The sequence below is a fragment of the Saimiri boliviensis genome, chromosome 14 (genome assembly GCF_048565385.1).
Source record: "Saimiri boliviensis isolate mSaiBol1 chromosome 14, mSaiBol1.pri, whole genome shotgun sequence".
Classification (NCBI taxonomy): Eukaryota; Metazoa; Chordata; class Mammalia; order Primates; family Cebidae; genus Saimiri; species Saimiri boliviensis.
This window is the reverse complement of record NC_133462.1, coordinates 84739852-85028209: the sequence shown is the minus strand read 5'-3', so window position 1 is coordinate 85028209 and position 288358 is coordinate 84739852. Positions and strand designations below refer to the sequence as shown.

At 42.9% G+C, this 288358-nt stretch overlaps 2 protein-coding genes and 1 long non-coding RNA gene across 12 annotated transcripts; 1 reads left to right on the top strand and 2 right to left on the bottom strand.

The window, feature by feature from the left end:
* The first annotated feature begins 5348 nt into the window (after positions 1-5348).
* Positions 5349-35712, top strand: LOC104652541 (uncharacterized). Of its 2 annotated transcripts, none has more exons than XR_012513612.1 (5): positions 5349-5627; positions 27838-28126; positions 28688-29169; positions 33569-33666; positions 35309-35712. It is a non-coding gene; the product is annotated as an uncharacterized LOC104652541 (long non-coding RNA). The 2 variants fall into 2 exon arrangements; XR_745858.2 differs by having other exon boundaries at positions 33339-33666.
* A 41888-nt stretch (positions 35713-77600) lies between these two features.
* MTR (5-methyltetrahydrofolate-homocysteine methyltransferase) lies at positions 77601-186221 on the bottom strand. Of its 7 annotated transcripts, none has more exons than XM_074385357.1 (33): positions 185726-186221; positions 177953-178164; positions 174737-174826; positions 172209-172278; positions 170452-170544; positions 168054-168160; positions 165227-165286; positions 164279-164373; positions 155451-155551; positions 154279-154340; positions 152806-152873; positions 150105-150184; positions 147274-147386; positions 143375-143515; positions 140491-140676; positions 127733-127912; positions 125462-125578; positions 125010-125150; positions 119023-119112; positions 117700-117852; positions 116640-116747; positions 115425-115525; positions 105231-105298; positions 104191-104311; positions 97182-97263; positions 92852-92950; positions 91711-91786; positions 88701-88856; positions 86697-86893; positions 83532-83732; positions 82565-82778; positions 81039-81151; positions 77601-80582 (listed from the first exon to the last, which is right to left on the bottom strand). In XM_074385357.1, exons 1-33 carry the CDS (start codon positions 185757-185759, stop codon positions 80496-80498), a joined length of 3816 nt encoding a protein of 1271 aa, XP_074241458.1. In that variant the 5' UTR covers positions 185760-186221; the 3' UTR covers positions 77601-80495. The 7 variants fall into 7 exon arrangements, with proteins under 7 accessions (XP_074241458.1, XP_074241457.1, XP_003935397.3 ...); XM_074385356.1 differs by having other exon boundaries at positions 177953-178167; positions 185726-186220; XM_003935348.4 differs by having other exon boundaries at positions 82586-82778; positions 177953-178167; positions 185726-186218.
* A 12271-nt stretch (positions 186222-198492) lies between these two features.
* ACTN2 (actinin alpha 2) lies at positions 198493-277531 on the bottom strand. 3 transcript variants are annotated; one of them, XM_039464254.2, is made up of 21 exons: positions 277207-277531; positions 249673-249787; positions 248636-248755; positions 247434-247520; positions 242619-242706; positions 240594-240672; positions 237244-237325; positions 232670-232755; positions 230701-230793; positions 228396-228626; positions 224727-224874; positions 221741-221891; positions 216168-216276; positions 214207-214347; positions 211923-212105; positions 209213-209347; positions 207807-207986; positions 206664-206810; positions 203207-203272; positions 201854-202012; positions 198493-200227 (listed from the first exon to the last, which is right to left on the bottom strand). In XM_039464254.2, the coding sequence occupies exons 1-21, from the start codon at positions 277330-277332 to the stop codon at positions 200069-200071; spliced, it is 2685 nt and encodes an 894-aa protein (XP_039320188.1). In that variant the 5' UTR covers positions 277333-277531; the 3' UTR covers positions 198493-200068. The 3 variants fall into 3 exon arrangements, with proteins under 3 accessions (XP_039320188.1, XP_074241455.1, XP_074241456.1); XM_074385354.1 differs by lacking the exon at positions 232670-232755 and adding an exon at positions 233853-233938 and having other exon boundaries at positions 277207-277417; XM_074385355.1 differs by lacking the exons at positions 232670-232755; positions 237244-237325; positions 240594-240672; ... (3 more) ...; positions 249673-249787; positions 277207-277531 and adding an exon at positions 231247-231291.
* Positions 277532-288358: the final 10827 nt, after the last annotated feature.

Here is a 288358-nt window from a genome sequence, read left to right as displayed (position 1 = left end):
TGCTTGCTTCCTCAGATGTTCCTCTCCTATGATGCAATCACCTCATGCCATGAGGGAGCAGCAGCAACCCTTTCTCCCCCAGGGCTGATGAACAAAAGGAAGAAGAACTTCTGTCTGCTTCTAAGGGAAGAGTAAAAACCCCTCTATCCTGCCCCTGTCCCAGAATTATCCAAAGACCTACCTACTATGTCTGGAGGAAGAGTAGAAGCATCAGTTGTCTGCTCCAGAAGGAGGGGCAGGAAAACATCATTGATCCAGGATCTTGTGCCAACATATAGCAGGAGTCTGCTGTTGCAGGGAAGAGGTAGGAAATACTCTCCTGCCCAAGACCTACCAAAGATACAAGGCAAAATCTGGCTATGATGGGGGAAAAGGGAGGAATCCCAAGAAGTCCTCACACCTGAGGCCCCCAGGCCCTGCTTAAAACTGAGCTGGACCAAGAGGTAGCATTCATTTCCTGCACACTCATGTCAATGACAGGTGCTCTCTCTGGTCCTCCCCTAGCTGCCTAACCCTCACAATGAGCCCAGCACTAAGTAATAATAGTAGTCTCCCACTAGAGAATGGGAAGGTGTGGAGAGGGAACCCCTATCAGAGACGACTGAAGCTGAAAGTAGAGCACAAACACTGAGAAGTCCCTCTGGCAGCCCACCGTGGGGGAATATAAAGCCTGTGATGTACTGAGAATAACAAGCCACAACATCCAAATCATTCTCAACTACTAACTAGATTGACTAACCACTCCCTACGCACATACTAATGCCCTGCAAGAAGGGGTGTTTCTATTTCTAGGTGTAAATAATATTTACCTAATTCACTACTATTCTATAAATGATGACCATTATTCAATAACAGGTTACAAAATACACACAGAAAAATCAAGGAAAACACAACTTACTATCAGGAGACAAAGGAATCAATAGAATCAGACCCAGAGATGACCCAGATGATATAACTATTAGACAGAGACTTTAACTGTGATGAATATGTTAGTACCTAGTGGAAAAGATGGGCCAATGCATGAACAGATGAGACATTTAAGCAGGGAAGTGGAAATTCTCTTAAGAAGTCATATGGAAATACTAGCAATAGAAAATACAATATCAGATATCAATAATTTCTTTTATAGGCTTATTAGAAAGTTGGACACGGCTAAGGAAAAAAGTTAGCAAACTTGAATATAGACAAAGTAGTTTATTCAAAATGAAACAAAGTGAGAAAAAGAATAGAAAAAAACAACAGGGACTCCATTGACAGTTGGACAATATCAAATGGTCTAACATTTACAGATTTTTTTCTCAAAACAAAGTCTCTCTTTGTTGTCCTAGCTGGAGTGCAGTGATGCAATCATTGCTAACTGTAACCTTGAATTCCTCGGTTCAAGTGATCCTCCCACCTTAGCCTGCTAAGTAGCTAGAACTACAGGTACATGCCACCGTGCTGGCTAATTTTTTAATTTTTTGTAAACATAAGGTCTCCCTATGTTGCCCAGGCTGGTCTTGAACTCTGGGCCTCAAGGAATCCTCCCACCTCTGCCTTCCAAAGTACTCTCTGGGACAACAGGCATGAGTCACCATACCCAACCCATTCATGGAACTTGAATCTGAGAAAGAGAAGAAAAAGGAGAAGAGAGAAAGGAGGGGAAGAAATATTTGAAGAATAAAATGGATGAAATTTTTTCAAAATTAATGAAAAACAACAAACCATGGATTTAAGAAGCTCAGAGAGAACCCAGGCAGGATAAATAAAATGCACACATACGCAAATATACAAAAACACACACTAAACACATCAGTTAAACTGCTGAAAGATGGAGTGAAAATATTATGAGCAGCTAGACAAAAAGATGAGTCTGAAGAAGTAACAGACCAGATCACAAGGAATTTATATGCAGATCACAAGGAGTTTTTATACCATGCAAACAACTTCAGATTTTTTTCCTTCCTGATGGCAAAGAGAAGACACTAGCAGATTTTAAACACAGAAGTGTTCAGATCAAATTTACATTTTACAAAGAGCTCTGTAGCAGCAGTGTGGAGAATGGTTTGGAGGGGGCAAATCATAAGAATGGATAAGTCTATTGTGGTATATTCATATAGTGAAATAAAACAGAGAAAACGAATGAACCGGAGCTAAACATATTACCATGGATGAATTTCATAAGCATAAAGTTAAATAAAAATATCAACTTGCAGAAGAAAACGTATAATAGGATACAATTTATATAAGCTTAAAAGCAATGTTGTTAAGGAATGAGAGATTTAAAAATAAAAATCATAGGAATGTTAAACAGAAAAGTAAAATACCCTGGGGACGGATAGAGAAGAAATGCAATCAGCAGGAAGTACACAAAGGTTTTAAAGGCATTGGTAATATTTTGTCTATTATTATTATTATTATTATTTGAGATAGAGTATTACTCTGTTGCCCAGGCAGTAGTGCAGTGGTGCAATCTCTGCCCACTGCTCTTGGGTTCAAGCAATTCTCCTGCCTCAGCCTCCCATGTAGCTGGGATTATAGGTGGGCACCACCACTTCCAGCTAATTGCTGTATTATCAGTAGAGATGGGGTTTCACCGTATTGGCCAGGCTGGTCTCGAAGTTCTGACCTCAAGTGATTTGTCCACTGCCTCAGCCTCCCAAAGTGCTGGGATTACAAGCATAAGCCACCACGCCTGGCTAGTAACATTTTATTTCTTAAGAATATGGGTGTTGGTTTTATTATTTTAATTTACCTTTGATAAATGCAATATAGCATGATAAATTTTGAAACTAAAACTAGCAAAAAATAAGGCACAAATTTTCTGTCTAAAAATATTTAATGAAAAAAATAGAGAAGTAATTTTAAATCTCTCCAAAGAAGATACACAAATCATCAAAAAGCACACGAAAACATGCTCAGCATTTTAGTCAGTACGAAAATGCAAATTTCACGTTCACTAGGATGGCTAGAAAAGACAGACAATAGCAAGTGTTGCCAAGGACAAGGACACGTTGGAGGCCCCATACATTGATGATAAGAATGTAAAATAGTGCAGCCATTTTGAAAAACAGTTGGAAGTTCCTCAAAAAGTCAACCATGAGTCCAGCCATTGTACTCCTGGATATATACCCAAGAGAAATGAAGACAGGTGTTTAAACAAAGACTTGGACATGAGTATTTATAGCAGCATTATTCATTATTGCCTAAGGTGGAAAAAAACCAAACATCTATCAAGAACTGAATAAACAAAATGGTGGTACACTTATACAATGAAATATCATTCAACCATAAATGGCAAAAGAGATCTGAATAGAAACCAGTGTATTCAACCATGAAAGAAAAGTTCTGATATATGCTGTCACATAGATGAACCTTGCTGACACTATGCTAAGTGAAAGAAACCAGCCACAAAGGACCACGTGTTGTATGATTGCATTCATATGAAATATCCAGAATAGGCAAATGCATGGAGACAAAGAATCAATTAGTGTTTGCCAGGAACTGGGAAAAGGGAAGAATTGGAAAAGACTGCTAAATGGTACAGGATTTCTTTTTGGAATGATAAAAATGTTCTGGGACTAGATGGTGGTGATGGTTGCAGGACCTTGTGAATGTACTGAAAACCACTCAGTCATACATTTTTGAAAGGTAGAATTTATGGTATGTGAATAATATTTTAATTAAAAATAAGCTAATGGGAGGAAGAGGTTGATAAATAGTATAGGCCAGGCATAGTGGTTGATGCCTATAATCCCAGCACTTTGGGAGGCTGAGGTAGGAGGACTGCTGAAGGCCAAGAGTTCAAGACCAGCCTGGGCAATATAGAACCCCAACTCTACAAAAAAAATGTAAAACTTAGCCAGGCATGGTAGCATACACCCATAGTCCTAGCTACTCAAGAGGCTAAGTCTAGAGGATTGCTTGAGCCCAGGAGGTCAAGGTTACAGTAAGCCATGATCATGCCATTGCACTCCAGCCTGGATAACAGAGTGAGACCTTTTCTCTAAAAAACAAATAAATAAGTATATAGATAACTTGTTCTCCACAGACATGAAGGATATTACAATACTGATGTAAACACAAAGTTTGAAAAGTGAGGAGAGAAGCACCCAATGCCAGCAACAATGGAGAAGGTCGCTGAAGAGGCTGAGGGGATGGAAGCTAGAGCACCATCAGGGAAACTTTCTCATACCTAACGGCATGAGAAAGGGAGGAGGAGAGCCACAAGTCTACCGCTGAGTGGGTGCACAGAAGATCCAAAAGTTAAGAGGCTGCCAAGACACTGTGGAGACCAGATTCAGTATGCGGTCCGAGGGGAAGGGAGGCGTCCATGGTAATCAACGGATGCCTTGGGAGTTTTGACACCAGGTGCCTGGGAAACGCTAGTTAGGAAACAGAACCGCTTTGGGGACAAAGACAAGGTCTATTTTGAGTATGTTGGATTCAATGCACTGGCAGGACATTCAAGTGATGATGTTCGGCAAGCCGTTAGAAACTTACAATTCCAGAAGGTGGTCAGAGGTGGAGATGTGTTCCAGGACAGAGAGACACAAAAATAACGGCTGAAGTTGTAAGAATGAGTCATCTCCCTGAAGAAGCCAGTGGAGAGGGGACAGAAGAAGGCAAAGGGAAGACAGGGAAGGATGTCCACTCCAAAGCGAGGACAACACAGAAGGACCCATGGAGACAGATAAAGTGTGTTCCAGAAGAAGCAGAGTAATAGAAAGACAAAAGGCATCATGAAGTCATAGAATGGGAGAGCCTTGTAGACAAAATGGGATATAAGGGTATTAGATGTTACCCTAGAGAAGGTAATAACTACTAAAAGGCTATTGGAAATGATGAAGTCTTTGGCAATTCTGATGGAAGGATTTCTAATGGAGGGCAGTGATAGGATCCAGAGTCCTCTCCAAGATGAAAGTTTAGGAAAGCTGAGTGCCAGAACCACATAACAGGACCACTCGCTGCTCTTGACTTCCCGTAAGAACAAAGCCAGAAGGACCCTTTTTGGCAGATGATGCTCAACTCGGTCTTAGAATATGACATTCAACTACACTGTCATTGCACTCTGTCAAAATCAGACCAAAAGGCTCTCAGGTATCCCATTTAAAAAGCATCTAGAATACCATCACTGCAAGGGGCTAGGAGACCACAAAATCCACCCTCTGCATTTTTAGATGGGAAAAAAATGAAATTTTCCGCATTTGGTTAAATGAATTTCCAAAAGATCTTCAGCCTTTGGTGGCAGAGGCAATTCTATAACTAGAAATCTCTGGCTCCTTATCATGTGTCTCCCGGGAATATGTCACTTGCCTCTGTGAAATAACCTCTGATGCCCTTTAAGAGGTGACAGAAAGAAGCGGTAGAGACACACAATGGCTAGAAAAGTCTGACTCAGCCTGGCCTGATGGAAATGTGCTCAGCTTGCTTTATGAAGGTCTATCCAGCTATGAAAGCAGAAGACTTGCTCATTTGTCATTGATTTTGTGAATCTAGTAGAATGTTTTTTTTTCTGCCCTCATCACAGTGATTTTTGTTGCAATGTGTCAACTGGTATGTCAATGAATGACAGCATTTATCCATCAACAGTCAGATCAGCTTAAGAAAGCTCTATGTGGCTGAGGGAGTACTCCTGCTCCACGGAGGTAAGAGTTTTGCCTCAATTACCAGCAGAAGGCCTCTTCCCCCCACCCGCTGCCATTTAGTATTGTACTGTGTCTGCACCTAGGTATTCCCACCTTTGTTGTTGTTGTTGTTGTTGTTGTTGTTATTATTATTATTATTATTATTATTATTATTTCTTTTCGAGACAGAGTCTCGCTCTGTCACCCAGGTTGGAGTCAGTGGTGTGATCTTGGCTCACTGCAACCTCCGCCTCCCAGGTTCAAGCAATCCTCCTGCCTCAGCCTCCTAAGTAACTGGGGCTACAGGTGCATGCCACCACGCCTGGCTAATTTTTATATTTTTAGTAGAGACAGGGTTTCACTATGTTGGTCAAGCTGGTCTCGAACTCCTGACCTCGTGATCCATCCACCTCAACTTCCCAAAGTGCTGGGATTACAGGCATGAGGCACTGTACCCAGCCCAACCTTTATTTTTTAAATAACCTTATTGAGATATACTTTATATAAAAATATATATATATATATATATATATATATATATATATATATATATTGAGATATACTTTATATACATATGTATATGCCATCCAAGTCACTCATTTAATGTGTTCAATTCAGCGTTTTCTAGTATATTCATGGAGTCATACAACTGTCACTGTGGTTAAAATGAGAACATTTCCATCACCTTTAAAAGAAAACCCATAGCTTTTAGCTATCATTCACCTATCCCTATGACTTAGTCTGCCCCTAGCCCTAAGCAACCACAAATCTACTGTCTCTATAGATTTCCCTCTTCTGGACTTTCATATGTATGGAATATATAATATCTGGACTCTTGAGACTGGCTTCTTTCACTTAACATTGTGTTTTCAAGGTTTGACAATGTTGTAGCATATGTCAGTACTTCATTCCTTTTATAACCAAACAATATTTCACATGTGGTGTGGATATATGTTTTGATATCCATCAGTTCATTGATGGACATTTGGGTTGTTTCCACCTTTTGGCTATTGTAAAGAATGCTGCAAGGAACATTCATGCACAAGAGTTTGTGTGGCGCGCTCTGGAGTTCTGCCACACTGACAATTAAGTCCCATGCCTGTCCTGAGCTTTCTCTGTCCTCCTCCTGGAAAATATAAGAGCTTCTTAAAGCACTTAGCCTTTCATGACTTTCTTCTAGCTCATCAGTCCTGCTTAGATCATCAGTAGCTCCCCAATTCTGTTGTCCTTGTAGTTACTATTTTCTACATATTCCTAAAGTGCCAGATACCTCCACCAGCTAGAACGTTCCTTCCCTCTGACCTACCATTCAGTAGAGCAGCAAGCCACCACAACTGGGTCACCACATTGTGCCAGGCCTGTCTTTGCTCCATGGACCACCAGCCACAGGTTCCTCATTGCCAGCCAGAGAGGGATTCATCTCAAATTTCATCTAACCACTTATTTCCCTCCCTCCCTCCTTTCTTCTTTATTCCTTCCTTCCTTCCCTCGCTCCCTTCCTTCCTTTCTCTCTGTATATCTCTCCTTCCTTCCTTTCTCTTCCTTTCTTTCTTTTTCTTTTTCTTCATTTCTTTCTTCCCTCCCTCTCCCGCTACCTTCTCTCGTTCTCAGCAAGGTCTCACTGTCACCCAGGCTAGAATGCAGTGGCACAATCATAGCTCACTGCAGCCTCAAACTCCTGGGTTTGGGAGACCTTTCTGCCTCAGCCTCCTGAGTCTACAGGAGTGCACTACCACGTCCAACTAATTTCTAAAAAAAAAATTAATAGATCCAGGGTCTCACTATGTTGCCCAGGCTGTTCTTAAACTCCTGGCTTCAAGTGATCATCCCAACTTAGCCTCCCAACATGCTGTGATTACAGGCATGAGCCACTATGCCCAGCCGTCTCCTCTCTCTTGAGTCACTTCTAGTGTCAATCATTGCAGAGTGCATTCTCCAGGAAGCAGACAGCGAGGTGCATAGTAGGCAGGATAAATATTTCTTGTGGAGGGCCTTTGGGTTAACGGCTGTGTCAGGAAGGAGACAGAAGCAGAATTGGGCAGAGAGAAGTTCAAATTGATGGAGGGCTAGTGTCAGATGACCCATGAGGAGTACTGGAACTAACATGGCCCATGTTGTCTGTCCCGTGTTGGTCCAAACTTTATATCCCTGCCGTGATCAGTCACTGGATGTGGCCTTCCTGTCTGCCTACACACTTCCAGCAGGTGAGGCCACAAATCCTCCTGCAACAGGGGGATCTGGTGCTGTATCTCTAGCGCCAGCACAAGGCTTTATTGGAAAGAGTCTCCAAGACATTATTGAAAGCAGAAACCCTCTACTTGTATTTAATATCCTCCCCATGGGAGAGGATGATACATCATTTCAGGGCTTCCTTAGAGAGGCTCAAGTGATGCTCTGTCCTGTTCTTTGAGAAGGTGTGAGGGTGTGTGCTTTGCATGTTGGGACATCCCTCTTTGACCACAGCACTCCTGTTCTTCTTCAAAACATTGAATATGCAAGTCTTAGTGCAGAAACTAGTACAAAACTGCTCAGGCAAGAGCTGGAAGGGTAGAATGATGTTGGAGGCTGAGTACACGGAGAGAAGGAAAAGAGAAACCAGCCTTGTCTCATGAGAATCTGCAAGCCCTTAACATCACTGATATGGAGGAAGCTTGATAAACAGTATTTGATTATGATGATTCAGCAACATCAGCAGCATTAACCCCTTGTCACTTTTTCTTTGTACAAAGAATAATCTCCTCTTCTCTTCTCTCTCTCTCTCTCTCTCTCTCTCTCTCTCACACACACACACACACACACACACACACAGACACACACACCTCTCCCACATGTATTTTTAGCTTCCTATCTCAAAGCACTCAACAAGCTTAAAATTCATGTACCAGCCACCTGCAAAGACCATCTTGTACTCACAGAAATGCAGCGTGTCCTGAAACAACAGCTGTTCAGTTCAGGGCAATGTCACAGAGGAGCCCAGGGCAGGAGCTGAAGACAAATGACGCGGCTGAAGCAGCAGGTGGATTCTAACTAGTTGGAATATGGAAGCAGATGGTAGAAAATATAGGGAGCAGCAAAAAAGGGCTTCATAATTCTACCTCTTTACCAAAAGTGCCCTGGACTCTGCCCACTGGATCTAGAAATCAAGAAAAGAAAATGTTTTAGAAGAAATATACAGCACAATCATCCTGTAACAACAGTAAAGTCTACATAGAGCCACCTGCGTCTGGCTGGATGGGTGGTTGGGACTTAGACAGTAGGTACTTATGAAAACAGTTTACATTTAGAGGTTATGGCTGGGCGCGGTGGCTCACGCCTGTAATCCCAGCACTTTGAGAGGCCGAGGTGGGCAGATCACAAGGTCAAGAGATTGAGACCATCCTGGCCAACATGGTGAAACCCTGTCTCTACTAAAAATACAAAAATTAGCCAGGCGTGGTGGCAGGTGCCTGTAGTCCCAACTACTCGGGAGGCTGAGGCAGGAGAATCACTTGAAGCCAGGAGGCAGAGGTTGCAGTGAGCCGAGATCATGCCATTGCACTCCAGCCTGGTGACAGAGCAAGACTCCTTCTCAAAAAAAAAAAAAAAAAAAAAAAGAATTTAGAGGTTATCATACAATTTGGCTGCAGGAGGTCCCCAGATACTTGGTATTTTTGTAGATGTTTAGAGAATTTGCCTTTACTGGATCTCAAGCGAACTACGGTGGTGACAATATACAGGGAATCATTTCCAAAAACAAATCAGAATGACATTTTAGACCTTTCATTTCATTCTCATGGGTTTGGAACCTAGAGAAATAAGTGTGCGGAAAAAAGGGCTCAGATTAAAGCCTAAACTAAACACAAAAGCTACATCTGTCCATTTCCCTCCCTTCCCTTCTCTCCCTTCCTTCCCCTCTTCTTCCTTTTTTCTGGGGGTGCGGGGGTAGGGTCTCATTCTGTCATCCAGGTTGGAGTGCAGTGAAATGACCACAACTCACTGTAGCCTCCACCAACTAGGCTCAAGCTATCCTCCCACCCCAGCCCCCCAAGTAGCTGGGACCACAGGCATGCCCCACCACATCTGGCTAACTTTTTAATGTTTTGTAAAGATAGGATCTCCTGTGTTTCCCAGGCTGGTCTCAAACTCCTGGACTCAAGCGAACTCCTCTCACCTCAGCCTCCAAAAGTGCTGGGATTACAGATGGGAGCCACTACACCCAGCCTTCCCTTCTTTCAACCAACATGTTTTTATATTTTTTCTTTGGCTTCTACAAAGTTGGATAAATATACCTCTTTTGAAACAGGAGAGTACATGATAAATATATCAGATATTTTTCTCGTTTTGATTTGATTAAAAATATTGCACTAAAGACATTAGAAGAAAGGAAAGAAACTGGTTCAGAGCCACATCACCCAGCAGCTATTGGTATTTACCCTTGTTGCCTTTCAGTCCTTGTTCGTGGAACGGAACACAGTGTATGGAAAGGGTCACGTGATAGGTGTAGTTTTTCTCCTCTGCGTTCTTCACTTAGCTCTGAATCCGCACCTCTTTTCTGGGTGCGCCACCAGCTCTCCTTTGCCATTCACACTAGAGCATCAACTGGGAGAAGGCAGAGGCTTGGACTGCTTTGTTCACTATTTCAGTCTTTAATACAGTGCTTGGCATATTAGAGGCATTCGCTAAATATTTGTTGAATGCATCACCTTCTTCATAATTCTGCTTGTTAACAATGGCTTAGATTCCATTAAGTAGACCACAGGGTTGCTGCTGTTGAAGGCTTAGGTTGCTTCCAACTCTTCACTCGCATATGTACAACAAAATAATAGCCGCCACCATACCTATAGATTTTGCCCTTCATTTTATTATATTAGTTTGGTTTAGTTTCGTTTCGTTTTTGAGATGGAGTCTCGCTCTGTCGCCCAGGCTGGAACACAGTGGTGCAATCTCAGTTCACTGCAGCCTCCGCCTCCTTGGTTCAAATGATTCTCGTGCTTTAGCCTCTCGAGTAGCTGGGATTACAGGTGCACACCACCACACCAGGCTAATTTTTGTACTTTTAGTAGAGATGCAGTTTCTCCATGTTTGCCAAGCTGGTCTCAAACTCCCGGCCTTAAGTGATCTGCCCGCTTCAGCCTCCTGAAGAGCTGGGATGACAGATGTGAGCCCCTGCACCTAGCCTCCTTCATTTTAATTATTTCCTTTATTTTAGTTCGTTCTTTCTTTCTTTCTTTCTTCCTTTCTTTCTTTCTTTCTTTCTTTCTTTCTTTCTTTCTTTCTTTCTTTCTTTTTGAGAAGCAATTTGGAACTGTTATTTCTTAATATGAAGTCTCAAGAATGGGGTCCATAGTTGCCGGGCGCGGTGGCTCAAGCCTGTAATCCCAGCACTTTGGGAGGCCGAGGCGGGTGGATCACGAGGTCAAGAGATCGAGACCATCCTGGTCAACATGGTGAAACCCCGTCTCTACTAAAAATACAAAAAATTAGCTGGGCATGGTGGCACGTGCCTGTAATCCCAGCTACTCAGGAGGCTGAGGCAGGAGAATTGCCTGAACCCAGGAGGCGGAGGCTGCGGTGAGCCAAGATCGTGCCATTGCACTCCAGCCTGGGTAACAAGAGTGAAACTCCGTCTCAAAAAAAAAAAAAAAAAAAAAAGAATGGGGTCCATAGTTTCAGTGGTCTTACATTTCACACATCATGATATATATTTCCAAACTATTTTCCAAAAAGGAGTTTTTCAACATAGACTGCTGCTAGCAATGCCCACCAGAGCGCATTATCAGACAGCTTTTCAGCTGACCGTGAGGGGTGGGGACCAGGCATGGGACCAGATGGCAAGCGATGACAAGACGATCCGTTTATAAATCCTGGGAACCCTCACTGCCTTCAATCTCCTGCTTTTTCTCTGCTGTCCGTGCACCCAGATGCTTCCTTAAAGCCATCTCCTGTCTCTGATTCAGTTTAAATCAAGTGTAAGCTAGGAGCTGACGCTCCCCTCGGTGCCAATTCTGACAGGAAGTTGGACAGCCACGATGCCTTGTGGAGCTCTTGGATTCCACGTGGGCAGAACGCAGCCTTCACACATCTGCAGCCTCCATCTGCTGCTTCGGCACAGGACACCATCCTCAGGCCAGGCACTGCTTAGTTTGCACAAGATGTGTCTGTGTAAAAATGTCTCACCATGCACTCCTCCACAGCTGCCTCTGCTCAGCCACACATCACCCATCACTCTACATCTGTTGGGAGCACACAGGGCATCAGCCCATGGAAGAAAGTCACACAGAACTTACAGGGCAACTTACATCTATGAGTTGCCAGTAATATTCCACACATGCTCATTGGAAGAAATTGTAGAAAAGGTATTGGACGTCCAGGTCGGAAGCCTTCTTCTATTTCCAGCTCTGAGAAGCTGAGAAACCACGGGTGAATCACTCACTGCCTACAGTCCTCAGTCTCCCTCTCTGTCCGAGAAAGAGAAGCACAGCTGTTGTTGCATCTCTCACGGTGGTGGTGAGACTCGAATGAAACGATGTACATGAACGCTTTGCAAACTGCGAAGTGCTTCGAGATATAGAGCATTGATATTATCATGTGAATGCCAGTTCTGAAGTGCCCAGGGAGCAACTGGGTGACAGAGGCCATGACTGGCTTTCCTAACAGCCATTCCATTCCACACCTCTTTCTTGCTAGTTGAATGCCAGCTGTGTTCAGGTCACATCTGGCTTTATGTCTGGTGCCCAGGAATGAATCACGGTTGAGCTAAATGAATCATGGAAATCTCATTCCTTCTTTGCTCCTTTGAGGCAGGCATGTGATTCCACTCGGATACGGGACACTTGGAGAAAGATACTCCTCCCTGATAGAAGGAGAGAGCTCTCCCTGCCTCCTAGCTTGGATGTTGCCTTGTGAGGACCTGGTGCTCTGTTCTGCAGCTTCACAGAGCTGGCACCGAAAAAGGGAAAACCAAGGGCAGCCGATCCAGGTTCCTGACACGGTGGAAGCAGTGTATGAACCACCTCTGGGACTGCCAATCTCCAGACTTCTCATATGCTATTTGTGAGTAAAACCCTGTGGCTTACATCAGATATTCTCCTACAAGGCATGATGGAAAAAATCAAGTTTGACCAAGTCTTGCCAATGGATGGAATGGAACAAGTTTTTGCCAATAAGCTCAATTCCTTGCCTTCTTGTCTCCACTGACTTTGCTTTATTGTGGTTCACTTTTTAGATTGCAGCAAGTGGCTGGGCATGGTGGCTCCTGCCTATAATCCCAGCACTTTGGGAAGCCGAGGCAGGAGGATCACTTGAGCCCAGGAGTTTGAGACCAACCTGGCAACATAGTGAGACTGAATCTTGACAAAAACAAATTGAAAATTAGCCCAGTGTGGTGGCACATACCTGTAGTCCCAGCTACTAGGGAGGCTGAGGCGGGAGGATCACTTGAGGCCGGGAGGTTGAGGCTGCAGTGAGCCACGTTTGTGTCACTGCACTCCAGCCTGGGCAACCCTGTCTCAAAAAATAATTAATTAATTGCAACGGTGAGTAAACTTCTGAGGCAAAACAAAAATGGTAAATGAATTTCAAAGTAAGTGGCTACAAGGAAATAAAGTTAAAATATGAGAAGTGTGTGATTACATGAACAGTGGGCACTGAGGACAGGCAACGGGCCAGGAAAGCTACCTGTACCAAAGTCAGAAAGTTGAGACAGAGAAGGGAGCGGGCACGGAATGCAGAGGTGGGTAAAGGGGAGCCCAGGGCTTCCAAGAAAAAACTCTCAGGAAAGGCCTCCACCCGGAATGTGTCATCCAGCTCGCTGTCTGGGCAAATGCAACTCTTACTCCCATGATCAGCCAAACACTTTGTCTTTCTTATCATAAAAGTTATTGTTGGCCAGGCACGGTGGCTCACACCTATAATCCCAGCACTTTGGGAGGCCAAGGCAGGTGGATCACCTGAGGTCGGGAGTTCAAGACCAGCCTGACCAACATAGAGAAATCCCATCTCTACTAAAAATACAACATTAGCCAGGTGTGGTGGCTCACACCTGTAATCCCAGCTACTCAGGAGGCTGAGGCAGGAGAATTGCTTGAACCGCTTGAGCCTGAGGGTGGAGTGAGCCGAGATCATGCCATCGCACTCCAGAGTGGGCAACAAGAGTGAAACTCCTTCTCAAAAAAAAAGCAGGGGCAGGAGAGGATGTTGATGACGGGAGGATAAAAAGCAGACTCCTCACATGAAAGCAAAGGAGGCTGACTATGAGTTAAAGTGGAAAGCCTACCTTCATTTTTCAAAGACTTAATTTTAATCCGAACGCTTTCTGATTTAGAGCAAAACTCAGAAGATGGTACAGAGCATTCCTGCACACCCCACCCCCAGTTTCCCCTCTTATTAACATCTTACGCAAGTATGGTACATTTATTAGAATTGATGAACCAATATTGATGCATTAGTATTAGCTAAAGTCCATAGTTTGTTCACATCTCCTTACTGTATACCTTGTTCTGTTCCAATATCCTGTCCGGGAGTCCACATTACGTTTAGCTGTCATGTCTCCTAAGGCTCTTCTTAGTTGGGACAGTTTCTCAGACTTTCTTTGTTTTTGATGACATTAAAAGGTTTTTCTTTTTAAATCGAGATTGGGTCCTGCTCTGTCGCCCAGGCTGGAGTGCAATGTGCAATCATAGCTCACTGCAGCCTCAACCTCCCAGGCTCAGTCGAACCTCCCACCTCAGCCTCCTAAGCAGCTGAGACCACATGTGTGCACCACCACACTCAGCTAATTTACTAATTATTTGTAGAGACGGGGATCTTGCTATGTTGCCCAGGCTGGCCTTGAACTCCTGGGCTCAAGTGTTCCTCCCACCTTGGCCTCCCAAAGTGCTGGGATTGCAGGCGAGAGTCACTGTGCCCGGTCGGCCTTGACAGGTTGGAGGCCTAATGGTCAGGTATTGTGTAGAATGCCCTGTACTGCAATCTGTCTGATGTTTTTCCCGTGATTAGACTGGAGTGACAGGTTTTTGAAGGGAAGAGCACAGAGATAAAGTGCCTTGTCATCAGATGCTATCCCCGTGTATTTTCTTCCGAGGCCTGCGGTAACAAAGTACCACAAACCGGAAGGGCTTGAAACAAGAAATCTATTCTCTCACAGTTCCGGAGGCCAGAAGTCCAAAATCAAGGTGCCAGTAGGGCTGTGCTCTCCCAGCCCTCTAGGGAGGATCCCTCCTTGCCCTTTACACCTTCTGGTAGCCCCAGGCATTCCTTGGCGTCTTGCCCCATAATTCTACAACTCTGCCACCACCTGCATGTCACTTCTTCCCTCTCTATGCATGACTTTCCTCTTCTTTTTTTTTTGAGACGAAGTCTTGTTCTGTTGCCCAGGCTGGAGTGCAGTGGTGCAGTCTTGGTTCCTGCAACCTTGGCCTCCTGGGTTCAAGTGATTCTCCTGCCTCAGCCTCCTGACTAGCTGTGATTATAGGCACCCACCACCATACCCGGCTAATTTGTGTTTTCAGTGGAGATGGGGTTTCACCATGTTGGCCGTGCTGATCTCAAACTCCTGGAGTCATGTGATCTGCCTGCCTTGGCCTCCCAAAGTGCTGGGATTACAGGTGTGAGCCACCATGCCAGGCTGACTCTTTCCTCTTCTTATAAAGACACCAAGCATATTGGATGAACTGTCTGTCTCACTCCAGTATGACAACATCTCATTTTAATTCATTACATCTGCAAAGACCCTAGTTCTAAACAAGGCCGTATTCTGAGGGATTAGAGATTAGGGTTTATCTTAATCCCTAATCCCTCAGAACATGTCTTTTGGGGGATACAATTCATCCCATAACACAGGATATATCCTAACAACATGATTGATTACTGTTGGCATTAAACTTGATCACCTGAGTGCGGCTGTGTTTTTCCTTTCTCCACTGTAAAGTTACTCACTCTTTTTTCCCGCCTTTTCTCTTCTGCCCTTGTTGGAAGGAAGTTTTTGGTGCAGCCCACACTTACGGAGTGAGGAGTTGTGCTCCCCTTCCCTGAGGCTATTTAATTATTTGGAATTCTTCTGCTTGGGAGATTTGTCTCTTTTTACTCCTCCTCCATTTGCTAATGTAGCCAATCATTTCTTTGTGTCAGTACGGACTTAAACATATTTATTTTATAATATATGCTGCTCCAATACTACTTTACTTACGTTGTTAGTTGAATTATTTCCACTTTGGTTATTGGGAGTTTTCTTATTGACTCCCGTGTCCCTCTGACATACCCACATCAAACATGAGATGTTGGGTTTTTTTAATAAAAAGTAAATAGGCTGGATGTGGTGGCTCACACCTGTAAACCCAACACTTTGGAAGGCCGAGGCAGGAGGATCACTTGAGCTCAGGTGTTTGAGACCAGCTTGGGCAACATAGTAAGACCCCATCTCTTAAAAAAAAAATGAGCCTAGAATGGTGGCATGTACCTGTGGTCTCAGTTACTCTGGTGACTGAGGTGGGGGGGGGGAGGATCGATTGAGCCCAGGAGGTCAAGGCTGCAAGGAGCCATGATTACCCACCGCACTCCAGCCTGGGTGACAGAGCAAGACTCCATCTCAAAAAAACAGAAAGAAAAAGAAACTGCCAGCCTGCCTTCAAAAGTGGATGTGTATCATTTTGCATTCTCATCAATAGTTAATAAATTTCTGCTGCTTCAACCTCATGATCCTCATTTGGTATTATCATTCTTTTCTTAAATTTTGGCTATTTTAAAAGGTCTGTAGGAATATCTTCTTGTTGTTTTATCCAGGCTGGAGTGCAGTGGCGTGATCTCAGCTCACTGCAACCTCCACCTCCTGGGTTCAAATGATTCTCCCGCCTCAGCCTTGACTACAAGCACACACCACCATGCCCGGCTAACTTTTGTGTTTTTAGTAGAGACAGGGTTTCACCATGTTGTCCAGGTTGGTCTCAAACTCCTGATCTCAGGTGATCCACCCACCTTCGGCCTCCCAAAGTGCTGGGATTACAGGTGTGAGCCACCTCGTCCGCCCATCTTTATCTCTTCTTTTATGAGGTGTCTGTTCAGATGTTTTGCTGATTTTTTAAGTTGTTTTCTTAAAATTCAGTTTTAAGCATTCTTTGGTACATTTTGAGTACCAGTCATTTATCAGATATGTGTTTGGCAAATATAATCTCTCAGTCTGTGGCTTGTCTTTCCATCCTCTTAATAGCGTCTTTTTCAGAGACGAAGTTTTTAATTCTAACTAAGTCCAATGTATCCATTTTTTCCTTTCATGGAACATTTTTGGTGTATCTCAAAAGTCATTGCCAAACCCAGAGTCGCTAGATTTTCTCTTATGTTTTCTTCTTCTCAAACTTTCTTTTGTTTCACATTTTGCATTTAGGTCTACATATGATATTCTGAGTTGATTTGTGCAAAAGTTGTCAGGTCTGTGTTGAGTTTCATTTTGCATATAGAGGTTCAGTTGTTCCAGCACCGTTTGTTGAAAACACTATCCCTTCTGCATTGAACTGCCCCTGCCCCTTTGTTAGAGATCAGTGCACTATTCGTGTGGGTCTATTTCTGAGCTCTCTTTTCTGCTTCATTGATCTATTCGTCTATTCTTCCACCGTAGCACACTCCCCCAATTACCGTAGTTTTATAAACAAGTCTTGAAGTCAGATCGTGTCAGCTCTCTAACTTTGTCTTCTTTTTCTGATTGTGTTATTACTGGTGTTCTGCCTTCCTGTATACATTTTCTGATCAATTTGGTGTTATCCACAAAACAACTTGCAGAATCTTGGCTAGGATCACAAGGAATCTATAAATGAAGTTGGGAAGGACTGATGCCTTCGCAATATTGAGTCTTCCAATCTACGCACACAGAATCTCTCTCCAGTTAGTTTTTCTGTGTGATTTCATATTTTTGTCTTGGACTAAGGGAACAAAGAATGAAGTGGAAAGAAGCAGCCACTTCTCAGGAGGTGACTCACTGAGAAAGTGACAGGAGGAAAGGAAAATCCCCCTTTTCAAATACAATTGAAGAAACTATGCTCAAAATTGGGAAGAGGCAGATTTCAGGGCACAAATTCAAGAAATAAACCAATAACCAGTAGCCCTTCTAATATTTCAACAAACCACTTATTCTATAAACAAGATTACTTAAGCCTTAAAATAAAAGTGCACACAGAGTTTTAAAATTTAGTGCACATGGAGGTATGTCAAGTGCATAAAGAACTATGAGTGCAAATCTAAGGCCTCATTTTAAAAAGAGATAAAATGGAAATCTCATTTACTTATCATTAGTTAGGCTAGAGATCCATGACTGCATTCAGCTAAAATCTAATTTATCTCAGCAAACTAGGGCGTGGCTGCCACTGACAAAATGGGGAAATTGAAGTAGTTCTTGTTATATATGGGTCAAAATATAGTTTGATCTCAATTTTCTAGGTCGTTCAGGTGAAAGTGATGCCTGGGACGGAATGACTCAGTAACTACTTCATTTCTGTGTTTTCTTTAATAGAAGATAATTACATACTGGTATTTTTCTGAAGAAAACCAAAACATAACCTGAATTAATACTTTTTAAAAATTAGTTGGGCAAGGTGGCAGAGGCAGGAGGATCACCCGAGCCCAGGAGTTTCAGGCTGCCGTGGGCTACGATCACACTACTGCGCTCCAGCCTGGGCAACAGAGCAAGACCCGAATCAAAACCAAATAAAATAAAATCTAAAACTCACATAACATTGCTATGGTTGAAGTATTTGTCCACTCAAAAGCTCATGTTGAAACTTCATCCAGTGCAGCAGTATTGAGAGGTAGGGCCTTTAAAAGGTGATCGATGGCCAGGCACGGTGGCTCATGCCTGCAATCCCATTTGGTAGGCTGAGACAGGTGGATCACGAGGTCAGGAGTTTGAGACCAGCCTGGCCAATATGGTGAAACCCTGTCTCTACTAAAAAATACAAAAATCAGCTGGGTATAGTGGCACGTGCCTGTGATCCCAGCTACTTGGGAGGCTGAGGCAGAACCTGGGAGGTGGAGGTTGCAGCGAGCTGAGATCACACCACTGCACTCCAGACTGGGTGACAGAGCAAGACTCTGTCTCAACAGAAAAGGTGATTGAGTCATGAGGCCTCTCCCCTCATTAGATGGATTGATCTATTCATGGATTAATGGTTATCGTGGGAGTGAGACTAGTGGCTTTAGTAAGAATCGGAAGAGAGACCTGAGCTAGCACACTTGCACACTCAGTCCCCTCACCATGTGACACTCTACGCCACCTAGGGGTGCTACAGAGTCCCCACCAGCAAGAAGGCTCTCAGCACATGTGGCCCCTCGACTCTGGACTTCTCAGCCTCTATAATTATAAGGAATACATTTCTTGGAGGCTGGGAAGTCCAAGGTCAAGGAGTCACAACTGATGAGAGCCTTCTTGCTGATGGGGACTCTCTACAGGGTCCCAAGGTGACGCAGGGTGTCCTACAGTTAGGGGGCTGAGTGTGCTAGCTCAGGTCTCTCTTTCTATTCTTTATTTTATTATTTTTTGAGATGGAGTATTGCTTTGTTGCCCAGGCTGGAGTACAACGGTGCGATCTCAGCTCACTGCACCCTCCGCCTCCCGGGTTCAAGTGATTCTCCTGCCTCAGTCTCCCAGGTAGCTGAGATTACAGACATGCACCACCATGTCCAGCTAATTTTTGTATTTTTGTAGAGATGGGTTTTCGCCATGTTGGCCAGGCTGGTTTTGAACTTCTGACCCCAGGTGATCCACCCTCCTCAGCCTCCCAAAGTGCTGAGATTACAGCTGTGAGCCACTGTGCCCGGCTCTTCCTATTCTTATAAAACCACAGTTCCCCTCCCATGATAACCCACTAATCAATTAACCCATTAATCCATGAATGGATTAATCTGCTCATGAGCTCAGGGTCCTCAGAAGCCAATCACCTGCTAATGACTCCACCTATTAATACTGCCACATTGGGGATTAAATTTCGATCATGAGTTTTGAAGCCGACAAACACTGAAACCATAGCACTGAGTAATTACTGGCAATGCTGGCTTGTGTTCCAGCACCTTGAAGGATCACTGAGCCAACATGTTATTATGCTGTATCTGTTAGACACTCTGCAACCCAGTCTTCTTCTATTATCCTCTTAGCTTACATCCTCCTGGGATGACCCCAGTAACCCCCCTCTAGGCTGTGCCTCCATGGCCAGACAGAAGTCTCTCTGTTTGGGAATCTAGTCCTTTGGCAGGATTAAACCGGATGGAGAATGGAGCATGGGCTTGCATGAAGACGTCCAGGCCCCATGGAAAGATATTCTCTGGGAGTGCAGAGGGGTGAGGGAATGGAGTTTTCTTAGATAACAGAGAGCTAGGCTAATAGGATACTAAATGTCAGGATTTGGGATCCTCCTTAAAAGACCTCTGTACCCTAGCTTGAAGACCTCTGTACCCTAGCTTGAAGACCTCTGTACCCTAGCTTGAACACCTCTGTACCCTAGCTTGAACACCTCTGTACCCTAGCTTGAACACCTCTGTACCCTAGCTTTGAAAGGGACCATATGCTTTAGGAAAAGGTTGCAGCAATGCAAAAGCAGATAAAACCAGAAGGTCCTTGTGGGAGGCTAAAAAATGCTTTCCCAGGAGATGTCCATGTTCCCCCGCTAGAACTCGCGGACGTTATCTTATTTGAAAAAAGGGGTCTTTGCAGATGTGGTTGAGGACCTTGAGATTCTCTTGGTGAGCCCTAAATTCCATCACAAGTATCTTCTTGAGAGAAAAGAAGACAGACAGAAAAAAGAAGACACAGAGAAGGCGAATATGAAGAAAGAGACTGGAAGACCACAAGCCAAGGAATGTCAAGGGATGCCAACAACTGCCAGAAGCTAGAAGATGCAAGGAGGATTCTCCCCTAGAGGCTTTGGACAGGGTCGGGTCCGGCCGACACCTTGATGGAGGACTTATAAATGTTTGCTGTCGTAAGCCACCAAGCTGGTATTAATTTGTTAGAGCAGCCACAGGATACTAATACAGTCCCCCTTCAAATTTTCTGAGACTTGTATGTCTTAACCCCCAAGAACTCTGAAATGATTTTATGAGATGGTAGCCCTTCCTCCCCTCCCCTCGACTCCAACACTCCCATCCCTCAAAACATGATTGAGATTAAATTACTCAGAATTATGCTAAGTGATACTTAGAGCCAAATCTAAATCTAATTTTTAAAAATAAAGCTAAGTACATTTTCTTGCATGTAATTATCGTGGAATCCACCCTGCCCTGTACTACAAACTGGTGATCCCGACCAGGCGTATCCCCCTCTCCTGCCATTGTGGCTGCTAGGAATCCCAGAGGGAAGGGCTGCAGAAGAAATGGGGCATGCTTCCTTTTCCCTTCACAAGACCTTAAGGCAGCGTACCCCATCCTCAGAGGACCACTCCCCTCCACACACATACACAGTTAAGAGGCTTTCAACGTAGGCACAGTGGCTCATGCCTATAATCCCAGCACTCTGGGAGGCTGAAACAGGTGGATCACTTGAGGTCAAGAATTCGAGACCAGCCTGGACAAACTGGTGAAACCCCATCTCTACTAAAAATACAAAATTTACCCAAGTATTGTGGTGCATGCCTGTAACCCCAGCTACTTGGGAGGCTGAGGCAGGAGAATCGCTTGAACCTGGGAGGTGGAGGTTGCAGTGAGCCAAGATCATGCCACTGCACTCCTGCCTAGGCAACAGAGGGAGACTCCATCCCACCTTGGTTCCACATTCTCAAAACATATAATCCCACCAGCACTTTCCCCTCCAATCTAATACGATCTAGAGAGAGCACGAGGAGTTTCAGTGCTTGAACCATGTCGCAAACCTGAGTAAAACCTTCCCAACATACTGATCACCATCCTGCCCCTTCCTCTCCCGGGATCTTTTCAGCATTGATGCAGTCCACACAGAATTAACAACTCGATTAGTTTTCGTGGTTTCCTCCTCTTGTTATTTATTGTCCGATAAACACCAAGCCCCTCATCTTTTGTAGTCTGTCTTTGATGTCCCTAGCTTTGGGGACCCCACTGAGTTCAGCACCCCCTATCCCTATTCTGCTTCGGGTCCTCTTTCCTGGCTATTCTTCATGTAATGCCAAGTCAGCCTCACTCTGGGGCCAGCCTCTGCTGCAGCCTCATTACCCTCAGCTGAAACTCCCTTTCTCATTTTAATTCCCTTGAACCAAGCGGCTGCCCTCCCCCTCCTCATATCTAACTGGCTTTTTCCTGATGGGGGGGGAAAAAAATCATCCTTAAAGTCCAAGCCTTTCTCATTATCTGGAGTTCTTTAGTCAATCCCACTAGGAGCTGAGAACACTTAATTTTCTACTCACGGACAAAGCTTTAACTCTTCCTGAGCAAGAGTGATATTGAAAAAAAAAAAAAACGACAATTTGAACCGATACGCTTTTCCTCCTTTAAGCACAAAGCTCTTAAAACTGATGTGGGAAAAATTAACGTGGGGTGAAAGGAGGGGAGGCCTGATACAGATCAAAGGACCCCCCACTTTCCTCTCTCCTACCGAGGAAGGTCACATAAAGAGGGCTCTATATAGAAGGCAGAGAACAAAGACAGCTCTTTTTCTGGATGTGTAACAAACAGCATTTACATAAGATCACTGTGTACAGTACAGTTTGCTAGGGATTCAAGAGTTAGGGCTGGAGTTCGTGCTGTAATGCAGTTTGGCAGACCATCGAGGGGGAATATCAGACTCACCTGCTCTGCAGAGCGCTCACTCATCCCACCAACGGCGAGCTTTTTGGTCTGGCCTCCAGCATTCTGCTATTTTTCTGAGCCCCTTCTTTCTCTCCAGACTTCCTTCTCCCTCCTTCCTAAACACTCCCACGAGCTCTCAGAGACATGACTCTGCATCTCCCTTTTGGCCTATCAAGCCATATTCTGAGGGCTGGCATTCCAAAACGCCAAACTGTTTCTTATGTGCTTTGCTGAATAATACTTCTCCCCTAAAAGGAATTCTGCCCCCAGATCTTGAGGTTCAACCATGGCTCACTGCAGCCTCGACCTCCCAAGCTCAAGCTATTCTCTCATCTCAGCCTCCCAAGTAGCTGGGAGTACAAGGTGCACCACCATGCCTGGCTAATTTTTCCATTTTCGGTAGAGACGGGACTCACTGTGTTGCCAGGACTGGTCTTGAACTCCTGGAATCAAGCGATCTGCCCACTGTGGCCTCCCAAAGCGCTGGGATTACAGGTGTGCGGCCACCACGCCCAGCCCCAGCCTTTCTCGTGTTTTTATATTTGTCGAATACAGAGTTTCCTTCTCCCAGTTTTTATTGCCTCCTCTTTTTCTACCAGAATGAGGGAGAGGAAAGCCTTAAATGTTTGTGACAGACAAAAGCCAGGAAGCAAAGGACTCAGTTGATCTAAGCTGTGAGATGCAAGAATGATACTAGAAAATGGAATGTCTTAGGTTTTCGCTGTGAACTCTCCTCACTGGTGTTTCCCAGATGAGCCCTGTTTCGTAAGGGAGGGGAGGCAGCTAGACTGACACCGGACCTGCGGGACCCTCCCACCCTCTCACCCACCTAGCAGAGGGGCAGAGGGCAGAGAGAATCCCACTGAGCATGAGAATCCTGGAAAGGAAGAAAGGAAGGGGGCTGAGATAAAGGGAGGGAGGGAGGGAAGGAAAGAAGGAAAAGGAGGGAGGGAGGGAGGGAGGAAAGGAAATTAGTCCCTTTTCACACCGCTGATAAAGATATACCCAAGACTGGGTAATTTATAAAGAAAAAGAGGATTTTTGGTTTTGTTTTTTAATAAGACAAGAGTCTCACTCTGTTTCCCAGGCTGGAGTGCAGTGGTGTGATCCCGGCTCACTGCAACCCGCTGTCTCTCAGGCTCAAGTGATTCTCCTGCTTCAGCCTCCTAAGTAATCTCACCTGGGATTACAGGTGCCCGGCACCAGACCCAGCTGATTTTCTGTATTTTTAGTAGAGACAGGGGAAGGAAAAGAGGAGGGAGGGAGAAAAGGGAGGGAGGCTGTGTCTACCGTCTCGTGTGCCATACCCAGAGTGTGTGGTGGAATCTGCAGAACCGATGGTCCCTGAATACCTGCTGGCTGGTGGATGAAAGGATAGAAGATTATGAAACCTGAAGCATCAGGAAAAGCCACGATAATTGTTCAAAAAGTTATGTTTGCAAGTGATCACCACTTCCTCACTCCACTGTTGCCTTAAGACAAAATACTCATTATTTTTATTTATTTATTTATTTATTTTGAGACAGAGTCTTGCTCTGTCACCCACTCTGCCTCCAGGGTTCAAGCGATTCTCCTGCCTCAGCCTCCAGAGTAGTTAGGATAACAGGCGTGCACCACCACGCCCGGCTAATTTTTGTATTTTTAGTAGAGACGGGGCTTCACCATGTTGGCCAGGCTGGTCTTGAACTCCTGACCTCGTGATCCACCCGCCTCAGTCTCCCAAAGTGTTGGGATTACAAGCGTGAGCCACCACACCTGGCCAAAATACTAATTATTCTTAATAGGAATGATCAGTAGTTCATTAGTTTTACCAGCACATTTCCCTGATATGGTTGTTTACCAGTCTTTGCTACGCTCCACTCCCAATTCTGGGCTTACTTTTCTTCTGGTGAAAATAGATTCATTAGCAATTCTTCCAGAGAAGTGCTATGAGTGATAAACTCTTAGCCTGCATATGTCTGAAAATGTCTTCGTTACATTCCCCATTCTTGAAAGAGGGTTTAATTGTGTATAGATTTCCCGATGCAGCTATTTGACCTAACACTTTGATGAGTTATTTTATCCCAGCACTGATTTCTGGTACCCTTCATTGCTCATGAACGTTGACGGTCAGCCTGACATTCTTTCTGCAATAACCTATCTTTTCTCCCTGGTAGCTTCTTAGATTTTTCTCTCTATCCCTGACACTCTGCAGTTCTACTATGATGTTTCTCTGTGTATAGAGACGAGTTCATTTGAATTTATCTTGCCAGTCACCTAGCGTGCATTTTCAATTTGAGGGTTTAAAGATTCACGTCTTTCACAGTTCAGCGAACTCTTCTAAATATTGATTCTCTGCTATTATCTACTTCTGTAACCCCTGTTGGGCATATAGTGGAGCCTATCAACCTGTCTTCTCAATGTTGTTGTCTCTGAGCTGTATTCTGGGTCATTTTCTTGGTAGTATAATCTAATCCATAAATTCTCTCTTCTATTGTAGGCAGTTTCACCATAGGTTTACCTAATCTATGCTTTTATTATTATTTCAATAACCCTATTTGTCCTTCCTGTAGTTTATAATTGGGATTTGGGATTCAGGAGTTAAAGTAGCAGCTCTTCATTATTATTACTTTTTTAAATCTCTGCGATTCATTCATTCAACAACATTTATTATGTATCTATAAAATGCCAAACACCATTCTGTGTTCTGGGGTCTCAGCAGTAATAAAATACAGAAGCATATGTTCTCCTGACATAAATGAGTAATTCAGTGAAACATTTAAATAAAACATAGAGTACATCAGTTAACGGTAAGTGCTATGGTAAAAAAGTACCCCAGAGGAGGAGAACAGAGAGTGAGGACTTGCCTTGCTGATTAGGAGAAAGGGAAGTCTGCGTGACCTTGGCTTTTTCATGGGGATCAAGGTCACCGGGGATAAAAGGCATAGTGAGCCTCAGAGCTGGCAGTAAGATGAGAACTGTGGAGAGGGCAGGAGGAGGGGGGAGTGGGAGTCTTACCAGGGATGTACAGGACTCTGGGTTTCTCCCTCTTCACTTCTGCTGATGGAGAAGCAGGGACCAATGGAAGCAAGGAACCAGGGCCAGGGGTCACTGTGCTCTCAGACAGAGGAATCAGAGCTCCCACACCTTTTTTTTTTTTTTTTTCCTTTATAGATGGGGTCTTACTATGTTGCCAAGGCTGGACTCCAACTCCTGTGCTCAAGTGACCCTCCCACCTCAGCCCCCTCCGAGTAGCTGGAATGCAGATGTCTGCCACCATGCCCAACTTCTCACACCTTTTTGATGCTTGTTTTTTGGCTCATTTGTTATGCTTGCTTTCCAGGTGTTATTATCACCTTTATCTCTGAGGAATCAAATGAACTTAAGTTCAATTCAGACTTTGCTCTATTATTTGAAGAGCTTCAGGAATTAATGTTCCTACTTGTTCAGTTTGTTCACCATTTTTCATTATATTTGTTTGTTGTGCTTTGGAATTTTAATACACAGACTCATCTTCAGTAGGAGAGAGAGAGAGAGGAAATGAGAGAGAGGGAGAGAGAGAAAGAGAGGAAGGGAGAGAGGGTGTTTCTCCACCCATTCCCGCATCTGCTTTTTTTTTTGGTTAGAATATGCAAAAAAGAACTCTTTGCGCTCCCAACTTGCAAAACTGCTCCTCCTCTGTCTTCCCCCCTCAATAAGTGGAACCTCTTTCCATCTGGTGAGTTACTACAGTCAAAATCTAGGTAATGTCTTTGATTCCTCCCTCCCCTCATCCTGCCCACCGCAACACCCACCATTTGCATGTCCTGCCAATTCCATGCCCAGAATGTATTCAGACCCCACCCACTCCTCCCACCCCATGGCCACCACCAGGCCCACCCTCCATTCTCCATTCTCTCTCTCTGATGCAACAAACTCCTGTTGCCACCCTTTTTCTTCTTTTTGAGACAGGGTCTTGCTCTGTCGCCCAGACTGGTGTGCAGGGGCACTCATAGCTTCCTGCAGCCTCAAACTCCTGGGCTCAAGCATCCCTCCACCTTAGGCCCTGAGTAGCTGGGACCACAGGCATGAGCCACCATACTCAGCCTCCTGTTGCTATTCTTGCCTTCAAACTCTCAGTTTTTCACACACTACCCAGAGTGATCTTTTAAAAGTACAAAGTAAGGCCAGGCATGGCGGCTCACACCTGTAATCCCAGCCCTTTGGGAGGTCAAGGAAGGAGGATCACTTGATGCCAGGAGTTTGTATCCAGCCTGGGCAACACGGTGAAATCATGTCTCTAAAAAAACCCTAAAAATTAGCCAGACACAGCTGGGTGCAGTGGCTCATGCCTATAATCCCAGCACTTTGGGAGGCTGAGGTCAGCAGATCATCTGAGGTCAGGAGTTCAAGACCAGCCTGGTTAAAATGGTGAAACCCCCATCTCTATAAAAAAATTAGCTGGGCATGATGGTGCACGCCTGTAGTCCCAGCTTCTCAGGAGGCTGGCGCAAGAGAACCACTAGAATTCGGGAGATGGAGGTTGCAATGAGCCAAGACCACGCCACTGTACTCCAGCCTAGGCAACAGCAAGACACCATCTCAAAAAAAAAAAAGAAAAAATTTGCTGGACGCAATGGTGAATGCCTGTAGTACCAGCTACACCAGAGGCTGAAGTGGGAGGCCTGCTTGAGCCCAGGAGGTGGAGGCTGCCGTAAGCTGTGACTGTGCCACTGCACTTAGAAACCCTGTCTCTAAAAAAAAAAGATAAATAAAAAATAAAAATTCAAATCAAATTATGGCCTCACTGCTTTAAAACCCTTCTTGCCTTCCCTTTGTGTTCAGAGTGAAATGAAATTTCCCACCCTGTTCTCTTGAGTGCTGCCCAGTCTGGCCTAGGATTGTTTCTGGAATGTGCCAGGCTGTTCTTCCACCTCCCATTCCTGACACTCGCTTGCCCAGACTGTGTGTGGCTGGCTCCAGCGCTTCCTTCCCTCATGGCATCCTGAACACTCCCTCCTCAGAGACGCCTCCCCAGCTGCTTTCAGGAACCTGCTCTCTCCACATCCTGTGCCCCTCCTTCATAGAATAGATCATGATCCTGATTTTTTCTTATCGTCTGTCTCTTTCCTGCAATGAAAGTTCTGTAAGAGCAGAGAGCAAATTTGCCTTCTCCACAGCTATTTTCAATGCCTAGTGTGAACTATGCCCCTTTTTCCACATGAAAATAATTGAATGAATCAATACTTGGCCCTTCAGAGCCCTCCCTGCCAGCTAACAGAGAGGGCTGCCAAATCTTGAGCTTGGGGAATAGGAAGTTGGGTCCTTTTGGAACAACCTGGCACTGCCTTGTAAAGTGATCTTGAGCAAGTCACTTTACCTCTCTCATTTTCTATTTTTTTTCCCCATAAAATGCTCTTTACCTAACTCGAAGACCCAAAAACGAATACGTCACCTGCCTGTGAGGCATGCAGAGTTGTAAATAGAAGCTCAAGCTCTTGAACCCAGAATGTTTGTTCACAGCCACTTCCTGGACAACGACTATGTTCTATATTCTTTCTAGAATCTGATTTAAGAAAGCTCCCAGAAGGGTCCTGTTCTCCTACCATCTGTGATCTTAATTGCCCAAGCTGGAGCGATGGAGCAGGAAGCCAGTGCTGTTTCCAGAGCCCAGAGCTGTGTGTTCTCAAATATTTGCGCCCCTGAATTCCCTGGTCAAAAAACGCAGTGCTGAGACCCTTCCTGGCTCATTTGGAATGAAATGGTCAGATGCTGCTTGACTCCTTACACACGTCACAGGAAACAATCAAGCAAGTTGATGCATCATCTGCAAGAGCTCTGGGGTGAAAATGGTACGTACTTAGAGAAATGACAGTGGGTTGCATACAAGGCCATATGAGTGACTCATCAGTGAGCACAGAGGGAAGGCGAGAAATCCACATCCAAAGCACGTTGTACCCCCTTAGATGGAATGGTTTGCCTTTTTTTTTTTTTTTTTTGAGATGGAGTCTCGAGCTATCGCTAGGCCAGAGTGCAGTGGCATGATCTCGGCTCACTGCAACCTCCGCCTCTCAGGTTCAAGCAATTCTGCCTCAGCCTCCTGAGTAGCTGGGATCACAGGCGTGTGCCATCACACCCAGTTAATTTTTGTATTTTTAGTAGAGACAGGGTTTCATCATGTTGGCCAGGATGGTCTCGATCTCTTGACCTCGTGATCCGCCAGTCTTGGCCTCCCTACGTGCTGGGATTACTTGGCCAGATGGCCTTTTCTACAGAAGATGACTTTACAAGCCCAGGAGATCTTCACCATGAGTGCAATCTGCTTGAAGGACACAGTATTAGAAAATGTCATTTGACAAAATTTTAATGCAAAGAAAGGCATTTTTTTTCTTTTTTCTTTCCTCTTTTTTCAGCAATGCCTGTTAGTGGCATAATCCTGCAGCTATGCATGTCTGGGTTCAGAACAATTGCCAGAGCCGAGACCTGTATGGAACAAAGACCCTTGAGCATGTAGAAGAGGATCAGCCCAGCTGAGCACCGGCAACGGGACTGCAGCCCCAAACTGCAGGAGTGCAGGCCAGGACGCGGGTTCCGCTCTGACGTTTGGCCTCTGCTGTTTGCTGTTTTGAATGTCCATAGGCTCTTATGTAGGTTTCCCTGCCTGGTTTATGGATAAACTAGCAATTCTTGAAACTCAGGACAGATGGGGTCTTTCGTCTACAAAGTCAGGCTCTTGGATCATGGATTTCAGGTTTCCGTGAGCTGAACCCAGTGCATGAGCCCCTTGCATTCACGGAAACATGATTCCCAGTTTTGGGCCTTTTCATACGTGTCTTCCCATGCCAACGCCTCTCTCTGGAAGCAGTAACCTGTGTCTCCTGTGACTTGTGAATTGGTAAGCCATTTCTAAATGGTGGGGGAGAAATGGGGCTGATATGTGAGGTTTGGATGCTGAGAACAGGCACTCTCTTCCATGGAAGATTTCTTGAGAAAAAAAAAAACATAATTTGAAATCCTGCTCAAAATTAGCTCCTCTATGTTATCTAGGGGTTATGAATTCATTTAGGTAAGCAAGCTCTCTCCAGGGACAATGAGTTACGTCCTTGTGTGAGTTAGGCTACTCACTCAGGCATGCCTTCATTCAGTATGTATATACTACTCTCCAGGGCGGAGATCCATAAGTAGATGGGGCCACGTCCTCAGGGAATGGGGAAGCTTGGCTCGGGCTTCCCGAAAGGCCTGGACATGGTGGGGACTTGGGACCGAACACTGGCTGGCATGAAAGCAACAGGCAATGGAGAGGCCGCGTGGCTCACGCCTGTAATCCCAGCACTTTGGGAGGCTGAGGTGGGTGGACCACCCGAGGCCAGGAGTTTGAGACCAGTCTGAACAACATGGCGAAACCCCATCTCTACTAAAAGTAAATAAACCAGGTGGGTGTGGCAGTATATGCCCGTAGTACCAACTACTCAGAAGGCTGAGGCATGAGAGTCGCTTGAACCTGGGAAGCAGAGGTTGCAGTGAGCTGAGATCGCATCACTGCACTCCAGCCTGGATGACAGAGCGAGACTCCATCTCAAAAAACAGACAATGGAGAGAAGGAAACGAGAAGAGGTAAGAAGCACTCCATCAATCGGCCCCTTCCCGAGAGTCCGCGCCACTGAATGGCACCTCCGAGCTTACTCCAATCTGCTGAAGCTACTCTGATGCAGGTAGGCAGCCTGGTTTACGGATAAACCAAACACTTAGGAAGCTCGGATGAAGTTCTCAAGTCTACAAGCAGAGCCTTTGGATCGTTTACATATTTCAAGATCCTAGGAACTGAACATAACACAGGAACCACTCCACTACGAAAGTTCCCTAAAGGCAGAGGCCAATTCAACAACACATACAGAGAACCGAGTCCATTTCTCTTCACATATTCTTGTTTTGAACTTTTAAGTTCAGGAGTATATGCAAAGGTTTGTCACGCAGGTAAATTCGTGTCACAGGGGTTTGTTGTACAGATTATTTCATCACCCAGCGATGAAGCCTAGTATGCATTAGTTATTTTTCCTGGTCCTCTCCCTCCTCCCACCCTCCACCCTCTGATAGGCTCCAGTGTGTGTCGTTGACTTTTACATGTCCGTATGTTCTCATCACTTAGCTCCCACTTACAGGTGAGAACATGCAAGTATTCGGTTTTCTGTTCCCGTGTTAGTTTGCTAAGGATAATGGCCTCCAGCTCCACCCATGTTCCCGCAAAAGACACGGTCTCATTTTTTTGGTTATGACTGCATAGTATTTCACACTGTATATATACCACATTTTCTTTATCCAGTCTACCACAGATGGACATTTAGGTTGATTCCATGTTTTTGTGATTGTGAATAGAAAATATTCTTTAAAAAATATCCTCACTCCTTCTCATGGCCTCTACTGCCCACGTGATCTGACCCTTGCTGACCTCATGTCAGCCATTTACCTTGCTCCCTAATTTCCACACACCATAGCTCTTCTATTCCTTGAACGCAACCAAATTGTCACTCACCCTAAAACATCTGTCTTGATGTTTCCCCTGCTTGGACATTCTTCCCCAGATTTTGATAATTCTAGTTCTTCCTCATTCAGATCTCATCTAAACGTCATTTCTTAGAGTTTTGTTTCTGGATATGGTTCTCATACTGAGAACGACTAGAAAGCCTAGTGAAATATAACAACATCCATTTAGAGGCATCCGAGAGATACCCAATCAGTGAGGAAAACAGGTATAAGAGAGAACAGAGGCCCAGAGATGAACCTGGAGTTTGGGACCACTTTTCCCCAGAGGCAGATGCAAATTCTGAAAGTGGAAGCTAAAAGACTGAAAAGCTGAATAGAGTTCTCCGCAAATCAAGGAACTGCAGGTTTCAGAAACTGCCGAGTAGGAGGGATCCTAGTAAATACCCAAAGCTATCAGGTACCTGGGCATAAGTGTGAACCAACAGATTAGTCCTCACAGGGCCTGAAGTTCAGCTTCAAATAATCTATCTATCCTTGGCTGAATTAATGTGACCTGAAATTGCTAGTGTTTCTAGCCTAGATGCTGGCCAGATGCCAAAGTGCACCCTCTCTAGAAGAATATAACAGCATTCGAAGCCTCAAGTTATCTCTCTATTTTAATACATAATATCTGACACTTATCAAGACATAATCAGTCATAAAGGAAGATAAGTTAACAGCCAAAGGGACAACAGAAAAAGTAGACTGATAAGGAGTCCAGATAATAGACACAAACTTTAAAAAGAAATGATTAGTATGTTTAAGAATATAAAATATTCACTTAAAAATTTTGATAACTAACTGGAAATTATGCCTATAAAGTATAAAAAGTAAACCAAATGGAAATCCTAATATGGATAAATGTTATGAATGAAATTAACATATTGGATGAGTTTAAGATCAGATTAGACACAGCTGAAGAGAGAATTAGTAAACTTAGAAGCTGGGTCAGAAAAAATATATCTAAGATGAAACAAGCAAAAAAGATGATAAATATCAAAAAACAAGAGCTAAATAGGACACTGTGAAATGTTCTAACATCGTTGTAACTGATGTCCCAAATGACAGGAGAAAGAGAATGGGGCAAAAGTAAAACCTAAAGCTATATTACTTACCTGATGAGAATCAATGGCTTGCATGTGTGTGTGTATGAATGCAACAGGTCAAGACTTTAGAAATAGGAGCTTGATGACATGATTTCCCTGTCAGATTTATATCCCTATTCAAAGCCTGCCCCAGCTCCTCCAATGTGTGTGACCATGGTTACCACTCCCATCCAGAGACTCCCTCCCATTCTTTTCTCAGTCTATGATGTCTGCTGTAGCACTAATGAGTATTAGTGCTATTCCCAAAAATGTTGGTTCTCTTTCCAAGCATGGTGGAGATTTCACTTTCTTATACCCTGGAAGTTAGGTATGGTCAAGTGCCTTGCTTTGGCAATAAAATGCAACAGCCATATGTGCCCAATTTGGGTGGAAGCTTTAACATTCAGTGTTCAATATAAATTAAGGTATGTTCTGTTCTTCTGCCTCCGTGTCAAACAGAGCCTCCATCAGCCTATTTACTGGATGATCATAAGAGACCGAGAGATGGAGCTTCCTGCTTATCTGTGAGGGCATGTTAACATGCATAAAAAATGAACCTGGATTGTTTTAACTTGTGTCATACTTGTTGTCACACTATGACACAGCCTATCCAGACAGATGTCCCTTTGACTTGCCTTTTCAGTCTCCTTGTCACCATTCACCTCCTATTCCAATCCATATTCCAGAAAACCTCTGCTATCTTGCTTTCTTTTGGGCAACAGAATCTACCTTTTCCTTCAGCATCTTTTCTATATCTGTTCCCGTGTCCTATTCCTCTTTGCTGAAAGTGGTGATGCCCATTATTTCCAAGAATGCCCCATTGATCTATTTTCTTTGTTCTAGATAGCTGGCAGCTTTACACAGCAATGAAAGTCTTTTCAGCAAATGACTAAAAAGCATGTCCTAGGGAAACATCTACCTCCCCCATCTCTCCGACTATCTGAATCCCAGCCTTCCCTGCACTTAGGCCATTTCATCAGTACAGGTCTGACTGCCACTGCAGGCAGATGGAGAAGCTTCCCAGGTCTTGTCTGGCAAGACTGCAGCTAGTTATGGATTCTGGGCCATCACCTAGCAGGCTGCTGGCAAGCTGTAAATGGAAAGAAACAAACAACAGCCTTTGGCTTAGAGCTCGAGAGCTTTATGAAGACTAAGAAAGCAATCCTTATTATGATGGCCTGGATGTGTGGTGAGCCTTGTTTTCTGTGAACAAGGACAGAGGATGGAGCAAAACACTTCACCTATTTTATGATGAACTGCACGTATGTGCTCATCAATATGAAAGGGCATTCCTCTCCAATTAGCAAGATAAGATTATTTTGCATTTGTAACTTGTTTGTTCTAAAATCTCTAGCAGTCTCTGAATTCAAACACCTATGTTGTCAAAATTTCTGCACGCACACACACAAACCTATTTTCTACAAGTAAGGGGATAATGAAAGGTTTCTGTCTTTTCCAGGCAAAGAATGAGTCATGGATCTCATTTGAAGAAGTCAGTCTCTCCAGGGGACAGGTGGAGTTCCTGACACCCTCCCTAGCAAGCAGCTCATACCTGCTGGGTTCACCTCTGTTTTCTGCCAACGACATGTTCCATATTCTAGCAATGCGTTTGAATCACCCAAGGCAGGAGCCCTGCTCTTTTTACAGAAAGCTAAAAAGCTCATTTCTCTCTTCCCCACAAAAACACAGGCAGTCATTTACCTCTCTACAACTCGCCACAGCGGGAGCAGAGTCTGGCTTCATGGCTCGGAGAAGTGGCAGTCATTTCAGGGCTACGCCCTGCGATGGTAGGTATTTTGGAGTTCTTATTTCCTGGGAGCCAAATGATGCCTCTCCCTGTGGTATTCAACAGTTGGCCAGGCTGACGGCTTAAATTCTCTAGGCAGAGCTGAAACAGCTGCCATATAAGGAACTAGTTAAAAAATCCTGCTGTTCCTTAGAGGCAGGAAGGTGAGGCTGCTTTATTTCTTTGGAATCCAGAAAGATGATGAAAATGTGGTCTGTCTACCCAGTGCCAGCCATGTTCGTGGGCAGAGCAGGTGGCTGTCTATATGTTGGTATGTGAGGAGTGCCAAGAGGGTCCCCAGCCAAAAATACCCCCCACGTCCAACTGGTCTTGAGATGCTAAATCCTTCTTCAGACATGCTTTGCATTAGTTTTCTCTCCTTCAGCATCCTCTTAACACATGCAAAGAATTTTAAAAGAGGGGGATTATTTCTCATTATCTCCTTGTTATGGGATGAATTGTGTGCCCCCAAATTCGTATGTTGAAATCCTAACCCCCAGGACCTCCAAATGTAACTGTATTTGCAGATAGGGTCTTCGAAGAGGTAATTAAGTTAAAACAAGGCTCTAGGGCAGATTCCAATTCAATCTGACTGGCGCTTTTATAAGAAGGGGAGACGGGGATGCTGCTGCACGCAGAGGGAAGGCCATGTGAGGACACAGGGAGGAGACAGCATCGGAAACCCAGGGAGAGAGGCCACAGGGAAACCAACCCTGCCAACCACTTAATCTTGGACTGCAAGTCTCCAGATCTGCCAGAATATAAATTTCTGTTAAGTCCCCAATTCTGGTATGTTCTTATGGTAGCCAGTGCAAATGGATACACTTGTTTTTTGTTTTTTGAGATGGAGTTTCACTCTTTGTCACCTGGGCTGGAGTGCGATGGTGTGACCTCGATTCACTGAATCCCGGGTTCAAGCAATTCTCCTGCCTCGCCCTCCTGAGTAGCTGGGATTGCAGGCACCCACCACCGTGGCTGGCTAATTTATGTATTTTTAGTAGAGACGGGGATTCACCATGTTGGCCAAGGTGGTCTCAAACTCCCGGCCTCAAGTGATCCACTCGCCTTGGCCTTCCTAAGTGCTGGGATTACAGGGGTGAGCCACAGTGCCCGGCCAAATGTAAATTAGTTTACACATCCTCTGTTCTTTGCCAGCTAATTGAGGTTTGGAGTAGAAATGAGGAACAGGTGAGTCCCAGACAGGAAAAGGTCTGGAGAAGATTCCCAAAGAATTGTAAGAGAGTCAGGGACGTAGGAAGGGTGATGGATTGGATTGGAAGGAAGACACAGGGAAAGGGAAGGAGAAAAGTCCTGTCATTGTGATCTGATATTGGTATAGGCTCACACGCGTAGCGATGTGCCATCAGAGTCAGCATAACATTTTATCCTGACAAACGTGTCTGACGGAGCTACCGTCTCCATTTATAGATGAGGAACCAGAGTCTCAGAAAAGATGTAAGAATTGCTCAGGGTTCCCCCAGAACCCAGCCACAAACCCAATGTTGCCCTCCCCAGCCTGTGGGACCTGGACATTCTTAGGAACAAAAGGCCGAACCACCCCGTTATCCACTGGTTTATACAGCAACCTACCGCCTCAGTGAGGACCCTCTCTGGTGCCAGGACTGCCTCTTCGTCTCTTTCAGGGCCCTCGCAACACCTGCTATAAAGCCTTGTCCAGATGAGCAGAATATTTGCTGATTGAGCCAACATGACTCCTCCTTTCTTTCCTGTAAAAGCGAGGCGGATTGATGCAAAGCACACACTAGGATTTCTTCCAAATATCCTTCCAACTGCAGCCTCAAGATTACCAGAGACCTGGCTGAATTCCCGAGATGTTCACTGCTGCCTACCTGGCCAGAATCCTCTTGTGTTACTAAAGAATGAAGGTGATCAGCTTGGGCAACATGGCAAGACCTTGCCTCAAAAAAACCAAAAACACAAACAAAATAAACACAAAATAAAACAACAACAAAAGTGGCTGCTGCCCAAGCCCGATTGCAATAAAAACTTCTCTCTCTCTCTCTCTCTAATTTCACAAGTCACCACTAAAAAGGCAACCTTTTTTGTTTGGTTAAATTTTTTTTTCTTTTTCTTTTTTTTTTTTTTTTTTTTTGAGACAGTCTTGCTCTGTCACCCAGGCTGGAGTGCAGTGGCACAATCTCGGCTCACTGCAGCCTCTGCCTCTTAGGTTCAAGCAATTCTGCCTCAGCCTCCCAAGTAGCTGGAACTAAAGGCATGCACCACCACACCTGGCTAATTTTTAATTTTTTTTAAGAGATGTGGTTTCGCCATGTTAAACAGCCTGGTCTCAAACTCCTGGCCTCAAGTGATCTGCCCACCTCAGTCTCCCAAAGTGCTCGGATTACAAGCATGAGCCACTGTGCCCAGCCTTTTTCTGTTTTGTTTTGTTTTGTTTTGTTTTTGTTTTTAGACAGGGTCTTGCTGTCACCCAGCCTGGAGTACAGTGGTACAAACATAGCTCACTGCAGCCTCAAGTTCCTGGGCTTGACCAATCCTCCCACCTCAGCCTCCCGAGTATCTGGGACCACCCTGGCTAATTTTTGTATTTTTTTGTAGAGATGGGCTTTTACTATGTTGTCCAGGCTTGTCTCAAACTCCTGGCCTCAAGTGATCTGCCCGCCGCAGCCTCTCAAAGTGCTGGGATTACGGGCATGAGCCACTGCACCCAGCTTGCAACAGAAACCTGACTGCAACATACATGTAAGCTCTTCACACTGTAACAATACCTAGAGGCTTCTTCAATCTGGGGCCTGACAGTGACAACCACAGAAGCTATTTAATAAGAACAGGTACCACTCTATAAAAAGAGCAGGCTGGGCACAGTGGCTCATGCCTGTAATCCCAGCACTTTGGAAGGCCGAGGCGGGCAGATCACCTGAGGTCAGAAGTTCGAGACCAGCCTGACCAATATACTGTCTCTTCTAAAAATGCAAAAATTAGCTGGGTGTGGTGACAAGTGTCTACAATCCCACTTCCAGCTACTCGGGAGGCTGAGGCAGAAGAATCACTTGAACCTGGGAGGCAGAGGTTGCAGTGAGCTGAGATCACGCCACTGCACTCCAGACTAGGCAACAGAGCAAGACTCAGTCTCAAAAAAAAAAAAAAAAAAAAAAAAAGGCAGTATTCAGCTTAATAAAGTTACTGAGTTTATTCAAATACATGACGTACAGTCATAAATAACAGATGACCACGGTGTGTTTTGGAACGGACGCAGCCTCTTCTCGCGGTCCAGAACTGGCCCAGGTCCTCATTTAGGTACTTGCACCCAGTTCTGAATTGCTTTCTGGGGTATGCTGTGTCCTCTCTTATTCCATGAGGCCGGGGCTGGCTTTGTGGGAGTGCAGCCTTGAACAGGGCCCCCATGCTGGGCTTAATGCTCTGCTTCATCTGTCTTGAAATTCTCAGTACTTTTGGAACCAGGGGCCCCACATTTACATTTTGCACTGGACTCCACAAACGAGGTCATTGCTTCTGAGAGTGGCCTCATTGCTTTTCTGTGTCAGGGCCACTGTATACATGGCAGGGAATTCTCAGGCTCCCACTATAGAATTAGACAGCATTTCTCAGTGTGAATAAAAGATGAACCGGACGAAATGGGGTGGAGGAGTTCAACCTGACATGGGCTTCATAGTCAAGCAGAGCTGGAAGTTGCCATTGCTGAATCCCAGGGCTGTCGATCATCTGAAGTCATGCTGGGGGCCACATCGACACCAAGATCTGACCAGAGGCATGGTAACAGCAGCAAGGGGTCTCAGTGTCTTCGGAAGGCTAAGGGCAGAGGCCAGAAAGTTCTGTCCAAAACTGCTACAAGGACAACAGGGAGCAGGGCTCAGTCGCTGTAGAGCAGGGGCTGGCAGTAATTGACCAAGGATTTCAGGGACCCAGCAAGCCACGCTGGGGTTAGGGGCTGGACCTCCACCCAAGCTGGGAAATGGAAGGAAAACTGATTGCAGCCAGGAACTCAGGCCCTGGCCAATTCTAGCAGACAGAGAGGAGAGAGAAGCTGTTGTTCTGTTCCTTGAGACTCCTGGGGATCTGCTGAGTGACGGTCTAACATCTCCAGGTTGAACTCACTCTGACTACCCGCAGGGAGGGACCTGAACTTTTAACAACGGATCCTTTGTAACAGCTGGCAGCAGGGGAAGCCCAGCAAATAGAGCCTAATAGGACAGGTGACAGGCTTTATGCTAAATCTGGAATTGTCATCAACAGCATCTCCGTAGCTCTGGCTATATCTGTTCTTATTTGCTGCTGTGTCGTTTGGTCAAAATCCTAGAATTTAAGAAGTTACGGCTCATCTTCAATGCTTGTACTGCAATTTCTTCCTCTGCTGGGGGAGTAAAAAGTCTTTCTCTACACCCCGTCTCCTCTCTCCTCCCCCTTCTTTCTCTTTCTCCTCCCTGCACTCTGTCTCCCTCTGCACCTCCCCCTCTTCCTCGAATTTCTGGCTCCCCCTCTTCCTCACGTTCTCTCTCTCCCTCCCTCTCCCGTCCTTTTGTTGGTAATGAGCATCTCTCAGCCTGAGTGCCACTGGAAAGTCTCCCCATGATTCAGAAACCTGCGCCCCACAGAGCTTCCTGCACTTACCGCTTACAGTGGCCACCCACCTCGCCAAGAGCAGCTGATTTCAATGCTGCCCACCTGCTGCCCCACGAGGACTTGCTCTTAATTGTTTGGTTTCCATGTGTGTTGTATATCCATCCCAATGTAGAGGCTTTGCTTTGGGTAAGAAGGAATGCAAATGGAAACATGGGGATTACACCCAGGATTCTTTCTGGAGGTTAGACTAAATGACCTCTAAGATTCCTGCCAGAATCTGTTACAAACAACTCAAAACCTGATGGATTAAAAATTCTACCTGGAGACTGAGAGCGACAGCATGCAATCCATAGAGACACATGCAGATTGTGAATGAGTCTAATAAGAGGACCACAGCTGACGTTTATTGACCACTAACTATGTGCTGGCCACTGCGCTAATTGCACAATCTCATTGAATCCTCATGACAGCCCAGGAGGAATGTTTCTAAACATTTCTGTGTGACAGGTGAAGAAATCTGTAGAGTTTCAGTCTGTGACTTGCCAAAGTGACACAGCTAGTAACAAAAGATCAGGACTGGACTCCTCACTCCATCCCATCTGATAGTCTCAACAGGATGTGTTTCAGCAGGAAGTCAGTCCCAGGGAGGACCTTGTTCCCAGGTGGCTTTGCATGGTGACAAGCTCTTAGACTCAGTTGTGGTAGTGGGTCTGAACTGGCTGAGCTAATAGGTTTTTCTCTGCCCCTGACATTGATAGTTCTGACAGTTCATCCCATTATTTTTATGTCTGCATGGAATCGTTGCTTCCTGGGCTTGATAGAATTCCTGCACGCTCAGATAGAATACTTCCCTGGATCCTTTGGAAGCGTCCTGCTTAAGATCAACAACTCTGAAGTCAGAGGCAATGGTCCTCACTCTAGAAAGAAGCAACTGCTTCAGATTAACCCCCACCTTTGTTCCTGTGTGTATCCACCTGCCCTCGCATGGCCTCTGCTGCAATGACTCAAACTCTAGAGGATTCTATTTGGCTAACTCTGCTTTCTATTTTGTAAATCTGATGAGCCACTAGATTGTGGAATCAGATCTCACTGCCTTTAAGCATATTGCACTTGGCCACTAAATGAGTTTCAGAACAGTGTCAGACCAAGACACAGAAGCATAGGCATGTGGGCACACGCACATGTGTGTGTAGTCATGAATTCATCGTTGCATGTGTGTGCGTGTCACATTTCCCTGTCACCCAGACTACACACCGTGGCATCATCTTGAGCCTGCTCACCCACACTCACTCACTCACCTGCCCACGCCCTCCCTCCGTTTTACAGACACTGTTCTTGTTTAGGATCTTTTCGTCTCCTCAGCCCCAGACCACCAGCCTCCTGCCCCATCTGCCCTCATCCGGGCTGTCCCCGCTCTGATCCATCAATCACACTAATGTCAGAATCATCATCCTTGCGTAAGGCCAGTTGCATCACAGGTCTTCTAAGAATTCCACAAGAATGGGAATCCCAAGTTGCTGTTCATAATCGTCGCATTGAGTCCTGCAAAATCTGTCTCCAAATTTACTCTCCAACCTCATCACCCACTACATGCACCTTAGAGTTATCCAAACACCATGTATAGAATCCACATTGATTGAGCCTCTGCTACAGCCAGGGACGTTGCTACCTGCTAGGGAATATTTATGAACAGAACACGAGCTTGCAATCAGCTCTGACAGTGTTCTTCAAGGCCCACAGCACATCAGGCCCTCCCAGGACTCCCTGGCCTGGAAGGTCCTGCTCCTTTTCTTGCCTATTAAAATCATTCTCATTTTCCAAGTCAGATGTTTACCTACTGTGACACCGACCTTAATCCCCTTGGAATCCTTTGTTGGAGCCTAAGTCCTGAGTTTTCGTCCTGATTTTGTTATTAAACTCGTGTGAGTTTGGGGAAAGTTTTTAACCTCACGGGGTCTCAGTTTTCTCATCCTGAAAAATGGGCATAACATAAGTACCTCCTCGTGTGGTTGTTGAGAGGACGGAATGAGTTTTGTTTTGTTTTCTTGAAGCATTTAGGACAGGGAAAAAATTATGTCTAGCACCTGTGCTCCCATGTGTTGCTTATGTATCGCTATTTACATGTAGGCCATTCTGACTGCTTCTTCTATGCAACTTTTAGTTCCTTGAGATAAAGGATGGTCATTATCTTTGCATTCCAGCTTCACTAGCAGAGATCTTTGATCACAGAAGATGTTTAATAAACGTTGGCTTAGTTGAATTCAGTTGCTAAATGATCATAGAAATTTAAAGTTCATTTCACGTATTCCTTTGCCTTCCAGTAGGACTTTCCTAATTCTAGGTAGAGGAGATTCTGGCCCCTGGCAACCTATTCCACTTTCTGATAATTCAACCTGAAGGAGACCTTAGAGGTCATTTCATGCAGGAATGTCAGTTGCCGTTTTATGTGCCGACCTCAATCGATTAATAATGGCTTTCCCAAGTGCTGGGAGTGCTACAATTGATTAGTGATGTCTGGCCTTTGCGTGGGCTGGGCAGCTGATAATGGGCAGGTCTTGTATTTGCCATTCCCAGTTTAGCCCATGGTTCTCTTTTGAACGTGAGAAAACTAAGTCTACAGAAGTTGAGTGACATGCTGAAGGTCACACAAGGTCCAAATAGGAAGTGAGGTGTTCCGAATACAAGTTCTGTCGTTTTAGAGAGAATGGGATTTGGGAGAGAAAAACAGAGGATCCAACTGTGAGTCTATGTGTCATGTGCCTGTAGATGTAACTGCCCCTCCTCATCCTCCTGCTGGCTGGGGATTGTGTCTTCGAAGCACAGCATATACCCCCGCGAACCAGTGGACCCTCATACGTCGTCTTTCTCTCAGACAGCCCAACCCAGCCTGGACGTGACAGACAGCGCTTGCCCGAGTCCTGGCAGTGGCAGGGCTGAGTCCTGGGCTGCTTCAGAAGAGGGGATATCATAAACAAGTTCTGATGAATTTTAAGCTTTTACAAAATAAGATTAGATCCACAATCGACTGCATGGGGAAAAACTTCCTCATAATGTTGAATTTATGATTTTAATTCAAAACTAAAGCACGGAAAGGGTTTCTCTGGGGGAGTGGAAAAGATTTTTCTGCACGATCCAAAAAAATTAGTTATAGAATTCAGAACTTCCAAAATAAGCTGAAATTTCTGAATAATCCAGACTACATAACTTGTGTCAACAGAATTTAGACTCTGATTATGCAAGTAGGTAGGGGGAGAAGGGAAACACCAATTCACACACACACAAAGAGTAGTAAGAGGCAACATTCATTAAAACCAGGCATCTGCTCCAGAAATGACCACTGTCCTAGCTGTAAACTATACAGGCCTGTCGCTGAGTAACATCACGTTACAGCACTTAACACTGCTTGATGTCAACTATAAAATAGCACACCTAGTTGAATACCCTTAGTATACAAACACTGGTGTGTAGAACCGTGAAATATTACACCTAGGAGGAAATTAAAGCTAGCGGTGCAATCCCCTTAATAGGAGACCACAAAGGGTAAAATGACTGACCCAAGGCCACACTGCAAGTTACAGGCAGGGCTCATTGATAATCCCAGGAGCCTCCCTTCAGAAGCTTCGTACTGTCTGATACACACATCCTAGTGTGACATGTTTCCTGTGAAATTTAGGATAGCCCGGAAGGAAGGTATCCAAAGCAGTTTTACTCATTCCAAAATATCAGTATTTATGTCACCTGAGTTAACAGTTCCATCTGCTGTTCTCCTTTTTTTTTTTTTTTTTTTTTGACACAGCCAAGTAATTTTCATGTACCCACTCCTGGGCCCTGAAAACCCTCCTAACTGCCTTACACACAAGGCGAGGAAACCAGGGCTTGTGAGTTGCCTTTTATGTGCCCGGAACTGCCCGTATGGTCTCCCAAAACCTCACAAATTATTTTCAAGAACTCGTTCTTCAAGAGATTCAAAGTCACGTGATTAACAAATGGTAGGGCTGGCATGCAAAGTCAGGTCCACCCATCTCCACATTTCTTGGACAGCTCAAGTGGCCGTAACGAAAACACCACAGACTGGCTGTTTTTGTGTTTTGGTTTTTGCTGTCGTTGTTTTTAGAGACAGAGTCTTGCTCTGTCACCCAGGCAGGGGTGCAGTGGCACAATCGTAGCTCATTGCAACCTCATACTCCAGGGCTCAAGAAATCCTCCCACTTCAGCCTCTCCAGTAGCTGGAACTACAGACACACACCATCATGCCTGGCTATTTTTGTATTTTTTGTAGAGGCAGGGTCTCATTTTTTTGCCCAGGCTGGTTTTGGCCTCCTTGGTTGGGGGGGCGGGGGGGGGCTCAAGGGCCTCTTCCCCACAAGTCAGAGCTTGTCCCTGCCTGTTTAGAGCACTGGCTATGATATGAAGCCGCCCAAAAGTACAATGACGGAGAGTTGACAGCCCCTTGATTCCCCCCACCAGAAGCTCTGCCCTTTTGAATGTGGGGTGGGGATCTTACCCAAAGATTCCATTTTATCCCTAACACAAATTCAAGCCTCTGCACTCCTGTGATCTGAATGTATATGCCCCACCCCCTGAATCCATACGTTGAAATGTTAACCCCCAAAGTGATTAAGAGGTATTAAGAGGTGGGACCTTTGGGAGGTAACTTGGTCACGGTCACAAGGGTGGAGCTCATATGAATGGAACTAGCACCCTTAGAAAAAGGGCTGGAGGGAACTCCCCAGCCTCTCCCACCACCTGAGGCACAAGTCACCATCTAGGAAGCAGAGAATCTGTTGGTGTTCCGATCTTGGACTCCCCAGACTCCAGAGCTCTGAGCAACAAATTTCTGTTGTTTATAATTTATCGAGCCTAAGGTATTTTTGTTTTAGCAGCCCAAACAGAGTAGGGCCATGCCCACTGGAGAGCACAGGGGAGAGAATGCAGAGGTCATTAGAGGTTAGAGTGAATGATCAGCTCCCCCCAGGGGATATAACTTGACTCAATCTGAGCTCTTCCTAAATTTCTGTTTGCCAGCGAGGAACTTCCAGCACCCCGCATGGGTCCCTCAGGTGAGGTGTGTAGCGCCAAGAAGTAACCCTCAGCAAGAGTGAGGGACTGAGGAGAAGAAGGGAGGGGTGATGGCCGGATCTCTGTTCTGTTCACTAGCACTTTGTTTTGTGGTTTGGAGTTTTTGTCCTTCCCTTTTGTTCTGAAGGAACCCTGGAGTCCTGGGAGTCAGGACTAGACCAAGGTTCCAATCCAAAACAACGGATTAAATATCTTCATTTCCTTATCTGCGAAATACCACCCATTTTGTTCCCCTCAACTTATTTGAAAGTTGGGCATCCTACTTTTCTTCTTTTCATGGACATGTTTGTAGAGTCATTTTTTTTATCTATATGCTCATGTGAAATTGCTGATATTAGACCATTTTTTAGTTTATAAAAATGATAAGTTCATATGGTTCAGCTTGATATAGTTTCTCTTAATGCAAGCCAGGAACACACTTTTATGTCCCTCAGATACACAGACTTTCCAATTACCCACTTCCTCCAGCTTTACAACTATGTATATCTGTAACATGTACAGATTACATGACAGTTCACATTTTTAATGAAAGACTTTTTTAAACAAAGAACATATTTTGCTTACTTTTTCTCACTGTTTCACGTTGTATAACACTTCTTGCTCTTGGATTCTTTTATCTTCTAACTGGAACACAGTCTTTGATTATTTTTCAGGTAGAATCTATATATGAGAATCTCCTAAAGATTTTATGTGACTGAAAATGTCTTTACTTCATCCCCACTCTTAAATGATCATTCGGCTAGATATAGAATTGCATTCACATTTTTTTCTCTCAGAACTTGACAACTATTCCTCCTGCCTGTTCGGACTTCCAGCTTTGCCAATGAAGGATCTGTTGCTATTGCAAAGTTGTATTTTCTGTTTCCAAGATAACCAAATGGTCTCTTTTCAAAGCCACATGTTCTTGTTTCATAACCACCTATTCTTACTTTATGGATGTAATATCCTTCTTTATTTCTTTGTGAATGTTAAGTTTGCTTTGCAACAATCCTGTTCTGATGGTTCAATTAACTTTGTGTCCTCAGGTATAAGTTCGGTTTGTGATCTCCTTTTGTGGGCTTTTCTCGAGCATGTGGTGTTTCGCAGTTGCATTCTCATTCCTGTGGTCAAGGCCCCTCAGTTCACTCAGGAGAGGGAAAGCTTGTTCACCACTGCCCCAACCTGCTCCAATTTTCGTGGCAGAAGGGGAAGGACAGTCTGGACTGCAGGATAAAGCACCCAAGAGCCTCCACATTCACAGTGCTGTTGCTATTCACCTGGGGCTCTCTTCTCTCCATTCCAGGCTCCCACACTCACCATTCCTATTTAGAGACAAGGACCCTGATTGTCACTGCTTGGCCTGGGGAAGAAAATGGAAGAGAAGACAGTGGGCAAAGCTATAGAGTAATTCCCTGGGGCCTGAGCCGTGTTAGTCTCAAGGGCAGATGTTCAGACTACAGGCCTCCTTGTGCCAGAGCTGAGCACTGGATTGCAGGACCCAGGCACCCAGGTGTCCTCTGATCAATGTGTATGTGGACGTGTGTGTGAGAGAGATGCCGGCTTTCTAAACTACAGGCCTGGCACCTGAGGCTTGCTTTTATTTTCTCCTGGAGATTTCTCAAGTTTCCAAGTCACCATAAGTTCTCCTTCTTGTTTTGAGGTACAAATACGTATTTTTCAAAATATATTTTCTATTATTTCTATGGATTCAGTGTGGACAGGAAGACAGTGCAGCTTACGCCTAGGGATCCTTGTGAGATGGCTCAACAAACTGTGAAGATGAGAATTAATGAGCACAAGATACAAGGCCTGACATGCATCGTGACAGCCATTATTGAAAGCCATTCGTCTTCACTATGCTAATCCTATTTCAACATGGCTTCCGGTCTACACAGGATATGTAGTTATCCCCATCCCTGGGGCTACCTCTCGGGTAAAACAATTACTTCTTTAACAGATCCAAACCCAGCTTCATCACCTATCACTTCAAGAAGAACATGATTATTCTCTTTCCACGGTTCATTAGAAAGCAGGTGCCGTGCTGAGTCCGCGCTCCTGCCTTTCATCACTCAATGGCCTCTGTACTGGCTGCCATGTTAATTTAATCTTAACTGGTAAAAGGCTTTGGAGAGACAGGGAAGCTCCCAGCACATGGCTGTGGGGAAGGGTCTAGAATCTCAATTTTCCATGGCTTCTTGTAAGGAAGCACATTTGGTTCTGAAATGTCCTGCATTCATTTGGCTCTTCGCTTGAAGGACAATGTTCTGGGAGTTTTCAAATGCTTTACAAAGGCAAAGGGAAGCTGAAAAAGGAATAGAGAAAGGAAAGAAGAAACGGAGGAAGAAAGGGAGGGAAGGGGCGAGCCATGTTCCTCTTCCTCCTCTGTCAAATCCCTATGTCTCTGGACACATTTATCGTCAGCCCTGCCAGCTGTTCAAAGTATTTGAGAGCTGGCAGCAGGTTCCAGTGAGCAAATCAAATCTCTGCTCCTCCTGAGAATTCCATTGGCGAGACAGTTAAACTGTGGCTTCACCTGAAAGAGGATAGACAGCAGCCCACAAGGAAAATTCCCATCTCCTTAGAGAGCTTTGAGAAGCAGCTGGGTCCTGTTTCTCAGGCCTTGACAACACTTCCTACTCCTTCCGCCCACGGAAATATTCCGGAAAAAGACATCAGTACGCTAGAGACACTCCCTCTCCTCCCCTGCTGCACCTCATGTGGCAGAATCCAGCTAGAGGCGTTGGTTAGTGTTTTCTGCAGGCTGAGCGTGTCCTGGGGACAGAAAGGGAAGAGAAATCCTGCCCTCTGGCACAGTAGTGTAGCTCTCTTCCAGGAGAAGACTGATCCATTTGGTGTGCCTGTACTCAGAAGTATACATTTATATTGTGCAAATATAATACGGAATAGTCAATCTCCAATTTTTCTCTTTTTTTTTTTTTTTTTTTGAGACAGGGTTTCACTTTTGTCTCTCAGGCTACAGTGCAATGGCCTGATCTTGCCTCACTGCAACTTCCCTCTCCCAGGTTCAATCAATTCTCCTGCCTCAACCTCCCAAGTAGCTAGGATTACAGGCAGGTACCACCATGCCTGACTAATTTTTTTGTATTTTTAGTAGAGATGGGGTTTCACCATGTTGATCAGGCTGATCTCCAGCTGCCTGATCCTCCCAAAGTGCTGGGATTACAGGCATGAGTCACCACACCCAGCAATCTCAAAAATTTTAAAACCAACAATGTGATACAATTTTATGTATATAGCGGTTCATCTGAAAAACTCAAATTTTCATTTGAAATATTTTTCCATGAAATGTTACGTATACATGTCAAAAACCATGGAAGTGTTCATAATTATTGACCCTGGAATACCACTTCAAGGAATGTGCCCTAAGACAACAATTGAACACCAAAAAAAGAGCAAAGATGTTCAATTATTTGTTGTTAAACTTAAAAACTAGATACTAATTGTGCCTCATACACACAAGAAAGGGTTTAAGAAATTAAGAAGGCCATGCACAGAGTAGCTCATGCCTGTAATCCCAGTACTTTGGGAAGCTGAGGCAGGAGGATTACTTGAGCCCAAGAGTTCGAGACCAGCCTGGGCAACCTCATCTCTACAATAAATAAAGAAATTAGCTTGGCATGGTGGTGAGTGCCTGTAGTCCCAGCCATTCAGAAGACTGAGGTGGCTGTGATCACACCACTGCACTCTAGCCTGGGTGACAGTGTGAGACCTTCTCTCAAAAAAATAAATACATAAATACAAATTATAAGAAACCAGTGTGTTGTGACAGCATGCAAGTATTAAAAACTATTGCATCAATAATGTAGTTGCATGGAAAACAACTGTAATATAATGTTGGGTAAAGGAGTTAGAAAATATCACTGGTATGTGCACCACGCTTACAATTTCACAGAAACATTTATGTCTATGGGCCTGCCAAGAAGGCACTATAGAAAAATGAATGTGCTTGTATTAGAATAATAGAAATATGAGTAACAGTTTTCTTTCAATGGTGTAATGTTGCTTTTAAAATAAAAATGGAAACATAAAACAATGGGAATGTTAGATCTCTGTATCAATGCCTAAAATCCCTTTAACTCATATGTAATGCATCTACGTACTAATAGTTCCAGGGTCTGAAGGCAAGATCTGCAGAAGAAAAGTTCAAAAGAGAGATGGGGGTCAGGCACAGTGGTTCACGCCTGTAATCCCAGCACTTTGGGAGGCCAAGGTGGGCAGATCATGAGGTCAGGAGTTCGAGACCAGCCTCATCAACATGGTGAAACCCTGTCTCTACTGAAAATACAAAAATTAGCCGGGCATGATGGCACACACCTGTAATCCCAGCTACTTGGGAGGCTGAGGCAGAAGAATTGCTTGAAGCTGGGAGGTGGAGGTTGTAATGACCCAAGATCACACCACTGCAGTCCAGCCTGGGCAACAGAGCATGATTCCACCTGAAAGAGAGAGAGAGAGAGAGAGAGAGAGAGAGAGAGAGAGAGAGAGAGAGAGACAGAGAGAGAGAGAGAGAGACAAAGATGGGGCAGGGAAAGAAAAAGAAAGAATTGAGGAACAAGGGGGAGGTGGGGGAGAAAATGATGCAGAAAGACTTCCAACCACTCACCTTTAGTCTATATTTGCTTTCAATATTTTATCATATCAACTGAAGAAGAGGTTCATAAATTTGGAAAGGAGAGCTTTATTTCTCATAAAGTGTTGCAGCCTACAGGATGGCCATTCTGATGGCCTGGGAAGTATAGCCTCTGGCCAGAAGCCAAAAACAGGCACCTCAAGGATCAGAAGAATAAGAAAGGGATTGATGCTGAATACAGTGGCCAAATACATTCCATAAGCTGTAGGAGCAGTCATGAATATTTATGAAAGGAGAAACACACACATGCGCAACTGAGCTTCACGCCCCTCCATGGGACCCGTGTTGAAAAAATGGCAACATTAACATGATCCAAGGGTGGGGTTTTCAGCCCTCTGATGTCAAAAGGTGAAGCAGAGGACAAGGAAACTCTTGCTGCACATCCTTTATAGACTGGCCAGAACCACTCTGTGGTTGGTGGTCTCTTATCAGGAAGGGATGCTGGTTGGTTCTTGTGTTGAAAGTACAGAAAGGAGGGGCAGCAGTCATGGCTGAAGTCATTCGTGAAGTCTTTTGAAAGGGCTGGTTTCTCTTTAGCCCGTAGGGAGGAAAGCCTAATGGCAGCTAGGGAGGAAGAGCATGTAACAAAGCTGGTCTAGTCTCCCATTCCATCACAGCTGGGAATTCCACTTCCAAGGTTTCTCTTGGGTACCTTAGGCCAGGAGGGAGTCCGTTCAGTCCGTGTGGGGCTTAGAATTTTAGTTTTATTTCTCAGTCGTATGCTGCTCTTACTTCCTTAGCTTCCTGAATCTATTCCTTTCTTGAATTACAAGTGTTTTTCCTAAATTCAGATTGATCTATCTCCGATCTGGATACCAGATTCTCTCGATGACTAATACTACTGGAAAACAGGATCCTTGGGTTTCAATAAGCAATTGACTAAAAATCAGCTTGGCAAATAGAAGAGCAACAAGATTGTTTCTTCCCTCCAAAGGTTACTGACTTTACCCATCAATTGGTTGTAATGGGGATATTTGAAAGGTTGGTGATACTCTGTGTTTTGCCTTTCTAATTTCATGAGTTTTTCATAGCTGGCTGTGAGCAACCATTTGCCTGAGGCAGATACCAGTTGAGGGAAGGGGGTGTTGACTGGGGGAAGATTAAGAATGTCACAGAAAAAAATGCAAAGAGAAGGACTTGATTAATATTCAGATTTTGACCTATATCGTAGGATTGAGTACAAAGGTAATGGTCTTGCAACTAGGCTACAGCTTTGATAAAGGATTTTCTAAATACCTCTCCTCTTACGGGCATATCAGCCATCAAGCCTGGAGGATTCTGGTTACAGTTATCTCCATAATAAACAGAAGGTTACCCATTTGCTCATGACAGCTACATGGTGCGGACAACTCTACAACCTGAGTTGTATGAGAGAAGTGGAACTGAACTGTCATGGGTCAAATTCTGCCTGCCCAAAATTCACAGGTTGAAGTCCTAACCTCCAATACCTCAGAATGTGACCTCCTTTGGAGATAGGGACTTAAAGAGGTAAAGGTCATGAGGGTGGCCCCTAATCCACATGACTGGTGTTGTTACAAAAAGGTGAGATTTGGACACAGCCAGCCATCTAGGAGCACGCCACATCAACGTGAAGATCTACAAGCCAAGGAAAGAGGCCTGGGACAGATCTTTCCCTCAGAGCCCTTAGAAAGAACCAACCCTGCCAACACCCTCATCTTGGACTTCCAGCCTCCAGAACTGTGAGACAATAAATTTCTGTTGTCCAGGATACCCAGTTAGTGGTACTTGTTCAACCACAGGAAACTAACAGAATGACTGAAGGAAGCTAAAAGAAAAGCCCTCCTTTCTACTCTGAGGGCCTGTAGGAAAAGGGTGGTGTTCCTCCCGTCCTCATAGGCTTTCCTGTACCAGCCTGGGATGCCATCACCTCACAGTCACCTGGTCTACACAGGATGGTCAGGTGAGCTCAGCTGAGCCTTCTTCACTTCCCGTGGAGTATTTGCAAGACCCCAGTGACTGATGGGATCTGCAGAGAAGTGGCTGCCCAGAGGTCATAGCAGCAGGGAAGAGGTGGATCTGTAAGGCTATAATGGATGCTCCTGTCAGACCAGTGAGAGTCACAGCTAGACTTCAGAAGGGATCTAGTCCCAGCAGGCAGGGCTCTAGCCAGGTACAGAAACCAGTTCACAAGTTACATAGCCATGGGCTAACACTGCAAATGCTAGCAGGGTGAAAAGGTCCCAGGCAGACCAGAGATCTCACCCCTCTGGCTTAAAGACCAGAACTCCTTTAAGCACCACAGCTCTTCCCCACCACAAAAGATGTGAGGCATAAGCCTCACCCCTGCTCCATATACCGCCTTAGGGAGGGGAGGGGGTTGAGAGGAGAACACGCATCTGGGAGACCAAGTGGTAACGGTTAAGAGGAACTGGGGGCAACAAAATGATCAGATCAGAAAAAACTTTAAACCAATTCAGACATCAGATTAACTGTTTCCAGGCCACCAAGTTGTATTGTGTTTCAATTCTACGGTGTATATGCAAAGTGCTGCATTATCACAGGACTGTGGGTTGGCGGAGGAAGGAGAAGTAGGACTGTTCACCACCAGGATCACTATGTCAAGAAACAACTTCAGAAACCCCTTAGGGATGGTCATCATGGCTCCTCTGGTGTTTTCTAGACTAGACTGGTTGGGTTCCAAAGATTCTCACTACTTTGTACTGTCACTAGCTTCAGGTAATGAAGCTTCACAGCCTGGAGGAGTGTTAAAGTCAATAGCAGCTGGGTGATCCTGACACCACATCCTCAATAAACAAAAGCATGACCTAGTCTGTCAGCCGCCTTAGATGCTCAGGCAAAGTGAAGAGCTGTCACATAGAAACTGCTAAGTGAGCAGAGCTGTGCAGGGCTAGTGGTGGGTGAGCTGAGGGTGAACTGAGAGCCGGCTGAGGGTGCACTGGTGGGGAGAAGGTGGCCCTTTTCATCTTGGCTCTGTTCCATAGGACCGGCACATCTTCCATTTGGGAGGAGGAAATCTCTACCACAGCAGGAGGAAAGGCCATTAGCCTGGCTGAGCATGGTGGCTCATGCCTGTAATCCCAGCACTTTGGGAGGCCAAGGTGGGTGGATCACTTGAGGCCAGGAGTTCAAGACCAGCCTGGCCAACATGGTGAAACCCTCATCTCTATTAAAAATTCAAAAAATTGGCTGGGCATGGTGGTGCATGCCTGTAATCACAGCTACTTGGGAGGCTGAGGCAGGAGAATCTCTTGAACCCAGGAGGTAGAGGCTGCAGTGAGCTTAGATAGTACCACTGCACTCCAGCCTGGGAGACAGAGTGAGACTCTGGCTGAAAAAAAAAAAAAAGAAAAGAAGAGGCCATTAGCCTTAAGCCTTTTAATGTTAAGGAGGTAAGTTTTTGATTGTAAACAAACGTAACAGTTATTTGGGCATGAAACAAAAGTAAACAGCGGGACTTACAGATGGCTTCCCATCTTAAGCAGCCTAAGAATCACAACCATTAATAATGACGTTTTCCTGGAAGGAGCTCCAAGGACTTGTAAACCAAAAAGTATCTGAGATCTCTCATGATATCTCAATTGATTTAGGAGTTTATTTGACCAAGGTTAAAGACATGCCCATGACACAGCCTCAGGAGGTGCTGACGTGTGCCCACAGCCTGACTTGCTTTTATATATTTTAGGGAGACAAAAATCATCAACCAATACATGTAAGATGTACATTGGTTCCATTCAAAAAGGCAGGACAACTGGAAGCAGGGACTTCCAGGTCATAGGCAGATTTAAAGACTTTCTGACAGTTGGGTGAGTTATTACCTAAAGACCTGGAGCCAATAGAAAGGAATGCCTGGGTTATCACAAGGGGTTGTGGAGACCAAGGTTTAATCATGCAGGTGAAGCCTCCCGGTATCAGGCTTCAGGGAGAACAGATTGCAAATGCTTTTTATCAGACCTGAAGAGTTTATTCTACCAGTCTTAAGGTCTGTGTTGATGTCAATGGTTAAGAGACAGGATGGATCCCCACTTCCCATTATGGCCCAAACTAGTTTTTCAGGTTTACTTTGGGATGTCCTTGGCCAAGAGGAGGGCTCTATTCAGATGTTCAAGCGGTTTTGAATTTTATTTTTGGTTTACAAATGTATACTCATCATTCATACCCATTTTACATGAATAAAGGCATGACCTAACATGGGTCATGACATAATCATGACTTAAGTAGTCCTGGAGTGACTACTACAGAGTTAGAAGCGAATCTCTCAGTATCTGGAAGACTAAAGGAGCAGGTAAGAGAACAGCTGCTTTTCTTTCAGGCAACTTTGGAGCTTCCCGAGTGGTCGGCACTGTGTGGGGTAGGGAAGGAGTTCAGACACAAAAATTGAGGGGAGGCGAGCAAATAGATACACATTACAGTCATTCATTGATACATTTGTTCCGCAAACATTTACTGAACTCCGATTTCGCACTGGACATTGGGTGTTGAAAGCATAGCTATTAACAAAACAGTCCTTGCCTCATGGACCTGCCTCTGTAGTAAAGGAGACAGACAATAAATTACCTGAGACTGGGTAATTTATGAAGAAAAAAGAAGTTTAATGGACTCACAGTTCCACGTGGCTGGGAAGGCTTCACAATCATGGTGGAAGGTGAAAGGCACGTCTTACATGGTGACTGACAAGAAAGAATGAGAGTCAAGCCAAAACAGAAACCACTTACAAAACCATCAGATCTCATGAGACTTATTCACTGCCACAGAACGGTATGGGGGAAACCGACCCCATGATTCAGTTATCTCCCACTGGGTCCCTCCCACAACATGCGAGAATTAAATCAAGATGAGATTTGGGTCGGGACAGGGCTAACCATATCACCTTCTACGGTGTCCTCACAGTTGTTTAAGAAAATCTTCTCTCTGATGAAATAAAAATGTTACAACTTGGAAAATCCTTAGATTTTACATGGTTATTAGTGCACACACACATCCCTCCCCAGAATCCTCCAGACGTGTGCCTGAGTCATCCTTTGCTCAAACCTCCTACCTCAAAAGGCTTAGAGGAAGATGTTGTCCCTACTGGCAGAGGATGGAGCTGTAAGAAGCTGTAAGAGGGCTAAGAGGGAAGCAGACTCTCCTCCCCGCTGCAGCCCATGATCAGCACCACGTCTTTCAATGTACCTTCTTCACCTCTGTCTCTTTTTTCCACTGTCTCTGTGTCAGTGCTGGACAGGAGCATGCGTGAATCTTGAGTTTCCTTCCATTTTCAAAACAAACCTTTAACTTAGAGATGAAGGTGAAACAATATTTTTTCCTAAGCCAACACTGTAAATCAGCTGGACTGTTTTGTAAAAATATGACACCCTTTGGATGTTTCACGAGCTGAATTTGCATGGTACCAGATGAGTTTCTTTTCTCCTCTTTCAGTCAACTCAAGTAAATATACAACATGCAGCCAAATTACATCCTCGCACAGCAAGAGAGGTTTTGAAATATTTTCTTAGTAACTGTTTACCTCAATCTGTTTGATCACAGTTTCTCAGAAAAGATATCCTCAGAACAAAGTTTCTGAAAGGATTTTCAGGTGACACAGACTGCAGCTGGAAGTTAGTTACGTAACTTTGGTTCTGTGGCTCTTCCCATTTTCAGGGTGGAGCAGATACTGACTAATTAACATGGAAATTGATTTGTGTGCTTGTACATTCCAGCTAGCTGCGACAAGCGTTTCACGCTCTGCGTTGGAAAATGTTCTCATTGCTTCTTCGGTAATGCTGAGACATGGATAGATAACGATGACAGTTCACTTTTGTCACTCTGTGAATGATGGAGTAAATAAGTGCTCCATCCACAGAACCACGGAGCTCATACAATCTACTCAAAGAGGGGCCCTGATCTGGCAACTCTGATGCCACCTGACTTTCCTTGAACACTTCCAGTGACAGGAGACTCACTACTGTCAGCCAGCTATTTGCTATGGCTCTGCTGGGTCTTTCCCCTTTTGGAGCTCCCAGTGAGAGGCCACAACCCTGGGGCAACTGGAATGATGCCCATCCGATAGTCTATTCTCCTCTAAGGTCAGAATTCTCTCGTAAAGGTGCAGTGGCATGCACCTGTAGTCCCAGCTAATTAGGAGGCTGAGGTGAGAAGATCACTTGAGCCCAGTTCAAGTCCAGTCTAAGCAACACAGCAAGACTCCATCTCTAAAAAAAAGAAATAATTCTCCCATAGAGATTGCCCCTTTGCAGTTAAGGGATTTGTCACCATTGTTTCATTACTATTTATTAAGTGGCCATTTTGTGCCAGATATTGTCTTATACCCCGGGGCTGCAACTTAAATAATACTTACTCTCTGTCTACCAGGAACTTCCAATCTAGTTTATTAAATTTTAATGACTTTGACTTAGACAAAATAGTATTACTTATAGCATTCTTTAATTATACATTATTTAATTCAATAAAAATTTATTGACTAGAATTTACAGTCTAGTAGGAGAGAAACCTAAATAAATTACTGTAACAAGATGGTGCAAATGCCATCATAAAGCATAGCTCATTAACTTGATCCTTCTTAAGGCAACTGACCAGGGAAACCTCTCAAAAGGTGTTAAGAGGCAGAAAACCTAAGGGCACTGAACACTTAGAGGGCTGGGGGTGGGATTTAGGGAGAAGGATGCTGCCAGAAAGATCTATTACTTTCTGATGTTATTCAAGGCTAGCCCTGCCATGCACCAGCTGATTGACTACTGGAGTTCTCGGACACCACCTATAACCATATTTAACCACTCATGTTGCATGGCTAATGAGAGATCTTGTGGTACTGGCTTAATGAGTTGAAAGGATTCAACTGTAATTAGCACATTTATTATTCTAACATGAATCAATGCTTCTAAAGCCCTCAAAAAGAACTTAATCTCTAAAACAAAGTAAGCCCTTCCTACAAGCTCCTCCACACTACTATCGCACCCAGTGTTTTCTTCTTGGCAGAAATCGCAAACATCATCCTTAAAATAGTTCCAATCATAGTGGGTCACAAACTGCCAGGCTAAAAGTAATTAAGTTTCATTGTAAATTGTTTTCTGAGCTTTTCTGAAAATCCCAAGGAAAGGCCAGGAGGAGCAGATCTCCAGCTAGGATGGCATTCTGATTGATGGTGATGACGGCCGTGCGTTTTTGGTAAAACCAACGATGATGCCTTTCAGCACAGGTCCTGCCTAACGCGGCACGGAGGCGGCCGGCAGCCAGGTCTGCACTTTCACTTGTTGCCTTCACATCTTCATCCATCAGGCTGAACAGAGAATCGATAACCAGTAGCCTAGCAGGATTTTTTAAGGCTATCGCTCCCGATCCTACATTTGATGGATGTTTAAGGTTGATCAAATTGACTGAGACTTGAAAAGTTGCCTTCTGCTGCAGGTTTGATGAGTTACCATTTTCTGCCAGATAAAGAAGTTTCAACAAAAGAAGAAAAATTACTTTTCTGAGATCTGCTCTTGCTCCATAGAAACAGGAACGCAGCTAAGAGGCTTAAAGTGGAAACAGCAGACAATTTAGGTCTCACCGAGGACCCTGCCTATTTTGACAGGGAAGTCCTCTTGTTCTTTGCACATGTTTTGAAAAACCACTGTTTTCTTTTTACAGGAAAGGATTTCTAAAAGGCATTCTTTGGAAACTCCAAAGTAAAGCAAAATCTATTAGACACCTAGGATACAGTCTCGAAATGAATGCTAAGTGAGAACCGACATATCAAAGATATAAGTATCAAGGTTCTAATCCATTCTACAACAAATTCCCATTTATCCAAAATGTCTCCAAATTCTAGAATTTTTTAAGAAATTCGGATTTAAAAAATACCAGAGAACACTGGTGGTCTTTTCTCCTTTCCACGTTTGTAACTACTTTCTCTGACAGTGAGAAATAACTATAATAGTTTTAGAATTGCTAAGCCAAACTACCGAGAAAAGCAAACCTATTAACTAGAGTTCGATGGTGCTGAAATTATTTTTCTTCTTGAGGTTAAACTTGCATAGAGTGCAATGCAGATATCTTAGGTGTGCAATTGAGGTTTGATAAATATATACCTCATAGAACTATTGCTGCAACCAAGATACATGGAACATTTCTATTATCCTACAAATTGCTCTATGTCCTCTTCCAGTCAGTCCTCGCTCCCACAGATAACCGTTCTGAAGTCTGTCACTGTAGAATTCTTCAGCCTATTCTAATTTTTTTTTCTCAGAGACAGGGTCTAGCCCTGTCACCAGTTAGCAGTGTAGTGGCACAATCATGGCTCACTGCAGCCTTGAACTTCTGGCTCAAGTAATCCTCCTGCCTCAGCCTCCTGAGTAGCTAGAATTAAAGGCACACTGCACCATGCGTGGTTATTTTTAAAATTTTTGTAGAGATAGGGTCTCACTATGTTGCTCTGGCTGGTCTTGAACTCCTGGCCTCAAGGGATTCCCATATGTTGGCCTCCCAATGTGCTGAGATTACAGGCATAAGCCACGGCATCTGACTTGACTTCAGCCTATTCTTGTACTTCATATAAATGAAATCATGGAATTATGTGTTCTTCATTTGAGCTCTTCCGCCCAAAAGAGTGAGTTTGACATTTGTTCACACTGCTGGACCTCTATTAGCAGTTCATTCCTGTTACTGCTGAATAGTATTTCAGTGTATGAATGTTCCATGAATTGTTTACCCATTTTCTGTTGAGGGACATTGGTTTTGTTTTTGTGGTAAGAACACTTGCCTTGAGCTCTGCCTTCTTAACACATTTTTGATCTAACCTCTTAACGAACTTTTAAGTGTACAATGTAGTGTAGTGATTACATGATACGGCAGATCTCTAGAGCACACTCCTGTGGCTTAACTGGAGCTCCACCTGTTGAACAACACCCCATCGCCCCCTCCCTGCAGCCCCTGGCCACCACCATGCTACTCTCTGCCTCTATGTACTTGACTATTTTAGATTCCACATTGTACCAGTCCATTCTCACGTTGCTATGAAGAAATACCCGAGACTGGGTGATTTATAGAGGAATGAGGTTTAACTGGCTCACAGTTCCCCAGGGCTGGGCCTCAGAAAACTTACAATCATGGCAGAAGGGGAAGCAAGCAGGCCTTTCTTCACATGGCCGCAAGAAAGAGAAGATGGAGAAAAGTGCAGATCAAAGCAGGAAAAAGCCTCTCACAAAACCACCAGACTTCGTGAGAACTCACTCACTATCACGAGAACAGCACAGGGGAACTGTCTCCATGATTCAATCACCTCCCACAAAGTCCCTCCCCCAACACGTGGGAATTACAATTCAAGATGAGATTTGGGTGGGAACACAGAGCCAGATCAGTTCACACATCTAAGTGAGATCATGCAGTATTTGTCTTTCTATGATTGGCTTCTTTCACTTAGCACAATGCCCTGAACTTTCATCCATGTTGTCCTCAATGACAGGACTTCCTTCTTTTTCCTTGTGAGACTGGGTCTTGCTCTGTCACCCAGGATGGAGTGCAGTGGTGTGATGATAAACCACTGTAGCCTTGGCCTCCTGCACTCAAGCAGTCCTCCACCTCAGCCTTCCATGTGGCTGGGACCACAGGTGTGTGTCACCACACCCTGCTATTAAAAAAAATTATAAAGACAGTATCTCACTATGTTGTGAAGGCTGGTCTTGAACTCCTGGGGTCAAGTGATCCTGCTGCCTTGGACTCCCAGAATGCTGTGATTATAGGCATGAGCCATCAGGCACGGCCAGGATTTCATTCTTTTGATGAACATTATTTTTTTTTCCTCGGGGTTGGTTATGAATAAGGTTTGTGGGAATATAAATGGATACAGCCATTTTGACAGTTTCTTACAAGGTTATAATACTCCTACCCTATGTATGACCCAGCAATTTCTCTGCTAGGCATTTACCTAAAAAATAAAAATGTATTCCCAAAGACTTGTGCAAGAATATTTACAGTGGCTTTATTCATTCTTGGGAAAATCTTTCAATGAACCCATCTAGCCTTGGTTAACTGGTTCTCCATTGGAATTCTCCTCTTTGTCATTCATTCTCTTGAATAAGAATAATAAAGATTTGAACATCTGTCTGTTAACTCCAATAAGTAGTTGGCCTGTATGTCTGTTTCTGTTGTCTTTTTTCCTCCTCTTTATGAGTATCCTTGGTAATTTTTGTTTGTGTATGAGGTTCTGGAAAATGTCATCATCTTCCAGAGAGGGCTAGTCCTATTTTCTGGTAAGGAGATAAAGTCATAACTAATCAGGGACTGGTTTGCTTTTTTTTTTTTTTTTTTTTTTTTTTCATTTCCATCTACTCTCATTTTCCCCACACGTAGGGTACAGCCGCCAGGAGTCTCAGCTGAGGTTCTGGAGTGCCGACTGAAGCCCTTCTCCCTTAGTGCGTCTTAAATTCCAACTCGGGCCTCCCCAGCACTGTGAGATGGAAGAAAATTCTGCTTTACCCATTAGGAGTTTTCAAGAACAGTTCAAGAATTCAGAAAGTCAATAAATCTCTAAAAAGACTAACAGCAGTTTGTTGGGCACAAATGTGCTGTGCCTCTTTTATGACCAGGATTTTTGCTCCTTTTCACTCCAAATTCCAAAGACTTATTAGCCCTAAACTCCGATTTCTGTCTTTCTAGTCCTGTAAGATTACCAACATTTCAGCAGGCATCTCTCTTCTTAGCAGCAGCTTTCTGCCCAGGCCTTCTGCCCAGAATCTCATCTTCGCCGCTCCCATGACCAACAACTGGCAAATAGGAGCAGGGAAAAAAGTTGGCATAACACTGGCATCCCTCACTGTGGGGTTCTTCTCTAGGGATGGTAGCCAATAGGTCCTGTTTGCCTCAGGTATCTTGTGATGCCTTCAGTGGAAACAACAGATGATTTTTTAAAAATTAATCTTCAAAAACATAATCTTCCTAGTTGTTTGTATACAGAAACTTTAGTTCACTGTAACCTAATTTGTCCTAGCCAGAAGCATAAATTATGGCTCAAATATTTTTCTTGTCTAACTGCACTGAATAGGACTAATGCAATGTTTAAGTAACTTGACTTTTCTTTTTTTTGTTTTTGACTTTTCTTTTAATGAGAATGCTCATGAGGTTTTTCATTAAGATGGGTGTTTTGTGCAAGACAGGAACAACAGACACTAAGGACTCCAAAAGAGGGGAGGGAGGGATGAGCAAGGGTTGAAGAACTACCTGCCGGGTACTATGTTCACTATTTGGGTGGTAGGATCAGGAGACGATCAACCTCAGCATCACACAATATACTCATGTAACAAACTCGCATAGGTACCTCCTGAATCTAAAAAATAAAAGACTGATATTTTAGGTGACTTTTTAATAGACAGCTTTTTATCGGATCCAGGATATTCTTTACTATTCTTAGTTTTCTATACTTTTATCATTAAAAAGCATTATTAAATAATTTTGCTGTATCTATTGATATGATCTATGATATGATTTTCTCCTTTCATCTCTTAATTTTATAAAGGGGTGTGTGTGTGTGTGTGTGTGTGTGTGTGTGTGTGTGTGTGTGTGGTATGTTTTCCTAATGGTATTATTAAGGGCTCTCTACAAGGACAGAACTAATGGAATAGATATAAAAAGAGAGCTTACTGAGGAGTATTAACTCACACCATCACAAGGTACCACAACAGGCCACCTGCAGGCTGAGGGGCAAGGGGATCCAGTCCGAGTTCCAAAACTGAAGAACTTGGAGTTCGAGGGCAGGAAGCATCCAGCATGGGAGAAAGATGTAGGCTGGGAGGCTAGGTCAGTCTCCCTTTTCACATTCTTCTGCCTGCTTATATTCCAGCTATGCTGACAGCTGACCAGATGGTGCCCACCCAGACTGAGGGTGGGTCTGCCTCTCCCAGCCCACTGACTCAAATGTTAATCTCCTTTGGCAACACCCTCACAGACACACCCAGGATCAATACTTGGTATCTTTCAATCCAATAAAGTTGACAGCATTAGCCATCACACTAATAATAAACTATTCTTTCATTAGTGGAATAAATCTAGGTTGATTATGATACAATATCTTTTATTACATTTATAACTGGATTCTATTTTCTATCACTTGTTTAGAATTTCATCTTTGCTACTAAAGTTGCAATTACATTTTTTCTTTTCTTCTGCTGGGCTTGCCTGATTTTGCCATCAGGATTATTAAGCTACTAGAATGAGCTGGAGAACATTTGATCTTTTATTATGCTCTAGAAAAGTATGTCTAAGATTGGAATAATGTGTTCCTTGAAAGCTTTTTAGAACTTGCCTGTAAAAATCATCTGGGCATGGTGTATTATTTGGGTAAAAAAATTTTAACTACTACTTCAATTTGTTTTCCTTATATATATTGAACCAGTCAGCCTTTTTTTTAAGACAGAGTCTCGCTCTGTCACCAGGCTGGAGTGCGGTGGCGCAATCTCAGCTCACTGTGACCTCTACCTTCCGGAGTCAAGCAATTCTTCTGCCTCAGCCTCCCAAGTAGCTAGGAATACAGGCACACGCCACCATGCCCAGCTAATTTTTTGTATTTTTAGTAGAGATAGGGTTTCACTGTGTTAGCCAGGATAGTCTCGATCTCCTGACCTTGTGATCTGCCCGCCTCGGCCTCCCAAAATGCTGGGATTACAGGTGCGAGCCACTGCACCCGGCTGAGCCAGTCAGTCTTACTATTTCTGTTTCTGAGACAGTTTCCCTATAGGTCATATTTTTCTAAGAATTTATCTATCCATTTTGTCTAAGTTTCCAAATTTATCACCATAAAGCTGTTTATGTTATTTTCTTTTAATTTTGGTTGTATCTGTAGTTATATCCCTTTTTCTCACCTCAATATTACAATTTTTTTCTTTACCAACCTCACCAGATATTTGACTACTTTTTCAGTCTTTTTTAAAGACCAAATTTGGGCTTTGTTCTAGGACATGTTTTTTTAAAAATCAGTGTTTGCTCTTATTTTTGTTTTCTCTCCTACATTCTTTTCATTTAATCTATTTTATCTTACTTCATTTTTTCATATTGACACTTAGCCTTTATTCCTTTCTAAAATAAGTGTTTAAAGCTGTTATGTTTCATCCCAAGCACCACTCATTAATGTTGCCTCATTCCAGAAAGGACTTGATGAAGCTCAGAAAGATATACATAGTACAAGATTTAAAAATAAGAATAGGCTGGGCATGGTGGCTAATGCCTGTAATCCTAGCACTTTGGGAGGCTGAGGCAGGTGGATCACCTGAGGTCAGGAGTCTGAAACCAGCCTGGCCAACATGGTAATACCCTGTCTATACTAAAAATACAAAAAATTAGCCAGGTGTGGTGGTGTGCTCCTGTAATCCCAGCTACTCAGGGGGCTGAGGCAGGAGAATTGCTTGAACACAGGAGGCAGAGCTTGAAATGAGCCAAGATTGTGCCACTGCACTCCAGCCTGGGTGACAGAGCAAGACTCCAACTCAATAAATAAATAAATAAGAGGGGGATTCTTGATAGATGGCAATAGTGATTTGTTTGTTTTAACTAAGCTGTTTCTTATACTTAAAGTGGGTTCCTTGTTGGCAGCATATGGTTAGATATTGTTCTTTTGTCCAATCTGACAATCTCTGCATTTGAATTGGGGCATTTACACCATTTATATTTAATGTAATTACTGATATGATTAGATTTAAATCTGCCATATAGCAACTCATTTTCTCTATGTCCCATCTGCTCTTTGTTCCCTTTACTCTTTTTATTCCTTCTTTTGGATTGAGGGTTTGTTTTTTTTTTAACTTATTTAACTTTACCCCCTTTGTTGTCATATAAGCTATACCTCCTTCTTGTGTTATTTTAGTGTTTGATTTAGGATTTATACTATTCATCTTATGTTATCACAGTCTACCTTCAAGTGATATTACATCACTTCACAAATAGTATAAGAACATACTTCAATTCTTCTTCTCTCAGCTTTGTGCTATTGTTGCCATATAATTTACTTCCACATATGTCATAAAGCCCACAATAATTTGTGATATTCTTTTTAAACAACCAATTCTTCTTTAAAGCTGCATTCTCAATGGGGTTATATTGCCTACTCCTACCCACCAAGGGACAAAAAAAAGAAAAAATTAGTTCTTGTAGACTGAAAAAAATGTTCAATATCACAATGGCTTATAGTTCCCCAAAAGGCCACAGAACATAAACAAATACATGGTACGACTGTGGTGTTAAAATGTTATGCAGGAGGTGGGGAGAATTTGGTTAGTGGAAAAACGTCTAAAAATGCTTTGTCAGGGAATAAAATTAAAACCAGATCAAGAAACACTTTAAAGAGATTTAAATAATTTTTAAAACTTTTGTATTTACTCACATAGGATAGTTCTCATTCCCAATATTTTTTGTTCCTTCATGGAGATCCAGATACACATCTGATACCATTTTCTTCTATGTGAAGGGCTTTCTTCAGCATTTCTTATCATGCAGGCCATCTCTTGATGAATTCTTTCCACTTTTGCTGGTATGAAAACCCTTTATTTCATCTTTATTTCTGAAATATATTTTCACTAGACAAGGATATCTAGGTTGACAGTGTTTTTCTTGCAGTACAGATTTTCCCTGACTTAAAATTGTTTGACTTATGATTTTTTTATTTTATGATGGTGTAAAGTGAAACACATTCAGTACATTCCACAACTAATGATGGGATTATGTCTAGATAAACACATAATAAATTGAAAGTATCAGAAGTTCAAAGCGTATTTTAAACATGATATTTTCAATTTATGATGAGTTTTTTGGAAAACAACCCCATCGTAAGTCAAGGAACACTTAAACTTCAAAAGTGTGGTTCCATTGTCTTCTGGTTTACATTGTTTTCTGAGAAGAAATCTGTTGTCATCCTTCCGTAAACAACATCCTTCCCCAACTCCCTCTGACTGCTTTCTTCTTATCACTACTTTCTCTCTCTCTCTTTTCTTTTGATTTCAAAGGACCCAAATTTAAGCAATTTGATTATGGTTGTGTTTTGGGGGTCATGTTCTTAATCTTTCTTCTGCTTCAGGTTTTTTGAGATTCTTGGATTTGTAACTGACTAATTTTCATCAAATTTGGAAATTTTTTAGTCATTCTTTCATTTTTTGAGTCTTTAAAAACAGGTTTACTGGACTATAATTCACATCATACAATGCACCTATTTAATGTATATAGTGCAATATTTTGCAGTATGTTTATAGAGTTGGGCAACCACCACAACAGTCCATTTTCAAACATTTTCATTACCCCAAAATGAAACCTGATACCCAATGGCAGTCACTTTCCAATTACCTCCAATGTATAAGCCCTAGGCAATCACTAATCTGCATTCTATCGCTACAGATTTGCCTATTCTGGACTTTAAAAAATAGTCATGCAATATGTGTCTTCTGTGGTTTAATAAAACAGAATTTACTGTCTCACAGTTCTGGAGGCTACATAACTGACATTAAGGTGTTAGCAGCACTGGTTTCTTCTGAGGCCCCTTTCCTTGGCTTGTAGATGGCTATCTTCTTATGTCCCCACATGATTTTTCTCTGTGTGTGTGTCTGTCTCCTAATCTCCTCTTCTTATAAGGATACCGGTAGGATTGGATTAGGGTTCACTCACGTGACCTCATTTTACCTTAATTACCTGAAGACTCTATCTCTAAATACAGTCACATTCTGAGGTGCTGGGGGTTAGGACTTCAATGTATGAATTTTGGGGAAACACAATTTGACCCATATTAGGCAGTGAGGACACTGGATTCATTATACTATTTACTCTATTTTTGTGTGAGCTTGAAATTTTTCATACTATATGGTTTTAACTCTTATTTTGTTTGAAATTTTTCATAACAGATGGTTTTTAACTTTTATTAAATTAGAAAATTAATGGGAGAGAAAAATAAAGTTAAGCCAGTATGAACTACTATAATAGCTCTAGAAAGAAGCACAATCGCTTATCTTAAAAAATAAAAATAAAAAAATAATGACTTGATAATCCATAGGCCTATTAGCAGAGCATCTTTTACATGCCTGAGGGTGAATTGTGTCCTTCAAATTCAAATACTGAAGTCCTACCATCCAGTGCCTCAGAATGTGACTGTATTTGGAGATAAGTCTTTAGATAATTAAGGTAAAATGAAGTTATACGACTGGATTCTAATCCAATCTGAATGGTATCCTTCTAAGTAAAGGAGATTAGTACACAGACATACACAGAGGGAAGGCCATGTTGGGACACAGGGAGAAGATGGCCATCTGCAAGCCCAAGAGAGAGATCTCAGAAGAAACCAACCCTACTGACACCTGAATAGTAGCTGTCTAGCCTCCAGAACTGTGAGATAGTAAATAAGGCACCTCAACCTCCAGTGTCTAAGAAACCCAAAAATACCCAGTCCAAGGGACTGTCAGACCTTCCCCAGTGTTAGGCATTAGATAGAACTGGAGTTTCATTAGTACACCACTGATTTAACTTTTGCTCATATATAATATTGCCATTTAAGTTTAATCTTCCACAATATGGTAGATATACTTGCCTAGTAAAGCAATACAAGTGACCTTAATGGTCTGTATCATGGCATAGGCTGAAATACTAGAGGGAGGACAACTGAATATCTCCATGCTAGGGTCAGCCACAACATGCAAATATCAAACTTACAGCCATTAGCTTTTAGGTTTTTTAGTTCACTTGTGCAATTTCTTGTTACTATGCCTCCAACAGAACTGAGGATACTTCCAACACATCATGTATTCAGAACATCCAATTAGTTATGATGAAACAAGATAAATATCCAAATTAGCTAAATGGGAGAAAAGTGGTTAACAGTCACAGAATCATGGAATTTAGAGGGCTGACTTCCATTTTTTGCAATATAGCAAATTAATTAACTGAGAACCCTCCTACTAAAAAACACTTGGAAATTATGCACCAAATGTAATAAAAATCATTTTAAATGTATAACTAAACCTGCAAGAAAGTAACAGAAATCCCTAGGGACAAAGTGAGAAATGAAACAGAAATGCAGTTCAGATCGCCCTGATACATTTTGCTGGGCTTGATCACCGAGGATCTACTATTTTAATGTCCGTGTAAGGACAGAACATAAAGCCTTGGATCTATAGTAGGAAGACAGAGTGTTCGTTTTCTGTATCGGCATCCTCAAAGGCTTACACTTCAGTAAAAGGGTAGATAAAGAATAACATCGACCCACTGGCAAAGAGATGTGACAAGAAACCTTTCTGGTCTCATCTTGTCCTCAAGGTTACATTATCTTTAAAACCAATACTACTCTGAGAATTCTAACCATGAATCCTTTTTCTCCTGTATTTGCAGTTCAAATTTATACTATCTTTGTGTTCTGGTGATCTCACCTCTGGTATGCCTGAAAGAAAGAAATGCCTTGAAGGTCACACCTTTAACCCAAGCCCACAAAATCTCAACAGACGAAACTCCACCAGACTACCTTTCTCCTGCTTCCCTCTCTCCCCACCTCCCCTCCTTCTCTTTCTTGCTTTCTCTTTCTTTCTCTCAACAGAGTCTCACCTTGTTGCCCAGGCTGGAGTGCAGTGGCCCAATCTCCACTCACTGCAACCTCTGCCTCCTGGATTCAAGCGATTCTCCTGCCTTAGCCTCCAAAATAACAAAGATTACAGGTGCATGCCACCATGCCCAGCTAATTTTGTATTTTTAGTACAGATGGGGTTTCACCATGTTGGTTAGGCTGGTCTTAAACACCTGACCTCAGGTGATCACTCAGCTCGGCCTCCCAAAGTCCTGGGATTACAGGCGTGAGACACTGTACGTGGCCCCATTTTTCAAAATAGGACTGTTGATTTTAAAGATAATTGAGGCCAGGCATGGTGGCTCATGCCTGCAATCTCAGCACTTTGGGAGGCAGAGGCGGGCAGATCACCTGAGGTCAGGAGTTTAAGACCAGCCTGACCAACATGGTGAAACCCCATCTCCATTAAAAATATAAAAATTAGCAGGGTGTGGTGGCGGGAGCCTGTAGTCCCAGCTACTCAGGAGGCTGAGGCAGAAGAATCGCTTGAACCCGGAGGAGGGGAGGTTATAGTGAGCCAAGATTGCTCCACTACACTCCAGCCTGGGCAACACAGTGACTCTGTCAAGAAAGAAAGGAGAAAGAAAGAAAGAATGAAAGAAAGAGAGAGAGAAAGAGAGAGAGAGAGAGAGAGAGAAAGAAAGAAAGAAAGAAAGAAAGAGAAAGGAAGGAAGGAAGGAAGGAAGTGAAAGAGCAAAAGAGTGAGAGAGAGAAAGAGAGAAAGAAAGAGAGAGAAAGAAAAAAGAAAGAAAGAAAGAAAGAAAGAAAGAAAGAAGGAGGCTATTTGTTCCCAAATAAATGAGGCTATTTGTTCCCAAATAAGCAAGTGGATTCTGCTACCGTGGTCCTTCAAGTTCACAAGTGTTCTCATCTGATTCTGGAGATACTCTGCACCTGTACCCGAGCAAGTCTGTTGAAAAGATGTGCTATTCAGCACTCTCACTGTCTGCTGATTGGAACGGCCTTTTGGAAAGCAATCTGCTTAAGCATACCAATGGTTTTAAATGTAATGCTGCTTTGAGTAATTCATTCTTAGAAATTTCTCAGACATATGAATAAAGGGTTAGTGTTCAATTATACTCACACTATTGTAACCTACAATGCTGAAAAACTGGAAATGTCCTAATGTTCTACAAAAAAAAAAATGATTACATAAATTACAGTACATGTTTAAAATAGACTGTTCTGCTTAGAATTGACTTGGCTATGCGGGCTCTCTTTTGGTTCCATATGAAGTTTAAGGTGTTTTTTTTCCAGTTCTGTGAAGAAGGTCATTGGTAGCTTGATGGGGATAGCGTTGCATCTGTAAATTACTTTGGGCAATATGACCATTTTCACAATATTGATTCTTCCTAACCATGAACATGGAATGTTTCTCCATCTGTTTGTGTCCTCTCTTATTTCGTTGAGCAGTAGCTTGTAGTTCTCCTTGAAGAGGTCCTTTATGTTCCTTGTTAGTTGTATTCCTATATATTGTATTCTCTTTGTAGCAATTGTAAATGGCAGTTCATTCTTGATTTGGCTCTAAGTCTGTTATTGTTGTATAGGAATGCTTGTGATTTTTGCACATTGATTTTGTATCCTGAGACTTTGGGGGAGGCATCACACTACCGGACTTCAAACTATACTACAAGGCTACAGTAATCAAAACTGCATGGTACTGGTACCAAAACAGAGATACAGACCAATGGAACAGAACAAAGAAAGGCCTTGGAGGCAACACAACATATCTACAACCATCCGATCTTTGACAAATCTGACAAAAACAAGCAATGGGGTAAGGATTCTTTGTTTAATAAATGGTATTGGGAAAACTGGCTAGCCATGTGCAGAAAGCAGAAACTGGACCCCTTCCTGACACTTTACACTAAAATAACTCCAGATGGATTAAAGACTTAAACATAAGACCTAACACCATAAAAACCCTAGAAGAAAATCTAGGCAAAACCATTCAGGACATAGGCATAGGCAAGGACTTCATGACCAAAACACCAAAAGCATTGGCAACAAAAGCCAAAATCGACAAATGGGACCTAATCAAACTCCACAGCTTCTACATGGCAAAAGAAGTGAATCAGCAACCGATAGAATGGGAAAAAAATTTTGCAGTCTACCCATCTGACGAAGGGTTGATATCCAGAATTTACAAAGAACTAAAACAGATTTACGAGAAAAAAAACAAACAGGCCCATTCAAAAGTGGGTGAAGGATATGAACAGACACTTTACAAAAGAAGACATACACAAGACCAACAAACATATGAAAAAATGCTCATCATCACTTGTCATTAGAGAAATGCAAATCAAAACTACATTGAGATACCATCTCATGCCAGTTAGAATGGCGATCATTAAAAAATCCGGAGACAACAGATGCTGGAGACGATGTGGAGAAATAGGAACACTTTTACACTGTTGGTGGGAGTGTAAATTAGTTCAACCATTGTGGAAGACAGTGTGGCGATTCCTCAAGGACCTAGACATAGAAATTCCATTTGACCCAGCAATCCCATTACTGGGTATATATCCAAAGGATTATAAATCATTCTACTATAAGGACACGTGCACACAAATGTTCACTGCAGCACTGTTCACAATAGCAAAGACCTGGAACCAACCCAAATGCCCATCGATGATAGACTGGACAGGGAAAATGTGGCACATATACACCATGGAATATTATGCAGCCATCAAAAACGATGAGTTTGTGTCCTTTGTAGGGATATGGATGAATCTGGAAAACATCATTCTCAGCAAACTGACACAAGAACAGAAAATCAAACACTGCATGCTCACTTGTAGGCGGATGTTGAACAATGAGAACACATGGACACAGGGAGGGGAGCATCACATATTGGAGTCTGTTGGGGGGACCAGGGGAGGGATGGGGGAGTAGAGAGGTCGGGGAGGGATAACATGGGGAGAAATGCCAGATATAGGTGAAGGGGAGGAAGGCAGCAAACCACACTGCCATGTGTGTACCTATGCAACAATCTTGTATGTTCTTCACATGTAACCCAAAACCTAAAATGCAATTTAAAAAAAACTCAAAAAAAAACCCGAAAAACAAAAACAAAAACAAAAAGAAGAAAAAAAAAAAACAAAATAGACTGTTCTATAGGCATTTAAAACATTTTGAAGACTGATATAAAACTGAATGGGAAAAATGAGTTAAAAATATACATATATATTGTTCTCACTTATGTGGGAGCCTAAAAAATTGATCTCATGGAGGCAGAGAACAGAATGATAGACACCAGAGGCTGGGAAGGGTGTGTGGGTTGGAAGTGTTTGGATAAAGAGGGGTTGGTTACCGGGTGTAAATATACAGCTAGATAGAACAAATAAGCCACAGTTGCAGAATAGAGTGGCTATAGTTAGCAACAATGTATTGTATATTTCAAAGTATCTAGAAGAGAGGACTTGAAATGTCACCAACACATAGACATAATACATACTCAAGGTGGGCCAGGTGTGATGGCTCCCGTCTGTAATTCCAGCACTTTGAGAGGCTGACGCAGGCAGATCACTTGAGGTCGGGAGTTCAAGACCCGCCTTGTCAACATGGTGAAACCCAGTCTCTACTAAAAATACAAAAATTAGCCAGGCGTGGTGGTGCAACCTGCAGACCCATGAGCCAAATCAACCACTTTTCTTTATAAACTACTCAGACTCAGGTATTCCTTTATAGTAACACAAATGGACAAAGACATTCATGCAAGTGTAATTTAGTGTATTTAGGGTACTTTTCCAGGTATCGGATGGGTTCCACTGAACTATCCAGCATGTCTGGTACAGTTATCCTAATGAGCAGAGTAATCTGTAAGGTGTCAATTCTGTAACAGCAATGCTGTCCATGGCTGCAATGTTTACAGCACCATTCCGCCTTCCATCTCTGAATCTGACTACATACCTCATATAAGTGGAATACATATAAGTGCAGACTGGAGATCTGGAAAATTTCCAGTCTCACCACAGTCAGGTCTCCCGTTCCTACACTTGTCTTGTGCTACTGGCATTCATAATGAGATTCACACACATTGTGTATCAAATGAGGTATTTTGATGAGGTGTTGCATTCACTTTTTCTATAAAGCATGGCTTTGAGGAATTGAAAAAAATTAAACATCTCCCAAGGGTCTTCATTATTGTTCTTCAGTTAACACAGATTTTTTTTTTTTTAAGCCAAGCTCTGTGCTGAGTATCTTCTGTGGATTAAGGCATTGAGTTCATGCACGGTCCTATGAGGTGAGTGTTAGCTAGCATTATGGTCATTTACAGATGAGGAAGCTGCCTCGTAGACAGGCCACACAACCTGCCCACAGTCACCTAGTAAGTCATTTTTGAAGGCATGAGAGGGGATGCATCTATGAAACAACACAGAACCCTATTTATGCACTATGGCTAATCACATACAGGTCTTCTGAAAAGATCAAAGGTGGGTCTGACCTCGGAGTCTCCTCACACAACAGTGCACTTCAGGTCAGACTCTTAGTTAACACACATCACATCTGCTCTCTTCAAACTCCTTAGAGCTTCTAAAACATACAAAGAAAGTGGAAGAGACAGTTCTTGCCCTTTTAAATATCCCAGAATTTAATTCAGGAGGTAATACATACACTGTATGAAGTAAGTAAAGTTACAAAATGATCTATACCCTCAAACACACAAGAGTGACTAGGCACAAGTCAACATACACAAAACCAAAGAGTGATAAGTATAAAGTCTGGTGGAGATTTGGTGGTTAAATGAATTTCTCTTTTCTAGGCATTTGAGGGCACAGCCTGGCAGTTTAATATGACAAACTGAGTTCTTTATAGATTTTACTCATAAATACCCTTTATGAGTGAACAAAAAAGTAATTTTAAAGTGAGCTGGGGCTTTAAAAAAAAATTATGTTAGCATGAACACTGACTCCTTGGAAATTATACCAATGCCCAAAAAGCAAATTTTTAGTAAAGAAAAACAAAGGAGGACAAAGAAGGGAATATTGGTTTAGAGCAACGGCAAGAAGGCAAGCTGCATCTATACATTTCCAAAGAGCAGCTTGTTAAATAAACGGTTTCTCTTTGGAAGGCAGATGTTTATCAGTAAATGCTCCTCTGAAGTGCAGCATGTTAATCTCCAAGGGGAGATGTCTGGGCACTTCTGTTCCCAAAAGGTCGTGATGAGATAAGGAAGGGGAAAGCTTGACAGCTGTTCTGGGATCTGCATTCATGAAGCAACCCAGAACCCAGTTAGCTGTGTTTATCTTCACAGCTGATCACAGACTTTCCTTCTAACATACAGAATGGTGTGCATTTGTAAGTACACAAGTGTGTGCGTGCGCGCGCGCACCCCCACACCCCCACACCCCTTCTTACCTGATTCTGGCACAGCAACACAGAGATTAACATTCAGAAAGAGTTCTGTTCCAGGACTTCGCACAGGTGTTCCCAACAGTGGTACACAGCATATTGGTTTATCAGGCTAAGCAAGAAGAAATGAAACCAGGCTTGCTTGATGAAGTCTAAAACTGGAAGTCCTAAGGGGACAAAGTGAAAACAAGGTTAAAGTTTTCCAAGTTTTCTACCTACTGTTAGCTGCATGTAGAAGCAGCAGTAAAATCTTGGGAAAGAGGCATGAAATAGACATGGGCAGTGTATAATGTTCCTCCGAATATTACATGAGAGACCAGGAGATGCCTCTTTTGCTTTTAAATCCAGAGCAGAAGACGACTTTAAGACCTGAGCAACACAAGGTACTGGAGGGAGTCTATTCCCTACAAACTCTGCCAAGAATATTATGCTCCGTGAGGGCAGGGAATTTTACTTTCTTAACACTGCATGTCCAGCCCTGACACAGGATCTAGCCCAATACATATCTGATGAACAGATAATACAAATGAATGCACAAATGCCATCTTACAGCAATATTTCACCTCTTCGTGTTCTTAGCTAAGGCAAAAGTAGAGGCAATTTTTCTAGCCAGTATTTCCTCTCTCTAACATCATAACCACTGTTTGAGCTCACTGGAAGAGAAGTTTAAAAGGCAGATGTAAATGTTTATTCCTCTATCACTGCAAATCTTGGCACAGCCTTGATAACCGAAACCAATCAACTCTACAAAATATAAGTTGGCCTGGCGCAGTGGTTCATGCCTGTAATCCCAGCACTTTGGGAGGCTGAGGCAGGTGGATCACTCGAGGTCAGGAGTTTAAGACCATCCTGACCAACATGGTGAAACGCTGTCTCTACTAAAAACACAAAAATTAGCCAGGCATGATGGTGGGCACCTGTAATCACAGCTAGTCGGGAGGCTGAGGCAGGAGAATCACTTGAACCCAGGAGGCCAAGTTTGCATGAGCCAAGACTGCACCACAGTACTCCAGCCTGGGTGACAGAGCAAGATTCCGTCTAGAAAAAAAGCACACCCATCCCTCTGGAATGGGACATCCTTTTCCCTACAAAAGGTGTGTTTTATCTCTTTAATGTTGGTAGGAAAATGGTTGGGTAAAGTCCTTTCCATCTCTCCCCATTTCAGGGGCAGTCACGTCATCATTACTCTTTCCTTTCCTCTCTCTCATCCCAGACAATATACCCACAAATGTTTGCTACTTATATTACAAAGCCTTTAGAAAATTCATTCTCTCTTCCCACCTTCCAGAGATCTCAACTTGCCCCTGTTCTCTCCAACCCTACTCACTTTTCAAGTAAAACTGTAAAGGTGGCATCCAAAACCAAACCTCACTTTTCACTTGACAAAATCTGGTAATTATTCTGTTTTCCTAAGTCAGATGCTCCTGCTAATCTGATACAAACCATCCAAAATTAGCGTTTTCCTTCCCCCTGAATGCCAGTGGCATTAAGTGACTCAACTCTGCCACACGCCAGCCCCTTCAGCTTCCAGGGCTTGAGCTGATATCCTTGTCAGGACACACTCCCTCGTTCTGTAGCGTCTTTCCATTCAGGCTGATAAACCGTCTTCTTCACTTCAGCACCCCTCTCTCTAGCTTAAACAATGTCAGGCTTGGCTCCTTTGCCACCGGGTTATAGCAGCAGCAGATGCTCTGCTATCTGGCATAGTAGGGGGAGGGAAACATTTTGCTTAATCTATATTCCAGTTAAAGGACAGGGGTCACATTTATCATACCTGGGTGGTCAACCTTCAAATACAGTAATTCAAACGGTAAAATGTACTTAGTACTGAAGTGATACTGAATTTTAATGAGTCTTTGATGATTCAGAAGGTACTGCAGGAATATTGCAACTCTTATGAGTCATCATTATGAATATCAGCCATCACTGAATTGTGGGTTTGGAAAGGCCAGCGATGCATGGAGCAGATTTGCTTCTGTATAGTTGTGGGCAGCACATCTCTCAACTTGCCTGGAAAATCTCTGGCGGGCACGAGCTGGCTTCTTGACGTCCAGTCCTCTAATATGACTTTGCCCATTCAACAAATATTTAAGTTCCTACTATGTGCCTGGCAGAATTGCTAGATTTTTGGTTCTGACATTACCCATTGCATATGATGATCCTTCTCCCGAGTGCCTTAGCAAATAGAACGGGTACTATGCTTCCCTGTCTCTCTTAGGAAAAGGTTTGTTTCTCTGTTTTTCCCAGTAGATGGTCAATTTTAACAAATGGAGAAGTTTCACAGGGTCTTTCTCTTGATTTTGATCTGATCTCTTGGGTAATAATGCACAATTGAAGGCTCACTAGGTTTCTAAGTTATTTTCAGTTGATTGACAATGTTTCTAACTGCAAAAGAGAACTGTACCCAAACTCATCTCTATGCCAAACAGGACTAAAAAACATTAATGGATGTGTCCATTTCCTTGTATCTGTAATTCACCAATTTGTTTTTATTTTGGTTGGGGGGTAATATATCCAGTGATTGATATCTGACCCCTAACTTTATTCAATATTTATTTATTTATCTATCGAGATGGAGTTTTGCTCTTGTTGCCCAGGCTGGAGTGCAATGGTGCAATCTTGGCTCACCAACCTCCCCCTCCTGGGTTAAAGTGATTCTCCTGCCTCAGCCTCCCAAGTAGCTGGGATTACAGGCATGCACCACCACGCCCAGCTAATTTTGTATTTTTAATAGAGACACAGTTTCTCCCTCTTGGTCAGGCTGGTCTCAAACTCCCGGGCTCAGGTGATCCACCTGCCTCGGCCTCCCAAAGTGCTGGGATTACAGGCATGAGACACCACACCTGGCCTCAAGATTTAATTTGAAGAGCCAGTGGAGAGAAATGGAATCCCACAGACCAGGAAGCAGGCCTGGCTCTACTGACGACCAAGCTGTCACCTCAGTTTGCTGTACTGCAGCATTCCCAGCGGTTTCAAACTGGATGCTAGTACTTGCCCATAGCAATGTAATGAAAAATCTGATGCTGATTGGAAGGAAGACTTTATATCAGCTATTGAAATATCTCTTGGAGCTAATTGCTACCTTTTCTGAAAAGAGTTGAATTATCTGAAAAATAACCAAGCATTTTAAAACTATGATGTTTCCCCTGGAATCCTTCAAATTTTCCTGACAAGCCCATCTCAACAGAATTTTTAAAAGTCAACAACAATCTATCACATCAGGTTAAAACATTTTCAATTAATGATATTTAGCACTATATACCAACTGGATTTTATATATTTTATTAAAAATATGCACAAAATAAATACCTCTTCTTTTCTATTAATAAGATAAACAATGTCACATGATTAAAGGTAAGCATTGAAATTCTTTCAGATCATCTGGAAGGAAATGTCCTTTTCTCTTTGCTGAGTTTTTCTCTGGGAAATGAAGAAACAAGACCGTAAGAGTTCACAGTTCCTTCCTCACCTGGTCACCATATATATTATACTTACCTTACAGATGGCAGAGATTGCCTGTGATCAACAGCGTTTATGACTGTCTGGTTCTTGTTTCTTCTATTTCATAGCATATATACTTTCAAGGTTCTCAAAAACCATTTAATCTAAGATACTTTCCCAGGTAAGAATTTAGGGACTGCTTGTTTTGTGAGTCTGCAAAGGGTATAATACTTAAAATCAAGGGATGAGCCAAAAGACATCTTCTAAAATTATATTTGAAGAATGGAGTGTAAATGGAATTAGATATTCCAAGTGTTAAAAAAAAATGGGACTGGCTGAGTTTAGGGGTTACTTCATTTAAATTCTTACTGTTCACTCAGACTATTAAAAATAGCACCCACTTCAGGTGAGATTTGTTGCCAAGCTAATCTTTTTAAAAGTACAATCATATACACTTGTAAAAAATTGAAACAGTGCAGAAAGAATGAGAAATAGCCAAACCACGAGTTCCCTCACCTCTGATCCCATAATCCCATTCCCTAGAGGTAAACACTTAAGAATTTGTGTATCCTCTTAGACTTTTTATTTTTATTTGTTAAGAGATGAGGTCTCAGCACAGGCTAGAGTACAGTGGTGCAATCATAGCTCCCTGGAGCCTGAAATTCCTGGTCTCAAGCAATCCTCCCTCTTCAGCCTCCTGAGTGGCTGAGTTTACAGGCATGTGACACTGTGCCCAGCTTTTCTGGATGTTTTCTTTTTGTTGTTCATTTGCTTGTTTTTGAGACAGAGTCTTGTTCCGTTGCCCAGGCTGGAGTGCAGTGGCACAATCTTGGCTCACTGCAACCTCTGCCTCCCGGGTTCAAGCGATTCTCCTGCATCAGCCTCCCGAGTACCTGGGACTCCAAGTACGCACCACCACACCCAGCTAATTTTTTTACTTTTAGTAGAGACGAGGTTTCACCATGTTGGCCAGGATGGTCTTGATCTCTTGATCTCGTGATTCGCCTGCCTCGGCCTCCCAAAGTGCTGGGATTAGAGGTGTCAGCCATCACATCTGGCCTCTTCTTGATGTTTTAATGCATATACTAGCATATATTTCCTTATATAGAAAGAAACACAAGCTCATTTGTAGCAAGCAAGTAAGCCATGAATTGAGGGGTTTTTTTTTGTTTGTTTGGTTTTGTTTTTTTTTTTGCAGGGCTAACAATATGCTGTCTTCATAGGACAGTAAAGAAAGTATCACTTGGGCCACTTCTAATACGAAACCCTGAAGGTGGCTGTAGAAAGGGGGCTAGGGCTTTGAGTCTCTGGTTTCTTTCTGAGAGAAAGAAAACCATCACGGTCCCCCTGCCCCCGACTCATTTAACAATGCTTGATGGAGTGAACAATGTCATGGCAGGCACTGAACTAGGCTCTGGAGATTCCAAGCTCAGGAAGAGAGGCGTGGCCCTGCCCTTATGAGGCTTTGCCGTCTGCTCCCCAACTCCTATCCCTAGAGGATCTGCTCAACTCATTCAAGACAACCTTTACTGAGCACCTATCATAAAGCAAACACTATTCTAGACACCATATATAGAAAGATGAGTAAGGTTCAAACCTGCCCTTAGGGAACATTACGTCTAACAGGGAATTAGATTATGTTTCAGCAAAGGCTGTATGAAATGTGCACGTTGGTGTTACGGAGGCAAGAAGAAGGGTCACTTCACTTAAGCTTTGAGGTGGTGGAGGGAAGGGGTTGGAAAGCTTTCCCAAATTGGGTGGAATTGGGGTGGGGTTACTCCAGACAGAGGGGCCAACGTGCAGATAACCTCCTCAGGGTACAGCAGCGGTCTGGGGTTCTGCGGCATGAGGCAGGGTCAGACATGGAAGGCTTCCTATGCCTCTAAGGAGCTGGGATATACCCTAGGTGACAAGGAGACGGTAATTCAGGCAGCAGAGGATCGAGGCAGGGGTGTAAAGAATCGGAGAGCCCCCTCTTACAGCTCTAGGAGGTGCGGAACCAACCAGGCAGCCTGTGTTGCAGATGAATCCAGAGGAGGAATGATAACCTAGACCAGGGCAGGCGTAGAGATGAACTTAAGACCTATCTAGTGTGTAAAAGCACCAGGGCTTGGGAGCCAAATGGATGTGAAGGTTGAGAAAAAGAGAGGTGTTACGTCCCCCACAATTCATGTCGAAATGGAATTCCCAGGAAGATGCTATTTGGAGGGCATCTTTGGGAGGTAATTAGGTCATGAAGGTGGAGCCCTCATGAATGGGATTAGTGCCCTTATGAGACGCCAGAAAGCAAACTTACCCATCACCATGAGAACATGAGAAGTTGGCCACTGCATCCCAGAAGAGGACCCTCCCCAGAACCCAGCCATGATGGCACTGTGATCTTGGACTTCCAGCCTCCTGAACTGTAAGAAAGAAATGTCTGTTCTTTATAAGCCACCTGGTTTGTGGTATTGTGTTACAGCAGCAGGAGCTAAGACTGGAGGGGTCAGGGCCAACTCCCAGGTTGATGGTATTATTGACTGGCAGAAGAAATGCCATCTCCCTAGAAGTTGGGTTAAAATGATTTTTTAAAAGATCTCTGCACTATCTGCAACCCTCTGTACCTGCACTTCATCCTCAGCATATAATCCTTCTTCTGTCTGAAACACTCTCAATCCTACCTTTCCCTCCAATCTTCTTTAAATGAGCCAACAAATCTTCCACACCTCCCATTCAATCTTCAACCTGGCAGTCGGCTGAGTCTGCCAACAGGCCCCATGATCCCCTGAAGCTGCTCTTGAGGGGTTCACTGTGGAAAGGGCACTCAGCAATCCCATTGCCAGACCTCTTTGCAGCATTGAATTCTGCTGACATGCCTCCAAACTCTCTTCCTTGCTTTCCCTGGCACTTCACTCTCCCTCCTGGCTTCCTCCAACCCACAGCTGCTCCTCTCCTGGCTCCCTGCCTTCTTCTCCTCCTCCAGATTCTCTTCTCTTCATATGCTCCATAGGTGATCGCACTGCACTGTAGGCTGACCTCCATTTCCACATTGAAGTCTCTCAATTCTAACTCGACATTCTTTTCACATTCCAAAGTCTAGTATCCAACTGCCCGTATTCAGTCTGGTCACACAGAATCTTTCCAAAACTCATCCTTCCTCCCATCTCCTGGCCTCTGTCTTAGTCACCCACTCATTCCTCAAAGACTGGTATCTGGGCAACTGCTGGCAGCGGCACAGAGGGACCACCCTCCTGCCCCGTCCTTTCTAGCTGCTGTTTACTCTAAGATGTTCTTCCTTTCCTTAAAAACTGTATTTGACATATACAAACACTACCGACAAAATCACCATACCAGATTTTAGATGATCATTTCACTCTGCCTTTATTTTTAATAATGTATTTAATACAATATTAAGTAGAACATATTTAATATGTATAAAACTCTGTTATATATGAGCTATAAAGCATAATATATTAATAGCATCTAGTAAACACTCGTAAGCCTACCAGCCAGGAACCAGAACAGCCGCGTAACTTGGCATCTACCTATGTGTTCCTGTTCCTTCCGTTTCCTCCTCCCGTGGTAATTAGTATGCAAAATTTTGGTTTATCATTGTTACCCTCTGTTTTTACGATACAGTTTTATGATATATGCATGCTCAGACTACATATTCTTTGGTTTTGCTTGGTTTTGAGCTTCTTTTCCTTAGTATTTTCTGAGATTCATTCTTATTGTGAGGTATAGCTGTAGCTCACTCATTTTCACTACTGAATAATATCCGGTAGGGTGAACAGACGTATCTAATTATTCACCTATTCTCCTGTAGACAGACATTTCGCCTTTTCCAGTTATTATTATAAATACGTTACTATGAACATTTTTACACATTTCTCCTAGTGGCCACATGCAAGAGTTTGTTGGACATACAGGTGGGAGTTGGAAGCAAGATCATAAGGTCTGCAAATGTTCAAGTCCATGAGGTATAACCGTTTTTTTAAAGCAGTGGTGCCTGTTCATCCACAAGTCCCTATAGATCTAACACCTGCTACCGAGACCCAACTTTTGCAAATCTTATGGATATAAAATGGAATCTCATTGTGGTCCAAATTCATATTTCTCTGGTCGGCAATGCTACAGAACATCTACTTATTTAAAAGCCCTACATATTTCCTCTTGTGTGAAATGCCTTTTCAAGTCTTCTCTATTTTTCTATTGAGTGTTTTTTAAACAGTTCTCTGTATTTGTGATTATGAATCCTTTGTCTGTTATTCCTATTATAAATGTCTTCTCAAGTTGCAGCTCATCTTCTCACTTAAAGTGTTTTCTTAATATAAGTCTTTAGTTTTAACAGAGTTGACTTAACCATCTTATCATTTATTATAACTACTTTATGTCTCAAGAGATTCTTTCCTGCGCTAAGCCTTTTTTTCTTTTTCTTTTTTGAGACAGACTTTCGCTCTTGTTACCCAGGCTGGAGTGCAATGGCGCGATCTCAGCTCACCGCAACCTCCGCCTTCTGGGTTCAGGCAATTCTCCTGCCTCAGCCTCTTGAGTAGCTGGGATTACAGGCACGTGCCACCATGCCCAGCTAATTTTTTGTATTTTTAGTAGAGACGGGGTTTCACCATGTTGACCAGGATGGTCTCGATCTCTTGACCTTGTGATCCACCCGCCTCGGCCTCCCAAAGTGTTGGGATTGCAGGCGTGAGCCACCGCGCCCGGCTGCTAAGCCTTTTTCATCCAAACAGTGACAATTTTTGCTTTCTGTACTGAAGCCCTTAACATATTTGGAACTTATCATTGGGTAGGGTGCGAGGACTTCAAATTTTTTCCCCACATGAATAGCCACTGTTCTGAGACTACTTAGGGAGTGGTCCTTCCTGTCCCCACTGACCTCCCTCCACCCGGTCATTTCACAAAGGTAAACATATGCATGGGTGAGTTTCTAGGCCCTTATTTTGTTTCCCTGCTCATAATGCCTACCTCTGCACCACATTAACCAGGCGTGGTGGTGTGCACCTATAATCCCAGCTACCTGGGAGGCTGAGGCAGGAGACCGCCTGAACCCAGGAGGCAGAGGCTGCATTGAGCCAAGACTGCGCCACTGCACTCCAGCCTGGATGACCAGAGCGAAGCTCCGTCTCAAAAAAACCAAAAGCGAACAGTTGTATCGTACAGGGTGTGTCTCCCCAACCCCTCTTGTGTATTTAGAAGCATTTGGTAATTTTAAGTCCTTTGCTATTCCATATAAATTTAAACACCTGCTTGTTTCATTCAATAAAATCTCGGTTGAAATTTCCGCCGAAAATGGTATTAAATCCATAGATCCATTTGGGGAGATCTGATACCTTTGTAATCTTTACTATTCCTATCCATAAGCAAAGAGAGTTCTTCATTTGTTCCTCCCTTGCTTCTTGGTCTTCATCCTTCAAATCTCAAATCAGGACTCAACGCGACCTTCTCCTGACTATTTCCACCACCATCTTGTGTATACACCACCATCTGAGTGTGTAATTGCATGCACATTTTTGAGATAATGCAATCATCCAAGAAAAAGACGGCATGGGTGAGTTTGAGGCTTGCTGCTTGAGTGGTGGCAGCATTCTTCATTATTGAATATATCGAGAATTGGAGGGGAATAAGATGGTAAGAAATGAGTGACACTATGCTGCCCACCTGCCAACTCCGCACAGGATATCGGAGCCCAGCTGAGATCCTGCTTAATCCTGAAAACAATTAAAAGACATTAACCACCCTTCACAGTAGCTTTCTCTTCCCCATCTCCTTACTGTTTCCTCAGGGGCACTGACGTGAAGTTATGGGAGGACGAAAATGCCCAGGGCGTGACCGCTGACCACACTGGGGCAAACGGCTTGGGCGTTTGACAAGCAAGCGGCGAGGGCATGGCTTTTGCCAAAGGGAGTTCTGCAGCCATTTAATCCAGCCTTTAGAAAACGAGGTCTTCCAAAGAGAGGGCAGAGCTACGCTTCCTTCCCCGTCGGAATCCAGTGTTGGAACTGCTTGGATTAAAATGCCCCATTTCTCACACTATCACCTTGCCACAGGATCACACTTCCCTATTCAACTGAGTTTCAGGCTTTTCTTCTACAAGGCAGTGTCAACCAGATGCGCACAGGCTTTCTGTTGTGATTTTTAAGGCACTTTAGGTTGTATTTCCTTGAGGATCATCAAGAATAAAAAAGGCCAAAAAAAAAAAAAAAAAAAAAGGAAAGAAAAGAAAAGAAAAGAGTTAGTCTGTATCATATCCCAAAATGGGTCCAAGCCATTTCTCAATCTCGGCCACAGACATGTTCTTCCTCAAAGCATAATCCTCAACCTGCAAAAGATGAGAAGTATTTTATTAAACCGACATGGTAAGACTTTGGAACAGAAGTTTCTGCAACATTTGCCAAGAAACCTTAAGTACCTTCCATTTCTTGCCTTAATAGCAATCTACTGAGTTAAATGGAGATAGGTATTTATCTGTCTACCAAGTTGCCTTATTCACTAGGCAGAAAAACAACATGTAATAAACATCTGATGCTTAGAAGCCGTGTGTGAGAGTGTGTGTGTGTGTGTGTGTGTGTGTGTGTGTGTGTGTTTGCATGTAGAAGTGAGGGCGAGAATTCAGGTATTCTGTTGAAATCAAATTAAGACATTAACTGGAGAAAATTTCTTCATGCTTTCCCCTTACTGTATTCTCATTCATATTTAAAATGAAAGAGGTTCTAGAATTTCATTTCAGATAAGGCAGGTATCTAGGGAAGCCACATAAAATGAACAGCTAGCTTACCTGATCCCTGGATATCTTCCCCACAGCAAAATATTTGGACTTCAAACTGGAGAAGTAGAGGCCTGAGACCGCTGCAGCAGGTGCCATTGCTAATGACTCTGTTAACCTAATGCCTGGAGAGAGCAACCCGGGAAAATGCTTACTCACTCAGTGCCCAGCAGACAATGAACTCTTACTGAATAAGTGAAGCAAAGTGAACTCATGCCTTCTAGGTAGACACATGACACAGCAGGAAAGCTGCAATCAGATAAGTCTCGCAATTCCTGCCAGGTGAATAAACAAATTCAGGACATGCAGATCTCCTCTAAGGCTGGGCACTGCAACCCAGGGTGGACAGGCCTGGGAAGGACTCCACACTCCTACCTCCAGCCATCAGAGATCAACTGTAGGTGCCCTGATTTGCTCCTAAACCTAGACCTTGCCAGATCGGAGCTCTAACCCCAGAGATGAGAACACCAAGCGAACTGCTCTCCGTAGGCTCTCTGGGGCCACTAATACTAGGGACGACTGAGAACTCCAGTGAAGAACGAGCCCACAACATTGTGAAAAAGAAGACACAGTTTTCCTTGGGATCTGAGAATTCAAAGGGACCCTCTCAAGGATATCTATTCGAAGCTACTCGTTTTATGGACAAGGAAACAGCAGCACGAAGGCTGAGTACTCAGCCAGAGGTCGCTCAGCCAGCTAATGGCAGAAACAGGACCCGAACCCAGATCTCACGACTTCTAGAGTTAGTGTTGTTCCTGCTGAAGCAGATTCAACACAGCTCATGGTTTCTCACTTAAATCTAGACGTCTTTAACTTTATCAGCTTTGATGGCATGCTTTTTATTAATTCCACTGAAAACTGTGAGCTTAGACTGGGCCATCTCAACTACATGAACTCTGAAGTAATGACTAGAACCAGCATATTGATGTGACAATGTGCAGCCACAGAACCATGAGCAATTCAGCTCTGGGCACAGGACGCTGAGGCCGGGTGTCTGGGCCTTTGTCTCAGAAGGGCACATGCCAGCTTCTCAGGTTCAGCTACTAGAATCCACAGGAAAACATAGAATTCGGATTACAGAAGAGGACAAATGTTAATAACAGTGTAAAAGAGAAAAAGGGGCTGAAGGGAAGGCTGGGCGCTCTGCAAGACCAGCACCCAGGGACACCATCCACAAGCAAGGGGACAAGAAGGTGAGGCATGTGACCTTACTAAGGGACAAAGATTGGTCACTAAGGGAGGGATTAAAGACATTAGCATGCCTGTGACAGGAAACTGGGGCACGAGAGGAATAGGATGGTATAAGCAAGCTAAACTCCCATCTAGTGTAGGCCAAGAGGAAATCATTTAAATGGATGAATCTAAAAACGATGATGTAAGAACACTAATGCTGAAGTAAAATGCCAGAATAGGTACAAGTGAAAAAGGACAGGATAAGGGACAATGTGATTAGAAGGCCTTCCACATTAAAAACACGTTTAACCATATGTGCCGTTATGCTGATGAGAGTCTATGCACTGAAGAAGGAAGACAGGAACCTGCGGCTTCCTGGCTCATACCCGTCGACTGCTCGATGTCCGCGAGCCTCCACATGGTGAGCTTCTCGGTGTGGTCAGGCTGGCTGGGGTAGCCGGGAGCTGGGCGGATGCCCTGATACCGCAGCCTCCGCAGGTCGGCGACGTCCAGCTGCTCGCTGCCACAGTAGGCCCACAGTTCTCGGCGCACCTGTTCATGCAGCTCTTCTGCGAATGCCTTCAGACCAGAGCACCAGGTGTGCTTAGGCAGAAGTGGGGGCTCCCGGCATCGGTGCAGCCTCCACCCCGAGTCACAGCCATGAGGAGAGCCTCCCTCATCTGCACCCCAGCCAGGAAAGACTTGGAAAGAGGGAACGGGCTGGATTCTCGATTGGTTTATACTGTCATTAGCTGCTCTGCGGCTCATTGTGGCCTCAACCTGAGTTCTGAAGCATCATGCTTAGTGACCTGAGGATTTCAGACCTTAAGACTTAACAATTTCCCTAAAGGTTAATCCAAAGCTACACTGGCCACAAAGAGCAGCTGGGACCTTCTAGCTGCGAGTCCCTCCACTGCTCACTGCAGGAAAAGGCGGAGGCTCTCCCACCCCATTCCACGCATAGGAAGATGAACAATCTACAGATGACACCAGCAATACAATGAGGGGCTCTGAAATAAAAATTTGTTTTCAATTTTTTAGGGTCCTGAGGAAATTGTCCTATCATAATAACCAAAGAGAGACAGCAGAGGTAAGGCAGAGGCAAGGGCTCTCAGAGCAACGGCCAACTACAGCACCACTGAAGGTTTTACTCTGCCCTAAAGATAACACACACGGGCAATCTGGGGATATATAATATTAAAATATGTGTAATGTTAAAGCCAGCAGCATCCAACTCAAGGAAAAAAAAAGACCCCGGTTCTAAGGGCCCACCCAGGTTCCCTGCCGCCCGGCCTCTGTCCTCAGCCCCTTGACGCGATGCCTCTGCCTTACCTCTGCCAGCCGGTCCCCCAGCGCTTTGACCATGATGCTGCTGTAGTCGTCACTGTCATCCTCATAGGCCTTGCTCAGCTCTTCCACCCCAAAGCAGGCAACGGCAAACAGGCCCAGGTAGTCACGGATGCCAGAATGCAGAGGAGCGATGAAGTCCGAGAGGCAGTAGTACGGCTCTGTGCTGGCAGGGTCCTTCTCGGCCTTAAAACCAAGCAGTATGCGGAGGCGCCGTGAGCAAGAACATGGCACCAGCACACCGTGGAGGGCGATCAGGCATCTTCAAATGAAAATAAGCTTCACAACACCCAGACGGCAGCCTGTACTGTCCACTGCTACATCCCCAGCACTTGGAATTGTGTCTGACACATAGTGAGTATTCAATAAATATTTGTTAAACAAATGAGATTTTTAAAAAACATATGACATGATATAACATAAATAGTCAAGACACCAGTTCACTCACTCATTCACACACTGACCAAACATTTAATGAAGGCCTTCGGGCACTGTGCTGAAATCACGGGCTTTTTTTTAAAAAAAAGTTTGTCCTCAAGTGTTTTCAAGTAAGTCCAGCACCATGTTCGAAAGAGATCTGATAAATGGAAAAGCCTCCATAGCATCAACAGAAGCAGCTCAAACAACAAGCTATCGGGATCAGCAATGCCCAGGGCACGTGCTGCCTGCCATGTGGGGTGGTGGGGGGGAGGGGATGGGGGGGAAGGGGTGGGAGGGTCATACAGGAGCCGGCTGAGGACACCCAGGGACGGCTGGGAACCAAACCAAGAATTCAGCAGGATTTGCTTCTGGATTCTCTCCACAGCCCCAGGGCCTATCCTCCCAATTTTTCACCCTCAGCTGATGAGCCACTCTTCCCCACAACTAAGTTAATAAATAAGGTCTTATACATATTTTAAAAATCAATAAATACTTGCTGAGAAGGTAAAAAGCTTATAACTAATACTTATTCAGTAGTTTCTCTGTGCCTGTTCTTGGTGCTTTACATGAATTACTAATTTAACCCTCTCAATCACCTTGTGACATGAGTGATATCACCAGTTCCATTTTACAGACAAGAAATCAGGGGCATAGGAAGCTTGAGGTCAGACAGTGGGAGGGCCAGGGGGCTGATACCACAACCCATGCTCCTACATATGTAGTACTGCTTGGGACCAATCAATTAATCAGAGAGTGGCCAACCCAGACACCCCACAGCTCACTGCCAGCCACGGAGGCAAGCACAGCCTCACGGACACAGGGCAGGAAATCGTTAAGTGCAGGCGAGGAGGTGTTTGGTAACGGCACACAGGAATGTCACAGAGCTCAGAGACAGCTGTGCGTGGGGAAGCCGTTTTCCAGGTATACTCGGCCCATCAATTCTTCTTTGCTAACAAAAGCCAGAGGGGGACCCAGAGCTTCCCTGCACCACAGGAGAGACAGATCACAGAGCCCCATGGTACCTTAGAAGAGACAGCAATCAGAGCCTACTCAGAAGAGCAGACTCCCAGAGTAATAAGGCACTGCTGCAGAATGTTCCAGAGTACACTAGAGGAAAGCCCCTCCTGAGAAATCGCCACCTGGGTAGGTAATGTACGTGCCTGGCCCAGTTCCCCTCTCCAGAGGCTATTAAAAAGGTGAACTCTGAGAATTCATTCGATTAAATGCCCTAATATGTCACAGACTGCCTGGACATGAATAGTACTGGAAGCAAAAAGAGATCGCAGGGGACACACGACTTCAAAGATGAAAGACTGGGCTAGAGCAGAGCAGAGGTTTTTGAATAGTTATGTTTGTAAAAGAAAAGCCACAAATTCCCTAGTGAAGAGGGGCAGGAAATTAACATTAGAACCCTAGTGACTTGTATTCTGTGGTGACTGAGCCTGGGTGCAAGCAGTAGGGATTTACTGAGCCTGAGTGCAGATGTTAAGGATGTAGCTTTAACTCTCCATGGTACTAGTTAAGGCCCCAAATTTCAGAATCCCTTCAGACGCTGTTATGGTCCAAATATTGACCACTATGAATTATATTGTGGTTGGGATTAAAAAGCACCACTATCTTTTTTGTTTGCTTGTTTTTCGGAGACAGTGTCTGGCTCTGTTGCCCAGGTTGGAGTATAGCAGCATGATCACGGCTTACTGCAGCCTTGAACTCCTGGGCTCAAGTGATCCTCCCACCTCATCTTCCCAAGTAGTTGGGAATCCAGACATACAGGTATGCACTCCCCAGTGTACTGCTAATTTTTAATTTTTTTTTTTTTTTTTTTTTTTGTAGAGGCAGGGTCTTGCCATCTTGCTCAGGCTGGTCTCAAACTCCTGGGCTCAAGCAATCCTCCCACCTCGGCTTCTCAAAGTGCTGGGATTACAGGTGTCAGTCACTGTAAACTAGCCAACACTACCATTGTTGAATGACTGAAAATGGCAGTAATACAGAAAGAATAATTCTGGTTCCAAGTCTTGATTAAGACACCCTTTTTTACAGCACCTAAAGGGACATGCATAGGGTATCTGCCTTTTTCAAGGTGGGGCAATGAGAAAGAAGTTGCTGAGAAGTGTCTGTTCTCACCACTCCAGAGAAGAGCAGCCAGCACAGTGAAGAGCAGCCACTGGGGGTGTGCACAGGCTGGCTCTCCCTCTACGGTGGGGGCCCAGCACAATCTCCACCAGCCTTCATCTTCTCTGTAAAACAGAAACTTCAACTGCCTGACACGGCTGTGTGGAAATTAAAAGAATGACCCATCCAGCACCTCACTACGCACCTGGCACCTGGAATACATTCTGCAAATGTTGGTTTCCACCTGTCTTCCCCTTTCATGGGGAGCCACAGTCTATTTTAACAAAGTACACAGAGGTTAACCAGCATTTCTGCACAGTGAGTGTTCTCTTCCTTCAGAAGCTGCGAAAACCGACATGTGACCACCTGAGACAGCAGCAGTGGCTCTTGTCCATCCGTGGCACATGACATGACATGCCTCACTCCTGCGGAGTGGCCCTGCCACTGACACCCACGTGGGCGCCTTCTCTCCACCCTCCTCACAGAGGCCTTGGGCTTGGGTGAGTGAGTGGTCACTTGGGAGGAGGTGGAGCAGACTCTCATTTATGCAAAGCTCTTTGGCTTAGCGCTTAAACTCACAGGTGAGAGCAGAGTGCTGGCTGTCAAGCCCTTCCATACCTGTTGCCTTAACCCATAGAAGGTGGCTATGGGCTCTGCAGCCTGGGGCACGGCACCCTCTGCGTACAGGTGGATGTCGTCTTGGACACTCTGTGCTGGCCAGAACCCAACCACTCCCCTGGCTTGGAGTTTCCTTTGACTAATCAACGTGTTCAGCATATTTCGGGCATCATCGTAGACCTTTTTGGCCTCTTCACCTATTAGAAAAACATAGTAAGAATTCACGTAAAGATGCCAAAAATACCCATCAAACAATGCTTCTTTCAAAAACCATTACCCCTGCTCAGTCACCTTCCCTCCTCACCCTTCTCTATTTTTCTCAAATGCTTTCTGTTGTTTGCCACTGACCTAGCTTAAAGCAGAACAGCCAGGGTTTTGTGGTTCCTGCTAAGTTCAGCTCCCATGGTCTGCTTCTCCCAGTTCAAGCCACTTCAATTTTCCATTGGACAAAAGGCAGAGAGCCGAAGCTGTGGCTCCCCCCACCCCATTCTGTCAGAGAGGACGAGAAAAAGCAGGCCAGATTCCTCACTCACTGACGTTCCTTGTGCACGTACAACTCCAGGGACTCCACAGTGACTCTGGGAGACATGATCTGTGCCTTGTGTTCTGTGGTGCTTTAAATCCTAACCACAATACAATTCATAATGACTGACATTTTGACCATAGCAACATCTGAAGGGATTCTTAAATCTGGGGCCTTAAACAGTACCGTGAAGAGTTAAACAAGGACAGCTACATGCTTACCAGATGCACTCAGGCTCAGTACATCCTTACTATATGCACCCAGGCTCGGACACCACAGAATACAAGGCACAGTGAACACAGGCACAGGTCAAGGCCCCCAGAGTCACTGTGAAGTCAGTGGAATTGTATGTGCACAAGGAACGTCAGTGGTAAGGAATGAAGTGTGGCCCAAATCCTCATACTGGCTTCAGTGCTGCACCTGGCTGGCCTGCTCCAGGACCTGCAGTGGGGGCCAGGCTCCCAGGACACCCTCTCGGTTTCTGGGTCTGTGAGACTGGCCGCCCTACCCACGGTAAGCAGCCTGTCCTGCGGCCCCTGGACAGCTCACCTGTGATGACTGAGGGGCAGTGCAATGAGAAGCCCCTTGCCCACCACCATGTTCCTGGCTACCTGAGAGCTCCTGAGTCTCAGCGTCCTAACACGCACACCCAGACTCTGCTTCCGGGAAACTTGGCAAGAGGCTGGTTTCTCAGGCTCCTCTCAGCCCTAATCCCATGCTTCTGTGGCTCCACCCCTCCTTATTGCTCTGATCTGCCTACTACCTGATCCTATGAATGGCTCTGGATTTGGATTCCAGTCTCTGTGGGTGGGTTTTGGGGTGAGGCTTGAAGTGAGAAGGCGGGGGGTGGGTAGTAATTTATCACCTCACCTACTTCTCTGGTTTATCCCCCCAAATCCCCATTCCCTCCCCAATGCGCCAAGCAAAACGGACTCCCTGCAGTTCCCCAATTAGGCACATGTGCCTGTGCGTTTTCATACTGTCTCCTCTACCTGCAATGTCCCTTTCTTCAACATCATATCACATCTATAGTCCCACCACAGCAACTCCCACTGAATCCTCAAAAAGAGTTCAAACACTACCTCTTCTAGGAAGCCTGCCCTGACCTCTCAGTCTGAGCTCTATCTTCTCTTCTTGTGCCCACGGGAGCCTAGGCAGGGCCCATTACTATTGGCTGTGCCAACCAGTCAGTACTAGATGGCAGGGAATGTATCGTCTTCCGTTTATCCCTAGTGCCCAGCATGTAACTGATGTCAATAAACATTTATTAAAAGAACAAAGTAGATACCAAAGTTAGTTGATATAATAAGGACCAATCTAGCAGTTCAAAAACCATTAAAAAAGTTGGGCAGGTGAGCAACATGAAAGCAGCTATTATCTGCACAATCCAAATTCACTGCTCCTCACCAATTCCTGTCTTCAAAGTCACAATCCTACGTCTTGAATATCAGAGGCAGAAAGGAAGGACTTACTGCACTAACCTACTGTTTTGTCGTTGAATATCTTGGGAAACCCTCGATTCGGGTACTTGCCCCGGAGCTGCCAGACATCAAAGAAAGGCTTCCAATCAATGTAGTCCACCAGTTTCTGCAGGTCATAGTCTTCAAAGACCCGGGTCCCAATAAATGTGGGCTTCACTAGAGGAAAGAAGTATGGTTGTCAGTGCCGACGCTGGCACCCCACCTGATGGAGGCCGCCCTGCCAGCTCCTCAGTGCTCTGCCAGCTCCCACGCTCTGCCTCCCTCCTGTCACCCGTAGGAGTTGTTTTACAAAGAGGGGAACTTTAAATTATCGTGGAGAAGGAGTAATTCCGCACTGAGTCTTAAATAAAACTATTCTTCACATGCAGCTGACTGACTACACCACCCTTGGAAACTGTTCCCCTAACCCTTCTATTCCTACCCCCTGCCCAAGAAGGAAAGACAGATGGGTTAATCCTCACTTGTACAAATGAAGACGAGGTGAACATGAAGAACGCTGCAGAAAGGCATAGAGAGTAAGCTGCTTATCTCAAGTTTCAAGACCAGAAACAATCATCTATATTGCCTACTGATACATATGCCCAAACTACAGGAAAATGAAGTCCCAAATTCAGGACTGCAGTGATTTCTGCACGGCAGGAAGGGACACGTGTGGGAATTCAGATACATATTCCTCAATACATAATCCTCAACTCAGCACGGGTGCAACACAGATGTGGTCAATGAAAGCTGATGTGAGATATTACCTTGGAAAATTAATCTAACCTCTGTTGACTCTGCTTTGTTTTGTTTTTTAAAAATCAGGTGGTAGGTTATGTCTTAAGCTGGCTAGTGGGTATGCAGGGATGTTTAATACATTGTTCTTTATACCTCCTGGTGAGTCTAAAGTGTATCATAATTTAAATAATGGTGAAGACTTCAGAGACAGACGGTGCTGCTGGACTGCCCGGGGCAGGAAGAGCCGCACTGCCGCTGCCCTCCAGCCCGCAGTGCGGTCCGCACCTAGGACTCTGCTTTGACGCGGCAGGGTCAGGCTGGAGTCTCAGGTGTTGGCCCCATTGCCATATCTGAGCCTTCCTGTCTCTCTACTTCCTGATTTATAACCAGGCATCAGAGAACTTCCTATTCTACCAATCTCAGGGGCTCTGGGAGAACACAGAAGCTTCTAGAGTATTTTTCTCTCATTTGACAGTAAAAATGGGAGATGAGAGCACAGGAAAAGTATGAGTAGCTTCTTACTCTGCCTGGAAATCTCCCCCTTTTCATACTTGTTCACAGTAGCCCTTTCCCATTTCTTCCTCATCATCCTTCTCTACGCGGGACAATCTCCTCTTTGGAAATATCCTATTATGTTGGTTTGTTGGTACAAAAGTCTTTATAGTCCCCTTCGTAGACACACTAAAAGTAATCTACAGATAGACCCTTGATTCAAGTGTCCACTCTACTAGGAAGGCAGAGAGCATGCGCTGCTGCAGAGCCACTGAGGGACTCTCTCTTGACCACGCTCGTCCCCCAGAGTTTAAGAAATGTTTGAGGTTTTACCACCAGGGCCTTAAACGAAGACCCTCCTTTACCCGCTATCAACTTCTTGCAATTACCTTAGGATTGGCTGTCCTCAGGTATATTTCGGAGAGCCAGGCCTCAGGGCCCCATGGCCCTTGGGCAGCAGGATAGGCCCTGTAGTAGCCCCGTGCCAGAGATTAAAGTGGCCACTCAAAAACCGTCCCAACCGCTGCCAGGTCCTGTGGGCCTTTGGGGGCCTATTTCCAGCAAAATATGTTTTGGATGTCTGATTTGATCCAAACAGACTTGCCCTTGTGAAACAGACTTGCCCTTATGATTATTTGTTCTATATCTTCCCTATGAAATTCCAATTTCACAGAACAAATAATCATAGTTTGAACTACGTAGCAATTTATGTTTTTTCAAAGGTTTTTAAGTACTATTTTACCCTCACAACATTTCCAAAAAGTACCTCCTTTTTTTACATGGTAGAAACTGTCAAATGTGGAAGCAAGCTGCTCAAGGTCACTCCGTGAGTCAGAGCCAGGAGCCACGTTGGGATGAGAACCCCGGCCTCCCGGCTCCCAATATGGCACTCTTTCCACTAAACCACGCTGAACTCAGCAGGGATGAAATTAGAACCAAGCACACCTACATTTCCAATTTAATCCTCTCAACTCTGCCAAGCATGTGTAGAACACAGATGTCGTGAGCAATGAAAGCTGATTTGAGACATTACCTTGGAAATAGGGATTCAATTAATATAACCCCTGTTCACTGTCTTGGTTTTGCATTTGTGTCTCACGCCTCTCTGCGTCTGTCAAAACATCTTACACATTTTATTCCTTTGTGAATACCTATGTGAGGCAAGAAAGATAGCTAGAAATTTTAAAAAGGAAGAAACCAAATAAAAGAAATAGAAAGAGAAACATCCAGAGAGAGGGCAAGAGAGAAAGCAAGAAATAGAGGAGCCTGCTTTGCTGCAGTGTTTTAAAGATGTGTGAATGCAACGTCGCTTCCGATTTTAGACATTTCACGTCTGCCCTTGGGCCTGTCAGAGACCCAGGCCACCTCAGGTGACAGTACCACCCAGGCAGGTCTCCACAGAACTTTCTTCAAGGAGACGGAGGCCCACTCAAGCATGGCACAGAGTAAAGAGTGTGGCTTTAGAAGACAAATCTCAGAGAGATTCCTAGTAACCTTTCAAGTTTCTACCCAAAACTCAGTTTCTTCAAATTAAAATGGGGATAATTCCCATGTTCATTACGGAGTTGTCTGAAGGACTCCGAGAGCTGCTGGAAGCCCAGCCAGGGCAGTGTCTGGCACACAACACCTGCTCCATAAATGGCATCTACTCCCGTTCTTTCCAGACATCAGTCGCCCATCATCATTAGACACAGTTGAGAGTTGTTAGCTGATTGATTTTATAGCCAAGTAAATGCATATATTTCCTCAGCACACTTGAATTAGCATATCCCGTCTTTCTCTACTCCATAGCCAGACAGACCTGGGTGAGGTTCAGACAGCCAATCCATTCGGAAACCACTTTTTCTGGCTTGACTTAAGGGTAAGTATCTCCTGTCCTGTTAAAAAACAAAGAAAAATTAGAGACTTTAGCTTTTCCACAGTTACTATGAAAACATGTCCAAGAAGGCCAGTATGTAAGCTTTGCAAGGAAGCAAATGCTTTTATTCATGAGAATCCTTATCCTAAAAAGCTCTTCCTTTTCTGTCCAGTCGGTTTCTCACTGGCACCAGAACAACAGACAGTAAAGACTCAAGCAGCATCCATTTACTATTGAGATGTGAATGAGAGCCTGGTTCTGCAGGCTGAACCTCAGGTACCAGGGAGGTGTCCTACCTGCATTTTCAGAACACCTGAGGCCAGCTGTTAACTGGCCTTCCCTGGCTGACCCTGAGGACCAGAAGGTAGAATTAAAGACACTGTCCCCTGTGGGCAAGCGTCGGGAGAGGAAAAAGCCAACCACTGCGCCTTGGGCTAGCTGGCACCTCAGAAGCAAAACAACATGTTTCTTCATGCTGTTGATCTCACTTCACTTGCCGAGCCACTCGCGAAATGCTCCCATCAAAGCCCAGAAGGCAGATAACCAGAAACCAACATTTCAGTGACTTCTAAAGCACAATTATGCCTGTTCTCCATGGATTCCCTGAAGCTTATCAAGAGAGGGACAGTTCTTCAAACATCATTCTGCAGTCAGGGTTGGGTAGTCAGGGAAAGAGGCCTACACTGGTCCTGCCTCAGGTCTCCATTTTCTTCCATTAGCTCCTCAAGAATGGGGTTCTGTGGGAGTCACTGCAGTACGCTGCTTCAGTGCCTGTTTTCCTGCTGAGTATGAACTCATGTTTTATTCATTATCAGAGCTCTCATATCTAGCACAGCCCCTAACACTTACTGGGTACCCAATAAATGTTTGGCTCAATAAATAAAATTCATTTTAATATAACCAAAAATTATTTGGGAACTTAGACACTGAAGACCTCTGATTTGAACTAGAAGATAGAAATTCTCTAAAATGATCCCAAGCCTTTTACTCTCCTCAAAGCCATTTTTAAAAGTCACTTTAAAAAACTAGGATCATAAAAACTAGTCACATTAAAAACAAGCAAAGATCTGTTTCTACTACTTACCTTGAGAGACTCATAATGGTCCTGTCTAATATCTTCATATTCTTCCATGATTTCCTCAAAGTATTCATCCTTTAGATTTTCATCTAACAGTTGAGAACACTGAAAATGCAAGATAACCAGAGATCAGCAAAAGATGATAAAATTGGTGCACTAACGGTAAACTCTGGTGACACCTCATTCAGGAAGGCGGCTTCCTTAACTTCACTTCTTCTCCCTTCACCAACTGTGCTAATTCCTGCCTGGTGTGCAGGAAAGGGTAAACTCAGTGGGCGTGGGATGTTCAATCACTGCACAAGCCAAAGAAAGGACCGGTCCTTGACTGTTTTCTGAAAGACAAACTCTAAACCCTTGGGACAGCCTGCCTGATAAGAGAGTCACTGTATACCTGGCACCCTGGGCCACGTTGGATGGTTTATGCTAACAGTCTGATTTATGTAGCGGGGGCTCAGCGCACGCTTCTGCTTGACCTCTGCAGGGACTGAAGACTGAGCAATTAAGGCTAGTCACATGGGCAGTCTGGGCCTATGTGATCAACCCCCACACCCAGGACACGAAGGCTCAGGTAAAGTTCTGGGTTGGCAAGGCTCCTTACATGTTGTCACATACCACTAGTGGAAGAATTAAGCACCACCCGGATTACTCTATAGAGAGATGACACCTGAGAGCTTGCACCTGGTCTCGCCTGCATTGCATCCTTTGTGCCTTTGGCCTTCCCTGATTTTAACCTATATCCTTTCACAATAATAAACCAGGGTCATGAGAATAACAGTGTTTCTGGGTTTTCTGTGTCCTTCCATCAATCATTAAACCTGAAGGTGGTCTTGGGAACCCTCTGGGTTAGGTAACCCTCAACTCAATGTTTCAAAGATATTTTGTTCATCTACTTTCCACAGCCTTTTAGCATCAATTTATGTATCTACTTCCCTTACTAGAAAGGCCTGTGAGAGTTGCAATCACACATCAACTACCTTCATGCCCCTGATGCCTAGCCCAGTGTCTGGAGTTGCATTCTCACTGTCTGCTGAGGGAATGAGGCGAATCTTTATAGTCCACTGTACGTTTCTGCTAAAATTGGAAAGGAAACCAATAATCTGAGAAAAATGTGAGTCTACTCATTAAATTGTAAAACTAGGTTCAGCTAAATATTATTTGTTACTATGATTATCACATTGATAGAAGAATAGCTACCATCAAAGCACATAATGATATTACGTAGAAAGAAGAAATGGCAACGACTGATTACATCAGTTAAAAAATAAACATAGCACTGCCCGCTCCCTGCACTCTGCAGCAGGATTACCTAATACACCAAAAGGTAAGAAAGTTCAACATCTTCATCTGAACTTACAGAAGTTAGACTGAAAGATGGCTAAAACCAGCATTAACTCCACATGGGTTTTCTAAGTATCTCTAATAACAATCCAAACATCTATGAGTTGGTATGAAACAACATCACCTCATTCAGGAATACAATCAGAAAAGGCCATTGTGGCAAGCCAAATAGAGGCTTCCGAATGGTGTTCACACCATAGAGGTATTTCCTAGCCTTACATTAAACTCACCTCAGTGGAGTCCTTGTCTAGGAAACCCAGCACAGCCCAATGAAACAAGAAGGGAATGCCTACTCTGAAATCCCTGTAGTACATGTAACCAATGTCTTAAAACCTTCTTACATTTTGCTAGACTATATACTCTGAGAAAGTAAAACCAGATGTCCTTGACATTCAGAGAATCTGCAAACCCCCTGATGTTGGTGCTACTGGGTAGACAGAACATACCAATGTAGTTTGCTAGCCCCTTCCACAGCCCCATGGAGCCTGCTGCTCCCAGGGCCGCAATGGCAGGCCCCTTCCTGCCCAGTCGGACTTACTTGATGGAAACAACTTCATGGTCAATACATGTGGGCTAACTTACGTGCTCCTTCCACCAAAAAAATCAAATCCATCATGTGTTTTCATGCCAACCGCTGGGATATGTCACAGTTTATATTTTCCTTCATTTTAAAAAATTGTACTTTATGGCAATAGCCACACAGTAAGAGGGAATACACTGAAAAGATATTTTATAATTTAAAAAGAATAAAATATTGGCACATCGTTTTCTATTAAAGAAGAAAAAAGAAAGGAAGGGAGAATCCTTGGATCTAAATCTCTAACCGTTAAGTATTTGTGGAATCTTACAAATACATAAGACCATTCATAAAATGTGATCCTGTTCCATGTTCATTTCAGTTAGATCAAAAGAGCCTGGGCCAATGAGCCCACAACCAACTCAAACAAATTATACCACTGGCTCCTGAAGTGTCACTAGCAGTTACTCACATAATTTATCATCTGACCTATGTTTGAGTACTTTCAGAACGTGGTTCTTTGTACATGGAGGAGCTAACTGGAGCTGCTGGCTGCGTGGCTGGACTAAACTGTCAAGAACACCAACACCTGTTCCTCATTCTCTACCTGGCTTTCAGCAAGGCCCCCACTACTTTAGCTCTTCAAGATGGTGAAGGAGGGCTGGGCGCAGTGGCTTATGCCTGTCATCCCAGCACTCTGGGAGGCCCAAGCAGATGGATGACTTGAAGTTAGGAGTTTGAGGCCAGCCTGGCCTACATGATGAAAAAATTAGCCTGGTGTGGTGGCACACACCTGTAATCCCAGCTACTCAAGAAGCTGAGGCAGCAGGATTGCTTGAACTGAGAGGCGGAGGTTGCAGTGAGCCGAGGTCATGCCATTGTACTCCAGCCTGGGCAACAGAGCAACACTCATCTCAAAAAAAAGATGGTGAAGGAGCTTGTCCTCCAAACACGGACTCAAGGAGACTGATTCTTTCCTCTACCTGTAGAGAAAAGTCTAGCACCGTGCACCTAAATGGGTCCAAAAGTCTTGCCTCTGAATGGAAACTGTTCAGGGCTAAGCATCAGTGTTTGAAAATAATGGCAAGTGTTAAGAAGAGGCCCACTGCACTCAACCATGGCCCTGATATAAGCTCCTATGGAGCACAATCCAAGAATAAGAAACAAAAATTGTTTTAAAGTTGAGTTGTAAAAATGCAGCTTATTTGCATATTTGTCTACATCGGTGGCAAATAAACAATTACAATTTTATGATCCCAGCCTGAGTTAATTTTATCCTTTTTAATAAAGGAGAATTGTTAAACAAGTTTAATTTGACATAGAGTAAGATGACTTGCATTCAAATCCCACACCTGCCACTTGACAGATGTGTGGTCTCAGCAGAGTTATTAATCTCTTTATTCCTCTGTTTCCTGATCTCTGCACTGGGGACAATAAAAATATCTACCTAGTGAGGTTTTCCTGAGGATAAAATAAAATAATCCACGTAAAACATTTAGCTCGGTACCTGGCACACTACACATTTTCAATCATGTTAGTGATTATTATATAACTTTCATGTAAATAAATGCACAGATCTGAAATAATTTCTTTGGAAGACAGCTCAGGAAATGTGGCCACCCTAGTCCAGGTTGCGTGACATCACTGGAAGTCCCACAGATCACCAGGCCACCTCAGTAACCTTCCTCGCCTGAAGAAAGTTTGGGCTAGATCTGTGGTTCTCAAACTGTGCTCTTCCAATGAACAAGAGGGGTGGGATGACGAACGGAAAGGGCAGCTCGACTGTTCTCTGCCTTGTCTGTTAAGTGATGTCTTACCTGGAAATTCTGCCACACTGAATTTCCAGGTAAGACATCACTTAACAGACAAAGATTCTGTGGCTGAAATCAATTTGGAAACCACTGGACCACACTGTCTCTTGGGTGTCCCCCAGCTGTTATATCCCATTATTCAGTGAAAACAATGAAACCTATAACAAGATAGAATGTTAGGCTTCGCTGAAGGAGAAAAGCAGGGAAAGACACGTGGGTGAATTGTTTATGATGTTCACTGAGAAACAGAAACAATTGTTCTGGGTTTTAAATATCTAGCAGATGTTTTACTGTCTTTGGGTAGGGTCAGCTAGGACACTTTCAAGTTTGTTTTTCTATCTGGAGAAAGGTCATTTAAAAATCCAACATTCCTTTTACACAGTCAAGTAAATATCTATTCATGTTTGTGAGTGGGCGAAATCTTCGTCTGGTTAGTCTCCAGGTCAAAGGTGTCTTGGTGCCCGGTCATCTACCTATATGCTGCTCAGTTCTAACTGTCTTGGAAAGTACAGGACATGGTCACCTGGACCTCCTTCCAGCAAGGCAGTCACTATAGACGCTGCTCTCTGAGCTTTACTGAACAGAAATGAATAAAGAGGAATAGATCTTAAGTTACACCCTTACTCTCTGTACAACACATCTGGAATAAAATGTGAGGTCACCCACTTACCACCACCACACTCTTGGACGCGTCCAGCACATGGATTACAGGCGCACTGTATCTTGGAGCTATTTTAACTGCTGTGTGGGTTCTAAAAACAGGGGTCAGAAAGAAAACATATCCATCAGCACTGACAGTTCCTACACAACGCTTGTTCAGAGCCATTAGAGATAACTACTTCTACAGTGCTTTCCAGAGAAAGATGTCAAGTTGCTTACCTACAAATACTGAACTTCAAATTTCCCTTGTAAAACACGAACGACTTTTTCCCTACCCTAAGATGGGAAGCCTGGCCCAAGCTCTGCAGAAGTCTGTGGCAAAATGAGAAAGACCTTGTCCTTTGCTCTATCAACAAGGGACTGAGCCTGTGCATGACCTGGCGCTCATAAGCAGCCTGTGCAACCTAAAGGATGTAACCAGTCCCAGGAAATCACACAGCTGTCATCAAGGTCAAGTTGAGTTCCCTCCTCCAAATGGGCTGGGATAGCAGCCAGGGTCCCTAAGGAACTGGGAACCAGGCAGAGGACACAGGACATGGCTGTCTAGCAGCTGCTCCCCTGTTCATGGGAGACATCAACACTCCTTGGCCCCAATCCCACCCTTGTACTCGCAGTATGGAACCCCAAACCTGAAATTCAATACAAAATAATACAGAGAGGCAAAAGCAAGAAAAATCTTTTATTCTTAGTATTTAAGACTGGCTCAGCCCCAAATCCCTACTGCCAAACCTGCAAATGTTGGTATTAGGAAGAAACACCCTTTCATTCTTAAAACTACCTAATTAACTGAAGTGGAAAACAAACTGCCCTCTGATTACTAGATGTTTACAGCAACAGGACAGACTGTAGATCTGCCATTTCATGACAGGACATAACGAATTAAAGTGAATAGTCTCCCTAACAGTGGTTAATCTGGAACCCTGGAGAGGGAGGAGAAGGGTAGACTGCCCGCATCCCACTTCGAAGGGCGGCCAGCAGCAGTCCCCACAAGATGGACAGTGCATTCCGTCTTTTCTCCTCTCTCCTCCTCCCGAGAAGCAGCAGTACCCTTCCCCAAGGCAAGTGTGTTCACATTCTTCCCTTCAACAAAAATGTATGTTTGGAATATTATCTAGAATATGCTATTATATGAGAAAGAAATAAAGTAGCAGAATACCATGTTTAATGCAACTGCATTTTTTAAAAAAACGCCACCCTCAATCTTTTCCAAACAACCAACCAATCCTATATCTAAGTTTCTATATATTTAGAAAAAACACGGAGATACACATCAAAAGTGTCCACACTGGTCACATGGGGCTTAGAGGTGAGGCTGAAGGTGGGAAGAGACAGACTCAATGGTACTTTACATTCCTCTGAATTGTTTGACATGGTCTAGTAAACGTGGATTATTGAGGTAATTTTTAAAAGCCAAGAGACTATAATAGGTGTAATATATGTATGAGTGTGTTTTTAACAGGCTTTTCGAAGAAGGCTCTAAAAACTCCAGACAAGATCAGTAACACTTCACCTGTTCCATCTCCCTAACAGTATCTCCACTCGTAAACAGGAAGCAAAGGACTACAAAGCCTTAAGCTATGAGAACTGAGCTGGAAGACTGGCATTCAGGGATAGGCCAGTGAGTCAAGAGCCATCCTTTGGACTGGGAAGGCTGGGGTACGGAGTGGCAGGGGGGCCGGACCATGGCCCTTGGGGCAGCTGAATGAACTCCATGGCCTCCTGAGACCCTCCCGTTTTATGCCTAGTGTGTGCTCAGGGACCAAAGGTTAAGGTATCTTGGGTATTCTGTGAAGGGAGGATATTTAAACAGTTGAAAAAGCAGTTAGAGAAGACACGGCTTCTAGTTTCAAAACAGAACACAATTCAAACTACGCTTGCTTCCTCTTGTTCAGACGGTAAGCTCCCTGAGCACACAAATAAGCCTCAATACAAATTCTGTGTAAAACATACACTCTTTAAGGAAGAATTATTTCAAGCCTGATGACACGTATATGACTTTTCTCTTAAAGAGAACCTACACAATTTTAAATTTAAAAATCAACACAATTAATATTTATTAAGCACTCAAGGATTCCCACTCAATTCTGACCAATTCTCTCTTTGAAGGTCTTCTGGACAAGGGTACCGAGAAGAAACTGATGGATTCCACTATGAGAAAATATACAAAAGCAAAGTGCTGCTTTCCAACATAAAAACTGACAAAGCTAGGTGACCAGAGGCATGAAATTTGCTTAGCCATTAAGAGTGCTTCTGGTTGCCTTATAATTTGACTCCAATAATTGATTCTACTTCCTTTCTTCTAAGTTTCCACACTCAAGCAAGCTTCTCCAGCTGTGACTTCTTTCTGAAGTTTAAAAAGATGCAAAATATCAGAATCTCTCCTCCCCTTCCTACACATAAAAAGTAAAAAGCTAGAAACTGAGGCTGAATCTCAAATCCCATCTTTGCTAAGTCACTCATGGACACTTAGGATTTAGTCACCTCCCACACCTGTCAAACAGGCATAATGGTGTTAACCTCAGAAAGTATTTTTTAATATTATGAATAAGAACAGATATTCTATGCATTTATTTCATATTGTATACTATTACAGATTTAATTTATGTTCTTTTACATAAATACAGCATGGCCAGCACTTAAAATTTGGTGAGAAAAATGAGAGAAGGGAAAAACAGAGATGGGATGATTTAAGATAGAATCAGGAGGGACATTAGCATATAAAATCCATTCCTGAAATCCTATACACTGGTCTAAACTCCCAGCTTCCCTGTGACCAATACAAAGAAGAAAATGAAATCACTTATAGGACTCAGTATCTTATTTCCTACAATTAAAAAAAAAAAACTCAGAAAATTAACCATAAGAAAATTGAGTTAATTTCCCTAACTAAGAAAATTACCTTTGAGTAATGTGACTTTCCGTTGAATTCTCCATGTATCTTTTTTTTTTTTAAAGATACTTTGCAGTTGTTGGCTATAAATCAGTTAACAATTGAAAGACGACTGCCAGAACTCAGGCCCTCAAAAAGTTCTGCAGCTAAAGGACCAGATTTCCATTAAAGTTTTTTCTAGTTTGTAAAACCAAAACCATTTATATTACAGATAGAAGAATATCCAATTTTCTATTCTCTCATAGCTACGGGCTTAAGAAGGACACTCAAAGCAGATTTCCACCCATACTTAACCTCAAATCTATATAACTCTTTCGATTTCTCCAAATATCGATTCATCCACTAGACCAAGCTTGTCCAACATGCAGCCCAACACAAATTCGTAAACTTTCTTAAAACATTATGAGATTTTTTGCAATTTTTTTTTAGTTTGTTAGTTATTCTTAGTGTTAGCGTATTTTATGTGGGGCCCGAAACAATTCTTCCAGTGTGGCCCAAGGAAACCAAAAGATTGGCCACTCCTGCAACCTGACAGACTTCACCTTCATTTTGAGTGTCTTGGGGGTACAGTTCTAGTTCTACTCAAGCTACTGTAAGTCACCGATGTCTGGGAAAGCCATAGGCTTATTTCCGCTCAGCAATGTTTTCATGAAAATGTGGAAATCCTGAGCTAAGAAGCTACTGCTAAGTCCTCCACTGGTTTGTAGGAAATAATAGTAAGTGCTCTTACATGGGCTTCTGAGACACTCCAACTCCTCAGTGCTTCCTAGAAAAGGTGGCTCTCCTAGGAGATGATTTACTTATTCAGATGCGAGAGGCATTAACCATATATGAAGAGACTGATAAATCACACTTTATAAATTTAGAACTTTCATTATCCAAAGACAGCACTAAGATAGCAAAAGGCAAGCCAGATTGAAAAAAAATCTATTTTTTTCAATATATATATTTTTCTATATATATATATATTGAAAAAAATATATATTTCTGAAAAAGGAGGGTTTGTATATACTATAAAGAATGTGTACAAACCAGTAACAATAAGGCAGAATACCCATTTTTTAAAAGACTTAAAAAGCATATCCAAATGGTCAATATACAAATGAAAAGGTGCTCGACATCACTGATCAGCAGAGAAATGCAAACGGAAACGACAGCAAGGTGTTACCACACCCACGACAACGGATACAACTGCCAAGGATGTGGAACTTTCCAAATGGCCGGTGCGAGTGTAAAGTGCTACAGTGACTTTGGACAACTCCGTGGCAATAGTGAGTGAGGATGATCACAGGCATACCATATGGTCTGGCAATTCTGCTTCCAGGTAGAAATATACATACATGTGCACCAAAATTCATAGGAGTAAATGTTCATAGCAGCATTGTTTGTGATAGCCCTAAAGTGGAAAACTCCAAATGTTCACTAACAGTAGCAAGAGTAAATAAGTCACAGCACACTATACAATGGAATACTACATTAAAAAAAAAAAAAAAAATCCCAAACAACTATTGTAACAAAGCTGGACCTCAAAGATATGATGTGGAGCAAAAAAAGCCAGACCCAGGAGAATATATACAATATGACTCCATTTATATAAAGTTGAAATGCAGGCAAAACCACCCTATGGTGACAGAAGAAGGAACAGTGGTTACTTTTGTTGGAAAAGATGACTGGGTGGGGGAACCTGGTGAGGTTCCTAGGGTGCCATTAGTGTTCTATTTCTTGATCTGGAGGTGGTTACATGGGTGGGTTCCCTTTTGTAAAAACTTGTCAAGTTGTACATCTATATGATTCGTGTACTTTTCTGTTTTAACTGCCAAACTTCTATAAAAGCACTTACTTAAATAAGAGAGCTTTATAAAGCAAGACTTCAGGTCTCAGACCTCATCCACTGTCACTAATTAGAATGGAGTCAGAACTGGGGAATTCTACACTGAAATTCCTGGAGGCTGCACAAGAATCTTTTCCAAAGGCTATTCCAGCACCACAGTGTAGAAGGGAATAGTTCCTGGAAGCAGAGCTACCTACTAGCTCTTACTTTCCAAGCAATTTCCCAGAAATTGCAACAGGCATAGACAAGAGAACCAGAAGAGGCAGAGCTCATGGAGAAGCAAAGCACTGGAGAGCTGGAAGAAACCTTAAGAGGTCAGGGGACCCAGCTTCTACCTTTAGGCCAAACACATTCACAGTTTCCCAGACAATGAGAATAGGTATTTTGCAGTAAGTGAAGAGATGTTGGTGATTTCCTATCTTACCAATTCTAATTTGATATACCAGGCTGTAACTGCTAAAAATCATTAACAGGGTAATACTGCCAATAACGCATCTTGAGAGGCTAGCCATGTTGCTTCTCAATGTTTTTTTTCTTTCATCTGGTAGGTCTTACATGGGAAACGATAAAATGGACTATTAGGTAAAGTTCCAATTTGCACAAGTGGCAAATTTCTGAGTGCAGTGTCCCACCATATAAAAAGGTTCTTATTTTGAAGCCAGCATCATATTTACATAACTCATAATGTATTTTAATTATTCTCATTCAAATATTTATTTATTCTACTTTACAATTGATATTAAAAAGTCTGTCATTCTGACAACAGTCCATAGGTCCTCTTACCGTTCTCTTCACTAAGCCTGTCATCAATTACCCAAGACCATGATCATCAAAACCCATTATTAATGGTTGGCCATATCTCTTGAGACCAACTCTGCCATATTTCCTAGTACATAAGTCCTTTGTGGAAAAACCAACCCTGGTTTCTAATGTTAGCAATGATAATCAAACTATTGAATCCTTTAAGTATGAAGAACAAGCTAATGGATAAAAGACACATAATACTGTTTCTACTTATGAAGACGATCCATTCAAATTTTAAATAGTATGATAGTTAATTTCATGTACAAACTTGGCTAGGCCATGGTATACAGTTTTTGACTAACCACAATCTAAATATTACTGTGAAAAAATTCTTTTTAGATGTGATTAACATTTTAATCAGTAGACTTAGAGTAAAGCAGATTATCATTCACAATGTAGGTGGACCTTGTCCAATCAGCCGAAGGCCTTTAAGAGACTTGCCCACTCCCACCCCTACAAGGAAGAAGAAATTCTACCTTCAGCCTGTCTTTAGACTCAAGAAATCGACTCTTCCCTGTGTCTCCAGGCTGCAGATTTCAGACTTGCCAGCTTCCACAATCACAGGAGTTAATTCTTTAAAATAAATCTCTTTCTCTCTATATATAAACATACCCTATTGATTCTGTTCCTCTGAACCACCCTATACAAATTGGCTTAATGTACAGTTGTTTCTAGTGCAAAAGAAACTCTGCTATACCTATAACCACATCTTTATTGCATTTCTGCATCAGAAAAATCAACTAGATGCTATGGGACCATTAGGTTCAATGTTCCAGCATGATAATGCTCCTGAGAAAGTGAACTGTGGTGGCATAAAAAGCCTAGTACCCACAGTTAGGGTATCACTTACCACATTTCACTATGAACAGGATCCCAGGAAAAATCTGGTAAACAGAATAATTATCATGTGAACAAATTTGAACTTTCTCATTTTTACATTTTATACCTCTTAATGCTGCTAACCCAAACGTTCCCAAAAAGCTCCCCTTTCAGAAACTCTACGAAGTGATCATTAGTTCATTCTTGCTAGACAGGTATTCTGTCTCCAAACTACTACAAGGTTAGAGTTCCTTCAAAGGAACCTGTAATCATTCAACCAGACACCGGCTTCAAGATAGAGTGGGCAAAAGTTCAAGTAATGACTTTGTGCCAAAAACACAGCTTCTCCACTCAGTTTGATCTCAAGAGAGGAGTTCATTAGAATTCTCAGGAACTGAATCGGAAGTGAGAGCATTAAGAAAGAGATTATTGTGTGCCAAAGAAATCCAAGAAAAAGCAAAGAATAGGAATTATAAAAAAAGTTTTCTATAGCATGCTCTGGAAGTATTCTGGCTCTTGTCCAAGTGAAGACCAGAAAATTTTTGTGTTTATATAACAAAAAGTCAATGTACTAAACATAAGGGAAAATCCAAAACAAAACAGGTTTACCATTGTTTTTAAACATGGCATTTCAGAGAATTTGAAGTGAGCACAAAGCTCATTAGTGTAACTTACCTTGAAGTGGTTGCTCCTCCAATCAACAATGGAATCTTTATAGCTAATCTCTCCATTTCCTTGGCGACAAAAATCATTTCATCCAGGGAAGGAGTGATAAGTCCTGAAAGGCCAATTATATCTATTTAAAAAAAAAAAAAAAAAAAAGTACAGTGAGAAGAATAAAAGAAAAAGGAGAAAAATGAAAAACTGTTTTTATAATAAAGACCAAAAGACTTAACATGAATTCCCAATTACAATTGTTTTTTTTTTTTAAATGGAGTCTCATTTGTTGCCCAGGCTGGAATACAGTGGTGCGATCTCAGCCTACTGCAACCTCTGCCACCTGGGTTCAAGCAATTCTCCTGCCTCAGTCTCCTGAGTAACTGGGATCACAGGTGCCCACCACCAAGCTTGGCTAATTTTTGCATCTTTAGTTGAGCTGGTGTTTCACCATGTTGGCCAGGCTGGTCTCAAACTCCTGACCTCAAATGATCTGCCTGCCTCAGCCTCCCAGGATTACAGGTATGAGCCACTGTGCCTATCCCCAATTTCTAATTCTAAGATATCTTTTCTGACTGGGGAATTTCAATTCATTTTTTGTTTCTGGTAGTAAATAAGATTTATAACTTAAGGTTGCAATAATTACTTGCCATAGCTTTTCTGGTAGTAAATAAGAAATCAACTTAAGGTTGTAATAATTACTTGCCACAGTTTTAGGAAGCCATGCAATAGAAGATATCTTTAGCTCATGATTTCTCAGACTTGAATATATCACAGTGTTAAGAAGAAACACAAAAATGACTACACACGAGAAAAAAAATCGAATACAACTGTTCTCCTATAAGAAGGTCTGTCCCCATCTCCAGCACTCGGTTCCATGGTTACTCACTCACCTCTCTCAACCCCCATTAGGAATGGTAACAAAAGCAACCCCATGTAGGAGCTGGCACTTGACTGTCTGTATGTCCCATGGACCCCTGACGGGGCATCACTATTCACTGACAGACACCTGGGGATATGACATTTAGAGAAATTCCCACAGTACAATCGCACAGTACCTGCTTTGTGGTCAAGAGCAGCTTTCAGTATCTTATCACATGGAGTCATGACTCCTAAATCAATAACTCTGAGGCACAGAAATGAGATATGGGAAAATTGATGAGAGCCCATTAGAGACAAAACTGAAATGAACATTTTTATTTCAACCATTAAATACTGCTCTAACGTAAATGAGAATCAAGTTGAAATGCTCCCTAAATATTGACGATTACCACCACAACTATCATTTATTCAGTACTTACTATGTATATGCCAGGCACCATGCTACGATTGCTTTTAAACAGCTTCACTGAGACATCATTCACATACCATACATTTCACCCATTTCATGTGTGCAATTCAGTGGTTTCTGGTACATTATTTTTTTTTAAACTGTGGTAAGATATATATAGTATATACTTTTCCATTTTAACCATTTTTCAATGTACAATCCAGTAGCATTAATTTCAGTTACACTGTCGTGCAACCATCACCACTATTTATGTCTGAAACTATTTTATCACCCAAAGCAGAAACACTGTCACCATTTAGCAATAACTACCCCTTCTTCTCTCCCACCCTCTCCACTCCATCCCCTGGTAACCTCTATTCTACTTTCTTTCTCTATGAATTTACCTAATCTAGATATTTCATATAAGTAGAACAATACAGTATTCATCCTTTTGTGATTGGCTGACTTCATTAGCACATACCTTCAAAGTTCAACCATGTTTTGAGGCATGTCAGAAGTTCAGTCTTTTTTAAGGCTGAAATATATTCCACTGTATGGAGATACCATGTTTTGCTTATCCATTCATCTTTTGAAAGACACTGTGCTAAGCTTTTCACATTACAATCTCTTCTGTTTTTGAGACAGGGTCTCACTCTGTCACCCAGGCTAGAGTGCAGCGGCATGATTAGGGCTCACTGCAGCCTCAACCTCCTGCCTCAGCCTCCAGAGTAGCTGGGACCACAGGCATGCCCCACTAAATCTACAAAAGTTTTAAAAGTTTTTGTAGATAGGGTTTCCCTATGTTGCCCAGGTTTGTCTCAAACTCCTGGGCTCAGGTGATTCTCCCACCTGAGCTTCCCAAAGTGCTGATATTACAGGCGTGAACCACAGTGCCCAACCTGCATAAACAATCTCATTAAATCCTCCTAGTAACTCTATAATGAAAGTACTACTATGGGCCTCATTGTAATGAGAAGGGGCCCAGAAAAATTAAGCAATCTGTCTAGTCATACAACTAATTAGAGGCAGAGTTAGGATCTGAATCGGTATCTCAAACCAAAATCCATTATCTTATCCATTTAGGTCAGTAAAAAGGGCTGGGCAAGCTCCTCAATAAATATTTGTTGAACATGGAAGCCAGTGGGGAAGATCATCAGAAAGAGGTCAGGTCCTGCCCGTGAACAGCTATCAGGGAAACCCGATTACTTAAGGCAAGAGAGGGAGAATGATTCAGGGAGCAGGTCACTGCCGGCAAGAGGGCAACACTCAAAGGAAAAGCTGACTTTAAATGGGCACACAGGAGAGACAGAGCAGGCTCTGGGGCAGAGGAAGCCTGGAGCACACTCTCAGAGAACTGGACAGCGCCAGACAAATTTCAATTCATGGAGGAGAGAGCTTCCTAGAACTCAGAGGAAAAGGAATGGCTACCCTGGAAAATGTTCTATGAATTACCTATTTTAGAATGAATTATTTTATTATTTTAGAGTTATTACCCTTAATGTCATTTTGATAATTTAATCTTCTGTTTGTTAAAAGACGTTGAAAAACTTATGGCATGCATTTTTACTTATTTCATTACATCAACGATTCTTAAAATTAAATAGGCAAAAACATTTAAATAACAAGAACAAAGAATGCTTAAGAACTACAACATGACACTGGCTGGTTACAATGGGTGCTGAACGCCAGGGCAGGAAGGCGACTGGTTTCTCACTACATGCCCTTTGATACCACTGAACTTTTAGCTTGGACTCATATTACTTTTTTAAAAAGAGTCAAAAAAAAAAAAAAAGCTAGGACATATGGAATCTTCAGTAAAAATAAGACAACTTCAAATCAATGATAAGTATATCAGCTTGGCTGGCACTAACCCGGTAGCAAATACACACTGGAGGTGCTAATGATGCAGAGCCACTGCAGGTGACAGCAGGAGCGAGACGGTGCCACACACTCCTTTATTCCTTTTTAACATATGAAGAAAGTCTTGTACCTGGGTCTTTTATTAAACAATGACTAAGCATAGACTGTCACATAGAAAACTAGGAAAAACTGCATACTGCTTTTAACTCAAGACAAAAAGGCAAAGCTGATTTCTTTTTTCAACATTGTATATGTTTTAAAATTCAACTAAAACTCATCAGTATGATGGCAAGAATCATCCTGCTCTTACTACTCTTTCTTGTTTCAGCAGTTTCTCACAGGAACGTGTTATGCACATGCTTGCCACGTTTCAGGAAGAGCAAGGAGATTGTTGTGGCTGGAACACATACAGAGAAGGATAAAGTTGCGGGTGATGAATTCAAAGGAGAAAGGAAAGGCCAGAGCCCAGGTAGACTGCATCAGAATCACCTGGGGAGCTTTTTCCAAAATCAAACAACCAGAAGCCTGGACTCCATTTTCCAGAGATTCTGATTTAACTGGCCAGGGGTGGGGTCCAGGCGGCTTCCAGATTATATCCACTACACAAGGGCCTTGCAGATCACTGCAAGGACTCTGAGTTTTACTGAGTGAGGGGAGACGTCACTGGAGGGTTTCAACGGAGGAGTAAGAAATCTGACTTACATCTAACAGATTTACTTTGGACTGAACCAAGTCCAGGGTAGGAGCAGAGAGAATAGTTAAGCTGCTGCAAAAATCTAGACAAGAAGCAGTGTAGGTAGTGAGAAGTGGTCGGATCCTGGAAATACTGTAAGAGCGGAACTGATGGGTTAATGTGGGTCATCCGATGAGAGGAGTGAGGATGATGCAAGAGTTTCGGTTTGAGCAGCAAGAAAAATGAAGTTGCTATTTACTCAAACGGGAGAGTTGGGAGATATTCACGAAATGGTGGCAAATAGTTCAGTTTTCAAAATTAAAATTTGAGATTTCTTTAGAGATCCAAATGGAGGTCTCAGGGAGTTGACTGGATACGTAAGTCTACGTTTGGGGGAGAGATCCACACTGGGGATACAAATGGGGACCTGTCAGTGTATCAGATGACACTGAAGTCACAAAACGAACGAGACGACCTCAGCCCAGCCCAGGCCTCGCTCCTCCCGTGTGCTCCCGTCCCGGCAGCACCAGCACTACCTGCGAGCTTGGTGGGAGTGCACCGCCTCCAGTCCAAACCTACCCTAATCAGAATCTGACTTTTAACAAAACCCCAGGCGGCAAGAAGGCACATTATAGTTTGAGGAACACACACCTAGACAGTGAAGACAGAGAAGTGGTCCAAGGGCTGAGTCCCAGAACATGTCTGTGTGTAAAGACCACTCCCAAAAGGAGAAATCAGCAGGAGAGCATCACAACTACTGATCTGTGTGGTAAGACGACGACCAAGAACACCGAACCAGGGGCCTGGGGGACAAGTTCCATTTCCAGCTTACTGGCCTGCCTTTCATCTTGCTGGGGAAACGGTCAAATGTACTAGTGACTAAAGGAGCACTTCCCACTTTTTCCACACATAGAAAACGACACTTATGGCTCTGGGATGCACAGAGGAAGTTGCTCACAGCCCTGGGCAACCAATCCAAGACGGAGGCCCCACTCTACTTTCCAGCAGGAAAGAGAATGGGTTTCCTGGCACATCTGCGCTGAGAAACTGTTGGCAAGCTCTGAATGAGAATATGGTGTGGCAAGTACTACAATGGAAGCATTTACAGTGTACTATATACGGGAGGCCCAAAATGGATGACAATTAGAAGTATCCTAGGAGGAAGCCTGAAATGAATTTTTTTTTTTTTTTTTTTTTGAGACAGTCTTGCTTTGTCGCCAGGCACCAGGCTAGAGTGCAGTGGCGCCATCTCAGCTCACTGCAACCTTCACCTCCCGGATTCAAGCAATTCTCCCGCCTCAGCCTCCCGAGTAGCTGGAACTACAGGCATGCGCCACCACACCCACCTAATTTTTGTATTTTTTAGTAGAGACGGGGTTTCACCCTGTTGGCCAGGATGGTTTCGATCTCTTGACCTCGTGATCCGCCCGCCTCAGCCTCCCAAAGTGCTGGGATTACAGGCCATGAGCCACTGCGCCCAGCCTGAAATGAATTTTGAAAAATTAAGTGGGTATTAGCTGAAGGAAACGGGGGAGTCTACGCAGAGACCAGCACTATGAAGGCCCAGAGTCCTGATCCAGCTAGAATCCCAGGGTGTGTGAGGTCAGGTCCAGGCCTCCCTCTGTGCCTGCTACCATTCTGCCCACCTTCCCCCTCCTTCCCTCTCACCTCTACCGCAACCTCCTGTTTCACCCTACACAGAACCCCATCTTCCTTGACTCTCCCTCAGTTTCCCTTTGCCACTTTGAGCCATACCCTATGTCTGGAGGCCTCTCCCTGTAATATTTTGTCACATGGGAGGCTAAGAGAACAAAACCAAATGTTACAGAAGATGTTGATTTTACAGTCTTTGTTTTAAAGTGCTTAGAACAGAGGTCGGGTATGGTGGCTCATGCCTGTAATTCCAGTGCTTTAAGAGGCCAAGGCAGGAGGATCACTCAAGGCCAGGGGTTTGGGTCCAGCCTGGGCAACATTAGCAAGACCTTGTCTCTACAAAAAAACTTAAAATTTTTAAGTGCTTAGAACAGAGCTATGAGAGGAAGCATTTAATCTGGACTACTAATCCAGAAAAAAAAAAAAGTTGTACTGAATGCAACTTTTTAGCAAAGGCATCTAATACTACTTAAGAATAGTATTAGATCTTTAAAAAAAAAAGAATACATAGAATTTCAAAAATAAATACCGTAATATGAGATAAAGTCCTTTTCCTCTCCAGAATAAATTTTTAAAAGAAAATAAATCTTTCTATTAAAAATAAATAAGATATAATATAAATAAAATAAATAAATAAAAATAATCTGTATTCTTTTAAGGCACCTGATACTTGCTGTCATTTTACCCTTTATTTTTCAGTTAACCAAGGTGGCAGCCTATCTGCTGCTCCTGCAATTCACAGATGCTACCACTAGATGGCATGTGTTTCCATCCAGTCTACAGTCCCCAGCCAAGGTTTCCAACCTGTACCTAAGCAGTGCCAATAGGGTCTGTTGCCATTTTTAACACTTTTTTAAAAAAATAAACAAAACAAACTCTTGGTCTCCCCTTCAAAAAATGTATCAAAAGCCTCTAACTAATTATCAGTGAGCATGTAAAGTGCTCAGGAGAGACTGGATTACTACATCCTTGACAGAGACACAGTCATGTTCCCCACTCAGCTGAACGTTCCAGCGTTAGACAGTTCTGAGTTATTTCCATGCTGAGCCACATACTGCTGTTTTACTCATACTATATAGTTGTATTAAGAACCACTGGTTATCAGACCCATGTTCAAAAATATTAGACATATGATGTACAACTTTAAAATTTGTCTTGAAATAGCAAGTTTTTCTTACATAATTAAACTGTAGATTATCTGTTAAATGGAAAATGTCCTCTTTTGTCTTTTCCTAGTTATTATTTAGAGTATATCTAAAATTAACCTCAATGGAATAAATCAAAAATATTTCCAAATATTCTACATTATTTCTTGGGGGGAATTCAGATGACAGACATAACTCAGACTAATGCTAAATAGGTTCAACTCTAGACCATTACAATAAAGCAAGTATCGCAATTAAGGGGGTCACATGAATTTTTTGGTTTCTCAATGCATATAAAAGTTGTTCACACTATATCGTACTCTATTATGTGCAAGGTTCTTTGAACTGGCTGCACCATAGGCCATACCCTAAGTCAAGCCCTGGCAACCCCTGTGACCCGCATGTACACCCCTGGATGGTCTCCCAGAGCCAGAAAGTCTGAAGTAAGAATAGCTAGCTCCTACAAAGCCCAATTAACCAATCTTGTGATATTCCACCATTGTTCCAGCTTAACTGATAAGCCAACCTTGTGACACTGGACCTCGTGACACCCTCCCAGCGACACCCCCCTACCTGGTTTGCAAAACCACCCTGAACTATAACTTCTGCAACTTTCCACTGCCTACCCCAAACCAATAAAAACAACTATCTCACCGCCCTCCACTGACTCTCTTTTCAGATTCAGTCCACTCGCACCAAGGTGAATAAATCGCCTTGTTGCTCACACAAAGCCTGTTTAGGTGGTCTCTTTATTCAGAACATGCTTAACATTACATGTGCAGTAGTAGTATGTCTAAAATAACAATGTATATATACCTTAATTTAAAATATTTATTGCTAAAAAAGATGCTAACTATCATTTAGGTCTTCAGTGAGTTGTAATCTTTTTGCTGGTAGAGGGTCTTGACTTGATGCTCATGGCCACTGACTGATTAGAGTGGTGGTTGCAGAAGTCTGGGGTGGCTGTGGCAATTTCTGAAAATACAACAAGAGTGAATTTTGCCACACCAATTGACTCTGACTTTCACAAAAGATTTCTCCGTAGCAGCGATGCTGTTTGACAGCATTTTACTAACAGAACTTCTTTCAAAATTACAGCCAATCACCTCAAACCTTACCACTGCTCTATCATCTAAGTTTACATACTATTCTAAATCCTCTGCTGTCATTTCAACACTGTTCATAGCATCCTCACCAAGAGTAGATTCCATCTCAAGAAACTACTTTCTCTGCTCAGCCTTGCTGAGCCATAAGGATAATACATCTGCTGAAGTTGTATTATGAGACTGTAGCAATTCATTCCCATCTTCAGGTTCCACTTTTCATTCGACTTTACTCTTGCTATTTTTACCACATCTGCAGTTACTTCCTCCACTGAAGTCTTGAATCCCTCAACGTCATCTGTGAGGGTTGGAATCAACTTCTTCCAAGCTCCTGTTAATGTTGATATTTTGACTTCCTCCCATGAATTACAAATGGTCTGAATGGCATCTAGAATGGTGAATCCTTTACAGAAGGTTTTTTATTTATTTTGCCCAGATCCATCACTATCTATGGCAGCTACAGCCTTACAAAATGTAGTAAGACTTGAAAGTCAAAATTCCTCCTTGATCCACAGGCTGCAGAATGGATGTTGTATTAGAAGGCAAGAAAACAACATTCATCTCTTTGTACATCTCCATCAATTCTTGTCACCAGGTGCCCTGTCAATGAGGAGTAATATTTGAAAGAAATCTTTTTTATTGAGCAGCAGGTCTTAACGGTAGGCTTAAAATATTCAGTAAACCATGCTGTAAACAGAGGTGCTCTCATCCAGGCTTTGTTATTCCATCTACAGAGCACAGACAGAGGAGATTTAACATAATTCTTAAAGCCCTAGAATTTTCAGAATGGCAAATGAGCACTGGCTTCAACTGATAGTCACCAGCTGTGTTAGCTCCTCACAAGCGAGTCAGCCTGTCCTTTGAAGTTTTGAAGCCAGGCCTTCACCTCTCCCCTCTAGCTATGAAAGTCCTTATGGCTTCTACATCCAACAGAAGGCCACTTCGTCTACACTGCACACCTACTGTTGAGTGTAGCCGCCTTCCTCAGTGATCGCAGCTAGATCTGGGTAACTTGCTGCGGCTTCTCCACCAACCCTGGAACTTCATCTTGTACTGCTATGTTAGGAGACGGCCTCTTTCCTTGAACCTCAGGAATCAACCTCTACTGGCTTCAAACTTTCCTTCTGCAGCTTCTTCGCCTCTCTCGGCCTTCACAGAACTGAAGACAGGGCACTCTTCAATTTGGTATCCCTCTGGCAACACCAAACTGCTCTAGGTGAGACTCTGGCTTAAGGGAATATTGTGACTGGTTTAATCTTCTATCCAGACCACTCAAACTTTCCTCCAATCAGCAATAAGGCTGTTTTGCTTTCCTGTCATTTGTGTATTCTCACTGGAGGAGCATTTTTCATTTACTTTAAGAACTTTTCTTTTGCATTAACTGTGCTATTTAGTTCTATGCAAATCCTCAAATTTGCAATTCTATTGCATCCTATCTTCCCCATTTAAAAAATATATTTTGTCTCTAAACAGAACTGTCCCTTTTAGCCCTCTTTATTTCTTTTATCCCTACAAAGAAAAGAACACTGTTATCATTTTGTGAGATTCACTGCAACAATGATAAAAAGCCATGAAAGAGAAGGATTAGACACAGAATAGTTTGCTGGACTCACTCACTAGACTGGGTAATTCCTTCAAGCATACTAGCGTGGTACTGACAGTAAAAGTACACATTACTTCATAAGGCAATCTTCGGGGACACCTGTCTACTAGCTGACACCGTAAAATTAAACTCACCAATGGAAGAGTCTATGTGTGATCACACACAAACCATAGGGGTATTTGACATTAAGTCTGCACGTTCACTTGTTTTTGTAAAATAAAAGCAACGTTTCATCAAAAGGTGTTTCTCCTGTTAGACTTATTAGCAAAGATAAGCAAACTGTCAATGCACAACACATAGGAACTGGATGTGTTGCAGGAAAGCCTCAGGCTTAGTAAGCAGTCTTCACAACTGTTGACATTTGATTCCAGTAGCAACCTGGAGAAATGCCACAATGTTCCCCAGCTTCTTAAAATGTCTTTACTGGAGAAATAAACATTGCTTGTATGATACTCTTAGCTAAGTATCCACTGATCAAAATAACTAATGATAAAACACATGACAATGATATCTCAAGAATCACTTTCAGGAAGTTTACCTACAAGTCACCTTCTTCAACGGTTCTTGTCCCACTATTAAAGCTGAACATGTACCTGGCTATTTAGCCTGAGAAATGGTATACTTTTTCAAGGAGAAAAGTCAACTAAATCATTTTAGTGTCTCTAGTATAATGCCTGGTATGTACTAGGTGAGCGATAAACAATTATTAACTGATGGTGATGAAAGCAAACAGAAACCAACAACCTCATGTTTGCAAAGGTTAAGCCAATAGCAGAAATGCTTTGTAGACTTCAGGAAGCCAACACCTTATCCAAATATTTATTATATAGGTAAAATTTTTATCACAACTACCTATCTCCAGTAAATTTATCTTTTTAAAAAATAATAAAGACATGGATAGAAACAGTATTCCTCGTTTCTAGGACTAGGAGAGAATGCTAAGTCTTCAGACAGCAAGTGAACAGGTAAATGGAAGTGCTTGTGAAGACAGTCAGAGGGAAAAAATTGCCTTCCTGACACCGCTCCTCTGTCTCCAGCCTTCCTGAAAGGTTCTTAGGCTGCATTTAATTAGCCTAGAAGGCAGAGATGGATACAAATGTTGACAGCAGGGACAGAGCTGAGAGGGTTAATTGTTACTTGACAGCAAAGAAGAAAACTGAGGGGTACAGGGATAGCGCCAGTCAATTTTCTTCTCTGTCTAGAGAAAACAGCACATTAGAAAGATGTCCAAGACTCGAAAGGGCTGTTGGCCAGACATGGATAGGGAAGGCATTATTTCTATTAGGGCTTTTCATTACAAAGAATATGTTCAAATCTAAGCTAAACATATACTTAGTATAGGTCATCAGCTTTCACATGGAAATGACTTGGTTATGAGCATTTACTAATTATAATGAGATATATCAGAAAGGGGCTTTATCTGTATAAAACTTCCCAAAATCTAACTTAATCATCACCAAGAAGACAGGATCCTGGTTCTAAGTGAAGCCAATTGAGACCTGTACAGATAAGGCCTTCCTGGAAAACTCCATTTAGCCAAGTTCTCATAAGATCTCAGTTCTAAAATCTGAGTTTATTGAAAGGAAAAAGAGGATATGATGAACACCACTGGCCATGGGAAGGAACCTGATATTCTAGCCATTAGCGCCTCTGTCCCAACATCCAACCCCAGGAATCCTCTGGGCTGTTCTGATCCCACTGGAATAGCTTTTACTATTCTTTATGTCCTTATTGAGCACAGATAATTACTAACTGACTTCATCTGAAATGCTGTGTTCACTGTAGAAAATTCAAAAAGTAAGCAAACAGTAAGCAAAAAGAAACAAAAAATAACCTCTAACATCCACTGCCATGCCCTACTCTTCCCACCCATTAAAGATTTACTGTTAAAAAGCTTTTGTTTTTAAATGGAAAAGGAGTTGAAAGAGGTGAAGTCCTAACCTACCGGAAATTATTGCAGCCAAGGACCACTCCAACTATGTTCTTGCCGATGTCGTGCACGTCGCCTTTAACAGTGGCCAGCACGATGGTGCCCTGATAAGGGTCCTGGAAAAGAAGCCAAGCAGCTCAGCAAGGTGGGGTGGGTCAGCACCGATCCCCTAGTTCTCCAGAGCCAGGCACGGGCCAGCACAGCAAGCAAGTCAATATGACCAAGACCACCTCAAAGACAGACCTGGAAACCAAAGCCCAAGCAGTCCAAAGGAGGCCCACCTAATGTGCCCGCCCAATGGGCTTCCACCAAGATTGGGGGTCCCATCCTTTCAAAGAACAACAGTTGGTATTCACACACAAAACAGCCCCACAGCTGAAGACCACATCCTTAACTTTGGTTGGGGGAAACCTATTTGACACATGTTTACTGTTAGCAATTAAGGGAGACGTCAGGGAGAGGAAGAGGAACAGGTTAACTGTGTATGTTCCACTGGAATCTGAAAAACCTCCACAACAGCCCAGGCAGGGGGCACGTGAGCATCCTTCCTCAGCACGGCTGTCCTGTGCACAGTCGGCATCCCCACTACTCCCCACACAGAGAAAAGCAGCAAACAAAACAAGCAGGATTTTTATAAACTGTGTCTGAGCCATTCACAAACACAGATCGGTTTAAAAATTTGGAATCCTAAGGGCCAAAGCTGCCTGAGCTTCAGAGGGAGCTAAACCAGGTCAAAAAGCTTAATGATTTACTCTGGTGGTGCAGCCAATAAGAATTAAATTGAATCCAGAAGTGGTGCCAAGGACCTCACCAGCAGAAAGAGAATATTCAGTTAAGAGTGTTCTAAAAACAAGCATGGCTCAATTACCTCAAGGGCAGGCACAGACAGTCGTACTGAGTAGTGCCTAGCACGGTACTCGGCACATCACAGGAGTCTGTAAATGATCAGTTAATGAAGAAACAAAGGAATGAACTCGTTTTGCCTTGAAAACATGGGATTTGACTGAAAAATTTTATCTGTATTAAAAAATTTTATAAAGCTACATTCAAAAGAAAGTCCCAGAGTATTCTGATATTTGGTTAAAAAAGGGACAGACGTGGGATCCTTTCTCTGTTTTATCCTCAATGACAAATGCGGACAAGCCCGACTGCTTAGGCCCCTACCACCACCTCAACAAGTCTTCCCGGGCAACTCATTTAAGGGCCGTAGGCCTGAACACAATGACTTGCCTCTTCTTCTACTGTGCTGCTGAGCACTCTGGTTTCTTCTCTTTCTTTTTCCATAAAAGGGATAAGGTGGCCAACAGCCTTCTTCATAACCCGGGCTGACTTTATAACCTGAGAAAAAAAGCATAGGATCAGGCATCTTTAGCAAACCACAGGAACAACTGCTGATAGGCACCTGTGAGATTCTGGCACAAATTAAGAATGCATGCTTTGACAACAGGCCAGCTACACTGGAGTCTTTTGACAGCAGGCAGAATAAAGGATAAGCTTCCCGGAGGAAAAGCCAGTGAGTAATAAGGTACGACAGAAGGAAAACAAGGCTAGAAATCAAATGTTGCAATTTCTGTCTTCTGAACTTTTGCTTGTTATTTTTTTCTCCATCTAGCAGGCACTCTATCACGTACCCAAGAGTTCTATGTATCCTTCAGGACCAGGCTTCCCACCACGAGCTCATTCCAAGCCTTCTCTTCTCAAGTCCCACCTTTACAACTGACTTAAAATTAAGCCTTACATTTAGGCAAGGTGAGGGCAGTTTAGTTTCTCAAACGCCATACAGCCACTAACCTACATGCTCAACAAGTATGTGTTAACTGACGTGGTTAGTAGCTGCTGTAAATCAAAATAAGAGTTCTGGTTTGACTTTAAACAAACCATTCAATGTACCATTATTTAAAACAGTAACAGTTTGCATCCTTACAGATGAACAGTGCCTGTTCAAATCAAGTCTTAATGTTAGTAACTCTACCATTATCTTGGGTTTTATTTTACTTCTGCGGGGTGGGAGAGATAGGCGTTGGGGGTAAGAGATGATACAAAAATTAGAAGATAAAGATTATGATAGATTACGTTGCTATGAATTTTCAGATGATTTTGTAACATCCACATCATTCTAACAATGGACTTTTCCAGACATGACTCCTAAATATATTTAAAGAAGGAATAACTAGACAATGCAATTGAACTCTTGTCCAAATTAAATCTGAGAAATATACCCCAAATCACTATTTATTAAATGGCAAAGGAAAGAGTCAATTGCGAAAATTTCTCCCCATCTTTTGCCAACCTGAGGTAGAAACATTTTTCCAGCTCCAAAAAGATCACCAACAATTTTCATTCCATTCATCAAGGGTCCTTCAATTATATTGAGAGGTCGGGGATATTTTTCTTGGTTTAACCTTGCTTCCTCAGTATCCTCAATAATATGTTTTTCAATGCCCTAAAAAAGACCAAAAGAAAAAAAATCACTTAAAATACTGGCTTACCTCCACAGAGCCAGCATGAAAATGCTTAAGAGCATGGGTTCCAAAATCAGAGTGGATGGGCTCAATCTGTCTTCCTATCACTAATTTAGGCCTCAATTAATTCAATAAGTCTCAGTTTTCTCAATTAGAATATTACAATGTATCTCATAAGTTTATTTTGAGGACTGAGGTAAAGTGCTCAGCTGGCTTTATTGTTACAAGGTAAATACCTCATATACTTCCAAAATAGAATGTTGTATGCAGTAAATACATACAATTTTATATGCCAATTGAAAAAAATGCTTTAAAATGTACCTCAGTAAAATGAGCTAATAGAGAAGGCCTAATAATTTCAAATGCACCATAAAATACATTTTGTATCTTAGTGTTTTACCAGATTATACATTAATAAATACCTGTGGTGAAATGAGTAAGTTTTCTCACTGTAATGCTGTAGGGCTGGGGGAGAAGTGACACTGGATGGGGCCCTTAAACGAAGTTCAGATCCATGAAGCCTCCAGTGACTTATCCAACCTTCACTGCCAAGCCCCTCCCCTCCAGGGTCCCCAGTTCAATGATCCTTGGATGGGCTGACTAGCTCCACAAATTGCAATATGTAAATCTCAAAAGGCCCAAGAGTTGAACGTTAAACTCCAGAGCCAAAACAAAACAAAAACAAACCTCTGAGATTCTCCAGACTCACACATGAGGAAACTGAAGCCAAGAGATTACTGATCTGGTGTAAAGCCTAAAATTCCAACTATGAAACTGACTTGCTGACCAACTGACAGCAACTTGGTCCAGGACAGGATTCACAGCCTCAGCACTACTGACACTTGGGAGGGAATCTCCTTTGTTGTTTAGGGCTATCCTAGGCACTGCAGGATGTTTAGCAGCATCCTTGGCCACAGGATGCCAGGAATACCTCCTACACACAGTTATGACAATCAAAATGTCTCTGGACACCGTCAAATGTGCTACTGTTGGGGGTGGGGAGTTTGGGAGACAAGGGGACCTCCCCAGGTTGACAATCAGGGGTCTGGGGCATCTCCTGCTCCAGCTGCTGTCAGTACCACACCTCCGGGAACAGCATCAGTCAGCCACGACGAGCTGCCAGCCCTCCAGTTCAGGCTCCTATAACTCACCTTCACAAGGGCATACTCAAGGCGTTCTTCGACAGGGCCATTTCTCCACTCATCAGTCTGAATGACCTTCTTCCCTCCTTGGCTGTGAGTCTGAATTGAAATTGAAACCAAGAAATGGATACAACTCATCACTAACCATACTGTTTGATGGCACAAAAACCAAAAAACAAAAAACAAAACAAAACAAACATCTTGTGTCTTATTTTTTGCTTTTCCAGCCCCTAGCAGACTGTCCAGCATAAAATAAGATCTCAATGAATGTTTGAGAAAAAGAGAGGGAAAAATGAGAAACCTTTTAGGGTTTGAACTGTTAATACAGAGACAGAATAAGGTTCCCTTCTCTTCTAAAAATAACAACTCGAGACAGTATTTCCAGGACAGTAAGAAAAGCTATACTCCAAACCTGATGAGCCTTCAAAGCTCTCAACAAATATCACTATTAGCCACAAACAGATGCAGGGAGGCCACAATGAAGCTAAGTCTGACATCAAGGGTGGGCACAACTAAGAGATGCTGTAGGACACAGACTACGCTCTCAAGAACTCACCACTGTTATGGTTTGAAGGTATCCTCCAAAAGCTATGCTGGAAACTTAATCCCTCTGCCCCCATGAATGGATTAATGAGGGATGGATTAATGCTGCTACCATGGAAGCAGGTTTGCTATCTCTCTGGCTCTCTTGCTGTGGCCCTCTCGACATGAGATGCCCTCTACCATGTTACGACACAGCAAGAAGACCCTCACCAGGGGCCAAGGCCATGCTCTTGGACTTTCCAGCTACCAGAACTGTGAGCGAAATAAAATTCTTTATAAATTACCAAGTCTTTGGTATTCCATTAGACCAAAAGAAAACAAACTAAGCCATATCATTAGAGAGGTAGAAAATATATATAGAAAGAAAGAATATATGTCAAGGGCTGAATGAGTACATAATACAGACTAGGTATGCAGGAATTTTGAGGAAGGAATGGTTATCGTAAGCTAGGGTGGCAAAGAAAGGTTTCAAAGAAGCTGAATGTTGAGAAGGGACAGATTCAGCAAAGGAACAAATGTGCAATGATTACAGCACATATGACAAATTGCATTACTTTATTGTTTCCTCCACCTCAACTGGTGGTACCAGCTGCCAAACCAGAAACCTAAGTATCGTCCTTGAATCTCCATTCACTATTCAAGTTCAATCAAAAAAATCACCTCATCCTAATGATTACACCTTATATTTTTCTCTCCATCCTGCTTCCATTTTCACAGTCCAAGAACTAAGTTGTCTCCACAGACCAGAATCATTCTGGTCTCTGATTCACCTTCCACAGTGTAGCCAAAAGGATGCAGCCAAAATGCAAATGTAATCCAACTGCTCCTTCTGAAAAAAATCTCTGTAAGTTTCCTATTGCTTTCATGACATGGTACTGACTCCTTACCATGCCATCCAATGCCCTGATGATGTGATTTTGCTGTGACCCCACCCAAATCTCCTCTTGAATTGTAGCTCCCACAATTCCCATGTCATGGGAGGTAACTGAATCACGGGGACAGGTCTTTCCAGTGCTGTTCTTGTGATAGTGAGTAAGTCTCACAAGATCTAATGGTTTCATAAAGGGGAGTTTCCCTGCTCAAGTCCTCTCTCTTGTCTGCTGCCATGTAAGACGTGCCTTTCGCCTTCCACTACAATTGGGAGGCCTCTCTAGCCATGTGGAACTGTGAGTCCATTAAACCTTTTTCTTTATAAATTACCCAGTCCTGGGTATGTCTTTATCAGCAGCATGAGAATGGACTAATACACCTGATCTGGCTTTCTCCTAGAGCTTCATCTTCTGCTATTCCCAACAAGCTTCAGCCATCCAGAACACTTCTGTTCCTTCTGCTCTCCATCATCTCTTCACCTCCAGGCCTTCACATTTGTGAAGTAAATTATGTCACATTTCTGACATAATTTATGCAGTACCTACCACAATGTCAGACTCTGGCTAGCTGCAAATATCCCTCCCCTGGCAGGGACCACCAGCACTGCACTTTACCCTCAAACCTTGGCCTGGCTACCTCCTTTATTTCTCTGAGGCCTCACCTGACCTATCACTTCCTCTGGGAAGCTTTCCCTGAACTCCTCTAGTTTGGGGTCAGAATCTCCCTCAGCCTTCTAGCATCCTGTACTTCCCCTCTCACAGCACTTTCTGTGCTGGGTGACAATCGCCTCTATACATTTTTGCCTATGTCACTGAGCTGTAGGCTCTGAGAGGGTAGGGATATATCTCTCTTACTAGTTAGATTCTCTAAGTTCAGTCAAATGAATGTCACAAAGTAACAGTAAATATTCAGTAAATATTAGCTGGACGAATTAATGCTAAACAAAGACTGATCTTACTGGAGTAATATTTGTCTAGGGTGGTAGAGGCCAAGCCACAGAGGGACAAAAATCCATGCTATGGAGTTTAAATTTAACCTTCCAGGCAATTGCATGGGCAGAGAGGGGAGACATTATTCAAAGTTCTAAAGCTGCTGAGCAACATTCAAAGTAACATTTTTAAGGGAATCACAAGAGGGGAAGAATATTTTAATAGTCCATGACGAAGGCCCGGACTCAGCAGTGGTAACAGGAGGAAAGGAAAGGACAAATATAAAGGCATTAATAGACAATGACTAAGAAGGAGAGCAGGAAGGAACTGGAGAGAACTCCAAGACTGAGGGCCAAGGTGGTAAGTGCAATAATGACAACACGAGGACTCTCGTATGTTGAGAAACCTGAATGAGATAGTAATTAAAAAGGAAAAAGTCCTAATGTTCACAGTCCCATCACTGGATACCTGTAAACACCAGACAATTCCTGCCTGGGGCATGGAGTTTTGTAAAAACAAGGCAGCGTGTTCCAAACACTCTTGAAAAAAGGAACTTGTGTGTTCACAGAAAAATACCACAGGGTGCCAGACTTACAGGGTTGGAAGGCGGCAAAAAAATATACGATTATGGACAGAGGCAAAGGAGGATACAAAGGGCAGTACAGAATTCACTGCAGTGCTGGAGGCTGTGATGTCTAAAAACTATCCCACCTGATAGCTATGTTCTAAACCTGATGAACTTGATTCAGGAAAACTATACTTAAAATGAAACAGTACCGTGAAAAGCAGTACTTCAGAAGTACACAGTGGCATGTGGAGGCCCATCTTACTTTGCACGTAGTCATTCAATAGGGATTTCTCCATGATATTCATACAAGGAGCTACCCAGTTTTCACACACTAGGGAAGACCAGACCCAGGCACACTGTGGAAGCCTAGTAGCTGGAAAGCTACCAAGCAAACTGACCAAGCAATTGTCATGTCCATCTGGCTACTCCTTGTACCTTACATATACAAAGCTAATGAGAAAAAGTCCTTCTTCCTATTCTAGAGTTGCTTCTGCCTAACAGGGGCCTCATGGCTGTGTAGGCTGTAAAAGTGAGTAAACTGCTGCAGAGAAAGCCAAAGAAGAATGTGAGTTCAAATGGCAAAGGGAAAGATCAAGGCCGGGTCAAAGAACAGACAAATTTCCCTGAAAGTATCAAGAATATTCTCAAGCTCCAGGGTCATTCCAGAGCCACCCCATCCAGAGCAGCAATCCTTCCACTCCATTGGATGCCTAGCCTCCATTAGGGTACCATTTAATAAAGATCCTCCATGTAAATTACATGGTATCTGGAAATTTTTACTATCAAAAATAATTTACTTACCACAGGTCAGCCTGAACTAAATTAGGAAAATTATTTTTCAAAAAAATCCCACTACTCCCCAAATGTGAGACTGAAGAGCCCTGGACGATCAGAGGCAGCACTCTTCCCACTAGTTTCAATAATATATCAGACAGGAATTTGGGTGCAATAACCAAAAGAGATCATTCTCTTATAAAAGAGAAAAAAATCCCTTGACTTATTTCCGTCACAATATTCCTGCTCTTCATGCTCCATTTGCACTCAGTGCACCTAAGGAATTGCTACAGAGCTGGCGACTCCTGGGAGTTGAGTATACCTGCTTTGGTTATTAATTCTCTTAACAGCAACAGAAGTCACCTTGAACGTAGACAGCCTCCCTGACAGAGAGGTCAGTGGCTTATGAGAAGCCCTCATGGTTACATTAAGAATGAGGAAATTCTTATATGATGAATTGTTAAGCTCTTGCAATTGCTATTAAGACTTCCCTCACACTGGCAGTGCCTCTGGGGCAAAACCTCTTGGCAGCTCAGCATGATATACAGAAATGAAAACTTGTAAGCAAATGCTAAAAGTGAATACAGACCAAAAGAATGTCTAGCACAAAATACAATGCCAAAAAAACCTTAAATGGGAATGGTCTTACAAATAAGGAGCCCCTTTCCTAAGTAAGAGGGCTGCCTCCTCTGGACAGATCAGGGAAAAGATGAAAACACATCATGGGTTAAGAACTCTCTAGTATGACTTCATGATTATAGAGGCTATGATGTCCCTTTGGCCTTCAACAGAACTCGTTAACAGTTAATGAAGGGCCCCCTACTTGGGAGAAGATAGACCATGACTCCAAGCTGACTGGTGTTTAACTGGTGTTTATCCCATGTCTCAATGTTCAAAGAATAAGACACGGCTAAGCACTCTGTCTTATGTGAGCAGAAATGGTCAAGAAAATAGGAAAAACATAAAAAATCCATGGAGTGTTTCTTAGGTAATGCACTGAGAAGCAGAACTTCACTGCATTTGCCACAACCAAGTAAGACATTCTGTCCTGGGTCCATATGAGAAACTACAAATGTTTTTAAGGAACTGAGAGGAGGGACATGTGCGCATTGGCACAGTGTCTGAACTCCTACCAACTTTATTGAACCTAAGGCTTCCACAAGCAATTTCAGAAATCTAAGTCTTACTGCTAGTAAGGCTGATAAAACAAGGACGTGGTTAATCCCATATTGTCCTATCCTTCTTCCAGAGCATCTCATTACTCTTCCATGGAAAAGGAAAACCTGGCAGTTCTATCAGGGCTAAATTCATATTCTAACATGGAAAATATTAACAAGGTTGGCAACAGACACAAAAGCATCCTACCACTTTCTCAACATGCTTTGTGGGAAAAAATTTCCCTTTGTCATCATTCTCTTCAACAGATTAAAATGCAAGTCCTTTTGAGATAAAGATCTCAACTTTCCTTAAACTGAATTCCAGGAAGCAGCATCTACGATAGATATACTTCATGTGCCTAAGACTGTGCCCAACCTCTAAGTGAGAAACAAGCTGATGTCTGAATTAGCCATAATTATACTCATTTTTTATAGATCAAATGTGTATAGAACTCAAGCCTTGAACCGCAGAACTTTGCCACAGATGGACTAGACCCTAACATAAACAGGTATACAAACCAAAACATGCAACAGTGCAGACCATGCAATTCTAACATAGCCACACGAGAATATTCAGAACAGCTATTTTAAATAATGAGGAAGAAAAATATCAAGTAAAATGGAAATATGTTCCCAGTACACTGCTAAGAAAAAAAGTATTACCATAAAAGCATCTAGAGCATAGTTCTATTTTTGGAAAAACGGTGTGTATATGTACCTATGCATGCATATTCATTTTGCAAAAAGAAAAAAAAAAAAACTCCCGTTACTTAAAGGTTATAACAAAATCACAAATGTTTAACTTTGGGTGATAGGATTATAAGTGATTTTTATTTTCTTCCTTTGCTTACCAGAATTTTGTTAATTTTCTAGAACTAAAAAGTTACTTGGTACAAGAAAAACAAATTTTTACATTTTAAAATAAATGTAAAGGAATCTAAGTTCAGAATACGGACGCAGCCTAGGCATGGTCTGTTTATCCTTCCTTGCCCTAGCTATACCACCATCTCTGCAACTCTCTGTAGATACCTTCAACGACCCAAAGACATGATTAGATATTTGCTTCTAGTCCACAATGAAGGTCTACTAACTGTAGGTGAGTAGTCAATTCAAAGATAGGAAAAAATCCATCCATTACAACATTTGTCTCTCTACCTGGGCATATCGTAAGAGCTTCTCAGTGGCCTCAGGGTCTTTATTCCAGATGAGATCTTCACAGAGCTGCAGAAGTTCCTTATGGATATCATCATACACAGGGAGGTTTCCAGCATTCACTATCCCCATGTCCATGCCACACTAAGAGCAATACAAATAAAAACGAGAATTTACAGTGATACTGTAAGTCAGAGATCAGCAAACTTTTCTCTGTAAAGCGCCAGATAAAAACTATTTTAGGCCATAGCCTCTGTCACAGCTACTCAACTTTGCTGTTATAGCATAAAAGCAGCCCCAGACAAGACATAAGCTAATGGGAGTGGCTCTGTCTCAAAAAAATCTTATTTACAGAAACTGGCAGCAGGCCAGACTTGGCCCACACACCACAATTTGAAAACCCTTGCCCCAAGTAAAAGCTGGTTTCCACACAGCAAACAGTTCTTCTGCCATACCTTGATTGCATGGTAAAGGAAAACCCCGTGCATTGCTTCTCGAATGGCATCCATTCCTCGGAAGGAGAAAGACAAATTGGAAAGACCGCCACTTATTCTGGCTCCAGGTAATGTTTCCTGGCAAAAATTTTAAAATATGAAAAGATTCCCTTATCTTGCCAAAAGCAGCAATCACATCTCTTAAGTTTTATACAGGAATGAAAAGTTTAAAAAAGTACGAAGTTCAAAGTAATTCAGAGCGTCTTGTTATTAGACATACACCAAGGCTTCCATATTATGGTGTCACAAAGGCGGTGCTTCAAAAGTATATTTTTCTTACTAAGACTCCAAGCTCCCTAAGGAAAACTACAAAATTCTACTTTAATTCTGTATATCTCTAGAGTGACCATGATAGGACTTAATATACACTGAGTGTTCCATCAACTATTTCCTGGATAAGTGACAGAGAAAGAGAGACAGAAAGACAAACAGTGTGAACAGTGTTTGTCGCACGTACACACGTACACACACACACACACACACACACACACACACAAAGAAAGGAGTTCCTTATTCACTGAAAGCACAAATTACTAGAAGACTTCCATAGCCTAAATGAACAAACTCCCTAGTTCACTATAAACTTGACCAACCATAAAAGGACAAAAGGAAATGGAAGTTCCTACCATACCTATGACAATATCAAGCATTGTCATACGGTATGTGGAATAACAGGAACTCTATCAGTTCAAATAAAAATTGGCTCAAGAATCTAGGGAGACAGTTTGCTATTACCTACCACTATGAGCCAACCATTCCACTTCTGGGTATATGCTACAGAGAAGCTCAGGCATGTATGTCTAAGATACATATAGAAGAATACTCGGAGTAGCATTATTCATAATGTCCAAAAGCTGGAAACAAACTAGATGTCCATCAACAATAAACAGTTAATTGCAATATAGTTATACCATATCACATGATATAGAATATCATACATTAAGAAAAATGAACAAACGGCTACAGCCACACAGAGAAACCTTTAAAATGAATTAAGGAAAAAAAGCATGAAAATATGATTCTATTTGTATTAAGCTCAAGAGTAGGCAAAGCTAAACTGTATGATTCAGATATTCAGTCAACTTCTACTATTTTGTGGTAGTTATGTTCTATAAAATCATTGCGAACACTGAATTAGGGAATATTGGAGCATTGCCCCTAGGAGAAATACAGGGTTAGGATCCTGCGGGCCTCTGATCACATTTTTGTCAACCAATCAATACATAACCTTGTTTTGTGTGTTTGTGTTAAGATGCTTTATTTAATATATACACTAAATTCACCACCAATGGCACTATAATTCACGTCTGAACGAACCTTGTCTAACACACATGTTTCCTCCATAAGGCGTATCACAGCCTTCTTGCACTTAGGAACACTAGACAGCACTAGGATGGTACCATTTTAAAAAGTGACCTTACCAGCAAAAAGCATTAAAATATAAACAACATGGCATTAGACTGCAAAAAGGGCATCTGTATACAGGACGAGAGCTGAAATAAGAAAGCAGATCACTGCCCTGTTCAACCTCTTTGGGAACATATGGGTTGGGCCACTCAAACTGTCCACCGCTCTGCATATGGGTATGTCTGAGTAACTGCAGAAGTGATATGAGTATTGACTTTAGGGTCACAAATAAATTTCAGTGAGTATATGAATTCGCAAATACAAAATCCATGGATGATGCAAATCAACATATATATTCTATGTATATAAGCAATACATTTATGAAGAAAAGCAATAAAGTAGCATCATAAAACTCAGGATGATGGCTACTTTATAACATTGAGAATGAGGTATAACTGGAAAAGGAGAGGCAGATGGGGGTGCCAGCTATGCTCTATTTTGAGACCTAAGAGAAGGCCCTTATACGCTTCATAGTTAATTATTTATTAGGTTCTGTGGTTTTTTGTTTTGTTTTGTTTGAGACAGGATCTCACTCTGTCGCCCAGGCTAGAGGGCAGTGGCACGATCCTGCCTCACTACAACCTCCGCCCTCCTGGGTTCGAGTGATTTCATCAGGCTCTGTTATATTCTCTAGTCTATTTGTTACACAAGTTAAAACTCTACTAAACAAAACAAATAAGGTCCCCTACATTTCAGAAAAACACTTTACTAAGAACAAGAATGTTAACATTGCAGCCAATAAATACATCTGTCAGCTCTAACCATTCATTAGACTCATGGGATAAATGTGAGCCATGACTTGGGAGAAAAAATGCCTACACTTACTTTAATGACTTTTGTTGCCTGGATAAAATTAATGGCATACAAGTTGTGTTCTTCCATCCCAGTACCAATGGTTAGGATATTTGGGTCAAAAATGATGTCATTCGGATTAAAGCCCAGTTTTTTCACAAGCAGATGATAGGCCCGGGTGCATATTCTGATTTTGGTGTCTGTTTCTGTTGCCTGGGGAAAAAGAGCAAAATATATAGTTTGAAATTTTTTTAAAAAAGTGTTATCTATTAAATAGAGCGTATTTCACACACTGAAAACAGTGTCAATGCTTGGGTTTCACAGAAATCTAAATACCACGCCGCTTACCATCACTTATCAAATTATCTCAGAGGAGACACTGCTCTAAAGATGTCTGTGTTTTCACAAACACAGCAGCTATATGCTTTCTGCAAAAAATGAAATCTTACACATATACACACATACGATCTATTATGAAAAAGCTTCTTAAAAAAAAGCATGTCACAAATCAAATATTACTAAAGAAGAGATTAACAGATGCCCCTTCCTCTCTTGACCTGCCTGCAATGTCACACACTATCACCCAGGAAACACTGCCATTGCTTTCTCAGATCGTCTTGCAAAAACACTCTAAGTATATTCAAGGATATGGATTTATTCCTCACCTTCACCCATCGTAACACTGGCTTGTTAACATGTGTCTTAAGTCATAAATACAAATTAGTCTTTACCTTCAAAATAATGTCCCTAGAAGACAAAATAATCTTACCCTTCAAAATAATGTCCCTAAAGGGCAAAACACTGACTCCAGCATGGCATATCCCCAGCTGCTTCCCATCACCGTCAGAACCACGGCCTACATCTCCAATCTCACCTCCTACCATCTGCCCTCTCCTCTACTCTGCACCCCTACATTGCTCCTTTAGCGTTTCTGAAACACACCAAGCTGGTTCCTACCTCAACAACTTTCATTTATTGCTGCCACTACCCAGAACATACCGTGACACGGCTTTGTGCTTCAGATGACTCAGGCTTCCGCCCAAGTACCCCCTTTCAGAGCCTACCTTAAATCACGCTCTCGAAGCCAGCTCACCTCCACCCTTCCCCACCTCCCCATTCTTCTTCAGAGTATTTCTTTCCAGAAACTGTAGTATTTTGGCAACGTCTTTAGTATTTTTGGTTGTTTTATTCCTTATTAATTTGTAAACTCCTCTCCCCTAGCTAGAATGCCAGTCTTACTGTACCCCCAGTGCCCAGAGCAGGGGCTATCAAAGTATGTGCTCAACATTATGTATGAATGCTGCTTTTGCCCAAAGCATTTCTGAACTTTGCCATGGAAAACTGTCTTCAGATCAAATTTACAACCTCAGCACAGGGTATTCAACAAATTAAATCCTGAATGATTTCTAGTTGTATGAAAAATCAAATCTGTTCTTAAAAAATGATTACTTGCTATCACTATGGCAATGAGAAAAAAATAAGTCACAATTCTGAAGGCCAATTCTCAACGAATGTGAAAAATGTTATTGAAAAATGGCCAACTCTACTGAAATCTGTGTTGCATGTGGTCTTATGTGGAGATGAGGGGGTGTGGACACTGACATAGCTCAAGGACATCAAGTGAAGCCCTGGACAGCAGAAATGAGGGGTAGGGGAATTATGAAAAGAACTCACTCTTAGATCTAGTCTTTTGATCGCTTACTACTTTGGTATTCTTTTTCAACTGTTTTCTTTGGTCCCTAATCGCTCCCTGCAGCTGGTGAGGTCAGGTTTCACCTCTGCTTGGGAGGGAAGTGCCTCCAGGACTTAGCAGACAAAAGGACCCAGGGAAAGCGAGACAGGAAATGGTCTTTGTGGCCTCACTGCATCAAGGCTTTAGGGAAGGTGGCAAGCTTTCATCTTCCTTAATGGAATTTTCTCAACGCTCACTTCCTCTGCCTTCAGTTAGAGTGAAAAGGTTAAGGTTGAGACTGAGATGTGTGTCAGAAAAAGTGGTCAGAAACAGGTCATTTGCAGCTGCCTTTAGTCTTGAACTGTAAAAGTTCACCCTTCACCAGACAGCCCAATAGAATTCTAGGCTCCAAGTTCATGGCCCAGCTAAGCTCACTAAGAGAGAAGGCACAGGGGTGACCAGTGCTACTAGTATTACTCAGCAACCTAGTCTGGTCGGTAGATGAAGTCGTCAAGGTCCTGGTCAGTTCTCTCCTGAGCCATGAATATTATCTGGCCACATGGGAGAGGTTGAGATGAATACTGCGTTACCTAAGGGAGAGTAGGGTATGGGGCCCAGCTGCGTACTGAAGACAGACCTGCTTGTGGAATAAGCAGGAGCAACCTACCAGGACAGGAATTCATTTCTAGAATCAAAACAGAGTCATCGACTCTAACCTCCATAAGAATGAAGCCCTCGTCAAATTGTTCTCATGGCGTCTAGCGCAGTATCTGTGTCACAGTAACTGATACTTAACCTCTGTCACTCGATTAAACAAATGACTCTGAGTGCTCAGAGTGTTGGTACACAGGCCTTGTCAGGAGCAGGTCCTATCATGTTAGATCCATCAAGCTTCTGTCTTACTCCTCACCAGGGCTGTGGGACAGACACACTAATAAAGCCTCAATCATGCTTGTGGATTTCACAGACCCAGTAAAACAGGATGGGAGCTTCACTACATCAATAAGGGCTTTCCACCCTGGTTGTACATTACAATAACCTAAAGGGATTTTTGTTAGCTTGTTTTTTATAATAGCAACACCTCACCCTAGACCAGTTAAATCAGAATCTGAGATGAGGCCTCAGCAAGTGTTTTTTAAAAGTCCCTTAGTGATGCTAATGTAAAGCCAGGGTGAGAACACTGCCAAGTGAGATGTGGCACCTTCTTCCGCTGGAGTAGAAGAAAAACTCAGCAGCAAGAAGGAAGGAATAAATGCCATTTGTAGCTTTATCAATCACGTTTACTCTTAAGTCATTGACAACCTAGACCATGACCAGTGAGTAGAAGGTGGCTTCATTTAAGAAGCTCACGGCTCAGATTTTGCTAAAATATCAGACTCTCAGGGAGAAACGCAATAAAACAATTTTTGATTTAGTCATCGAGGCAGATACTGTGAGGAAGAGAAAGACAATGTGTAGGATACACCTAGATTCTTTAATGTAGTCTGACAAGGAGCAGAGATGGAACAGGGCTAACTTCGGAGGTGGGTTAAAGTTTTAAAATCGAACTGAAGTAGTAGAAAACGTGCAAGAGAACCCTGGAGGAAGCAGAGGCCCATCCTGGGGCTGTAGTTAAAAAAACAAAAACAAAAAACAGAGGTGGAAAGGGACGTTTGTGCCTTTCAAGACAGACACTGACAAGTAGGAAGGGAAACACTAAAGAAAGAGAAGTTTCCAAGAGAAAAATCTAAAAATCACTACCAAAGGAAAAATATTTACCCAAGAAAAAATAAGCCAATCACAACAAAAACGACAAACAAAACACGTATGAATGATCTAGAGATTTCCTACTTAGGGATAATTACAAAACTCCACTGAATGAGTAATTGGAAAGACACTCCATGTTCCTCAATGACAAATCTAAACACTGGCAAGATACCAATTCCTTGTTCTTTTCCAGGTTAGAATTAATTATATGAATCAACATCCAATGGTTCTCCATAATTAGAAATTTATTTTCAAGGCATTTTTAAATAATGAAAAAAAAAAAACAGAAAAATGTGTTGCATATATTATTCTTTTATACAGTTTACACATGTACAAACAAAAACTAATATAGACTATTCTGCTATTACGTGATAATTGTATTTCTAAGAAACTTCACATCATCAAAAATTGTCATATGAAAAAGTCATTCTTGTGAACTCATGTATTACATGAAAAAAAATTAAAAATCATTTTATTTAGAAAACGAGAACTAAATCTAGAGTCAGTATACCTGTCCCATAGAAATTTCAGTGATAAAGGTGTCCTGTATCTTGTTAGGTAGAGTTAAAAATAACAGTTGGTCAAAACGACTAGCAACAACAAAAAACACAGAAATGCTTTCCTGCTGCCTTTCCATCCAGAAGCCTCAGGCCCAGTGCCCCATCATATCTGGTCCTGACCTTGCAGTTTTTTTGCAACGTGGATCACAGACATTAACCAAAGACCCAAACACAGCAGCCAGATACTGAACCAAAGCTGGTGGGCCTTGTTTAGTCGCAACAGTAGTTTCGCATTTGAGAAAGTCATTTTTCTCCCTATAACCAGCGGTGTCAATCCAAGCAAAGCAAATCCCGGTTCTTAACTGATTGCTACATCCAACAGCATTATGAGAACTCAATCAACAGAAAACATGCCTTTATATAAAAATACCTGTATTGCTAGCTTCTTAACTTTGGAAGTATACAGGATCTTTGCTTTGCTTTTTATAATTTTCAATATTTACGACCATTTGACAGTGAGCATACATGCTGCTCCATAATCTGCATAATATTTAAATACTCTGGAGAACAGTCCAATAGAATTATATTAGCTAAGTTATCTACTTCTCTCCAGTTGGGCACTTAGTTTGTTATATTTTCAATAATGTTGGTGCAAAATCCTGGCATATATAGTATCCTTATGCTGTTGAATTCTTTGTTGGAATAATTTTCCACAAATAAGATTATAAGTTCAAGGGACATAAACAATTTTTTGTGTCTTGACAGAGATTATACTGCCTTTCAAAAGGGCTGCACCAGTTTATACTACACTCTGTAACAAATGAGGCTTCAGTTTTATCACTGCCGTATCTACAGAGATCCTGACCATCTTTAACTTTACTGATTTAGTAGTGATAAAACATTACCTTAATGCTGCTCTAATTTGTATATCTTTCATAACTAGCAAGTTAATCTTTTTTCCCTATATTTGCCTTTAATCTGTGGTCACAGTCAAGTCTAAATTGGGAAAACCTATCCTTAGACAAGATCAAGCACTAAGCAGTGCCAATAAACCAAGCATGGAGTAAACACAGGATTTGGAAACATACACCAGTCTTCAAATGAGGAATACCAAGGGTGAAAACTTGGTTCCACTGTATCCTAGATATGGCATTGGTCCACTGTAAAATGGGATGGCTGCCACCTCAGGTGGTTACTCTGAAGACTAAATGAGATAACATCTGCTGGTGGTTTTCAATCAAAATATGCATGAGAATCACCTCTAAGGCTTTAAATCAGGCGTCCCCAAACTGCGGCCCCCTGAGGCCATTTATATGCCGCCCCCCACCCCCCGGAATTCAGGAAGGGGCACCTCTTTCATTGGTGGTCAGTGAGAGGAGCACAGTATGTGGTGGCCCTCCAACGGTCTGAGGGACAGTGAACTGGCACCATGTGTAAAAAGTTTGGGGACGCCTGCTTTAAATGTTTAGCCAGGCCTCATCCCAGACCAAATGAGTCAAAACTCAAGGGCTGAAGTCCAGGGGTGTGCATGTTTTTTCAAAAGCTCCAGCAGTGACTGCCCTTCCCTGTCAGAGTGAATCTGCTTTGCACTCCTGGTGAAGCACCACAGATCCCTAAGGCACATCATTCCATTCTCACTCTGAGTTGACCTTGCTTCCAACTTCACGGAGAAAACAGAAGCAATTACAGACTCCTGCCAGCACATCAAGCAACATGCCTGCAGACCTACACTCTTTAGTCTGCCTTCTCTTCTGCACTTTGAGCAAACTGCCCAGCTCCTGATCTAAAGCCACCTCCCCACTCACACAGTGACTGCCATCTCTCTCCACTCAGAAGGTCAAGGTTCTAGCAAATGCTTCCTTTCTCTCCTGCATCAATTCCTCTCTCTCTCTCTTTTCCAGATCCATTCTCATCAGCTTAGATGTTTTCACAGCATCTACACACACACACACACACACACACACACACACACACACACACACGGAGCATACACACACATACCTTTTCTTAACCTCATTCCCTCCCTGGTTTGCACTCTATTTCTTTGCTCCCCTTTATGGCAGAACTTTAAAAGTTGACTATATTGCTGCTTCTGTTCTTCTATTCTCTCTTGAACTCACTCCAATAAAGCTTTCATCTCCTTGGAAACAGCACAGCAAGATTATAAATGACCCCATTTCTAAATCCAATGGTAAACTCTCAGTCTCATCCCACTTGATCTATTCACAACTCTTTAAACAGCTGATCATGCCCTTTTCTTTGACGCTTGTTCTTCACTTGGCTTTCAAGTGACCCCTCTCTTCTGGCTCCCCTCCTACCATATAGGCTGCTCCTTCTCACATCCTTGTTTTCTCCCCAGCCCTCTGAACACTGCAGCTCCAAGACTCACTTAGTCCTAGGACTTCTCTACAGTCATTCCTTTGGTGAGCTTGGCCAGTCTCACATAAATACCATCTATGTACAAATGATTCCCAAATAAAGGAATCCTATCTTCAAGCCACACTTTGCCCATGAAATCCACTCATTTACACAACTGCACACTCGACATACTCACCACATACTATGTCCAGACCCAAACTTCTTACCCCATCCCAAACCTGCTTCTCTCACAGTCTTTCTTACCTGGGTAGCTCCCTCCTTTCAATTGCCCAAGCCAACAAATTCTGAAATTATCCCTGACTCCTCTTTCTTTGGCAACGTATACCCAATGTGAATGCAAATCCTACTGGCTCTATATTAAAAATACATGTAGAAACAGATAACTTTTAACATCCTCTTTTGCTTTCGCTGTGGCCCTAACCATCACCATATTTCATCTGACCATTCTGCACGAAGAACCAGAGACATTTAAGACATAAGTCAGATCATATTTGCTCCTCTGTTCAAAACTTTTCAGTGGTGCCCCCACTCACTCAGAGTAACAGCATTAACCAAAAGTGTTAAGAATGGCCTACAAGGCCCCATGTGATCTGACCTGCTACCTTTCTAACCTTGTGTATTTTCCCAATCTCCTCCCTCCCCTCTGCTCCAGCTACTCTGGCTTCCCTGTTGGTTTTCAAACATGGCAAGTATGTATCTACCTCAAGACTCCCCCTGCCCAGAACACTCTTCTTCTACATGCTCCACATTTTCCCATGGCTCACTCACCTAGGTTTCTGCTAAAACGTCGCATCATCCAAGAGGCCTTCCAAAACTCTCCCACATAAAATAACACTCACCCCCCCCACACACAGGGGGTTCAAAACTCTCCCACATAAAATAACACTCACCCCCCCCACACACAGAGGGGGTTCAAAACTCTCCCACATAAAATAACACTCACCCCCCCACACACACAGGGGGTTCAAAACTCTCCCACATAAAATAACACTCACCCCCCCACACACAGGGGGGGTTCAAAACTCTCCCACATAAAATAACACTCACCCCCCCACACACAGGGGGGGTTCAAAACTCTCCCACATAAAATAACACTCACCCCCACACACACGGGGGGGGTTCAAAACTCTCCCACATAAAACAACACTCACCCCCCCACACACAGGGGGTTCAAAACTCTCCCACATAAAATAACACTCACCCCCCCACACACAGAGGGGGTTCAAAACCCTCCCACATAAAATAACACTCACCCCCCCACACACACAGGGGGGGTTCAAAACTTTCCCACATAAAATAACACTCACCCCCCCACACACAGGGGGCGTTAAAAACTCTCCCACATAAAATAACACTCACCCCCACACACACGGGGGGGGGGTTCAAAACTCTCCCACATAAAATAACACTCACCCCCCCACACACAGGGGGGGTTCAAAACTCTCCCACATAAAATAACACTCACCCCCCACACACACACAGAGGGGGTTCAAAACTCTCCCACATAAAATAACACTCACCCCCCCACACACAGAGGGGGTTCAAAACCCTCCCACATAAAATAACACTCACCCCCCCCACACACAGGGGGGGTTCAAAACTTTCCCACATAAAATAACACTCACCCCCCCACACATGGGGGTTCATTCCCCACCCCTTGTCCTCTTCCTTTCCCTTCCCCGTGTTCAACACCATTCAACACACACACTTCCTTGTTTACTCTTTTTTTTTGAGACAAAGTCTCACTCTGTCACCCAAGCCGGAGTGCAATGGCATGATCTCCCCTCACTGCAACCTCAGTTCCCTGGGTTCAAGTGATTCTCATGCCTCAGCCTCCCGAGTAGCGAGGATGACAGGCACGTGTCACCACACCTGGCTAATTTTCGTATTTGTAGTAGAGATGGGGTTTCACCACGTTGGCCAGACTAGTCTCGAACTACCGACCTCAGGTATTCCATACAAACTGCTGGGGATGACAGGCGTAAGCCAGCGCACCCGGCCAATTATTCATATACATATATATTTAATTTTAATTTCTTATTCCCTTTGTCCCTAAGAATATAAATTGTACAAGGACAGGGACTAGGTTTTATTCTCTGCTATCACCTCAGAGATTAGAATAGGGCCTGGCACATACTTAGTGCTCAGGATATAACTGAAGATATTTGCCTCATTAAAAAGTAAAAAGTTGCTACATATATTTTTAAAAGGAACATTCAGATAACAAAAAAAGAGCTTCTGGAAAAAGAAGAAATAAAACTCAATAGAAGGTTTAGAGGACAAATGTAGATATAAAAATCTCACCCAATGCAGAGCAAGACACCAGAGTTGGAAAATAGGAGAGAAATGTAAGAAAATCAGGCAACGAGCCGGGCGCGGTGGCTCACGCCTGTAATCCCAGAACTTTGGGAGGCCGAGGCGGGTGGATCACAAGGTCAAGAGATGGAGACCATCCTGGTTAACATGGTGAAACCCCGTCTCTACTAAAAATACAAAACATTAGCTGGGCATGGTGGCGCGTGCCTGTAATCCCAGCTACTCAGGAGGCTGAGGCAGGAGAATTGCCTGAACCCAGGAGGCGGAGGTTGCGGTGAGCCGAGATCGCGCCATTGCACTCCAGCCTGGCTAACAAGAGCGAAACTCCGTCTTGAAAAAAAAAAAAAAGAAAATTAGGCAACCTACCCAACACATCCAACATCTTCACCATGGAAGTACCGAAAGAGAAAACAAAGTAATTCAGGGACACTTCTACCACTGCAACTGTGAGTTTCACAACTGAAGGGCCTACTGAGTGCCAGCATAACGGATGGCTCATCATCTTGAGAGTTCCGAACACTGTGGAGACAAAAGATTCTCGAAGCCTCCAGAGAACAGAAAACCAGTTTCACAAAAATAATCAAGAGTTAGAATAGCACTGGACTTCTTACCAATACCAGCGGGAACCAGAAGACAATGGAGCAGTACTTTCAAAACACAGAACAGCTTCAAGTTTGTACTCCTAGGCCCATACAACTGCCAATTAAGTGTAAGAGTAGAATATAGCCATTTTCTAACATGCAAGGTTTCAGAAATATTCACTGCCATGTTTTCTTTCACAAGAAGCTACCAGAGGATGCACTCTACCAAATGACCAAAAAAGGGATGAACTTAGAATGAGGAAATTATGAGTTCTAAAAACCTAAGAGAAAGGAAAATGGAACCCCAGGCGGAAGGTAAGGAACAGCTGGCAGTGACAGCTGTGCAGCTGGCCTACTGAGCAGCCATTCCAGGTCACATCAGAAGACCCGGAGGGAGAATTCTCCAAAAAAGTAAAATGGCAGTCCTCCTAATGAGTGTGGCTATGTTGGATATTGGAGACTTTGTACAACTGGGGGGCAATCTGAAGGCAAAATACATAGAAAACGAAGCAAAGAAAAAGATAAGCGTTACCTTTGTAGAAAACAACATAGTGAGAAAGGATAAGCAATCAGAGTAGACTACTGCATGTCTCAGCTTTTACACTGTTTAATAATGTAACCACTGAAAACGATCACAGCTCAAATGAACTATATCGGGAAGGTTAAAAGTAAAGCTGTACAGAGTCAGGGCAGTGGATGGTGAAAAGCTAAAACATCTTTTATCACTGTAGGATGTCAATAAATAAAAACTAAAACTGGAATTTGAAGATGAAGAGGTAGATGCTACAAGAATCAGTTTAGAAAGCTGAAAGTGGCTGCCTCAGGATCTAGAAGGCTGAGGACTTTTGTTTTTCACAAGAAGCCTTACAGAACTATTTGTCTATCTGCAGAATTACCAAAAGGTTCCACCACACTAAACATGTAGTGGAAGATAACTAGATACAACTTTTCAGATGGACAATTTTAACAATGTACCTCAAAAGAGTAAATGTGCACACTCTTTGATACAGCAATCCCACTTCAATGAACTGACTCTAAGAAAAATCATTCTACAAGGGGAAACAGCTGCATGAATTAAGATATTCATTGGTCACTGAACTGTTCATGCTACTAAAAAATTAGAAACACAATTTCATTCAATAATATATAGTAATTAAAATATACTGGGATGCAATGTAACCATAAAAGATGGAGTTTTAATCCCTATTCACTAAAATGGGAAAATGCCAACATTATGTTGAGTGGGAAAAAAAGAGCTGCAGAATGGCAGGTATAATCTCCTTGATACAAAACTTTCCATTTGCTAAAACCTTTTTTGTTCTTTCTCCACATGGCCATGGGGCTTGCTCTCTCATTTTATTCTGGTTTTCAAATATTCCCTCCTCAGAGGGGTCTTGAGACCACCTCTTCTAAACAGGCCAACTTTTCCCTGACAGCCTTTCACTCGACCATTTAAAACAGGCCCTGATGACAGAAACCAGATCTCCTAGGCCTGACTCCCAGCACTGCAAACTGTTAGCTGTGTGGCAACCACAAGTCCTGGAACATCTCTGTGCTTTAGTGTCCTCACATGACATCCAAAAATAACAAGAACACATACCCACAGTTTATACACTGGGAGGAAGAACTGGTAAGTGTGTTGTGTACTTGCTTGGTGTGAATTAAGGTTCAATATATGTTAATGATCAAAATTATCTCTCTTCTGCATTCTTCTGGATTTAAATTTTTTCGCAATGAAAGAAAATGTTATCTTTCATACAAAAAAATAATACATTTAAAAATTTTTATTTCAAAAATAGAAAAGAAAGAAAAAGTAAGTATAATCCTACCACTTGTTAATTGTCAGTATGTCCCTATTTGAGACCATCCCCATCTCAGACCATCCCTACCCCCTCAGTTGACAACCATTCTTTTCTCTGCTTATACAGACACAAATATATAAATGTAAGTACTTTTATATTAAGTAAAATTGGGATCATGTCACTCATTTTTTTCATTTTTCAATATATTGAAGACATGGTTCTATTTCCTGATTCTGTTCAACTTCTGCACAGTATTCTATGCACTAAGGACCGAGGTTTAAGCACTCCCCTAGGACTGGACATTTAGAGTGTTCTCAAGGCCGGGCGCGATGGCTCATGCCTGTAATCCCAGCACTTTGGGAGGCCAAGGCAGGTGGATCATTTGAGGTCAGGAGTTCGAGACCAGCCTAACCAACGTGGTGAAACCCTGTCTCTACTAAAAAGACAAAAATTAGCCAGGCGTGGTGGCGCACGCCTGTAGTCCCAACTACTCAGGAGGCTGAGGCAGGAGAATCACTTGAACCCAGGAGGCAGAAGTTGCAGTGAGCCAAGATCACACCACTGCACTCCAGCCTGGACAACAAGAGCGAAACTCTGTCTCAAAAAAATAATAATAATAATAATAAAAATTAAAAATAGTGTGTTCTCAGCTTTGTGCTAGCACAACGCTACAATTAATGTGAACACATATCCTTATATACTAAATCTTATTACTAGATTCCCAGGAGGGGCCTTAAGCATAAGAAATAGATTTTTTTGTGGTTTTAAACAGGTACCAAAATATTCATAAAAAGTTATGTGAAGTATAAAACGTAACAATAATGAATGTTATCACACAGTTGAACTACCATTATATTTGAAGTTTCCCATGTGCCCCACCCTGATTCTATGGCAGAGATATTATGAAGGCTGCCATTTATCAATCTTCTAATTTTTTCTTCTATTTGATAAAGAAAATTAATCTCATTATTTTTTATTTCTTTAATGCTTACAAAACTTAATATCTTCTCATAAGTTTATTGGCTATTTGTTATCTATTTTTATATAAACTGTTTATTCATTTCCTTTGTCCATTTTCCTACTGGGTTGACTGTGGTGTTTTCCTTTCTGACTCATATAAACTCTTTGCATATTAGGAATAGTCACCCACTGCTATTATTCATGTTGCAAACAGCTAACTGTATTTTAGCATATGGTTGGAAATGGGAATCTAACCTTTATTTTTTCCAAATGCATACCCAGCCATCCCAATAGCATTTACTGAATAATTCAACCTTTCTCCATGAACGCAAAGACGTTATATCGGATTTTCATACACAGTCATTGACCACATAAGGAAACTTAAGTCAATGATGGATCACATACACAGCAATGGTTCGGTAAGGTTATAATACCTTATTTTTACTGTAAGTTTTCTGTTTCCATATGTTTAGATACACAAATACGGAGTACAGTAACATGCTATGCCAGTTTATAACACAGAAACAATACACTACGCCATCCAGCCTATGTGTGTAGTGGATTACCCCACCTAGGTTGGTGTAAATACATTCTGTGACGTTGGCACAATGACAAAATCACCTAACGATGTATTTCTCAGACCGTATCTCCAGTGTTAAGTAACACATGATGTATGTGTATACAGCTACGTGTACACATATGTATATGAACGTATATAGAAATAGATATATATGTACACACGTATGTATATATGTAGCTGTTTCAGACTCACATTTTCTCCCACTGCTATCTAATCTAGGTAACGCAATGGATTAGGCCAAAAGAAATCACTCACCTGTCCTTCTTCATCAAAAGCCATGACCACTACAGCAGCTCCAAACTTTTTAATCTTCCTGGCCTTTTCCAGGAAGTCCTCCTCTCCTTCCTTCAGACTAATACTGTTGACAATGCACTTCCCTTGGCAGCACTTTAACCCAGCTTCAATCACAGCAAAATTGGAAGAGTCGATGCACAAGGGTACCTGAGCTCAAAGGGCAAGAAAATCACAGAGACGCCACAAGTCACTATAAAGTACTTTTCAAAGCCTCCAAAGTATCGTCTATTTCTTCTTTAGAAAAACAATAAACAAATGATAGTAGTACGTAGAGATAGAATTTCAATATACTTGTTCTTTAAGCCCAAGATACTTGGAGTACTTTCAGTCTTACAAAGTACGCCATGCATCAGCCAGGGATTTATACCTTAAGGATCACAGTTGAACATCAGAATAAAATCAGTGTGATCAGTTCACTGGCTTCAGTACAGTACACTTTCAAGTGCATAAGCCCTGAGGCAAACACCTCAAATAGGATTTAGATATCCCTGATCTGACTCAGGGATTAATGTTTAGCCTCATGTCCTTTGGGAGTAGCCCTCTAGCCAAGTTATTCAAATTCAACCTTCCCTTTAGAAAATCAAGCTCTGTACTGAAAAAAAAAAAGAGTTTTAATATTAGAAAGAAAAAGTAGATCTAATAATCAACAAATGCATATAACTAAAATAAAGGACAAAACTGAAATGCACAGTTGGGAATACATTCAATTCATACCTCTGTTCCAGGAAAGGTGAAAGGAAGGGCTTGAAGAATGAGATTGATACAAAGAAATGAAATAAGGCAACTAATCTAGGTTGCATTATTTTTATATTTTTAGAGACAGGGTCATCTTATGTTGCCCTGGCTGGTCTTGAACTCCTGAGTTCCAGTGATCCTCTGTACCCAACCTCCTGAGCAGCTGAAACTACAGGCACATGCCACAGCTCCCAGCATAAGCCACATTATTTAATTAAGCCATTAGATAAATAAGTGACTACCATATTAGGCCCATACAGGGAAAATGGTAAGAAAGACAGGTCCCTAGCTCCACTGAGCTCATAAAAACAAATAATTAAACAAGTAATGACATAAAGTGCAGTAAATGCTAAAAGCATAAGAGAAGCACAGACTGCCACGGAAGCATATTTCAGGGGCACCAAACCCAGTCTATGAAGCAAGGAGAATGGGGTGGGAAAATTCAGGGAAAGCTTCCCAGGGCAGGAAGCATTTCAACTGAGGACTGAAGAATGAATAGTCAGCAATTTCCTAAGCCATACCACCAAACAAGAGCAAAAAAGAACAGGCACTCTATCAATTTTGCTTTTTCTTAGCCTGCTAGTAATGAGAGGCTTACCAGGAAAAGGGTTAAATGCAATGACAACACCAGGCCAGGGTATCAGCTTGCATTTGCTTGCTGATAGTTTGGTGTTCCCACCCTACTGGTGAAAAGGTGTTGGTAAAATGATTTTATGATTTACCCCATGGGTCAAAGTTTGGCCTTCAATAAATTGTAGTAGTAAGGCAAAACCAAAAAAGGTAAGTTATTGTAGCAATCAGAACAATAATAATTGGCGTCTTTCCCAGTTGATAAAGTACTTGCCTCTTTACAATTCACAAAGGAGGCTTGATGATACCGTTTTAGAGATGAAGAAAGAAAATAGGGTCAATTGTCCATTGACTTGATTGGGCCTTACACGGCAAGTCTACCCCTCTTCCCACTACTAAGCTGATAAACAACTGGCTATACCTCTGATTCTAACTAACTGTGAACAAGTTATTTTGCTTCTTTGTGCCTTAAATTCTCAAAATATTTATTCCCAGAAGAATGATGAGACTTTTTAGTAGAAAGTTTTAAAACACAAATGAAAGATGGGTAAACGTAATTCAGTACCTAACATAGACTTCTATCTTAAACCTGCTGAAGCCTAATAAAAAACCAACAGCTCAACCTGAAAAACGCAACTCTTAAAGAACTAGGAGGTTTCTTTAAAAAAGAACTTCAAAAATCACTTCTTGCCAGGCACAGTGGCTCACAACTGTAATCATAGCACTTTGGGAGGCTAAGGTAGGAGGATTGCTTGAGCCTAGGAGTTCAAGACCAGCCTGGGCAACACAGCAAGACCCGCCCTTCCCACTAAAAAATTTTTTTAAATGATGCATGCCTGTGGCCCCAGCTACTCAGGAGGCTAAAGAGGGAGGAGTCTGAGGCTGCAACAAGCTATGACTGCATCACTGCACTCCAACTTGGGCCACAGAGCAAAACCCTGTCTTGGGGGCGGGGGGGATCACTCCTAATGACAAACTTAATGGCAGAAAAACGACATTAAGATTTTTAAAAATTTTAAGACCCATTTAAAAATGTTTAAAAGACTGACATAAAAATCAACTTTCATCTTTTAAAGAACAAATGTAAAAGCTGACATCATATCCTGATTTAATCTTGTGTTATATTTTTGTCTTGATCTGATAAACCTAAAAGTTTTCTCCTTCCTGTTCTAAGAAAGAATTGACTGAGTTCCCTTGCCTATGGTAGGAATTTGGCAGAAATGGGTAAGTATATCCTTCACAGATACGGAAAGTGGATTGTTAGTCTGTCCAGACATCTGAGGAGACTCAGTTCTCATGAACAACCCCAGAAGGCCTGAAAACAGCCACACTAAAGCCACAGCTATCTCCAAGATCTGCTTTACATGGAAAGGTTATCATTATCTGAGCAAGCTGACAATCAGAAACCACTGTGCTTTCAATGTTAAGAAACAGAAAACCAGTTCTTAAATTCACAGACTGATGGGACAACTGGCAGAGTTAAATGAGTGACAAAGCGAGATAAGTAAATTTCCCTGACAAATATAAACTTTGTGATAACCTTTGCAATGTCTGGCTCGGAAGCAATTAAGTTGCAAAATCGGGTCATTGCACTTGGACCATCTAGCATGCCATCATCCATGTTGATATCCAGCACCTGGGCTCCCATTTCTACCTGCACTTTGGCAACACACAAGGCTTCCTGAAGGAAGAAAGAGAGGAAGCAGCATTAGCAAACAATAATTTGAAAAAAAGGCTAACAAGCCAATTCCTTACCCATCCCAGCAATCCTTTCAAATTATACAGACTCACCTAGCCAGGCTCCCTGACTCTGGGCCTGCTGACCTCCCATCACTCATCACAAATTAACCTTTCTTACACATCTCTCTTCCATCATCACATCATCTCACTGCTCAGAAACCACCAAGGCTGTTTTCCTACCATAAAGATTCTAAATTCCTTAGCCTGGCAGTCAAGGCCCTCTGAGCTGGCCCCATCGTCTTACCAAATCAAACTTCCCACTCTACCCCCACTGGAGCCTTCACCCAGCCAAGTCTGTTCCCACCTCTGAGCTGCACATCATGTTGTCCCCTCTGCTTGGAACACAATCCCTTTCCCTTCCACATTGTTTAAGACCCAGCCCCATCTCCTCCAAAAAAAGTCCTTAGAGAAACCATCCAAACGACATAACTCTTCAATATTTGCCAAAAACTATACAACGCTTCAGTATCTGCCGAAATGATTCATTCCAGGCAATAGGAGTTACATGAAAAGAAATGTGAGTTAAATAAATTTCAGCAGGTTTTTATAATACTGGAAAGCTTTTCAAATTCTTTAATGCACTATTACACACTGCAACCTTCCCAAAAGAGAATTCAGCATTTCCCACTTATGACCATCTAAGGAATATTCTGTAGGATAAGTGTTCCAAAAAGTCTTATGTACCTCCCACTCTGAATGCTGGGCAAAATATACATGTTCCATAATACTTTCTAACTAACATGGCGAGACTTTTTGTTTGTTTAAGTCTTCACTGTACACTTCACAGTGCAATAAAATAAGCAAGGATAAAATCAATAGTAGGTGCTGATGTCTTGATTTTTTTTTTTCCCAAGAAAATAAAATAGAAACTTTTAGCACTCATTGTGATAGGACAGGCATGAAACCCTATGGCATATGCCATAAGGAAACACCATATGTTAGTGAGCCAAGGCAGCACAGAGAAAAAGGATCACAATTAAATTCAGTAAATCTGGGCCAGACACAGTGGCTCATGCCTATAATCCCAGCACTTTGGGAGGCTGAGACAGGCAGATCACTTGAAGTCAGGAGTTTGAGACCAGCCTGGCCAATATAGCAAAACCCTGTCGCTACTAAAAACACAAAAATTAGTCAGGCGCAGGGACACGTGCCTGTAAGTCCCAGCTACTCTGGAGGCTGGGACAGGAGAATCACTTGAACCTGGAGGTGGAGGCTGCAGGAGCCAAGATCGTGCCACTGCACTCCAGCCTGGGTGAGACAGTGAGACACTGTCTCTAAATAAATAAATAAATTCAGTAAATCAAAAAATGTTTTCTAGTATCAGTACTACTTTAAATAATATAAAGAATAAAAATAAGTGCAAATCACAATCCTGGTTCTTAAAGAATTTATATCTAGTTGGGGGTACATGTCACAGTGACATAAAAAACTACCAGGCACTGCCATACAATGTGTGGGTCAAATGCAAAGATGATCTCAACATGTAGGAAAGGAAAAGGTCTCTATGAACCAAAATGGAGAAAGCTAACTGAGAGGGAGCATCTTCAGCTGGCTAATGAGGGATGGATCGGAAAAAACAGACAGGAGAGAAGATAGTAGGCAACAGGCCGGGCGCGGTGGCTCAAGCCTGTAATCCCAGCACTTTGGGAGGCCGAGGCAGGTGGATCACGAGGTCAAGAGATCGAGACCATCCTGGTCAACATGGTGAAACCCCGTCTCTACTAAAAATACAAAAAAATCAGCAGGGCATGGTGGTGCGTGCCTGTAATTCCAGCTAGTCAGGAGGCTGAGGCAGGAGAATTGCCTGAACCCAGGAGGCGGAGGTTGTGGTGAGCCGAGATCGCGCCATTGCACTCCAGCCTGGGTAACAAGAGCAAAACTCTGTCTCAAAAGAAAAAAAAAAAAAAGACAGTAGGCAACAGAGGTCAAAAGACCTGGAAAATGAAAATGCCAATATCTGGCCTATTTCTTATGAATCATGGAATGACAGCTTCAAGGTCTAACCTTCACAAACAAGCTCAGAGAGATGAAGTGGTTTGTTTAAAGATGTATGAGTTAGGCAAGAAAACAGGACTGGAACTTCTTTCAGGTCAATGTTCTTTCTACTAAACCACAAAGGGATCAATAAGTCATAAAAGCTAGCCTCTAATGAAGAGTCACCTGTTCCCACCTGTTTCTACTGCTCCCTCCTACTGTTTCCACTAGGCAGAGATAGCAGAGCCATTAAGGGCATATGCTTGGTAGACTTGGGTTCTATCATTTACTTGCTGTAAAACAATACGCAAGTCCTTTAACCTCCCCAAGCATCCATTTCTACATCTGTAAAATGGGGAGAACAACAGTACCTATCTCTATCAGGCTGTGACGATTAAATAAGTCATGACATGAAGTGCGTAGTACAGTGACTGGCACACAGAAAGATCCTATTAAATGACAGATATTATTACTTCCACCTGTTTGCTTCTTCCTAAAATGCTCTCAGTGTCAAATCCAAGAGCTGAAAGGAACACCACAGAATAGGCGTAAGAATCAAAACATAATAGAAACATGGGCAACCAAAGAACACTGTATGGCTAGGAAGAGTCACTGGCAATTCAGAAGGAAGCAAACATAAACAAAGGCACAGTCAGAAGCGAGCCTCTCGGAATGTTCAGATGACAGATCAGGATGGGAGGGCAGTTTAAGACCTAAGTGAAGACGACAGAATGATTGACTAAGGAATCTCAGTTTCATCCCATATCCAAAAAAGTCACCCTGGGGGACTTCCGAACTGGGGAGGCCCATGATGGATGCATTCAGGAGCACTGGAGAGCAGCAAGAATGAGGAGAAGAGGACTGCCCGGGGGAGTGGCGGAACCGGGCAACCAGGCCCTGGTCATGTGCCAGCTGAGGGACTGAGAAGGAAGACACACTTCTGGCGATGCCATCGGGTAATGATGAACAGATCCATGAAGGGGGATAAATGGGTTATTTCCTTGTTAAGAAAACTCAATCAGCTCTGGTATTGGTTTCTGGAAGATCTCCTAAAGGTCGCAAAACCTTAAAGTTAGAAAAGTCAGATGATAAAGTTAATTATCATTAAAGCCAGACCAAATTCCTCCATTTTTGCATTCATATTTTCATAAGAAAATCTATCCAGGAGTCTTGGGTATGCTCTGTATGGATTGAATTTTGCTCATCCACAGAGTGACTGAGCTTAAAAACACCATGGCTAAAACTATCACGTAAACTTTCCAAGGCAAGTACCTATTTCTTTCGTTTGTTTATTTTAGTCTATAGCTGACAAAATCAATACCCTCAACGGCCAGCATTTGATGCGGTCGTAAGAAACTGATAGGAATTCTCTTGTCTTTCTCTTTCCCTAGAAGGATGTATGAGAAGACAAAATAAAGGGCCTTCTCAAATTTTTTAACTTATTTCATGATTAATAGAAATAGCTAAAACCTGGATCCCTCCCATCTCATCCTACTTCATACACCAAATGCAGTACTTTTTGACAAATATTGACAATAGCAGTTTCAGTTTTTCAAAGCCTTGTCCTCCCACCAGCCCAGCCTGCTGCAAACGCACATTACCATCTTCTCACACTTCCTAGCAGCTCTGCTAATAACACTATCAAAGGCAGAGAGCTGTTTCATTTTACATGCTGTCTAGCCAAAGAGATGGCAGATGTCTCAGGGGTCCTATTAAGATGCTCACTTCATAGTTTCCTGCCATGATGAGTTTAGCAAACTTCCTTGATCCTGCAACATTACAGCGCTCTCCGATGTTAACAAAGTTGGTGTACTGTCCAATCCTGAAGGGCTCTAGACCTTAAAAGGAGAAGCATTTTGAAAAATTTCTGCAAAGGCATATGGATGACATAAGACATACAGACATAAACGTATTCAATAAGAAAGAAGTTCCTGCACCACAGCCGCTCTGAGCAGACAGGAGATTCAGCGTGGAAACAGGACCACAGTCATCTCTGCAGAGATTCGAATGCAGCAAAGGCTATTTGTTACAGCTACATTTACAACCAGAACTCTCAAAAGAAAAAATATTTCAGAGTTTGATGTTGCAAATACCTGAAAGGGCCAAGTTGTATCATCTTTAAGAAAGAAGGAAAAATAATGATCAACCCCTATTTAACCAAGAGGTTGGGCAAAAGCCACGGAGAAAGTTAGAATTGAAAGATGGGTGTTCCACAGCTGTCTGCTCAGATATCAGTGTGACGCTAGAGGAAGGAAGCTTTTTAAATCCCACCCACAGTATGTTTACAGTGAAACTTCATTTCTTTGATCCAGAGCCTTAGAACCCATAATCAACAAGGCTGAATCAGGGCCCCAGGTTGAGACCTGAGAGGCAGGAGTCACTGTGGCAGGTCTATCACTAATGAGCCGACTCTAGGTACGCCAAGTGGACTTCTGGTGCCTGTCCCCCATCTACCAACGTCATATCATCTCCCGTCACTGGCCAATTTAGGGGCAAATATCAGGTAAGACACGTGGATATTACACTGAGGTAAAAACATGAAGTGTGAAGTATCACTATAGAAAAGGCTCTGAACTGCTTTTGTTGTATTCATTACATTTAAAGTATGAGGAGGGGCAGTCTCATGAAGTGGTTACAGGCAGGTTCTGGGGACAGACAGCCTTGGGTTCAAATCACTGACCTGAATGAACAACCTTGGGACAGCTTCCCATACGCCTCTGAGCTTATAGAGACAGGAAAGTTTCTACTTTATAGTTTGTTATTGTAAAAATGAAACTGAGTAACATTGATAAGCACAAAATTAGCACTCACAATCACTGCTGTCATTGTTAATCAAAGAAAATGGCTCTTAAGACCTCTGCCAAAGCACTGACTAAGGAAGAAACAGATAGGAGGCATAGAAAAATAATGAATATAAACTGGGTCCTTTATAAAACCACTCCAGGCAGTTTGAATCCCCAGAAGAGACTATTGCTTTCCATAGTATTGGCTTAATGATTTTCCTTCCATTTGGCAAAGATCCTCACGCCCCCAGCCTTCCAGGCTAGCCTCAGGGTAAGCCTGATCCTCGTCTGACCTTGGGGTTCCCAGGACGGGCAAGTGGGAAGCCAGCACTTCAATGCTGACGTTTTTGTGTGACTCCCCTACCAAAAGCATCTCACACAAGGTGCTTAAGATCTATTATGAATGCAAAGTACTTGATACAAAGATCACACTTCTATCAAGTTTGTGATTTATAAAAGAACGATTTTAAACAGTGCATTTGATGTCACTCTTTTAAAATCTGATGGAAGGTGACTGTTTAAAACAATTTACCAATAGTGTATGACATTCGAATTGGAGAAAAAGAATTCTTTTATTCTTATAAATTATTTTTTAAGATCTTATATAAATGGCTCTCTTGTTTCAATTTTAGCAAAGGCTGAATGTTTTCCACTGTTAGTGCTTGGTTGGAGTAATGCACTAACATTACTTTAAGTTCTAGGGGTGAAATAAATAAATTTTCCTGCCACACCTCTCTCTGACAAAAGCCACTTTTTCCGGAGTGGGGGGGTATCATAAACCATGAATCCTACTTTTCCCAATCTCATCCTCTACCTTCTGGAATATTTAAAAAATATATATATATATTTAAAAAAAAAAAAAAAAAAAAGCTAGCCTGAACACAGTTGTTACCTTTATTAACGCAACTTCACACTCACTGATTGGTATTAATTCTGTAATACGCTCTGAATGAGAAAAGTAGACACTACTTCTGCTGTTATTTATTTTACTTTTCATAGGACAATGTATGAAACAAACATATTTCAATTCAGAGAGATATTAAATTCTAAGCTATTAAAAACCATAATTCCTCATATGTGTTATTTGCAAGTTCTCTAAAAATCATACCTTTTCTGCTGAAAGTTACCATTTAATACACCATGAACGTAATGTAGCAAAAATAAAAAATTTAAAGTTATTTTTCTAACAAGTGGCCTGATGACCTAGTTTACTAATATTCCTTGTTTGAACACAAAATTCATGTTGAAAAAGGGGGGCTAACTACCTCAAAGGATTGTTGGGAACCAAAGAGAAAAGAAATATCGCAAGTCTTTGTAAAGTCCTAAACATGGGGCAAATGTAAGATTACAACATTTTAGAAACATACAATTTTCTAGGAAGATGCTGCTGCCATTACCAAACACTACGCCTTGGCAGTTTGGAATTTTCAATAACTAGTATCAACCTGAAAATTAAAATTGTTAGGCTGTGGCTGAGAGTATGTTTTTAAAACAGTGCACAATAAAGACAGGACCACTGAGCTCCCACCAGGGACTCTACCTGGGCCAATCACCTAGGCCTTCCTTCATTTCTACCCCAGAGTGGACATCATTTTGCCCCAGCCCTGGAAAACCAACAAGTTCTTCACTAGAATTCATTTAACTGCCAAGAATGCGTGTACTCTTCTCTGACACAGTAAGCAAGCTGCCTGGCACAAGTATCACTACCACTTAGAATAATCACATTCTACGAATGCTTTCTGAAATCATGAACACCATGTCTTTATGACTTACCAGATAGTAACATATGTCCTTCAAAAACAGTGTCAGGTGGAACTCTAGGCTTGCAATTTTTCACAGCTTCAGCAATTTCCCTGAGTTGAAAAAGAAAACACTATATCCATTACTCCAGAATAAAATTATTTAATGAAGCTAATTTCAAAACTAATTGGAATGATGAAACAATGTCTATTTAATATAATTATGCATATAATTATATACCTACTTCCAAATGTGCGGCAACAATTATACCTTTTAGTTTTCTCAGCAATGCAGAAAATCGATCTATAAACTGTAACTTTTTTTTTTCTTACAATCTAGTATGGAGGTGCATATAAACTGTAACTTTTATGTGCCTGCCTGTCCCCTATGCACTGGCTGGGTTGTTTTTACTTTCTGAGAAGTGAACCTGGAGCTACATGACAGTTTCACGAATGCAAACAGCAAAATTCCTCCCATCTTCCCCAAATCCACAGACGTCTTTTACTCTGTCAAATCCACATACACATATTCCTCCTCAAAATCTGAACAGAAAAAGGCTTCACCTTTGACAAGAAGGAGCAGGCAGGAGCAGAGGGGTTAGGAATGGAGGGATTTGGGTCTAGCGGATCTGTTTTTACTACAGCACACACACGGTTGCGGGGCGGGTACATAGCCATAAAGCACTAAAACTCCGAAATAATTACTCTTAAAGATTTGTTTTAGTCATTCACACTCTCTTTAACCTTATCAGTTTTAATGAATCATGTCTTTGATCAACCAGAAAAATCTGGCTACTCCACTAAATTTATCAGGACCAGTAATAATTGCTCTACTTTACCGTCCCCAGATTAGAATGTGAACATCTAAGTAAAAGAAGCAAATACATGGCCGGGCGCGGTGGCTCAAGCCTGTAATCCCAGCACTTTGGGAGGCCGAGGCGGGTGGATCACGAGGTCGAGAGATCGAGACCAACCTGGTCAACATGGTGAAACCCCGTCTCTACTAAAAATACAAAAAATTAGCTGGGCATGGTGGCGCGTGCCTGTAATCCCAGCTACTCAGGAGGCTGAGGCAGGAGAATTGCCTGAACCCAGGAGGCGGAGGTTGCGGTGAGCCGAGATTGCGCCATTGCACTCCAGCCTGGGTAACAAGAGCGAAACTCCGTCTCAAAAAAAAAAAAAAAAAGCAGCAAATACATATACAGACAGATATATAGACACACACAAACATACACAGAGACATTTAAAACAACTCCTCTTTTTAAAGAGAAAACAAAAACAAAAAGAGATAGTTGCTGATCCAAAGATAAGTGACATTTAACTACCGATAGCTTTCAGATATTACTTATAAGATATTTTAAAAACTATTAAGAGTCTATCACATCAGTCAACAAAAGCAGTGAGTTATAGGGTAACTCAGTAAAGTGAACACATTATACACATGAAAACAAACTTGGAGGCCAGGCGTGGACTTTGGGAGGCCGAGGCAGGCCAATCATGAGGCAAGAGATTGAGACGATCCTGGCCAACACGGTGAAATCCTGTCCCTATTAAAAATACAAAAATTAGCTGTGCGTGGTGGTGCACCCCTGTAGTCCCAGCTACTCGGGAGGCTGAGGCAAGAGAATCGCTTGAACCTGGGAGGTGGAGGTTGCAGTGAGCCGAGATCCCACTACTGCACTCCAGCATTCTGGCCTGGCAACAGACTCAGACTTCATCTCAAAAACAAAACAAAACAAAACCAAAAAACAGACTTGGAACATTCAGATGACTGGCCTGAAATATGATCATCAGTCACTCCAGGGAAAAAACAAATATCAACAGTCCTAAACAATGTTCCATTTCATTGAATTCCAATCTTCCTATAAGCTATAAAACTCTAAGGAATTAAACACATGGTCATGCTCGTTTCACTCCCTTCCTTCATACGCTCACTTGAAAACACGAATTAAGCAACCACTGTGTACCACGCAAAGTGAAGACCCCTCTCCTGACCTCAAGACACCCGTTGTCTTATTGTCTTTTCCTTCCATGAGGGAATCTAAAGGAGGCCTGTATTTGCCCACGATAAATATGAGCTGTCCTCTTTGAGCATTCAAATATTACTCAGGTATTTAAGGACAGAATATCATAATATCTAGGATTTGCTTTACAAAATCCAGTGGGAAAAGTTGAGGGACAGATGAAATAAGAACCGAAAAACACTAAAAAGTATGGCAACTATGTGATAGGCATATAGAAGTCCATTCTATTATTTCTCTACAATTTTTTGTAATATAAAGGTGTATGAACTTATTAGGAAGGGCTGCCATAACAAAGTGCCCAAGATTGTGTTATGGCAGCTTAAATAACAGAAGTTTATTTGCTCACAGTCTGAGTTGAAGGTGTCAGCAGGGTTAGTTACTGTCTTTTAAGGCCTCTCCCTTGGCTTGCAGATAGCTATTTCTTCCCTTTGTCTTTAAATGGTCTTGCCTCTGTGTGCACATTTGTGTCCTGTTCTTAAAAGGACACTAACCATATTGGATTAGGTACACCTGCATGGCCTCAATTTACCCTAGTCACCTCTTTAAAGGCCTTATCTCCAAATACAGCCGCATTCTGAAATAGTAGAGGTTAGAAGTTCAATATACAAATTTTGGAAGGACATAATTCAGTCCATAACAAAAGGTACATCTTTAGATTATTACCTGATCATCCATTTGCTTTTAGATATATTGTCTATTGGCGATTATTACCTGATATGATCTGGTGTTGAACCACAGCATCCTCCAACTATATTGACCAAGCCATCCATAGCAAAATCCTGCATTTAGGAAAAGACAAAATTTGAGGAAGTTCATCTGAATTCTAAACTCATTACCACCAATTCAATATAAAAGCCATCTATACTTCCTGAATATCTAAGGCTACACTAAAAACAAAGTTAAACATGCTTAACTCTAGACATAAAGATGTCACATACCCTAAACATAGGATTAAAGCAAAGAGTAGTTCAAATGCTGTGAAATCCTTTATACTATTTAAAATGCAGTGAGAGGATGGGTATGGAGGCTCAAACCTGTAATCTCAGCACTTTGGGAGGCCAAGCCAGGAGAATCACTTGAGGCCAGGAGTTTGAGACCAGCCTGGGAAACATAACAAGACCCCATCTCTACAAAAAAATTTTTAATTAGCTGGATATAGTGGCATGTTTCTATAGTACCAGCTACTCAGGAGGCTAGGTGGGAGGATTGCTTGAGCCCAGCAGTTCGAAGATAGACTGAGCTATCATCATACCGCTGAACTTCAGCCTGAGCAACAAAGCAAGACCTTGTCTCAAAAACATAAAACAAAAGATAAAATTCAGTGGGAGATTTGCCTATCTAATGATTTTTTTTTTTTACCCTTATGCTGAGCTGAATGAATGTGAGCTGGATAATGTATTTTCAAATAACACAAAATAGAGTATCGGTTTTTAAATTTACATTAATTTAAAAATGTTTAAATAACAATTCAGTTCCTCTGTCACACACATTCAAGGGCTCAAAAAAACATATAGGAGTGGCTACATAGGGGACAGCATGAGTCTAGAGTTTAATTATAGGCTACTGAATAAAGGACACTGTAACTAACAGACAATGTCAAGGAGTGGAGCAAGTGTATTGGAAAGATGGTCTATAAAGATAATGAAATCATAAATAAGACAGAAATAGTTTAGGAGAGAATGTCAGTGAAACAGAAGCTAAAAATTCAAGGAACAAGGGGAAAGAAACCCAGGGATCAGTAGGTAAGTGCAATAAGAAGTGGCAGTGGATAGTATGGTCTCATGACCAAGGAGTAAACAATGGCAGGTGCATGACGAACAGGGAGAGTGATGGAGGTGACAATGGGCGGGGCATATACTCCACCCAGCAGTCTGAGGAGTGTGAGAGCAGAAAGTCACAATTTGGGAAGGTTGCAGGGGAAGCAATGTCTCAGAGAAGAGCCGAGTGTCAATTAGTTTAGAGTGAACCTCAATGGGAATTTTCCAACAGCCACCAGTGCCAGCTGAGGATAAGGATGCTGACAGCTCTTCCCTGTGCCTCTACTACCTTAATTTGGGGTAAACCTTTCTTTGTTATATGTACATTGGGATTTCTTCAGGGGAAAATTCTCCTTCTAAAAACTCTAAATCTAAAATTCAGTCTCTCTGTCTCTCTTAAAAAGCCAAGTGAAAGAGGATCCCTGACCTTTAGGTGATTGGCCATCATAGAGGGTGTCTCATCATAGTCACCAAAGGTGTTGGGAAGACCTGAGAAAGGAAAATGCAACCATTGTTGCAAATTGCCTTAACAAATATACACCGGATTTGTAAAGACTTTAGGTTGATAACCAAGTAATTTTACATTTATATTAAATGATGATTACTTGCAAAAACAAACACATAATATTTACACAGTCAACACAGAGACACCCCCCAAAAACTTTTTAAAAATCACAGAGGAAAATGAACTTCATTATTTCTTTTCCATTTGAAAGAAAAGATTCTATACACTGTTAGGTAAAACAGAATGCCCAAGCCCCACTCCTTCTCATAAGGGAAATTCATTCCTGTTACTAGTCGCTTAGGGGTGGGAGTGGAAGGAATACTGCATAACCTCTCAACTAATGAGCAACCAAAATGCCACTAAAAATAACAAAAATCAACCAGTCTCCTTTCAAATAAATGTTCCCAAGTAAGACTTTAGCTTATAATCATCCAATTTCTTGTTCTATTTATTATCTGCTTGCAGTTATCTTACTCCTGGTGGGAAATAAAATTCATTGTGCATTAAAATGATATATTTTGAGAAAGAAGGCTGGAAAATGACTTTTAGCTCTAAGTAGCTAAGCAGCACTCAAATACATTCACAGGGAAATCTGGTTAACCCAGAACAAATCGCCAAGATTTAATGGGACAGTTTGAGAACTGTCTACAAATATCTTCAACACATTTACATATAATAAACTGCAAGTCCTAGCTTTCAGAGAAGAAAAAGGTTAACACCACACAAGATTCCTCCTCTGCTCTTCTACTAATAGAGCAGACGAGAGAAAAAGGGTCACTCTTCTCTTCTTTATACCCATCCTTCTGGTCACTTCCACAAGGCTTATACTGTCACCAAAGGCAAGGCTCTGGTCAGTTATTCCCGAAAGTTACGTCCTATTCTGAAGCTTCAGGCTGAGCAAACTTCCCTCGGGTCTACAGGGAAACACTGGTCTGCACCTAAATACTCTTCACTTAGAACATTCCTGCTAAGTGTCAACTATACCAACACCTACAAAACAAAACAAGCTTTTTTAATCAAGATCTCTTACCTCATCTACCTCACGTCTTATGCTATTTTTATCTCCCCATCTGTGACCCCCTTGAAACACATACCTGCATTGGGGTAACACAGGACGTAGGCTGTTGTACATTTTCCAATTATTTCAATAAAAGGTCTCATTTCAGCTGCACCCAAAGCACAATTTAATCCAATGCTAGAAAAACAGAAAAAAAAATATTAGAAGCATCAACTTTCATTCATAATATTTATTCATATAAAAGTTATATTCAGAGACAATATATCTAAGACCAAGTGGATAATAAATCTCCTCATTCAAAGCACTTTTGTTCAACTACCAACAAAGCCATCTCACTGAGGTCCCGTGCAGCACCAAATATTTTTGCCAATGTCTCCATCTTCAGATAATCTCACAGCTGAAGGACCCTGCCTATGGATGGACTCCATTAATCAGTTCACAGATTGGCTAATGGTAAACTGTGGGACAGAAATGTCAGCAAACTAACACTGCTAAAAATAGATCTGACCTGAAAGCAACATTTAAAAGAAGGAAAAAGGAAATCTTGCAGGTAGAAGGAACATGGAATGGTAGAAAGAAGCCACCCTTAAAGTCCAGAACACCGGGACTTAGTGCCTGCCCCACAGGTATAGTCCCTGCTATCCTACAAGGCTGTCAGTGGGTGGTGGGCCTGAGATCTTCCAGAATTTATGAATCAACTATGAAGCTACTAGACTATCTGATCCCTAATGTTCTCGTATTTTACTTTTTTCCTTTTATTGTGATTCCTAAATGCAAAGTGGCATCCCAGGCATTTCAGATAAGGGATACTCAACCTACAGTAATATACTCTGAGTTTTTACAAAAGTACCATAGTCATGCAAAATGTTAACATGAAAACTAGAAGAATATAAAGAAATTCTATGTACTATCTTTGCAACTTTTCTGTAAATCTGAAATGATTCCAAAATTAAGATTATTTAACAAACAAACATCCAATACCCATTCATTTAAAAAATTCAGCAAACTAGGAATAGGGGAAATGTCCTTGATAAAGAATATGTACAAAAAACTTCCAGCCAATATCATGCTTAATCATATAAAACTAGATGCTTTCCTGCTAAGATGAGAAATAAGGCAAGGACTTCCACTCTAATCTCTTATTCAGTATCGTATATGAAGTCCTATGCAATAAGAAAAGACAGAAAGTAAAAGGTATGTGTAGGAATTGGAAAGGAAGAAATAAAACTGTCTTTGTTCGCAAACGACATGACTGTCTATGTAGAAAATCCCAAAGAATCACTAAAAACTCTTTGAGCTAATAAGCAATTATACCAAGGTTTCAAAATATGAGGTAAATATACAAAAACTGTTTACTTATATACCAGATATGAGCAACCAAAATTTGAAATTAGAAACACAGGCTAGGCATAGTGGCTCATGCCTGTAATCTCAGCATTTGGGAGGCTAAGGCAGGTGGATCACTTGAGCCCAGAAGTTTGATAGCAAAACCCCACCTCTGAAAAAAAAAAAAAAAAAAAAATTAACCAGGCATGCTGGAGTACACCTATAGTCTCAGTTACTTTGGAGGCGAAGGTAGTGGATCAACTAAATTTGGGAGGCTGAGGCTACAGTGAGCCATGATGGTGCCACTGCACTCCAGCTTGAGTGACACAGTGAGACCCTGTTTCGAAAAAAAAAGCAAAAATCCCCACAAAACCATTTACTCTAGCACCAAAACAAATTATCTTGGATCATTTGAAAAAAACTATAAAATTGGATCTATATGAAAAAAACTATAAAATTCCAATTTAAGACATCAAAGTGAATCTAAATAAATGAAAAGGTATTTCAAGTTTATGAAGAGGAAGACTTAATATTGTTAAGATGTCAATTCTCTCACTTGATCTATATTCAACACAATCCCAACGAAAATCCCAGCAGTTATTTTGTGAATATCAACAAACTGATTCTAAAGTTTATATGGCAAAACAAAAGTCCCAGAATAGCCAACACAATAACGAGAGAAAAGAACAAAAGTTGAAGGACTGACCTACTGACTCCAAGACTTACTAAAAAGCTAAAGCAATCAAGACAGTGTGGAATTGGTGAAAGAAGAGACAAACAGATTAATGGAACAGAATAGAGTCCAGAAACAAAACCACACAAATATATTCAACTAATTTTTAACAGAAACAAAGGTAATCCAATGGAGAAAGGATATTCTTTCCAATAAATGCTGCTGGAACAACTGGGCATCTGCATTTGAAAAAGCTAATTTAGACACAGACATTACATCTTTCACAAAAAGTAACTCAAAATGGAAGACAGACCGATGTATAAATTGCAAAACGATTAAAATTCTGTAAATAACACAGAAAAAAATTTGAATGATCATGGGTTTGGCAATGAGTTTTTAGGTAAAACACCAAAAGCAAGATCCATGGAAAAAAAACAAAATTTGATAACCTGAACTTCACTAAGATTTAAAACGTTCGGTGAAAGACAGTATTAAGAGCATGAGAAGACAAACCCCAGGCTGGGAGAAAGTATTTGCAAAACACCTATCTGATAAAGGATTTGCTATGGTTTGCATGTGGTTTGTCCATGCCAAAATTCATGTTGAAATGTAATTGCCAATGTAACAGTGTTGGAAGGTGAAGCCGTTACAAGGTGATTAGATCATTAAGATGAATTACCGTCTTTCTCCAGAGACTGGGGTTGGTTCCCTGGAGACTGAATTAGTTCTCAAGGGAATAAATCACTTCTTTCAAGAACAGGCTGTTATAAAGAAGGCCAGTCTCTCCTGTCCCCTCTCTTTCACACATGCTAACATGCCTTCTCACTTTTTGGTCATGCTATGAAGCAGCCCATGGCCCTTGCCAGATGTGGCCATTCAATTTTGAAGTTCTTAGACTCCAGAATCGTGAGCTAAATAAATCTCTTTTCTTTATAAATTTACCCAGTCTCAGGTATTCTGTTACAGCAATAGAAAGTAGACTATGACAGACTTGTATCCCAAATATACAAAGAATTGTTAAAATTCAACAATAAATCCGATTTTAAAAACTGTCTAAAGAGCTGAACAGACCCCTCACCAAAGAAGATACACAGATGACAAGTACACATAAGAAAAGATGCTCAAAATCATCAGCTGTTTTTAAGGAACTGCAAATAAAACAAGAGACCACTATACACCTATCAGAATGGCTAAAATCCAAAACTGACATCACCAAATGCTGGGAAGGATGCGAACAACAGGACCTCTCGTTCGCTGCTGGTGGGAGTGCAACATGCAACAGCAGCTTTGGAGACAGTTTGGCAGTTTCTCACAAGACACTTAGTCTTACCATAAGATCCAGCAATCCTCTGTTATTTACCCAAGTGAATGGAAATCTACTTACGTCTACACAAAAACCTGCCATAAATGTTCACGGAAACTTTTTTTTTTTTTGAAGCAACTGATAAGTTTATTTTCTGTTAGCCTTATTTCCATGTTGCTTAAGAGCCCGTGCAAGAACAGCATTAAGACCACTCAGTGGTTGCTCCTACCCATCGAGTGACCTGAGCAGTGGGAGCTGCAGACCAGGCTTCCGTGGCAGGCTGAGCGCTCCAGTCTTCAGTAGGAACTGCTGCACAGGCACGGAGGGAAGCCGCGGGCCTGACCAGTGTGCGACCTCAGGCTGAGTAGCAGTGAACTCAGGAGCTGCAGCGTTCCATCCACCCTGAAATTCCTCCTTGGTCACAGCCTTTTCAGCAGCAGCCTACTCTTTCAGTCTCTTCAGGATCTCTGTAGAAGTAGAGATCAGGCATGACCTCCCACAGGTGTTCACGGGAAATGGTGCCACACACGTGCAGAACTTCCCAGGCCAGCATCCACCACATCAAACCCAGTGAGTGAGCTCCCTTGTTGTTGCATGGGATGGCAATGTCTACATAGCGCAGAGGAGAATCTGTGTTACACAGAGCAAGGGTTGGTAGGTTAACGTAAGACGCCTCCGTGAGGCGGAGGTTGCAGTGGGCTGAGATGGTGCCACTGCACTCCAGTCTGGGCAACAAGAGTGAAACTCCATCTCAAAGAGAAAATGCCTCTGTGAGAAGCTGCTGGTCAGGCCTCGAGTCAGTAACCACAAGAAGCAGTGGCTCCCAGGAGGCTGCCTGGAGCTGGCTGGTGAAGGCTGCAGGAGTGAAGTGGCAGCAACTGGGGTGGCTTCCGTGGCAGGAGCAAACTTCAGCACAGCCCTCCAGCCAGTACTCCCGGAGGACATAACACTGACATCAGCAGGATTTTCAATGGCAACAATGGCACAAGCTGCCAGCAGAAGCTCCTCCCAGGTCCTCTTCAGATTTATGATGTAGATGCCATCACTTTTCCTTTTACAGATGTACTGTTCCACCTGGAAGTCAAGATTGGTGCCACCTAAGTGGGTTCCTGCTACATGGAACTTAAGAACATCCTCCTTGATTTGCAGGAAATCAAGGGCTCTGGACATTGTGAACGTTTCCCTTTAAGTTATGGCAGGAATCCAGAACAGCGCCGTACGCGCATGTACCCCTCTGTGGGTAGCGCGGAAAGACCATGGGAACTTTATTCATAATTGCTACAACTTGGAAGCAACCAAGATGGTCTTCAATACACAAACGGAAAAAAAAAACCTGTAGTACTTCATCACAACGAAATATTATTTAGTGTTAAAACAAATACATATTCACAACGAAATATTATTTAGTGCTAAAAAGAAATAATCTATCAAGCTTACAAAGACAAATGAACCTTAAGTGAACATCACTAAGTGAAAAAAGGCAGTCTGAAAAGGCTACATACTATGTGGTTTCAACTGTATTTCCATTCTGGAAAAGGCAAAACTACAGACAGTGAAAAGATTCATTGCCAGTGAGCCGGGAAAGAGGGTAAGTAAATGGAGCACAGGGGAATTTTAGGGCAATGAAACTATTCTGTATGATACTGTAATGGATATATGTTACTCATGATATATTTTTCAATACCCACAGAATATACAAAACCAAGGAACATATAAAACCAAGAAGGAACCCTAAGGTAAACTAGAGGCTTTAGTTAATAGTAACGTTTCGATATTGGTTCGTATTGTAATAGGTGTACCACACCAAAAACAAGCTGTTGATAATAGGAGAATTGGAGCAGGAGAGTATATGAGAACTCTCTGTACTTTCTGCTCAGTTTTTCTGAAAACCTGAAACTCATCTAAAATAAACATGATTCTGTGATCGCTGACGCCTGACAGAATTACATCTCAGTTAAGGCTGCGGGGTCCAGCGCACGGCTAATTTACAGTCCTCGAATAGACCTACTCAGTTTTGTTCTTTTACCTGTTCCCCTTGAAATATTCTTTTTTTAAAAAAAAATCTTAACGCTACTGTCACCGGACTCAACAACAGATAAAAATGAAAAACCTGACTGGGCGTGGTGGCTGACACCTGTCACCCCAGCACTTTGGGAGGCTGAGGCAGGCAGATCACCTGAAGCCAGCCGTTCAAGGCCAGCCTGGTCAACATGGTAAAACCTTACCTCTATTAAAAATACAAAAACTAGCTGGGCACGGTGGCACATGCTTGTAATCCCAGCTACATAGGTGGCTGAGGAACAAGAATCACTTGAACCCAGAAGGTGGAAGTTGCAGTGAGCCGAGATTATGTCACTGCACTCCAGCCTGGGTAACAGAGTGAGACTATGTCTCAAAAAACAAACAAACAAAAAATGTTAAATCATCATGTTATTGTTAGAAAGGATCCTAGACTTTTTCCCAAACCTAGTTCCAATATTAACTCATATTTTCATTAGTTAGGTGACTTCAATAATGCCTGATCAGTTCTCAGAGTTAATATAAAGTTCAAATTAAATACCATATATGAAAACATCTTATAACACGGAATTAACCTAAATGCCCATCAATGATAGACTGAATAAAGAAAATGTACTATATGGACACCATGGAATACTACGCAGCCGTAAAAAGGAATGAGATCATGTCCCAGGGACATGGATGGAACTGGAAGCCATTATCCTGGGCCAACTAATACAGGAACAGAAAACCAAATTCTGCATGTTCTCCTGTAAGTGGGAATTGAATGATGAGAACACATGGACACATAGTGGGGAACAACACACACTAGGGCTGTCAGAACGTAGCGGGTAGGAGGAGTGAGAGCATCAGGAAGAATAGCTAATGGATGCTGTGCTTAGTATCTAGGTGATGGGATGATCTGTGCAGCAAAACACCATGGTTACATGTTATGGTTACACGTTATGGTTACATGTTACCTATGTAACACGCCTGCACATCCTGTACATATACCCCTGAACTTAAAAGTTGGAAATCAAAAAACAAAAATAAGAAAGATAAAAACTCAAAAAAAAAGAAAACGTCTTATAAACTATACAGTTCTTCCATTGCTATGACCTCACTTGGATACAAACATCCTTTCTTTGGTTAGAAAACTCTGCCTCATGTTTTTAAAACCTCGCTCAAAGCTGTCTCTAAATCCCACAGGAACTCCACTACTCCTATGTATTGCCAGATTTTTATTCATAGTTCTGTAGAGCACTGTTTATTTTCTAATTTAATTTACCTATGCATTTCTCCTAGGGTGGACTATTCCACATTGGCCTGTATTCCAGGGCATATAGAAGTATTTCAATAAATACTTGATGAATCAGCAGTAATATAAAGCTTCTATCCCACTGTTCTGTAGTTTGTGATCATCACAAATCGGTAAACAACAGTTTCTTACATAGATGTAAGAATATGTGTCCTTTTCACATATTATTTGCTCCTTCCATCTGCTCCTACAGTCTGTCAGATTCATAACAAAATAAAGGCCAAATACATTCTCTCTGTGAGTAGGCTATAGTTGAAGTCACAGAAAGGATTATTTAAAAAATTTTTAAATTAACCACTGAGTGGATCAAGAGTCAGAATTAACTGAATGGTTGCTTAAGCAATAAAAACAAATTATTTAGACCTCAATAAAACCTCATCTCAAGGCTCCTGCAGGTGAGACAGTGGTAGGAAGAGCGTCCTCTAAGGGGCCCTTGAGAACTGTTGGCAAACTAAAGGCTCCAATGACATTCAAGACAACACAGAGGTTCTACCTAACCACTAGGAAAGATTCTATCATTACTATTAAAATCTTGCAATGGTGTGGTACACCTATTACAATGTGAACCAGTATCAATACATGATTAGTAACTAAAGTCTATAGTTTACATTAGGGTTTATTCTTTTTTTGTATATTCTGTGGGTTTTGACAAATATATCATGAGTAGCATATCCATTACAGTATCATTTACTTAACCACATAACAAACTAAGACTTGGCAAAGGGGGTGGGAAAAGAGAAAGACAACGAAGGGAGGAATGCTCCAAATATTCACAGGCCAAAAAAAAAAAAATTTGAATAAACTAGATAACATTTGTGTCTTCAGAGACCCCTACATTTCCTATCTTCAGTTTTTCTGTTAAATGTTTATTAGATCCCTACTATGTGCCAAGAATTCTACTTAACACTAGAGAAATAAAGATGAAGAGACTGCTCAGGAAAAAATCCTAAGCTGTGAAATAGGTCATGACAACCCAATTCAATACGACGATTTTCGTAGTTATCACACTCAATCAAACGTCTGTTAAGGCACTTTAAATTAATGGCACATTTTAAGAAATCACAATATGACATTAAGTCTACTGTAAGATGTACTCTGTAATTACAAACATTTAAGTGTGAAAAAAGAACATCACATAATTGGTATAATATGATCTAATACGGTGGTAAACAGTATGCTCCTGTTCCCAGATCCTCTATTTACTTCATCTTGGGCAAGTTACAACCTCTGAGTCTTAGGAACCTTCTTGTTAAAATGGGTACATTAATACCAGTACCTGCCCTCAAAGTGTTACTGCCAGAATTAAAGAAAGAACTCACATAAAGCTCTTAGAACAGAGCCTGGCACACAGCAAACTCTCAACAAATGTCCATTATTCTGACTTTTTATAGCAAAGGGTAAAATAAAAGCAAACAAAGACACAGACCTGGGCTAATGAGAGGGGAAATGTTCGCTAGAGGGAAGTTTCCTGAGATAAGTCTTAAAGGCTAAGAAGTCAACAAAGTGAAAGGGTATGGAGGAAGGGAAGAGGGGAAGGGGGAAGAAGACCAGCAGAGCTTCCAGGCAAGAGGAATACAAGAAAAAAAGCCCAGGAATTTTAAAAGTCCGGGCAAAACACATACTCAGAGGCTCTTCCATGTCACTCAAAGTACACAATTTAAAACATTTTGATATGAAAAATAAAATATAAATAGGGAGATTTTTTTTAAATAGATTGTGAAAGTCATGTTAATTTAATTCTTTAGAGAAAGGGTCCTGCTATGCTGGCCACACTGAAATGCAGTGGTTATTCACGGAGCTATCATAGTATACTACAGCCTCCAACACCTGGCTTCAAGAGATCCTCCTGCCTCCACCTCCCAAGAAGCTGGGACTACAGGCACACACCACCGTGCCAAGCGCCATGTTCGCTTTACAGATAAAAACCTGAGCTTTAGAAGTCCCACTTTATTCCAAGACAGATTGCTTCTGGTTGCCTCATAAATAGGGAGTGGCACTGGCCTAAAATTTGCAGAGCACTGCAAACTATAAGGGGCACCTCTGCAGACAAACAGACAACCATTGGGAAGTATGAGAACTCTCCCAGTCCCTCAAATTGACCCATTTAGCCAGTGATCTTCTGCATCCTTTAGGGAAAAGTCTGAAAGTACTTAAAGAAAAGTCAATAGAGCAGAAGTGTGGGACAGTGAAATCTGCGAAAGCAATCCCCTCCCAGGTCACATTCCACAGCCATCAGAAAAGGCTCCCCAAGAAAGAAAGGAAGTCAAGGAAAGATGAATCACTCACCAGAGCGGGTCTGCATGAGACACACTGATGACAAATGCCTCTCCTGTCTGTCCAGAAAGAGTCCGGCCACTTTTATCAACAATCGTCCCTGAAATCTGAATTGACAAAGTAAACGAAGTCAATAATACAGACTCAAGCTAAGAATATAGGCATACATCCTGGGTAACAAGAGCAAAACTCCATCTCAAAAAAAAAAAAAAAAAAAAAAAAGAATATAGGCATAAAGACAAAATAAAATGAACAAGCTGACTTCCTTTGTCCTTTCACAAGTAAAAGAGCTGTGGAACTCAAAATCACAGGGAGCACTTCCTGTAACAGTTAGAATAGACATTTGTCAAGAGACTTGAGGGAGGAGGCAAGAAGCCACAGAAACAGCAACAAGGGAAAGTCACTGAGGCAAAAGCAATGACCAAAACAGCTTTGGAATTCACATGTCCAGTCTATTGTTAGAGGCAGGTTTCCCAGAGAGAACCTCAAGTCATCCTGACCTCCTGCTGTTAAACATTAGATTTATCTAACACCTGTGTTTTGATTCAATTCGATTCTCACCAAGCAATTTTAGGACTCACAGAGAGGTACGCCTACTGAGTTAATAAATTGGCAGTCTGGTGTCTTCAGTGTTGAGTATGTGGCCATCAGCATGCAAATCCAGCCCTCCTTAGGCCCTAATCAGTCTTGAAGTCTTTAACTTCAAGGACCAATACAGTGGGCTTCTTTTGAACAGCTTGCCTTCCACCAACTACTTCTAGATTCATTTTCCTTGCCTCTCCAGATAAAAGACTGTTATTGATCTAGAAGTGGTGGGAGGGAAGTGAACAGAAGAAGTTAAAGTAGATGAATTCTAAAAGATACTATCAATAGTTCTACTATGCAAGGGCGGAAAACATGCTCAAAAGAACAATTATTAATAAAAGACAGAATGTATTGTGCAAACACCTTAGAACTTACAAAGATAGGCCGGGGAGCATATGTCTCCTCAAAAAGTTTTTGGAGTGCAAACAAGGCTGCCTGTCAGGGAAAAAAGGAAGAATACCTTTATTTCTGAGACTGTGTCCAAGGTTAGTATAACTACCCAATTAGAATGCACCCTTTTCTAAGACCTCTTCAGGTAAGATATGCACCAAGCTCTCTAGGAAGAAGCGTCTTCCTTACAAGGCCCAACCCCAGCACCCCTTTCTCAAGTGTAATACTGTGCATATTAAAATAAAACAAATCCTGACTTAAAGTCCACCTAGAAACTACTTCCTCAAGGAGGAGCTGAAGAGCTATTCTTTCTTCCTTTTCTCAATAAAAATTAAAAGTAAATAAATAACACTCGGGAGGCTGAGACAGAACAACTGCCTGGGCCCAGGAGTTCAAGGTTGCAGCTAAATTGTGATCATGCTACTGCATTCCAGCCTGGATTACAGAGCAAGCCCCTGTCTCAAAAATAAATAAATAAATAATAATGTCCCTGCCTTTCATATCCTTTCATATACATGGTTAAGTATATGAACCCACAGCATCACTTCCAGCACTGTGAAAGACAGCATGAGCTTAGATTAGGTAGTAAAGGTACAAATCTCATGTTACTCTGTACTGTTCCGTCCATATTTTAAGATCTAGGCAACAGATCTTCTCTTTTTGTCATTACAGTTCTTGATTCTAAGATGGGCATGTTTTCACAATTAATTCTCTGAAATCAGAACGCAACCTGTAATTAATGTGTCCCTTTCCAGTGATGGTAGGTTTTTTTCACAGAAAGTTACTAAATCAACAATATCAGAATTTCCTTTTTAGAACCAGACAAATTGATCCTAACGATCTTATGGAAAACAAACATATAAGAATAGCCATGAAAGTTCTAGAAAAGGGGGTGGGACTCAATAAAAATAAAAACATCTAGGTCTACCAGTTACTCAGACATATTCTAATGTTATGGCTAATAGTCCAGTAGTATCACATCAGCAAACAGATCACTAGAAAACACTAGATCCAAATGCACTCCAGAATTTTGCATGACAAGGCTAATGTTCCACATCATTCCTATCACTGGGAAATAACAGGATGTTTAATAGATGGTGGTAGGAAAACTAAACTCTAGAGGGAAAAAGTTAGCTCTCGATTTTATTTCTCACTCCAAAATAAATACCGGATGCATCGTGAGGGAAACTAGTTCTGTATAACCAGAAGAATGTATGCCACACATTTTAAAACTTAGAAACTCAACAAAACCTATCCTTAATGCTTTATCCCCGAATGTTAATCCCTCTTATTTCTAATCTAAACAATACTGTGACTCTTTTCAAATGTATATATGAATCTCATTTCAAATATATTCCTTATCTTGTTTGTTACTGCTCTTAGTTTCAAAATGTGTATCTGAATTCCTTTTAAAATTAGAATTTCTTTACTGGAGGTTCAGAAAACAATTTCTAAAAAGATACATAAAAAGAACCTAATAGAAGCGATATGTGAAGCGTGAGGTAGAGTAGGCATCTAGCTTCAGGCTGCTAGTGGCTCTCTACATTCTTCGTGCTTGCAAGTATTTTAGAAAATGTTGTTTTTTTTTTTAAGTTCAAAAATTCTGGATCTGTGGTCTTATTTCCACGCAATTAAATATTTAATGCAACTGTAAAATACTAGGGAGGAAAAGGCCATTTTTCCATTTTTTTCCCTCTCTTTGACCGAGGAGTGCCTCTGTAAGTATAATCTCCCCTCTCCCTCCACAAAAAAATAGCATCTGTAAATTCAACCATACAACATTTAAGAAAAAATCTCCTATACTATTAAAGCACACATACACCCAAAACAATGCCACAACACTACCACCATCACCACCATGAATAAAGTCAAATGTGAAACAAGCCAGAGGACAGTATTGCTACACATGATTGACAAGGACCTGATTTCCTCAGTAAAGGACTCAATTTTAAAAAGCCAAAGTCCAATAGAAAAAAGGACAGAAGACATAAACCATAGAAAAAGAAATATAAATGGCTCTAAAACTGAAGAAAGATGCTCAAGAAATATGCAAGTTAAAAACTACAGTGAGGGACCACGTGTGAAACTGAAAAAAGTCAAACAGTGCTAGGGAGGGTGTCGTGAAACCAGCACTATGGTACACTGCTTGCTGAAGAGAATATAAATGAGTCCAGTCTCAAAGGAGGGTAATTTGACACTAAAGACAAAAATTACCAATGCACATACCCTCTGATTCAGCAATTTTACTTGTAGAAACGTATCCTATAGATATACTGTATAAAAACATACGTATAAAGATATTTGCTTCTCTCCCCATACACTTATGTGCCTTTGCATGTAAGGAACACACACACACACACACATACATGCATGCTTATATCTGCATAGCATCTGTCAGGCCCCCCAAACTGGTAGTCATAGTTGTCTCTGGAAAGGGAGCTAGATAACTAGAGGCTAGGAAAGGAAAGGAAAAGACATTCACTTTTCACTCCATACATTTATGCATCTTTCAAATTTAGAACCAGCAGCATGTATTTTATTACCTAGGGACATATGCACTGACAGTAGCTATATATGAAAATATTTATTTTCCTAATTAGAAAAAGTTACTTTAAATGCTTCAAAAGCAGGTTTTTTGGTTTTTCTTATTGTTCTTATTGGCCTCAGTTAAAAATATATTCAAGAATAAAATGGAGCAAATACAAGTAATACATTTAACTTGGATAATGGCTAATATTATCTTCTCCCTACATTAGGGGACTCACCCACAGCCCTCACCCCAGCCCTGTCTGTTTTTTCTCCCTTAACTCACCTTGGCATTGGCAGTATCAAAAATAGTTTCAATGAGTAAGATATCAACCCCGCCATCCAGAAGTCCTCTGGCCTGCTCTTGGTATGCTCCAACAAGCTCATCAAATGCTGCAAAAAATAAATCACACCCAGCACATCAGTCACCAGTATCCTCTGAATGGCCCTAGGGTATCCAGGTGCAGGTCTGGCACCTGTGAACTATTGCTGGTTTACAATGCATAGTTTAAGAACATGATCTTTTGTAAGAAACCAAATAAAGCAATGTGGCAGGGACAGAAGGTAAACAAGTAAGCTGAACGCAGTTGTTCCTAAACAGCTGCCACGTAACTTCCACTTCCCATGTATGAGCTGAGAAGAGGGAAGGTGTATGAATTTCTTAAACATGTACCTCACATTCAACATCTTTGAAATACATCATTCTTTCCATAGCTCATTTCAACCAACTGGTTAAGAGCTGACTGTGAGAAACATGTCACATTGACGTGGGTAGGTCACAGACTGAGTTCAAGTCACTCACTGTGGTAAACGGCTGAAGGGCCACAGATTTTGTCTCTGGTCTTACACCAACTCTGTCAGAGAAGAAACCTGTCTGCTGGGCAATTCCAGTCTCAAACAAAAAGTATTCAATCACCTCTAGGTAAAATTTTTGTTATAAATGTCTTGGGTTGGCCCGGTGCAGTGGCTCACACCAGCATTGTGGGATGCCAAGGAGAACAGATCACTTGAGGTCGGGAGTTCAAGACCTGCCTGGCCAACATGGTGAAACCCCGACTCTACTTTAAAAATACAAAAATTAGCCCAGCGCGGTGGCACACGCCTGTAATCCCAGCTCCTGGGGAGACTGGGGCAGGATAAGCAGTCAAACCTGGGAGGTAGAGGCTGCGGTGAGCCAAGATCATGCCACTGCACTCCAACCTGGGCAACAAAGTGAGACACGGTCTCAAAAAAATTTTTTAAAGTGTCTTAGGTTATCTATTTCCACATGAGAGATCATCTCTCTCCCTATTTTATCTCCCAACCAAAAAAGAAAAAATGCTCAGATATCTCATAGAGAAGGCTATACAGCAAAGTTATGCTTGCTGTCCGAATACACGGTAGGTCCTCCTGTAACATCGTTGACAGGTTCTCAGAAATTGCAACTCTGATTAAGACAATATATAACAAAACCAGGATTTTCTTATCAACATTATAATGAAATGCTGTTGAAGGAAATGACGTTATTTGAGGACCTGCTATGCATCGTTTTGCTTAAAGGTGCAGTGTTCAAGAACCTGCCGATGACGTTAAGTCAAGACTTACTGTACTTTACCTTGTACAGCCCAAGAGCAAGGAGAAGTTAGCTCCCCACTGGCACATCTAGACAAAAGAAAGCATCAACCACTCATAAGCCTAGTATGAGCAACTCCTGGTGAAAAAGCGTGGTATCATGACACACACAGTTCCATAAACCAAAACCCTACAAACTATACTTGCTTGATCTCATCATCTCCACAGACTACACTACCAGATATGGAATCATGACTATTCAGCTCTGTTACTTTAATGCTTTCTGTTTTTTATAGTCTTGATGCTTAGAAATTGACCTAGATACTTGGGATTTTTTTTTTTTTTTTTTGTCAAACCTCAATATAAATATGTTTATACATGGTAGTTTATAAGATTCATAATGCTAGCATGTTGATATGATTTGGCTGTGTTCCCACCCAAATCTCTTCTCGAATTCCAACACGTTGTGGGAGGTACCTGGTGGGAGGTAATTGAGTCATGAGGGCAGGTCCTTTCCGTGCTGTTCTTGTAACAGTGAGTAAGTCTCATATCTGATGGTCATACAAGGGGGAGTTTGCCTGCACAAGCTCTCTCTTTGCCTGCTGCCATCCATGTAAGATGTAGCTTGCTCCTCCTTCCCTGATTGTGAGGCCTCCCCATCCACATGGAACTGTAAGTCCATTAAACCTCTCTTTCTTCTGTAAATTGCTCAGTCTTGTCTTTATCAGTAGTGTGAAAATCGACTAATACAGATGTCTAGATAGTTTGGACTGCCTTCTGATGAACGAGGAAATAGTGAGCTATTTTATAACACACCAAAAACCTAATACCCAAATTTGCTCAACTTCTGAGTTTAGTTTTGTTTTAGTTGGTTTCATTTCCACAGCTGACAAAGCAGCATTAACACAACACCATCTATATCTGAAAGCAAGTTCAAATAATCATCATCATCATAGCTAACTTTTTATTTAGATGTCTACTATATTCCAGGTACTGTGGTATATCTTCTACATGGATGAAATCAAAGTAACTCTATGGTAGATCCTGTTATTGGTTCCATTTTGCAGATTTATAGCTTACTGTAGGACAGAGCTACTTGCCCAAATCAATGACTGTATGTGATAAATACTCACTGATGTTCCTATAATCCGGTCTTTCCACAGACGGAGATACGGAGAGTGTCTTATTAGTCGGACCCAGAGCCCCTGCCACAAACCTCTTAATTCCTTTAGGAAAAGAAAAATAAGTATGAAATCTCTAAATGGCTGAACATTTTTTATTGTGAATAGCCAGTAAGATTTTTTTCTAGAACACAAGTCTATAATCTTTTGTCCATAACTCTGAAATCCAAAAACCTCTAAAAAGCCAAACTTTTTTCCCAATTTGACAATAAAACTTGACCTCTCCTAAACAGATGATTCATAGATTTTGTTCATATATATTTGATCATGGGGCTGCACCAGATCCCACTAAGGAAATTATGCCATAGAGATATGCACATATTCTCATGGAACCAGTCCCCAAAACTGAATTCTCACACAACTGACTAAAACATTTCAGTAAGTAATCCTTTTCTATTACCACAGCTGTGTTTGGACAAATTCCCTCTCTTCCTATTTTTATGAGACCTTAAAGGTTTTGAACTTAACATAAGTTCTGCAAAATCACCTCACATTAGCATTTAACTTGAAATGCTCTCCAGTACCATATTGCAGGCTCTTCACTAGGAGGAGATACTAAATCAGGATTAACAATTATAAAGTCTGAAATTGGAAGTATGAAGTAGAGCAAATCTTTCTTTAATAACTTTTCCTCTAGCCTGGAATCTAGGTGCTTCTAAAATGGCATGGGAAGTTGTGTTCATTCACACAGAAGCCAGAGGTCGTACTGCTCATTACCTTGATGACTTTGGCCACTCAACAACCTGAGCTATGCTGTATTTAACTGGAGAAGACTATTAGCTAATGGATAAACCAGCTTCTGAACAGGTTACAGGCCCAAATATTCTTTTTCATCACCAAAGCTAAGCAATAATGTGGGCATATGAAAAATGTCCTTATCTCTCCCTGCTTTAGCTGGTTCAGTATCCTCTGACCTGTGACTCTGTTGGAGTAATAGTCTATACACTGCTATGAATTTAAACATTATCTCTTAGAAACAGAGTTCCTATAAACTGCATTGGTCTTCATTAGTATGCTATGTATAACTTCACAGCAATTTTGCTTTTCTGTTGGCAATAACTTCACGTTTCCAAATCTTAAGGTGCTCCATGTATTTCTCATATTCTTTCCTTCCCTCAAAGCCTCCTACCAGCTGGTGCCCAAGTGTTCTGATGGCATCCAGCCAGGAGGCTAGTTATTTCAGGAGCCACTTTTCAAGTCCCAGCAAGACTGACTCTAACGCCACACTCTTTTGTGTGCTTCACAGAGACTTCAAGGACATCCATAGTAAAAGGAGAATGCTGGAAAGGCAGTATCTCTACCTGCATCAGCTAATCACGGAGATGACAGTATCTTTAAAAAATGAGATCAACTATCCTAATAATAGCCAAGATCATCAAAACAGCCAGCTGTTACTTTAATGACCTGATGAATTATTTCAGCCCTAAATACACAAGGGAGTCAGGGGCCTAGCTACAAAGTCAGGCTAAACCAGGGTGAAAGAGCAAATCCTGAGCCCAAGAACCACAGGGCTGGCATCAATTCAAAGGTGTGGAGGGTTTGATTATGAAACTGCAGAGAAGTAATCTACAAACATGTAAAATACAGTGTCTCCAGTGTTACTCCGAAGCCAAAGGCCACATAAGGAAAAACTGCAATAAAGACACCACAATATAGCTGAGAGTATTAAAGGAACCTTGTGTGCGAAAAAAGAGAAGAACATTCCTTACCCGTCTGGAGAGTTATCTCCTCAGCAGCTTTTCTGGCCACTTCTGCAGAGCACTTGTTCATCCGGTAGGCCTAATACATATCAACCACAAACGTTAGCTTGTCCTTTTCCTCCACATGATAAGTAGTGGATTCATGACCATCTAATACTCAGTTTTCTTCAGTAAGGAAATGTAGAGTGAATTAATCTGGGGTCTGAGTGAAATCCTAGCCAAGAAGGCATATCAGCTCCAGACTTGAAAGGCAGCAAGGAAAGACAAGAGTCCTTGGGGAATGCTTTTAGGTTCTCCTTCCAAATCATGAGCTCGCTGGTAAAAAAAGGACAATCCCTAGACAGCTAGCATGTCAGAGAATAACCTGTGTGGTTAAATATTCTGAGAATTAAGAAAAAAATACAGCAAATGGAAAAAGCATGGGGAGGCAGAACACGTGGATTCAAGGACTAGTCTGTCATTGCCTGACCAGGCAGTTCCCACAGTAACTTTCCCAGGCCTTGATTCATGTACAACAGTTGGAATCAGTAATTCTGAACTTTTTGCATATTATTAACCACCTGAGAATTTCATAACGGACTATGAACCCTCTCATTAGGAAATAAAAAGCAAATATGCACATACACACACAGTGTTGCCTATGATTTAAGGACGTTCATGGCCCTCCAGAAGCTCTTCCACAGACCAAGTCAGGAGAACTTAGACTTGTGATCTTCAGGTTCCTTTGAATTCTTAAGATCCTATGTGTCCTGAATACTCACATCCAGTAATTTAACACCCAGAATATCCTAAATAGATGTTGGCAAACTGTGGCTCACAGGGCAAATCAAGTCCACTGCTGGTTTTTGTAAATAAAGTTTTACTGAGATAAAGTATACCCACTTATTTATACAATGTCTATAGCTGCTTCCACACTACATGATGGAGTTGAGTATTTGGCAAAAGACTGTATGTAGCTAACAAAGCCAAAATATGTACTATCTGGCCCTTTATTTAAAAATGTTGGCCAACTTCAGCTCCAAAATGACACAAAAGTAACTGTAAGACATTGCTTACATGAAAACAGAATCATGTGTCTGGAAATATCCACACACAAATGGGGACATTAACATGTACCATAGATTTCTATCATTAAGGTTTTACAAAATTTAAATATGGAAGCATCATATCAATTAAAAGGAAAACAAATCTGCCAATAGTAATCAATAGGATGACTACTATCAAAAAAATAGAAACTAAATGGTAATACTGACACTCTAGTTCACTGCTGGTGGGAATGCAAAATGGTGCGGCTGGCCAGGCACGTGGCTCACACCTGTAATCCCGGCACTTTGGAAGGCTGAGGCAGACAGATTACCTGAGCTCAGGAATTCAAGACCAGCGTGGACAACATGGCAAAACCACTCGTCTCTACAAAAACTACAAAAATTAGTAGGGCATGGTAGAGCACACCTGTAGTCCCAGGTACTCAGAGGGCTGAGGCAGGAGACTTGCTTGAACCTGGAAGGCAGAGGTTGCAGTGAGCCAAGATCGCGCCACTGCACTCCAGCCTGGGTGACAGAGTAAGACCCTGCCTCAGGAAAAAAAAAAAAAAAAAAAAAAATGATACAGCCACTCTGAAAAACAGTATAGCAGTTTCTCAAAAAGTTAAACAGAATTGTCGTATCATCTAACAATTCAACTTCCATGTATATATACAAAAAAATTGAATGCAGGGACTTAAACAGATATTTGTATACACATGTACATAGCAACACTGCATATTCACAACAGCAGAAAGGTAGAGGTGACCCAAATGATCAACAGATGAATAGGCAAAACGTGGTATATACATACAATGGTATATTATTCAACCTTAAAAAGGAAGGAAATCCTGACACACACAATGACATGGATGAACCTTGAGGACATTACATTAAGTGAAATAAACTAGTTACAAAAGGCCAAATACTATATGAGTCAACGTATCTAAGGTACCTAGAATAATCAAATCCATAGAGACAGAAAGTAGAATAGTGTGCTGGGGCTGGGGTTGGGGGTACAGATGGGGAGGTATTGTTTAATGGATACAGAGTTTCAGTTTGGGAAAATGAAAAGGTTCTGGGAAAGGACAGTGGTGATGATAGCACAAATGCCACTGAAGCGTATATTTAAAAATAATTACATTAAATTTTATGTTATGTGTATTTTATCACAATTTTTTAAAAAGAAAATAAACCAAGGCTGCCACCTAAAACTTAAAAAGGCCTCACAATACTGTATGCATACGGCCAGTGATTACGCCTTTATCAACAGCTACTGCACAGTATCATTTATATTTGATTATGACTTGCCCATAAAAGAAGCCAGTTGGAAAATGAAGGGTCCACTGTGTTCATAAGCAGGAGGGATTCACACCATTCTCCCTGTCTCATCACAAACAACATATAACTAAGCATGAGCTTGACTCTGCAGCTTCTAGTGCTTTCTCACTAGCAAGTTCTGATGTAGCAAAAGCTCATAAGCATCTTAGAAACATGGAACAACAGAATTCTTACCAAGTGTTCAAGGCCATAGTCAGCTTGGGCAATACTAGTGCTGCTAAAAGTATTTGTTTCAATAATATCTGCGCCAGCCAGCAAGTATTCCTGCAACAAGAGATTATAATGTCAGTTATGAGTTTTAGAGTTTCTTGTCCCTCCAGAATAAACATGCCCTTTCATCACCACCATTATCACCAACTACCTTTTGACTACTAAGAGTAAGGTACTGCACTAGAAGGTAGAGATGCAAAAAGGTTTAAGGCTTTCACAGAAAAGCACGTGGTATGAAAAAATAAACAGAGAACTTGAATTCAGACAATGTTAATAGGCTGTTATAAGAATTTAATCAAGTCCCTTAAACTCTCCAAGTCTCAGCCTCCTCATTCAAAAATATTCTAACCCTACTTCACAGGGTGGCTATTTGCTAATATAAGGTAACACATCAGCCAGGCATGGTGGCTCATGCCTATAATCCTAACACTCTGGGAGGCCAAAGTGAAAGGACTGCTTGAGGCCAGGAGTTCAAGACCAGCCTGTGCAACATAGAAAGACCCTGTCTGTAAACAAAACAATTTACAAAAAATTAGCCAGGCATGGTGGCACATGCTCGTAGTCCTACCTACTCAGAAGGCTAAGGCAGGAGGACTGCTTGAGCCCAGAGGTTCAAGTGAGCCATAGTGGGCTAGAGTAAGCCACAGTAGCACCACTGCATTCCAGCCTGGGTGACAGAGTAAGACCCTGTCTCAAAAAAACAACAACAAAAAAGATAATGCATCAAATGTCTGGCACATAATGGGCACTCGACAAATGGTAGTTCTGTTCCTTCTGTTCCCTTATCTTCTTCCTGCTTTGGCACAACCCGATCCCCACCAAGAAGTGTACCACCTCAGAGATCTCAGGATCTGACCACAATTTTCTCAGTCTATATCTCCCAGTCCCTCTGAACCAGCATCACATCCTTAATGAAACCGTGAAGATCTTCGAAACTCGTCTTCCTGGCTTCACTCTTTGGCTTGTCTCAACCTCAATCTGACTGGCACCCTGGAATCTCCGGACCCCTCTGACTTTCCAATACTGAATAAACCCAACCCTCTCCGAAGCCGAGGAACAATGCCTGAAGCAGCACTGGGGGATGAAAGCCAAGACATGCACATTTATAGTAACAGTAACAAACATCCTGAATATCTACCAATAGAGAAATAGCTAAATAAACTATAATATATCCACTTTATCACGTGCTATGTGACAGCTAAAAAAAAAAAAACACTGTGTATATCTACATATACTGACATGGAAAGCTTCTGCAAAGTATTACTGAGTAGAAAAATTAAATAGAATGATATGTAAAGAAAGACACCATTAAATTTAAAAAAGCACACAGAGCGTACTATGAGTCGTCTACATATATGTGTGTGTATGTATATGTGTATATAGTCCTTCAAATATGCATATATGAAATGCATAACAAAAGGATCTGGTACAATACACACCAACTAATATCAGTGGTTATCTTTGAGGAAAAAATAGCAATTTAGAGTATGGTCAAATGAGAATTTATTCTTATCTATGAGATTTGTTTTACAAGAACTAATTTAAGTTTTTATTTTTAAAGAGCAAGAAAAATTGAAAATAAACTTAAACCTAGGAATAAGGAGATTAGTTAAATGATGTTATGTACATAGGATAGATTATGAAGTTATTAAAACCATGTTTCGGAATATTTAATACTCATGGTAGACAAGTAAAAAAATGCAGGCTGGGTGTGGTGGCTCACATCACGCCTGTAATCCCAGCACTTTGGGAGGCCGAGGGGGGCGGATCACGACGTCAGGAGATCGAAACCACCCTGGCCAACACAGTGAAACCCCATCTCTACTAAAAATGCAAAAAAATTAGCTGGGAGTGGTGGCACACGCCTGTAGTCCCAGTTACTCGGGAGGCTGAGGTAGGAGAACCGCTTGAACCCAGGAAGCAGAGAATGCAGTGAGCTGAGATTGCGCCACTGCACTACAGCCTGGGTGACAGTGCGAGACTCCATCTAAAAAAAAAAAATGCAAGGCCGGGCGCGGTGGCTCAAGCCTGTAATCCCAGCACTTTGGGAGGCCGAGGCGGGTGGATCACGAGGTCGAGAGATCGAGACCATCCCGGTCAACATGGTGAAACCCCGTCTCTACTAAAAATACAAAAAATTAGCTGGGCATGGTGGCGTGTGCCTACTACTAGCTACTCAGGAGGCTGATGCAGGAGAATCGCCTGAACCCAGGAGGCGGAGGTTGCGGTGAGCCGAGATCGCGCCATTGCACTCCAGCCTGGGTAACAAGAGCGAAAGTCCGTCTCAAAAAAAAAAAAAAAAAAAAAAAAAAGAATGCAAATTATAAGACAGTATGAAGCAATGTAATCCCAATTTAATTTTTTTAAATCCAAGTATAGAAAATTAGACTAAAATATGAAACACATGAACGGTAATTGTATCCGAGAATTTTATAATGGGTGAGCACCAGCTTTCTAGATCACCAGACAGCATCTTCTCACTGTGTCTTCATGGCAGAAGGGCTGAATAAATGCCCTTGGGCCTCTTTTACAAGGCCACCTCCTAATACCATCACATTGGGCACTGGGACTTTACATATGAATCTCAGGGGGTCACAAACATTTAGACCACAGCAGCGGCCTTATAAGAAGAAACATGAGAGTTTTTTGTCCTCTCTGCTCTCTGTCACATAAAGATACAAAGAGAAGACAGCTATCCATACACAAGCGGGCCCTCACCAGACCCAAGATCTGCTGGCACCTTGACTATGGGCTTCCAGGTTCCAGAACTGTGAGAAATAAATGTGTGCTTGTGTAACCCAGACTATGGTAACAAATTATATATCCGCCAAAGCTAAGACACCACCTTTAAGCATTTCTTCATCAGGGCTATTGCAGTGACTTAAATAAGATCGTTTTCCCAGGCTCACTAGTGTGAAAACCCTTAATTGTCCAGCATCTCATAGTTTTTCAATAGAGTTTACATGCCTCAAGTGCAGAAAATCTACCTACCTCATTCCCTTATCCTGAGTCCCCAACATAATACATGACTCTTATTTGATGTCCAAAGCCTGCTTTCTGAATAAACTGCCTCTTTCTTCTTTATTCTCCAGAGTACCCAGCAGAGCAGTCTGCCCTGCTACATGAAACAGCTTGCAGAATAACAGAATGAATACACTTAGGGACCTGGGAATACTTTACCTTATGGATTTGGTAAATGACATCGGGCTGAGTTATACTTAAAATGTCATTGTTGCCTTTCAGCGGCCTGGCATGATCTTGAAATTCTTGACCTCGGAAGTCTTCTTCATTTAGCTTGTGCCGCTGGATCATGGTCCCCATGCCTCCATCCAGCACCATAATCCTCTTCTGCAGAATGGCATCAATCTCCTTCCACAGGGTTTTCTTCAGACCTGCTTTAAAGAAAGTGAAAGTCTGACTTTTAAGAATGAAAGGTGACAAAGATGTGTGAGGGAGGACCTTTAGAGAAATTTACAATAATCTGCAAAAGGGAATGAATAGGGTTCATAAAAGAGGCGCTCATAACTCTGTAGCATTAGGAAAATGCTGCCCAGAAAGGTCATTAAGTCACAACAAAGTCGTAGATTGTACACACCACCAAATAGCTGGTGAACACAAAACCAAGGTGAAGGTAGGCTATAACTACGCCTGTTTTACAGATGAGAAAAACAGGCAATAGTGGGCCAGTGATGCAAGACTTTCGACAGCAGAAGAAAATACTCGGGGCTCTCTTTCCTTGTTAATTCTGTGCAGATACTCCCTAAATAAAATGATTCAGCATAGATAATTGCAAATCACCAATAATTCCAAACTATCCTTTCAAATATCAGCTTTGACCTTCTCCCTCAATTATTGCCAGAAGTAATAATGGCCTGCAAGCAAAGTTTTCCTCACCTCTGCCCAACTATGAAATAATAACTGGCTAATGCCCTTGAACTTCTCAACTCTCCCCATGCTCCTTGACTTCTAATTCCCAGCCCAGAAATGCTTACTCCTTCTAATTCTGCTTTCTGGTTTCTCTGACCTTCTGGAAAGCCACAAAACTATGCTGACTAGAGTCACTGAAAATTTGTAACGTTTTGCCTCTTCTTTGGTTCACCTTTTCTTGACCTCCCTCAATACTTCCAACATGTGCTGTCCCAACTTCTGCCTTTTTTTTTAAGCACCAAATCCTTTTCCTCCTCACAATACAACCGATTTCACTTAATCCTGTACCAAGAAGTCTTCTGTTAGAGGCTCCTCAAACACACACTCTCTCCACCTCAAAATCCCCTTGCAGTCTGGCTCCCTGTTTCCCTCCTTTCCGCACCTAAGGAAGAGCACAGGCTCACCAACACCCTCCACTGCTCCCCCATCCACCCCTTCCCACACCCGTAGTTCTACCTCAGCAACCGGCGATTTCTTATTTTTCTGATGTGGCTTCCTCCTCCACCACTCTCCTGAAATTACTTTCTAAAGTCACCAATGACCTTCTAAATAGCAAAAACACCTGGCCCCACTCTTACACCCAGCTTTTAAACTGTTCACTGGATATTGCTACCTCAACTACCCCCCTGCCCCTCAATCTAATACTCCAAACCAAACTTGCATATATTCTCATCTCCCTATTTCTGTAAATAAATGGCCACACTCTTCCCAGAAGTCTAACCGTAAAATCTCAATATTATCTGACTCTTTATTCTCCCTGATAACCAACATCTACTCGGATCCCAAGCCTTATAGATTTGGCTTCTAAAAGGCCATGCACACTGGTCCCACCTTCCTCCCCACGACAACCCCTTTCTTTAAGCCCTTGCTAAACACGCCAGCTATCACCAATCCTCTCTGAGCTCTAGCTTGCATCCATGCAAATGAGATCATACATCTATGGAAGTGCCTTGTAGACCATCAAGTGTCCTATAAAGGTAAGAGATCACCGCCATACCCAGTCACCCTGTGTTCCAATCCATCCGATTCACCACTACCAGATTATTCTTCCTATACAACAATTTTAAACCAGTTGCTTCCCCTGCTCAAACACCTTCAACAACTCCCTATATCAGAGTGAATACACATTACTCAAAACAAACCATAATGACACCAACCCATTCCTTCTGTGCTCCCTAAGAGGCGAGAAAAGCACGAGTCAAATGGGGCTGGTTCTAAGCTGAGCTCCTTGGAGCTCATGCCTAGCAACACCAAGGTCAGTACTTGGCAAATATTTCCTTAATCGAAATGACAAAAAAAGTGAGGGAAGATGAGAAAAAAGAGGCAAAGATAATTTAAAACCCAAACCAGTAAATGTAAGAGTATTTGTAAGCTGGCTTTGGGTGCACGCTTACAACCCTGCCTTGTCTTACGATCCAGTCTCAAGTACACAACATAGGAACTGGGGCTAAACGGTGGCCACGGAACTATTGTGAGTGACTTGCTCCAAGTGGGCTTCAGGAAGTTTGCTCTCTAGTAACCCGAAAGAAAAATTTGCAATATCCAATATCTAGTTTCTTTTCCAAAGGGCACTATGTTTCTTTCAGGGTGTACTATTTCTTTCCAAAGCCAGCTCACTGGCTAATTGTGTTTACCGAACTTGTACATGAGATAAAACACTTCCTGATAAAGGAAAAAAGTTAAGTTCCAATGATCTGACCAGAAGTATATCAAGAACCAAAGAAAATCACTTCTTGGGAAATGTGGAGAAAAGGGAGGGCTTAATGAAGCATGTACAATAGAAAGACTGGTAGGGCGGCTTGCTGCAGCCTCAGCCTCCTGGGCTCAAGCAATTTAAAAAAAAAAAAGAAAGACAGACTGGTAGGTATCAGGCAGTGGGGGGCATTTCAAGCTATAGTCATCAAGGTAAATTCAGATGTAGCCTTATTTTAGGCACCCCATGACGTGACTGTCCTATCAGCCAATAAGCACTCAGAACTTGATAGGATTAAGCTAATAGCAGCAGGGTCTGAAAACCCAAGAAATCTGGGTTTTAGCCCCAGCTTGCCTTAATAGCTATGGGATTTTAGGCAAGTCCCCTCCATGCCTCAGCAAGATGAGGAAACATCAGCCCTGTCTTCATTATTGGAACTGTGACACTAAAATGAGACTATGTGTTAAGAACTGGACCTCTTAAGTCACACAAGTCATGAAATGAGACACTGGTGTTTGATATATAGTAAACAACTGATAAATATTAGCTACGCTTATTACGTTGGCATTATTGCACAGGTAGGATTGACGTTAACACTGTATTCTATATATTAATTATTAAGTCCAATGGGCTGTGAAAAATTATGTAAAGCCTAAAGCTCTCAGTTGTTCATGTTGGGGCAGAAATGGCATATTTGCAGTTTTGGAAATCGCAGTGAAAACTGTTAAATGTAGATAATTTCACATGAGGCATGAGAAGAGAGAGAACTGAAGACTCTAACCTACATGCCCAACTGAATTCCTTTCTTCTCAAAAGGATGTAGCTGCAATTCTCCCTGAAATGACACCATGTGAGCTCAAGTGGGCAACTGAATCATATATCTGGTATGAGTACAGGTGTGGCAGTAGGGAAATATGACATGCATGTGAAATTTCACTCTTAAAAGGTATTCAAACTTTCTAGGGAAAAAAAAATACAATATTTTCCACAGACAGTGAAGTATGTCCTTTGGCATCAGCAAAATGATTAATCAATATCAAATTAATTACATGTCCTTCCTATCTCCTCCACCGAGCGAGTGCACATGTTTAGCAAACCTAACCACTGAGGGTGCCTCCATTCCTCCTCTCATTTTCATAAAAAGTCTTACTACTTTTCCATGAGGCCCTTACTGTATTCACTTTTCAATGCAGAAATAATAAACTTTGTTTCCAGACTTTAAGACAGTTCACTATTTACCATAAAATGACCCAGCCCCAAACGTGCAAATTCTGATCATCTTGTTTGTTGAGCCACCACATTAAGCAAGAGATCAAAAGTTTTTTAAAAACATCTGCTTTGGTTTTTTAGAAGCCTGAAAAAGTGACTGTATAATTTATGTGGAAGAACTTTATGACTTCGAATGAAGAAAATTTCTTAAGACTCAAAAAGTCCAAACGCTTAATTTAAAAAAAAAAAAATGAATTTGATTACATAAAAACCAAAGATTTCTGCTCAATGAAAGTTACCATAGACAAAAATAATAGACGATGGGTTGGGGAATATTCTTCAATATCTGAAGCTAATTTGTTTTCTTATTGATTTGTGTTAGTTCTTTGTACATTCCAGAATGTAATGTACGGTGTGAATTAAAAATACCTACAGACTAGAATTTACAACAAAATGTATAAATATATGGATATATGTGAAAAAGGCAGTCTATGGAAACAAGAGAATTGTGGATGGAAAATACAGATAAAAAAGATATAATAAAACACATATGAGCAGGAATTTTGTGGACTGAATAAAAAACTCCTATGCATCTGAGGCCCTTAAAAATCCATTACATTACTTCATTCAGGCTGGGCATGGTGGTTCACGCCTGTAATCCCAACACTTTGGGAGACCAAAGTAGGTGGACCACTGAGTCCAGAAGTTCGAAACCAGCCTGGGCAACACACTGTGACCTCTCCTCTACAAAAAAAAAACAAAAATTAGCCAAGCCTGGTGGTGTACACCTGGGGTCCCAGCTACCAGGAAGGCTGAGACAGGAGAACTGCTTGAGCCTGGGAGGTTGAAACTGCAATGAACCATGGCCATGCCACTGCACTCAGCTTGGGCAACAGAGTGAGACTGTCTCAAAAAAAAAAAAAAAAAAATCCATTGCTTCCTCGTTATCCACTTGCTTGTTTTTCCTTTAGAGGATAATAGAAGATCTCCCATTCAGAGAAACTAAGAAGCCTTCCTTCAGAAGGTCTGTTGGTATTAAGTGTTCACTATTCTTAGCCTTCTGTATTCCTCCAGCTTTTCCAGTAGGAGGTCATCTTTCACTGGCTTTAATTACCATTCTAATTCACCAGCTTCTCATTACCATCAGAACTTTCTCAAAAGAATAAGTCACCTTGGCAATTCTTTCCCTTGGCAGAGTGGGGATCTATTGAAATGTCGGTCTTCCATGAAGAACAACAACAAAATTGTATTTATCTGTATTCAGTTCAGTAGGTCTAGAACATTCTCTATATTTAACTACTAACTATTAAGTTATAAATAAAGCAGATTCTGATTATCTTTCACAGTAAATGTAAGAATATAGTTTGGCAGTTCCTCCATTTAGCTGACTAGTTATAACACTATTTCAGAAATATTTTTATGCTTAACGTATATGAGTATATGGAAATATCTGCAGTGCAGAGGAGTCCCAAGGAACATTTTTGGCTAGTAAGCCTAAGAGATCACACAGTATTTTCTCCAGCTCTGAGTGGATTTAGCCAGTATATTTTGTGGGGTTCTTCCCTGCTGTTAACATCTTATTTTCTAGCTAACCATATTTCAATTCACAGCAAGTATTCCAAAGAATAAACACGGACTAAGTGGTTAAGGCCCCAGTCAGATTTGGAGGGGATAAGTCAGGTAGTACCACCTTTAAGAGCTAGCCTAAAGAAATAAATTGCTAATAAGTGCATTTAAGTTACAAACTGCTGTGTCAAAAGACACCTCCTCTGAAGGGAAAATGACCCCAGGTAGGTCTGACTTATTTAGGACTCTTCTTTCCACTGTGCTAAACGGGGAACACATACAGCAAGAAAAGCACATTTTTATTTTCTGTACTATAATCAAATGATCCCAATGCTTTCTCAGCAGTGTCCTTTCTTTGCTTTACTAAAAACAATCTTACTACTGCCCTACAAGTCTCTTGCAAGATACTTCTTTCATTTTTGAATCTCTAATTTCTAATTTGCACAGATTTGCTTCACTTTGTTTTTTTTTTTTTTTTTTTTGGAAACCTCACTCCGTCGCCAAGGCTGGAGTGCAGCAGCACGATCTCAGCTTACTGCAACCTCTGCCTCCCAGGTTCAAGCGATTCTCCTGCCTCAGCCTCCTGAATAGCTGGGATTACAGGCACCTGCCCCCACACCTAGCTAATTTTTGTATTTTTAGTAGAGATGGGGTTTTGCCATGCTGGCAAGGCTGGTCTCAAACTCCTGACCTCAGTTGACCTGCCTGCCTCAGCCTCCCAAAGTGCTGAGATTACAGGTGTGAGCCACCACACCCGGCCTCTGCAGGCATCACTTCACTTGTGCAGTATTCCATTTTTAATATATATTAAATTATGTACAATTATCATGTATATATTATTTTAATATATAATTAATATTTAATAAGATAAACTATTATTAAATACTCCTTTGATTTTAATAAGCCAAGGAAGAATTAGGCTGATACCAATTCACTGGATCACTTACTCATTCTTTCATTTATCACTCACCAACTGAGTTCCAAATAACACTTACATAACTAAGAAAGGATGAAACCAAGAAAGCTTTAGAAACTGTAGTTAAAATTTTCTCCCAAGAAGTATTTGCTAGCTCACTATCTTCCTTCCCCAGGGCACACAACCACGAAGTCACATTTAGTTTTAAGACCCAACCTTGAGAATCAGGAATTTCCAGCTCTTCATTGAAGTTTCATAAGACTGTATGCCAGTAAGGGACTAAGGGTTATTGGGAAGTTAAAACCTGATTCTAATCCCAATAGAAGTTGCTCACATAGACAGAAGCTGGACTACATTTACGGTCTTTTCCAGGCGCACAGGCCTGATACAGAACTTCAGAGGCCCTAAGACTTGCTCAGTACTCAACTCTAGAAACCAGCGTTGGGGTGAGGGGATTAAGCTAGATTCAAATATTCAACAATTTTCCTTTCGTATTCTGTTTTAAAAAAAAATCACTCACTATTCACAGTATTCTAAGTCTTCGGTGACATTTTGCTCCTGATAACGACACCTAAATTCCGATGAAAGGGAAATAACTTGTTTAAATTAAATGGGAAGGGGGAGACCAGAAATCATGAGTAAAAGATATTATCCAAACAAATATATGATCTCCCTACGGCAGGTTTACCCCTTATTTAATAACAGCAGTGATGTTTCTCAGCCACAGTTCCACTAGTTTCCAGAACAATTCTATCAGTCCCGTTATCAGAACCCGAGAATCAGAAAGTCATCAGTTAACCTCTGATAATTTCCTTGTCCGTTACGGATTTAGTATTGCCCCTCTTCCTGAAGCTAAACATCCCCACTCTGGCATAGGATATTTACTGTTCCGTACTTGTTACTAATCCTTGTTTCTACATATCCTCACACGTTTTTATAGGTATATTTGTCCACAAATTATAATCCGGCATGACCTTACAGACGCAGAGCTCATTATAAGCTAACATTACGTTCATTTCTTGTTATAAACTAGCTTTTTCTCATTGCTGATCCCAGGGCCAGCAACATCTGAATCGCTGGAAATTACTACTCTCCATCTCGGTATCTGGAGGTGGAGCCTGTTAATCTATGTTAACATAGTTACTCTGTGCATATTGGAGTCTGCGGAAGCGTGCGAAGAAGCAGAAAATAAAAAGTTCCGTGTAGTCGTTTTAAATAGTTCTGAGTTTCCTCGTCTGTCTCTCCGCGCCTGAACTTTCTTTGGCAGCAAGTGCCCAATAAACGTTTACTGAGTAAGAACGTGACACCAGGCAACACTTCCAGAGAGCCCAGCTGGTTTATGCCGCATCGAACTGCAAAGTTTAGTTACTATAACGTTAAGAATGTGTTTCGGGGGCAAGGAGGGGAAGCTTTGCAGGTTTTGATGGTTTGCCTGGTGAGGAAGAGGTGAAGGTCGGAGAAAAAGCCGAGAAAAACACGTGGCTCTCGGGACTCCCGTGCTACGTTCTAAAGGTGCCGCCCCCACGCGGGGAAACCCCGCCGGGCGTCTCCCGCTGCGAAAGGGAATCGCCCCAGGGATTAGGAGGCCACAGCACGAGTCAAGAAACACAACCGAACCACGCAGACGGGGTCGCAGCGTTACCAGGTTGCGACAGGTCTTGGAGCGCGGGTGACATGCTGCCGAGTCTCCTCGCCCCGAGGGCGCGGCGGGGAAGACGCGCTATCCACAGGTGACGACTGCCAAGAGCCACGCCAGCCAGCGCCAGGCTGGCCTGCCACAGAAGGCCCGGGTCGTTTGACGCCTCCCGTTGGCTCGCGTCGAGGGGACTCCGGGCCCCGAACGCCCCCAGAGCCCTGGGGCCTCTCTCGGGGCTGGGCACGGGGCTGACGGGCAAACACGCGGCGCGACAACTGCTGGAGCACGTGCTTTCTTTCTGGGCACCCGACCAGTCCTTGCTGCCGGCCTAGCGGCCAGACACGCGCGGCCCGAGACGGAGTCGCGGTAGAGCACGAGAAAGGACCCAAGACAGGACCCGGAGAGAAGGACGACGTTGCATCCGGCTCTAAGCCACACAGAGGTTACGGGCCGTTCAGAGCGCCGTTAGTTCTGCGCTCAATCTCGTCTTGGCGCGGGAGGTCCCGCCCCTTCCAGACTGTGATTGGTTTGCACGAGCTCCTCGCAGCCACATTGGCTAACAATGTTAACCACGCCTCTGCGGTTTAGCCCCAGGGCTCTCTGGGAGATGTAGTCCCGCTCCCCAGTTCCCCGCGGGGCGTCTTTTTGGGTCTTTGTGCCCAGGATCCGGAAGTGCAAGCCGAAATGGCCCCACCAAGGGAAAGTCGCAGCGGCAAGTTCGTGCTGACCTCGACACGCTGTGTGGTGTCCAGAGCCTGAAATTATAGTTCGGTTTTGCGGTCGACTGGCCCTGGGCAAGACACTTAACCTCTCGATCTCCATAAACAAGAAATGTTAGGATGGTAGTCACTAGAATTTCTTAGGATTGTAGTAGGCATTAAATGAGATCCTGTGACCGCGCTGTGAAAACTCTGAAGTACCATATTGGGGTGTTAATTGTCACTTACTGACAGGAAACATGTCTTGAGCACCTACTATGTGGTAGGCATGGGAGTACACACTTTGAATCCAAAATCAGACAAGCTGCATCGCGCCCCCACCTCCTTCTTGGAAGAGAAACTCACAACCTAGTTAGATTAATAACTGAACGGGGAAAAAGGAACCACATTCGTTTTACAAGAGCTGCAGTATTCAAAGGGGCTAGGGAAACGTTCCAAAGACTCTGGGTCCTGCAGGCAGAGCGGTGCCAGGTACAGCTTTTCCAGTCAGGAGAAGCTCCCTGGGTACAATACAGCACTTTAGAGAATTCTATAAGGACAGCTCTGTAATGCTGAGCATGGTAGATGTGAGGAGAAGCACATGTATCTAGAAAAATAAGAATTGTAACCAAATTATGACGTTTACTAAGCTTTTTTAAAAAAAAGGCACAAATTTGCACGCCATTCTCATTTTACTGTATGTAATTATACCTCAATTTTGAAGATTTGAAAAGTATCATAATGCGTATAACATTCTTACCAACGGTAGTCTCACTTTGAAGGTGGGAGGAATGGAGTAGGCGAGAGAGAATGCAACAAAGAAGGGAGGGGGGAATGAGATGGCCCTGAATAGCCAAAAATCTTAAGATGATAATGGCTAGGGTGGGAGGGGGTGAGGGATAAAAGACTACACATTGGGTGCAGTGTCCACCGCTCGGGTGATGGGTGCACCAAAATCTCAGAAATCACCGCTAATGAACTTATTCATGTAACCAAACACGACCTGTTCCACAAAAACCTATTGAAAGATATAAGAAAAAGAAAAAGAGGAAAGAAAAAAAAAAACAAACATGGTCTTCTATGCGGGACTTATTAAATTATTTATCCAGGCTTGATAAATCATGATGGTTTTTTCTCATATTATATTTATTCATTTCTCAACTCCTGAGTTTTTATCTGCAAAAAAAAAAAAAAAAAAAAGTAGTAAAATTTAACTAAAATTTAACTGTGTAAAGATACACCTGTTTAAAAACAAAAAGATCATAAGGGCTAGTTTTTCAATCATGTATCCCTCAAAGTTTGTTGGTGTGTTTCTTGAAAAATGATCTTTAGTCAGTGACTGTATTCCTACTCATGTTCTCTTACCGGAAATTCCAGGAGTCGTGCCTCAGTTCCTGTTTGATGCAAGTCATCAAAGTTTACTTTTTCACCTAAAACCGACCAAATTCTGTATTTCTTAAAGTCATAAAAGAGTTACAAGATTAGAGGAATACATAGTGCCTAAAGGAGCAGTGCTTTTCTAGTACAAAAACTGATGCAATTTAAAGTTCCAAGAATACTGTTATGGGTTGCAATGTGTGTCCCTCAAAGACATGTTGAAGCCCTAACTTCCAGTGCTTCAGAATATGACTATTTGGACTGGGTGTGGTGGCTCATGCCTACAATCCCAGCACTTTCGGAGTCTCAGATGGGTGGATCGCTTGAGGCCAGGAATTCAACACAGCCTGGGCAACGTGGTGAAACTCCGTCTCTTCTAAAAACACCAAAATTAGCTGGGTGTGGTGGCATGTGCCTGTAATCCCAGCTACTGGGATGCGGAGGTGGGAGAATCGCTGGAACCTGAGGCGGAGAGGTCAGGGGAGGTGGCACAGAGGTTGCAGTGAGTAGAGATTGAGCCACTGTCCTCCAGCCTGGGTGACAGAGAGAAACTCAGACTCAAAAAAAAAAAAAAAAAAAAAAAAAAAAAAAAAAAAAAAATGACGTTAATGGCCTTTTTTGGAAATAGGTTTGCTGCAGGTTAGTTTAGTTATGAGATCATCATCCGGCATAGCTGGTGTCCTTACGAGAAGAGGAGATGCACGAGGAGAAAACAGCCACTTGCCGACAAAGGTGGAGATTGGAGGAAAGCACCTGCAGACCAGGGAACTCCAAGGATGGCCAGCGAACACCCGAAGCTAGAAGAGACAAGAAAGGATTCTCCCCTGTAGGTTTCAGAAAAAGCATTACTCTGCCTACACCTTGATTTGGGACTTCTCACTTCCAGAACTGTCAGGTAATAAATGTCTGTTGTTTGAAGCCACTCAGTTTTTGTACTTCCTCAGAAACTATAAAGCGATCCTTGGAAACTAATATAAATATACCTGAGGATGGGGTAGGACTAACGAGGGCTCTTTACCTCTGTAGGAGAGAACCTGATGTTTGAAGTTGGTGCTAGCCTAGTGCTAGCCTGCTTTCCTCCCCCTCGTCCAACACAAACCCATTGTTTAGAAGTTAGGGCCCAAACAACCTTTTGGTGATTTGGGGCTTCTTTCCCTGTGGATTTGTCTTCATAGATAGAAGTGGTGATCAGTGAACCTAAATATCTAAGTCCTACTGTATACCACCAGCAAATTGACATTCCAGCTTTATACATTACTCTTGGGCTTGGTGGTCGTGTCAAATCCATTAGGTGGCTCATTGTGTCCTGCTAGTCAGAGTCTTTCACATATAAACTGTGGGCCACATCTGGAACAAGGATCTACTACCTCTGGAGTCTGTTGGGGTGACCACTGGTTTTCCCCAGAAGATCCTTGCCGCAAAGATGAGCCTCACTGTTCCCCTCCCCCAAATCCCTTCATAGTATTGTAGACAAAAAGAGTCAAACTCTGTAAAATATTTGAAGAGACTTATTCTGAGCCAACTATGAGTGACCACGGCCCATGACACAGCCCTGAGAAGGTCGTCAGTACGTGTGTCCAAGGTGGTGGAGGTACAGCTTGGTTTTATATATTTCAGGGAGACGTGAGACTTCAATCAAATACATTTAAGAAATACGTTGGTTCAGTTCAGAAACATGGAACAATTTGAAACTGGGGACGGGGTGGGGGCGGGGGGCCTTCCGGGTTATAGGTAGATTTTTAAAAATTCTGGTTGACGGTTGAGTTTATCTAAAGACCCAGGATCAATAGAAAGGAAATTTCTGGGTTAAAGGATTGTGAAGACCAAAGTTCTTACTGTGTAGAGGAAGCCTTCAGGTAGCCGGCTTCGGAGAGAGTAGATTGTAAATGCCTCTTTTCAGATGTAATGTCTGTGTCGATGTGAATTTCGGAGAGGTATAACGAGGCATGGCCCAGACCCCCACTTGTCTTCATGGCCTGAACCAGTTTTTCAGGTCGAATTTTAAGAGTGCCCTGGCTGGGCCGGAAGTCCATTCAGATGGTTGAGGGGCCTTAGCACATAGGTCAACAACCATTTTGATTACCCATATGGATTGTACTAAATAAGCGGAATTTTGAATCTGTGGGATATGATCCTGGCCCCAGGTACAAGATAGTAAAAAATAATGTCATTTTATTGTAACCAATAGCCCTGGAAGGACTCACTCTCTCTTTCTTCCTGCACCTGTCGAGTCTCTGTAGACTTGACACCAGCGTATCAATTGGCTGAATTTGTGCCACCTGTTTCAGGGACTGCAGAGGATTTTTTTTTAAACTTCACCTAGACAGAAGCATTCTTAATTATCATAAAACCGTTCATCTTTTACCTGGCTATGCCAGCACCTGAATATAGATAGGACTAAAATTAGATACAAAAATGGGTTTTAGCTTACATAAACTGTCAATTGAATTTCTAAATTCTTATGTACAATCTATATTTAATCTTCACCCTATAACATGGGGTTCTTATTGTGAAAGGAAAATAAATCTTGGAGTCAAGCGCAGAATCACACCTGTAATTCCAGCACTCTGGGAGGCCGACGTGGGCAGATCACTTGAGGTCAGGAATTCAAGACTAGCCTGGCCAACATAGTGAAACCCCTATCTCTACTAAAATTACAAAAATTAGCCAGGCGTGGTGGCTTGCACCTGTATTCTCAGCTATGAAGGAGGCTGAGGAAGGAGAGGCCCTTGAACCTGGGAACAGGTGTTGCAGTGAGCACAGATTACACCACTGCACTTCAGCCTGGACAACAAAGTGAGACTCCATATAAAAAAAAAAAATCCTGGCACCCCAAAATTACTGAGCCAAAGGGAAGAGTCAAGTTGGGAACTGCATTGAGCAAGCCCACCTTCCATTCTGTTCCTAAATAAGATAGCTACAAAGATTTATTTAAAGCTATATACCTCTCTCCTTCACAATTTGCCAGCAAGAAAATCCCTTGTGGACAAAGGAAAGACAGAAATCAGAATCAGCCCTCTGCTCATGTGAGACAAATGTATATCTGATTGATTGCTCTTCTCTGTCGTTTCACTAAGCCAGACTAGGCATAAGTGACTATTACTGTAAATTGTCTATTCAGTGAAAGGCTAGTCAGAAACTCGAAGGCATGCAACGGTTTGTCTCTTATCTACCTATGACGGGGAGTCCCCTCCCCACTTTGAGTTGTCTCGCCTTTCCAGACTGAACCAAGGTACATCCCATCAGCAAGGTGGACATTGCTGAGTTCCCTTCTCAGCTAATTTTTGTATTTTTGGTAGAGATGGGGTTTCACCATGTTGGCCAGGCTGGTCTTGAACTCCTGACCTCAGGTGATTCATCCACCTCAGCCTCCCAAAGTGCTGGGATTGCAGGCGTGAGGCACTGCACCCAGCCTGGATTGTCTTTTTACTCTCTTGATAGCACCATTTGATGCACAGAAGTTTTAAATTTTGATTAAGTTCAATTTAATTAATTTATTTTTCTGGTCTGTGTTCTTGCTGTCATATGCAAGAAACGATTGCTTAGTCCAATTTCATAAAGAGTTTCCGCTAATTTTTTTCTAAGAGTTTTATAGCTTAGCTATTCAATTTAGGGCTTTTATCTACTTTTTAATTAAATTTTCTATGTAGCGTGAGGTAAGAGTCTAAATTTATTCTTTTGCATGTGGTTATCTGGCTATCCCAGCACCACTTTTTGGTAAGACTGTTCTTTTCCCCCCTTGAATGGTCTTGACGCCTTCCTAGAAGATCAATTGCCCATATGTGTGAGGTATGTGAAGTTTAGTTCCTGGGTTCTCTATTTCATTAGTTTATATGTCTATCCTTATGTCAGTACCGCTTGATTATTGTAGTCATGATATATAATCCATTCAATATGTCCCTGAATTCAGCGGGCTAGTATTTTGATGAGTACTTTAAAATCTATATTCACAAGGATATTGGCCTCTAGTTTTCTTTCTTTTTGGAGATGGAGCCTTGCTCTGTTGCCTAGGCTGGAGTGCACTCGTGTGATCTGAGCTCACTGCAACCTCGGCCTCCCATGATTGTAAGTTTCCTGAGGCCTCCCCAGCCATGCAGCGCTGTGAATCAATTAAATGTCTTTTCTTTATAAATTACCCAGTGATACATTTTCTTTTTTCTTTTCTTTTTTTTTTTTTTTTTTTTTTTTTGAGATGGAGTTTCACTCGTTGCCCAGGCTGGAGTGCAATAGTGTGATCTTGGCTCACCACACCCTCTGCATCCCAGGTTCAAGCGATTTCTCCTGCCTCAGCTTCCTGAGTAGCTGGGGTCACAGGCATATGCCACCACGCCCAGCTAATTTTGTATTTTTAGTAGAGATGGGGTTTCTCCATGTTCGTCAGGCTGGTCTCAAACTCCTGACCTCAGATGATCACCCCCCCTCAGTCTCCCAAAGTGCTGAGATTACAGGCGTGAGCTACCACATCCGGCCTTCTTTTTTCTTTTTGATATAGAGCCTCCCTCTGTTGCCCAGGCTGAAGTGCAGTGGCACCATCTTGACCAGGCTGTTCTCAAACTCCTGGCCTCAAGTGATCCACCCGCCTTGGCCTCCCAAAGTGCTAGGATTACAAGCATGAGCCTCTGCACCCAGCCAGATTTTCTTCTTTGATAAAGAAGTTAAATTAAAATAAAAATATTTGGAATACTGGGTACAAAATTGTGGTAACGTACTAGAATGGGGTTTGGGAAACACTGACACGCTGTCTGATTGGATTGAATATTAACTGCCAAATCTATTGAAGAGGAAAGGACCATCAGGCAAATTCTGGAGATACGGAAACAGGCAAAATAAACAAACAGGGCAAGTAGTCTAGTTTATGGAACACAAAGCCGAGGAGGAGGAATGCAGGAACAAATGAGTCTGTGATCGCAGAAAGTGAGAGGTCATCTATAGATGTCATCTGTACATCTTCTCATAAGAAAGCATTATGGGACGGACGCAGTGGCTCACGCCTGTAATCCCAGCACTTTGGGAGGCCAAGGCAGGCAGATCACCTGAGGTCAAGAGTTCAAGACCAGCCTGGCCAACACGGTGAAACCTCATCTCTACTAAAAATACAAAAATTAGCCAGGTGTGGTGACAGGTGCCTGTAATCCCAGCTACTCAGGAGGCTGAGGCAGGACAATCGCCTTAACCCAGGAGATGGAGATTGCAGTGAGCTGAGATCACACCACCGCCCTCCAGCCTGGGCAACAGAGATGCCATCTCAAAAAAAAAAAAAAAGAAAGAAAAGAAAGGATTGCAATGGAGATAAGACATTGGGCATGCTTGTTCTTTAAGACCCATACTACGTGTTGTCCCTTTCACTTAAAAAAAAAAAAAAAGTTCACAAACAATGTTAAAGAGAACAGAAGGGTGGTAGGTAGGTAAAGGGAAAGAATCTTGACCCCAGAGACATAGATACTCTTCAACATCAAAACTGCTCACTTTAGTTTGATGGAAAAGTCAGATGGGTACTGAAGGAAAACTCTAGCAGACATGTAAAGAGAAAACAAAGAGTGTCTTAAAATTGTGTTTAAATGATCTGCAGTGCACGTAAAATGAATGAATGAATGAGCTTAATTTAGTACAAGATGTCATTATCTTCCATGAGGAAATGCACGTAAATATCCACTGAGGGGAAAAATGTGAAAATGTTTAATAAAATCTAAAATATCATCAGTGTAGCTAGACAGGCAATGCTAAGTACACAACCAGGTCAGGAAGCTGTTGAGGTTCATTCTGTATTATTTAAGGTATAGCTGAGACCCTGAATAGAGTAGCTTAAAGAACACACAAGTTGGTTTCTCTTTCCACATGGCAGTCTAGGAGTGAGCCAGCAGGGGCCAGCTACTCCTCGAAGTCAAGTAAGAACTGTGTTTCCTCTGAGCTGTAGCTGTGCCCTCCCCTCAGACCTACCAAGTGGCCACCAATTACACCTGCTGTCTTTCTCTTAAGGACTCCTTGTTTAATCCAATATAATCAGGAAGAGTTGGGGAAAATTGTTCATTTCAATACGTCTTTGCAGATACTTTAAAAAAATGCTTTTATATTATCATGCAGTTTAATTATATTTTCATCAAAACAATGGCGCTGCAGATTGAGATAATTGAAGAAATGGAAAACATTCCCCATGTAGCTTAATTACCAGTCTGTCTAAGCAATGAGCTAGATGAGCCTTATTTTCTGTCAGTAAAAACAAAACAAAAACACTTCATTTTATAATTAAATAATTATAATTAAAATAAGCTGCTAACACATTTTGAGGAATGGTATTAAAACCACTGAAATCATGCAACAAATTTTATAAAAGCAGTTAAGTCCAGATTAAAATGATGTTGTACTAATATAATTACACTTTTCATTATATAAGTCTTTCTCATTTATTCCCGAAATATATGCAGCTAATCCAAGCACTTTGGGAAGCTGCGGCAGGTGGATCATTTGAGGTCAGGAATTTAAGAACAGTTGGGCCAACATGGTGAACCCGTATTTACTGAAAATACAAAAATTAGAATCGCTTGAACCCAGGAGATGGAAGTTACAGTAAGATGAGATTGCACCACTGCACTCCAACCTGGGCAACAGAGAGAGACTCCACCTCAAAAAAAAAAAAGAAAGAAAGAAAGAAAGAAGAAAGAGGAAAGAAGAAAGAAAGAAAAGAAAGAAAAAGAAAGAAAGGAAAGGAAGAAAGGAAGAAAGAAAGAAAAGAAAAGAAAGAGACAAAGAAAGAAAAATATATGTAGCTACAATTCTAAGTTATTCATGAAAAAAGAAGGATGCTAAAAAGAATGATACTCTTTTGGAAAACATGCACGCATATGTGTACTGAATGCTGGCGTTCAGGAATAATTAAAAGTCTTGTAAGAAATTCAAAAATAATTCCATTAGTTTTGTTGGACATACTGATAAAAACTTTTTTCCGGTGTGTTTAAGGAAAGAGTATAGACTGCTAAAAATTAATTGGTCTGATATCTAGTAAAAATTTTATTTTTGGCTAATATGGAATAGAAGATACTACTTTAAAAGAGGAAATTTATTCAAGATTATAACTGGAATATTTTATGTGCTTTGATAAATATGTTTTGAGAACCTTCTTGAACAAGACATACCAAATCTAAAATAAATCGTATTAAAAATTACCACAGGTTTTGTTTTGTTTTGTTTTGTTTTTAGGGACAGGCTTTCACTTTGTCACCCAGGTAGGCTGCAGTGCAATGACACGGTCACAGTTCACTGCCACCTCGAGCTCCCTGGGCTCAAGCAATCCTCCCACCTAAGCCTCCCAAGTAGCTGGGATTTCAGATATACACTACCATGCCCAGCTACATCTTTTTACATTTTTTGTACAGATGGGGTTTCACCACGTTGCCCAGGCTGGTCTCAAACTCCTGCACCCAAGCAATCCACCCAACTCGGCCTCCCAAAGTGCTGAGATGACAGATGTGAGCCACTGTACCTGGCCACTGCAGGCTTTTATCTACAAAAACCGGAACGCTGTGGTGGTCTCAGAAGCACAGCAGCCTGTGCTGTTTGGTTGGCCAATGGTGATCTTCTAATCAGCTCCTGACACAGCCTAAGTATTATTCTTGAGAATAGCTAAAAAGAACTGCCTATGTTTAAATACATTTTTAAAAAGCCATTTTGGTGGTTAATACTAAGAGATGGACAAGGTGAAGTCAGTAAGCAAAACCTGGTATCACTGCCACCCCCAATCCTTTAGAATACATATATCTGATTTCAGAACCATAATACCATTGCGTTGTTCACACCAAGTATGCATATAGTCTCCTTTCTCCCCCCTCTACAGCTATTTACAGAATCCTTCTCCTCTCGTAACTTGTCTTGCAAAGGCTTCTTAAATAAAGGTTAGCCTCAAGCTGCCTCCTGACATATTTTCATTTCAGCCTAAAAGTTTCTCCATACACAGTGAACTGTAACCTCACTGAATGTGGAAACTGACTGCAACCTACTTTCAAACCAATCACCATGTTTTGGTGAATAAAAGGCAGCCAACTGTTCAAACTCTGTTTACATAAGGCAAATGCCAAGCTGTAACCAATGCAGTGGTTTCTGCGCCTCACTTTCCTCTCTTAGTCCCCCGGTCCTCTCATGCAGTGGCTCCAGAGCTGCTCTGTACCTGTTCTGATTTTGGGGCTGCCCGATTCACAAACTGTTCTTTGTTCAACTAAACTCTGTTAAATTTGTCTGAAGCTTTTCTTTTAACAAGACCATGACGATCAGTTTTCTGTGTATCTGCCACTGTGGTTTCTTGGAAGTTCCTAGCCATGCAAAAGGATTTGCGAGTATGCTTTGGTGCACTCCCAGGCATTGCATCCATTTCACAGCAAGGAAGTCTGCACGGCTGGGGAGGCAACCCCTAAAAGACTTAAATTCCATGGGGGAATTCATGGCCAAGGGTCACTGACAAATTGCAGCCACTCCTAGCTCCCACCTTAAAAAGAATTATGGTCTGTCCGTTGCTTAAGGACTGAGTTTATTAATGAATGTATCTAAAAAGGAAAAACAGCCAGGTGTGGTGGCTCACGCCTGTAATCCCAGCACTTTGGGAGGCTGAGGCAGGTGGATCACGAGGGCAAGAGATCGAGACCATCCTGGTCAACATAGTGAAACCCCGTCTCTACTAAAAATACAAAAAATTAGCTGGGCATGGTGGCACAAGCCTGTAATCCCAGCTACTCAGGAGGCTGAGGCAGGAGAATTGCCTGAACCCGGGGGGCGGAGGTTGCGGTGAGCCGAGATCGCACTATTGCACTCCAGCCTGGGTAATAGGAGCAAAACTCCATCGCCAAAAAAAAAAAAAAAAAAAAAAAAAAGGAAAAACAACTGCTGACTCCATCCGAAATATGAAAATGTCTCAGGCAGAGCAGTGTAATTATTGTGTAGGCTCCGGGAACCCGAAAAAGCTCAAGGACACAGTGGGAACACTCAGTGTCTTCTTGTCAAATAATCCAGGGAAGCTGTGGGTGAATCTTTGTCAGCCTGGTAACAACTAGCAACTTCTTAGAATCCAGGTTTCTGACTCTGTATCACTTAAATTTGTTTCCTTTCATATGAAGGCTGTAAAGGGATCATTTCCAGCTGCTTCTTTCCATGAACAAAGATAAATCTGGTATACAACAGGAAAGAATACCAAGCTGAATACTCCAATCCAAAACTCAGTTATGTCAAGCATTTCTGTATTACCAACCAGGAGTTTGCCTGGCCATTGTACTGTTCAACTATTAACCTTGCCAGTAAGGTCTTCTCTAACTGTTTTAGTCTTCTTAATTACTAATGACCTTTTCTTTACCTCAAATCCACAGATTCTCAGTGGAGGGTTATTAGAACTTCCATGGAGTTTTAAAAAAAATACAGATGCCCAAGTCTTCACCTAGACCTTCGCAGCTTGAAATTCTGGGATTAGGGCTGAGTATGCATACATTTTAGAAAATATTTCCCAAGGATTCTGATCTCTTAATGAAAAATTCCTTCCTAATCCATTCATCATTGACTTCTTTTTTTCTTTTTTTTGAGATGGAGTTTCGCTCTTCTTGCCAGGCTGGAGTGCAGTGTAGTGCCATCTCGGCTCACTGCAATCTCTGCCTCTTGGGTTCAAGTGATTCTCCTGCCTCAGCCACCCAATTAGCTGGGATTACAGGCATGCACACGCTACCAAACCTGGCTAATTTTTGTACTTTTAGTAGAGATGGGTGTTCGCCATGTTGGCCAGGCAGGTCTTGAACTCCTGACCTCTAGTGATCTGCCCACCTTGGCCTCCCAAAGTTCTGGGCTTACTGGGCATGAGCCACCATGCCTGGCCCATTCATCATTCACTTCTAAGTGGTTCAACATGAATTCGCCATCTTAAGTTCACCCTCTACCCAATAAGCCAGTCTCTAATTCTTTACAGGAGGCAAATACTAATCCAAAGACTTTTTAATTATCATGGAAACTTTAAGTGTGGAAGTTTGTTTGTAGTTAACCAAAGCAATGGTTATGTTTTGAAATAACAAAGATAGTGATTCTTTTTTATAAATTAAGTTTAATTTAGAAACTTTTTAATTTTTGAGCATCCAGCTTCAGAAATAAAAACAATGCCTAAAATGAGAGTATAAATATTGTTTTTCAGAGTTTATTTCCTTTCTTCATTTATCAGCACACAGAGAGTACTGATGCACTCTCTTGCTGAATCATGTAAAGAAATTAAAAGTTTAGATAGACGAGTTACCCACACCCATCCTAAAACACCACAGATCCCCTAGTAGCCTCAAAGGAAGCACAACCTTCTGGTTTTTCTATAGGGTTTATGGTTGGTATATAGCACCTGTTTGAAAATAGAGTTCATCTAAACCACCCCAAAAGTGTTTGGCATTACACTCAAGGATTCAAATATTTCAGGAATCTGGAAACTACCAACCATTTAATAATGAACCAAATTAAGTGAAGTTCATAAAGGTTGAAGGTCCTAAATGGGCCAGTGTAGGAAAAAGATTCAAGGTGTCAGACAGCTTGGAATGGAAATTCTCATTTCCCAGCTGTTGGTAGAAATCTATAAAAATCTGAGCAAACAGACGGTAGGTAACAGGCATGTTACTACTTCTCTAGTAACACTTTAATTGCTGTTTGCAACTGTTTTTGTTTGTTTGTAATCCACTTCCTGATCATTAAGGACTCAGATGCAAAAAGAATTCCTGCTTTATTCTCTACAAGCTGTCAACAAGATGGAAAACCAGAGGGTGGAATTATAGCCTACAGCAGGATGAGCAAAAAGAAAGAATGAACAGTCAGAAGCAGACTTGGGACTTGTTAAGATACGATGTCCAGTACCAGGGGTGAACACACATTGCACACTAGCTAAAACACCTCATTTTTCCTGCTACACAAAACATACGTAAAGGTTCCGCAAAGAAAGAACTCACCTCCACTACTGCTGAAAATGTGTCTGTTCCTACTGTAACTCTGGCTTCTCCTTAGCAGGTCATAAAACTGGAGACATAAAGGAGTCCCGACTGGAGGGCTCGCAGGATATGGTTTCTGACTTGCCTCGTTATGAACCACTACTACAGAAACCTCTTCATTTAAAAACAGAGCGCTTTTATTTGATCATCTCTCGAGAAACTGTACTAATAAGCTCTAACAAAAAACATGGGAACCTGGAATCAATAAATAATCCTAAAAACCTCATTTTACCTAGTGACTGCACCCTTCTCTCTGGCAATTAAACTGACTTCCATGTTTCCTTAGGTCTAGAGAAGCATCAAAAAGTCACGAATGGAGTCGACTACCCAGTCCTAAACAATGAAGAGATGACTATATACTCTATTTAAAAAAATTGCAAGTACCAAAAATGTTTTGGGTGGTCTGCTTTTAATCCCTGGAAGTTCCATCTCACAATATTAAATTCAACGGAAGACACAATAGTAATCTTTGGATAAACATGAAAATAGAATGGTAGAATCCCAAATATAGTCCCCTAGGGGCAATCACATAAGCATGTTAGCAATGAATGAAATTTTTAAAAAATATCAAACATTTGGGGCCGGGCGCGGTGGCTCACGCCTGTAATCCCAGCACTTTGGGAGGCCGAGATGGGTGGATCACGAGGTCAAGAGATCGAGACCATCCTGGTCAACATGGTGAAACCCTGTCTCTACTAAAAATACAAAAATTAGCTGGGCATGGTGGCGCATGCCTGTAATCCCAGCTTCTCGGGTGGCTGAGGCAGGAGAATTGCCTGAACCCAGGAGGTGGAGTTTGCGGTGAGCCGAGATCATGCCATTGCACTCCAGCCTGGGTAACAAGAGCGAAACTCCGTCTCAAAAAAAAAAAAAAAATAATATATATATATCTATATCTATATCTCAAACATTTATTTACCAATTTGTGTTCTTTCCCCTCTCATTCTTAAATCTTGGGTATTTTGAATTTTCACATTTTTCACTTTCCTTCTGTCCCTAGATCCTCCTAATTTCCTATTCCTCAAGTAATTTGTTGTTTAATCAAAGAAACAAATCAACCCGATATTTCATTACATTTAGCTAGACACTCAGAAATAAACCTATTTATGAAGCACACTATGTCATATACTGTAGAAGCTTCATTTTGGCTGTGTTATACTGCTGGCAGTTACTGAACTACAAAAGGCTTCCCCCTGCCCTCAACCTAATAAAGCTTGTCAAAGTTTCCAGGAAACAAACTGTGACTTCCGCTTTTATTGCATTCTGATGGGATCAGTGGTTACAGAACCTCAGCATCACAGATCGCTCTCCCCATAGAGTGCGGAAGAGAACGCAGTATAATCCAGGGCGCCGGGCACACTGCCTGGGCCTGAGTAGGCGGGCATCCTCTTGATACAGTACTGGGCCTGATCCGGGGGCAGCTCCCGACGCAGCTCCTCCGCCAGGATGTATGGCTGGAAAAAATACACACATGTTTGCAGTCAGTTGCAGAAAACACCACAACGTAAACAGTCTTACTCCTTACATATTTCTTGCATCTGTTTAATTTTTTAAAATGACTAAAGGTTAGGGAGTCTAGTGGGAGGGTAGCTACCAGGCAACCAACAGAAAGCCATTTTACTGGCAGGAGCACATGTAGAAAACGGCCCGGCCACCGGGCGCGGTGGCTCAAGCCTGTAATCCCAGCACTTTGGGAGGCTGAGGCGGGTGGATCACGAGGTCAAGAGATCGAGACCATCCTGGTCAACATGGTGAAACCCCGTCTCTACTAAAAATACAAAAAATTAGCTGGGCATGGTGGCGCGTGCCTGTAATCCCAGCTACTCAGGAGGCTGAGGCAGGAGAATTGCCTGAACCCGGGAGGCGGAGGTTGCGGTGAGCTGAGATAGCGCCATTGCACTCCAGCCTGGGTAACAAGAGCGAAACTCCGTCTCAAAAAAAATAAATAAATTTTTAAAAAAAGGCCCGGCCAGCAGGAAGGGTGAGATGCTTCATAAAGGCAAAGGGAGCATTCCTACTATTTCTCAAACTGAGCCACAGTGTGAGGATACATGCTATGATCTACATTTCATATCAGAAAAGATGAAGTTTAAAAAAAAAAAAAATTCAGTGGGAAATAGGACAATTCTAGCCAAGTAGACTGGCTGGTAAAAGTCAAGTAAATCACAAAGATCACATTATAATTTATACAATTATAGCTTATATATTATATAATTTATAGAAGTTTCTTGGTGGGTTGGGAGGAGCTATGGTGTGTTACCTTCTAAATCAGCTGGGCTCTTTCCCAACCACCCTCACCCCTATGGGCAAATGATTCATTTTAAAGCAAACATTATTTTAAAAATAGTTGGTCTTGTCTGATTTTTAAGGCAGTAAATATGGCTCTGCTAATGTGTTTTAGCATAGTAACATCCTTGTGGTAGTGTTCATTATCGTCTCAGCCAGAAAATAGGGTAAACTAATCCTACCCCAAATTGAATTTATACATAGAGATGTTTTTATTGTTTGGGAGAGGTAAAATATTAAAATCCTGAACTGGCAATTAAACTCCTACTGAAGGTCTAAGGTGCATGTAATGAAAGCTTGCCAGTTTTTTACTGCCTGAACAGCTAGATTTAACTTTGCTCCGTGGGCTGGGCACAATGTCCGGGTCACTGATCCTTAGGAGAAGTTTATCCAGTTTTATAACATCTACATTGCATGCTTTCTTCTTTTGAAGTCACATCCACCAAACTAGAATGTAAAACGAGGGTTCAACCAGGAACACACACACACACATACACACACACACACACACACACACACACACACACACACACACACGTACAAATACACTATTGTCCATTCTATAAAAACTCAGTGCAGGGCCAAGTGCAAATGCCAGGAATGGAATGTCTGTGTTTCCTCTGTTCTGAGTGCACCACTGTTCTGTGTCTACCTGCTGCTTTCCGAATTCCGTGCCAATGTTGCACAAAATACACTAGGATAAAAACGGTTTTGATTTACAACACTATTGCCTTGTGTGTCAGACTGAGGCAGCGGACTCCTGCGAAAGCAGAAGGAGGTCTGTCGGTGCGGACCTTATCGGAAGCCAGGATCCGGAAGGAGGCGATGACCTGCTCGGCAGTGTCCGTGTCAGCCGTCTCTCTCGTCATGAAGTCGATGAAGGACTGGAAGGTGACGGTGCCTTGGCCGTTGGGATCCACCAGGGTCATGATGCGGGCAAACTCGGCTTCACCCTGAGGCAAAGTGGCAAAGAAACACGTCCTCGGACGGTGCACAACTCTCGACAGTGCTGTTCTCGTTCTTTCCCCAGTGACACGCCAATTCCTTTATGTCTGAAAACTCGAGGATTACCTGAGTCGCCCTTCAGTCTTTGGATGAGATTCCCCTGACGCGTGACTTAGGTTTATTGCTATCAAACAATTTTAAAAGTTGCTGCAGCTTTAAACCAGAAGCTTGTAAATGTCAGAATTCTTTCCTCTCTGGGACCCACTGCTGGCCTTCACACGTCACGTAACATAATTATGGAAGAGTCGGTCAAAGCGAGAGCTGAGCCCTTTTCTCAGATTAGAACGGAGAAAGTAACGCTGCCAAATTAAAGGCAGTTCGAATGTGGCTGTCGTGACTGTATTTTAGAGCCCCATAGAGAATCAAAGCAGGTCAGATTTAAAACACTCATTAATGGGTAACAGAGAAGTGTTGGATATTCTAGGACTCTCCCAGCCCATAGGGAAACGTAAGTTTATCTCAGCTGATTTATGACTAAACCTTTTTTGCCTTTCAACATATTCGAGAAAAAAGCACTTGAAAAATCATCAGGATACTACTAAAAGCCACTGAAGTGTACCATTTAAATGGGTAAACTGTAGTATATGAATTCTATCTCAGTAAAGCTGTTTAAAAAAATCAAAAAGCCTATTTCTCATCTCCTTCACTAGAAAAAATTATCTGACCAATTACTGAATAAAAATATGTTTTGGTTCTGTGATTTTTGTCACCCAGGCTGGAGTGCAATGATGTCATCTCGGCTCACTGCAACCTCTACCTCCCAGGTTCAAGCCATTCTCCTGCCTCAGCCTCCCAAGTAGCTGGGACTACAGGCATGTGCCACCACATCTGGCTAATTTTTGTATTCTTAGTAGAGACGAGGTTTCATTATGCTGGTCAGCCTGGTCTCGAACTCCTGTCCTCAGATGATCCGCCCGCCTTGGCCTCCCGAAGGGCTGGGATTATAGGCGTGAGCCACTATGCCTGGCCCACGACTTTATTTTTGTATAGTAACAGTGAAACCTGCAAAAAATATTATCCTACATAATGAAGACGAACCAATCTCAGATGCACTACCTTGGTTTGAGCTGGTCATCTTCCATAATAGAAATCCAAACGCAATAAAATATCAAACCTTAGTGCAATTTCAACTTCCATCTTACCAAGTCATAACCCATGGAGATCAGGCAGGCTCTGAAATCCTCATGGTCCATCAGGCCATTCTTCCTCTGTCGGCAAAAACAAAAGACACGGCAGGTGAGCACAGAGCAAGATGAGCAAACTCTACTCGACCAACTCACAAAGATCCGGTAACAGAAGCGCTTTGAGCTCTGCCGAGACCATAAATGTCACCACTGGCTTGCGAGAAGGATGGAGCCAGCACAAGGACGTGACAAACTAGTTTCTTAAAAAGGAAAAGGAGGGGAGAGGAGGGTAAAGATCGGACAAAAATTAAAGGAGGCCAAACATTCAAGAAAATAGCAAAAGGAACTAGTGGGAACTCACTACTGCCATCTACTGATGACAGAACGTATCGTAAAAGCTCTAAGAAATGATGATGCTCGCAATGGTCCCAGGTAGTCATCGTTAGTCAAATTCCTGCAGAGACGAGCACACTCCTAGAGCTCTGATACCTGGAAAGCAACTACCCTTAGGCCCTTGGGCAGGAAGCAGTGGCCCCTCTGTGTGGCAAGCTCAGCTCCTCCCGAAACACCAATGAGAGTCTACACAGAGCAGTGCGCAAGAGAAGGTCCGCACGGGCAACGGTTTTCCCAGACGAGAAAGGCCAGGTCAGAAAAAACGGTGACCTAACCCTATAGAAACAGGGGTGTCAGTGCAAAGCCCTGCATGTGACAGGAAGCGCACAGCTGTGCTGCAGATTCTCTTGAGGGTTTTGAAGGGATGGCTAACGTTTTAGCATCGGTACACATTTAAAGAGAAGAAAACACTGGGTACTGGCCATAGGAATTTATGTGGGTAAGCTGTTTGCGCTTACCCATGAAACAGCCAGTCCCAAAAGCTAATGTCAGAAGTTCTTTTTTTTCTATGAATAAGAGACTTTGTGTGTCTGTTCTCACACCTATGTACTCTGCCCTCAGTCACTGCCTGATTTCTCAGCAGCATTCTCTTAAGTGATGCTTTCCATCTTATTGACCCGATTCTCCTCTACTTTCTCTAATGCTCCTCCTCTAGCTCTTCTGCCTCCCATAAATGTAGTAGTTCCCTAAGATCTGGGCTTTCTCTCTTCTTACTCTCCAGACTCTTGCTGGACAGGGCCATTATGCGGTGACTCTCACAGGCATCAGCCCTAAGCTCTCGACCTGGACTCCTCCTCCTCCTGCAATAGCCGAGTACCACTTCTCCCAGGTCTTCACGGTTTCAACTGTCCATATCACCCTCTCCCTTAGCCCCCAAACGCTGTTGTTCACCTCTGTCAGATCTGTTTCATTCTGAGATCTACCCGCTTTTCTTCATTTCCACTGCTCCTATCCCTCTGCCCAGAAGCTCATATTCCTTCTCGCTCACTTTACCAACAGACTGCGGTCTGACCCTCTGCTAACTTTCTCATCTTTTCTCCTTCCCTTCTGTCTCTTTGGCACCTTAAATGTGCCGGCACATTGTTTTGCAGCTCTGGTCACATTGCACCTATGCTCTAAAACCTTTTGTAATTCTCTGATGCCCACGGAAGAATCCCTCCATTCACAGCCTCTGTGCCCCCCGCCATTCCTATCTTTACCATTCAATGAAAAGATGAAGCAAAGTGCATTCATATCCCTGACACCCTTCCCGCTACGCAGGAAGCAAACTCCATCCCCCCCCCAACCCCGAGATAAAGAATCATTCATATTTAATTTGAATAAACTTCTAAACATGGCAAGTTCTGCATTGTACTCCTTGGACTTTCGTTGTAGAAGACTGTGATCGCTTTGGATTCAAATCAGTGTGCTTTCTTCCTATAAAGCAGCCCAAATGAGTGAGAGCTGTCTTTCAACAAGAGATGGTTGTGTACAGGATGATGAGCCGTCATTTCCCTCCATGGAAGAAAGGTGACTTGAGCTTTAATGAATGTAGTTAGGTCAAATTACAGCATGTTTCTGCACAATAAAGGTGTGCTGAAACGATAAGAATGTCAATATCCATCTCTAGGTATAATTTTTTACTTACGCCTAGCTCCCTGATCAGAAGTCCACTGTCTGAACCCTCTAACAGGCCCAAATCTGACTGCTCTATCTAGCCCAGAGGCATTTTAGAAACGAATGATTGATATTTGCAACTCATAAACATACATATTATGCTCCATACAAAGTAATGATACATCCTTTTTTAGTGATCTTTAAGAATTGGAACGGAGCTGCCGGGTGCGGTGGCTCACGCTTGTAATCCTAGCACTTTGGGAGGCCGAGACGGGTGGATCACGAGGTCAAGAGATCGAGACCATCCTGGTCAACATGGTGAAACCCCGTCTCTACTAAAAATACAAAAAATTAGCTGGGCATGGTGGCGCGTGCCTGTAATCCCAGCTACTCAGGAGGCTGAGGCAGGAGAATTGCCTGAACCCAGGAGGCGGAGGTTGCAGTGAGCCGAGATTGTGCCCTTGCACTCCAGCCTGGGTAACAAGAGTGAAACTCTGTCTCAAAAAAAAAAAAAAAAAAAAAAAAATTGGAATGTACCTAAGTGCAGTGGCTCATGCCTGTAATCCTAGTGCTTTGGGAGGCTGAGGCGGGTGGATCACCTGAGGTCAGGAGTTCAAGACCAGCCTGGCCAACATGGTAAAACCCCATCTCTACTAAAAATACAAAAAATTGGCTAGATGCGGTGGCGCACGCCTGTAATCCAGCTACTTGGGAGGCTGAGGCAGGAGAACTGCGTGAACCCAGGAGGTGGAGGTTGCGGTGAGCCGAGATCACACCATTGCACTCCAGCCTGGGTGACAAGAGCAAAACTCCGTCTCAATAAAATAAAAAAGAATTGGGATGTAGCCTTAATAGTCTCTCACTTTCAGCCACAGGATTAGTAAATTGCATTTTCTCATAAAGAATTGATTTTACTCACTTTTATTCAAATCAAAATACTAGATAATTTTTAAAAGCAGCAGTTAACTTTTTATGTGCCTTTACTATGAAAATTATCACCCTTTTGTTGGTGCATGTCCTTAAAAGAGATCATGTGTCAATTCTGTTAATTAAAAAAGAAAACTGAGTTTTTTATGTTGAAAGAGCAGGTTAATTTATGACCGGGTGCTTTCCCTAAACAACTGCTTAGGAAAAGCATATCAGAGTTTTGTATTTAAGTCTTTACAAAATGACCTACAGCTAACCATCACATTTTCCTAAGCATACACTTTGACTTAGAACAAATCAGGCTTTGATATCAACTACAAATGCATTCTTATTAAGCGATCTGCACGAAACGGTACACAAACCTGGACTTTGTGTCCCCTTGAGCAACATCAGAGCTTAGGACACTTTGTTTTGGTGGCCATTTTCCTTTGTCATTAACGATCCTGTTTCCCTGTAAATGCTGTGGAGCATTAAGACTTCAAACAAGAGCATGCATATTATTTCAGATGCACTGTGTAACAGCCCCAGCACTGCCCTTTAAATAAGTAGAGACTGGTACCCTGTCAAAGTGGTTGAATGAGGCTCTGAACTCATTCATCTGCTCCTGGGTGATGCCCTTCGCGTCTCTTGTCAGGATCTGGGTCTCCACCTCATTGATGGTTCTGGCAATGGTTGTCAGCAGCAACTCCCATCCAACACGAATGTGCTGTTAAGGAAAAAGAGGACGGATCAGCTCTAGGTCTTTGCAGCACCTCAACTCTGCCTCTTTACTTTCGTTAACAGCACAGCAGACTCAAAGGGCTTACTGTAAGTAGGGCTCACCATAGACTTCCCGACACTTAAAAGCAGTCTACTCTGTCATCTGTTGCAAGATTCTGTAGTGAGAATTACTCACAAGTGAGACCAGGGTTCTGTCAGTGACAGCGGGCACTCTGTAGTACATATTCTATTTGTCACTAAAAACATTTTTCCATTTGGGCCATCGAATAGGCCCAAATCTGACTGGTCCATCTAGCCCAGATAGGCCAGTCTATCTAGCACTGGTCTATCTAGCACTGATTGACATTTGCAAATCACAAACAGGGCTCCATACAAAGTACGGGTAGATCCTTTTTTAGTGATTTTTTTTTTTTTATTTTTTTATTTTTTTTTTTAGTGATCTTTAAGAATTGGAATGTAGCTGGGTGTGGCGGTTCACGCCTAGAATCCCAGCACTTTGAAAAGCCGAGGCGGATGGACTACCTGCTGTCAGGAGTTCGAGACCAGCCTGGCCAACATGGTAAAACCTCATCTCTACTAAAAATACAAAACATAAGCCCGGTGTGGTGGCGCATGCCTATAATCCCAGCTGAGGCCTCCTAAGTAGCAGGATGGCCTGAGTTACAGCTTCTGGCTCCCAGGGAGATTAGTGTGGGCCTAACTGGTGGAAACGCAACAGTCCACTCGGTGGCACTCTTTGAGGAAGTGTAGTGATTTATTGTGGTGATAATCATAATGTTGCTGTGGTTAATATTATATAGTCCTCGATATAGCTCACAAAGCATTTCCACAAACAGTGCCTGGAAAGGCTTAAAGATCCCTAACTTTCATACTTGTAGCTATTAACCAGAACAGAGAGAGACGAGTGTGTGAAGAAAGCACGCTGAGGTGGCGGCGTGGTCCCCGGGAGAAGCGAGTGGTGCGCGCCCGTCCGGCTGCCTACCTCCATCGTGTAGTTCGTGTGCTTGTTGTCAAAGACAAGGGCCTCCTGGATGAGCTGATGGTCTCCCTCCAGCTTGTCAATGTTGTTCTTGTAGTTGATGATGTTGTGTTCATACTGCTTCAGCTGATTCATCTGGTCTTCCAGGGCTCCTGTGATCTGGATGGAGCTCCGAGCAATCTCCTGGAGGCGGAGCGAACAAGCAGAGAGAAAGAGAGTGAAGTTTCCTCTAACGGGACGCCGATCCGGACCCTGCATCAGATGCTAGGCCAGCGTCAGGCAGGGGCCAGCGTCACTCGGCTCACTTTTCTCGGGGGAAGTGGAGATCGGGTAGCATCACAGAGCAAAACAAGGTCTAGTTCTAGTCTGTCTAGAGAGTAGGGAAAAAGTCAGCTAAGATCCAAAACAGAGGCGAGAGGGGTCAGAGGTGAGTCCTGTCAGCTTCTGGTCACGAGAGGGAAATGCCCTCGGGAAGGGGTGCCCTGCTCTGGAGGAGGCTGGGGGTGGGCTACATGGGTAGGGCTGCGAGACAGATTTAAGACCCACAGGACGGCTTCCTCCATCAGAATTTCTTATATTTTTAGACGGTCTCTTCTTTAAGAAAAAAAGTCAGTACTTTTAACACCAAAAGGGTAGTGGGGCAAGAAGTAAGTGGGTCAATAAAAGTCTTCTGGCTGGTCTTGGTCAAAGGACAACAGTGTCATTTAGAGATGCTGTCCCAGCTGGGCGTGGTGGCTCACGCCTGCAATCCCAGCACTTTGGGAGGCCGAGGTGGGGGGATCATGAGGTCAGGAGTTCGAGACCAGCTTGGCCAATATGGTGAAACCCCATCCCTACTAAAAATGCAAAAATTAGTGGTGGCAAGCACCTATAATCCCAGCTACTTGGGAGGTTGAGGCAGAAGAATTGTTTGAACCTGGGAGGTGGAGGTTGCAGTGACAGTGAGCTGAGATTGTGCCACTGCAGTCCAGCCTGGTGACAGAGCAAAACTCCATCTCAAAAAAAAAAAAAAAAAAAAAAAACTGCTGTCCTTCAGATGTTCTGAAAATGCAAAGTATTTGTGGGCTTTCCTGTGTCCTCCTTGTCGGGATAGATGCTTTGAAATCTAGGCCCTGCGGAGGCCAAAAACGGAGAAAAAGTCCTGTCACCGTCTTCAGAGAGGAAATAAACAGATCCCAGCAGGCTCCCCTCCCCTTCCTTGATGCCTGCTTCCTGCACGGTGTCTTGTGCCCGGTGCACACTGTCCGCAACAGCCAGCGGCTGAAAGATAAAGCCAGGCGATGGCAGAGCGGTGCTCCCACATGACTGAGCAGGTGGCTGGAAACCACAGCATGAGCGCTGTCACTGCTGCGGTACTTAAGGGACATACGTGAGGCTTGTGGACAGCACCTGAGAGGGAGCTGGCTTACCTCCATCTTGTTCTGGATCCAGGGCCCGATGGCATTGGCTTGTGCGGCAAACTGGCGCCTCAGACGCTCGTTGGCATGCTGGCGAGCCAGCTCCTCCTGCAGGGACTGATCGCGGATGGGCACGAGTTGCTTCACCTGTCAGGGCCCAAGGACAACAAGGGTTAGAGGCCAGCTGTGGTCTCAGAGGCGCAAGCACAGAAAGTGGGAATAGTCCAAGGGGTAGGGGAGGGGTGGAGAAGGAAAAAGGGAGGGAGGAGGGTGTGGGGAGAGGGGAAGAGGAGTCTCCGCTTTAGAGGATGAGCTTGATTTAGCTTTGACTGCCATCTAGTGCCACCAAGTGCCTGCTGAAAGACTGGATGAGTTGCAGGGTATTTAAGAGCCTGCATCAGGAGGAGTGAGTCTCTTCATTCTCCTCCTGCCAGGGGCTCTCAGCCTGCAGCACAACCAAGCAGGGGCCAGGTCCAGAATACAGAGGATTTGTGACCTTGGATGAAGGGAACACTGACATCTTTGTTTTCACCACCTTCGACTAAAATTTAGCATTCCCTTTGTTTAGAATGATGTGGACAGCAAATCTGCAGCAGTATTTAGCAGTCCCTGTGACCTTATCACAACAGAAATCATAGACGTTCTAGACGAACGTTACAGTTACGCCTGCCTCTTGCAATAAATATCACGCACACTCACCATGACTCCAAAATGATCAGACCTGCTGTTAGATCTTGGCTTTAAATGTGTTAATAAAGAAGCAAATACATGACAATATCTTTAATAATATTTGGAAAACTACATTTCAATATAATTTGTTTCCTTTGTAATATTAAATCTTTTTATAAATTTACAAACATTATTATCAGAAGGAATCCACAGGTTTCCCCAGACTGCCAAAGGGGTTCACGACACCAGAATGTGAAGAACCCACGCTGGGTTCATGAGTTCATTTTTATATCATGTTGGCCCACGGAAGAGTATACACCTGGTCTACCTGCTTTCTGTTCCATTTGTGAATTACATTTTACTGCTATGCCTCCATTCTCTTTCAATCAATGAAAAATAAAAAACGCTACTTCAAAAATCTCTGTGCCGCCTGCAAAACTGCTACTAAAAGCATTATTATTCAGTCTTTTTTCAAAAAAAACACAAAAGTCCATGTGCTTTATAACTTACTGAAGGGAGAAAAGTTTATCTCACTCTAAAAAATGATGTATTTTTACCCGGGGAATGGTGGCTCACACCTGTATCCCAGCACCTTGGGAGGCCAAGGTGGGCGGATCACTTGAGGTCAGCAGTTCGAGACGAGCCTGGCCAACATGATGAAACCCTGTCTCTATCGAAAATATTAAAAAGTATGCGGGTGTGGTGGCGGGCGCCTGTAATCTCAGGTGGAAGCTGAAACGGGAGAATCGCTTGAACCTGCGAGGCAGAGGTTGCAGTGAACCAAGATTTCGCCACTGCACTGCAGCCTGGGTGACAGAGTGAGACTCTGTCTCAAAAAAATAAACACGATAAAAATGAAAAACAAAAAATGACATAATTTCCTTTTTTCCTCCCTAAGAAAACTATTTAACTCAGTTTGCTTCCCTTCTCTCCTTGGCTGTTTGTTGGGATAACCAGAGCTAAATTTGAAGCTCAGATGCACTAGTTAACTACTGTCTCTCAGATGAACGCTGTGCTCTTCCTCACACCTGCTTTTGTCTTTTGCACTGTTTATAACTAACTTGCTGCATGTGTGTTTTTATCGTAAGCCACGTCAGTTCCACATGCTGGACTTATTCCTCAAAGACTACGTATTGGCATGCTGAGATGACTAATTGATGACTAATTTCAACCATGAAAAGAAATGTCTCAATCTTAAAAATGAGACAAAAGGGTTCAAATTATCCCATTTGGACCATAATTACCTTTGTCGATAGTTGCCCCAAATTTAAAAGGCAGCAAATTAGTAGAAACTACATCATTCCCAAGATGTAGTTTTCTTTTTTCTTTTTTTTTGAAATGGAGTCTTGCTCTATCACCAGGCTGGAGTGCAGTGGCACGATCTTGGCTCACTGCAACTTCCACCTCCTGGATCAAAGTGATTCCCCTGCCTCAGCCTCCCAAGTAGCTAGGATTACAGGCGCCTGCCATCACACCTGGCTGATTTTTTTTTTTTTTTTTTTTTTTGTATTTCAGTAGAGATGGGGTTTCACCATGTTGGCCAGGATAATCTCGATCTCCTGACCTCGTGATCCACCCACCTCAGCCTCCCAAAGTGCTGGAATGACAGGCATGAGCCACTGTGCCTAGCCCAAGATGTAGTTTTCTAAGAAATTTTTCTGCATTTAAAATTTATACATATCTGGGACATGTTTATACCATATTCTAAAAATTCTTTAAAAAAGTACCATAAGTACTTGTAACCAAGTTTTTAACCAAATTTCCAGTTGGGGCTTTATAAACTATTTCCTTTACGGTATTAGGATCACAACCTATAGCGATTTTGTCAACATTTATATAATATTTTCCTCAGGTAAAATAATCTCTACTTTCTTTCCCCACAAACTGTAGAAGCAGCTGAAAGGTCCTTAAGAGCGAAATTTGGGATAAAGGAAAATCCTGATCGTGACACAAAATGAGGCTGTCACCCTAAGTCCCCGAGGCGTTAACTTTCTCCTTGGACTTCAGCTTCAAGAATGGCCCCTGGTCCCACATTAGGCCCTCAGCCACCCACCTTGTCCCACTTGGTCCGGATCTCATCCATGGTGACGGTGCTGTACGGGTTGCTTGAGCTGATTCTGATGCTGTAGCTCTGAATCACCTTCTCCACCTCGTTCTGGATGGCCATGATGGACTGCCGCTCTCCGTCCGCCTCAGGCAATGTGGCCTTGAACTGCTCATGCGCAGTGATCAAACTCTACACCCGAGACACAAGTGGAGAAAAACAATCTGGCTTGAGTGTTAATTTCCTAGGCTTTGATATTCCTTTCTGCACCCAAGTAAATGACTTTATAGTTGCAAGAACCTCTGGAGAAAAACAAAATCTGGATGCTTTAGAAAAACTCTTTAGGTACACAGAAGTCAAGTTCCTGGATAACGGAAAAAGGGGCTCAGGATGACTATTAATTTGATTGATGGCTATTCACCCAGAGTCTTTAAAAAATCATGTTTCCTTTCACTGTTTTTGATCACCAGCTATTGTTTAGATCCTTCTTACTTTCTGCTGATGAGCAGAACTTAGTTGCTCTTCCACCCCCTCCTCCACCTTTTTTTTGTTTTTTTGAGACAGGGTCTCGCTAGGTCACTCAGGCTGGAGTGCAATGACTCATGGCTCATTGCAGCCTTGAACACTTGGGCTCAAGTAATCCTCCTGCCTCAGTCTCCTGAGTAGCTGGGACTACAGGGTATAAATCATCATGCCTGGTTAATTTTTTTATTTTTATTTTTTGTAGAGACCGGGTCTTATGATGCTGCCCGGGTTGGTCTCTAACTTCTGGCCTCAGTGATCTTCCCTGCCTGGGCCTCCCAAAGTGTTGGCATTACAGGTGTAAGCCACCATGCTCAGCCCTCAGATGCCCTTTCTGATGGCCAGGAAGTACATCCGCACTCCTCAAATAGAAAACGCCACAGACACCAACTCTTCCCAGAAGGCTCTTAAGAGCCATTTATCAAACCTATTCTTTGACCCTAACATGAGCAGCCCTGCAAATTCAGCTGCTCAAAGAACTCTCTGCCTCGTGGAACACCTTTGAGTGTGAAGCTACTGTTCTCTTTAGGTATGGCAACAGGTCAGCTGCCAACAGAGTTTTGACAAAGAGCGTGACTTCCAAAGTGTGCTTATTCAAAAAATAAACGATTTTAGACTGTTGGCCTGTGCTTAAGAGTGCACCATCAGAAACACCATCAGAGCCTCTTTCAAAAGGCAGGTGGCATGTTCAGGGTAGTACTTTCTTTCCCCTGACGTGCAGGTGCAAACCCTTCTAGACTGTTCTTGGTAGGGAGGTGTGCTTTCAAACCCCAACCTTCAGTGTTTCCCTTCGTACTTGGATTCTTTTTGATGACATAGCTATTTTACAGGAAAAAAAGTGTAAAAAAGTATTTTCTCTTTTTATTCTATTATACATCAAATTCACTGTCCCATGTCTCTAAATAAATGATGTCCTGGCTAACCGAGATTAACTTTCCTCCCTGACATCACCACTCAGAAGCCTTGTTTATACTTCTAAAGGTCCAGCAAAAACCATACGCAGAACATTTTGGATTGGTGGTAGGCAAAAGGTAGGTGCTGATCTGTGGCTTCTTATGGTTTACAATCTGGCAAAAACTCTGTAGATCTAAATAAACAGTAGTATGTATATGTTTGTAAAGTAGTTAACTCAGCAGCTAGTACACTTACAACGCTTTCATGAATAACTCCAAGCACACATATGTTTATTTTGCTCAATGATTCAGCATTTTTGTTGTTGCTGTTGTGGTTGTTGTTGAGACAGGGTCTCACTCTGGTACCCAGGCTAGAGCGCAATGGCGTGATCTCAGCTCACTGCAACCTCTGCCTCCCAGGCTCAAGCGATGCTCCCACCTCAGCCTCCCCAGCAGCTGGGACTCCAGGAGAACATCACCACACCAGCTAGTTGTTTTGTATTTTTTGTAGAGACAGAGTTTCACCACATTGGCCAGGCTGGTCTCGAACTCCTGAGCTGAAGCAATCCACCTAGCTCAGCCTCCCCAAATGCTGGAATTACAAGCATGAGCCACTGCGCCTGGCCTCAGCATTCTTTTTTGCAGAACAGAGCTTTCTAGACGTATTCATCATTACTTGATTGATGTTAACTGGTTTGCAACACAGAGTAGTAAACATACTTTTAAGCTAAAGTTCAAAGGGTAATACGGGCTTTCTAGCTACCATTTGTTAAGTTTAAAAAAATAAAAAAGAAGACAAGAAAACAAGTAACAGAACTCTTAGTTTACATGACAACTCACTTCCATGCGTAGGGCACACAGAGTTGGGGTTCCATTACCTGGATCTCCTCAATGCTGTGGACAATGAACATGTCTTGCAGATCCTCCATAGCGCCCTCCATCCAATTGTTGAAAGGAGCAGCCCTCTTGGCAAACTCCAGGTGAAGCTGATCAATGGTTTCTAGCAACTTCTCCATTCTCTGAAGAGTAAAGAGAAGCAAGCATTACCATAGCCTAATTAAAACATTCACTGGAAGTGTTAAGTATGCATTCTATAACCACAGACTACTATCTGACATTCTGTTAATCATATTAGCGTGTGTCTACAAAAGACTACCTGATGCTCAAATGGTTAGGCTGAGCCCTGCGGGTCTCTGAGGTGCCTTCTGAATCAAAGAAGGGTTTAATAAACATCCAGAGCAGCCTCATGTTTAAGGTGTCCGAAGTACTTCCCTGCATGCTCTTTTCTGAAAACGGAGACTCCACATACGGCATGCTGTAACTTGCTTTCAGCTAAAGCAGGACTTTGTCAGAGGACCCGGTTCCCTAACTGTATCAGATGAACACAAAACGCAAGGCCTCTTCCGCATTTTAGAGGCAACGGGCAGTTGCGCGCCTTTCCCAAAGTCACCCGCCTGGTGGAGACAGAAGGAATTACAGGTTACTGTTCTCAAAGCCTCTTTCAGGATTCGGCCCGGAGATCACCTCTTGCCTTTGTGGGCACAGGAAAGCACAGGCAGTCAAGTGGCAGGACGATCCTGCGCTTGCTCCCCACGGCGCAGACAAGTAGGGGCAGAAGCGGAAGGCATCTCCAGAGCCGTAAGTCTTCCATATTTACGTTCATTTTCCCCTCCTGTTCCAAAATGTTTTGCACGGTCACTGTTACGTCTGGTCTTTTCTCTCTCTCTCAACATTTCTTTTTCTTTCTTTTTTTTTTTTTAACTTTTTTAAATTATTATACTTTAAGTTCTGGGGTACAGGTGCAGAATGTGCAGGTTTGTCACACAGGTATACACGTGCCATGGTGGTTTGCTGCGTCCATCCCCCCGTCATCTTCATTAGGTATTTCTCCTACTGCTATCCCTCCCCCATTCCCTCCAGCCCCTGCTGCACCCTCCACACCCTGACAGGCCCCGGCGTGTGATGTTCTCCTCCCTGTGTTCATGTGTTCTCATTGTTCAATACCCGCTTATGAGTGGGAACATGTGGTGTTTGGTTTTCTGTTCTTGTGTCAGGTTGCTGAGAATGATGGTTTCCAGCATTTTCCATGTCCCTGCAAAGGACATGAACTCATCCTTTTTTATGGCTGCATAGTATTCCGTGGTGTATATGTGCCACATTTTCTTTATGCAGTCTATCACTGATGGGCATTTGGGTTGGTCGTTTCTTTCTTTAAGCAGATATGTCACAGTCATTTGGCATTTGGGAAGCCTGATGTTGCGTTCTCTCAAAAGTGTCATCCAAATCGAGGAGAAAAGACTCAGGGAACTGGTAAACTGCTTATTTCCTTCATGTGAGAAATGTCTTCCATGGTTAAAGACAATGACGGGCAGTTAAACACCAGCTACCCACTGTGTCTTACACTTAGTCTAACACTTAGATAAGGTCAAATTCATCCCAATTCTGTTTCTTATCAACTTACTGACTTCAACATTTGGCTCCATCTTCCCTGTGGACATCTCTGATTTCCTGACTCACTCACGGCTCAATTTACTCAGGGAGAAGGACTTCTGGAAATGTACTGTTACTACCAGATACAAAGCAGATTTATGCCATAATCTCATCACCCTTGGGTTTTTCAAAATTGAAAAACATACTTCGCTGCCATCTGGATAAATTACAGCACAAAGCTACCAACTTCCCATTGCCCTCTTTCTCCCACTTTTTATGTTTCCTTTAGAGGTTCCTTCATTAGACAATCTGTTTCATGCCACAGAGAAATAGACAATGAATACCAGTGATTTAACTAAAGAGCGTCTGTTAAAAGATTTCATGGCAACAGGTGGCTTCAAGACTTCACCTCCAGAGCTTCCCTCCTCTTCTGAGTTAGCGTTCCCAGTCGGTCCCACTGGTCACAAATTTTCTGGCACCGATCATTGACATTCACAGCATCGTGATAGTCCAGTTCACTATTAAAGGTGAAAATAAATGAAGATTAACTTTCCCAGATGATGAGAGAACATGAATATGGGCTAAAAAAGAAAAACAACAGGAAAGTTGAAACAATTTTTAAAAATCTGAAATGTATACACATGGACATAGGGAGTGGGCTGACAGACAATGGGGGCTCAGAAGGGTGAGGGGGTGGGAGGCTGGGGGAATGATGAGAAACTGCTTGATGTAATTTCATACAATGCACATTATTTGGGTGATGGATCCCCTAAAAGCCCTGACTCGGCCACATGTAGCAAAACTGCACTTGTACCCCCACCCCCAACATTTATACAAATAAAAATAAATAAATGCCAATTTGATAGAGAACTGGAATGGTATTTCAGGGTTTTGTTGACTGTCATCACTGTAAACATCACTCTTCTCAGATAAATTACAAGAAGAATTCATAAAGCTTTTGCTGGCCAACAGATTTCTAAACAGAGAGAACTGCTGTCTTCTTCCGGCCGCGGGCGCCATTTATTTTCCCTTCCTGTTCTGGGAGAGGCCCTCAGAGAGCATGATTTCTAAGTGGCAATGTCCCTGTGAGTGAAGGTGAGCAGGTGTCACTCTCGGACCTGGTGGACAGTCCTGTGGGCCAGGAAGCAACCGCAGTGACTGGAACATCAAAACGAGTCAGCAGGGAGGGAGGAGTCAGCTTGCACCACGCTGTGTCCTTGGCTGCCCTGAAGGGCACTTGGGCTCACCATTGGGTAGAGTGTCAGGTCCAGAGCGGCACCAGGACTTTCTCTAACACACAGGGATTTGTGAAATGGGGCCGAACTGAGCCCTTCCACTTAAGAGACAAAGAGGTTCCGACTCATCTGATGCCAGCTGTGTGACAAGCTAGAACAAAATGACTTCTCACTAAATCCTTACTTTTCCCTGCCAGATCTGTCTATGCATTCTATCTTTCTGTGCACACCACTGAAGCCATTTTTTTTAAGAGACAGGGTCTCACCCTGTCACCCAAGCTGGAGTGCAGTGACGTGGTCATACATTACTGCAGCCTCAAGACTCTTAGGCTCAACTGATCCTCCTGCCTCAGCCTCCCAAGTAGCTGGGACTACAGGCATGGGCCACTACGCCTGGCTCTTATAAAAACTTTTTTAGAATTGATGTCTTGCTATGTTGCCTAGGCTGATCTTGAACTCCTAGCCTCAAATGATCCTCCCTCCTCAGTCTCCCAAAGTGCAGGGATTATAGGTATGAGCCACTGCACCCAGCCTAAAGCAAATTCTTAAGTAGAAGCTTAATCCAGTGCCTCCAGGGATAACAAGTTTGAATCCTGTATAAAACTTAATCACTTTTTTCGTTAAGAAATAAATCTAGAGCCATGGAAGTTTAAAGACATCTTCAGGAGACTTCCTCAAAAACAGTCCAGGATTAGACAACTTGAAGAGTCCCCTCCTACCCTACCAAATCCCTTTCCTTAAAGCTTAAGTTTGTTTACTTCTTTTTTCAACCTTAAATTAAGGCAGGGGTTGTTGCATTTTTTTTCCTTTGAATAACACAAATTTGTGCTTACTGAATGTTCTTGTTTCTGTTACTGAATAAAGAGGATGCACGCCGGGTGTGGTGGCTCAAGCCTATAATCCCAGCACTTTGGAAGGCCGAGGCGGGTGGATCATGAGGTCAAGAGATCGAGACCATCCTGGTCAACATGGTGAAACCTGTCTCTATTAAAAATACAAAAAATTAGCTGGGCATGGTGGCGCGTGCCTGTAATCCCAGCCACTCAGGAGGCTGAGGCAGGAGAACTGCCTGAACCCAGGAGGTGGAGGTTGCGGTGAGCCGAGATCGCGCCATTGCACTCCAGCCTGGGTAACAAGAGCAAAACTCCGTCTCAAAAAAAAAAAAAAAAAAAAAAGGATGCACATGGTTATTATCTGAGTATTTTCCCAGTAGAGAAGAATTTCCCTATCACCTCATTAAAGCTCATCCCATTCTCAAGAGCAAACAGCAGCTTTCTAAAGACAAATCCTCTTCACCAGACCAAGGCTGACTACGATTCCTGTGCTTACTTGTTATAACCAAAAAGACAAAACCAACCAAAACGGCAGCAGTGGGCACAGCCCTGAACACAAAATGAGAAGGCTATGGCTCTTCAAATGCAGATATTAAAGAGAAGAAAGACTTCTCCAAGACAAAAACCTAGGAATCCTTCCCTTGTTCCGTAACAGAGACACCAATGCTCACCCATCCACAGTTACGTTTAGGGTACAATCTCTCTCTCTTCCTCTAATTCATAAGCAATGGTTCTACATGTACCTGCTTTCAAGGAGTTAGAGTTTGCATAACTATGTGTATAACTATTGTTTATGCACTTTGAGAATGGCACAGAAAACTTAATTATTGAAGGGCAGATGAAAATGGAAAAGGATGTTAATAAAGTTAGAAGAGCACATCCTTAAGCTCTGTGTGTGGTTAATACCTAGCCTGTGTGAAGACATAAGCACTGGGGATGCCAGGAATAATAATAATACACAACTATTACTTAAATTTTATGGGCCACACTTAAAGCCATTCCAGATTGCTCATGGGAGCTATTATAGAGCACTAAAGAGCTTGAGTTTCTTTTCATCCGTATTTTATTTGTACCTGCTACTGAGCAATCAAAACGCCAGCATTCCAGAAGCATGGGAAATAAGACCACCTGCAGGCTATGAGTACCGTGCGCCCAGTGGACATGAAGGTCACGGGTAAGTAAGAGTTTGTGTGGGCAAGACCGAAACACAGGATCTCTTTTAAAAGGCCCCATCTGCTAATTAAGGGGTTTTCTCTAGTCCAAAGTGAGGAACATGGCAGTTTTTAAATGAAATATATTGAAAAAAATTTCATTGATTGATTGATTGAGACGGAGTCTCGCTCTGTTGCCCAGGCTGGAGTACAGTGGCATAATCTCAGCTCACTGCAACATCTGCCTCCCAGGTTCGCGTGATTGATTCTCCAGCCTCAGCTTCCCGAGTGGCTGGGACTACAGGCACCACTCACCATCATGCCCAGCTAATTTTTGTATTTTTAGTAGAGACAGGGTTTCGCCATACTGGTCGGGCTGGTCTCGAACTCCTGACCTTGTGATCCGCCTGTCTTGGCCTCCCAAAGGGCTGAGATTATAGGCGTGAGCCACCCCACCCAGCCTATTATTTAATTTTTGAAGCTAACATTATGTGACAGGCTCTAAACATTCTACAGATGTATCAGTGATGATAATGGTGGGGGAAGGAGTAGGGAATAAAATGTTGTCTTTATTACAAGGGAAAGGAGCTTAAGAAAGCTCAGAAACACTGCAAGGAGGCTCCTCTCCCCGAGGGCCGCCGCACCCCAGGGCTCACGCTACACAGAGCAGGGGAACTGAGAACATTCCCTCCGTGCTTCATCCAGCCTAGGCTCAATCGTCATGTTAGTTCTTCTCATAAAACCAGCAGTATAGGCCGGGCGCGGTGGCTCAAGCCTGTCATCCCAGCACTTTGGGAGGCCGAGACGGGTGAATCATGAGGTCAAGAGATCGAGACCAGCCTGGTCAACATGGTGAAACCCCGTCTCTACTAAAAAAAAATACAAAAAATTAGCTGGGCGTGGTGGCGCGTGCCTGTAATCCCAGCTACTCAGGAGGCTGAGGCAGGAGAATTGCCTGAGCCCGGGAGGCGGAGGTTGCGGTGAGCCGAGATCGCGCCATTGCACTCCAGCCTGGGTAACAAGAGCGAAACTCCGTCTCAAAAAACAAAACAAACAAACAAACAAAAAAACCAGCAGTATAGGGCCAGGCTTGGTGGCTCATGCTTGTAATCCCAGCACTTTGGGAGTCTGAGGCGGGTAGATCACAAGGTCAGGAGATCGAGACCATCCTGGCTAACACGGTGAAACCCCGTTTCTACTACAAATACAAAAAATTAGCCTGGCGTGGTGGTGCGGGTGTGGTGGTGTGCACCTGTAGTCCCAGCTACTCTAAAGGCTGAGGAAGGAGAATCGCTTGAACCCGGGAGGCAGTGGTTGCAGCTAGTCGAGATGGTGCCACCGTACTCCAGCCTGGGTGACAGAGCAAGACTCTCAAAAATAAATAAATAAGGCTGGGCACGGTGGCTCACGCCTGTAATCCCAGCACTTTGGGAGGCCAAGGCGGTTGGATCACAAGGTCAGGAGTTCGAGGCCAGCCTGGCCAAGATGCTGAAACCCCGTCTCTACTAAAAATACAAAAATTAGCTGGGCGCGGTGGCACGCGCCTGTAATCCCAGCTACTCAGGAGGCTGAGGCAAGAGAATCGCTTGAACCTGGGAGGCGGAGGTTGTAGTGAGCTAAGATCATGCTGTTGCACTCCAGCCTGGGTAACAGAGTGAGACTCTGTCTCGGAAAAAAAAAAAAAAAAAAAAAAAAGAAAACATAAATAAATAAATAAATAAAATATATTTTTAAACAAATTCTCATCTGAAGGCTCTAGAAGAAAAGAAAAGAAAAAAAAACCCACCAGCACTCATGGGATGATAAACCGAAGTGGGGCCCTGGTGTCTCTTCCTGCAGACGTGAGGCAGTGCCCTCTGTTTTGTGTTGGTTTCAGGATAGTCTTTGTTCTGCCTCTTGTACCTGGCCTGGGTGACGCTGCCTTCCCATAGCTTTCTTGGGACCAATGCTCCAGAATTATTTCTCACCTTCCCGGAAGCACACCTGCCTTTGCTGGGGGCTGGGGTGTTGCCAGATGGGAGGACATAGGGATTCTACCACAAACAAAGAACCAAAGTCTGTTTCTACATTTAAAAAAACAAGGAGAGGTTGGATGCAGTGGCTCACACCTGTAATCCCAGTACTTTGGGAGGCCGAGGCAGGCGGATCACCTGAGGTCAGGAGTTCGAGATCAGTCTGACCAACATGGAAAAACCCCGTCTCTACTAAAAATACAAACTTAGCCAGGTGAGGTGGCACATGCCTGTAATCCTAGCTACTCAGGAGGCTGAGACAGGAGAATCGCTTGAATCCAGGAGGTCGAGGATGTGGTGAGCCGGGATCGTGCCATTGCACTCCAGCCTGGGTAACAAGAGCAAGACTCTGTCTCAAAAAAAAAAAAAAAGAAAGAAAGAAAGAAAAGAAGGAAGGAAGGAAGGAAGGAAGAAAGAGAAAGAAAGAAAGAAAGAAAGAAAGAAAGAAAGAAAGAAAGAAAGAAAGAAAGAAAGAAAGAAAAAGAAATAAGAAATAAAGAGAATCCCTGCACAGAGTGCCTCTAGTTTGGAAAGAAAAGAAAGAAAGAAAAGAAAGAAAAGAAAGAGAGAGAGAGAGAGAGAAAAAGAAAGAAAGAGAGAAAAAGAAATAAGAAATAAAGAGAATCCCTGCACAGAGTGCCTCTAGTTTGGTTCCCTCTGCATTTAGTTGGGAAAGGAAAGGCAGGCCTGCCTCTGTCCTCTCTGTGGAGTCCCCTGGGCTCCTGGGAGGACCCCCGGCGTCTGCACATACTTGAGCTCCTGCGCGATGGCTGCAATCTGCTCCACACGGTCCTGGTGCGCTGCCAGGTCACTCTCAAACGCCTCGTGCTTCCGCAGCAGAGCCCGCACCTCTGTCAGCGACGCCGACTCATAATCCTTCTGCAGCAAGATCTGCTCTTTGCCTGCAAAGGTGGTCGTGAGAAAGTATGAATATGCTGAGGACACAGTGGCTTCCTCGTGCCAGCCATGTTCTCAGGGAGTCCTGAGATTCCAAGGAACCAAGACGAGGGGACAGAGAGGGGCAGGACTGACGACACAGGCCAGGCATGCGATGGAGTTCGGGCAGTTACCTGCTAAGGATGCCCCCAGTCCCTCTGTTTTGAAAGCTCATGTCTCCAAACAAAGGGGGAAGGAGAGTATGCTAAGTGCATTCTATAAATAAATAAATAAATAAATAACCAGGCCGGGTGAGTGGCTCACCCATGTAATCCCAGCACTTTGGGAGGCTGAAGTGGACAGATCACAAGGTCAAGAGATCAAGACCATCCTGGCCAACATGGTGAAATCCCCACTACTAAAAATACCAAAAAAAAAAAAAAAAAAATAGCTGAGTGTGGTGGCACATGCCTGCAGTCCCAGGTACTTGGGAGGCTGAGGCAGGAGAATCTCTTGAACCTGGGAGGTGGAGGCTGCAGTGAGCTGAGATCACACCACTGTACTCCAGCCTGGCAACAGAGCGAAACTCCATCTCAAATAAAACAAAATAAAATAAACCAAATTTGTAGTCTTCATTATTTTAAGTCACAAGCATCTGATTTTCCTGTGTGGTCCTCAGTTAAGTTAGTAATTACTCACTCCCAAGAGCTACTGGGGATGCTTAGATAAAACCTTTGTGCTCTATTTGGCTACCCGCGAGTTCCACCCCACCCTAGTTCTTCTTGTTTGGAAGCCATCCTCTATGTGCTTAAATGGGGCCTGTGCTTTGTTTCTCCTGATAATAAATATTAGAAATTTTCCTCTCGGAGCCACCACTTATATTTTCCCATATAAATACTTCTTAAATCCAGCAACTGTTGTGGTCACGACTGGATCCACATTTATCCCCTGGCTAACGACCTTTAAAATTCTGTAAAATTGGCCAGGGAGGGTGGCTCACACCTGTAATCCCAGCACTTTGGGAGGCCGAGGCAGGTGGATCACATGAGATCAGGAGTTTGAGACCAGCCTGGCCAACATGGTGAAACCCCGTCTCTACTAAAAAATAGAAAAATTAGCTAGATGTGGTGACATGCACCTGTAATCCCAGCTTCCCCAGGAGGCTGAGGCAGGAGAATTGCTGGAACCCGGGAACCCAGGAGGCAGAGGCTGCAATGAGCCAAGATCAAAAGATTACCCCACTGCCCTCCAGCATGGGAGACTCCATCAAAAATAAATAAATTCTATAAAATTGGAAGTGGAAAGTATATGTTCATGTATCTAATGATCATGAAGTAGCACTTACAGTGTCTTAGATGTTACTTCAAATGCTTTCTAAATACGAACTCATTAAATCTTCATAGAAACCCTCTGTGGAAGGTATTACTGTGATTCCAACGTTGAAGAGGACATGGAAGCCCTGTGAGATTAAGAACGCATCTGGGGCACACAGCCGCCACGTGTCAGAGCTGCGACACCAACCCGCCCGGCTTCAGCTTCCTGGATTGTAACTACCTTTCTATGAAATATTAAAAATCAGTCGGGCGCGGTGGCTCAAGCCTGTAATCCCAGCACTTTGGGAGGCCGAGGCGGGTGGATCACGAGGTCGAGAGATCGAGACCATCCTGGTCAACACGGTGAAACCCCGTCTCTACTAAAAATACAAAAAACTAGCTGGGCATGGTGGCGCGTGCCTATAATCCCAGCTACTTAGGAGGCTGAGGCAGGAGAATTGCCTGAACCCAGGAGGCGGAGGTTGCGGTGAGCCGAGATCGCGCCATTGCACTCCAGCCTGGGTAACAAGAGCGAAACTCCGTCTCAAAAAAAAAAAAAAAAAAAATCAAGCAAAAAGAAAAGCAAAAGCCATAGAATGAGGAGAAATCTCCCAAATCTCAAAACAGATTATTATGTCATGGGGAAAATGCTTTATTCTTCTGCCTCGGCAAGAAGGACTATTTAGTCCAGCAGACAGTTAAAAAAAAATGTTAGGACCGTATTCTTATGGCTGTGGAAGCAGGTCTGTGTGCAAAGCCTGAATAAAGCAGATGAATGCAAGCGAAATAAGAAAGTTAGATTACAGATACCTTGCATGCTTCCTCCCAGTCAGATTTTCTACACGGCACATTATGTTGCTCTGCGGCATTTAAGACACATTCTACTGGCAGAAGCTAGTGGTTGGCCCACGGCCGTCTGACCACCAATTAGGGAACGAACAGATACTTGCAGAATCAAACAGAAAACACTGTAGGAGGCCGGGCCTTACGTAGGTAGGTATGTAAAGAACACATTTTGGGAAGACATAGATTATCTGCTTGATTAGAAAATAAATTTTCATGCCTATCATTGCTTGTTTTGTTTGTTTGTTTTTTTGAGATGGACTCTCCCTCTGTCGCCCAGGCTGGAGTGCAGTGGTGTGATCTCAGTTCACTGCAACCTCTGCCTCTCAGTTCAAGCGATTCTCCTGCCTCAGCCTCCCAAGTAGCTGGGACTGCAAGTGCGTGCCACCATGCCCAGCTAATTTTTGGTATTTTTAGTAGAGACAGGGTTTCACCATGATAGCCAGAATGGTCTCGAACTCCTAACCTCATGATCTACCCACCTCAGCCTCCCAAAATGTCGGGATTACAGGCGTGAGCCACTGCACCCAGCCCTCATGCCTACCTCTTAAATAAATACAGCACTGAGAGAATAGCAGAGAAAGGTGATGACCCCTACCTTTAGTGTCACAGACATTAAGCACAGGGTCTGTAAGGATGCATCGTGGCTCTGTGCATGACTCAACTCTGTTTTTCAAAAATCCAATCTGAGTCCTGTCTACTTACCATAAGCCCAAGTCTCGTGCGTTGAGGCCTTCTGCCTAAACTTCTCAGCCAGGTGTTCCAGGCGCTCCAGTCTCCGAATTTCATTGAGCAACCACTCCTCGTAACCCTTCTCAGCCTGCTCCAGCCTCTGCCAGGCGCCAGCAATATCCTAGGATGGTTGGAAGAGAAAGGAAGCGAACGTGTAACGAGCACATTCGTTACATTCTAGCCTCATCATTTCTTCTATAAATCCCCTCCGCTACATGATGGATGGTGTTTTCCTTTTGTTTTCTTTTCCTTCCTTACCCCCGCACCCCAATAACCATTCAGTTATTTGGCTTCCAAATGTCTTAATTAGAATTTTTAAGACTAACACAGTTAGCGGCTATCCTAACACTTCTCCGGTTGTAGACAAAGATGCAGAGGCTAACAATTCTGGCTACCAGAAGATAAAGCCTCGAGATGACTCATTTCAAAGCAACTTTTTATTATGATTATTTTTATTTTTATTTTTTTAGAGGTGGAGTCTCGCTATGTTGCTGTTCTTTAGCTCTTGGGCTCTGACAACCCTCCCATCTTGGCCTCTCCTGTAGCCGGGATTACAGGCATGTGTCAGCACACCTGGCTTCCAAAACAACTCTTATCTAGTGACCGGGGTGAACTGTCCAGCCAACCAGCCACCAACACTATTCACTGAGCATCTAGAATGTACCAGGCACTAGTGAGAAACTCTGTAAGAGTAAACAACACCTATAAAGTTCCCGGTTCCCACGCAGCTTCCACGGTGGTGGGGGAGAGAGACAATCATGAAATCATTACGTACTTCAACAAGCAAGTTCGTTTCGGAAAGTGATAATGAAATCCTGTGAGAGGAAACAAAGCAGGGTCAAGAGACACTGCCAGCTCCGCCCGTCAGGGGTCCCTGTGGGCAGGTTACTTAGAGAAGACCCCTCTGAGTAGGGTGCACTTGGGCCAAGATCTCAATCACAGAAAAAGACAGGGATGGCCGGGCGTGGTGACTCACGTCTGTAATCCCAGCACTTTGGAAGACTGAGGCAGGCGGATCACCTGAGGTCAGGAGTTTGAGACCAGCCTGACCAATATGGTGAAACCCTGTCTTTAAAAAAAAAAAAAAGCCAGGAATGTGATGAAGCATGGGGGATGTGCTCCACGTGCGGGAGGGGCGCAGGCAGGGCGGTGTGGCGGCAGGCGGGGCGGGGCGGGGCAGTGCGAGTCGGGGCAGAGCGAGAGATGAGATGCGTTTAGCAATCATGCACGTCCTGATAGGCCAAAATAAGGAACCTGGATTTTACAGTAAATACTCTGGGGAGTCACTGGAGGGTTTTGAGAAGAAAGGAGATGAGATCTGACTCATACTTTTAAAAGATGACACAGGCTGATGTATGGGGGATGAATTTTAAGGGGCAAAAGAAAAAGAAGAACCAGTCAGGGGTTACTTGCAGGGTCCAAGAAGAGAGAATGGTGGCCTAGAATAAGCCAGTGGTTGTGCAGGGAAAGTGTGTTATACCTAAGCGAGTTTAAACAGAAGCACCACACTCTGAGTTTGTTGAGATTCCACTTTTAATGGCCGGCGTCTGAGAGGCAGCTAGAGCTCAAACCTCCCGACCCAGAACAAAGTGCGGCCAACATTTTTATACCAGTTTAGGGTCAGGGGGCAGTAAGCAGATTATCACAGAAGCAGAAGGAGCAGGTTAGGGGAAGCGGGGATGCCTAACAACAAAATTCTATTTGAAGTTGCTTTTCACTCAGGATGTGGGGGAGGCATTACACAGTGGCAGGGACAGGATGTATGGGCCGGTGGGCCCTGTTTCTCAGAAAATTGGTTACCAAGATGCCAGGTGTCTCAGACCGCAAGCTCTCGGAACAGAATGGCCTACATAGCTCAGGGTGGGCAAAATGGAATTGGCAGGATTGTTCAAAATGTATTCATCATAGCCGAGCTAGGGTATTTCAAGAGAAGGGGATTAAGAGCGATGACTTAAGATGTATTCTGAAGAAGAGCCAGTGGGACTGGCTGAAGAACTGGATGTAAGAAAGTGACGGAAAGGGAAGAATCAAGGCTGAAACCTGGATTTGGGGGTTAGCAACGTAGAGGACAGTAACATAATTCACTAGGATCAAGGAAACTGGGAGGAATCATTTCGAATATGTTAGGTTTAATATGCTATAATATACTCAGGTAGATATATTGGCCTGGAATCTGGGGAGAAGTCAGAGCTGAAGATTTAAAATTTGACAGGTATTGGCACTTAGGTAGCAATTAAAACCATGAGCCTGGCTGGGCATGACTCAGGCCTGTAATCCGAGCACTTTGGGAGGCTGAAGTCGGAGGGTCAGTTGAGCCCAAGAATTTGAGGCCATCCCTGGTAACACAGCGAGACCCCATCTCTACAAAGAAATAATTGGCCAGGAGTGATGGTATGCGCCTGTAGTTCCAGCTACTCAGGATGTTACGGTGGGAGGATCGCTTGAGCCAGGAAACTGAGGCTGCAGCGAGCTGTGACTGCGTCACTGCACTTCGACCTGGGTGACAGATTTGTGACCCATTTAAAGAAAAAGGAAAAAGAAGCCACGGACGTGGATGAGATCACGTAGAGGGTATTAAAATGAAGAAAAGGCTCAGCACCAAGCCTGAGTATCACTAACATCTACAGGTAGATGGAGGAGGCAAGGCCTTGAGCAGAGATGAAGACGGCCTTGCTAGGGAAGGAGGAAGAAACAGGAGGGCAAAGTGGAAAGAACTTCAGGAAGGGAAAATGGGCAGCTGGGTCAAAGAAACTGAGCCTATAAAAATAAAAATGATCCCAGCACTTTGGGAGGCTGAGGCAGGCAGATCGCAAGGTCAGGAGTTAGAGACCAGCCCGGCCAATACGGTGAAACCCCATCGCTACTAAAAAGGACAAAAATTAGCCTGGCATGGTGGTGGGCACCTGTAGTCCCAGCTACCTGGGAGGCTGAGGCAGGAGAATCGCGTGAACCCGGGAGGCGGAAGTTGTAGTGAGCTGAGATCGCACCACTGCACTCCAGCCTGGGTGACAGAGCAAGACTCCATCTCAAAAAAAAAAAAAAAAAAAAAAAAGTGAGTGAGTGAGTGGGGAAGAAGTGGGAAGTCCAAAGAGGTAACCACAAAGATTTCCCTCTAGCTATTTTGCTGTAAAGGGTAGCCAAGAAGCTGCTCGCAGGAGATGTGGAGTCCTTGGTTTGAGCTTGTGACTGGCAGATTTTAGAGCACTTCTGTAGGCTGGTGTGCATGACTCAGTGGAGGGAGAAAGTGACCATGGGAAACAGAGGGAGATACATGTTGGACTCAGACCTTGTGAAGCTGAGATGGGCAGGTTGTGACAGCAGGGAACAGAAGACACATGACGTAGATGCTGGTGGACATGAGGGGCCAAGGTCATGAGGAGGGAGGAAAGAAAGAGGGCTTCTCACTGAGTGTTTCCTAAAGGCCTGCTCCCTGGGGGACACCACAGCCCAATGGCAGCTGGAGTCAAGAAGTGCATGAGGGTTGGGAGAAAAGTATTAAGAATGAAGTAGTTACAGGGCCAAAATTATATTCACACAACTAAAATGATTCAAGAAGTCAATGCCTCCTCCTAACCCAGGTCAGCCTGTAGGCTAGAAGGAGGCTTCCTGTGGGGCCTCGAGGGCTTGGTGCTCGCTACTCACCGACACCATCTTGCCCTCGGAGGGCATGAAGGCGGGCCGGTTGCTGATCCGCAGTTTGGTCTGCAGTGTGTTGAAATTGATCTCCAGCTGGCATTTCTCCTGCACCTTGGGGGGCTTGTGCTTCCGGCGGTAATCCCGGAAGTCCTCCAGCTTCTTCTGCATGGCTTGCATGGTCTTCTCAGGAGTCCGGTTCTCTAGCCAGGGGATTGTGCGACGAATCCATTCCAAAAGCTGCTCCCAAAACACAAAAATACTGCTGAAGACACCAGCAAACCCCCACCCCCAGTTAAAAAAAAAAATGAAGCATCCAATAATTTGTAATGGATTAACCTAGTGTTCCTAAAATTATTGAAATGTGGTATCTCTATGCACAGAGGCATGAATGAAATTTCCGGTGTCTACCCATGGCCACTAGCGATCACCCCAACGACACCATACACAGGTCGAAAACTTAAAGTGAGCACATAAAGTCGTGTCTTACAAAAATGTGACGTTTACAAGAAACTCAGGGACCAGACATTAGCAGACAAATGCTGGATGGAACTTTCAAATTAAAAAAAAAAAAAAAAAAATACTTGACATGGCAGAACTGTGGTGTAATAAATTCAGCAAAGAACTGGATTTAACTTAAAATGTGTTTTTAAAAAAGAAGCTCAAATCTCATTAGATTATTTACTATACAAATGTATTTGCCTGGGCCCAACTCAGTGCTGCAGTATATTTTAACATCTAGCTTTTACGTAAATCTGCATGATAGAAGTGAACATGGTAGTGAATTCCTAAGGACAAAATACGCACCCACCTCTTGAATGACTACCTAGGTCTTACAAATGGCTCGCTGAAAACTCCATTTACACTTACGCCTACTGAGCACTTGGAAAATGACAGCAGATTAGAATGAAAAATAGTTTAAATGGTGATAATACCTAGAGTCGAAGAGTTTTAGGAGGATAAATGAAGGACCCAGGAAGAAAAGGAAGGGTGGGATTACTAAGGATCCTCTGGCCTTCAATACTGGCCATGCTTCATGGCTGGTAACCCTATCACTGTCATTAAACAATGCCATCAAATTGAATTTTTCTACAGCAGCAATATGAAAATGTAAACTCACGTGTCATTAAGTTACACTACTATTTGTTGGAAGATTTATTCCAAGTGTCCTGATACTTTTCCCAATAAAGACCAAGTATCAGCTAAATTGAAAGGCAGGCTGGGCACGGTGGCTCACGTCTGTAATCCCAACACTTTGGGAGGCCGAGGCCAAGTGGATCACCTGAGGTCAGGAGTTCGAAACCAGCCTGGCTAACATAGTAAAACCCCGTCTCTACTAAAAATACAAAATTAGCTGGGTGTGGTGGTGCGGCCCTGTAATCCCATCTACTCAGGAGGCTGAGGCAGGACCATCGCTTGAACCCAGGAGGCAGAGGTTGCAGTGAGCCAGGACTGTGCCACTGCGCGCCAGCCTGGGTGACAGAGCAAGACAGTCTCAAAAAAAAAAAAAAAAAAAAAAAGTGAAAATTATTTGGTCTGCAGTATATGTCACTATATTTGAGTCCAATTTAGAGAGGAGGCGGCTGGGGGCTTCACGCAGCCCATGGTTGTATTTGGGGAAACAGTGCAGACACAGTGAGGACACCGTGTAGTCACTGTGATGCTATAACAAGAACAAAAAAAAACCAACCTGGAAAGTGCTGTCCTAAACAACAGCAAGAGCCTGGCTGAAGAGCTCTGGAAAGGCCCACAGAAACGCATGCTCAAACATCCTGCAGGGAGGGCTCTGTCTTCCCCAGATTTCCTCTGGATATTTATACTGACACCCAAGCCCGAGCCAGCTCCTGACACCAGGCTGGGCCAGTTCCTTTGATGGTGGGTCCTTGTGTGGAGAAAGGCTTTTGAATATGGAGTGCATCCTATGTGATGTTGCTAGCCAGTGAAACGGGAAAAAAATCAAAACAAAAACAGTAATGCAAGGTCGTCTAGGGGTGTCCACCCCTGGGGGTGCAGAGCTGAGCACAGAATCCATTCTCCTGCCTTCAGACATGCAAACTACACCTTGCTGCTTTGGGATCGTTGGAGAGACCACTGGGGATTACATTTTTGCCAAAAGTTAGGTTACTACCACAGGAACAACCTCAGAGATCAAGTGTATTCTCCTACTTTCATCCTGAGATGAAAAAGGCAAAAAAAACAAAAACAAAAAACAAAAAAAAAAACCCATGGAGTATTTTTTTACCCTGTTTTCACCCTCTGTGCCTCAACCCCTGTGCGAGGATGGACGGAACTGCAGGTCACCAGTTTCCTTTACCTCACTCGCTAGCCTCTCATATTCTTCCATCAGCCTCTCATTCTCTTGATTCACAGCAAGAACCTTACATATCCTGTTAGCCGCTGTCTCGGCCTGTAAAACACAATAGGTAAACAGGACGGCTCCGTCGACGGGAATGCGCACACACAGCACGGAACGACGTGGAGGATGAGGGGGGACGAGGGGGGTGGCGTGCTGCAGACGGTGCAGAGTCTGGGTTAGGGTGTGGTAAGACTGAGGGCATGGCTTTTGCATTCTACGAATCATTTCACGCCTTCGTCACAGTTTTCACACAGACTTACACGGCAGGCTGATTAGACTGTAGGGAATAATGGGGAGAGAGCATTAGTCTCAAACACAAACTTGGTAAACATCCAGCAAGTTAGTCACAGAAATATACGGGTCCAGGAAACCAAGATCTCGGGTCCCTGAGTGTCCACCTGAACTCTCCACTGATCTCATGATGATGGGATGGAAACACCCTGAATAACATTAGCCTTTGGAAATCAAGGCAAAAATGACTGGGTCATGAAAACACAGATATGCCATTGCACTTGAACTCACTGAAGACCTCATCTCCTGATCTCCTGATAAGAATACGCAGAACTTTCTGGGGAGGGGATCCTTCCACAGCGCTGAGCTTGCTTTAAGATTTTGTTGGCAAGTATTTCAAATAAATTTCAACAACTTGATATTCAAGGCCAAACTAAATATTTAATGCTTTCTTTATTGCAAATATGATGCCTTTGACCTGAGGTACAGAGCTGTCTTCTAGAACTGGATTTGTATCACAAAACTTTACTACTCGTAACGGAAAACGAGCTCTAAAGCAACAGCAGGTGTTTTTGTCCAGGGAAGTTTAAACGTGTTTGTGATGGGAAACTCTCCACTCTCCTGGCCTAGACGCCATGCTTCCTTTTGTCTGTTACAGTTGCCGTGTTCCTTGAATAAAATTATATAATGTTTTACCCTCTCTTACTATAAGGACAAATTATGGATATGGCAGAGTCCTGATGAAAGATCTATCCAAACAAGACAACTTATATGTATAAAATTAAAGCATATAATCTACATGTACTGTTAGTTTGTTTTGATAAGGAATTCCTAGCTAAAGAAAAAAAAAAAAGATGATTTTGTCTAACCGACATGAGAAGTCACTGAGGTAATACATAATTCTCTATCATCCTTTGTGGTAAGGAACTCGGGGCAGGAGTGGCAGAGTGCCTTGAACCACAACTGTATGATGGAACCAGAGGAACTTGCCTATCTAGGCTTCTGGGCTCACAGCCTGTTCCAAGGCCTCTCCTCCAGAGCCCTAACCAGCCTGTTAGCGTCATTTCCTAGTGACAGGCTTTCACTGAAACACTGCATCCTCAGCCCACTCCAGCTTATCCAAGGAGAGGCAGAAACAGAAGCAGGTGAATATGCAGAAAGCTGCTCGGGCGGTTTGCCTTAAGAAATGTAAGTATTGTTGAGGTTCCAACTCTGTTATCCCTTTCACTATTTCACGTAAAATAAGATGAGTCTTGAAAGATGTTAGAACAAATCACAGAACTGTGAAGGCAATTTCTAAGCAGAAAACAAGGCTGAGTTGGGAAGGCATTCACTTCTCCTGGCCACATTTCCCCTTTTCCACTCAATGCATGTGGCTCCAATTTCATGGTATCTGGTTGTTGTTGTTGTTGTTTTCCCTAAAGCACTAACACTTTCCACAACTCACTAATGAAATAAAGGAAATATATTAAAAGAAAAACACAGAAAGACATTTCAGGAACTGTCTAAAGTTAAGGCTGTTTAAAAAACGTTTTCACAGTTTAGTAGAACTTGCCAAATTCGGTTATTAGAAAACACTCAGAAAGATTCCAAGGTCAGATGTGAAGCGCACAAACACACACTCAAGTATGCACACACAACTAAAACCAACAGAGAGAGAGTCACGCGACAGCCCGGACGGACAAGCGTTGTGTACCTGCTCCGCGCCCGCAAAAGCGTGGTAGAAGCAAGAGACGTACGTCATGATGGCTCTTTCATCGGGTTTGGGGGTGTTCACGATGTCTGAAGGGGGAGAAAATAACACAGGACACGCACACACACACGCACACACACAGACGAAGGGGAGAAACCGGGGAGAACAGAGGGAAGAACAAATTGGTTTACGCGGACCCATATTCTGCGTCTCAGGGGCCCGTGGTCCTGAACCTCAGGAAGGCCGTGCAGGAACGAAATGATTCGTGAGCAGGGTGGTTTGAGCCAGCACGTTTTTAAAGGATGGAACTGAGGGCTTGTTTTCTCCCCACCCCTTGATGGGCCTTGAAAGGTGCATTCGATGCATTCACATGGGAACCTGGTGTGTGGTGGATCAGAGCTTGTTACCCGTCCCTCGGGACTCTGGTCCTCCGACCACAGCAGGACACCCAGCCCCTTTGCTCCAGGGAACGCAGGTCACTTTGCGAGACGCAAGGAACATTCACAGGGCTGCACTGCGCTGTCTGTCTTCCCACTTCCCCTTCCCCACCCTCACCACTGCTGGGGATGCCTACTCTGCAAAGTGCCTCGTGTGAGGATGAAATTCACCGGAGAGGGCAACTCTTTCACTCACTCCTGTAACTTACCATGACGCTTACAGAAATCACCAAGAGTAACCAAATATCTGAAGAGAAGGGTCTAGTGGCTTGTGCTGATTATGACTCTCGCTACAATTTCTACTAGTTGCTGAAACAGTCAATAGGAAGACAGAAAACAGAACCATGAAAACCTAACATCCTTTCTCCCTCCATCTTGGCAACACCATTTTTTGTAAGTTTGTTTTATGAACTCGGGTCAGTCAGTGGGTCAGTGTGAAGTTAAAAAGACAACCTGGTAACTCCTTATGGTGAAACCTAGTCACTGGGTTTGCAGAGACTATGAACAGAAAGGATGTGGGGTTGTGTAACTATGGAGTCTTCCGGAAAACAAACATGAACGGCATAGCACTGCATGAACAGAAAGTCACTTTCAAAGAAAGCTAGACTAAAAAAGACAAACAGCTGCCTCCTCAGAACCAGACAGTCTCCTTACTCTGAGGAGAGGGGGGGTAAAGAGGAAAACGATTGAAAAAAAATTAAGACACAGAAGGTGAAGGGTGAGCAGTGACTCATGGTTTACATCCTCACCTTCTGTGCACCAGCAAAAGCATGATAGTAACAGGAAACATAAGTCATTATGGCTCTTTCATCAGGTCTGGCAGTGTATACTAAATCTGTGTGGAGAAAAGAAGGTTAACTGTGTAGATGATCTAACACAGCAGGCTTCTGCTAAGTGCTTCCTCGGAGATGTTGGAATCATGAATCTTCCCCCCTCGCCCCCACACACTTATGGTGTTAAAATTTTGGTTCACATCAAAGAAGTCACACCCACAAAGTGATTACTCTCCGTGAACTTTTCAGAATAGTCAAGGGAAATACAGGAATTGCCAAAGAGAATGGCAAAGCTAACCCAGACAAACAAACACGTGAGGCATACCACTGCACCAACAGAAAGTCAGTTTCAAAGAAACCTACGCTAAAAAACACAAACAACTGCCTCCTCCGGATCAGAGGGTCTCCTTACTCTGAGGAGAGGAGGGAAAGAAGAGCCCTAACCTAGCAAGAAAGCCACATCCACGGACAGAATTAGGCCTTGGGAATGCAACAGGGAGCACACACCAGCTCACTCCGCGGGACTTTCTATTACTACGTCCACGGAGGGTCCAGCGCTCAACAAGATCCCTTCTGCAGGCTCACATGGCACAAGGGTACCCACAAATCTAAACCTAGTCTGCACCTCAAACGAGGATTTGGGGAGGGAAAGAGAGTAACGACTTTTACGGCCTTTTAAACGCACAGGAGGTAAGTGTAGGAAGAAGTTCACCAGTTTTGGCTACAAGTAACAGTTCATGGGTGAGTGGGCCAATGAGCCACCTGAAAAATCCCCACTTGGGTTCAGAGGCCAACACAAATGACAGAAATTAAGGTCCATGGCAGCAGGTGGGAAGGCAAGGATTTACCAAAAGGGACTCACGATCAGAGGAGACCTGGACCTGACGTGACCATAAAAGAGCAGCAGAAATTCTAGAATGCTGATAGAATGCTGTGGTGATGGGAGGTCCAAATGCAGGCTACGAACGTACAACAGGGAACGCGTGGGCTAAATCTGTTAGGCAGCGATGCCACCGCTTGCTTTACACGCAAGGTGGCCAAGTTCGGAACTGTTTGCCGGAAGATTCTTTTGAGCAATTATTCCACAAAGATAGCAACACAGTGTGTGAGCATTCTCCTGAATCATGAAAAGGGAAAGACGAAGAAAAGTATGGAAAATTAGGAGGAGGAAATGAACACGGTGCTCACACACCCCAACTGCCTGGAAGGGCAGGCAGAATGGACATCTGGCTAGGCCAGCACTCAGAGACTAAGGAAAAACGGAAGAACTGAGAAGAAGAACACTAGCAGTGCCAGAGTAACACTGATGGTGATCCTGCTAATAATTATACCTGAGTGCTGGAATATGAAACTCACCCTCAGTCTAGGAATCGGGAGGCATGAATAAACTACAAAATTTACTAAATGTTCCCTGTTTTCTCCTCTCTTTAGTATCCTGGCTATTAACTCAGTGGGAAAACTCAAGATAGTTACTTATCATATAAAAAGGTCGAAAGAAAGACCATACAAATATAAACTTAGCTTAGGACAGACGGACAAAGAGGCAAGGAAATCTCCTATATTGTGACTTCAGTGTTCAAGAGACTCTGTCCCTCTAAAGACTTAGAGAAACCGTAAGCAGAATTCCAAATAATGCATTCAAGTGTTAACACCCAATGATACAGACGTTTGATTTAAAATGATTAAATTAATTAATGAGCAAAATTAGAGTTCTAATTGAAAGACTGCTGTATTGGGTTGAATTGCATCTCCCAAAAAGACACATGGAAGTCAACTTCCAGCACCCCTGTGAATGTAACCTTATTCGAGAGTAAGATCCTTGCAGATACAATCAAGTGAAGATGTGGTCATGCTGGAGCAGGATAGGCCCTTAATGCAACGTGACTGGTATCCTTGTAAGAAAATATTCACAGGTCAGGCGTGGTGGCTCACGCCTGTAATCCGACGCTGCAGCATGTGGATCACCTGAGGTCAGGAGTTCGAGACCAGCCTGACCAACACGGGGAAACCCTGTCTCTACTAAAAGAAACAAAAATTAGCCGGGCATGGTGGTGCATGTCTGTAAAGCCCAGTTACTCAGGAGGCTAAGGCAGGAGAATCTCTTGAACCCAGGAGACAGAGGTTGCAGTGAGTCAAGATCATGCCACTGCAGTTCAGCCTGGGTGACAGAGTGAGACTCCATCTCAAAAAAGAAAAAAGAAAAGAAAAAAAAATATTCACAGAAGGGGAAAGGCTTCTTGAAGACAGAGGCACAGATTGGACTGATGCTGCCACAATCCAAAGAATGAATGTCTAGGGCTTCTACAAGGTGGAAGAGGCAAGGAAGAGCCCTCCCCGAGAGGCCCAGGGTGTTGCCTACTCCTTGATTTCAGACACAGCCTCGAGAGCTGTGAGAGAAGTTTCTACTGGGTTAGGCTGCCTAAAGGCCATAATACAATTACCAAAAGCAAGGAGGAATGGAAGATTGACAACTGACTGTAATCGATTTCCTTAGTTTTTCTCAACAATGCTAATTAGTGGAAGTAATGGACCATTAGGGAAAAATAATATTTATAATAAACAAATATATAAATATAAGCTTCTTGAGGGCAGGGTATACATCTCATCAGCTCCTGCAGTTCCCTGCAGAGGGTCCTATTCACAGTAAGTGCTGAGTAAATGTCTGTTGAGTGATAAATAAATCATGAATAAATAAAATGAATGAATGGTGCCCATATATCTGTGCTTTCAGTGGTCTGCTCTAGGTACAGCTCACACAAATTCACCACATAAAGGGGTAAAAAAGTATTTGAAGCAAGTTCCCCGGATGAGTGATGCTGAAGTACAAAATATACAGAAATTGTTTCAGCTCTAACGAAATTAAATTTAGATGAATTAAAAACAGTAAGTGAAAGTTTGGATGGTACACTGATGGTTGAATGCTCCATATTCTATATTTCAGTTCTATAACTTCTGGCTGGAAGGAATGAATTATTTCCTCTTAAGTATGTCACAAAGACATTTATTTGCTACACTTGTCTCTACGTGGTTAGGGAGAAAACATTATGTTGATAAAAAAAATAAATACAGGAAAATTTTTAAAAATTATAAATAAAAGCATTTTGTTTCTTAGCTGAAGCTGAACTTTTTACCACATCCTTTTGCTGTAATTTTGCTGGCTTGTTTGAGGGTACAATTTGTTTTTGAAATTTATGAAGAAGCTACACTTGAAAATCTCTACTGCTCACGTGGCCAGCGATAGAAATTTGTTAGGAATCCATAGCACTTCGGATGTAACTTAGCTATAAAATGCTGAAGGTCCCAGTGTATAGCCGTAACGTTTTTGTCTTCAGATTTTCTATAACTCAGCGAACAATTTTCATCTCACCTTCAGCATCCAACATTTTAGGAATATCCAGGTGCTTCTCAGCAATTTCCATGGCCAGGTTAATATTTCCTATGGGGTCATCCTGTATGGAGATCAAGACAATCAGATTTTTAAAATATATTTTGAAACGGGACTGATGAAGAATGGTTTTTACATATCTCACTTTAGGCAGGACCCCTTCCCCCCCACACACAGTCATACTAGTGTAACTTTTTCCCAATCACTTCAAACATTTATTAGAGAAACATCAACAATTACAGAAACCACACAATCCATGCACATTCCAACCATAAAGTGTGAACAAGGGGTTTAAGAAAATAAATGCATTGACAAGAGAGGACACGCTGAATACATCAGAACTGGTCTTCAAGCCTGTAAATAACAACACTTAAATCATTCTAAATCATGAAACATGCATTTTCCAGATTTGGAAGGGGACCCTGGAGAACCAACACCCTAATTTTAAATATGGGAAAGCTGAGGGTTCAAGAGATGAAAGAAGAATGTTGCTAGCTAAAACTTGCAGCTGACTCAAGGGTGGTACTAGTGTTACAACGGGCAAAAATCATGCTAAAGAAGAAATAACAAAACCTTAAAATCATTAAGTGAATTCATGAAAAAAAATTTTGTTCTTCAGATTACATTTACCTTCCACTGTAAAAACTAGTTAATATATGTAACACAGCAAAATAAACTTAACCGGACGTATATAATTAAAATAGTGAAAACAAAGAAGATGCAACATTTCTTATTTTGATCCACCAGAGAAATTAACTATTAAGAATTTAAAAAGAGATTGAGGTAAGATATAAAAATCAAAATGAAATGTAGTATTCACCTGGGGATAACTTTAATGAATTTTAATAACAAAACCATTTCAATATTTTAGAAACTGCAATGTTTTCCAATGAGCACAATCATTTTTATACAGTGAAACTGAAAAACTGCAGGTTTCGAACATATTCACAGTGCTCAATGAAGAAACCGAAGTTAGCTTTCTGGCCTCAAAGAGTATAGAGCGATTTCAGTTAAAGAAAAAAAAAGTTTTTAACTAAAGGTTGTTTTAACAAAGCACTATCACCATTTGACTGAAAGCAGTCACGTCATCAAGTGAATCTCACATGCATATTTGATGCAAATGTTCAGAAAGCCAAATAGCTGAGTAAAAAGTTTTACTTTTTCGAAAACCAGAGGATTTCAGCATTGAAACCACAGAGTGATAATTCTGAGCCTTTGTGAAAACTATCTAATTTGGAGTATGATTTAAATGGTAAAATGTGCCAATTAAGTATTCATTTCCTACCTCAGCTATTGGCCAGGTGACCTCCAGTAGATTACTAACTTCTCACTTTCTTCATCTGTAAAACTAGGATAATAATAGCACCTACTTCATAGGGTTACTGTGCACTGTGAAGATCAAATGTGCACGTGGGATTTTAAATATATGCGTATATATGTGTGGGAATCCACACGTATGTTTCTTTGTTTACAACAGTGTCTGCTCTGGCACTATATAAATTTTAGTTGCTATTGTATTACTATTTTTCTTCTTTCTTAGATCACCAGTTACTACAGATCTATTGATGTTTTATAATAGAAACTGACCATAATAAACTGCTAATGAAACTGGGTCTATCCAGTACAATCCCCTCATTTTGCAAATGAGATTAAGATTAACTGAAAAGAAATGTATGCTGTCTATATGCTTGGAACATTTCAAAGTAATTCAGGGGATAAGAAAATACATCCATTGAAAAGCCGGGAAAAAGCTCCGTTTTCACGGGCTACCTTAAAATATGTCAGTCTTAACCTTTAGGATGGAAGTAAACTCTTCACATGCGACCCTGTAGGCTATGGAGACAGGCCCTGCAGGCTATGGAGACAGGCCGGGGCAGGAGGTGAGGTAGGGAGCACTAAAAAGCAGGTGGAAACCAGGACACTCTTCTTACGACCATCCATGCCACACGAGTGAGGTCAGCATGCAACAGGGTTGGAGACCACGCCCAAACACAGCAACAGCACGTGAACGGAGAGCTCAGCACACCAGCACCCAGGAGGCAACATGCAGGGGCTGCGGAAATGTGTAGTGAGGGAAGCCTTGCTTTTACCCTTAAGTCTTTATACACCATTACTTCTCAGGCAGCACAGAGCATTCCCAAGACCCAGAAGGGACATTGATTTCTTTTTCCATCGTGGGTTACATCGCAAAACTACTTTTTTGTTTTGGAGTCGGTGTGTCACTCTGTGGCCCAGGCTGGAGTGCGGTGCGGGGGGTGGATGGCGCTCCATTGCAACCTCAAACTCCTGGGCTCAAGCGAGCCTCCTGCCTCAGCTTCCCAAAGTGCTGGGACTACAGGTGTGAGCCACCACACCCAGCCTCAAAACTACTTTTAAAGAAAGAATCTGAATACTAACCTGGGACTTAAAGACACAGAACCTTTACCTTAAAGGGAGAATTGCAGTTTTCTAAGTTAAATTTTCTGAAATAAAGCAAAACTAAAAAGCCTGCCCCCAAAACTTCTTTTACAAGGCTACAAATAATATTTTCTATCAATAACAAGAGTGTTACGAAGTAGCCCTTGTGTGACAGACAAATTAATCAATTCTGCAACTAAATACTCCAGAAAAAGTCAGGGGGAACTTGACTTTAAAAAAGGCTTGGACTATCTGAACCTTTCTTCCCTTCAAAAACACAGGCGTAGCCGGGCGCGGTGGCTCACGCCTGTAATCCCAGCACTTTGGGAGGCTGAGGCGGGTGGATCACAAGGTCAAGAGATCGAGACCATCCTGGTCAACATGGCGAAACCCCGTCTCTACTAAAGGTGCAAAAAATTAGCTGGGCATGGTGGCGCGTGCCTGTAATCCCAGCTACTCAGGAGGCTGAGGCGGGAGAATTGCCCGAACCCAGGGGGCGGAGGTTGCGGTGAGCCGAGATCGCGCCATTGCACTCCAGCCTGGGTAACAAGAGCGAAACTCCGTCTCAAAAAAAAAAACAAAAAAAAACACAGGCTTCACTTTTCATATTTAGAATCCAGGAATGTAAAATCTCTAATATACGGAAAGCCTTCATAGTAAATCAAGCCAATTCAACAAACATATTTTGATATGGGCAAAAAGGGATGGCTTAACCTTAGGTCTCGTCCTCCCTAATTTTAAGAGGTAAGTGTTTTCCTGGCTACCCTTCATATTTGCATCATGGGAAAGGCTAGCCAGGAGAATATGCTTTTTCCTGGTGGCCATTTCTGCAGCTGGCCCTGGGGTTTGTGCTGGGTTAGTGCTGATGTGCTCATTTGCAGGACATGCTGAGATGCGTGGCTGGGGACACTGCATGCCGGGCCACCGAGAATAACCTTGTTAAGCTTTGAGTAGTCAATGAGGTCGGGCCGGTGCCGGTGGATGAGGGCACAGAGTCCAAGGCCATCTTTCCAGCTTCACCACCATCAAGAACAGGAACACGTGTTAGCGGAGAGAAAGCAGCAGCCAGCGTCTGCCCTTGGTCAGATGTTGGCCTTCCTTCCGTCTGACTTAATGCACGAAGACCCCATGTACCTTCCTCTTTACCCCGCCCAGTCAGCTTGGACACTCACCTTCTTCCCAGGGTCCACTGTACTGGCCTCCTTTCTACTTCCTCACCTGAGACTTGCCCTGTCTCCTGCCCCGGTCTGGTCCACGCCAGCACAGGCAGTGACAGGAAGGGAGATGCCTCTACTGCTGCTGTCCCTGCCCTGCCAGTCCCCCGGCCTCCTCTCTCTCCTCCAAGTCTCCATTCTGGCCCTTATCCCAGAGTCTGCCCAATAAACATACACAAGGATGTCTACCCTGAAAATGTCCAGAACACGCTTCCTCTGAAAGTTCTTAAGATACTTCAGCCGGGCGCGGTGGCTCAAGCCTGTAATCCCAGCACTTTGGGAGGCTGAGGCGGGTGGATCACGAGGTCGAGAGATTGAGACCATCATGGTCAACATGGTGAAACCCCGTCTCTATGGAAAATACAAAAAACTAGCTGGGCGTGGTGGCGCGTGTCTATAATCCCAGCTATTTAGGAGGCTGAGGCAGGAGAATTGCCTGAGCCCAGGAGGCGGAGGTTACGGTGAGCCGAGATCACGCCATTGCACTCCAGCCTGGGTAACAAGAGCAAAACTCCGTCTCAAAAAAAAAAAAAAAAAAAGATACTTCAAAAGCCTCCCAGATACTCCTCTGTCTTTCTTTATAAAGTTCTTTTTTTTTTTTTTTCTTTAAGGCAAAGTCGTGTAGGTGAAGGAGGACATGCAATTAGCAGGGCAGATGTTTATTTCTGGTCTGTTTCCCCATAGACATCAGCCCTAAATGCCCCATAGACAAGACCAGGCAAGAGTTTGCTGGTGACAGCAGGTTCAGTGAGAGCGGAGTGTGGGAGTTCTGTTCCTTAAAGGGTCCGGGGTAGAAAGAGACCTCTGTGAGTATCAGTGCCACAGTACTGAAGTAATTGGGCCCATTGGGAGCCAGAAAAAGAAAAGCAAGTTGAGTGAACGCAAGTCTGGGCACTCTGACTTTGACACCTGCAGAAAGTCCCAGCCCTTGATAGCTCCTCTCATCTGCCAGACCGCACGTTGTAGAAACAAAGAAGGCTTCTCTTTCCCTTTGGCCTCCCAAGGCCTGGTGCAGTAGACATTCTGAGACTATTTCTTTAACTAGAAGAACTTCCCCAGTTTTTCACGGTGGTTCATCCTTATCTTTCCTTTTTCTGATTATCGGTGGCCAACAGTGGGCCTGTTTATATTCATGGGTAACCTGGCAACCAAAGGTGAAACCATAACCAACTCTTTTACTTCAACATAATGACCCATCTACACAAGAAAGACTGAAGCAAGTGACAGCATCATGCTCTGCTCTTACGTCGAGATTTCATTCATCTTATTTCCCACAATTTTTCAAAGAGAACTTTTCTACATCTTTCGAATTTCAGCAGACCAAAGCTGATGGAGGAAAGATCTTTCTGTTTCCTACAGGCTGAGAAGTCCCTAGTCGGGGGTAGGCAGACTCTGCCAGGGCCTCCCTCATCCCTGAGAAACAACAGCCATTCCTGCTGCCTTTCCCCAATACCAGGGTGAAGGCTAAAGGAAGATGCATGCTTACAACCCCAAATTCAGGAGAATCCTTCTGGCACTGCAATACTACGCACCTACAAACACAGTCCTGCTTTACCAGCATGCGAAGGCTTAATCCAATGTTTTCCTTTGGGAGACTTTAAGCATCAGGAATTCTATAGCTTGAGTTCTCCTCCATACATAAAAGTCTTCTCAGGCAGAAGGAAAACACGGGTGTGCACAAACAGTGTTCTCCATGCTAGCCACGGATGCCACCGAGAATACAGGACCGGGGCCCTGGGTGCTCACCTAGTATGGAAGTTCTGAATGTTGACATTTCTGTAAGGAGCGGTTTTCCTCTGACACCACAGCAGCAGGCCTTCTTTGGCAGACGTTTCTGGAATGACAGCCAAGAAAAAGTGTCTACAGGGAAATGCTGCTTGGTTCACCCAACACCTAGTCACTTTCGAAACACACCTCTCAGCGGTGGATCACCAAGTACATCATCTCTTCTTACAGCCTCTGCAAGCGCATGGGAGCCAGAGCCCTGATCTTGGTGACTAACTTCTCATGAACTTCAAAAGGACAATGCAGGAGCAATCACAGTTCCCACATAAAAGGATACTAAAACCAGATTTCACGGTGGTTGGTGACTTACCCCTTTTTTAAATGAAAAAAAAAAAAATTGAGGTAGAGTCTTGCTCTGGAGGGCAGTGGTGCGATCTTGGCTCATTGCAGCCTCTGCCTCTGGGATTCAAAAGATTCTCCTGCCTCAGCCTCCTGAGACGCTGGGACTACAGGTGCCACTAGCATGCCTGGCTAATTTTTGCACTTTTTGGAGACAGGATTTTGCCACATTGATCAGGCTGGTCCAACCCCTGACCTCAGGTGATCCTCCTGTCTCAGCCTCCCAAAGTAATGGGATTACAGGCGTGAGCCACTGTGCCTGGCTGAAAATAAATTTTTAAAAACTGTGCACCCCATCGTGTGTGGTGACACTGGGGACAACTAGTATTCAGGACCAGAGACTAAGGGTCCAATTTGAAAAGGAGGGCTGTGGATGACAACGGATCCTTCCCTGCCTCTTGACTGGCTGCATCCTTAAAGTACTAGCAAAGCTTGATGCTGAGCACAACCTCTAACTGAAGTGAGTCTTACAGGACAATCAGATCCTTTGTATTCACTTAAAGTTTGCTACACACAATCCTGAAAATACACAAACATAAACCGTCTACAGTGTAACTCCCATGAAAAAATAAAATGTGTACAGCTGATGACAGCTCATCTGTCATTGGTCCAGTTTGTAATTCATACTCTCAGGTAAATGGAATTCACAGAGGCTACCCCATCTCAAATGTATTCCCTTACCCAGTGGTTTTATAACATTTGAAGGGTTTTTTACTGGTAAATTTCAAGTACGGCCAATTGACTTCTGACCCCCCCCCAAAAAAAAAAAAAAAAAAAAAAAAAGAAGAAAAACCAGCACCATCTGTGATGACCATAAAAATGCGCTGCTCAGACATCCCACAGCTGCAGCTGGGCGCACCGGGCAAGCAACTGTCATGCCAGCTGCAGCCCTCTGAGTGCGCCGCACCCCTGCATTCCCACTCAGCCGAAGACTGGGCGGGGACGACAGGGCATGAGCAGTAGAGCTGAGACATCCCTGTGCAACGTGAGACTCCTCTCAATGCAGCTTAGGATTAGACTCCATCGGCTTGGCAGAATTTACCTCAGAACCGCACTGCAGTCTGAGACTTTCTTCCCCAAGCCTCCTCCCTTCCTCTTCTCCGCCCAGCTGTCAGCCAGGAGCTCTGGTCCGAAGGCTCCTCAGGCATCTCCTGCTCCCTCCCCTTCATCCTGCGTAGGCATTTTCCCCAAGAAATCTCTTGCACTTCTGGTATGGGCTGAAAGCTGGTGTCTTCCCGCCCATCACCAAATCCGTATGTTGAAGCCCTAAACCCTAACATGCTTGTATTTGGAAATGGGGCCTTTGGGAGGTGCTTAGGGTTAGATGAGGTCACGAGGGTGGGGCCCTCATGATCGGATTAGTGCCCTCATAAGAAGAGACACCAGGAGCCTGCTCACTGGCAGGTTCTCCCCCACCCCCACCCACCACGTGCCGTACGGCAAGGCAGGAAGAGGTCCTCCCAGAACCAGACCATGCTGGCACTCTGATTTTGGTCTTCCAGCCTCAAGAACTGTGAGATAATAAAGGTCCGCTGTTTAAGCCACCCATGCTATGGTATGTTTTTATAAAGGCCTGGAAAGACGACGACAATTTCTAGTAAGTCTTGGCACCTGCTTCCCGGAGGACCCAAACTGACACACATCCAAACAGCTCCTCACAGCCGCGTACCTAACTTAGGATTCTGCTCATATTTAAATGCTAACAATTTGGAAAATCCCTAAAGCACGTGGACTCATAACATGGGGCCTTCCATCTTAGGAAGGGGTGGAAGCTGATTTTTTCATATAAAAATAACTGTTCTGTCATTATTTATCTAAACTGTCCTTAGTTCCTACTTTCTTGGACCTCCAACCTAGATAAAATACACACACCCCTAAAGTTCCATGTGCTATAACTTGAACGACTCCTGTTCATGTCTCTAAACTAGCAAGTGCCGAAAATAAACTCAAACTATTCTTTTTTTCTTTTTTCCACCAGCTCTGCACCTTCAGTGTAGTGAACTGAAACTATTAAGACGTCATTAAAATGTGAATTGATGCGGATGCTGAAATCAGGAACTCCGCGTCCAGTTGTTCTGCGTCTTTGCAGTCCCAACCAATGCAATTAACAAGAAAAACGACATCAGGACGAAATAATGGGATGTATTTCATAAAGTTTAAATGAAACTTACCAGGTTAGAAAAGTATACAAAGGTACAGTATATCTACAAAATCTTAATATTGCTACTGAAGTGTACATTTACAAGTCACAGCGTTTCACTTAGATTCTGTCTGAATATGAGTGAACACTCTTGGGCCATGAATGTCGAGCAAGGCTTTTTCCTTATTTAATTGGTTTCTACAGTCAAAGCTGACCCTCCTCCAACCCCAAATCCACGTTTAGGCTTTCAGTAAAAGGTTAATAAGCTTGTGCAAATTACGTACATTACTGGAAAACCTACTCCCAAAAGGTGTTTGGGAAAGTGGAAATGCAGGCATTTGGCACAGACAGGTCTGCACATAAAACCCTGACCATGAGTGTAAAAGCTTCTTACAGATTGGCAGTGACATCTGTCATTCCATCATGAAAAACTGTATGACATCCCAAGGAGCCCCATCATCTACTTACATCTGGACTGCCTTCACCAACAGATATATTAATCTCTCATTTTTTTTCTTGGAAGAGGCTCTTCATTTTGTTGAAGGAAACTCACTCCTCAAAGAATTTTTTTCTAACAATGACTTTTTCTACATACCACACATCATTAAAACAGATAAAGATGACCTTTCTTTAGACTCCAGAAATTAATTGAGGTTATTAAAAAACTGCTCCATGAAACGAAAGCAAACAAAAATGTAAGTCAGCAAACTAACACTATCTACTGTGTTGGACACTGCAGAACCATCTGCTTGAAGAGATTTAGGTGCTTTGCTAATAAAATTACACGTTTTTAATGTTTAATTTCTCAGTCTTGTGAAGAGCAGATTAACAGCCTTTTATTGCAAAATTTTACAAAACATTGTGATTTAGCTATCTTGCTTTGGGCGTGTTAATAATAATTTTGGGGAAAACTAATGAATAATACCATTCATAACTACACTTGAAATATATTTGTTTTCAGTTCACATTATCCGTAATTTAAAATCTGTAACCTAATCAGAAACAACTTGAGGTCCATTTCACCTCTGTAATATTTGTGGAAAAAGGATTTGCTAGACCAGCAATAGTGTGAGCAAGATTTCTAAAAATAGTATTTATTTAAAGTGGGTTTGACAGTTTAAATATTTAAAAGTATATAAAAACTGATACAATTATTACAACTTACAAGTATTTAATAAAGCAGGAATTTTAGGAAGCATCTGATTTTTTATTAGTATAAAGGAAGATACTGTAACAGAACTATACTGTGCAAAAGTTTTCAAAGTCAGATTATTTATTCATTCAAGCTGGCTGTCATTCCTGAGCCTGAATCACTGAGGTTTTAATGCCATTAGATTTTAGTTTGATTTTTAGGTGACATAAATAGGTCTCTGGTGCCAGAAGGGAATCGTTGAAGTGAATCTGAAGCTCCATAAGGCAAACACTGCAGGCTTCATGTCAGCTGGCACAAGTAGGCAAAGTGTTGTTTCTTAACGTTTATGGGTTGAAGAGTACCTAAAATCACTTAAAAAGACCAGAGTCAGAGGCTACTCTGGCCTGGACAGAATGATAAATAACGTCTCTGTCCCTTACCACTCAGGTACCTGGTTACCTACGAGGTTACAGAGTCAGGGAGGCCGAATAGTCGGCAATGTAGACAGCCCTTTTGAGGGCTAAACAGGGAAAGTTCTAAATTTAAGAATGCCAATCTGACACTTTTCAACAGTGCTGAATTCATCAAAATATCTGGGAGTATAGTGGGTGTACGGGACTAAAGATTTTTATCTTCAGTGGCAATGCCAAGGACAAAGATTCCATGATGATGATGAAAGAGCAGTTAGGCCAAAAGATACAGTGACAATAGAGATCTTGTTTAAAAAGAAGAAAAGAGAAAAAGAGAGAGAGAGAAGTAGGGAGGAAGAAAGTGAGGGAAATAACAAACGAATTTGGGTTGCAACAGATTCTTTTCTTATACGTGGGGGAAAAAAGTGTTTCCATTGCAGGACTAAAGAACTCTGCCATAGCTGCAAATTTACTAGTATAATAAGCAATCAAGAAGCTCAATAAATGCTCATTTTAAAAAACGACTTCTGTTCTGAACATGTGCTCATTTTGCAGACCGATTCCACTCCCCATGAATGAAACAGTGCTGCTGGAGTCTTTTCCTGTACACATATAAAATTTATAAGAACTCAACTCACGCGTCTCTCATTCAATCACGTACGTGACTGTTGGGACTTTCAAATACCTTGTTCAAATTTTAATTCATAAGCTCAATTCACAAAGTATACAATTAAACTTTTAATCACGTCTTTTACCTTCAACTGAAATATCCTGAATAGCAAAGCGAAGGATGATGGTCCAGATCATACCCAGGGTCATTTTCACGTTGCCATCAACAATTTCTGCAGGTAAGAAAACAACAAATTAATGTAACGACAGCATAGTTGGTGCATAACTTTTTTCCTATATATAAATTTCGACTTAAAAGCTATTGGAAAATGTACATATGGAAAGACCAGTTTATGTTTTTATAAGCATCACAGTGTGTCTGGTTATAAATATGGTATTCATAACCAAATGTCTCTAGTTTAAATGAATTCTGAGTTAATAATAAGCACAAATCTTGCATATGTATTATCACTGAAAAACACCCAGGAGTTTCCAAAGTTTTAAGATGAGACGAGCTATGGTGGGGTTTTTTGTTGTTGTTGTTGTTGTTTATGTGTTTTTGAGACTGAGTCTCACTCTGTCACCTAGGTTGCAGTGACAGAGTGGCACGACCTTGACTCACGGCAACCTCTGCCTCCCGGTTCCAAGTGATTCTCCTGCCTCAGCCTCCTGAGTAGCTGGGACTCCAGGGATTATAGGCATGTACCACCACGCCCAGCTAATTTTTTGTAAATTTAGTAGAGACGGGGTTTTACCATGTTCGCCAGGCTGGTCTTGAACTCCTGACCTCAGGTCATCTGCCTGCCTCGGCCTCCCAAAGTGCTGGGATTACAAGCCTGGGCCACCGTGCCCAGCCATGAGCTGAGGTTTTAGATAATCAAATAAAGAGAACACAGTCTCATCTTTACTCTGACCCTTCTTCACGGTATTCCACAGCTGGCAAGTAGCAGGACTCAGCTGTGCGTTGGGAGATGGGCGTGGTAACCTCAGCTCCTGCTAACCTCACCCAATTCCCAATCTCCCACAGAGAACAAAGAGGCTACTTCCTTCCTATTAGTTCTTATTCAGAGTCATTGGGATGTATAAGTTCTTTTTCAGTCCTGTAAGTGTTCTGAAGATGACAGCATTAGATTTAATTCTATGATTTACAAAGAACATAGAGCTTGCTCCCCTACTCACGGTACTATTGATTCTCATCTCTGTACACCCTGCACCCTAGCAGAGAGCCTGACACAAGGCAGGGATAGTAAATGAATGGTGAGGGAGGGAGGGAAGAATTCAAGTTGCAGGGCACACCTGCACTATGAGGTCAGTGTGGCAGACAGGACCACCCCACCACACCTCTCACCTTCAGCCCCGATGGACACCAACTTCACCCCTTTGCTGGCTATGTAATCCAAAGCTTTGTTGACGTTAGCAATTTTGTGGAACCGCATTTTTCCTCGGTCAGGTTTGGGCAGCCTTTCCCCTGTTGGATGAAAAGACAATCATGCAGACATAGAGACAGTGGCCTCTTGATGCAGCATCAAGATGCCAAAACTCAGAGTCCAGTTTTTCTTAAAATGAAATGGTTACATGACTATTTCTGATGTGTGCCTGGTCTCTCTAAATCACAGCAAAGAGGGAACACCAACCAAAACAACTTTCAGGATCAAATGCACCAGCAGGGAGCCAGACTGCGAAGGACATAAGCTTTCCAGATCTGCAGGGAGAGTCTGGTTTGGCCCACGATCCAACTTACAAATGAGTAAAAAGAGAAGCTGGTTAGAGAACCTGTAGTATTCAGAGCTGCTGGCTAACTGTTAGAGCAAGTCAGGATGGCCTAGTTAAAATCACAGACCGGCTGAAAGGGCTCGTTCGACACCTGATTATGAAGATATATGGATCAGGGCAGCTCCGCCACATGCCTTCCCTGTCATACTTCTCCAGCAGTGACCCATTCTCTGGTCCAGAGTCTAAATCAGCCAACTGAAATTCAGGACAAATCATCACCCCACTGGGATTTTAGCTTGTATGTTCAGAGTTACGCCAACATGTACAACAGATTTTTGGATACAAGACGATTTCTGGAATACACTCTAGCTGAACTAAGAGTCAAGAGAGCAGGATGGAGGGAGTCATGTGAAGTCAGTTTTTCTTCTCTTGTTTCAAGGTAGGTGGTATAAACATTATTTTAATAAGTCCATTTTAAAGAGAATTCACTCCTTTTCTTAGAACAGAAAAATAACTCCAGGCAGACTGTGCTTTGGAAAGGTTTTCATTGGCAATCACACCATGTTCTTGGCCAGCCAAGTTCAAAGCGAACTTCTGATGTAGTCATCTTTAAATAGATACTTACCTACTGATAACACGTAAAAGCATAGGATTGGGGTATGTAACACCAACCTGAGATGACCTCCAAAAGCAGCATGAGCTTAAGGCCATTCCTGAAGTCTTCTTCGATGTTCTCAATCTGGGTGCCAGCTTTCCTTAGGTGGGAGTTACACCAGGCAGTGAAGGTCTGCAAAGAAAACCAAATACGGATCTGGATCCCTTCCTCACAGACAACACTTGACACCTTACACATTCTTGGGAATCTACAAGGCTGGGGCTGCTTGGGCTTCTAGAGGATGTAGAATTTGATGGAAAGAAGAACGGGAAACCCAAAAGAACAATTTTAGTAAATTTTCCACTTTAGAGACAAAAACTCATTTATTGGATATTCCAACCTGAAAAATTTATACCTTCAGTTTAAAAAGACATCACATTTATACCTATACCTTCACCTTCTGAATACCTTTTACTTCATAGAAAAGACAGATTAAGATGTGCTTATTTCTTGCTCACAAATATACAAAATATGCTTGCTTGCAGCAGGATAGATGAATAAATAATAGTATTTTGTTTTGTTTTGGAGACAGGGTCTTGCTCTGTCATCAAGGCTGGGGTACGGTGGTATGATCTTGGCTCACTGCACCCTTGACCTCCAGGCTCAATTGATCCTCCTGCCTCAGCCTCTTAGCTAAGTAGCTGGGACTACAGTCATACATCACCACACCCAGCTACTTTTTTTTTAGAGATGTGGTCTTACTATGTTGCCCACACTGGTCTTGAAGTCTTAGATTAGCCTCAAACTCCTAGACTCAAGCAACCCTCTTGTCTCAGCCTCCCAAAGTACTGGGATTACAGGCAAGAGCCACCCTGTCCAGTATAAATAATGTTTAAAGAATGTTCAAAGGCTGGGTGTGGTGGCTCATGTCCATAATCCCAGCACCTTGGGAGACTAAGGCAGGCAGATCACTTGAGGTCAGGAGTTTGAGACCAGCCTGACCAACATGGTAAAACCCCATCTCTACTAAAAATACAAAAATCAGCCAGGTGTGGTGGTGTGTGCCTGTAGTCCCAGCTACTCAGGAGGCTGAGGCAGGAAAATAGCTTAAACCCAGGAGGCGGAGGTTGCAGTGAGCCAAGATCACACCACTGCACTCCAGAGTGAGACTCTTGTCTCAAAAAAAAAAAAAAAAAAAGTTCAAAACATCTTGCTTTAGAGGAGAGGGTGGGTGATACTGAGTAGCAGAAAGAAGAGAGGAGGGACCCATAACCAGGAATAACCTACCACTAATTATCTTGAGTGAAAAACAGTTTTAAGCTACTAATTAAATCAATTAAACAAATTTGCAGTGTAGTCAATCATTGAAAAAATATTAACAATAACCTCCTATAAGCATATTCCAAGCACTGGACTAGATTCTGGATTTCAAAGGTGACTATATTCAACCCTACCTTTGGAAGGGATCACAGTCCGGTCATATTAACAAATTACTAGGGCAAATCTTCAGCTGAAAATGGACCATATATTAGGTGACATCCAAAGTCATTCTGTTTATTTTTCAAGCTTCTTTTAACTTGGCTTCCACTTGTGCCCTATTTCCTGCCAAAACCAGATTAGAAATGTTTCTGGCAGCTGCTGGCTAAACATGCAAACTGTCCCCTCGTCCCACAACAGCTGCTGGGCTTGAGAACAAAGTGCCTGGCACATCAAACTGGGAGGCAGGGGACGCAGGGGACACACAAATAGGGTTTGTATTCCCGATGAAAAAGTCAACCTAGCAAAAACAGGTTGCTCCCTAGTCAGACTACGGAAAGACAAAGGTCCATAAAAGTCATTTTCCTGGGTAACAAAGAGGATTTTCAAATCTGACTAACCGTGCCTCCTTTCAAGAAACACGTGACAACATTTAATTCAAAGACCAAAAAAAAAAAAAAAAAAAAAAAAGGCAGATTTTAAATTTACAGTAATAAATTTTACCCTGAGAGCCTAAACGAACAATTATTTCTAAGCTTTAGTCAGAGCTAAACAAAAAAGATACTCTAAGTGATACGCTTTATTTATTTATTTAGACACGGAGTCTTGCTTGTTGTCCAGGCTGGAGTGCGGTGGTGCAATCTCCGCTCACTGCAACCTCCGCCTCCTGTGTTCAGGTGATTCTCCTGCCTCAGCCACCCTAGTAGCTGGGATTACAGGTGCCTGCTACCATACCTAGCTAATTTTTGTATTTTTAGTAGAGACGGGGTTTTGCCATGTTAGCCAGGCTGGTCTGGAACTCCCGACCTCATGGGATCTGCCTGCCTCAGTCTCTCAAAGTGCTGGGATTACAGGTATGAGGTTCCATCCCCAGTCTTAAGCCATATACTTTAGATCTATACCCAGTCAATGTGGTAGCTCCTAGCTACACTTAAACGTAGACTAATTAAAATAAAATTTAAAAATGAGCTCCTCAGTTGCACAAGCCAACTTTTAAGTGATCAAAAGCCACATGAAGCCAGGAGTTTGAGACCAGCCTGACCAACGTGGTGAAACCCTGTCTCTACTAAAAACACAAAAACTTATCTGGGAGCGGTGGTGCATGCCTGTGATCCCAGCTACTCAGGAGGCTGTGGCAAGAGTCGCTTGAACCGGGGAGGCGGAGGTAGCAGTGAGCCAAGATCATGCCGCAGCACTCTAGCCTGGGTGACAGAGCGAGTCTCTGTCTCAAAAAATAAATAAATAAATAAAAAGACATGTTTCTAGTTCTTACCGCCCACCATAGAAGTTAAGACAAAGCTAAGGAAAACAGTGTCCAACAGTGTTCTAAAGATGGAAATGCAGTGGAAGACAGCCTTACTATATATTCCTAGACAGCTGGAACAAATATCAGGATCTCTTTCCTAAACATAAACAATTGCAGCCAGGGAGTCACTGGCCAGGGCGGGCAGTCTGTGGGCGCAGATGCTCTCTGCTGGCTACGCAGGCCTTGCCTGGATGCAGATGGAAACTCTCCTGTGCACCACGTTCCTGTGCCTTGGAGTCGTGCAGTTGCTTTCATGTGTCAGGACTGAAGGATACTCAAACGATCAGCATTCTCTGCCTCCATTATATTCCCAAACATGATCTAGAACAGCAGTCTATTACCTTTTTTGGCACCAGGGACCAGTTTCATGGAAGACAATTTTTCCATGGACAGGGGAGGTAGGGAAGGGGGATGGTTTGGGGCTGAAACCATTCCACCTCTGATCATCAGGCATTCGATTCTTACAAGGAGTACACAACCTAGATTGCTGGCACGCACAGTTCACAATAGGGTTTGCATTCGTATTATCAACTGATGCCATCGCTGATCGGACAGGAGGCAGAGCTCAGGTGGAAACTCGGGCCGTGGGGAGCCGCTGTAAATACAGACGAAGCTTCTGCTCACTTGGTGGTCCGCCGCTCACCTCCTGCTGTGTGGCCCAGTTCCGAAAAGATCACGGACCAGTACCAGTCCACGGTCCGGGGGTTGGGATCCCCTCATCTGGAGACCCAGAAGATGTTCCTCAACTTCCAAAACATGGTGGTTGAGAAAACACCAGTTGAAGAAGTTTTCCAGGAGCATTTGCCAGCTACAGTTGTCAGTCCCATCCAATGGTGGAAGATGCTACTGCATCTTTCTTGCTAGCAAAATCCCTAATCCATGGGAACTACAAGAGTATCACCTTTCTCAAAGTAAAATTATGCAACAGGACAATCAGCACGATGTGTTTAATGGCAAAAAGAAAATGTGGATGTCTTTACTGAATTGTTGAGATGAGCTAGTGTTATTCAACTGCTCTGCATTTGTATCTGATTTCTTAAGTTAATGAAGGCTACAGTTACATCAGCCTACATTCCTAGTGTCAAGGCAGAAAAAGTCTTTTAATCAAAATGAGTTAAAAATGTGGTTACAGCCAGGCATGGTGGCTCATGCCTGTAATCCCAGCACTTTGGGAGGCCAAGGTGGCTGGATAACCTGATGTCAGGAGTTTGAAACCATCCTGGCCAACATGGTGAAACCATGTTTCTACTAAAAATACAAAAATTAGCTAGGTGCAGTGGTGAGCACCTGTAATCCCAGCTACTTGGGAGGCTGAGGCAGAAGAATCACTTGAACCTGGGAGACGGAGATTGCAGTAAGCCAAGATTGCACCACTGCACTCCAGCCTGGGCGACAGAGTAAGACTCCGTCTCAGAAAAAAAAAAAAAAAAAAAAGTGATTATTTATATCATTCCCCTCTGACTATGCGTGTGTACAATTTTACCTGAAGAGATTATTACCTAGGTACACAGATGGGGACCTGAAAAATCAATCATGAGACTGACATGGTTCCCTAAATATCAGTCCATTTCACTTTTCAGCGAATTATTAATTCTTTTAGCAATACAGTTCTAAGCCTGGGCTGGCTTCTGTAAAACTATCTGCTCAATCTTTGTCATTCCATTTTCTCCAAAACAAAAATTTTGGCAACACATCTATAAATTTCCTTTATACTTCTTTAACCAGCTTTTTCTTTAACAATAATTACATAAAATAATCATTTCAGCTCACATTTCCTAAAATGGACACTCATCCCAGATGTGGGGCTTTCCTGAACGAAATGGACCAGAATCTGCTGAGGACTGGGATATCCGGGCACAGCAGAAAACTCAGGGGTGAGCCTGAAGAATGTAGCTTTTAAACCTCCCAATTGTAAGACAGCATTGTCTGTCAGGTAAAAAAAAGGTCTGGGTGCTAGTGGGTGTTCTATGTTGAAGTTACGTATCATTTACTTTCCTTAGGGAGCAGAGACATCAAGAGGTCTGCTCGGTCAATTCCAAGCCTTCCCCAACACTCATCACGGCCTGCCCCTTGTAGAGTGGGACAACCAAGCTCCAGCTACAGTGGCACTGGTCCCCGAGACAGGGCACGGAGGACAGGCAGAGCCCGGTGCAGCCCACCGTCATGGCTCAGAACTCTGACACCACGCAATGATTTGTCCTTCGCATCCTGATGCTTTCTCAGCTATTAAAAAAAAGGGGGAAATGGGGCCAGTCACTGTCATGATCGGCTTTATGCAATAGTTCAAAAGATTATTGCAAGAAGAAAGAGGCCAGCCAACACTCCCTGTGTCACGATGGTTCTCAACACCCTCTCGTGTAACACTGCTGGAAACCACTGGAAACTGCAGCTCTATTAAACTGCTTTTCTAAAAACGCTCCATTCATTTTTCTGTTTACGGCAATCACTTTAATAGTGTTCTTTTCCACTTCACAAATGCCCAATTTGCGAAGACTACCTCTCATCAGTTTCCTGGTTCTTTTCGAATAATAGAAAAGTAAGGAGGCTCCAGAAAGCTGCCTATGTTGTAAAAATCACTGACGGAAGTGGAAGAGGACAGTCAAAGCCATCTCTCCAAAGTAAATGCAATTTCAACTTTACCCTTAAGAAAGGAGGCTCTGCCCTCATAAAGAGTAGGTACGCTAACCTCTGTGACAGCAGAAAGTCAGGCAATCTGCGTGGCTGGCGAAAACAGAACATACTGGATCATTACAGAGTGTCTCAGTCCCCCCGGCCAGAAAGGCCCCAAAAGCGCACACATCACATGAACCGCACAGGATGCAGGAACATCCCAACCACCGGGCTGCCCCAGAATCACCAGCAGCAACCCTACATTTAAATATTCAGACATGCGATCATCTTGAAAAACATTTAGAAAGTGTTGGTACCTAGGCTAAAATCAAGAAAGTCTACACCAGGCGTCCCCAAACTACGGCCCGCGGGCCGCATGTGGCCCTGAGGCCATTTATCCAGCCCCCCGCCGCACTTCAGGAAGGGGCACCTCTTTCATGGGTGGGTCAGTGAGAGGAGCACAGTATGTGGCGGCTCTCCGACAGTCTGAGGGACAGTGAACTGGCCCCCTGTGTAAAAAGTTTGGGGATGCCTGGCCTACACTAAAATCTTCACTAACATCAACATGTAGATCCGGCAGCCACTCACAGTGGTGACTAACCATTCAGCTAACAAAAACTGAATAATCACGGCTTTGAAAGCATCCTCCCAAATCTTCAATGTCGACAGGTACTCAGGTACGCCCTTCAACTATCCACATAAAATTTTAAAAAGTTAATCAAAGTAAGGACTATGTAAATGAGTGTGTTAATCCCAGGGATTTTACATGTGCTACAATCAATTATCGGGACATCTAGAAGTCTATCTGGGGCCTTAATGTTCTTGTAACTTACGTAACTAGGCATCTAACTCCGCAGCAGCCCTTTGATTCTCTGCCGCGAATCTCTGCTTGGTCTCCAAGGCCCTGTTAGATAACATAGTATACGAGAGCTCAGTTCAGCAATCCCTAAAAAACACAGTCCTTGAATCCCAACCCTGGCTTTGCGACCACCAGTTTAGTGTCCACTGCGGGCGAGTCAGCTCATCTATCTGTGGCTTGTTTCCTCTTCTCAGAAATGCACCACGAATCTAACTCAACTAGTTTGCTGTGAGGTATGATAGATTGTAAGAAACTAGGAAATATTTCTATGTGCCAGTGAAATGCAAGAGAACAGCAATTAGCGACAGCAATTCCAAGAAACCTGAGCAGTGCTGTGGGGTTTAAACTGAAAGAGAATTAAATCATTCCAAAATCTTACTCAGGTAGGGCAAGATTGCTCAGAAAAATAAAGACAGCCTATAGTCACGATTTAAGCCTACTTGAGCATAGGAGATACTCCGCCTCCAAGAACTGAGGAAAAACATTCTGCTGCTTAGCACAATTCACAGAATGTTGCTGCAGACAGAAAAGGGGTACAAGATCTAAGAATCCAGAACTCCGTCAATTCATCTTTTCCAGATCATCACAAGTATTCATACCCCTGTTGAATAACAAAGAGCATCCCTAGCGTATCTTCATTTCTTCTGGTTAGAAAGAGTTCAGAACAAACACTTCAATGGTTCACTTGGAATAATGGAGAAAAAAAAAAAAAAGAAAGAAAAGAAAAGTGTTCAGAACATCCATTTTTACCAATAGGGGGCAAAAATACTGCCCATGCAACTAAAATAAACTTATTATTAAGGGACAATTAAAATAATGGGTAACATTTGAATCACGACTTGGTTTATAATACACTAGGTACAAACAGCCTTAAAATTAGCTCTTGTAAAAAAGGCAAATCCCATTGCTTTCACTACACAAGGAAGACCCACAACTGGTTTCCCAGGCTGTTACATGTCTGTATGCATACATATTATTAATCAAAAAAACCAATGCAATGGTAGTCTCTAACCCTGCCTTATCCACCTCTGCCATCACTCAGAAAACCCTGCCCCCAGCAGGTGCACCTGCATTTACAAACACAGAGCTCGTACCTGTTAAAATGTTCAATACTTCCAAGTTTAAACTGTGATGATCTCAGTCATAGATCAACTGGAACTTCCACAGTATCAAAGGGCTGTTTTTGTTAGGTTAGTGCAAAAGTAATAGCAGTTTTTGCCATCAAAAGTAAAAAGAGTAAAGTAACAGCTTGAGTTCCAGGTGCACTGATATAGCCACTGATATACACCCAAAAACAAGGCAGGAGAAAGAAAGAGAGGCAGCCTTTTGTTCTGTTGATTCACCCCAACAAACTCCGCCTGTAGGCGGGCAGAGTCTCTTTCTACCCAATGCCATTGTATATCTAACGATCTCAAATTAAAGGGTAGGAAAGCTCACAAACAACTCAGGCATCTTCCAAGGCACCATGACCACCACCACTTGAACATTCTAAGAAATGCTGGTGCAACTGACACACAGAGAAGCAGGGATCTTTGTTTTGTGCTCTGGCCAGTGCCTAGAATGCAGTGGCATTCAATAACTATTTGTTAAATAAGATCTCATGTGTCAGACTTTCTGGAACCAAGCAAAGAGGACAGAAGTCACTTGTTTTTAAAATAAAAAGAAACCTGAGAAGCTAAAAACGTGTATCTGCTCAAGTTCCAGGTTTTAAAAAATTATTATTATCATGTCAAACTTAACTGCAGAATCCTTAAATGTTAAGAAAGATTCTATAATCTTGCCAAGAAAAAAAAAGAAAAGAAAATACCTTGCAAAAATAACAGGCAACCTCACAGCTGAGGGTATCTAAAAATAGAATCAGGCTAATGGATGACACTTTTAAGTGGAGAGGTTAAAGATGGTTCTCCCAGCACTTGAAAAGACTGTCTTATCCAGGTCTGGTTTTAATCAAACTCTGCACCATGAATTTCAGCTTCAACTGCCAGGCTCACAAGATTCATTTATTTCCATTTAGTCCATGGGCTGTTCAAAACACAGAAAAAAAGCCACCAAGCTCTGAGACTGTGTAACAGGAAACACTACTTTCAGGGTTTTCCACAGAGCAAAATCTAGCTCCGACTAATACTGGTTTGAGGAATGACCTCTCCGATACATGGAATCACCCCCATAACTTCCAGGCAAGATGGAAACTGTGGAATTTGGAAAGGTGAAATGCCTAACAAGGCTACTTTACACAGGAAAAAATCTATGCTCCAATGGGAAACTTGGGGATTGTCCATAAGCAGCCCTTCTCGGCTCTTCTACAAATCCAGAGGTCACAGACAACTGATAGCAATGCAAAATAATTCTGTCTACAGACATTCAAATAAACCAAAGCAGAGGGACACTCCTCTTCCCCCATACAGAAAAAAGGGTCTCTCCACGAGCACATCCACTTTACTCCTGCTCCACGAATGTGTCTGTTCTTTGGATGCTCTTTTGGACCGGCTGTAACGCCTCACTCGTTTTCTCATTCATGAGTTAAAGAACATCTTTAAATGTCCTTCTTTATAGTTGTACAAGAATCATGATGCTACTTTTATTTGAGAATTGTATTTTAACACTTTTTGCATCTTTCTTCTAAGAAAAGTCCAACATTCCAATAAGCTAAAATATGCATTCCCCTGATCTAAATTGTATTGCTTTCTGTGATATTGTATATATAATACGTGATATTTGGAATATATACGTGATATATATATTTATACACACACACACACACACACACACACACACACACACACACACACACACGGATTTTGTCCATTGTTCCTGGCTCACAACGCTCACAGCCCTTAGCTGTATACAGTCTTCTGCGCTCATGTCAGGGTGGCCTAGGCCTCAAGAGCAGACTTTGGAAGACAGGATCTCCCTCAGTGAACTTCCATCTTCCTTTCACCTGCTCATTTTTCTCCCCTGGACAGACTCTAATTTTCCCTTGCCTTTCTAGCTTGGATCTGGCCGTAGAGAAATGATCTGACCTGCCTTATCTGACTGTAGGTCATAAGACCCTCATTTCAGAAGGAGTCTTAACCACAAACCTGGGAGAAAGGCAGGCTGCACAGAGAGGCCAAGAAGAGTCTAAACAGACAGGCCTGGCTGGTTATCCCACGCAGCCTATTAGTATTAGATCACATTCTTTCTGTCCAGTCACATTTCCCCATGGTTGTCCATGCTTCAGCTATGCCTATCCAACGAGGTCTCCTTAAAAAGCCCAAGGAGATGGAGTTTGGAGGGCTTCCAGGTAAGTGAACGCGTGAGGCTCCTACAGGGTGACCTGTGGGGACGGCACGGAAGCTCTGCACCCCCTCCCCCGATTCCTCACCCTATGCATCGCCCATCAGTGTCCTTTTAAATATCCTTTATCATAAGCCACCTGTTTCCCCGAGTTCTGTGAGCTGCTCTAGCAAATTAATCAAACCCAAAGAAGCATGAGAACCCTAACGTTAAGCTGTTTGGTCATTCGTTCTGGAGGCCTGGACTTGAGATGATGTCTCAGTCTTGCGGGACTGAGCCCTCAATCTGTGGGATCTGATGCTATCTCCAAATAGCTGGTGTCAGCATCAAGTACCCTGAAGTACACCCAGCTGGCGAAAGGACTGCCTGCTTGGTGTACACGGTGGCAGAAAGCGGGAGGCGACCGCATACACTTCGTCACAGAAATCTTCTGGGTTGCCTGTTGTGGTGTGAGAAGAGAAAAAAACAGTTCCAGTTTTCTCCACACTCAACTTCCGCGAAGACAAAGAGGGATTAATACACAAGAATGATACACAGAACTGAAGTCCAGCATATGTTGACCTCAAATTATGGCGTGCTTCCTTTGTCCTTGAAACTAACGACTGCCTTAAGTTGAAGCTTACGCATTCCTTTTCCACGTCAAATTCTACATTTAAAACTCCATATGTGTCCTCATGTTCCTTCTTATCCTGATCACCATAAATAATACTGGATTTGGGTTGAATTATTTAGCATTTTTCCTGTTTCATAAAGATCTTACATTTATCAAGAAGCGAAAGTATTTCCATCTGTTAATTTCCTTCCTGCTTAAGAAAAAGTCCTACAAACATTTTATTACCATTTGCAGGAGTCCTTAATACTCAGTCTCCTAATTCTGAATTTTCAGCTACGGTTACTTTTCTCTACCTCTCTTTAATCCTCAGATTAGAGGGAAGCAACCAACAAGGTCACCAAACATTTCGGAGCTGTCAATTCCTGAAGCTAGCTTGCAATTCAGTCCAGCTCTACATTAATTCCAAGGGGTGTTCTAAAATTCTTGAAACAAGATTTTAATTGTAAAAAAAAAAAAAGATAGAGCATTTTCTCTCCTAAACGAGGGTTAGCAGATGATCCTGATGAAACCCTGCCCCCACCTTTTAACTGTTAAATTCAAGAGTTAAGACTAGAAATAAGAAGATTCTTCCCAAACTATTTTAAGACTGGAAGCATATGTTAAACGAACCAAATCAAAGTATCTTTAGAATCAAAGTCTAAGTCATATTTGCTCTAAAAGGCAAAAAAAAAAAAAAAGGTAGCAACCCCAAAGGAACGCATGAAAGCTATTGATGCCTGGTCATCTGAGCTTCAAGATTTCCTAAGCTAGGAGCCTGACTTAGCCACTAGCCGAATGTTGTGTGGGGTCACACCTGCCTCCCCCAGGCTGGCACAAACTACGTGGAGAATTCCTTTGAGGACTTTCTGGTAAGCAACCCCACTAAAGCTCCCAACAAACAGCCTCACATCTGATTGATCCTGAGCTACGCTTCTGAAAATAACTTGTTCCCTTGGAGCCAGGGTAATTACGTGCAAGATGTGGCTCTGTGACAGGGCAGACCCAACTGTTGCTCAGTTTTAGGCAGCAGGAGTCTTTATCGTACTTTCCTCATTCTCTTCTTCAGGGTGAATTCACGCCTAAAGAAAAGCACACTGATGACTCCCCGCTCAACCCATCCAGCAACTGGGGAGGCAGCTTGTACTACACAGACAGCAAAATAAATATTCTTTCATTTAAGTTCACCATACTGCTACTATTTTCAGGGACCCAAATAAATGGCTGCCTACACACAGAGATGCAAGCATTCATTTAGAATGAAACAACTCTCTGTAATACACCATATTCTCTGCATTGCTGTCCCAGACCAGAGAACAATTCTAAGTAAGGAACAGCCCACAGTCAGGTACATCTATAGCTTTCCCCTACATATGGGGAAAACTCTGATTAACATATGCAATCAAAACAGAGAAGCTGGGCATTTCCAGTGTTCCTGCCAACTCCACACCGGAGGGAACCAGGCTGGGATTTCCTCCACCAAGAGTTCTTCTCCAGGGCTCCTGCTGCCTGGTACTCAGGAAAATAGGTAATAAAGTCTCTACATCTGGAGCCATTTCAGACCATGGCATATTACAGTATAAAATACACAAATACCTGCTTCTAGACTATAGCAGAAAGTGAGCTGGTAGGCACTGGCAAAATACACACACTTGTTTTTTCCAGGTTGTGACTTTTTTAATATTGAAAAATTTCTAATTTTAAAATACAATATTCCCCAAATATTCTAGAGTAAGCATGCATTCCTTATGCAATTATTTAAATATACATCTTTTAAAAATAATTCAGGAGAGCATAAACATTTGTTAGCTGAGATTTGTAAGTTATTTTCTTTGCCCTTCCCTAGTTGTCTGTAATGATGCCAGCCAGCTTTACTGCATGAATCCTCTATATTCCCAATGGAGGGGAAAACACCACTTAGCTTAGCGGCAACCCAGCAATCCTAGAGTTCTGAAGTTAAGTGCTTAATGAAGTTGCTACGTCAAGACTTTTTTTAAAGCTTCACGTTAAAAGCTCTACTTTGCCATCACATTTTGAAATCCTACTGGAAAGATACACACTGGCCAAGTCCTGGGACTGCAGAACAGAAATCCTTTTGAGTCCTTTAATATCCAGTTACCCAGATACCAGTTACAGCAATAGAACTCACCGTCACACGTCAGTCACTTCTGACATGATTTTTCCTGCTTCCCTACCAAGTCCTTAAAAGACTCTCATGGTGTCATTCCTACCTGTGTCTCATTATAGAAATGAGGGAAAATGTTCTATTAAACATGGTTTGTCACATGGTAAATCCATTTCTCACCATTTCACTGCTAGATTTTCAAGTGCCTAAACATAGAAATAAATCCTTATAATTTTCAGAAAAGACAAACTGTCAGAACAAATCAACAGACGTGACTTTAGTAACGAGTCCCGATCTTCAAATAAGGTTTAACTCTTAGTTTTGCAGCTGTCCAAAATAAGTGTCATTAACACCTGGCCCATATTAATATCAAATTCTCCAAAGTGTAAGTATATACAATATTAATAACACCATATACACAGCATGTAATACAAAACCCAAAGTTGGCCGGGTGCAGTGGCTCACGCCTGTAATTCCAGCACTTGGGAGGCTGAGGCAGGCAGATCACCTGAGGTCAGGAGTTCAAAACCAACCTGGCCAACATGGTAAAACCCCGTCTGTACTAAAAATACAAAAAACTAGGTGGTTGTGGTGGCAGCTGCCTGTGAGTCCAGCTACTTGGGAGGCTGAGGCAGGAGAATCACTTGAACCCAGGAGCTGGAGGTTACAGCAAGCTGAGATTGCGCCACTGCACTCCAGCCTGGGCAATAGAGCGAGACTCCATCTCAAAACAACAACAACAACAAAAAAAAGTGTATCAGTGACCCTCATTTCAGAGGGCAACCTGGCCCACAGGAGGACTCAGCCTGGCTGGTGATCCCACAGCCCTCCATTCATAGCACCCACTCTCACAGGGTTTTGCAAAGCTTGGTCTTCTAAAAGATTTATGAATTAAAAGATTCAGAATAACTAGATTCTTGGTGCACACACACAATTAAAAACCTTGCTTCACCAATGTTTACATTTTTAAAGTTCCAGAAATAGGCCAGTACTTTGAGAAAAGTCATTACTACCCTATGTATAAATTACCTGGGGGGAAAAATCACTTGGGTGCCAACATTATTTTAACTTTCCATGAGGTTGCCTGTGTATGTCCTCAGAACAGGGTGACCAAAGTTTGTCATCTAAACTGGGCCACTTCTGAGAGTCAAAAGAGGTGCTATTTATAATTCCTCTGGGACAAAAGCCACAAACTGGGATTGTCCTGGACAAACACGGAGGTAGGGTCGCCCTACCTCTGAAACGACTCCAACCGCTTTCGTCAGTTCATTTCATAAGGAACAGAGGTCCTGGGAGATGAAGTGACTTGCCCAAGGTCATTGGCTACTGTGCTGCTCCTCACACCATCTCCCATCTTTTAGGGTTAAAATGAAAGCCTTCCCCCAGCACTTTTCTGGGGCTACCCAGAACATTCCCAGATATGGGGGAATTCACATATCTAACAGGACAGGGGCCTGCTGTGTCTAAATAAATTCCCCGGAAGCAGTCTTGGCAAGATGACCCCTAAAAATAACCTTTCCCAGTCTTGGCAAGATGGCCCCTAAAAATAACCTTTCCCAAAGAAATTTTTCAGGGTACTCCGGGGGTGGGGGAGGAAACATAGATGCAGAAGTATCAAGTTCAGCATCGTCAGACATTGTTCCCACCTCCTGTCTTATTACATTCAGGCTTATCACTCGAAGCAGTAACAGCAATGGTCAGTGGAGCTAAGAGAGGACTCATCTCAATAAACCTGATGGAGATGAGGATCAGTTGACAAGATCAGGGTACAGTGGGAGGAGGGGGACATGCCTCATACACAATGAGTATCCTATCGGTACTGACTTCACATCTGGGCACCATGGTTAGCCAGCCACATATATAGGATAAAGCCTACCCGTCTTCTATTGAGCCTGAAATTCACTGGAATTAGACAACAGGGTTATTGTCTCAGAAAAGTCCCCTTTAAAAATATCAGTGAAAATCAGCCGGGTGTGGTGGTGCATGCCTGTCATCCCAGCTACTCGGGAGACTGAGGCAGGAGAATACCTTGAACCTGGGAGGCGGAAGTCATAGTGAGCCAAGATGGTGTCACTGCACTCCAGTCTCTAGAGCAGGCCTAGGTGGCCAGAGGCAGCTGCGGGAAGTGGGAGGCCTTGGGAAAGAGGATTGTGAAGCAGGGGAAAGCATCAAGCAGGTATTCAGCAGCCGGCTTTGCAGTTTTACTTCGTGCCAGTTTCTTTCCGCGTCAAGTCTTTATTAACCATTCAACCTTATTTTCCTTTAGTCATCACCTATTTATGAAGCTTGGTTTTTCCTTGACCTAGTGGATACAGAGAGATTCACTTAAATTCTCTCGGCTTTGGGGCATGTTTAAAATTTCCCATAATAAACAGGATTTTCTTTTATGTAAACTGAGTTCTCAGTACCGCCATTTCAAAACGTGTGAGGCTCCATCCCTGTGGAGCTCTGATCTTAGAGGGCCTTCCTGTAGATAAAGACGCAGCACCCGTAGAAGGATAACTCTAATCATGTTCTTGCCTCCGAAAGTCTCATTTTCTAGTTCCAAAAGGGAGTTGACTCAGATATTCAGGCATCCTGAACTCTGGCTTCTTTTGGAAGCTAGTCAGGCATACCAGCATTCACTTCACAGATGTGTCCTTCACAGCATGCCCTCTAAAACTCTGAGAGGTTTAGCTGACTTCGCCTGCGGCCCCTTTCCTCCTACGTGGGTATTTCTGCTACACAACACAACTGCCAAAGCCTGACTCGGGGAAAATCTTTGAATGACAACATGTACAATGCCTCAACATTCCGTTTTCTCACTGTCATCAGACATTCCCAGTTGTACCAGTTTAGAAATTAAAAACTTCACACACACACACGCCCTTCCATAAAGGCAGGAGGTTTACAAGTGGAAAATCGGAAATACTGAATCCCAGTCTCCTGCCCTGGGTTGGTTACAAATCCAAGCAGAAAGCAACAAAAATAGATAAAGTTTAGTGATAAAAGGCAAGACATTTACAGTTAAGCAGCCTGGATCTGAAATCCAGCTCTACCATTTTCGGATCAAAAATATGCAATAAAATAATTAGCATCTCCATATTTATAAAATTTCAATTGAGAGAGAGAACTATTTCTACATGATTTAGACAAAATTCTGTATTTTCCAGGTACCACCTTCCCACCCTCAACCACCGCTGAGCAACTCACTTAACTTGCCTAGCTAAAAAAATGCAGATGGTAATATTCACCTTTCAAGACGGCTGTGAAGATCAAGTAAAATCATACATAAGGTTAAAACAGTGCCTGGAATTTCTCAATAATAGTTGTTTCTCTGTCTCATTCAGCAAATCATTTGGATACTAGGTAAAAATCCATATATTAAGTTACCACTTTTACTGTCTGATTGGAATACTTTTTGGTTTTGGTGTTAGACTGAAAAAAATCACAACATCCTCTGCTCCAAATTCTAACATGAAAGACCAAAGTATGCAATAAAATAATTGGCTACCTCATATTTCATAAAATTCCAGTAACAGAATAGAAATATTACGGTCTGTAAAACACAAAACACATGGTTTGTATTTTTCTAATCTGATCACCTGAACACCTGCCTCCCCTCAAAAATGTGTTTCAAAACCGAAAAATATTACTCTCTATGCATAATCTCTAAGCAGATTACAATTTTCTATATGTCTTTTACCATTTTCATGACTGTTCTTCTGACACCCAAAACATCTATGTTTTAAAGCCTTAAAATAAAACATCTAAATGAGAACAATAATTCATTTCCTTAATTTTATAAATGATAAAACTGAAAGAGAAAATCCAATCTTGGAGTTAAAATCTATATTATTTTTTTTTCCTTTGGGCATATTACAAATGTTCAATAAAGCCTTCCTTAGCAAAGCCTATCACTGGCCACTCTGAGTGTGGAAGAATTTTATGTCACTGACTTGAACACACCACCGTAAATAAGTTCTTACAGTTTTTTGCTTCCTTTGAAAATATAACTCATCTTATGAACTAAAAGACATTGCATTCCACAGCACCAAAGCTGTGGTTCTTTTCCGGTAACTAAACCAACTTAAATACCAGATTCAGGCTGCCTGGCAAAGTTCCAGTAGAATACCAAGGAGAGATTTCTCCAGAAAGAAAATCAAAGACATCGTGACAGTTTGAGGGGTTCCAAGCTGTCTAATAGATGATGTTTTCATCTAGAAAAGCAGGATTTCCATGTTCAGCTCCCATCGCCGCTTCCTCTAGGAGGCCTCTATTCTTAGCTCGCTTTGGTGCCTTCCAGGTAGATCCTTCTCCACTCACACCCTCAGAGTTGCAGCCATTGCTGTACGTTGGTAACTTCTGTACCTCAATCTCCAGTCTTGACTTTTCTCCTTTTATTCATTGGATATCAAGCCCTCAATCCAAATTCCCCATTTTTTTCTTTCAAGACAGGGTCTTGCTCTGGAGCCCAGGCTGGGGTACAATGATGTAATCATGGCTTGTTGCAGCCTCAACCTCCCTGGCTCGAGCCATCCTCCTACCTCAGCCTCCTGAGCAGCTGGGACTACAGGCACATACCAACACACCCGACTGATTTTTGTATTTTTGTAGAGATGGGGTTTTGCCAGGTTGCTGTGCCTGGCTTCAAATCTCACATTTTTAACTTCTACAAAACTCAAGAGCCCTTTGCTTTTACAGATGAATACCAAAGACATTAAAGATAAGGCTAGAAATGATTTGAATTCAGTTTTACAGCCTGGCTATTTTGTGGTGTTGGTCAAGGGCCTCAAATATAGGGGGGCAACAGTGGTAAAGTTGTTTGAGTTGAAACAAAGAGACTGCAAATTTTGGAGGTCAAAATGGTCAATATCAAATATTTCATATGGCTCTATCTTATATATAAATTATCTTAAAATTCTCATATACAGCAATGAGATTACCTACCTTCAAAAAGTAACTGTCATCTTCACATCTTGTCTGACTAACAAAATAAAGACTCCACATGACTTTAGAAGATAGGATTTCTTGATTTGTCTTTCCAACTCAATTATAACTACCTGTGCAAAACTCAATCATAGCTTCAGATTAAATACTTGCTTGCTGCCATCCCCCACAACAATCTTTTCTTTATTTATTTTTGAGACAGAGTCTTGCTCCATCACCCAAGCTGGAGTGCAGTGGCACGACCTCACTGTACACCAGCTGTGAGGGCAGCTGACTCACTCTGGTTCCAGCAATTCTTCTGCCTCAGTCTCCCAAATTACTGGGATTTCAGGTGACCACCACCACACCCATCTAAATTTTTGTATTTTTAGTAGAGACGGGGTTTCACCACGTTGGTTAGGCTGGTTTCAAACTCCTGACCTCAGGTGATCTGCCCGCCTCAGCCTCCCAAAGTGCTGGGATTACAGGTATGAGCCACTGCACCTGGCCCCAAAACAATTTCATATTCACCTATTTGTACATTTGGTTCTCACAATCACTAATGAAATGTAGGTCTTTTCTAAGACAGCATGGCTTTTTATGAAAAGGTTGTAATGCATACTAATAATCTATTTTCAGGGTATAGTAATTTCTAAAGACTATGACCAACACATTTACCCCCTAGCAAAAACAAATATAAGACAAATCAAAGTTATGCCAACTTCTTGGTCTAGGATTGGCATGGATGAAGACCGCCTATGCCAGTTCTTCCCCAGGACTACAGAATCACTTGCAATCTCTTCTCCATTTTCCAATTCCACTACCGTGAAGCACACCGCATCTGCCAAAAAATGTTCCCCATGTTTTCTATACAAAAACAAATTTAAATTTATACTTCTCTGAATCATAAATGAACTTGGAATTTTCTTTATTAAGTGGATGAAGGTTTTCAATCTGGGGGAAAAAAACTCATTTCAAATCAAATTCATGTTACCAGAACTTTTTCTCATAAATACAGTAATAAATTTTATTATGATATACATAAATCTGCATAATTATTTTTTCAATTCTAAAAGCTCTAAACTCCAATTGCTCACTTTATTTTTTTTTTTTCAGACAGAGCCTATCTCTGAACTTTCTGTTGATTTTTTTTGTTTTGTTTTGAGACAGTGTCACTCCATCTCCCAGGCTGGGGTGCAGTGGCATGATCTTGGCTCACTGCAGCCTCCACTTCCTGGGTTCAAGGAGTTCTCATGCCTCAGCCTCCCAAGTAGCTGGAATTATGGGAGTGCATCACCATGCCTGGCTAATTGTTTTCTGTATTTTTTGTAGAGACTGGGTTTTGCCATGTTGGCCAGGCTGGTCTCGAACTCCTGGCCTCATGTGATCTGCCTGCCTTGGCTTCCCAAAAGACTGAGATTACAGGCATGAGGCACTGTCTCTGGCCTGAACATTTTTAAATGAGAAGCTCATTTCTCACTCGGTCACCCAGAGCTGGAGTGTAGTGGTGCCATCTATCACAGCTCACTGCGCCCTCAAATTCCTGAGCTCAGCACTTCTCTCACTCCAGCCTCCCAAGTAGCTAGAACCACAAGCACGCACCACTATATGTGGCTAATTTTTAAAATTTTTTTTGTAGAGACAGGGTATCTCTATGTTGCCCAGGCCAGTCTCTAACTCTTAGCCTGAAGAGACAGCCTGGACTTAGCTTCTCAAAGTGCTGGGAACACAGGCGTGCACCACCACGCTCGGCCTTGACAGCTCAGCCTTAAAACAAGAATCAGGTCGGGGAACTCTTCTTAGAGACTTGAGAAAATACTTAAAGAGAACGTTTTTAAGAAGTGTTAAGCAAGTATGAGATGGGAGTTAACACGTTTAGAGCTCAAAAAGTCAAAACAACTGTCAAAAAGCTTTCAATTGTTAAAATGAAAGATTTTTAATTTTAAAGTAATTATACTAAAAGTTTTTTAGAAATAATTCATAATTTCTTCATTCAATAAATGTCAGTGCAAGTCGGGTGTGGTAGCTCACGCCTGTAATCCCAGCACTTTGTGAGGTCGATGCACATGGATCACTTGAGGTCTGGAGTCTGAGACCAGGCTGGCCAACATGGTGAAACCCTGTCTCTACTAAATGTACAAAAAAATTAGTCATACTTAATAGTGCATGCTTGTAATTCCAGCTACTTGGGAGGCTGAGAAAGGAGAATTGCTTGAACCCAGAAGGCAGAGGTTGCAGTGAGCTGAGATCATGCCATTGCAGTCCAGCCTGGATGACAGACCACGACTTCGTCTCAAAAAAAAAAAAGAAAAAAAAGAAAAAGAAAAAGGCCAGGTGTAGTGGCTCATGCCTATAATCCCAGCACTTTGGGAGGCTGAGCCAGGTGGATCACTTGAGGTCCGGAGTTCAAGATCAGCCTGGTGAAAATCCGTCTCTACTGAAAAATACAAAAATTAACCAGGAATGGTGGTGTGTGCCTGTAATTCCAGCTACTCAGGAGGTTGAGGTACAGAATCATCTGAACCCAGGAGGCTGAGGTTGCAGAAAGCTGAGATCGTGCCACTGCACTCCAGCCTGGGCGACAGAGTGAGACTCTGTCTCAAAAAAAAAAGAAAGTCAATGCGGACTCTGTGTGAGCCCAGCAGTTCTAGAGAAGAACTGCTGCTCACAGCCCTTGTTGGGGTGACAAAGAGAGTGCCAAATGACCCCCACTCTAGGAGGCAGGCTCTCAGAGAAGCAGCAGCAGAAGAGACGGGGAGCGGGGAGGGTCTGTGAAAGAGACAAGGGCAGGAGTCAGATCCAGTGAGAGGTGATCGGGGACGTGAGATCTTTAAAAACCTGCGTTGAGGATGCTGGGGTGCTGAACAGCAGACGATGGGGCTAGTTCAGGCCCTGCCTCAAACCTCCGTAAGAGGCTTGAGCTCTTTCCTGAAGGATATGAAGACACAGAGAGAGCCTTGAAGCAGGAAAATACCACAACCAGGCTTGTGTCTTCTTAAAATCATTCTTGCCAGCATCATGGAGAAAAGCCAGCAGACAAACATGACCCCTGGAAGGGTGACAAAAAGGGAGGCCACCACCCTCATCTCCGCAGGGAAGGCGGAAAGCCTGAAGGTCTTGGAGCACAAAGGGAGAGGGAAAGGTAGGGTCCAGAGGACCGCATGGGAGATGGTGACCCAACGGCTGCAGTGTGAGAGAGAGGGAGGTGGCAAGGGTGACACCCAGGTTTCTGGCTCGGGCGCCTGGGAGAAAGACATTTCCATTCACCATGAAGTGCAACCAAGCAGGAGGGTCTGAAACACCTTGGGCTTTGTTGGGTGCCCCGTGTCTTGCTTCTCACAGACCTCTCCTGTCTCTTGAACTAGGCGCCGTAAGGGCCATGATGGTGTCATCAATTCACTGTGCTGGTCCCTAGAAGGACTACACCAATGTTTGCCAAATGAATGGAAGAATGAATGATCATGCTTGTGTTCCATTTATATTCCGGTCCTTACTAGGGTTCCAGGTAAAAACACCTCCTAGTTGCCGATCCCGAAAAGTATGGAGATGGGAAGTGGGGTGTGTGTGAGAGTGTGTGTGTGTGTGTGTGTGTGTGTGTGTGTTCAAATATGTGGGTAGGTGAGTGGGGGATATGTGTGTGTGTGTGTATGCACGCATATGTTCAGATATGTTTGTACCAAAAATTTCCCTCAGTCTTCTTCAGAAAAGCCCAATTCTTGCACTTAAGGGTTTCCTTCCTTTGAAATTTGCCTAGCATAGTAGTTTGCAAGCTTCTCCTTTGCTTTCTGTTCTTTCTGGAAGACTCAGTGCTGTTCCCAGGGAAACGGTGGTAGGATTCTGACTGTCCTCCAACGTATTCCGTGTGAACTCCTCTGCTCATCACGGTGGCGCCGGCACCCACTCCAGAACTGCGCCTTTTCTGTAGGTGTCTCCCAGCTGCAGCGACCGACTGCAGTGCTCCTGACAGTTTTCTGAGGCTGCGTTCATTAAGTTTCCCAGCTAAGAGTTACATTCCTCCTCCCACGCTCCTGGAAAATCTTATGATGGGCTTAAGTTTCTTACCTGGTGAATGTGGCTGAAGGCCTGGGGCAACCCCAAGACACATTAGTGTCCCGAATAGGATGTCAAGGCAAAGAGCGGTTTTTGTGCCTCAGATGTCCTGCAACTGTGAGTCTCCGTAGCAAACCGCATGCGTATTTATTACATTCCCTCTGGGTGCAGAGGTTTCTTAGTGCCCACACAGGACTCTGCCTTTAACCTCTTCCTTGACACTTCTGCACGTTAAGAACTTCCTCTGGCTCTCAAAGCCTATCTGCAACTCCGCTTCTCCCTCCCAGCAACAGCCACGTGGACACCAGACTCGCCACCCCAGCACGGTGGCGCCTTTCCCTGCACTGAATAATGACACATTCTGTAAACACTTAACTTCTTATCCAGACACAGCGTCCCGGTGGATAAACAGATTCTCCTCATTAGTTTGGTTGTTACTTGTCAATACCACTGTCTTGACTTTGAAGTCCAGGAGCTCTAATGGGGAGGATCATATCTACTTAATTGGATTTATACCACAGCCTACTGTGGAACAACATGTGGTCATTTAATACTTCGTATAATCCCTCCGGATCACTCTCAAATTGATGCCTTCCTCACCACTGCTTCTAACAGCCCCCTTGTTCTGATCCTCACCACTTTATCTGTACGGCCCCATAACAGGCTTTTGCCTGGGTCCCCAGCCTCAGGCCCTTGTCCACTCAAATGTATCCCTCCAATAATACTAGTTCTGAAAACATGGCTCTTCCCCGCTCAAAAAACCTCCGGAGCTTGCATGGCTTGGAGAATAAGGTCCACACTCACCTTCGCACCCCAGGTCCTCTCTTACCTACTCTTCTGCATGGATCCAACTTTCTAAGGTTGAATATGCATCTTTAGGGTCAGGTACTATCTCCTTATCACGCATACACAAACACACCACGAGCCACAGACAGATCCAATACAAAGCTAGGCGTCGGGAGACCCGAGTCCTGGTCTGGCCACCGTGGTTACTTTATCCTTCTATACTCTTACCTTTGAACTTCTCCCATCTCTTGATGGAGAAGAAATATCAGATGCAAGAGTGCTTTGATAGTGCCAAGGTAAACACTTGTTATATTAAACTTACATTCCTTCTCCCCAACCACTGCCCACCAAAGAAAATCACGCAAGTTTTTCACACTCTCTCTAACCAAGAATGCTCTGTTTCCTTCTCTCTACTTGGCCAGTATTTAGTTATTACTCAAATTTAGGCTCAAGTTCTGCTCCCAAAAGCTTTCTCCTCATTATTCTCTACCCACAGTGATTTCCCTTACTTCACCTCCTATAACTTTCATTCTTTTTATTATTTATTTATTTTTTGAGATGGGGTCTCGCTCTGTTGCCCAGGCTGGAGTGCAGTGGCACGCTCACAGCTCACTGCAACCTCAAACTCCTGGGCTCAAGTGATCCTCTGGCCTCACCCTCCCAATCAGGTAGAATTACAGCTGCACACCACCACACTTGGCTACACTTTTTATTTTTTGCAGAGACAGGGTCTTGCTGTGTTGCCCAGGCTGGCCTCAAACTCCTGGGCTCAAGCAATCTTCCTACCTTGGCCTCTTAAAGTGCTGGGATTACAGGCATGAGCCAATGTACCCAGCTAACTTTTATTCTTAAACTTATTATCAAACAATTTCTTATGTTCCAAGTATTCCACAGTGTAAATCCTATCTTTAAAAGTACACCAGGCCAGGCACAGTGGCTCCTGTCTGTAACCCCAGCACTTTGAGAGGCTGAGGCAGGTGGATCACAAGGTCAGGAGGTCGAGACCATCCTGGCTAACATGGTGAAATTCTGTCTCTACTAAAAATACAAAAAATTAGCCGGGCGTAGTGACACGTGTTTGTAATCCCAGCTACCAGGGAGGCTGAGGCAGGAGAATCGCTTGAACCCAGGAGGCAGAGGTTGCAGCGAGCTGAGATCATGCCACTGGACTCTGACTGGGGCAATGGACTGAGACCCCATCTCAAAAAAAAAAGAAAAAAGTTGGGCCTGGCGCTGTGGTTCACATCTGTAATCCCAGCACTTTGGGAAGCCGAGGTGGGCAGATCATGAGGTCAGGAGTTCGAAACCTAGCCAACACAGTGAAAGTCTGTCCCTACTAAAAATACATAAAAATTATGAAAAAAATACAAAAATTAGGCAGGCACGCTGGTGTGCAACTGTAGTCCCAGCTACTCGGGAGGCTGAAGCAGGAGGAAAGCTTGAACCAAGGAGGTGGAGGTTGTGGTGAGTTGAGATTGCACCATTGCACTTCAGCCTGGGCAACAGAGTGAGACTCTCAAAAAAACAAAAAGTACACCAGAGGAGGGGGGATGGGAAGCTAGTATCTAATGGGTACAGAGTCTCAATGTGGGATGATGGAAATATTCTGTAGACACATCGTGGTGATGGTCGCACAATAATGTGAATATTGTGTGTAACGACACTGAATTGTACACTTAGGATTAAAATGGTAAATTTTCTGTTATGTGTATTTCCCCACAATCTTCAAAGTACATCAAGGTCACCAAGGACCAAGTCTCATGCCCTATTATCCCTCACAAGTCTAATCACAGTACTGATTAACAAGTATTCGGTGCACAAGGATAATAATATTTGAACATTTACAGATCACTTTACAATGTATAAAACCCCTTCACCATAAAACAGTTTCACTGTTTGATCCAGACAAAAAAAAAAAAACAAAAAAACCCTGAGTTAAGAAAGACATGTATTTATCTTCATTTTCTAGATGCAGAAATTGAGACTTGAAACATTGAGTGATTCAACTGTAGTCGAACAGAGGGTACCAGGCAGAGCCTCAACTCATCTGGGTCTCACGGATCTGAGAAATATCACAAGCTTTTTGTTAATCCTTGGAACTAACAATTAGTACCTTTTCTACTAGGAAAACTTCATGCAAGAGTATGTGTCATCAGGCAGGAGGAGCCTTCACCTTGTGGTCTAAATCAGCAGCTGCCGCCCACAGAACAGGGGCAGGGGCCACACGAAGGCTCCCAGGCTCTCTATTCAATCCGGGCCCTGTGGGCAGCTGCCTCTGCACACACATCCTGCCATGCTGCCTGACCCAACATGGCAACACGTTCGCCTAAATGCCAGACTCGCAGGACGTGCTCCAAGGCGAACCCAGCTAGCTCAGCTGTGAAGAGGGCGGATGAATCTGAATGTCCTTAGGGACCACTAAAAACAACTGGAACACCCAGAAAAGTGTATCGATCAAGAAACCATGTACCGATTATGGACATAAGGACCCTTTATGTATCGAAACATATTTCATTTCCTTAAAAGGTCTGCTCTAGCCTCCCAGTCAGGTGAAGGACAGAGCCCTGAGCTTGTGAAGATAGCAAACATATTCAGCATTGCTGCTCTGACAAGTCACCTCCCAATTAGGCTTTGGTTGAGGTACTAGCTCAGTGTGTTCCTTGATTCCAGGAGAAGCTTACTTCTAGACGCCAACACTCTAAAAGTTTCAACAGTCCACTGAAGAGGTCCCGATTTACTTGGAAGTCGATATCCCTAAACTGTGTTCTATATGGTAAAACATTCCAACACCAAGAGTGTGCCTCAGCACTTCAGCGTCTTAAATATTGAATCTGGGGCTGAGCATGGTGGCTCATACCCACAGTACCAGCACTTTAGGAGGCCAAGGTGGGAGAATGGCTTAAGGCCAGGAGTTCAAGACCAGCGTGGGCAACAGAGTGAGACCCTGGATCTACAAAAAAGTTTTTAAAATAAAAAAATTAGCCATGTGTGGTGGCGCATGCCTCCACCTCATGGAGGTCACTTGAGCCCACGAGGTCAAGGCTGCAGTGAGCTATTATTGTGCCACTGCACTCCAGCCTGGGCAACAGAGCAAAAGCCTGACTCTAAACATTTCATATATATATATATATATATATCTCATATCTGTCATTATGCAGGCATTTATCTTCTACCCACGAGTTGAATGAAGTAAAATACGATATTCTTTATAGAAAATATAAATATTCCTAACCCTATTAACACACTCTTGTGTGTAACACACTTTTGAAAGAGAAGGTAGACACGTGGAAATGCCTATTCACACTCAGGCTAAACCCACTATCTTCTGGATTCCCTTTTCTTGTAAAACACACTACACTTTTATAAAGTCCTTCTGCAGCAAGGCTTTCATTCCACACCACAGAGCAAGGATTACCAGAGCCCAGGAGACTCTCTGAACTGTAGATATAATTAGGCATCGCATCCATTATAACGCTGCAGACGTCACCATGTGCCACCGGCATCTGTTGACAGATCTCATACCCAGCATATCACTGAAATGGCAAATGTGGAGAAGGCAGCCCACAATAGAAACAATGGCATTTTACCCTTGTCCGGTTCCAGCAGTTTGTCTCATAGGACATAAATAGAGGCCACTCCTCTGGCCACCCTGAGCTCACAGTTCAATATTGTTTTACTGACTTGAGCAGAGTCTGTATCAAAAGTAGAAACAGAGACTCTTCTAGATCTGTCCTAATGAAGTTTCACTCCCCAAGCATGCACAACATTCAAACTATCTTAAGAAAAAAAATTCTCTTGTTAAACTCTAGCATCATTTTGGACTGGGACCAGCAAGTATGTCATTTTTAAATAATCAACTTTACTTCAAGTATTATTTAATTATAATAATACAGTCAACAGAGGAATCCCAAACCTAAAAGAATTACAAAGCCATATATCCAAAAATACTACAAACATATTAAAAGATTAAATATGGTGGAAGGCATGTCAATCTGGCCTCTGGAAATTGACATTACCTCCAACTTGCTGTTGCACTGTATCTTTTTAAAAAGCAACAGAAAGTACTGTGATTTGACTATCACTTTCAAAAATGATGAGCAGACTACCTGTCCAATTCCTTAACTATTTTTCTGTTCCTTATAAGAAAGCAATTTTTGAAACAGACCTGGGAGTTATCTTTTTTTAATCCATGAAAAACGCAGTAACCAAAATTTGGGGAAATTATTTAAAAATAAACACTCACTGCTAAAAATCAAAGCCACTTTTTAACTTTGTGATGATTGATGATGCATCAGCTGGTCCAGATGACACATTAGTAATCCTCAAGCCGTGTGCTTTCTTCACAACCAAAAACAGTAGAAGCCTTGAAATTTTGTTTTTTTCTATGTATTACTCCCATTTTCTTGTTTCTAAGAAAGGTAGGGATGGCAAAAACCTTAAGAAACTCGGGGACAGACTGAAATGTAGCTAAGTTAGAGCTTTAAAATAATAATAGTAAATGGTATTTTAGGAGAGAGGGTAGACAAGAAACATCCTGATATAAAAATAGTGCTTGGTTATTTGATAATTATCTCTTCTTCCAGCTAATGCTGTTTGCTGGGAGAGAAGTTTGGGATGCGTGTTCTCCACCATCATACCCCTATTCACCAAATACTATCGCACAATCACTGGCAGTGCCAACTACACAGAGATACACTATGGTCACCACAGGTTACCCACTTAAAGCAGGCCCTTAGAAGGGAAATCTACCCCGCCCCACGCCCAGAAAAATGGGGGGCGGGGGGAAGCACAGAGCGTTTGGCTTTTGCCATAACCTTGTTTTCGTAAGGTTGGGTTATCAGGTCTCTATTGTCATGCCTGACCCAACCAGGCTCCCTGCCTAGTCAAGTAAGAGGCGGGATTAAGCCTCCTGGTGAGCATTCCCTATTTATTCCAGCCAGAAGGATCAAGAGGAAACCTTGAAATAGTGGAATGTTCCACTGACCCCCAGAGAGCGCCAACCAAAATGGGGAGGGAGCTTTTTAGAAGCTGGCTGACTCCTTTGTCCCTGTGTGCTTACCTCAATGAACTATAAATAGAGTGTGAAATAATTGTGACTATCGGTAAATGTCTAGAGTTCACACAACACCCCTTTCTCAGGAACCCAAAAGATTGAATACATGACTTTCCATGACTCTGGGGGCAGCCGGGTGGAAACTGCAATGAAGCTGATGTTCATTTGCTTCTTTCAATCGGAAAGAGCAGAGGCTGGGGGAAAAGGACAAAAACGGCCCAGGAGAGTATAACTCGGTGGCCGAGGTCACAGACTGAAGGGGCAGGTGCAGCCCAGAGACTCCTTCAGATCCTGGCCTAGCGCGGGTTGGTGCGAGGAACAGAAGCAGACGGAGAACGCGCTTTTCTCGCTCTGCGACTCTGATGCTGCCAACACACGCGCGCGCGCACACACGACGCTCAGTGTCCTGCCCGTCCCCGGACGCGTCCTCTTTCCTAAGGGCCCCCGGGGCTGCGAGGACGCGGACAGCACAGCACCTCCACGGCGCGCCCCCTCGCCCGGCCCCGCGGCCCCGCGCACGGGAACCCCGCGGGGGCACCGGGCCCCACCACGCGCGCGCGGCCCCCTGCTGACCTTCCTCTGCTGCTTCTCCCAGGCGGGGTCCAGCAGCAGGTCGCGGTCCCACTCCTCCTCCTGGATCATGTACTCATCCTCGTCGTACACGTAGTTGTACTGCACGCCGGGCTCGATCTGGTTCATGGCGCTCAAGTGGCCGGGGCTGCGGCGGGGCGCGCGGGGCTCGGACGCACGGGGGTACCGGGACACGGACCGACGGAGGCGGCGGCGGCGGCGGCGGCGGGCGCGGGCGCGGGCGCGGGGTGACCTTCGCGCGGCTGCTCTCGGGGCGGCTCGCCTGGGCGCTGGGTCTCGGGCGAAGCACCAGCTCGGGCTGCGAGCAGCTGCCGCGCCGCTTAAGAGCCGCACCGCCCTGTCACGTGGCCGCGTGCCGCCCCCGCCCAGGCCCCGCCCCCCGGGCCCCTCCGCCCCGCCCCGAGCACGTGCGGCTCGACTGGGCGCCGGCCCCGCCCCGAGCACGTGCGGCTGGACTGGGCGCCGGCCCCTCCGCGGTCCCCCAGCAGCCGCCGCCCCGAGGCCTCCGGGAGCGCGCGGGGGGCGGCTCGGCCGGCGCAGAACCACGCTTGCCACCGACGCGCTGCCTCTGCGCTCGCCCGGCTCGCGGCGCGGGCTCCGTCGGGGTCCCCGCTGGGTGATGGCGGGCCCGGGGACAGACACCTGAGGGGCTGCGTCCCTGACCGCCCGACACTAAGTTTCCCAAACATCATTTGCATGTTCGCGTTTCCCAGACGTTCCCACAGATTTATTGCAGATTTCTCTCTCTCTCTCTCTCTCTCGTCTCTCTCTCTCGTGTCTCTCTCTCTCCTCTCATCTCTCTCTCTCGTCTCTCTGTCTCCTCTGTCTCTCTCTCTTTCCAGTCTCTTTCATCTCTGTCTCTCTCTCTCCTGTCTCTCTCATCTCTCTCTCTCCCGTGTCTCTCTTTCTGTTTCTCTTCCCCTCTCTCTCACACGCACATACATACATACAGCCCCCTAAGGAGTAAAGGTTAAAAGCTACAGAATCTCCTCTTCTTCCTATCCTGCCTGGTCTCATCTGGGGAAATCAAGGCACAGGATTTGGATCGATCATATTAAAATGGCAGGAACCAAATCAAAGGCAGGAAATGTCAGCTCTCACCTGCCGGTCATAAATTTAAGAGAGCTGACAATGAAGGGCAAGCGGCCAGGTTCGTGTTATATTTCCAAGTCGCCCTGTGGGTCTCACTTAAGGCCTTTTCATCCCTCGGGGGCTGGCTATCTGTTCCCTGTCAGTTATGCCGCCGCAGGAAGCAAAATGAGGACCCTTGGGACCAGTAGGCTGAAATTTCTTAATCAAATATGTATTAAGTAACTACTGTAAACCAGAGATTGCTTTAGGTACCAGATGAGCTGATGGGATGCCTGCCTGCAATTCAGTTTATATCTCAATTAAATAAACATTGTCCACAGATGCTACAGAATTTTTTGTGATTCAGGGCTACAATTTGTGGACATGTTTCAAGTTGAGTTTGTCTGGATTTATCATTGTTCCTTAGAATTTTTACATCACTTACCGTTATCGTTTGGGGCTTTATGCAGAAAGACTAACAATCAGCAAATAGATTGCATTAATGTTTCTTTCCTTTTCCTTTTTTTTTTTTTTTTTTGAGATGGTGTTTCGCTCTTGTTGCCCAGGCTGGAGTACAATGACACGATCTCGGCTCACCGCAACCCAAGTGATTCTCCTGCCTCAGCCTCCCTACTGGCTGGGATTACAGGCATGCATCACCTCTCATGGCTAATTTTGTATTTTTAGCAGAGACGGGGTTTCTCCATGTTGGTCAGGCTGGTCTCTAACTCCTGACCTCAGGTGATCCCCCCAACTCAGCCTCCCAGAATGCTGGGATTACAGGCATGAGCCACAGCGCCTGGCCTGCATCAACATTTTTTAAAACATTCTTACTAGGACATAAATTCCACAAAGGCAGTGATTTTGTCTTGTCCCCGGTTGTAGACTCCGTCAACTACAGGTGTGTCTACAGCATAGTGGTGCGCAAACATTTGTTGAAAGAAGTAGTATCCCTGAAAATAGTAACTGAACTAATTTACTTATATTTAAATTTAAAATTTAAAGTTTATATTTTGGATTAAAATCATACTGTTGAAACAAGTTGATCAGTAAATTTTAACTATTAGAAACGGGCTGGGTGCCGTGGCTCATGCCTATAATCACAACACTTTGAGAGGCCAAAGTGGGTAGATCACCTGAGGTCAGGAGTTCAAGACCAGTCTGGCCAACATGGAGAATTCCCATACATTGTCAGTGGGAATATAAAATGGTAGAACTACTTAGGAAAACAGTTTGACAGTTTCTTAAACAGTTAGACATATGCTATGTGATTTAGCCATTCCACTTGAGGTGTTTATCCAGGAGAAAAGAAAGTGTGTGTCCATACCAACATTTGGACATCAATGTTTATAGCAGCTTTATTTGCAATAACCCAAAACTGGAAACAGCCTGAATTGTCATCAATGGAAGAATGGAAGAACAATTGTAAATCCAGGAATAGAATACTATTCAACAATAAAAAGGAATGGACTATCTCAAAATTATGAGGAGTGTAATAAGGCACACATAAAAAAAGTTTGTATCTTATGATTACACTTACATAAAATTCCAGAAAATGCAAGCAAATGTACACTGACAGGACACAGATTGTTGGTTGCTTGGAAATTGGGAAGGTCTGGGTGTGGGTGGGAAGGAAGGATTTCAAGTGGCAGAAGAAAACTTACGGGTGATATGTTCATTGCCGTGATGGTTTTGCAGGGATATATATATGTATCAAATTGTACATTTTAAATATGCACAGTTCATTTTATGCCAACTGTATCTCAACAAAGCTGTTTAAAAATGAACTGCGTGTTTCTCTGTTGCCCTAACGATTTGGACTGGATCGTGATTCTTTCAGTATACGTCACAAATTTTAATTTTTAAGATTCTGCCTGTCTTTGGAGGCCCATTTGAAATGCCTTCTCCTCTAAAACAACTCCTGATAATTTTGGCCAGAAGTGACTCACCTTACCTCCGTTTTCCAAAAACCTTTCGTATACCGGTTATGTGTAACTAACAAATGCTGTCTTGAATTATAAATAATTATATATTATTTCCCTTAGAAGATTACACACTCCTGGAAAGCAAAGACCTTACTTTGTACAGTTTGAATTTTCATCACACTTGGTCCTCCCACCAAAAACAAGTGCATGGTAGATGCCCATAGTTAAAAAAAAAAAAAAAAAAAAGCTAAGAAATAAAGCTAACATTTATTGGACTCTTTCTGCAAGGCACTCTGGAAATGCTTTGAATGCTAGTTAATTGATCTCACAGTAATTTTATGTCTGAAGCAAGTATAATCATCCCCTGTTACACATGAGGAAACTGTGATTTACAGAGATGAAGTAACTTGCCCAAGCTCATACAACTCATGGTTGGTAAAACCTAGAACTTGACCCCAGAACTGTTGCTAACCACTGCTAAGGGATTATGGGACTTAGTTGAGACCCACTAGTTAGTGACTGAGCCACAGATCGAGGTCACAATTCCATTTCTGCAAGCTCCTATTTGGGTCTTTGTTTCAGGTCAACTGCCCAAACCCTCACCCAGCCATTTCTTCACCTCAAGGTAATGAAAAATTCCAGGACCCAAGAATCAGAATCAGAATCTCTGAAGTGTCCTTGACATGCATAAGAATCCCACTCCCTGCTGGGGATATTCAAACCTTGCTTGTCTGCTTCCCCACTGCCTTCTTCCTTCTGTGATATTAATCTTCAAGCCCCCCTCTCATCTTTCCTGAGACCCTTTCAATCTTTTTTCCAGTTCTCCACCGTATTCCACCATCATGCAGTTCTTGTTCCTGAAAGAGACTATAATTTTAGGTACCTCTGATTATTTAAGGAAGAATAATTCATGTTGTCAATTACCCGTTCTTTCGTCTTCTTCATGATACATAGATTCAGGGTATTTTGATGCATACCAACAACTCTCAGATTCAGGAGACAGAGGCATTTAAGAGCTGGTAAATGTTTCTAGTCTGAACTCCCACCCAGTATAAGAATCAACTAAACAACACCATTAAAGACACACACACACACACACACACACACACACACACACACACAAACAAAAAACCTGCTTACTTGCATTATTTCTAGATCTCTGGCATAGCTGCCGTGACTCTGAGTGTGATTTTTCAGTCCTCGGAAGTTCACTCTCTCACAGTGACTCATCTGAAGGTGGATTTACTGAAGCTTAAACTTTAGAGACCCTCACTTGTAGGGCCCCTTCCAAGACTCAGTATCAAGTTTAGGATTCATAATTTTGTATCCTTTTTTCTTAAAGTTCACCAAATCGAACAATCTATGGACCCCCAAATTCATCTCAGTTTTGGAAGAAGTGATGTAACTTCTACCCATTAGTAGCTTCACCTTTCTTCTGGTGCTCCAGAGAAGATGTCTAATCTGATTCAAATATTTTAAGACAATCGTCAGTACACAGAAGTTCTTTCGTATTATCTCACGGTCCTTGTTCTCCAGATTCTTCGCCATCATGACTTTTTATTTTTTATTTATTTATTTATTTTTTTTTTGAGACGGAGTTTCGCTCTTGTTACCCAGGCTGGAGTGCAATGGCGCGATCTCGGCTCACCGCAACCTCCGCCTCCTGGGTTCAGGCAATTCTCCTGCCTCAGCCTCCTGAGTAGCTGGGATTACAGGCACACGCCACCATGCCCAGCTAATTTTTAGTATTTTTAGTAGAGAAGGGGTTTCACCGTGTTGACCAGGATGGTCTCGATCTCTTGACCTCGTGATCCACCCGCCTCGGCCTCCCAAAGCACTGGGATTACAGGCTTGAGCCACCGCTCCCGGCCCCATCTTTTAAGAGCTCTCTGCGTGGTAAACATTGTGGCCATCATAAATTATCTCATTAATCTGCACAGCTGCCTAGGAGGGAGGAACTAAGATTCCCATTTTGCAAATGAGGGGGCCTGGTGCTATGGCCCACGCCTGTAATCCTAGCACTTTCAGAGGCTGAGGTGAGAGAATTACTTGAGGCCAGGAGTTCGAGACCAGCTTTGGCAAATAGACCCCATCACTACAAAAAGAATTTTTTTTCAATTAATGGGGCATAGTGACATGTACACATTCAACAGCTATGTCATATTGCCTTCTTAATTTTTTTTCTGGACACACTTCTGCATGTATATATACTGTTTCTACAAGGTGATTTCCAAAGGAAAGGATTTGTTACTACTTATCAAAAATTGTAATTGTACCTTTTGACCCAGAAATTCTGCTTTTTGAATTTACTATACAGATACAGACAAATGTCCATGTGTAGGGGACTGATTAATGATTATTAAACATCTCCCAGTTTTGATGTTTGTGATTTAGAAACGAAAAGCAAGAATGATTGCAAGATGTAAGAAAATTATTATGTCTATGAAATCTTTGTATCTGGAAGAAAACATCCCAAACTGTTCCTATCAGAGAACTGTGGAAAATAGGTAGGCGTGGAAAGATGGGGGAAATAAATTGTGTTTATTTCATACAATTTTGTACTATTTGTTTTTTTTTGCAATGAGTACATGTCACATTTATAATAAATGGTAGCCTTTATTACTAGCTGTATTCTCGCCAGCTCAAAGAACACTATGTTATCAACAACTGAACGTCACATCTATTAATGCAATTTAACTTTGCATTTGATTCCGCCTACAGAAGATTCTATTGAACTTGCCGTCAGTTAAGACACCTAGGTCTTTCTCACAGAGTCAGAAGGCAGTGTAGGTAAAATGACAAAAGATAAAATTCAATCCAATAATTATTACTGATTGTTAAGAACAGACTTAATGCAACAAGACATCCCTGGCATTTTCAACACCGATTCCTGCAGCAGCCCACATTCTCTTTCCTATTGATGATGTTTACCGTTTTCTTGAGCTGCCATGAAGTGCAGGGCCCCTTTAAAAAGTGAAAAAGTACAGGTGGGTGGTATGCAAATGCAGCTGTTCAACAGTGCTTGGGGTATTTCAATCATTTGTTTTTTATAAGTGTGCACTTATAAATGTACTACATTTTCCTAACCATACCAACAACCAATGTTAACAGATTCTTGTGATCCTTTCAGAATTTTTCTATGCATATTCACTTATAACTATTATTAAAAAAAAAAAAATAGGATTAAACTATATGAACTGTGGCGCAACTTTCTTTATTAATGTAACACTGCATCCTGAATATCTTTCTGTATCACTGCATGGAGATCCTTCTTCCTAAATGTAGTGTTGTCTCAACGATGATTGAACTTTATTTATTTATTTATTTATTTAGAGACAGAGTCTCGCTCTGTTGCCCAGGCTGGAGTGCAGTGACACAATCTTGGCTCACTGCAACCTCCACCTCCCGGGTTCAAGCAGTTCTTTTGCCCAGCCTCCCAAGTAGCTGGAATTACAGGTGCATGTCACCACACCCAGCTAAGTTTTTGTATTTTTAGTAGAGATGGGGTTTCACCGTGTTGACCAAGGCTGACCTTGAACTCCTGACCTCAAGTGCTCCACCTGCCTCGGCCTCCCAAAATGCTGGGATTACAGGCGTGAGCCACCGCACCCGGCCTAAACTCTTTTTACCGTCAACCTTTCCGTGTACTTGGGAGAGACGGAGGTGAAGAGGCATCAAGGAGGGGAAAAGAGGGGGAAGGGGATAGGTTCTCTTGGAATTTCAGATGGCAAGGAGTATCAGAAGTTTATCAGCTCAAAAATGTTCCAAACATTCCAGTAGCTGGAGAGCTATTTAGAAGGTTAAGTTCTTCATTTAGGATTTAGATGACTCTGCAGGTTACCTGTGCATCACAGCCCAGGAAACACGTGGGCAGCAGCAACCCTGAATGCCTGCGAACCCCAGGCCTTCCCAGAAGTCTCCTCCCATTTGCTCAGTCCACTCAGATTCTAGTCCCCTGTCCCTGGTTCCTGCATTCCATGGTTTTTCACTCTACCTCCTAATGTCAACCTCAGTTATTCCCTCATTTTCTAGCAATATCTCCCATCTGACTTTACTTCCTTTCCATTTTGACAAACTTGAATTCTCTAGGGAAGCGGCCCTCTCCCTGCCAGACATGCCCTTCAGGATCCACTCAAGCTAAGATGGCCCCACTCACTCTCTCATTCCAGTGGGGACTGGGAGGTTGGATGACATACAGGGTTAACTTTGCCCGTTCGCGAATATCCATTTGTGCTAATCGTTTGATTCAAACAATGTCTGAGATAGACCTGATGAATTCGAGTTTGGGTTCTGAGTAGGGAGATGTAATTTGGACTTTGGAAACATGGAAAGGCTTAAGTGGGTGGGATGTAAGATGGTAGATGATGAGGACCAGGACACAGTGCTAGAAGAGAATGAGGAAGCGGGAGAGGTGGACAAAGACTTGAATTTTGACTGGAGCTTGGGTGGAGGCTCGAATAATTTCTCAAGAACATCTTTAATGCCACTGGTATATTTGTGGTTTCTTGGAGCATCACCATCTGAATTTTGGATGTCTGGACTGGTATGGATTTACTACTAATAATATCTACCACATGTTGAGAGTGTGATATTTGCCAAGTGTGTGCTAAATGCTTCACCAATGTTAGCTCTCTCTGTCCCCAGGATCTGGAACTATGCCTGGTACATAGTAGGCCATTAAAAAAAGTCACTGTGGCATTAAGCCTACAACCTGTAAATGTTGCAGTCAGGATTCAAACATAGATCTATCTGATTTCAGACTTCTTAGTCGCTACAATACTGTTTCTCAAAGCAGTATTCTCAGTTTATCTCATTTTAGCTGGTTGATTCTGATCCAAGGTATTCAAATATCCTCTGATGCAACTCTTGTATTTAGTCTAATGAGTCTCTCCAAGAGACCATAATGAAACACAAGGCAAAAGAATTTTCCAAACACATGTTTGGGGGAAAGTACTTTCTTTTCTTTTTCTTTCTTTCTTTCTTTCTTTCTTTTTCTTTTTTTTTTTTTTTTTTTTTTTTTTTTTTTTTTTTTTTTTAGACAGAGTCTTGCTCTGTCACCAGGCTGGAGTCCAGTGGCACGATCTCGGCTCACTACAACCTCCACCTCCCGGGTTCAAGGGATTCCCCTGCCTCAGCCTCCCAAGTAGCTGGGACTACAGGCGTATACCACCATGCCCGGCTAATTTTTGTTTTTTGTATTTTAGTAGAGATGGGGTTTCACCATGTTGGCCAGGATGGTCTCAATCTCCTGATCTCATGATCTGCCTGACTGAGCCTCCCAAAGTGCTGGGATTACAGACGTGAGCTGCCACGCCCAGCCGTAGTTTCAACTTTTGTTTTCAAACGACCCACCTCCTTGGGCCAGTCCAATTTAGGAATATTCCCATGTAACAAAGGCAGAATTTTTAGAATTTTCTCCTAATCAATTCTGGCTCAGCCAAGCGATTTGGATAAGGCAGGCCAAAAAGGAGTGAAAGAGTGATATATATCAATATCATTCATGTCTCTATTCAGTAAGTACTTTTTATGCCTATTCTAAGTACCAAGCACCATGGCAGGTGCTGGTGATGCCAGGAAGAAAGTATTCTCACCTTCAAGGAGCTCATGGGCTAATGAGGAGAAAATCACACACATGAAGAGCTCTAGTGCAATCATTTAAGAGCTTTAATGAGAGTGTGTGCAAATGTGAGGTTGTATAGGAAGACTGGAATCATGTCTGACTTGATGAGACAAGACAGGCTTTGCCGGGGAAGGGGAGTTTGAGCTGATATGTGAAGGACAAGCAAGAGTTTCCCAGGTAAGTTTCCCAGGTTGGTGTTTAGAAAGAAAAAACGTGTACAAAGGCATGGAGACCCTTTAGAGCCCCGAGCCTGAAAGTCAAGGGTGAGGTGGCACCATGGGGCATGGCAGGAAATAAAACTGGGCACATGGGCACGCGGGCCAGTGCAGACCATGAGAAGGGGCCTTATATGCCACACGGCGCAGTAAAAATTGGTTCCATATGTCAGGAGGAGCTACTGGAGAATGTGCTCAGATACACACAGTTGGATGACTGTGTTAGAAAGATCATTCTAGAGGCAGAGGACAGGAGGGAGCTGGAACAATGACAATGGGGGTAGAGTCAGGGAAATGGGCACGAGAGACATCTGGAAGGTGAAAGGAGGGGATGTTTCATTTTATTTTTTATTTTATTATTATTATTATTTTGAGATGGGGGTCTCACTCTGTCACCAGGCTGGAGTGCAGTAGTAGAATCATAGCTCACTGCAGGCTCCAACTCCGGGGCTCAAGCTGTCCTGCCTCAGCATCCCAAGTACCTGGGACCACAGGTGTGTACTACCACACTTGGTTAATTTTGTCACTTTTTGTAAAGATGGGGTTTCATCATATGGCCCAGTCTGGTCCCCAGCTCCTCAACTCAAGCGATCCTCCTGCCTAGGCCTCCCAAAGTGCGGGAATTACAGGAGTGAGCCACAACACCCAGCCAGAAGATATTAATTGATCTGATGGAGGTAGAGGAAGGTAGAGAAACTAATTTAGGTTTACCTCTTAGGTTCCTGACTTGGCCAGTGGATGGATGTACCGCTCCTTGGGGTAAGAGAGAGAAAGAAACAGATATAGGAGCATGCAGAAGTCATAGGGAAGATGGTGAATTCGGTTTGGGGACACGTTCAATAGTCAAACCCAACTTGTGGATCTGGGGCACGGAGAGTGATTTAGTTGGAGGAGAGATTTGGAGAGCATCAGCCCTGCCGTAGACGAGACTGCCTTCTGAGAATCTGCTGCTCAGGTACGTTCCATAGATAAGGTTCTATGCTTGGGGCAAAGCCTACTGGGTAGGACAAACCTTCGTCAATGGAGACTTAAAATGGTTATTGTTGCCAGGCTTGAGTCTAGCCTGGGCAACCTAGCAAGATCCCACTTCTAGAAAGAAGAAATAGTCATTGTTTATTCAAATTGGAATCAGGATGTATGGATCTACCAAATGTATCAAAAAGCCAGTTTATTTTATTTTGGCAGAAAGCCTGACATATTGCCGTCCTATTTTAGTCTTCTTTTTCTTAATTTTATACATGATATTGAGTGATGTGCTTCCATGATCTTTGTCCGAACATTCATACAAATACGCTTGCTTTCTGAAAAATCACAGAATTGTTAGAAATCTTCTATTTTCTTTATCCAAGAGAAATCTCCAAGCACATCTTTCAAAGATCAGTGACACTATGAGTGTCTCTTTTCCAGTGCTTCAGTGTGGACCCTGAAGACCTAGACAGAAAAAAAGTCAGGTGGTGGAGGAAGGGGAGGAAGCCCGCCACTGAAGGGCTATTGCAAGACTTGGCAATGGCAAGTGGGTTTGACGATGAGTTTTCTTGTCTCTCAGTCACAGAAAGTGAGCCAAGTTCCAAGTCTTCCCCTGTAATTTACTCCTTAAGGCAACTTGCCTGAAAATAAGACACGTGTTATGAGACAAAAGGCAATACAATGTCCTCACTTGATAGAGCCTGAGAGCCAGACGATCCTCTTCTATGCAGGGTACATTTGTACTTGACATTTTATTTTGAACACTACTTTGTGCTTGGATTAACTGTCTTTGTCTGAAGTTCTGTAGCAGCAGAGACTCATTCTGTCTCCCTCGACTCTTCTCCAATATGAGAAAGCAGGGAGATGAACTGTTAGAGAGTATTAGCAACAGGGGAAACTTCGTGTTCATAAACAGCCCTCTCATTCTACAGACAAGGATACTGAGGCTAAGAGATGCAGGAGTCTGCCCCAGCTATAGTCATCACTGCTGTCTGGAGAGGCAATGTGCTTAATGAAAAAGAACTGATATTAGAGGCAAGTCAACCCAGGTTCTATTTCCGCTAGTTATGTGACGTCGGGCAGTTTTCCTTACCACTCTGAGCTTCCTTTTTTTTTTTTTTTTTTTTTTTTGACGGAGTTTTGTTCTTGTCATCCAGGCTGACGTGCAATGGCACGATCTTGGCTCATTACTACCTCCGCCTTCCAGGTTCAAGCGATTCTCCTGCCTCAGCCTCCAGAGTAGCTGGGATTACAGGTGCCCGCCACCATGCCTGGCTAATTTTTTTGTATTTTTTTTTAGTAGAGGTGGGGTTTCGCCACGTTGGCTAGACTGAGGT

Bases quoted from the DNA above. Each gene is read 5' to 3' on its own strand.
- MTR (XM_074385356.1), bottom strand. From the start codon at position 185,759: ATGTCACCCGCGCTCCAAGACCTGTCGCAACCTG. The intron at 154,341-155,450 runs GTATGTGTTTCA...TTCCTTTCTCAG, and splicing joins CCTGTGTTACCCCAATGCAG to GTCTTCCCAACACCTTTGGT. The intron at 86,894-88,700 runs GTTAGTGCAGTA...TTTTTCTAATAG, and splicing joins ATTCAACGACAAAACAGTAG to GTGAAGAGGCCAAAAAGGTC.
- ACTN2 (XM_039464254.2), bottom strand. From the start codon at position 277,332: ATGAACCAGATCGAGCCCGGCGTGCAGTACAACTACGTGTACGACGAG. The intron at 214,348-216,167 runs GTGAAGTCTTGA...TTTACTCTTCAG, and splicing joins AGAGGAGGGAAGCTCTGGAG to AGAATGGAGAAGTTGCTAGA. The intron at 200,228-201,853 runs GTCCGCACCGAC...TATTTTTTCCAG, and splicing joins GGATCCTGGCTTCCGATAAG to CCATACATCCTGGCGGAGGA.